This window comes from Homo sapiens, chromosome 13 (genome assembly GCF_000001405.40).
Source record: "Homo sapiens chromosome 13, GRCh38.p14 Primary Assembly".
Classification (NCBI taxonomy): domain Eukaryota; kingdom Metazoa; phylum Chordata; class Mammalia; order Primates; family Hominidae; genus Homo; species Homo sapiens.
Window position 1 is genome coordinate 79186527 of NC_000013.11, and position 243793 is coordinate 79430319.

The 243793-nt window shown below is 37.1% G+C and overlaps 1 protein-coding gene, 2 long non-coding RNA genes and 1 pseudogene across 52 annotated transcripts, besides 20 other annotated features; 1 reads left to right on the plus strand and 3 right to left on the minus strand.

Moving 5' to 3' along the window:
* Positions 4417-4526: a silencer, noted in NCBI's record as "silent region_5425". NCBI's record gives its function as "represses an Ori minimal core promoter by ATAC-STARR-seq in GM12878 lymphoblastoid cells {active_cell/tissue: GM12878}" and the evidence as "EXISTENCE:reporter gene assay evidence [ECO:0000049][PMID:35858748]".
* Positions 7712-7801: an enhancer, noted in NCBI's record as "active region_7850". NCBI's record gives its function as "activates an Ori minimal core promoter by ATAC-STARR-seq in GM12878 lymphoblastoid cells {active_cell/tissue: GM12878}" and the evidence as "EXISTENCE:reporter gene assay evidence [ECO:0000049][PMID:35858748]".
* Positions 7912-8131: an enhancer, noted in NCBI's record as "active region_7851". NCBI's record gives its function as "activates an Ori minimal core promoter by ATAC-STARR-seq in GM12878 lymphoblastoid cells {active_cell/tissue: GM12878}" and the evidence as "EXISTENCE:reporter gene assay evidence [ECO:0000049][PMID:35858748]".
* Positions 8392-8511: an enhancer, noted in NCBI's record as "active region_7852". NCBI's record gives its function as "activates an Ori minimal core promoter by ATAC-STARR-seq in GM12878 lymphoblastoid cells {active_cell/tissue: GM12878}" and the evidence as "EXISTENCE:reporter gene assay evidence [ECO:0000049][PMID:35858748]".
* Positions 11385-12016: an enhancer, noted in NCBI's record as "OCT4-NANOG hESC enhancer chr13:79772046-79772677 (GRCh37/hg19 assembly coordinates)". NCBI's record gives its function as "activates a minimal SCP1, AML or CMV promoter by ChIP-STARR-seq in primed H9 embryonic stem cells {active_cell/tissue: H9 hESC(primed)}" and the evidence as "EXISTENCE:reporter gene assay evidence [ECO:0000049][PMID:30033119]".
* Positions 41492-41541: an enhancer, noted in NCBI's record as "active region_7853". NCBI's record gives its function as "activates an Ori minimal core promoter by ATAC-STARR-seq in GM12878 lymphoblastoid cells {active_cell/tissue: GM12878}" and the evidence as "EXISTENCE:reporter gene assay evidence [ECO:0000049][PMID:35858748]".
* Positions 59680-59739: an enhancer, noted in NCBI's record as "active region_7854". NCBI's record gives its function as "activates an Ori minimal core promoter by ATAC-STARR-seq in GM12878 lymphoblastoid cells {active_cell/tissue: GM12878}" and the evidence as "EXISTENCE:reporter gene assay evidence [ECO:0000049][PMID:35858748]".
* Positions 59750-59829: an enhancer, noted in NCBI's record as "active region_7855". NCBI's record gives its function as "activates an Ori minimal core promoter by ATAC-STARR-seq in GM12878 lymphoblastoid cells {active_cell/tissue: GM12878}" and the evidence as "EXISTENCE:reporter gene assay evidence [ECO:0000049][PMID:35858748]".
* Positions 92761-93479: an enhancer, noted in NCBI's record as "OCT4-NANOG-H3K27ac-H3K4me1 hESC enhancer chr13:79853422-79854140 (GRCh37/hg19 assembly coordinates)". NCBI's record gives its function as "activates a minimal SCP1, AML or CMV promoter by ChIP-STARR-seq in naive H9 embryonic stem cells {active_cell/tissue: H9 hESC(naive)}" and the evidence as "EXISTENCE:reporter gene assay evidence [ECO:0000049][PMID:30033119]".
* Positions 96712-97691: an enhancer, noted in NCBI's record as "H3K27ac hESC enhancer chr13:79857373-79858352 (GRCh37/hg19 assembly coordinates)". NCBI's record gives its function as "activates a minimal SCP1, AML or CMV promoter by ChIP-STARR-seq in primed H9 embryonic stem cells {active_cell/tissue: H9 hESC(primed)}" and the evidence as "EXISTENCE:reporter gene assay evidence [ECO:0000049][PMID:30033119]".
* Positions 101690-102278: an enhancer, noted in NCBI's record as "NANOG-H3K27ac hESC enhancer chr13:79862351-79862939 (GRCh37/hg19 assembly coordinates)". NCBI's record gives its function as "activates a minimal SCP1, AML or CMV promoter by ChIP-STARR-seq in primed H9 embryonic stem cells {active_cell/tissue: H9 hESC(primed)}" and the evidence as "EXISTENCE:reporter gene assay evidence [ECO:0000049][PMID:30033119]".
* Positions 120940-121441: an enhancer, noted in NCBI's record as "H3K27ac hESC enhancer chr13:79881601-79882102 (GRCh37/hg19 assembly coordinates)". NCBI's record gives its function as "activates a minimal SCP1, AML or CMV promoter by ChIP-STARR-seq in primed H9 embryonic stem cells {active_cell/tissue: H9 hESC(primed)}" and the evidence as "EXISTENCE:reporter gene assay evidence [ECO:0000049][PMID:30033119]".
* On the minus strand, positions 125301-219729 carry RBM26 (RNA binding motif protein 26). 50 transcript variants are annotated; one of them, XM_047430521.1, is made up of 22 exons: positions 219178-219729; positions 192263-192381; positions 190853-190989; positions 185316-185404; positions 184419-184636; positions 182204-182464; positions 180107-180346; positions 179529-179669; positions 179052-179192; positions 173049-173160; positions 171748-171907; positions 168694-168858; positions 167913-168035; positions 166627-166698; positions 158143-158268; positions 157722-157796; positions 156138-156305; positions 154597-154701; positions 150576-150776; positions 147818-147904; positions 135823-135936; positions 125301-128464 (listed from the first exon to the last, which is right to left on the minus strand). In XM_047430521.1, the coding sequence occupies exons 1-22, from the start codon at positions 219246-219248 to the stop codon at positions 128444-128446; spliced, it is 2946 nt and encodes a 981-aa protein (XP_047286477.1). In that variant the 5' UTR covers positions 219249-219729; the 3' UTR covers positions 125301-128443. The 50 variants fall into 50 exon arrangements, with proteins under 50 accessions (XP_047286477.1, XP_047286478.1, XP_047286475.1 ...); XM_047430522.1 differs by having other exon boundaries at positions 167913-168044; XM_047430519.1 differs by having other exon boundaries at positions 125301-128467; positions 167913-168044.
* Positions 144145-144645: an enhancer, noted in NCBI's record as "H3K4me1 hESC enhancer chr13:79904806-79905306 (GRCh37/hg19 assembly coordinates)". NCBI's record gives its function as "activates a minimal SCP1, AML or CMV promoter by ChIP-STARR-seq in primed H9 embryonic stem cells {active_cell/tissue: H9 hESC(primed)}" and the evidence as "EXISTENCE:reporter gene assay evidence [ECO:0000049][PMID:30033119]".
* Positions 144646-145146: an enhancer, noted in NCBI's record as "H3K4me1 hESC enhancer chr13:79905307-79905807 (GRCh37/hg19 assembly coordinates)". NCBI's record gives its function as "activates a minimal SCP1, AML or CMV promoter by ChIP-STARR-seq in primed H9 embryonic stem cells {active_cell/tissue: H9 hESC(primed)}" and the evidence as "EXISTENCE:reporter gene assay evidence [ECO:0000049][PMID:30033119]".
* On the minus strand, positions 203008-203105 carry RNA5SP33 (RNA, 5S ribosomal pseudogene 33; annotated as a pseudogene).
* Positions 206671-206730: an enhancer, noted in NCBI's record as "active region_7856". NCBI's record gives its function as "activates an Ori minimal core promoter by ATAC-STARR-seq in GM12878 lymphoblastoid cells {active_cell/tissue: GM12878}" and the evidence as "EXISTENCE:reporter gene assay evidence [ECO:0000049][PMID:35858748]".
* Positions 206741-206790: an enhancer, noted in NCBI's record as "active region_7857". NCBI's record gives its function as "activates an Ori minimal core promoter by ATAC-STARR-seq in GM12878 lymphoblastoid cells {active_cell/tissue: GM12878}" and the evidence as "EXISTENCE:reporter gene assay evidence [ECO:0000049][PMID:35858748]".
* Positions 219285-219484: a silencer, noted in NCBI's record as "silent region_5426". NCBI's record gives its function as "represses an Ori minimal core promoter by ATAC-STARR-seq in GM12878 lymphoblastoid cells {active_cell/tissue: GM12878}" and the evidence as "EXISTENCE:reporter gene assay evidence [ECO:0000049][PMID:35858748]".
* Positions 219285-220385: a biological region, named in NCBI's record as "H3K27ac hESC enhancer GRCh37_chr13:79980055-79981046".
* Positions 219394-220385: an enhancer, noted in NCBI's record as "H3K27ac hESC enhancer chr13:79980055-79981046 (GRCh37/hg19 assembly coordinates)". NCBI's record gives its function as "activates a minimal SCP1, AML or CMV promoter by ChIP-STARR-seq in primed H9 embryonic stem cells {active_cell/tissue: H9 hESC(primed)}" and the evidence as "EXISTENCE:reporter gene assay evidence [ECO:0000049][PMID:30033119]".
* Positions 219715-220014: an enhancer, noted in NCBI's record as "active region_7858". NCBI's record gives its function as "activates an Ori minimal core promoter by ATAC-STARR-seq in GM12878 lymphoblastoid cells {active_cell/tissue: GM12878}" and the evidence as "EXISTENCE:reporter gene assay evidence [ECO:0000049][PMID:35858748]".
* Positions 219783-237810, plus strand: RBM26-AS1 (RBM26 antisense RNA 1). Its single transcript, NR_038991.1, has 7 exons — positions 219783-219951; positions 226156-226381; positions 228736-228838; positions 231309-231390; positions 234234-234289; positions 235461-235688; positions 236201-237810. It is a non-coding gene; the product is annotated as an RBM26 antisense RNA 1 (long non-coding RNA).
* Positions 236077-242812, minus strand: LOC105370274 (uncharacterized). The gene is made up of 4 exons (XR_942112.2): positions 242590-242812; positions 242454-242497; positions 237204-237279; positions 236077-236383 (listed from the first exon to the last, which is right to left on the minus strand). It is a non-coding gene; the product is annotated as an uncharacterized LOC105370274 (long non-coding RNA).
* Positions 242813-243793: the final 981 nt, after the last annotated feature.

The window sequence follows — 243793 nt, forward strand, 5'->3', positions numbered from 1 at the left end:
TATGCTGTATATATCCCTAGATATTCCATTTAAAATATGTCACCATCTTAATCTAGTTACCTAGTAGTAAGGCAATTACATGATAAAGATTTAGAGTTGATGTAAATTTAGGGTTCAATTGTGATCTTGGATGCTTTTAACAAAATACTTCTTGTGGGAAAGCAAGCCCCTTGGCAATCTTTGCATTGTTGTGTTCAATTAAGTGACAATTTATTCTGGTTTTGTTTTTAATGGGACTCATCTTTTACTGTCATTACTAGTCCACCAGCAAGAACACTTCAGTGTTCTATTTTTCTCTTTAGAACAGAATCTGAAACATTGGAGTTTGCTTTTCTATTAAAGAAAAAGCTTGTGACTTATGGAAAGCCAGCTCCATCTAGCTTTCCTTCTTATTCCATGTCTCTGTCTATGTTCCATCAACATAAAATAATGGGTATAAGCTATTATCAAAGTACAGTTTCTTCTAAAATGGATCCTTGCCAAATGGACAGATTGGTGGCCTCATGTATAAATGTTCTTTTAAAGATATTCATACATATCCATTTGTTTCTATCATATTTTTCTCCATTTTGTCTTCCAAGAAAATAAATGGAGTTGGTTATTCTGAGGAAAAACTAAGATCTGCGTTATATTAAAACTACCTCACACAAACACACACTTCACTTCCTTTATTACATTTGAAATCTAGGTCTAACATTTTATGAAGGTTAAAAGGCAACCAGATTAACTGTTCAAATAATATTACACTTGAGGTTGTTTATTATGTGCATATAAGTTTTTATCAAAATATGCTAAAACAGTTTTCCTGAGACTTCTGAAGGAATAGTCTTCAGTCTTCCTTGTTGAAATCAATCTAAAAATATTTAGCATTGTGTAAATCTCGTAATAGCCACATGCATCTTTATTAGGTCATGCCAATATTAAAGAGATTAACAAGAAAAAAATTCAGTCCTTGTAGCATGTATTTCCTACGTTGTTACTATTAAATTATTCTGAAATTTGGAAAATTAATAAATAAACCCTGTAGTGAATCTACGCTCTTGGGTGAGGTTAAGAATTTACATGTCACCACAATTTTATCACTAAAGAGATGAGCTAACATCTTTATTAATTCACTTAAAACCATTATTTCACTTCAAAGAGATCTACATACATTTCAAAATATGTTGCTTTAACACATTTTCAGTACATTTTCATCAATATTTTATTTTGCTATCACCCAGCCTTACCCCTCATCACAAATAATAAAGCAGGGTAGCCAGGCAGTTTAACACAGCTTGAATTCAGCAACCGCCTTCCACTACTATCTTAATTCAAATACCAAAATACACTCCAAGGGACAAAAGAAGTTATCTGCAGTCAGAAAACATGACTCTGTAAATCGCTCAGAGTTTATAAAAGCTCCAACCACACTCACTATATATGATTTCTTAGATTCCATGTTCTATTTGGCTCAAAACCTATATTTGTACAGATAACATTGCTATTCATGAAGAGTAAAAAGGAGGCTGTCACAAGTGGAAATCCACTTAAACTGCCTTTCTGTTGAGGTTGAATGCTGCCCATCAACTCATTCATTCATCCACACAATACAATTATGAGAGTGCGCTATACACACAGTGTTCTGCAGTGCTCTATCCTCAGACTCTTAAAAGAAAATACATCCTAAGTTCTCCCACCCACAGGCATTGTACAGGCAATGTAAAGAGTGACGACAAGCCTTACATTTCTGCCATTAGTTCTCTTCAGGGTTAAGACCTATGCCTTTGCTAAAAGACAGTGATAGCCATTAAATACCATAGCATGATTTTGATTATCAGAAAAACCAGCAGAAAGAGATGCACCATGGAACAGAAGTCAGGACTCATAACTCTCAGCAGCATGACAGAGCACCAGGCAAAATATAAAGTAAGTGAATTTCATGGGGAGTACTTAGAACAGCAGAGAGAGCAGGTGTCTGGAGTCAAGGACATGTGTTGACTGCTAGCATCACTGTCACTAGCTGTATGATGATGAGTAATGCATTTCATTTCACTGACTTTCTGTTTCTTCACAGACAAACTGGAAATAATAAAATACTCCTGAAAGGGCTGATGCAAAAATTAGTATGTGGAAGTGCAAGGCACAGAGAAGACACTCAAAACGTTGTAGCTGCTTTTCCATCCTTTCTTTGAGATGAACATTAGTGTGAAGCAGAGGGCTGCCAGGAACTTTACATGTCATGGAGGGGGAAGGGATAAATTTGGGTAATCTAAATTCTATAAGCTTAAGGGTCTGAAAACCAACTTCAAATTTGCCTAGCACTAGGATATGCCCTATCTTGGGTCCCAAAGTCAAAGACTGTTTTGGTCAAGCACACAAAAAAAGGACTTTACAGACGATTTTGATTAAGAGCTCTAAGTATTTACAATCTACACCCCAGGTATTCCCAAACTCCATTTGAGCCTCAAAAATGTTTTTAGTGGGGCAGAGGAGGGTGAGACAATATCTTGCTCTGTTGCCCCGGCTGGTTACAATCTCAGCTCACTGCAATCTACGCCTCCTGGGCTCAGACGATCCTCCAACTTCAGCCTTCCAAGTAGCTGGGACTACAGGCATATGCCACCATGCCCAGCTAATTTTTGGTTTTGTTAATTGTTTGTTTTTGTTTGTTTGTTTGTTTTTTGTTTTCGCCATGTTGCCCAGGCTGGTCTCGACCTCCTAGGGTCAAGCAACCCATCCACCTTGGCCTCCCAAAGTCAAAATATGCTCTTACCAAGTCGAATTTCTCCTTGGTAGGCAGGACACTGCCAAACTTACCTTTTATGCTTTTTCCTTCTTCCATGTTTTCTCTCATCACAACTTTTTTATTTATCACCTTCTAAACAACACATCTTCAAATGATTCCTATTATCATAGAGCCACCACTTTTGTTTATACAAAATATAAGCATTCCCCCTCTTTAAGTTTCAGGATCCTTTAAGAAGAGATTTTAAAGAACCAATTAAACATGCTATAACTGAAAATGTTTCAAAATGAAATTCTAAGCATTGTCCAAATGAACTACATCCCAAACTTTCACAAAACACAGTAGACTACAAACCATCTCCTCTCTCCTTATATTGGTCTTTGTTTATAAGATTACTAGTATAGAACCTTACACAGAGTAGAAACAACCTCTATACATTGTATAAATATGGGCAAATTAGCCAAACCTCAAGGTTCTAAGGCCTTTGGTTCATTTGTTTCATATAGCCCATGGACCCAAAGTGGTGGGACTGATTTCCACAGAGAAATCTATCACAGGACAGCAACATACATTGTTCTCTTCCATTCTTGAATTTGACAAATGTAAGTAATGTTATAACTGACTCTTTCTAGAATTAACAGTGACATTTTTTGTTTATAAATTAAATTACAGCCAGACACAGTGACTCATGCCTGTAATCCCAGCACTTTGGGAGGCCGAGGTGGGCAGATCTCTTGAGCTTAGAAGTTGAAGACTAGCCTGGACAACATGGTGAAACCCCACCTCTACAAAAGATTTTTTAAAAATAGCTGGGTATGATGGTGTGCATCTGTGGTCCTAGCTACTTAGGAGGCTGAGGTGGGAGGATGGCTTGAACCCAGGAGGTGGAGGTTGCAGTGAGCTGAGATATTGCCACTGCACTCCAGCCTTGGCAACAGAGACAGACCCTGTCTTCAAAAAAATAATAATAAATAAAAACAAATTAATTAAATCACTTTGCCTTTAGTTAACTTACCATAATCCTTTGTTAATCAATATATAAATTCTCATTAGTCTTCTCTATAATTTCCTTACATTTACATTGGTTTCTAAGTTTGGATAACTTTAGAAGGCTATTTGTGAGGGTATTAATTGATATTATTGGAGAGTAGCAGAAGAGACCCTGCTGCTTTAAAATATGAAACACAGGGAAGATCACCTGGTTTGTAAATGATCAATGCTAAGTCATTTGTGAATTTTGGCAAAGGTGGTTTAATTTACTCTAACATTTTACTTATTTAACAAAGTCCTCATGCAGTGCTCACTGTCTGCCAGGCACTGCTCTGTGTGCTTAATCAATATGTACCATCTATGCAGAAGTTACTTTTTAAAAGTATGATGTTGAAACTATCAGTATTCTTTCCTTTGAAAGATGAGTGACAACAACAGCAAAAAACTATATTCAGCCGCTTTGTTGTGTCATGAGCAAAACAGAAAACAAATTAGCATCGATGGCATTGGCTTTCATGTAGATTAGAATACCCTCTCCTGGTATTCTTACGTATTCATAGCATTGTAACAACTGATGGTTTTTAAATTTCTCTACAAATCAATCCAGATTATGAAATCTGATGATCAGAACACCTAATTGTCACCAATCCAAATTTACCTACTGGAAAAAAGTGTTTTTTTCATTATATTTCTATCTTACATTGATTTTCTTTCCTGTTGAGAACCAAATTTCAAGCATTTACAGACTCCAGGTGGTTCACACCTCCTAGAAAGATTTCTCTAGAGAGCCATTTACTTCATTTTTTCAGTTCCTGCAGTGCCAGTAAACCTCGCAGAGGAAATGTTATGTAGAGGGAAGTGAACAACAAGGGAGGTGACTCCCTAAAACAAATGCAATAATAATTCAACACACTCCAGCCACACTGCAATGCAGAAACCAAGTAAACAAGCCATTGCTTTCGCATTCACTGTGCTAAGATGTGAGCATATCTGCATTATACCTGACAGAATCAACCTCTGAACAGCAGAGAGCTCAATGGTGCCAAAGCAGAAGTTGGCAATAGCACCAACAACTCTAGCACTTCTTGTTCCTATCCTCTTCTGTATAGTGCTTCAAGAAATAGGTCCCACCATAAGAAAAACAACAACAACAACTAAAGATGAGACTTCTGCAATCAAAGAGGGATAGAGTTAGGCTTGTCACACTTATGAGGAAGTTCAAAGCCGAAAACACAGGGCAAAACAAAGTTAAAGATAAAAGAACTGAAAGGCAATGCCATCTATGCTGATACTGAATTCCATTTTAGAAAAAGAAGAAATTAAGTGGAGGAACTTGTTGGAAGGGAATGCTCTGCTCTTCTTTATTTCTTATGTTTTCTTCCTATGAAACAAACATGTTAGTGTCACTCCAGCCTCTCCCTGCCCCCTTCCTCACTGCAGTCTGGGGGAAGAGGAGTGGCATGTGTGCTTGCTAAATTTGGAGAAGAATTTGGGAACTTATCTGGCCTATGCCAGTCAAGTGACACCAAAATGTGGGAGTGAGGAGCAAGTCTGTCCAGTTCTAGGTTCAAAATCAACAAGCTCACTAGAGTAATAGACTCTAAGCTCTGTCATCCAATCTGAATTCTATTAGTGGCAATAGGGACATTTTTTATTCCATATTTACTCTTGGCTCTATTTCTCAACTTGCTTGGAACCCACGTGGGAAAGAGAGTAGCCACTCATTAGAGACCACCATGGAAAGCCCTCAAACTTTCACTGTTAAAATAAAATACTCAGGGTGTATCCTTCTTTCTAGAGAGAATCAGATCACTTGTTCAAGCTTCCTATTCTTCCACTTTACCACTACTTTTCCACCAGTGAATCTCTAACCATCCCTTTCCCAAGCTCCTCATACCCTCTTGCTGTCTTTCCTGCCCCATCAAAGCTTGCTTTCATTTGGTTTATTTGTATCTAGATGTAAATGACTAATAACAATTTCTAACATGTTAGCTCATCAGAATTCAGCTTTTCAGATCCCTCAGGATTCTTTAACATTTTAGACTCAGAAGACCTCAAAATACAATGTCCTTATAGAAAATATAGTGGCATCAAGGTAATGGCAAATAACAAATGCACCTGAGAGAAGTTACGGATTGTACCCAGTGTGTCTTTGTGGTGGGATGGAATTTGGGGTCTGTGCATTTCAGAGAATATTTTTACTAAATAAAATAATTGGAGAGAGACTAGGCCAAAAACATAGTATTTTTTTCCAGCTAACTGGTAGTCATTCTTTAAGACTGATTTTTTAAATGTTGTCTTATTGATAAGATCTGACCTCATTTTCCTACATAGGGCAGTTCTTCCTCACCTGTGCTCCTCACAGAAATCACAAGGCTCTTCTCTCCCCTTTTTCTATTACAGTGCCTTGGGATTGTCTGCATATTCATCTGCCCACTAGTTTCTGATCCCCTCAAGAATGCAAGGAGTGTCCGATTGTCTTTGCATATCAGTCTGATAGCCAGAAGTATTCCATAAATTGGGGGGAGAGTTGGATGGAATTGTACCAGATGGTAGGAGTTCAATGAGAAAGAGAATAAAAAGGCTCACCTATTTTGAAAGTATTAATCTTTTCTCGAAAAAACAAGAAATATTAGAGAGGCTCTAGGAGGCAGAAGAAAGAAGATGAACTGAGAAGAAAGGTTACAGAACGCAATAGAAATGGCTTTAGGGGTAGATGAGAACATGACACCCACATTTAGAAGTGTCGAAGAGATTAGAATAGTCAGAAATGTGATATGGGAGAGCAAAATTCCCCCAAAGAGACAGCATGGGGAATGGCTGTGCAATAGCAGTGCTAACAGGGACAAGGACAAGACACGATTAGGACTGCTCTGACCTAGGGGCAAACAACCACTGCCAAGGACCTTAGAAGGTCCATCTTTCACTATCTAGAAAACTGGCTGCAAAAAGATGTTCATTCTCTTAAGCAGTAAAGCCAAGTTCAAAGACCTGTACCCTTAAACTAATAAGTTAAAACCCCAAAAGAAGGATTTTAATAATTATGAAATAATTTGAGGACATAACAAGAACTTCTACTTAAGAAATAGAATCTTTTGATTAATAATAAAAAAAGGCAATATGGAATAAGCATCCAAAAAGTCAAATGTTAATAATATTCAGCCTTGAAAAGGAAGGAAGTTCTGACACATGCTACAACACAAATGAACCTTGAGGACATCCTGCCAATTGAAATTAGCCCATCATGAAAAGACAAATACTGCTCGACTTCACTTATATGAGGTTTCTATGTGTACTCAACTTCATCGAAACAGAATAAGTACAGAGTGCCAGTTTTGCAAGATGAAAAGTTCTGGAGATTGGCTATACAACAACATGAATATAGTTAACAGTACTAAACTGTACACTTAGAAATGACTAAGGTGCTAAATTTCATGTTATGCATTATTTACCACAACAAAAAATAAAAATAAAATGTTTAATTTTTAAACCTTTTTAAATAAACCAATAATGCTACAAATGATTTTCATTCAATTATCTTCAAGACACAAAGGAAAAGATAAAAAAAAAATTTCAACCATAGCCCAAGTTATGTGGGTATATTGGAATTATTTGCTCATCTTAAATTTTCACAGAAGTAACACGGACTTCTCCTTAAAACAAAAAATCAAAATTTCAAACCAACAAACAATATGCTGTCAGTTTATTTCATGGTTACATCTTGAATTTAGCTAAAAAACACAAGGCAAAAATTCTCTGATGCTGTATGTCTTCAATATTTGCCCACCTACCCCGAAACTAGACAGGTTTTGCATTCTTATGCATTTTTCTCAGATTTTGTGCTTAGATTACTTTTTTTCTTGCTTTTCAAAAGTGCCTGAAACCTATTTCCTTATACCTTTGCTGTAATGAGGGGAAAAAAATTGTTTGATTAGAAATATTTAGGGGTGGGCAAAAAAATTTGCATTTCTGCTGACAGCTTCTATACTAAGTTTGGCCCAGTGGGATTAGAAGTCTCTGAGATATTAAACCTCGGAAAGAAGAATTTGTAATGGAAAGGCTGAAAGAACTTAATTATAGCCAGTAGCACCACTCAAATACTTTAAGCATCCTCAAATGTGCTGTGTTATCTTAAGAGAAAAAAAAAGATACAGAAAAGATGGAGGTTATGGATCAGACATAGGCATCACCAAAAAAGCAGTTTCACTTCTGGGTAATTTGGGGCAGCCAGTCTAACCACAGAACATCCGCAGTGCTATTTAAAGAACTAGAGAGATGTCACACTCATTATGACACCTGCAATCATTAAATCTGAAAATGACTTTAGCTAACTTCTCATGAGTGCCTCGCTCAGGACACCTTCCTTGTGTGTATTTAAGATCTAGAGTAGGAAGAGTCAATTGAGTTTCTCTTATCTTAAAGTAAAAGACAAACATCAGAAGGTCTCTGCTTTTATTTGCAAGAAATACAATTCTCCTATAATATATACTAGAGTTGACCCTGGAATAGATTGTTCTGTCATTTTCCTCATTTCTTCCTTTTCCTCACTTATAGCAGAAAAGTCTTACCCATTCCCCCACTCTAAGTGTCCCCTCTGAGCTGAGAAACTTGATGATCTTGTCACAGGTAAACAGGCAAAAGAACATCCCTGCACTTTCCACTGTCCTAGGCATGCGGCTGAATGCAGGGCTCTGCAGAGAGGAACCATCTCCACGCTGTTGTGCCTGTAGTATTGGGGCACCAGGTCCTCCACCTACATGATGAGAATAGTCTTTATAACTAATAATCCTTATATCAGAATAATTAGACAAACCTTATATTCTGAGGGGTACTGTCATTCTCTTAACCTAATTCCTGGAATCCAGTCCCTTATCTGTCTTAATCAAATTTTCTAAAAGTTCCTTCTCACTTCCATTGACTTAATGACTATTGTAGCTTTAGCTTCCTTTTGCATCCAAGACCACAGACTTCCACAAGTCTGCTTGATTTTCTTTTCCAAACACAAGGAGTCATTTTACTCATTGATTGCTATCAACCTATGACTCCTGATAGGCCTTATCATGTTTTAAAACCCTCATCCAAATTCCAATAGCTCTGTTTTCTGGAACCTGAACTGCCCTTCCACCCCCAGCCACCCAAATCTCTCCTATTTCTGATTCCCTGAGAGAATGTTTTCCCTCTCTCATCCATTCCATGAAGCAACACATTCTTTCATGGATTTACTGGAATTCGAGGGAACTGCCATTGCAGGTAAATCTTTCACATTCTTATGATGAATTCAGAACTCCAAAGTAGCAAAAGTAACATGATGAAGTCCAGATTAAAGTATTTTGTTCATCATTCAGATGGATTTTCACAGCCAGCTTGTATGTAATGATTAAAGTTGTAACCAGGAGCAGACTCCAGGCCATTTCTTGCTTTGCCTGGGAAACCTATTTAATGTAACAACTTCAGATCACTCTGTCCCTTGAGGCTTCTCTCCCACACCTATTAAAGAACACCACCAATAGAGATAGCTACCTAGATGACAACTGTAAAAAAGAGGAAATTTTGTCAAAGACAACCCCTATCATGGAGCTAAAATAATCAAGACTCTATCTAATGTCAAGCAACTTCCTTCTTAATATATACTTTTAGCTCCTGTACATATGTATTTATTTTTACTGCAAAATGTGAGATTACCATGTGCCTACCATATTCTAGGCACTGGGGATAACTGTGTACTGCTAGGCAGGAGGCCTGCCCTTAAGGAGCTGACCTTTCCCTGGCTGCTTGATTCTTTTTCTTCTTTATCTTTTTTATTGGCCATATCAGAAGCAGCTGTGAAACCAATTCATGCTTGTCTCTACTCTGCACTAACTTCTTCATTCATTTATTTAGTCTCTTCCTCATATCAGTGCTTCTAGATGAAACATTTTTTCTCTCCTAATATGCTTTTCCAAAATAAATTACTCATTTTGAGGTGCTTTTAGCACTATGAAAGACACTTTAGTGGCCCTCCTTAAAGCTGTCAACATGCACCCACATAGCCAAAGGTATCCTGTTGGAGTTGAACTGTACTATCCACAACCCAATATAACATGAGATAGTTGGGTTTCAAATGGTTTTGTAAGGTTGCCTTTCATTGGCGGGTGGTAATTCATCTTCCAATCAGGCCATCATCAACAAAAACACTTTGTGAGTAGAATACAATAACTCTTCTTTATACACTCCTGAGGTTATCTGAGTAAAATTTCTCATACCAAGCAACATTTCCTCAGTCTTTGAGCTTGCTCACCTTACCCTACTCTTATCTTCCCCAATCTCAGTCAGTGTGATATAGAAATAGAAACTCATTTTAGTACCCTCCTCGAGAGGCTGCTGTGTATGCCACCACTTTGTCTTTCAAACACTGATATGGATTGGCTGTGTCCCCACGCAAATCTCATCTTGAATTGTAGTTCCCATAATCCCCTTGTGCCATGGGAGGGACCTTGTGGGAGGTAATTGAATCATGGGGGTGGTTACCCTCATGCTGCTTTCATGACAGTGAATAAGTCTCACAAGATCTGATGGCTTTATAAAGGAAAATTCCCTGCACAAGCTCTATTGCTTGCCACCATGTAAGACGTGGCATTGCTCCTCATTTGCCTTCTGTCATGATTGTGAGGCCTCCCCAGCCATGTGGAACTGTGAGTCAATTAAACCTCTTTCCTTTATAAATTGCCTAGTCTCGGATATGTCTCTATTAGCAGCATGAGAACTGACTAATACAAACACACACACAACACATAGTGTTACTCAGAGTGCTTCTGTTATGCACATGGCTACTAAAAAGTCAAATTAACATTTAAGGAAATCACTCCCATCTATTGCGTCAAAACTGACTGAGCCAAAGGCAAACCCATGGAAGAATCAGAAATCAGTGTATCCTGAACTAACTTGAAAATCCTTACTCTAGACTGCAAATCAAATTTCCAGCTGATTTTTAGTGATGAACACTGCAGGTACACTTTTTGGGTAGCTTATGGACAATAAAATACCAATACGTAGTTCTCTTCTGGTCCATATAGATCAAAGCAAAGCCATTTACAAAAGATTTTCCTGCTTCATAATCCCCATGAAGTTGAAATTCACCTCTCTCAGACTTAATATTGTTTCTTTCTTCCCACAGTAAAGACCCGCCGCCTGTGAGATGACCCAGGCAGAAGTTCAACACTTTGGTACTTCGTGCCTCAGGCCTTTCACTAAGAAAATTGAGTGTGAGAACTTTATCTCCAAAAGTGTCTGCCTGTTGTGACATCTCTCCTGGGTCTCTGCAACCCTAAATTCTTCATTTCTTTTCAGAATTTAGCTGAAAAGCACTTTTTGCTGCCTGTTTATCTCAATGTCTGTCTCTCACTGCTAGTATTTATTGCTTATCACTGTAAGTCTTCATTGAATGTAATCTGTTTGGGGATACAGTTGGCATGAAAAATGCTTCACCAAATGAAGTTGTAAAGTATTATACATAAATACTTAATTCCTGGATTTATTTATTATCATCATTACTTATTTACCACCATAGGCATCCAGGACACCTTTGAAAGAAATAAATCTGGTGGGTTGCTCTCCCAAATTTTATCAGAATATCTTATAAGATATAAATTAATGTCATTATGTAATAAGTATTAAAATTCCTTATATGGCTAGTACACATTTTAGTTTATGAAAACTTGTACATATCTAATCTTCCCAGCCTTCCAATGGTGAAAATGATTGAGTCTCCAGGTTACAGGTCAAGAAACTGAGACTCAGAAAGTTTGAGTGATATTCCCAAGGTCACGTGAATAACGAATTTCAGAGCTGGGCTCAAACCCAGGTATCCTCCTCCAGGTCCTAAGCCCTTCTCTCTCCCACAGCTGCCTACAGGATCAGCAGGATGAAAGTAAACCCAGCAAGGGCCAAATGAGAAACAAAACAGGATCCATTGTCTCCTTTCTCTGCTTTGTGAAGCCTTCATGACAGGGTACAGTTTGGTATACACTGAATTTACATTTTATATTGGTGAAATTAACATGACTTTGTATTTAATTCAGGGTCATTGAACCCTAAGTTTACATTTGAGGTCCCCATACTGAATTTCTATTTGCAATAGTAGGCAAGCTAGAAAAGGCCACTGTAATTAGCCCTAATTAATACACTAGTTAGTACAATTAATGAGTTCTTTTCTCTATGTGCCCAAGAAATACTGGAGATACCTGAGCTACAATTAGGCCATTTAGTGGAAAGAGTCCTGTGCCAGCAAAGGGAGACACAGATCCATGTGGAGCAAAGAAAGGTGATGTTTGTTCATATGAGTGGAGTCTGTGACCTTTATTACTTTTAGATTATTAGAATGCATTTAAGTAATGGCTATACATGCTTGAAAGTCTGATGGGCCTTGGAAATACATTCAATTACATTTATTCCATCCAATACATCCTTACTCTGCCAATGACAGATACAGAGAAAAAAACTATGCAATAAGAATTTCCATGGCTAAGCAGTTATATACATTTTAGGGGATGTTTTGAAGCATTCTGTTTGGATGGTAAACTCATAGTCTCTTGCAACTTCATTTGTTTGTCTGTTTAGGAGTCTTTAACAGGGAAAATTACCTTTCCATCAGTTTTTTTGAAAGTATTCCAGATTTTACCATCCTTTTCAAGAAAATGTCTACCTCTCATTCAGGTAGTCCTACACTAAATCCAGTCTCATACCCTTGCGCATTCCCTGAAGGGAATAGGAACATGAGCCCCGAATTCCCATGGGAAGTCTGCTGCACAAACCAACAGAGAATTTCAGAATAATGCTGTTCTTGTCACTGGGAGCTCTGCAAATAACCTTTGCTTATATAATACAATTCAATCTAATTGATGTTACAATGAAATTCCGGCTCTGCAAATCTGTCTTATCTTTAAAAGTTGCCCCGTGTTACCCCTTCCTAAAGGAGTGTTTCAGTGCAAACCCCAGAGGCTGTGGACATGCAATTCCTCAAAAGGAATAAATTAACTATTGAATCTTATACTGGCAGTCGATGGAGCATAGTAAGTCCCCAAATAAATATACTGCCTGGAAAATTTGATTCATTTATAATAAAATAGATTAAATTGTCACCTTGAACTGAAAAATAATTACTCTTGAACTAAGTGTAACAGACCAAATGCATCTATTTTGGACAAGAAAAAAAGAGGAAAGGGATAAATAGAAAATGTAATGTCTCAGTTTACATAGAAACCATCTGAAAGAAATTAAAAAGTGGGAAATAAGGAATATAAAACATCATGCATATGGGCAAACAATGTAAGTGTTTTCCATGTTTTCTATTCACATCATTGATTTTAGTTCTATAATCAAAATTAGGAAGCACATGAGTTCAAAACTGAGTACCAGAATAATTAACTTACTTTTGATATCAAGTGGATAAAAATTAAGCTATTATGATGAGCATGTATGATATATTAATCCACAAATCATTAATAAAGTTATTAGTAATTTAATTTACCAAATTTATTTCTATCCCCAAAGGAATGGATTATAATAATAATTGGGATTTGTGACAGTTTACAACAAAGGTTATTTAGACAAGCTTAATAAAATGGAAAATAGAAATTCAAAATTATAGGCAGCCAGCCAACAAGTTAAGCTAACTGTGAAGATGATAACATTATTACAAATAATTAACAAATTTGGCTCTCAGCATCCATTGAACAAGGACAGAAAGGAAACATTTCTGTCATTTCACTTTCATTTCATTCTGTCATTTCATTTAAATTATCTCATAGAGGAAACATCAATTTTCTTTGAGGTTGCAATGTATTTCTGGGCACTAAATCTTTAAATAATGTTCTCAAGTAGAACCTTATCAAGAGTACTCCGAGTAAAGCAAAGGACAAAAAGTCTTCAATAACAGTATTGCTATCATTGGTGGTGGTGGTGGTGGTGCTTTTCACTTTGTTTCTTTTAGTCATAAATCTCAAAACCCATTGCCATTCCATAAATGTAAAATGTATTACACATAAATAAGGCAACATAACCATGCATTAGATTTCTGGTGGACTACCTTGCTCTAAGAGTAGGAAAAACATGTTTCTGAGACTACTTTCTTTAATTGCATATCATGTCTCTTCCATCAGGTTAAACGTAGAATCCAGAAAGATCATTATTGGCACTTATAGTATCCAAAAGGGTCTGGAGTGCTAAGATGCCATGTTGGCTACTGAAAACTACAAGAAGTAACCTTTAGAAATCTTACTAAAATTGCATCTATTATAAACCAGGCATCATTTGGGGCTACCCTGTCCCTCAAAGAGTTGTCAAGCTGGCTCCCCTGATTTCACTTCTATGTGAGTCCAGAATCCTCCATACATTTTTGGCATATTTCTGACCTGTCTGCTTTTCCATTCCTAATGAGATCTGCCATCTCAGTTTGACCCTGCACTATTTCCCATGAGAAAGCCAATGACCCTCATGAATACTGTGAGTTTAGTAAGTCAGCTCAGCTTGACAGTTACAGAAAGAGAGGTCGTTGTTCCCCACACAGCATTCTCCAGCCCACAGGCCTGCCTCCTGCTCCTCCACCTCTGAGAGAACCAAGACCCTTAAAAAATGTCCATGCCCACCATGGCCTACATCCACTGCATCTGGGAAATGTCCACGCCCACCATGGCCTGTCCACTGCTTCTTGGAAATGTCCACACACACCATGGTCTACATCCACTGCTTCTGGGAGATGTCCACGCCCACATGGCCTATGTCCACTGCTTCTGGGAGATGTCCACGCCCACCATGGCCTACGTTCACTGTTTCTGGGATATGGAGCAGCCCTACACTTTCACTCTGGAATTCAGCGGAATAACACGTCTGCTGTCTCACTACAACTTCTCACCCTGAAGAATTGGTGAGAAGAGCCATATTTATTTATGGCTGAGGCTTCTCCCCTAGGCCCAACCCCACAAGTGGTCTTACTTCTTTCCGGGAAAAACAATAATGGTTTCCGGAGCTTCTCCTCTCTTAAACCCAGAAGACCTCATCACTCTTCCTACTTCTATCCAGATGTTCATTTATTGGAAACTCCTGAGGGACAACCTGCGTGTAACAAGGTGGCTGCCTTAACCACAAATGAACCTGACAATTGATTTATGGAATCCGAGGCAGTTTAAATATTTTCTTAATCTATCTGACACGATGCTGAAGCCTTCCAAAGGGCAGGAGGTAAATAAATTCCTGTGTTTACACATGTTAGAGAGATCAGCTTCTCACAAGAGAATCACAGATGTGAGAATAATCACTGTTGGCAGGCTTGGGCCACCTTTGAGTCACCTCCTCACCAATGGTGAGAGGTACCTGTTCTTCCCCTCCTCCCTGCTCCTTCTTATATAGACAGCTTGGCAGTGGGAATGGAGACATGGAAAGCAATCATTCCCATATCAACCCACTGTTAATGTCTGAGCTGGTACCCTGGATTGACACTTTTGTTCAGTCTTACTCCCTCCTATTAACGAATTTCGTGCCCATCTTTTCCTCTTCCAAGATCAGTTTTATCAACCGTGAAATCTAGGGTGGCCAAAGTGGCATTTAAAGAGACCTTACCTCTCTTGGTCTGTGTTTCTCCAGTGATGCTTATCTACAAAGGGCTTCTTCCGCAACTAGCACTGACCATTAGTCTAATTTTTTAGGACACATGCTATGACATATTTTCTAATGGCCCATTGCAGGAGGCTCTCAAATAATAGTATGTGTGTAGTGACCCTTTCTTCTCTATTTTGTTTTATGAGCAGGAGCTGGACATTAGGATGCACACGAGTCCAAAATTTGGTATCAAAGTAATTAACTCACTTTTGAGTCCCAGCAACAACCACATGGCTGAATGAGTACTGTCAGACAATGTGGCCCAAATGTCACATACAGCCTTTCTGTCCCTTGAATATTAGCTCAACTTTGATCAAAATGCCCAGCTTCATAGCCCCTGTGAATTGAGCTCTCTCCCTATAATTTTTGTGGATTTTTTTTCTCAAAAAGGGTAACACTGATGTTTGTTGTGGACTCTTGACCTTAATTCCTCTGGTTGCTCTCAGTTCCTATATGGGGATCTGACACCCGAGTTCTGCCCTCTCACAAGTCACTGTACAGACCAAAAATATTTCACTGTTTTCCACAAGAAATGCAATTACATTCGTCAACTTAGTGAATTCAACAATGTGTCTGAAGCTCTAACAGGCTACAGAGAGTATCGTCCCTCACACAGCTTTCCCCATCTCACTGGCTCCCTCCATTAAGTTGATGTATAACCCTTCCTCACACAGTCTACCCATTGAAAAATAGGATCCAATCCACCTGCTTAATACTGTTTCTTTTTCAGGTAGCCACATCTCCAGGAAAGTCCATTTCCTCTAAGTCCCTTGGAATTTCAAAACTTAAAAATTTTCTTCAATCACCTACATTACGTTGTTGGGGAAATGCTCCTGCCAACAGCCAACACCTGAAGGGTCAAAGAAAGAAAAATTAAATGCAGTCATGCGCCACAAAATATTTTGCTCAGTGATGGACTGCATATGCCATGGTGGTCTCCTAAGATTGTAATAGAGCGATAAATTCCCATCACCTAGTACATTGTACGCATCATAACATCATAGCACAACACGTTATTCATGCTGGTGTAAACAAACCTATTGCACTGCCAGTTGTATAAAAGTATTACACATATAATCACACACAGTACATAATACTTGATATGATAATAAATGTCTGTGTTACTGGTTTATGTATTTACTATGTAGTTTTATACCTTTTTAGAGTGTATGCCTACTTATAAAAGAAAAGTTAACTGTAAAACAGCTTCAGGCAGGTCCTCCAGGAGGTATTCTAGAAGAAGGCATTGTTATCATAGGAGATGTCAGCTCCATGAGTGTTGTTGCCCCTGAAGTCCTTCCAGTGGGACAAGATGTGGAAGTGGAAGACAGTGATATTGATAAATCTGGCCCCATGTAGGCCTAGGCTAATGTTTGTGTCTTAGTTTGTAACAAAAAAGTTTAAATGCTAAAAAATAAATTTTTAAAAATAGAAAAAAAGCTTATAGAATAAGGACATAAAGGAAGAAAGTATTTTATACAACTCGGCAATGTGTTTGTGTTTTAAGCTAAATGTTATTACAAAAGAGTCAAAAGGCTAAAAAAATAAAAATTTTATAAATTAAAATGTTACAGTAAGTTAAGGTTAATTTATTATTTAAGAAAAAATAGTTTTGGCCCCATGCAGTGGCTCACGCCTGTAATCCCAGCACTTTGGGAGGCCGAGGCAGGTGGATCACAAGGTCAGGAGATCGAGACCATCCTGGCTAACACAGTGAAACCCCATCTCTACTAAAAAATACAAAAAATTAGCTGGGCGTGGTGGCGGGCGTTTGTAGTCCCAGCTACTTGAGAGGCTGAGGCAGGAGAATGGCGTGAACCCAGGAGGCAGAGCTTGCAGTGAGCCGAGATGGTGCCACTGCACTCCAGCCAGGGCAACAAAGTGAGACTCCGTCTCAAAAAAAAAAAGAAAAAATAGCTTTTAATGAATTTATTGTAGTTTTAATGTACAATGTCTATAAAGCTTACAGTAGTGTGTAGTAGTGTCCTAGGTCTTCACATTCACACACTGCCTCACCCAGAGCAACTTCCAATTCTACAAGTACCATTTATGGTAAATACCCTACACAGGTGTACGATTTTTAATTATTTAAACTGTATTTTTACTATGCTTTTTCTATGTTTAGATACACAAGTACTTAACATTGTGTTACAGTTTCCTACAGTATTCAGCACAGTAACATGCTGTACAGGTTTGTAGCCTAGGAACGATAAATTATACCATATAGCCTAGGTATATAGTAAGCTATACAACTTAGGTTTGCATAAATATACCCTATGATGTTCGCACAACAACAAAGTCACCTAACAACATAATTCTCAGAATGTATTCCTGTCATTAAGCAACACATGACTATGTACACAACAAAGTAATTTTTTAAAAATAATACATGTTTCTTAGAAGGACTGTTAGTATATAGCTCTTGACAAAGATTAGTTATAATATCAGTTACTATTTCTATTTAACAAATGAGTATCTATTATGTTCAGGCACAGTACTGTGTGTTAACAGTTCAATAGAAAACAGAGTCCTTCCCTTATGGAGCTGACAAACTAAAAGGAAAAACAAATATTACCAAAACATGTGATGACTATTATTTTAAAAATAAGTAAATTTTTCATCATCAGAATTGAAGTTTTTACATTGGAAGGAAATACTGGTAATGTTATATTAAAAAAAAAAAAAAACACCCTGGATTCCATCTTAGAAATAGAAAAGAGGCCAGCTGTGGTGGCTCACGCCAGTAATCCCAACATTTTGGGAGGCAGAAGCGGTCGGATCGCCTAAGGACAGGAGTTCAAGACCAGCATGGTCAACATGGCGAAACCCCATCTTTACTAAATAGACAAAAATTAGCCAGGCGTGGTGGTGCATGCCTATAATCCCAGCTACTCGGGAGTCTGAGGCAGGGAGAATTGCCTGAACCTGAGAGGCGGAGGTTGCAGCAAGGCTGAGATCGTGCCACTGCACTCCAGGCACTCCAGGCTGGGCAACAGAGCAAGACTCTGTCTCAAAACAAAACAAAAAAAAATAGAAAAGAAAAGGTGACTTTTAAGAGCTTCAGTGACTCGTAGAAAAATATCAAGGAGTCTGATTTTTTGTTGTAGTCTGTTTTGCATTGCTGTAAAGGAATACCTGAGGCTGGGTAACCTATAAAGAAAGGTTGATTTGGCTCACAATTCACAGGCCGTTCAATAAGCTTGGCACCAGCATCTGCTTCTGGCAGGGAACACAAGAAGCTTTCAAGCATGGTGGAAAGGGAAGGGGGAGCTTTCATGTCCCATGGAAAGAGGGGGAGGAAGAGAACAGGGAGGAGGTGCCAGACTCTTTTTCTAACAACCAGTTCTGGGGGGATCTAAGAGAAGAACTCACTCATTATCATGGTGATGGTAGGGAAGGCACCAAGCCATGCATGAGGGATCCAACCCCCTGACCCAAATACCTCCCACCAGGTTCCACCTCCAACGTTGGCAATCAAATTTCAACACAAGATTTAAAGGAGACAAATATCCAAATGATGTCAAATACATACATAATTAAAGTCACAGAAGAGAGAAATATTGGAATAGAAAAAATTTTTTTAAGAAATATGGTGGCAAATGTTCCAAATTTGACCATAAATATCCACAAACAGATTGAAGAAGACCCAAACAGGATAAAAACAAAGAAAACCAAACCTAGGAACATAATAGACAAATTGCTGAAAACCAAAGGTAAAGAAAAAAACTGAAGAACAGAGTTGGGTCCTATAAAAAAAAAAAAAAAGAAAGAAAAAAGAAACTAAGTACAGTAAAGAGGACATGTTGGCTCTTTCAAAGCAAGAAGATCAAAGTAAAATAAGTTCCTATGCTTTTGAAGTATGTGTTGACACCAGAGAAAATGAAATTATTCAATTTTTATCTTGCATATACATTATCAAGGGGAATTAGATGCAAACTGAAAGTGAAGCATAAAGCTCATTAGGATTCGTAGAAGACTAAAGACATAATTGTCCATCATGTCTTAATATTATGGCATAACTTTCAGAAGGCAATCTTATGTGTATGGGTCTTTTTAAGTATATATAGGTAAATTATCTGTCATCCTGAAATTTAGCCTATGGAAATAATCTAATTGTCTAAGCAGAAGAGAATGATTAAGTAGAATTGTGGTTGAACCACAGGACAGAATGTTATGCATCATTGTAAAAGATGCTTCAAAAGTATCTATAATAACATAAGAAAGCTTTTATTATAATTTAAAGTAGAAAATAGCAAGGTATACAGCTGTATATGTAACATGATTGTAACTACTTTGGTGGAAGATTAAAGCATGTAAAAATACTGAAAAGAAAACAACAAAATGCTAAATAGCAACAGTTTTTTAATGGGGGTTTAAAGTGCTGTTTTACTTTCTAGTTCTGAGTCCAAATGTTTTCTATTATAAAAATATATTATCCTTACAGTCGTAAGAAGATAATGTTTAAAAGAAATTAAGTATATTATTTTGTGAAGTACTAGATTTTCTATCACATGATTAATTGAAGATATTTGACTGTCAGCCTGTAATAAACAGGGTTCCTTTACTGGAAAGAAAGATATACATAAGGATCTAAGCCCTCCCAATTCTGAGATACCATTAACTCTGATTATTCCATATTTTAAAATTTATAAGTAATTTGGCAATTGAAAAAATGGTAGTAATTATTTTCTTCTATTCCAAAATTATAGATCAGTCAATAACTTTTTAAAGAAACATACTTTATAAAACGAGATTTTCAAAATCAGAAAGGTCCTCATTTGGCCATGCCATCTCTCTGCAGTTCCTGCTTCTGAGCTTTTTCTTCGTGAATAGCAGCTAAGTTTTTCAAAGTTTGACTCTATACATTTGCCCCTATTAACTGGCTAATATTTAATACCTAGAGTCTGTGTTTACTGAATTATCCGGTCTAATAATAGATGTAGTTTGGTTTACTCAAACTGAATTGAAAATAACTATGAATTCAACTAATTTGTCATATTTTTGGTTTAATCAAATAGCCTGTATGCAATCAATAAATTGATCCAAAAATGTGATCAAACTTGTGTTAAATCTGGTTAAAATTGTACTCTGAAACAAAAGGCCAGTGGGTCTCTGTGGCAGAATGAATTTTGGTGCCTCACCCAGGTTTCCTTTACTAGGGCATACAATATACTCTCAAAGAAACCAACTAACTACCTACTGGTAAATTGGTGGCATCAGACATCTCCCATTCTGGAAAGGGAAGCAGAGCCTTCTAACCAGGATTGATAAACAGTACAGGTTTGCCCTTGTCACCCATAGGTACTGAGCTAGCACCACTATCAAAGGGTTCACGGAATGTGTGATCTACAGTCGTGGAATCTATGTAGTATCACTCCAGATCGAAGGACCCACTTTATGGCTAAAAGGTGTGGCAATGGGCATATCTATGTGGGGCACACTGTCCTAACACTTTCTACATCATAAAGAAGCTCCCATCCAAACAGAGTGATGAACCCATCTCTTAAAGATGTAGCTGAGACACCAGCTTGAAGATGAGATCCTATGAGGATAGGTGCTATTCTTCAGGATTTAGTAAATTTCTTCAATGAATGTCCATTACGTAGTGCTATGTCTCCAATAGATAGAATACCTTTGAGCAGTTATCAAGTAATGGAAAGGTAGAAGTAGCTCCATTCACCTCACTTCTGATGACTCACTTAAAGAATCTGTGTTTCTCATCCCCCTATGTATAAGGCCTAGGAGTCTAGAGGTTCTGATTGCAAGATGGGGAAAATGCCCACCCAAAGGACACAGCAAAACTCCAACTAAAGTCAAAGCAATGACTACCACCTAGTCACATTTGGCTTTTTATGTTAATAGGCCATTAGGTAGAAAAAGGAGCTACTCTTATGGCCAGGAAAATTAACCATCATCATCATGAGGAAGTAGAACTGTCACTTAATAATGAGAACATAAATTAATATGTCTGGTCACCTGCCGGTACATCTCTTGGTACATCCGTGCCCATTTATTACTATAAATGGGCAAGTTTAACAACCCCAGTTTCACAAAGGCATGCTAACTGGGAACTCAGGCCCTGCAGGGATGAAGGCTATATAAACCCAAAATGCAAGCCACCTAGACATCAGCTGGAAGTGCCAGCTGAGGGTAGGAGGATCAGAAATACGTAATACAGAGGGGAGATGATGAGTATCAATTGCAGTAGTGGGGGTTGTAGTTTATCTCATCAATCCTTCTATTACATTTCCCTAGGAATTGTGATCTCAGGATTCACATGTTTGAAGTGAATTTAATATGCGATGCAAGTGGACCTGGGGAGGGGTGGACTGTGAGGGTGCTGTTTTGATACCCCACCGACATCTCCTTAACCCTTCTTAGCCAGATCAGAGGATCCATCTCTCAGCTGCTGTGAGTTTTGGCTGCCAAGGACACACGGTTGCCCACCCGCTTCTCTGAAGATCACCCTCTATGAATAGGAACTGCCTCACCAGGTGTATGACAGACACACCTGACAGCGATAACTTAAGCATAACCTGAGAATGAATGACCCAATGGCCTAAGAAGACTGTGTGTTTGGAGTTCTGAGCTATGAAATCAGGAATGGCCAACCTGGAGGTTCATTCCTTATCTATGAGGAATATCTGAACCCCCGGCCCATGCTGTGGAATGCAGACTGCACAGGGATTGAGGCCCTTTGTTCTAGGTTAAAGGAAGGTTGCCAGGTGGAGGTTGCTAGGAGGAGGGTGCTATGTGAAAATGCTCTATAAACCGCATGTTTTTACAAGTGGTAGTGGTTCTTCTGTCCAGCCCACCACCACTGGGCTGCCCTGTAATTTACCTCAAAAAACCATATGTCTCTTTCACTGGCTCCAGGTCTTTTTTCAGCCTCTTGAACTTGATGCCATCCCTGTTGAAGTTAGTAGGGGTTCAACATGGCACCAGGGAAGAACTGCATAAATCTCCCCTACCTCCTAACCCCATGCATCCCACAACATGTGACTGACTGAACTGAAGGTACTAAATACTGCCACCCCTGCCTCAAAGGGAGACAACTTCACAGCCTGTCCCTGAGGATCCGTTTTACTTGAGACCACACCATCACTCCACTTTTTCCTCTTCTCCATCCTGCTTCACTCTCAACCTCACAGATTGTTCTGAAAATCGCTTCCTCAACAAATCATGTGCCATGATTACAACTACCATATCAAAGGCTCTGCTCCTAAGGAACAGGAACTAAGATAACCTCAAACTTTATTTTGTATAAGAATCGGTAATCAATAGGAGGGTTAATTGAAAATGCAGATTCTTTGACCTTACCTCCGAAGAAGTGAATACACACATGGTGTGCCTGGAGTTGGGTATTTTCAAGAACTCTGAATATGGATTAAACACAGCAGTCTACTGACCACTCTGAAATCCACTGGTCTAGATCATCAGTACACACTATCGACAAAGGAAAGCTCTAAGCACCACAGACATGGCAATGCTCTCAAGTCAATGCTGAGCATAAGTTTCTCTGCATTTACTCTTGGGTCTTCCATATTCTAACATGTAACAAACCTCTAACCTCAACTTTGGGATATGACATTCACTCTACTCATGTTTACGACTTCAAAATGTTAATAAAACATGATAAGTGCAAAAGTCAAAATAAAGTAGGAGAGGTGGCATGAAAGTAATGGACTGCACATTCTTAATTTAAATCATATATATTTATTCACTCACTCAGTAACTGAATCCTAACCAAATGAATTTGTAATATATTCCAGTCTAGTTTTGTTAGGATTTGTGCCTTATGTATAATGTGAAAACAAATAAAATATATTGCTAGGTCAACTTGTATTATTCATGCATATAAAGTTCTGTGTATCTGCCCACACAATTGAGAAGATGCATTACGAAGTCTATTACAATAACCAAAAAAAGGTTATTTGAGTCAAATCAAAACAATAAATAGGCTAGAGAAAAACTGTAAAATATTTGTTTTACACTTTTCTCCAGTGACACATAAAACATTATCTTCTTCTCTAAGCAATTATGAACATTTCTACTCTGTCATATGGCATAAAGTGGAGATTTGTTTAAAATCATTTATGTCTGTAAAGTCACACAAGCTTCCTTGTACTTCAGAGAAAGTATATTTTTGATCACTTCAATTGTTAAGAGCTCACAGTTCTTATTTGTAGTTATACTCAGATACATGAAAATATAGAAGCGGTCTTAACCAACCTCTAATTAACTAATCTATCAGATTCACTACACATTCCATTCCCTCTATGAAATAGTCCAGCAGTTATTGACAGTATGCAGAATACTCTCGAATGTTAGGTTTCTCTCTACTATGCCCATCCATTTCCTCTCCTCCAGGTGGGTGGTACAGTCCGTGAAGAGTTAGTTGTGCGCCAGGCACGGTGACTCATGCCTGTAATTCCAGCACTTTGGAGGGTCGAGATGGGAGGATCACTTGAGCCCAGGAGTTCGAGATCAACCTGGGCAATTCAGTGAGACCTTGTCTCTAAATTTAAAAAAATAAAATAAATTAAAAGAGTTAGTTGTTTATATTCACAAGGCTTGTCTGTGATCTCAGTTTTTATTGTATTATTTAATGTTATTACATCAACCTCTAAACACAAGTTCTAAAACAGATGTTTCTTTGAAAACTGAGATGAATACTTTGAAGAGACGTGCTAATGTAAAGCTTCTTTTAAAAATACTCTGAATGCCGGGAGCAGTGGCTCACACCTGTAATCCCAGCACTTTGGGAGGCCGAGGCAGTAAGATCACTTGAGGTCAGGAGATCAAGATTATCCTGGCCAACATGGTGAAACCCTGTCTCTACTAGAAATACAAAAATTAGCCAGGCATCGTGGCGTGTGCCTATAGTCCCAGCTAGTTGGGAGGCTGAGGCAGGAGAATGTCTTGAACCTGGGAGGCAGAAGTTGCAATGGGCAAAGATCGCGCCACTGCACTCCAGCCTGGGGGACAGAGAGAGACTCTGTCTCAAAAAAAAAAAAAAAACACTCAGAAATTATAGAGAATTATGAAACGAAAAGAAAAATAGGAAAATTCTAAGAGAATTTTGTGCTCTCTCAAATTGCTTTCCAGAGGTCTTTAACTTTTTGCTCTTTCTTAAAGAATCCCAAGCTTGGAATTATCAAGGACCCAATATCAGTGTGGTGTGCACAAGAAATCCTGGCCCTGCAATGAGAATCATACACAAAGGATAGACCTCAGCTCCATCTTACTGGTCAATGAATTCACAAGTATGCACATTTATATATGGAGTTTTAAAAGATCGTTAAACCTTTAATCAATGTTCAATAATGTCCTGCTTTAAGTGATTCTTTTTTCCAATTAACTCCCAAATGAGCAGTCTTAATCACAGCCCCATTAAAAGCTTCTACCATACCAGCTGGCCCTGACAATATAGTCAAGATGAGAAATAAAGTTATACAACTTTTCAAATTTTTTAATAAAAAAGTCAAAATAGAGATGTATTCATGGCAGTTCTCTCTTTTGCTTTTACATTAACAGATAAAATTGTGTGTATTTACTGTGTACTACATAATATTTTGTATATATACATTGATGGATGATTAGATTTAGCTAATTAATGTATGCATAACCTCACATACTTATTTTTACGGTGAGAATACATCCACTTTCATAGCATTTTTCAAGAATTTAACACATTATTGCACAATAGATCTCTTGTGCAATTTATTCCTCCTGTCTAACTGAATTTTGTATATTTTGACCAACATCTTCCCAAGCCCCACCCCCAACCACCCTAGCCTCTGGTAACCATTATTCTATCTACTCTCTACTTCTATGAGATAAACATTTTTAGATTCCATGTTTGAATGAGATTATGTGGTGTTTGTCTTTCTATGCTTGGCTTATTTCACTTAGCATAGTGTCCTTCAAGCTCATTCATTTGCCATAAATGATAGGATTTCCTTCTTTATGATTGAATAATATTTCACTGTGTATATACACCACATTTTCTTTAATTATTCATTCATTGACAGACACTTAGATTGATTCCATGTCTTGGCTGTGAATAATGCTGCAATAAACACAGAAGTGCAGATATCTCTTCTACGTACTGATTTCATTTCCTTTGCATATATACTCAATAGTGGGATTGCTAGAGCACATGGTAGTTCTATTATTAATGTTTCGAGGAAACTCCATACTGTTTTTCATAATGGATGTACTAATTTACATTCCCACCAACAGTGTGCAAGGGTTCCCTTTCCTCCACATCCTCACCAGCATTTATCTTTTGTCTTTTTAATAACCGCCATTCTAACAGGTGTGCTATCTCATGGCAGTTCTTTTAAACAGCTTAACTACATAGAGGGTAAAGCAAACACTGAGAGGTTCCACGGAGCTGGAGAGAGTCGAAAGTTAATCTTTCATGTGAAGATGCATAAAGGTGCATGATTAAGGGTTTGTTTGTTTTTTAATGCAGGCACCTTGTTTAGGAGGCAAAATTTGTGAGGAAAAGCAAACAACACTTCTCTGAGAAGACAGGTATGTCATTCAGACCTGGATTTCTATAGTTCAAAGAGCATTTAGATGAGAACAAACCGTACAGTTAGAGATCGGTCAAATAACCTTTTATCGCATTAGAATTTGATGTTACTTCAAAGAACAGCGCAGTTTGCACATTTACACGGCCTTCTTTAGGTACATGGTTGTTGATTCGGTTTAAGGAGGAAAGGCGAAAAGAAGGGAATTCAGAGAAGCAACCACATTCCAAGCACTGTTAGGTGCTCCATCTACATTAAGGTATTTAATGTATCTCTATTCTTTACAGCTGAAAAAAGTAACACCAGCTGCAATTACTCTCCCCAGTCATATAACTTGAAAATATTTGTTTCAGGATTAGAACCCAGGAGTTTTAACACAACATCCTGTGCTTTTTTTCCAATATACTCCTCCACTGAATTCGTTGATTTTCTATCTACTCCTTTTCTACTTCTTAAAGAAAGAGATTTTGAAAACATGTGGCTTCAAACTGTGCTTCCATCATAATGAGACATTGTACAAACCACTGAAATTTTTTAAGCCTACTTGATTGCTGCTTTTTAAAACAAAATAATCAAAACATAAAAAGGGTAGAGAAAAAGTAATAACACAGTGTACCCAATGCACAATTTTGTTATATTTGTATCAGATCTTTTTTAGTCACTAAATAAACATTACATAGATTTGAAGCCCCTTCTCTCTCTAGAGATAACCACTTTCCTGAAGTTTAAATGTATCACTCCCCTCCATTGTTTTATATTATATATAATATAAATATAAGTAATATTTGTAAGAGTACTATAAAAATAGCATATATAGTACTAAAATAAATATATATATAACAGTACTCTATATAGTACTGTTTGTGTGTTTAAATTTTCCATACATGATATGCTGTACTTACCATTTTGTGATTTTTTTAATTCAGTATGACATTTTCAAGATTTTTTTTTTTTTTTTTTTTTTTTTTTTTTTGAGACAGAGCCTCACTCTGTCTCCCAGGCTGGAGTGCTGTGGTGCAATCTGAGCTCAACCTCTGCTGCCTGGGTTCAAGCGATTCTCGTGCCTCAGCCCCTCAAGTAGCTGGAATTACAGGCCATGTTGGACAGGTTGGTCTTGAACTCCTAACCTTCAGTGATCCGCCTGCCTTGGCCTCCCAAATTGCGAGGATTACAGGTGTGCACCACATGCCTGGCTGGATTTATCCATGTTAATGAATACATATGTAGTAATGTATATAGTTAATTTCAACATTATTTCCTTGTATCAAAATTTATTCATAAATCTGTTCATAGATATTTAAGTAATTTCCAAAATATAGTTTTTAAAAACCATGCTGCAACAAACAGCATTGCACACTTAGTCAAACACTTCTTTAAGACAGAATGCCGAGCTTCATCTCAGCCTTTCCAGATCATAATCTCCAGGGATAAAACTGGGAAGATGTATGTTTCACAAGTCCCCCACTCAGCCATTCTGAGTGATTCTTAACCTCAGGGAAGCTTTGGGAAAACCACTTTAGACAGAAGTAAAACTTGCATCATAGTACGTGCTCATCTTCCACTTTTCAAGATATTGCCAAATTGTTCCCCAAAGTAGAATAATTTACATGCCCACAAACAGGATATGATTGTAATTTCCCCACATCATTGTCAACACCTATCATTGTCAAAGTTTAGGTCTTTGCCAGTCTGGTAGAAGTAAAACAGTATTTCATTGTTGTTTTAATTTTCAAGTTGCTTTCTGTTTACCTGTAAAATTGAGCAAACTTTTACCCATAATTGGCTATTTGAATGTTCTCTGTGAATTGTTTGCCTCTTTTCTAGTGAGTTTTCTCTTATTGATTTGTAGGAATATATATTCTGGAAACTAAAAAGTTGAATATTACAAAGCTTAATAAAATAAAAATGAAAAATCCTATGCCCACCCATATCACTCCTGAATTTTTCTCTTGAGAATGAATCATTTTATATAATTTTAGTGCTTTTTATAATATTTATCTTCATATTTCTAAGAAATATAATTATATATGTGGTTATTATTGATTTCCTATATGGAAGGTAAGGGTTTAGCATTCTTGCAACATTACCTTATCCTCCCAATAAAATTATAACTTGATTTCTTCTTAAAAATATTATACTTTAGAATGTTATGATCATATAAATATTGATCACTGTCTAGATCATTACTACTATTATCATATTTTCTTTTCTTTTCTTTTTTTTTTTTTTTTTTAGAGACAAAAGCCTCACTCTGTTGCCCAGGCTGGAGTACAGTGGCAGGATCATGGCTTGCTGCAGCCTCTATCTCCTGGGCTCAAGTGATCCTCCTGAATCAGCCTCCCCAAGTAGCTGGAACTACAGGTGTGTGCCACTACACCCGGGTGATGGCTAACTTTTTTTTTTAAGAGATTAGGTCTCACTATGTTTCCCAGGCTAGTCTCTAACTCCTGGACTCAAGGAATCCTCTCACCTCAGACTCTCAAAGTGCTGGAATTATAGGTATGAGCCATTGTACTCAGCTGTATTTCCTTTTTTTTTAAAAAACATAACTTTTGTCTTCCTGGAGTTAATAATTGCTTAATTTCTACGTATAGTAGAATATATATGCTTTCCTTTCATTAATTCTCTATAAAGTTTCCCACCTCTCTCAGTACTATTTTCTACATAAATATATCAAATGATCTTCCTTTTTCTTCTGCACCCCTTTGTGCTTCTGCTCCAGTTTGGACTTCTCATTGTTTTAACTGGGTACACAGCTCTCTGTCTGGAACCCCTTATTTTTACCCTGGGAATTCCCTTTGCTACTCCACTCTGTGAAATCCTCTGGGTTTGGGGATTCTGCCTTGTTTTTTCATGTATTTTATTATTTTAGTGGAGCACATCCTCTAGTACCTTTGTGAGATATTTTTTGACATCTTTCAAATCTGAAAATGTTTATTCCATTCTCAAAAGTAATATATGCATACAAACCCATAGTTTGGTATACAATTCCGAGGTGAAAATTATTTTTCCTCCTATTTTGGCAGTTTTTCTCCTTTTTGGCCTGGCTTCCGAAGTTGTTGTTGAAGAGTCTAATATAATTATCATTCACAGTCCTCCATATTTAACCTGTTTTTCTTTTCTCCTCTAAGGGCTTTTAAATTATTTTCTTATCCCCAGTGTTCTGAAATTTCGTAGTAATGTTTGTGCCTTTTTTGGTCTTTTGTTTGTTCATGATGCTAATCACTTAGGATGGCTGGCTTGGGCCCCTTTAAATGTAGAAATTTAAGTTCTTTAATTCTGAAAAATCATTTGTGTTATTTGGTTGATAATTTTATACTCTCCGTTTTCTCAACACATGTGCTCTCTCTCTCTCTCTCTCTGGAATTTTGGTTCATTTTATATGGGAACTCATGGGATGATCTCCTAATATTCTTATTTGCCGATATAACAGAATACTATAGACTTAGTTGCTTAATCAACGAATATTTATTTCTCACAGTTCTAGAAAGTGGGAAGCCCAAGATTAAGGTGCTGGTAAATCCATTGTCTGATGAGGGTCTGCTTCCTGGTTTGCTGACAACAACCTTATCGTTGTATCCTCATATGGTAGAGACAGAGACAAGAAAGAAAGAGTGGAAACAAGCTCTTTCATCTCTTCCTATAAGGGCATTAATTCTATTTATGTGGGCTCCACTGTTGTGACCTAATTACCTCTCAAAGGCACCAACTCCTAATACCATCAGATTGAGAGTTAGAATTTCAGCATATGAATTTTGGGAGCATGCAAACATTCAGTCCACAGAACATACATTTATATGAATATATATTCACACACACATACACTTCCAAGAACTCTTTCTTGTTCTTTATTCCTTTGATGGTATTCTCTTCTTGTTTCATGAATGCAATATCTTCTCATCTTTCTGATTTTTTCTTATACATCCTGCTTTGCATATATTTCCTCCAAAGTATTGTTCCCATGTTTGTTTTTGTCTCTATCTTTGATGATAGAGGCTTTCCTTAAATGTATAATAAAGGTCGATTGTGAATTACTAAAAAGCTGCTTAGAAAGTTTGTGCAAGTGGATAAGGCTTATAGACTTCTAAGGTTGCATTGTGGAGTAATTTTATTTAGGAGAACCAAATATCAGTGTCTATATCTATTTTCTTTGCTACCGTTCAGTTTGTCTGGAAGTATAAAAACCTGGCTTTCAAAATTCTGGATACCAATTGAGGGTGGTGGTTGGATGCAGGGGGTAACCACCTGGGTGCAGCGGGGCTGGAGTCTCTCAATTCATCCAATATAATTTAATTTAACCCTTCTGTTTTCAACAAAGAGCCTTAAGATGACCCTCTGCTGTGCCAGAGACTACTCTGGAGAATAAAACGCATGTCTCTTGCCATCGTCCAAGAAACAGTTATCACGCAATATGGGGTAAGATTGGGAGTCAAGGGAATAAGTGCTCCTTGGATAGACTTTCAGTGAAGTCTCCTATGCTCAGCTCTAATCTCATTCTTTCTAGTCCCAAAAGCCTCTCTTTCCTAAGCCCTTCTAGGGTTCTGTGAAGGGAATCAGCCTGTTTCTCTGGGAAATCTTCTCTCCAGGCAGTCGAGTTTCAGTTTTCTCTACTCTCCTACATCAGTTACCTCTCCTACACTGGTTTTACATTTTCCCAAAATGTGAAGTTGTCTCTTGTCCTTGGCCATTTCCTAACTCTGTTTTTGTGGATCTTGTAGGAGAGGGTATAGATAAATGCTAAGTTTATCTTTACTTACCTGTCACCTTTAAGTGGAAATCCATTACAGGTATCTTCTCCTAGCCTATAATTAGTCTTTGGAGTTGATCTTGTTCTCTTATAAAATGAGCATAACAATAATAATAGCAATAACAATACTCATTCATCTTCTTTAGGGTGTTCTTGTGAGGCTCCAAAAGAAGCAAATGTATGAGACCACACTTTGTAAACTGCAATGTGCCATATGAATTCTACTTGCTATTACAAATATTAACGTTAATCTAGTGGAGAAGAGGAAACCTATGAAAAGCTAATTGTGTATAACTTTATAAATAATAAGAACAATGATGGAGATATGTGTGTGCAATTATGGAAGCAGAGACGTGTGAGTGAATACCTGGTGATGGAACCAGTGAATGAATATGTCAACCCAGTTTGGATGTTTGTGAATGGCTTCTTGAGAGTATCAAGACTGAGTTAATATTTAAATGCATCAGAGGTTATTGTTTATCTCGTTCTTTAACAAAAGACTGAATAATTCTGATTAGTTGTACATAAAAAGGGCCAAAGAAGATCACAAACCTATTCCCTTCTCTAAATGAAATCATCTGTTCATTCACCCAGGTCACCAAGGCACATTGCCTCAAGGAATTTAAGTTGGAGAATATATTTTTATAACAGAGAAAATAAGGTAGATAATAGAAATAAAAGTTCTGATTGTGCAGATAAATATTAAATTTGTAATAAGGAGACTTGATCTTCCCAAAGGGATAGTGAAATAATATCCTTTCCTTCAGAAAAGCTTCTGCTACTTTCCAGACATTTTCACAAAGAGAATCTCACTTAATCCTCACCATAGTCCTTTAAAATATCTAGATTCAATCCTGTTTTTCAGATAAGAAATTGAGGGATCAAAAAGCTAAGTTATCTGTCAGATTTAGAGTCAGATTTTGAATCCAGATCTCCAAATGCCAAGGAAAATGTTTGATGGATTGCCCTACTCCAAGCACCGGCCACCAGTCGTCTCTCGCAACTATCTCTCATGATGGAAATGGATTGAGGCACATACTAGGGTGAAGGATCAAAGTGGGGACCACTCACAGACCAGGGGATCATTGGCAGATGTCCCGTGGCATATGCCAGCACATTCTGTCAGTCCCTTGAGGGTACCAGAGCACCAGGCAATCAAAATGACAGGTTGTACAAAGATCCACACTCCTTACAAATGGTCTTCCTTTTCCTTTTGTTTCATTCCTTCTGAGCAGCTGGTATCTTTCAGCAAACTATCGGTATTATATTTAAGACATAGTACATCATTAAAATAAAGCTTGGGGCTAATAATTATGTCTTGTTCAGGTGTTTTATGACTAAAGATTCTGACTTTCCCCCCAAGGTTTCCAACTCACTCTTTTCCAAATTGCTTCTCTCAGGACATTTGTTACATTGTGGACGTGTCCGCAACAATTAAATAGCAGTTTAATCCTCCCTTTGCAGATCTTTCTTTTTGAGGTAGTGTCCTGGAGCCTAAGCTGCTTGCACTTTCAAGGTGGTATTTATGGAGTCCTCAGTTGGCTGTGCAGGTGTGGCTGCACACACGAGTTTATCAAAGTGGAAAGCTGTCTCCCCACCCTCGTATTGCTCACACGTCATCGTCTCATTTATTCATCAACAATACTGCTGACTCCCCCTCATCCTGCCTCCATCTCAACCATTGTTCAGCAGTTACTAAGACACTCAAAATGTCAAACAGGACCTATAGTAGACAAGCATTTGATCTCTTATCCTCAGCTATTTTATCTTTTGGGGTTGATAATAGTACCCACCACTCAGAATTATTATGAAGATCAAATAAAGTCAAGTATGTAAAATTACCTTGTAATTTGTAAAAAAAAAAAAAAAAAAGAACAAGAAAAAAGAAAGAAAGAAAAGAAAAAGTAGCACTTTAGAGTTGGCAAAAAAGCGTTTTTATATAGATGACCTCATTTAATATCCTTCATGAGCTTGTGAATTCTGTTACTTTATAGTGGAGGAGAAAACTCTTCGGTATAGGTTGGTGCAAAAGTAATAGTGATTATTATTATTTAAAGATGCAACTACTTCTGCACCAATCTAATAGATTACATTTAAAATGGAAGCCTTTCTTTGACCTTTTGGTCTGGACTATGGCTGTACAGTGTAGCAAAGCAAAAGGAACATGGCGGGGCAACTTTCTAGGCAAACACAGCAGGAGCACTACATTTACTTTAAGGGCCCTGGAAAGAGGACTCCAAATCAGCATTTCTACTCACATTGAAATCCAGGTCTATGTAAGTATTCTTTCACGAATTATTACTTGTTAAATTGCTTAGCTTTCCTACTGTTTCACATTCACCAAAAGCATTGTGATCCAAACATTCAAATCAACGCCCTTTACAGAAATCCTCCTAGGTTGTATCTTAGTCCATTTTCTGTTACTATAACAGAATTCCTACAAGTGGGTAGTTTATAAAGAAAATAGGTTTATGGTCAGGTGGGTGGCTCAGGCCTGTAATCCCAGCATTTTGGGAGGCTGAGGCGGGCGGATCAGGAGGTCAGGAGATCCAGACCATCCTGGCTAACACGGTGAAAGCCCATCTCTACTAAAAATACAAAAAAATTAGCTGGGCATGGTGGCACACATTTGTAGTCCCAGCTACTCAGGAGGCTGAGGCAGGAGAATCGCTTGAACCCGGGAGGTGGAGGTTGCAGTGAGCAGAGATCGTGCCACTGCACTCCAGCCTAAGTGACAGAGCAAGACTGTTTCAAAAAAAAAAAAAAAAAGAAGTTTATTTTGGCTTATGGTTCTGAAGACCAGAAAGTCCAAGATCAGGCGGCTGCATCTGTCCTGCTTCTGGTGAGGGCATTATGCTGCATCATAACATAGTGGGAAAGTGGTAGGGGAAGTGGGTGCATGAGAAGGGGGCAAAACAGAAAGGGGTGGCCTCACTTGATAACAATTTGCTCTTGTATAATAGTAACAAATCAGTCCTGCAAGAGTGAGAATTCACTCATTCCCTCAAGATTTAACCCAGTCCCAAAGAACAGCATTAATCCTCCTTAATGACCTAATCACCTTTTAATGGTCCCACCTCCCAACACCACCACACTGGGGTGGTGAACTGTGGGCACTTTCCAAATTTCCAACACATGAATTCAGGGGGAACACACTCAAATCATAGCAGGTTGTTTCCACTCAGATCACTCTAGTTAGATATTCAGTCACAAATAGCTGAACTACTTTGATCTTTTGGTTTGCCATCAGAAATAATCACCTTGCTATAAACATCCACATCTCAAAGCCGCATACATAAAACTTTTTTCATGTGATATATTTGATATATTTTTTGTATAATTTAGAATTTTCAAGGAATTTTTACTTTGGACCATTCATTAATTCTTTTATCAAATATATTCAGCCTCTTTTAAGAGCAAGTGCTTTCCTGTGGTCTGACGATTCAGAGGTGAGTATAACCAAGTCCTTTGCAGCCCTCACAGGACTTGAAGTTTAGTAGAAGTATCAGTTTTATCTGTCAAGAGACATTCCTCTCCACTCACCTGACTGGCTTAATCACCAGGTTACATACAGCCCTGCCAAACTTGGTAAGTTAAACTAGCTATGAACAAATTGTTACAAAATATTTTAATGCAAACAAAAAAGACTAGAAACACCATTTATTCACATAAGTTTCCTTTGGCATTTGATATTGTTCAAACTAATGAAATCAGCAATGTTCTAAACTTTCATGGACACTTTAACCTTAGTCATTCTCAGATTTGGTCAGCTTTGCAAAATAGCAACTATTGTTAGCATTTACATAAATCATATTAATTAACATGTATTAAGCCTTAACAACATGGCATGTCCTTAACATGGATTAGTTTCCCTAAAATTCATAATAACATTACTTACATGATGAAGGACTAAGATTATCTCCATTTCACAGATGGCAGATATACTGAGTCCTAAGGTGAGAACTTCTCACCAGGTGTAGCCCTTAACATACTATAGAAATAAGCAAAATGTTCCCATGCTTTGATTGATATGGTTTGGATATTTGTCTCCTCCACATGTCATGCTGAATTGTAATTCCCAGTATTGGAGGTGAGGCCTAGAGGGAGGTGTTTGGACTGTGGGGGCAGATCCCTCAAGAATGGCTTAGCATCATCTCCTTGGTGATTAGTAAATTCTCACTCTGAGTTCACGCAAAATCTGGTTGTTGAAAAGCATGTGGCACCTCCCCCCTTTCTTTCTTGCTCCTGTTGTCACCATGTGATGCACCTGCTCCCCTTCACCTTCCATCATGATAATAAGTTTCCTGAAGCCCTCGCCTTGATAATAAGTTTCCTGAGGCCTTCCTTTCCTGTAAAGCCATGCTTCCTTTACAGCTTGCAGAACAATAAGCCAATTGACTTCTTTTCTTTAAATAACCCGGTCTCCAGTATTTCTTCACAGCAATGCAAAAATAGCCTCATACACTGATACACTTATTTTAACTTCACATTTATTGAGCACCTACTATATGTAAATTTCAGTGCTAAATTCTGGAGAATGGAATAAAAATGGAGAGGACACAATGACTACCCTCAAAGGAATTTAAAATCTAATAGAGCATACAAACATGTACAGAAGTAATATAAGTAAACTAAGTGGGCAGAGGCAGTGGCAAGGGGAGTCCTGGATATGGATCGAGAATGGAAATGAGCTGGCCTCAAGGCTTCACATGAGAACACACTTATTGTGGTGAAGTTGATGCTTGAGTACTCTAAATTCCCTTCCCAGAAGCATGGTGAACAGTGTGTAGAGCACCCCTCTGAGTCTTGGACAGGAGAACAGACTGGCTGGAAGGATCCATCCTGAATCTCTCCCAGCATATCTTGTGTCAGTTCTCAGTCCCCTCCCATATCCCTCATCTGCCATCAGGTCTTTCTGCCATGGCCCCACCCACTCAGGCCGCTTGTACTGAGCTTCCCCTTTGACGCTCCCCTTTCCCACCGTCCACCCATGGGAACAGGTTCTCCCCTGTGGAACCCAAGGAACTCTTGCACTTTACAACTTATATTATTCAGGGTCCTCTAGAGGGACATGACTAGCAGGATAGATGTATATATGAAAGGGAGTTTATTAAGGAGTATTGACTCACACAATCACAAGGTGAAGTCCCACAATAGGTCCTCTGCAAGCTGAGCATCAAGAAAGCCAGTATGAGTCTCCAAAGCTCAAAAGTAGGGAAGCCAACAGTGCAGCCTTCAGTCTGTGTCCAAAGGCCTGAGAGCCCCTGGCAAACCACTAATATCGGTCCAAGAGTCCAAAAGCTGAAGAACTTGGAGTCCGATGTTGGAGGGCAGGAAGCATCCAACACAGGAGAAAGATGAAGGCCGGAAGACTCAGCCAGTCTAGTCCTTCCAGGTTCCTCTGCCTGTTTTTTGTCCTAGCTGTACTAGCAGCTGCTTAGATGGTGCTCACTCAGATTGGGGGTGTGTCTGCCTCTCCCAGTCCACTGACTCAAATGTTAATCTCCTTTGTCAACACCTTCACAGACACACCCAGAAACAATACTTTACATCCTTCAATCCAATCAAGTTGACACTCAGTATTAACCATCACACCACTCTAGGGCAGCAGGTCCAGGAGGCATCTCTGCTCCTGGAGAACATCTAGGCATCCTGACTAATCTTAGGTTTGGCTAATTTTCATTGCCTTGGAGACACAATATGCTTCCCCTCCTCTGTAATAATTGTTAGGGAATGAATGGATTTCACAAAAAAAAGTATGTTATAGTTCAGCGTTGATGCAGATGTAATTAGTCAGGTTGAAATTAGGTCATACTAGAGTAGGGTGGGCCCTTAATCCCATATGACTGATGTTCACAGGAAGAAGATGACTATGTGAAAACTGAGGCAGAGACTGGAGTCATGCAGGCACAAGTCAAGGAAGGGGACTACCAGGAGCTGGCAGCAGTAAGGAAGGATTCTGCCCTAGAGACTTCAGAGGACCATGGCCCAGCCAACAGCTTGATTTCAGACCCATAGCCTCCATAACTGTAAGAGGGTAGATTTCTGTTGTTTTAAGCAATCAAGTTTGTGGTACAGTACTTTGTTACAGCAGCTCTGGAAATTAACATCATAACTAAGGGACACAATGGGTAGGAATTCCAGAAAAGATATAGAGAGAAAGTAGTGCCATCAAATGTAGGAATGGGAATGTTGTGTTGCATTAAATATTAAAGGTTATATATGCTACCTTTTTGCTGGCATCCTCTACAGTGAGGGTTCTTGAGGCATACCCCAAACCCATTGAGAATGATTCCATTTGGGCTGTGAGACCTCAGGATCGAGACAAGGAAACATTTTAATCATCAGGGTTACTCATGGTCTCCAAAATATTGTGTGATCTCATCCATAGAGTCCCCCTCTCTCAACTCAGCGCACACCAGTGGGATAGACCAGTCCTGCTATAAGGGAGCAAGAGCTCAAGGCAAGAGTTCAAGTCTTTGCTTCTACACAGAACCTTGATATAACTTTAAGCACCCTGCAGGCATCTTACATTCTACTCCAGAATCCACACTGGTGGGCCCAAGCTCTGTGCATGGAGCTAGAGACACAGAGATGAGCAAGTGACAGCCCCTCTCCTCAAGCTCACAGGCTGTTTGCAGACATAGGTAGATGTGCAAATGGCTTCAGCACATAGCCTGTCCCATTAAAGAGGTAAAATTCAATGTTAGAACCACAAAGAAAAGGTGTACCTAACCTACTTACAATGTGCTTCTGCACTGTGATGTGATGAGGGTGAGCACTACAGAGCCTTTAAATCACTTTTAAAGAGCTCCTCTGGCAAAGTGAGGGAGGTGAGGTGAGAGGAGGAAGGTGAGATGGGGTGTGCAGAAGTGATGGGGGGCAAGATGAGGCAAGGGGTGTTGGAGATTGTGTTGGTCTTGCTTTCAGAAGAACAGGGGTCATACTCTAGTTTTGAATAAATCACTTAACATTCTAAGATCCTCAGTCTCCCTAGTTAAAATGGGACTTAAAATGATAGCAAATAAAATCTGCCATGAGTATCAAAAGAGATGATGGTGCAAAACAATTTTGGAAAGGTAAATGCCACCTAATGGATAGATTTTTTATATTCAGAGAATGTTGTTTCCAGGTTATCATTATCAATCATTGCTTCTCCACCCCCACCCCAGCTTACAGAATAGGAACATAGTATATAATAAGTACTTTTGGCACACAGTCATATCATAAGGCAAAAAAAGACTTCCATGACAAAAATATGGTTACATTTATATGTCGTTCATATAAATCAACCAAATCCAATGTGTCTGCAAACAGGGACAATCAAGTCCAAGACAGCTAGGGATTTAAAAAATAATAATGAAATATGAAAAAGCTTACAGTGCATGTCATGTGTACAGTAGGAATTCAGAGAAGGAAAGGACCTTTAAAGCAGGACAAACTAAAGAAATCAGAAAAGAGACAATGTGAGGTTGAATTTTAAGTTTCTAGAAGAAGAAATTATGACTGAATCATGTTTCTATCCCTAGAATATAACACTATACCTTACACAGTAGCCACACAATTAATATTTGTAGAAGGGAGGAAGGGAGGGAGGGAGGGAGGGAGGGAGGGAGGGAGGAAGAGAGAGAGGGAGGGAGGAAGAGAGAGAGGGAGAGAGGACGGAAGGAAGAAGGAAGGAAGGAAGGAAGAAAGAAAGGAAGGGAGGGAGGGAGGAGAGGAAAAAAGAGTAAGAGGAGTAAGAGAGAATAGACTTGGATTGATAGAAAAGAGGAGAAAGTGTTAACGTAGGAAAAGAAAATTGAGTGAGAAGAGGGGACGAGGTAGAAAAAAGCAGGAGGCAGTAAAGACACCGATTTGACTATCATTTCCATTTGATTTGAGGACTAGGAGTAGATCAATAAGAAGCTGTAACACAAAGAAAAAGCCAGACCCTTGGAAAAAAAGAAAGAGGCTTTAACCTGCACAATTTCCCTCCTAGGTCTACTCATTGAAAATAGCAGGGATCCCAGTTTGAGCTTCAGCTCTGAGAAACCCAGATCTCAAGCCTGTCTTCTTATGTCTGGAGTGAGCCAGGTTGAGAGATCCTGGGATGCTTCCTAGGGAGGGGGAGGAGGGCATATTCCTCTGGGAAGAGGCCAGGAATGTACAAGGAAAGACAGACATAGGGAGCTGTATACATTCTCCTCAAACAGAGTCCTGCAGGGAGCAAGAATTGTCATGGGCCCTCCGCGCCTGACGCTATTCTGTGAGCAGGAGGACACCCATGAAAATGTTAATCTCTAGTCTGAGAGCAATGTCTCACTCAGAGGAAAGCATTTACAGTGTGGGCACCAACATTTATGGTGACAGAAGATGTGTCCTCTGCTGAGATCTCCCCCTCAGTGGGCACCAGCATTATGGGGAAACAGAAGACATCTTCTACCCAGGCCTCGCCCAGTAGGCAGCAGTCTCAAAGATAGCATTGCCGGTGAGTGACAGGGACAGAGTAGCCACGCACTGTTTCCCAGGAAACAGGAACATCATCACAGCAAGCTGGATCACAAAAGGAGGAAAATGCTGGACATGCTTGATGGTGAGTAAGACTACAGAGCATGAGACACTCCCTGAGGGCTCCTAGGATTACTGGAAAGTAATTTGCCATGGGTTGTAAGTCCCTCTGAATGCACTGCAACAGACCTTCAAGAAAAGAAAAAAAAAAAAATACTGCTTTATAGCTGTTATCCTGACTCCCAGTATTCTGATCTGGGAAATGTGGGGTACACAAGCAATACAAATGAACTCCTGCCAGGGCAGATTTGACCTCGAATCTGAGCTCTCCAAGACCCTGACATCAGCAGGCCTCAGAGAAGATATCTCTCCCACTGCTTGCTACAGCTGGTATCAGATAGCGTAAAGAGACAGCCAGCCCCAAAGAGTCAAAAACAAGAGCTGCAATTAAACAGTCTGGGGAATATAGACATTTTCCTTGAGGCAAGTCACAAGATACTCTACAACAGAATACAGCTGCTCAAATAAACTCATCCTCATTTCAAAATCTCCACTGGCAGAGTTCTACCATGTGGACCAATCAAGTTTAAAAAAAAAAAATCTGTACTAAGAAAAAAAGAATTAAGTGCGTGTGCCTTGTTTTTTAAAACAATAACAAGAAAGGGTAGGAAGGCAAATTGCACTAAATGCTAGGTGATTACCAAGAGTGACCCTGGTTATATGAGATTTTGGCTTAGTAGGGAAAACGCATGCAATTACGAGACAATGAGAAAGACCAGCACTCCTCAGGATATGGAGTCATAAAACGAGGCATTGCCCTTACTCGGCCTTAAATGACTTTGCCAGGAGATAAGACATAATTTGCAGAACGGTGTTTGTAAATGTTTACATTTTTGTAACCCAATTGCCGTTTGTTTCAAAATTATATGCATTCCACGTTATTGCTTTTGGTAGATTTTTACCTTTAGTTCTATAAAACAATGGCTGACTTCCTTTTTTAAAGATTCAAGTTATCTTGAATTCACTTCAAGGTATTGATCTTAATGTTCGCTTGAGAGGTCCAAGATAGAAATATTGCATCTAAATTTTTAAAACACTTGACTCTTAGTTTGAAACAATAATAGAATGAACCCTGAGAACACGATTTGGATCAAATCTAGACAGAAAGAAAAACATCCCTTTAGCTAGCGAAATTCTGTATGAGCAAAGAATTATTCTTTTTTTTTTTCTTTTTGGTGTCTTCAAGAGCAGCAGACTCCCTTTGGTATGACTTGACCTCACAGACCTCTTCTGTCATGCGCTAGTGCTCTTTGGTTGCAGAGAAATGCTGTTTTCTGGAGTCTTTAACTCCTTTTCTGGCCATCATCCCAGAAGTATTGATCACCTTCAGTCATTGTCCTATTCTGCCTCAGAATGGCGCCAGAGTGATTCCTAAAACCCAAATGTTATTTTGCCTCTACTGCTTAAACTCCTGTGGCCGTTCCCTATCTTCCCCAGATGAAAAAGCTCAATATCCTTAGAAAGGCTGGAAGGACCAGCCCAGCTGGTGCTGCCTGGCTTCCATCTCCCCGTGAGAAAACGGAGAGCTGTCTGGTACAAGAGCTTGCGAGGTCACCACTAACTGATGACAGCCATTTCCAAAAAGACTCGCATTGCATGGAACTGTGCTGGGTTTGTGATTTAAATGTTCTCTGTCAGAGCTTCTGCATTCCCTTCAATGAAAGCCAAAAGTTATCCTTTTCGGGTTCACTTTGAAAAATACTACTAGAATGCTATTTCTAACATATTAATTATTTGAAAACTTCAGTGGCAGTTGAAGGCAGGTAGCTAATGACAGTGCTCAGAGAGCCTTTCCAACTCATTTGGAAATAAAGTAAACGGCTTTCTTTGTTTCACTTCCTTCATCTGATCAATTTCAGCATAGTGTTTGTTCTGCTTAATCCCAACATATCTGGTTTCTTTTCATTGTTTTCTACCAGGCGGTATTTCCTAGATCATGACTATCATTCTGACTCTGATATTTTACTAGCTTTAAAGGGCCCTGTCTCACTGAAGAGCTGTAGCTAGTGCTTTTATACCTTCCTGTGGTCATCAGGCTCTCAGCAGAAAAAAAATTCTGTGGGAGGCCTCTTTCTTCTGCTGCTCTAGGTGTTTTCTCTGCAGACTATACTTTCTGGCTCTAATAATTCCTACAAAGATAGCAAAAGACCCAAAGCCCTAGCATCTCAAGACTTTGCTCTGGCATGCAGAGCCAGCTGTAGAGTAAGACTGGCTTCACTGGCCCCTTTGCTGCTGTGGTGGTGGTCCTTGCCCAGCAAGTGGGCACTGCTCCAAAATCAATTGAGGTGTATGACTTGGTGTCTCTTGATGTCGCCAAGATCTAGAAACCCTATAAGGATGACTCAGCCCTGGCACAGGGGCCCCCCAAGGACCGGCCTCAGTGCCCATTAGCTTTGCAGCCCCAACCCTAGAGTGCCCTGCTCCTGCACCAGACGCTCTCTTGGGAATGTGAATCTGAGGTTCTTGCAGGCTCAGCTCATGGTTAGGGATGCCTATTCTTCCATTTTGACCTGTACACAGACAAAGGTCATTGTTATTTTTAGTAAAAAGCATTTTATTTTGAAATAATTTTGAATAGAACTATTTCATTACTCCATCAAAATTATAAAATCAATGTATCAGTCAGTAAAAATATATTTGAATATATTGTATAATTATAGTTATTTTAACACCCCCTTCCATCTCAAAAGTATTGCAGTATGGGACCCAAAATTCCATGGTCACTTTATGTGATGATGAGCGATAAGAAGAGCAGAGACCTAAATTCATATGAAGAGCAAAGTCCATTGCATTAGTCTGTTCTCACACTACTAATAAAGCCATACCCGAGCCTGGGTAGTTTATAAAGGAAAGAGGTATAATGGACTCACAGTTCCACATGGCTGGGGAGGCCTCACAATAATGGCAGAAGGCAAAGGAGGAACAAAGTCACATCTTGCATGGTGTCAGGCAAAAGAGAGCATGTGCAAGAGAGCTCCCATTTATAAAACCATCAGATCTCATGAAACTTATTCACTATCACGAGAACAGCACAGGAAAGACCCGCCCTCATGATTCAATTACCTCCCACTGGGTCCCTCCCACTATACCTGGAAATTATGGGAGCTGCAATTCAAGATGAGATTTGGGTGGGGACACAGCCAAACCGTATCACCCATCTTTCCCCCTTTGTCACAGGGTCATTGCAGTCAACCAACAATCCTTAAAGGCAATTCACACCAACCCAACACTTAGCCACAGCAAACAAACTGCATAGTGTACAGGCAGAAGGTAGTGAAGTAGTGCTTTCTTGGTCACTTGCAGGTCACAAGGGGTGTAAGAATGGGACCCAGGATGCCCCATGATCCTCGCCCTCCTCTGAGGGGAAGCTCCAAAGGCACAAGGAGCTGTGGATCTGACCAGGACCTGCCTCAGGCCTGAGAGGAAACTGATTCATTGATGGAAAATTTCCAGGTCCTGGCCAAGCAAGAGAAACCAGTTCACACAGCTTTGATAACCAGTGGGGCAGCGTGCACCCACAGGACAAGTGCCACTGACACAGGACAGAGCAGGGATACACCGAGAAACTCCAGGGCTCGTCCCCAACATCAGAAAACACTCCCAGGACAGACAGATACCTCTTGGGGTAAAGAAAAGGGAGGAGAGCAAGCACGAAGGCCTAAATTCTATCAAACTAGGTATAAACTATATGCCACCTTTAGCTATTTGTTTTCTCCTCCACTATCTTGATCAGATTACTTATTTTTCCAAGCACATCTGGGTGTAATGCATGTAAATTCACAACCCTACTACACAAGTGGCCTCATATATGTGTGTGTGTGTGTGTGTATGTGTGTGTGTATATATATGTGCATGTGTGTGTGTGTGTGTGTGTGTGTGTGTGTGTGTGTATATATGATACATATACAGGTAACTTCTGAAGCTTCTTCTTCAGGATGAAATTTATTAACTAGCTCTTCTAAGTGTTACCAGGTCTAGATCAGAGAATTTCTCCCAGCTGTGGCTCAGGGAAGTTAGAGGGTGTGAGAGTTCCGGGGGTCTGTGGACTGTAGTACAGAGAGTGGAAGAAAGAGAGAAAGGACCCCCTGAGATTAAATATGGGAGAAGGGTGTTAAAAGAAGAGGTAAGAGAAACTACATCTACATTTCCTACTGTCAGTCCTGTTAAATATTAACAAGGGCTTTCTTTTTAATTATCATATGTTATAAATGTGAAACTGGGCATTGAGGAAATGATTTGAAATGTTTCCAAATGCTGAACAGTAAGAGCTTTCAGGTGCAGAGTCTATGGGCCCAGATACCTTTAGGGATTACTGCATGTGCTGTTTGGTTTTGTGCTGCAACACAAATATATCTCGCACCCAAGAGTCTTCCAAGAATTTAAAAACTTCAGATCGTACACATCACTGTCTCAAGTGTAAAATTATCATGCCCTACGCCCGATCTCTCCCTCTCACTCTCTTACTCTGATGGCAATGTGGGGAGTATGAGAGACATGTGCTAATCTGTTTGGGGAATAAGGGAAAGGTGTTGGAAAAACAGAGAACGTATTCCCTGGGAAACTATTTGAGTTCCACTAAGCAGAAACATGTACAAACTCACTTCTAATTCACTCTGAAGTAGTGCATTTCAATTCCCTTGTACAATACAGAAACACAAAATTGGAATATGTGTCCCAGCAAGAGCTCTCTTTTGAGTGCTTAGGCCAAAGACAGTGAAATTTACCCAACAACTACATGCTATAAATCATAGTCCACAGAACACATAGTTCTTGCCTGCCGATTTTCTTTTCAAAAGAAAAAAGATTATTGTGCTTTATCCACAAAACTAAAATTCTATGAGAATTTAGAAGAAAGAAAAAACACAGCCACACACAGTGGCTCATGTCTGTAATCCCAGCACTTTGGGAGGTCAAGGTGGGAGGATCACTTGAACCCAGGAGTTCAATACCAGCCTTGGCAACAGAGTGAGACCTCACATCTAAAAAAAATAAAAATAAAAATAAAATCTGAGCACAGTGGTGCACATCTGTGGTCCCAGCTTCTTGGGAGGCTGAGGCAGGAGAGAATCACTTGAGACCAGGAGGTGGAGACTGCAGTGACCCATGACCATGCCACTGCACTCCAGCCTGGCCAACAGAGTGAGATCCTGTCTCAAAACAAAAACAAAAACAAAAACAAAACAGAAACAAAACAAATGTATGTTCCCTAGCTCACTCTTTTATTCCATGTCTCAATTCTTCTCCATCAACACCATCCTCATCAAAGCTAAAAAACCTCAACATTACCTTTGGCTCTTACCTCTCCTTGAGCCCACTACCTGACCATCCTTCCCAGACAGTCTTTTCTTCTGTTCCTATTGCCATTTCCGAAGCATGGATCTCATCAGGATCTTACCCAGCTGTCTCCCTCTCTTTATCGCCCTCCTCTTCAATCCTTAGTCTCTCCCCAGGATAATCAGCCCTCATTCATCCTTTCTGTAAACAGCCTCTGGAGCAATCTGCTCACACACAGCTCAGCTGTACCCCTCTTCTGCTCAGGATCTTGACATCTTCCCAGGCTTACACAACAAACACCATAGAGGCATCTAATGGCCTTCATGACCTGCCCCTAATTTTCCGTGCTACTTGTTTCTTGCCCTACACCTTTGGGAAAATCTTCTGCTGGACTGACATCAGACAGTCAACAGAGTTATTCAAACACCTTCCCATTTTCAACTCTTTGCCCTGCATTTTTTTCCTCAAATGTCCTTTGCTCTACCTCTCCAGCCCTAAACAGATTGAGACTTCTTGAACTCTTACCCATATGGCAAACTCAGCTCCAAGAAATCTCCTTCATGATCTTTATTTTTATTTATCTGGTTGAAATTAATATCCCCATTCCCCAGGCCCTCATACTTTCTGTACCTCCCTGTCTACATGTATCACTTTCTGCCCTGTAATATAGATAACTGGGTTCTGCAGCCTCTTAATTTGCTTAGGAATTCTACGAATATTCCAGAAGTCACATCACTATTTTGAAGAAAAGAGAGTAGAAGTAGTCAATAGTTGTCAATACAACTAAAAAATACTTTGGTTTTCAGTCAGTATCAGCAACATAGAGCTACTGTGGACCAACAGGCTTCCAGATAACTGATATTTTAACCTTCTGGATGCCAAAGATCTCAAGTACTTTTCAATAGTTTAATGGTTTCCCAACTTCCCTTTCTTGGTGAGCAGAGTATAGGGCTTCTACCCAGAGCAGACTGGGTCTTCCAATCCACCATGTTTTCTGAAGACTTCTGCCTTTGCACACACTAGCCATCCCCTCTACATGGAATGCAATGATTCACCTTCTCTAGTTGCCAAACTTCTATTCCTCCTGCTCACCTCAAGTGTTCTGTGACGTCATCTCTGATATGCTCAGGCAAAGTCATTAATTCCCTCCTCCATCACGCAAGTAATCTTTTCTTATTACTGTTTTAGCACTTAGCATTTATCTTGCAATGCTACCATTTTTTCTGTACACATCAATAAATTGAAGATTTCTTGCACAGTGGGTCTGAAGATCATCTCTCTGTACATAAAAGTATCAGAGATAAGTACATTGTGTGTACATAGTAAATATTTAGAAATATTTATTACATAAATATATGACATATTATCACTAGTGAAAGTTAGTTATTGTCTTCTTAATGGTGTCATTGAGAGTTATGTCCTACTTGCTTCTATGCTGAGTTTACACAGAATGGTATGCGTTTCTACTCAGTGTTTTCTTTTCTCCTCCCCTGTGAATATCCTTTTTTGCTTTATAATTTAGGTCAGTATAATCATTGTCCTTTTCTACTTTTATTGACCCCGGTTTCTATTCTCGGCTACTTTCTTCCTGCTTCCCATTTTAATACATCTCTTATCCTCTCTCTCTTGTTTTTATGAATTCTTAAAGATTTCTTGGCTTAATGTATTTCTTGAGTTGGCATATTTCTTTATTTGCTTTCCATATCTGTCATGTGCCATCTTTCTGCAGGCAAAATTATGATTGATCAAATCATATTCAAAATATCCTTTCCTTTCTATTCCACTGCATCCACCTTTGCTCTAATTCTTCCTTTGCACACCTAAGTTACTGCAATGGCCATCTAACATCTCCATCTGCATCCAGTTACTCCCTCTTCTAATCAGACATATGTATCACGACTAAGTTACTCTTCCTAAAACACTAATTTCCCTGTATTCATCCTATGCACAACAGCCTTTGATTTCTCTTTGCCTACATTCTGGCATTCAAAGTTCTCACAATCTGGTCACATCCTGTCTCTCATTTTACTTCCCATTTCTCCAAAACATGTAGTGGGTTATTGTGGTAATTGGCTCCAAAGATGTTCCACTGTACAACCACACCGGTATTCATATCCTTGTGTGACCTTTTGTCTCTGGGCTGGGCCTATGACTTGATTTTTACCAATGGACTGTGATGGAAGTGAAGCGGAAGGACTTTGGAGGATAGGTCAGAAGACGCCTTGCAGTAACTTAGGCTTCAATTTTCAGGAAGGCTGCTTCTCTTCTTAAGACTGCTCTGATTCCATCCTAGTCCAAACCACAACTTCTCTCCTAGGTCCCATGAACACAAGAAAAAAGATCCTTTTTGTCTTGTCTTTCCAAACGTAATGCCAGAGCTCAGGAAAAATGCAACTCAAGATGCCATCTGATTTCCTGTATAGTACAGATTGACAATCTCTAATCTGAAAATCCAAACTCTGAAATATTTCAAAATTCAATGAGGGCCAACATGATGATGATGTTGTTGGTGACACTGCAGAAAAAGTGCCTGCAGATAACATGGTGAAAATGTGTAATGAGCTTATTGAAGGACTAGAGCAGCATGCATTCATAACAGAACAAGATGTCATGTCAGCTCACGAAATCAAAGAGAGACTTCTCAGACAAAAACTTTCGTTAATGAGGCAGATGACTCCGGAGGAAACATTTTAAAAAGCCATCCAGCGGAAGGTCTCCTCATCCCTAAAGGATTCCCTTCCTGGTCCTGCAACTGCCTCTGATGCTTTTTCTCACCTAAAAAAAAAAAACTACAGTGGACAGTAACCTCTTAATCAAAACACAGCCTCACAGGTGGAGACCAAAACCCGGCGTTGTTTGTTGTTGCTGTTGTTAGCAGCTAATTCAGGTATTCTGGTGGTGCTACTCTGCTGCATAGGTACCCTGAACACATTAATACACCTGTATTAATGGTATTTATTGGTATTTCTGAGTGAATAAGTGTAAGAAAATTATTGCTTATTAGAGGTATATAAATTTAATCAGGAATAATGGTGATGCCAAACAACCACAGACTGCCTGTGTGAGTGGCTGAGATAATGACACCTTTGCTTTTTGATGACATTTGTGACACATTTGTACACAAAGTCTGTTTATGCACAAAATAATTTTAAAACATTCTATAAAATTACCTTCAAGCTATGTGTATAAGTTGTATATGAAACATAAATGAATTTCATGTTGAGACTTCGGTCCCATTCCTCACGATATCTTATTATATGTATGCAAAATCCCAAAATCCAAAAGAATACAAAATCTAAAACAGTTGTAGGCCCAAGCATTTCAGATAAGGGCAACTTAACTTGCAATACAGTTGTCCCTTGTATCAATTGGGGATTGGTTCTAGGACCTCCCACAAATATCAAAATTTGTGGAGATCAAGTCCCTCTTGTAAAATTGTGTAATATTTGCATATAGCCTATGTACATTCTCCTGTGTACTTTAACTCACCTCTAGATTACTTACAATATCTAATACAATGTAAATGCTATGTGAATAGTTGTCATACTGTATTGGTTTGTATTTGTATCATTTTTATTGGGTTTTTCCCAAATATTTTTGATCTGATGTTGGTTGAATTCGCAGTGGCAGAACACACAGATATGGAATGCTGCCTGTAATTGGTGCACAGATCACACCTAGAAAGTAACTTCTTGGCCAGATGTGGTGGCTCATGTCTGTAATCCCAGCATTTGGGGAGGCTGAGGTGGATGGATCACCTAAGATCTGGAGTTCAAGACCAGTCTGGCCAACATGGTGAAACCCCATCTCTATTAAAAATACAAAAAATTAGCTGGGCGTGATGGCCAGCACCTGTGATCCCAGCTACTTGGGAGACTGAGCCAGGAGAATCACTTGAACCTGGGTAGTGGAGGTTGCAGTGAGCCAAGATCACGCCATTGTACTCCAGCCTGGACAACAAGAGTGAAACTCCATCTCAAAAAAAAAAAAAAAGAAAAAGAAAAAGAAAAAGCAAGCAAGAAAGAAACTTCTCCTAGCCTTAGTTTACTCATCTAGTTGTACTGAATCATTGCAAATTCTCAGATTGTTGATCCATAAAATTAGGTCTTGCAAATTGCCTTCTCCAGCTTCAGATCTTAACTAGTTCAAATCTCATTCCCCTCCTCAGACTTCTGCTTCCCGTCAAAATGAAGTAACAGACCAGATTTACCATCTTATCTGAACCAACCAAAAATGGACAAAATATATGAAACAAATGTTGTCAAGACATCCACCATCAGACAGCTACAGATGACAATCCCTGGGAGACAGAAGACAAATGAAGTGGGCTCTGTGATCATTCTAGTTTACTGCCTTGAGAGAGTTTTGAAGTCACAGCACACAGAAGAGGAACCCAGGCCTAGCCTAGTGTACTCTCTGAGCTAAGGAGATGGAGCTGGGAATTCAGGGAAACTAAGGAGCCTAGAGCTAGAAGACAAAGTAAAAGGGAAGAGAGAGTTGCACAAAGGAAGAACCCCCAGCGATTTGCAGGTGGTCCTGCTTGAGTATCCAGCTGACACGGATCAGCATATACATGTGAGAAAACCAAAATAAAATCAGATAGCCATGTATACCATACACAAATATCAATTCCAGGTAAATTTAATAAAATAAATTGCATATGAACTTTAAAGTAGTTTTTTCCAGTTCTGTGAAGAAAGTCATTTGTAGCTTGTTGGGGATGGCATTGAATCTATAAATTACCTTAGGCATTATGGCCATTTTCATGATATTGATTCTTCCTACCCATGCGCAAGGAATGTTCTTCCATTTGTTTGTATCCTCTTTTATATCATTGAGCAGTGGTTTGTAGTTCTCCTTGAAGAGGTCCTTCACATCCCTTGTAAGTTGGAAAAAAGAGCCCGCATTGCCAAGTCAATTCTAAGCCAAAAGAACAAAGCTGGAGGCATCACACTACCTGACTTCAAACTATAATACAAGGCTACAGTAACCAAAACAGCATGGTACTGGTACCAAAACAGAGATATAGACCAATGGAACAGAACAGAGGCCTCAGAAATAATGCTGCATGTCTACAACTATCTGATCTTTGACAAACCTGACAAAAACAAGAAATGGGGAAAGGATTCCCTATTTAATAAATGGTGTTGGGAAAACTGGCTAGCCGTATGTAGAAAGCTGAAACTGGATCCCTTCCTTATACCTTACACAAAAATTAATTCAAGATGGATTAAAGACTTACATGTTAGACCTAAAACCATAAAAACCCTAGAAGAAAACCTAGGCAATACCATTCAGGACATAGGCATGGGCAAGGACTTCATGTCTAAAACACCAAAAGCAATGGCAACAAAAGCCAAAATTGACAAATGGGATCTAATTAAACTAAAGAGCTTCTGCACAGCAAAAGAAACTACCATCAGAGTGAATGGGCAACCTACAGAACGGGAGAAAATTTTTGCAATCTACTCATCTGACAAAGAGCTAATATCCAGAATCTACAATGAACTCAAATCTACAAGAAAAAAACAAACAGCCCCATCAAAAAGTGGGCGAAGGATGTGAACAGACACTTCTCAAAAGAAGACATTTATGCAGCCAAAAGACACATAAAAAAATGCTCATCATCACTGGCCATCAGAGAAATGCAAATCAAAACCACAATGAGATACCATCTCACACCAGTTAGAATGGCAATCATTCAAAAGTCAGGAAACAACAGGTGCTGGAGAGGATATGGAGAAATAGGAACACTTTTACACTGTTGGTGGGACTGTAAACTAGTTCAACCATTGTGGAAGTTAGTGTGGCGATTCCTCAGGGATCTTGAACTAGAAATACCATTTGACCCAGCAGTCCCATTACTGGGTATACACCCAAAGGATTATAAATCATGCTGCTATAAAGACACATGCACATGTATGTTTATTGCAACACTATTCACAATAGCAAAGACTTGAAACCAAGCCAAATGTCCAACAATGATAGATTGGATTAAGAAAATGTGGCACATATACACCATGGATTACTATGCAGCCATAAAAAATGATGAGTTCATGTCCTTTGTAGGGACATGGATGAAGCTGGAAACCATCATTCTCAGCAAACTATCGCAAAGATAAAAAACCAAACACCACATGTTCTCACTCATAAGTGGGAATTGAACAATGAGAACACATGGACACAGGAAGGGGAACATCACATACTGGGGCCTGTTGTGGGGTGGGGGAGAGGGGAGGGATAGCATTAGGAGATATACCTAATGTTAAATAACGAGTTGATGGGTGCAGCACACCAACATGGCACATGTATACATATGTAACTAACCTGCACGTTGTGCACATGTACCCTAAAACTTAAAGTATAATAAAAAATAAAATAAAATAAAATAAATTCAAGAAGCAAAATGTTAAAGCTTTGAGAGGAAAATAAAGAATATCTCTATCACATCAAGGTAGAGAATTTTTCTTAAACAAGACACAAAAAAACACTAACCATAAAGGAAAAGATTAATACCTTTGTGTACATTAAAATTAAACTTTCTGGACTACAAAAGACAACATATAAAAAGTGAGACTGGGTCAGGCACGCTGGCACACACCTGTAATTCTAGCACTTTGGAAGGCCAATGGTGGCGGATTGTTGAGCTCAAGAGTTCCAGGCTAGCCTGGGCAACAAAGTGAAATCTCATCTCTATAAAAAATACAAAAACCAGCTGGGCATCGTGGTGTACACCTGTAGTCCCAGCTACTCAGAAGGCTGATGTGGGAGGATGGCTTGAGCCCAGAGGTAGAGGTTGCAGTGAGCTGAGATCACACCACTGCACTCCAGCCTGGGCAACTGGATATGTGGGGGAATAAAATCCCACATATCTATTTTTAAAAAATACAGCAACCTAATAACAAACTGTGGACTAAAGATATAAATAGTCAGTTTTAGAAGAGAAATAACAAATGGGCAGTGTGTGTGTGTGTGTGTGTGTGTTCAAATTTCTCAGGAAAATAAAACCACTTTCACACCCACCTCATAGATTTCTCAACGATCACAGAGCCCATTTCATTTGTCATTTATTCATTCAGCACAGATGTATTGGGTCACTCCTAGCTACACAGCTCTGTTAGGCACACAGAAACATTAAAAAGGTAAATAAATGACCATTGTTTTATTTACCTTCTCTGCTAGCATGAGAACTCGAAGAGGTCAGGGACTGCTTCTTGTTCTTCATTGGATCTTCCACACATAATACATTCCTGGCATCAAGTACAAAGATGATGCAACTCCTGCTTTGAGGATCTGGAAATGTGAGGAGGAGGACGAGGCAAGAAAGTAGCAAAGCCCAATACCTCTCGGGCATGCCTGGGAGTGTCCATGAGGAGCTAGATTTTGAAGGACATATAGAAGTCCACCAGTACTTTGGTTACACTCTTTATATAAAGAGTCACATCGGAAATGGGCCTCAAAAAATGTTTTCCCTAACACAGCTTCTTTCTTTTCAAATTAGCACAGAATATTTACCATATTATAAAACGCACACACACACACACACACACACACACACACACACACACAAAACCTAGTCTCAAATAACTAATTCCCTGGTAGTAAATAGCTTCAACTACAAAATGCCAGAAAAAGGAGAAGAAAGAGGAGGAGGAAGAGGGAAAAAAAGAGGAGGAGGAAGAAGAATCAAAGCCATCTATATCCACACAACTTACCATGTATTATGTTAACGTTGCTTCACTACTAGCTATCTTTACTCCGGTTAACATTGTTTTATTACTTCCTGTCTTCAATGACTTTACTAATTCAGAAAACTCTTGCCCAAGAAGATAAAAAAAAGTTGCAGGTAACTTTATTGTTAGTTTCAGCAACTTCCTAGAAATCCCAGTTAAGCGAACATCTAACTGTTCACCTCTTCAAAAGACTGCTTACTCCCCAAGATCCTTCAAAACTCTCAACTCTACCAATTTTAAACTACTATATGATAATCATTATTCAGTCCCAATTAACATCACTCTCCTACACTCCCCTAAGCCCTAGCCCTCCAAACTCCCCAATCTCCACTACCCCTCAGCTTGAAAAGACCTGTCTTAAGCCAGACTTCCTGATTTTACCATGCCACTCAATACTAGTGCTCTGTGGGGTCCTACAATTAAACTAGGATGCAATAAGAATAAACTCAGCCTTTTCTTATCAACAAGTTGTTTTGGTGATATTTTTGAAGTGCCAGTATTACATTATCATCATCACTATCACTAACAAGGATTGAGCTCTGACTACATACCAGGTAATTGCTAAATGCTTTAAATACCTGATAATCACATTCTGTACAGGAAGTATTTCTAAACAAATAATTAAATTATGGAATATATATTCAAATGAGATTTTATAATACCTTTCAAAGAGGAAGTTTGTATTTTCTGCTGTCCTTCTTCATAAAGATTAAGCCAAATGGACCCATGTCTAAAAGATACTCTGGGGCAGATTTCCTTGGTGCGTATTACCGGAAGTCATCGTGATTATAGTGGCATTGGCCTTCATAGCTCAGCTTCATTGAGTTCTATTAAAAGAATCCCAGCAATGGAAATAAATGTGCCTCTTATTTCAACATTAAAGACAAGTGACCTTCTCAAAGAAAATATTAGCTGATGAAATAAATAAAGAAGGTGTTGGAAACATGAACAAAATAAAGGTAGGGAATTTCAGAAAGAGAAACGCCTGGATTTAGCCCTTCACCTCCAAATAAAGAATAATAGATATTTCCTTGGCAAACTGAGCGAAGAAAATGGGATGACGGAGCTTCCCAACTAAAATAACATCAACTATATATTGTAATTTCGCTTTTGCAACACCACGCTTCTGACTTGGTGGCACTGCCCGTAAAAATTCATTTTCAAGAAGCCCACCGGAACAGCCTGGGTCTTTGCCTTAATTCACTTTTCCTGGTAAGAGCCAAGAGGAGAGGTAGCCTTATCTAAGAACAGACGGCAGTGCGCTCCATCGGAGGAAGCTGAATACTAAATTAATCATGTTCTGGCTAGAATTTGCAATTCTTTGAGAGATGCTCAAGTATGAAAAATTTAAAGGTAACAAGGAAAGAAGGAGAGAGGTTGTGAAGCAGAAAGCTTCAGAGGGCACTTTAAATGTGAAAGATGCATTATAGTTTCTCACACATGAACAAGATAGCTTGCCTTATCCAGAATGCTATACATAAGCACTGTATTCTCATAGATGTGCCCTGTGAAGGGAGCTATCGTCCTGGAACACAGAAATTTCAGATTCAATGGTCATTTTCAGCGATTAGTATTAATATGAAGCCCATCCATCTGAAACTAGCATTAATTGGTCAAAACCACATGCACGGATAATGTCAGTACAAAATGACATGCTCTGCTTAAGGGGATCCCGGCACTTTTGCATAGATGAGTTTAAGAAGTTTTTTATTATTTTTTAAAATGTATACCTCCCCCTTTGTTTCTACTGTTCTCAAACTAGTTTTCTTTCTGTGTTCCTAGGATCCCCACTTTGCACTGCATACTTCACCATTGGTCTGCTGCATAAATGTAGCCAAATAGCAGGAGAATGGCGTGAACCCGGGAGGCGGAGCTTGCAGTGAGCCGAGATCGCGCCACTCCACTCCAGCCTGGGCGACAAAGCGAGACTCCGTCTCAAAAAAAAAAAAAAAAAAAAAAAAATGTAGCCAAATAGGGTCTCTTCTGTAGTTTCTTCATCTCAAAAATTAAACAATAATCCTGACCCATTATAAATTAAAGCCATGAGGGATTTTTCTGAGATCACTTTCCCTAAAGTTACTTCTGATATTTGAAGTGTTTTTTTAAAAAAAGGAATAGAAAAACAAATGCCCTAACTAAAATAACAAGAAACTCATAAATGCAGTGCCATTTAGCGCAATATTCCATGACAATTATAAGTTTTTAAAAAAACTGTTCTGCTCTCCCGAAGACACTCAGGTAATATCCTTCCAGGACTATTCCATTATACCTTATTCTCAATCCCAACCACATCTCTTTCTACTGATGCTGAAATTTCCTTTGTTGTGGTGGAAAATGGCTTTCCTGATAACCGTAGAAGAGGGAACAACGTCAAACTTCATCTCTAATAAATTATGATGCCTCTACCTTCAGATGCAGATAGAGGTATCTATTGTCACCCTGAGTGGTTTGGATAGTGACAAGATGGATGAGTGCTGTAATTGAAGCCCCTGTGCCCCCTTATCCTCATGGAGCCTCTGGCTGCCCAAGTCTTACACTTTCTCCCTCTCTTATTCAGTAGTTTAGTCCCATCTCTTCTCCATTCTCCAAATCCTGCATGGAATTTCCTGCCCCAAATCCCATGTTCTTAGTCCTCTGCCTTAAACTAACAGCTAAAAACTTGTTCCTAGGAAGCTGCTAATAACGTCTGATAAGGAGCCTGCAATACAATTCATGTCACTCTCAGGAGCTCAGTGATTCCTTTTGCTTGTGGAGAGAAATTTTCTCTTATCATCAATTAATATTTTATAGGTTGCTTGTTCTTTACATTACCTCCATCCCAAACAATTTACTTTTTGAACTCTCTTTCCCCTCCCCTAATCTCTGCTGAGTTGGGGTGGACGGGGGTTAGTGCTACCCCACTCGTAGGGAGATGTGATTTGCAGATGGTGAGCTGCTCCTAACCAGCTCATATTTTCCAGTCACTGAAGACAGCCACGAGCAGCCACTGCAGAGCAGCCCTCGAGATTCACCATCTGGATGAGGAAGAGGAATTGAGTCCTACCTGGCTTAGGACTTTCTTTTAGTTCCTCCAATGCATGACTCACCTCAACCTTCATCCAAACTGTTGTTCCATCTTCCTGGGACACTCCATTCCCTACACTCCAAGGGCTAACTTGGTGTCACGTTTCCAGTCTCAACATAAACTTTATTGCTTCAGGGAGAACTTTGCTAACCCTGGCAGATACACACTAAGTTAATGTTCCATGTTTAATGCTCCCACACCACCCAACACTTCTACTTTTATGACAGCCAGCACAACATATCCTGTTCTGTCACATTGCCCATCATTTACTCAGGTCGTCTTCCACCCTGGACTGAGAAGACCACTGTGGCTGCTGGTTTGGTATTGTGTTGCCAGTGGATAGCAAACATTTATCAAATGAATAAATAAAAGGTAAGAATAGTACTTGTTTCATTCTTATATCTGCTATAACATCTAGCAAAGTAACTGAAACTTAATTAGCATTCAATAAAATGCTTATGGATTAAATGCAGGAATAAGAACCCTAAGGATGTCAGCTGAATTCAGCACTACCCCAAATCAACTGGGAAAATCCTTCCTACCGTCGTTCTTTCCTGATCTCTCAGTGGGTTTCTTGCCTTGCTACTTGGCTCAGATAAAAGCTAGAAAGAACAGCACTACAGGAGGAAAAAAATGGTAATATGCAATGGAGACTAAACTGCTATAATCAAAAGTAATATTCTTCTCTCTCTCTTTCAACTCCTTCTATTGAATACCACCCCCATCCCCAGAGCAAAAGATCACTGGAAACACACCCATAAAAAAGTCACCCCTATATTTTTTTTATAAAAAGTATGCTATTTAGGTTCTCAGCCATGAATATGTAGCTGATATTGACTAATGGGAAATGTAAAAGGAAGAAAGCTACAGCTTTTTAAAGCATACTCATTGAAATTAAGGTCATATGTAAGAAATTTGTTTTAAAAAAATTTCTGAGCCACATCCAAAACTCTAGAGGGCATATTAAATAATGAAAATGTAAACTATTGGGATTTGGTGCTGGTTACTATGTTGGCACAGTACATAGCTCCCTGTGTGGCTTAAAAAATTAGGGAATTTTCCCTTCTCCCTTTATCTAGTAGCCTCCAAAATTAAAACAATTTTCTTTTCTTTGTGTAATAATACAAGCTAACCAAATTATGCTCTAATATTTTCATTCAATGACTTGGGAAGTCATGAAAATGCTTGTTTGGGGAGTTGCCCATATAGAAACAGAAAGAAAAAACCGTATCAAGAGGATTAAAGAGAGAGAGAGAGATAAAACAAAGAATTCCAAGGATTGTCACAATCTGATCTGCATAAATAAAAGATAATGGCTTCAGTGAGCTGGCCAACCTTTCTGTGGAGTGATCGGTCTGTAGAGAGTCATGTCTAAGAGGCTGCAGGTCATTATGGCAAGATAAAGCCTATTTCTCATTTATATTAAAGAATCTTGCCTGTTAAGGGCTTGATATGGATTTCAGACATAAATGTGCACAAGGCTCCACACCTTGTTAAGCCAATTTCTACGTATGCATTCCCTCCCTAATACACATGCAGATTTTATCATTCACAACTCAACTATTACACCTAACATACTTTTCTTGATTTACAAAGGGTAACATTTAGGTAGATCAGAAGTACTCAAATTGGGGGAATTGGATCATAAAATTTTCCCTTGACAAAGAAATTATTTTTTAATTTTGTACAGAAAAACGAATTTCCTTCCTTTTAAACAGGGCTTGCTACATCAAGAGAAGAAGGTTAAACTGTTTCCATTTTTTTAATATGTTTGATTCACTTTATTATAATATCTGGTTCCAGGCAAATGGATTGTTCCAAGTCAGCAACTGGAAACCTAAGCAATGGAAACTTTCACATTAAAAAACAAACAAATCAGACAATACAGTAAACAAACCCTGACTATAAAAATGGTTAAATACAGTATAGGAAACTCAGTAAAGTCAATGAGGTACCTTGGGTCCAAAAAGGAGCTATATGTATAATTGAAAGACTTCCTTGGCTGGGCCTTGTGAGGTGGCTGTAGCATTAGTGGGGTCCCTACTTTATAGGTCTACAGGTTGAGAAACTCAATGGGTACCTTCACCCAGGCACAAGCAGATCCTACTGTGTTGATTTACACAGTGGCTCAGGCCTGTAATCCCAGCACTTTGGGAGGCCAAGGAAGGTGGATCGCAAGGTCAGGTGTTCGAGACCAGCCTGACCAACATGGTGAAACCCCATCACTACTAAAATATAAAAATTAGCTGGGTGTGGTGGCACATGCCTATAATCCCAGCTACTCAGGAGGCTGAGGCAGGAAATTCGCTTGAACCCAGGAGGCGGAGGTTGCAGTGAGCCGAGATTGTGCCACTGCACTCCAGCCTGGGCGACAGACTGAGACTCTATCTCAAAATAATAATAATAATCAAAAATATATATATTTGGACACTGATTTCCAAATAATAAGGCAAATAATAAAATTTTGGTATTCTGTTTGTTTGTTTATTTGTTTTGAGATAGGGTCTAGCTCTGTCAGTCAAGCTGGAGTGCAGTGGCGTGATCTCAGATCATTACAACCCCCACCTCCCAGGCTCAGGAGATCTTCCTGCCTCAGCCTCCTGAGTAGTTGGGACTACAGGGTGCATAACCACGCCCAACTAATGTTTGTATTTTTTTGGTAGAGACGGGGTTTAGCTATATTGCCCAGGCTGATTTTGAACTCCTGGGGTCAAGCGATCCACCTGCCTCCACCTCCCAAAGTGCTGGGATTGAGCCACCACAACTGGCCAAGAATTAATTTATAAGGCAATAATAACATGACATAGTAGGAAATCTCTAGATAGAAGATAGGGCCTCTGGTCCTGGTCTACTGAGTTTCCATCACTGGGACTCTGTGAGTCACTTGATCTCTCTGGTTCTTTATTTTCCTTATATTTCCTAATCGAGAGGTATTCAGTTAATTCAATCAATGACAAAATAGTTCAATAGAAATATGGGCAAAGACAAGAACAGAAGGCAGTATGGTACTATGGTTTTCAAACAAAAGTCTGAGAAATTTGGAAGTCCCCAGATGTATCAATAACCGAGGAACTTGTACCAAGAAGTCCCACAGCATAGATGTTGGGATGATCTGAAAGTGCTGTATGAACAAAAGGCTCATTTTGCAAAGTGTTGCCAAATATGTGATGGGTGGACCTGGGAGAGATTATAAACTTATTTTATGGGAAGGTACTGCCTAGAACAAGCGTTCTCAATGGGAATGCTACTGCCCCTTAGGGGAGGTTTTGGAAATTAGATTGGGGTTAGTTGTCACAATGACTGGGGACACTAGTGGCATTTAGTTGACAGGAGGCAGAGGCACTGTGTGTCTTGCAATATACAAGATAGTCCTACACAAGGAATAATTATTCCAGTTCCCACAAAACGTCATGACATTGATGAAGGTATGTTTATAATTATCTAGCTTAGTTTTACATATAAACAATAGTATTATTTATGTCAACAAGCAAAAAAAAGATTGCATTATTGACTTCCCAGGATGATAACTGCAAAGTAAATCAAGGGAATATCATACTTTATGTTCAGATTTTTGTCAAAAGGGTTCACAGTTTTGGAAAGTCGGTCCACTCATGATATTCGAGTCAGCAATGAGACATTTACATCAGTCTGCATTTGTGGCTGTAGGATTCATAGTGATTCTACATATGGGGCAAACATCTTTTTAGAACAAATTCCTTCCCTTTTATTTCTCCCTTATAATAAAGTTAGGGCATAGTTTTGACACTTGCTGTCAAAGAGGTATTCAAAATATTTGTCATATGAAAGTGGAGCCTTGGGTACGACAACGTTGAGAACACTGATCTAGGGCAAAGATCATCTGTATGGCAGAAAAAGAACTTAAGGGAAGTTCTCAACAGACATGATGGGAAGAATTGCCCTTTCTGGGTGTGGGAGAAGGAGACGAAAATTTGAAGGGAGAGAGTAGGTGGAGAGACATGTCTGGTTCCTGAAGACCTGGTGAATATATAGCCATCCCAGAGAGATGGAAGGTTGAGGCAGGGGCTTTTGAGCCTCTTTTCCATTTAGAACCCTGGGAAGAGATACCACTTTGCATTTTGCTCCCGCTCAGAACTTGGTAATCACAGTAAAATAGGAATGGCAGAGGGGTACACATAGGCAGGAAGCCAAATTTGGTGGCCCTGAGATTCCCAAGTTTCACGTGGAAGATGTGGAAGGAAACCAGATATTCACAGGTATTCTCAGTGAGAGAGTCATGTGGCAGCTGAGAGTAGCAAGCCAGATGGTTAACCACAAATGGTCCTGTTGAGAGGATGACCCTGAAGCAGAGGCTCTGGGGTGGATGGTCAGACCAGAGCAGGATGGAGTCTGTGGCTGAGATCTGCACACTGCAGCACCCACAGAGCCAGGGGAGGAACCCATGACATTGCTAAGAGAATAGATCACAGCAGGAAAGACATCAGGTCCACTGTGTCCAGGTGAACAGGAAACATCTCCAAAATGGCCAGCACACACACCCAGACTCCACACTGTTACTACCAGGTCACCGATCCCCTGTGCTCAGCAGCCATCTCGCATAGGGGAACAAGGAGTAGAGACAGCCTGAAAGCCTGAGTCATCGCCCTAGAAGTGGGAAAGTTAACCCATTAGAAACGACGGAGACACTGAATGATCAAGTTTCAGTCCTCCCCTCTGCCAAAACCTTCCACACTCACTCGACTGGAAATACACACCAAAGTGAAAAAGAAATAAGCAACAGTTTTTGGACACATCTCAGTTTGCCAAGTATTGCGCTTTTATCCTTCTCTTGAGTATGTTCCTCTCCTTTCCATGTGCATCCGAAACTGGTCAACCTGAACTTGGACTGTGGGAACCAGAACCAAATGTGGGTCCGGTATACAGTACACAGCATTACATTTATCATGAACCTAAGACTATTAAAATAAAAACAAGAATAAGAATGCCATCTACTGGCGTGGAAAGCAGCAAGGCCCCTAACAAACCTGCAGTTAGTTTAAATGGGAGAAAGAATGAAAAGTTTTGCATTATTTTGTTATGAAACAGTGATAACAGCTAGAGAATAGAGATTTAAATATAAGTAGTATTAAGGGGACAGAGCACAAATAAATTTCTTTTAAACTAGTAAATCTTTCACATTCATGTCCCAATTTTGTGTTTGCTACTATAAACTCCATCTGAATGCAAAATAGATAAATATAATAAAACAGAGGTTTTATTTGTTTTACTGATTTATCAAGCTGTTTAAAAACAACCTAATGTTGATCTTTATTCATCATTTTTTTAAATGTGTTTATAAATTGCTTTGCCTATGTAAACAGAATGATAGAATATATGACTCTATTTGGCTGTTCCTATTTTCTGTATATTGAAATGGAATCGCATTTTTTTTGCATAGAAGGCAAACCAGACACTGATGAACCATACCTGTCAATATTGATTACCATTGACAAATATTGATATTTATATGAATTTTTATATAATATTTGTATGATTACCATTGATAAATATTGATATTTATATGAATTTTCCTCAGTTGGTTGATGATAATACAAATTTTTTAATTTTTCAGTGGAGAATTTATTTCTAATCACTTACTTGTTCTTTGAAAATCCTACTCAAATCATGATATTTTATTAGGTCCTTGATAATGTTTCCTTAAAATGTTCACAGTATCAAGGTTCATTTTATTGCCTATAAATATCTCATTGTTCTAGCACCACTTGTTGAAAAGATTATATTTTCCCCATTAAATTGCCTTGCCACATTTGTCAAACAGCAGTTGACTAAATGTGTGTTTATTTCTAGATTTTATATTCTGTTCCATTAATCTATTCATCCATACACCAATTCCACATTTTCTTGATCACTATAGCTTTATAGTAAGCCTTGATATCAGATAATGTAAGATTTACACTGACTTAACACTGTAAGTCATCCACATTTGTACTTTTTAAAGTTTTTTTGTCTATTTTGGGTACTTTCTACTACCATATAAATTTTAAAATAAGCTTGTCAATTTCTACAAAAAAGGCTGCAGGGATTTTAATTGGGCTTGTGTTTAATTTATAAATCAATTTGGGGAAAATTGCCATCTTAACAGTACTGAGTCTTCCAATCCATGAACACGGTATAGCTTTCCATTTATTTAGGTCTCCTTAAAATTTTGCTAAGCAATAGTTTGTAGTACAAAATTTAATTAAAAATGGACTACAGACCTAAATGTAGTGGTTAAAAACCACAAAAATTCTAAAAGAACACAGAATACATCTAGTGACCTTGGGCTTGGCAAGGTTTCCTTTTTTTTTTTTTCCAGATGGAGTCTCACTCTGTCGCCCAGGCTGGAGTGCAATGGCACGATCTCGGCTCACTGCAACCTCCGCCTCCCAGGTTCAAGCGATTCTCCTGCCTCAGCCTACCTAGTTGCTGAGATTACAGGCGCACACCACCATGCCTGGCTAACTTTTGTATTTTTATTAGAGACGGGGTTTTACCATGTTGGTCAGGCTGGTCTTGAACTCTTGACCTTGTCATCCACTCACCTCAGGCTCCCAAAGTGCTGGGATTACAGGGGTGAGCCACTACACCCAGCCCAAGGTTTTCTTAAATATGACACAAAAAAGCACACACTGTAAGACAAAATAATAAATTGGACTTCATCAATTAAAATTTTGTTCTTCTAAAGACATTGTGATGAAAATAAAGGGCAAGCCTCAGACTGGGAAGAAATATTTGCAAAGCATATATAAGAAAAAAAAACTTGTATCTAGAACGTACGAAGAACTCTTACAATTCAATTAGAAGACAACCCACTGTTTAAAATGAGAAAAAGACTTGAACAGATATTCGATCAAAGAAGATATACAGATGGCAAGTACATCAAAAGTTGCCCAATATTATTAGGCATTAGGGAAATACAAATTAAAACTACAATGAGATCTCGCTACATTTCCAAACATTACTTTTTTTTTTTTTTTTTTTAGTTGGAGTCTCACTCTGTCACCAGGCTGAATTGCAGTGGCGTGATCTTGGCCCACTGCAACCTCCACCTCCCAGGTTCAAGTGATTCTCCTACCTTAGCCTCCTGAATAGCTGGGATTACAGGTGTGCACCACCATGCCCAGCTAATTTTTGTATTTTTCATAGAGACATTGTTTGACCATGTTGGCCAGGATGGTCTCCATCTCTTGACCTCGTGATCCAGCCACTTCGGCCTCCGAAAGTGCTGGGATTACAGGCATGAGCCACCATGCCCAGCCCCAAACGTTACTTTTTTTAGAATGGCTAAAATTAAAAAGACTCTCCACACCAAGTGCTGGGGAGGATGTGGTGCTACTAGAACTTTTATATACTGATGGAGGAAATATAAAATTGTACAATAAATTTGAAAAACACTTTGACAGTTTTAAAGGTAAACATATACATGCCATACAACTCAGAGATTTCATTCTTAGGCATTTACCTAAGACAAATGAAAGCAAAGACTTGTAAAGGAATGTTCCTAGCAGCTCTATGTGTAATAGCCAAAACTGAAAACAACTCAAATGTCCCTCAACTGAGGAATGAATAAATAAATTGTCCTATATCCATATAATGCATTGCTACTCCACCATAAAAAAAGATTCAAATTTAAAAAAGAATAAGAATGTTGCTATGTGCAACAACATAAATTAACTCAAAATAATGTACTTTCTTATTGTCTGAACTATCTAAAAAACAAACAAAAATAATGAGCTGAATGAAAGAAGATAGAAAAAAAAACCCACATATTATATTATTCCATTTATATAAAATCTGATAAAATGCAAACTAAACTATAGTGACGCCATGCAGACCAGTTGTTGCCTTGGGAAGAAGAGGGAGGTTAGGGAGGGGAGTAAAAGATAGATTACAAAGGTTCACAAGGAAACTTTTAGAAATGTAGATACATTCACATATCTTGATTGTGGTGATGGTTTCATGGGTGTGTACATAAGTCAAAACTCATCGAAGTGTACATTTTCAATACATACAGTTCATGGTATGTTCATTATACCTCAATAAAGCTATAAAAATAGTGTCACACAGCAGTGGCAAAAAAAATGGTTAGATAATATATTAATTTTTAACTTTTCAATTATTCTTTTTTTTTTGAAACGGAGTCTCGCTCTGTTGCCAGGCTGGAGTGCAGTGGCATGATCTCGGCTCACTGCAACCTCTGCCTCCCAGGTTCAAGTGATTCTCCAGCCTCAGCCTCTCGAGTAGCTGGGATTACAGGCGCCCGACACCACGCCCAACTAATTTTTTGTATTTTTAGTAAAGACAGGTTTCACCATGTTGGCAAGGATGGTCTCGATCTCTTGACCTCATGATCCGCCCGCCTCGGCCTCCCAAAGTGCTGGGATTACAGGTGTGAGCCACTGCACCTGGCCTCAATTACTCTTTACTTTCAGGAATTTAGTTTTGCTTTGATATTTCTGGTGTTTAAAATGCCAATGACACTATTAACACAGTACTAATATAACAGATCTCATATTCGTGTACTTGTGCTCAGGGTAGAGCTGCAGAGTAATGTAACTGCATCTTCAAGCTTGATCCCACCCTCCCCCTCAAAAAAAATTCTGTCATTGCACTCTACCTATATTTTTGATAAACAAATTAAGAGTTCACAAATTATCTCTACAATTGAGTTTCAGCATTCAATTATTAAATCCATCTATGCTGGTAGATATGAAAATGCAACGTTTGGCAACTTTTGAGGTTCTTAAATGATCCAACTGGTCGTGCAGACTAAAATAAAACCAACAATAAAAACGCAAGCCAACCTCACATAGTTGCTAGCTAAATTACCATAAAAATAAAACCACTTCCCCCACCCTAGAGTTGGCCTTGTTAATAGGGTAGAAACGTAAGCTTTCAAGTATTTCTTGGGTTTTCTTCTTTTCCAGTGGCCACTGGGCCTGCTTCCCTTTACTGAGAATGAAGTTAATAACAGAATGACAGGAAACAGGCATTATTCATTTCACATGTGGACAAGAGAAGTGAAGGGAGAACTTTCTTCTATTTGAGCTTAGAAAGAAGAATTTAGAAGTGGCCGTTCTTAGAACAGCATCACAGTGATACTGTAACTTGTAAAACACCTTTGGAGGCATGAGAGCTCATCATCCATTTCCCTCTGTCCCAACAAGGAAGTTTTAAACAATCTCAAATGACTGTAATAATTTACAAAAGTCTTCAAATCTTTGGAAGAGAAACCCTGAATCTCTTTTAGAAACATTCTTTTCAGCCAGGGTTCATCCCAACTTTAAGGGAACCTCTTCAAGGATCAAAGAACTCATTACTTTTAGTTTCCTCTTGTTTCAGAGTCCATGACCAGCTCTTAGTCCTGGCTATAAACACGTTCCCAGCTCTTCACACTCTGGCTACAAAGAGTGACTCTTCATAGGAGGAACAGCTGGAGGAGCATGACTTTGAGGGGCTCTCAAGGCCCACCTCCCTCCTCTCCCAGGCTAAGCATTCAATAAATATCTGTTAATGTAGGATTAAATACATCTCAAGCATAGACACAGTGAACTGAAAATGTTACCTTTAGAATCCAAAATGGTTTAGACCAGCAGTCCCCAACCTTTTTGGCACCAGGGATTGGTTTTATGGAAGACAATTTTTCCATGATGGGGGATTGGCGGGGGGATGGTTTGGGGATGAAACTATTCCATCTCAGATCATCAAGCATTAGATTCTCATAAGGAACAAGCAACCTAGATCCCTCGCATGCGCAGTTCACAAGAAAGCACGTGCTTCTGTGAGAATCTAATGCCGCAGTGGATCTGACAGAGTGGGAGCTCAGGCAGTAATGTGTGCTCGCAGCTCACCTCCTCCTATGCAGCCCAGTTCCTAACAAGTCACAGACCGGTACGTGTCTGCAGCCTGGGGGTTGGGGAGCCCTGGTTTAGATCAAACAAGTGGGAAAATTGTCTCCAGAATCAGAAAGTATTTACTTTATAGAGTCACTGTGAGAATTAAATGACATTTCTGCAAGGAAGCACCTAATAGGCACTATCTGGAAAGGAGGCGCCTCAGAGAATATCAAGACAACAAAACTGAGTTGCAGAAGGTTGAAGCAACTTGTGAAAGTCACTCACTCAGCTCGTGCGAGAAAGAGCAGGCTTGGAACTCCCATGTCGTAGCTCCTAGGCCAGCGCTTTGTACTTGACAACGTCACCATAGAACTCCAGGAATTACACGGAACTTTCCAACAAATCCAGGACCTTCAGGGTAATGAGATCCAAAATGGGCAAATTTCAGTGGGGAATGACATGTGAAGAAAACAGAGCAGGAAAGAGTAAATGCACAAGATTCTCTTCAAGTTCAATGTTCAATCACTTGTTTTCTCACTTCCACCATACTCTTGATGGGCATTTTTAGCTTTGTTTTATGAAAGAGAAAACTGGGATTCTGAAAAGTTCGGCAATGTATCTGAGGCATGGTCTTCTGACTCCAAGTTTAGCTCTATTTCTACTCCATAGCAATACCAAGGCTTGGATGGAAGCATGCAATGAGCATCATAAAGGGGTCAGGCTAGGAGAAGCCACACAGGGTGACAGCCTGGGTCTGGGGAGGACAAGGAAAGTCCTTGGGAAAGGAGGACACAGAGACACATTCACCTGCTTTACAGTGGGGCAAGGGCCCTTCTAAAATCGAAGCATGGAATACAGCAGCCTGGCCATTGTCTAGGACGGGTAACTACATCTGTCCAGGCCAAAGAACTTGATGTCAAGCTTGACCCCTCTCTTTCTCATACCCTGCAACCAATCTGCTATGAAATCCTCCTGGCTGTCCCTCCAAACAACAGCAGACTCAAAACCCTGTCTCCACCTCCAGTACCACCGCTATCTCCAAGCCACCAGCTTTCCCCTGGATTATCCTATTAGCCTCCACATCCGTTCTCCCTGCTCTACCTTTGACCCCTTCAGCCTCTTCTCACACCATCAATCAGAATGAATCTTTTCCCCCCCAACATTTTATTATGAATGTTTTCAGACTTACAGTAAAGCTGAATTAATTTTTTTTTTTTTTTTTTTTTGAGACGGAGTCTCGCTGTGTTGCCTGTGCTGGAGTGCAGTGGCATGATCTCGGCTCACTGCAACCTCAGCCTCCCAGGTTCAAGCAATTCTCCTGCCTCAGCCTCCCAGGTAGCTGGGATTACAGGCACCCACCACCGTGCCCAGCTAATTTGTGTAATTTTAGTAGAGATGGGGTTTCACCATGTTGGCCAGGCTTGTCTTGAACTCCTGACCTCATGATCCGCCTGCCTTGGCCTCCCAAAGTTCTGGGATTATAGACATGAGCCACTGTGCCGAGACTGAAAAATTTTTTACAGTGAATACGTATATCCACAACCTAGATTCTATCGTTAACACTTGATGATGCTTGTTTCATCACATTATTTATCCCTCTTGAGAGATTATTTAAAAATGTAAGTCTGATCACATTGCTCTTTTCCACAAGAATCTCCAAAAGCTTCCTGTCTCTCTAAGAGTAAAAGCCAAACTTTTGTAATGACCCAATAAAGATGTGAGCAATCTGCACCATCCCACACCCTGCATCTCTACATCTCTCCTCTGTCTTCATCTCCCGCTGGGTCCCACCTTCTTTCCTCCACACACAGCTCCTTCCCTCCAGCCACACTTGTGTCCTTGTATATTTTAAGATACACCAGGCTTTTCACTGTTCTTTCCCTCTGCCTGGAACTCTCTTCCTACAGATTTCTAAGTGAGTCAGTCCCTCACTTCTTTCACAGCTTTATTCAAACAGCCCCTTTTGAGTAAGGTCTTCCCTGGCCATCCCATTTAAAGTCGCAAATCACCCCTAAAATTGCCTTCCTCTTTTCCCTGCCATTTTTTCCCCTCCATAGCCTTCATTACCCTAACATTCTACATTTTAGTTATTAGTCTTATCTATTGTTGGTCTCTCCCCATTGTAATTTGTTATTAATATCTGCAACATACATTGCATCAGGTAATTTAGATATACTGACCTCAATTTGATTTGTACAATAGGTACCTGAAATGTCACTTATTCTCTTTTAATAATAAGGAAACAGCCTCAAGGAAGCTAAATAACTTGCCCAAGACCACCAGTGTATGTGGGAGCAAGAATTAAAATTCAGATCTCTCAATCTGCAAGATCCATTGTTTTTCGGAAGGTGCGGTAGCTCATGCCTATAATCCCAGCACTTTGGGAGGCTGAGGCCAGCAGATGACTTGAGCTCGGGAGTTTGAGACCAGCCTGGGCAACATAGAGAGACTCTGTCTTTACAAAATTTTTTTAAAAATTAGCCAGGCGGCCGGGCACAGTGGCTCACACCTGTAACCCCAGCATTTTGGGAGCCTGAGGCGGGTGAATCACCTGAGGTCAGGAGTTCGAGACCAGCCTGGCCAACATGGTGAAACCCCGTCTCTACTAAAAATAAAAGATTAGCCGGGGGTGGTGGCACGCACCTGTAGTCCCAGCTACTCGGGAAGCTGAGGCAGGAGAATCGCTTGAACCCAGGAGGTAGAGGTTGCAGTGAGCTGAGATCGCACCACTACACTCCAGCCTGGGTGACAGAGCAAGACTCCATCTCAAAAAAAAAAAAAATTAGCCAGGCTTACTTAAAGAGTCTCACTCTGGTCTCACAGTAGTCATGCCACTGCACTCCAACCTGGGCAACAGACTGAGATCCTGTCTTTAAAAAATCCATGTTTTTTTTCACCATATAGCACAGGAACCTGTATGATGAGATTGGTGGAGCCCCTCGGCAGGCACCCTAACTAAAGGCCTTTCTCACATTCATCCCTCATTTTGTACTTAAATGGTTGGTTCTTCAAGATGTCCCTCTTGAAACTCTAATCCTGAAAGGGAAGAAATATGAAGCCAGGAATAATCAATATTTCTTTAGGGATGGATTAGATGACAAATAAAAAGAGAACATGTGCCTTGGGCATGGTATTCAGGGTAAGGGCCTAGAGTGAGTAGAGTAGAAAATCAAAGATTACAGAACTGTCCAGGGCACTGATGGGCCCAAAGATATGCTTCACAAACTTTTCATTTTTCCCAGAGACACACTAGGACTAATTCTAGGAAAATCATACGTACATCACTACTCCATTCCTCAATAATAGAATTTATTACATAACATAGTAATATACCTGTTGCTATACTGTTGTTTTTGTTCACTAAACTGTGAGACTCTTGAGCCTGGGGAATGTAGCTTACTCATCTTTGAATCCCCAGTGCCTAGCACAATTTTGGGCACATAATAGGAGCTTAATAAATGTTTGTTGAATTAGTTGATGAAGTAAACGATTGAATGGATTATCATACAAGACCTGGGAGGAACCGAGAAAGGAAACTCTAATAATCAGCCATGAAAACTCTTTTTGAGCCTTTTGTCTTTTCTCCTGACTTCAAACACAGACAGAACTATCTTAAATAACACTATTGCAATGGGATTTCAAAGTGATTACTGCATATCACAATAACTAATGTTCCAATTTAGAGCTGTGGGTGATTGGTTCAGTATGAAACAGCAGTGAATGCTGAGAGAAGTGCCTGAAATCCAGTAGCTCATTGGTTAAATATTGGTTTAATTTAAATCTGAATCTTAATCCAGGCACCCTTTCCCTCCCCATGCAACCTTTTTTTAGTTCTCCCTATTGTATGACTGTATCTGTGTCTGTGCACTATATTGCACCATAAATTCTTGAAATCAGGGACCATGATTTATTCTTACAACTAGAAGAGCAATGCTTTAAAGATAGCGAGGATTCACAAGGTATTTGTGAAAACTAACAAGTCAGATGTACTCTCTTCCCATTCACTCCTGGTTAGAGTCAGTGAGAGCAGGCTTTTACCATGACAAGTCAATTGTCATTACTAGTTCAAACCCATATTAGGGTGGGAAAAAAATAGAAGGCATCAGCTATCTGATACGGTTTGGATCTGTGTCCCCACCCAAATCTCATTTTAAAATGTAATCCCCAATGCTGGAGGTGGTGCCTTTGTGAGAGGTAATTGGATCATGGGGGCGGTTTGTCATGGTTTAACACCATCCCACCTTGGTGCTATCATCACAAAAGTGAGTTCTTGTGAAATCTAGTTATTTAAAAAGCGTGTGGTGTGGCACCTCCCTCCAAACTCCCTGCTTTCTTAGTCCTGTTCCTGCCATGTAACATGCCTGCTTCCACTTTGCCTTCCACTATGAGTAAAAGCTCCCTGAGGCCTCCCCAGAAGCGGATGCTGCTGTGCTTCCTTGTATAGCCTACAGAACCAGGAGCCAATTAAACCTCGTTTCTTTATAAATTACCCAGTCTCAGTGGGTAATTCATTCATAGCAGTGCAAGAAGGGACTAATACACGATCCCACAAGAAAATCTAATGGATTGTGTGTAAGAAAATGATGATTATTAAGCGTGATAAAACAATAATAATAATTAATATTAACTAACATTTATAGAACACTTGCTCTTTGTCAGAACCGGTGCTAATGTATTTACATACATCAGCTCACTTAGTCCCCACAACACAAAATTCATTATATACAATGATTATGCCCCATTTTCTGAATGAGCAAATAAAGGTATGGAGTCATTGAGCAGATCTCCTGGGGTTCTCCCTAAGGGTTGAAGCAGGGTTAAGAGCAGGTTTGTTTGGGCTCAGGGATTCTGCAGATCTAAGTTATCAACATAATTTTTATTGCTTTACTTTATTCAGAGTTTATCTTTTATTTTTTTCTACTTTTTAGCTCTATTTTTTTATTTAATCAGGCTATTTTTTAGTCTTTTAGAGATAGTCTACAAATATAGGATCTGAATTATTTCCAGAGTGCCTGTAGCTCTTTGTAGGAGTTGAGAGAGCTGATTTCTTGAGTGTCCTGAACTGTTCTATCACTTATAGTAATAATTACAGAACTAAAGTTATAATAAAATGGGATGTTTTAACCCATATTTTATGAGTCACAAGTGGCCTCTAAAAAGCTGCCATTTTATTATTTCTTTTAGAGATACTTAATAGGTAATGTCAGTAGTAAAGTTTAGTGTCCAACCAGCACTTAATATTTCCTATCTCCAGAATTATCAGCCCTCCCTAAAGGAAGAATAATCAAAGGAGATTTGTGATGTGTACATGTGTCAATCTAATGTCATATCACCTAGGTTAAATACTGAAAAATAAAGAAGTAGAAACTAAAGGGCTGCATCAACTATACAGATTGGGCAATAAGAAAAAGCACTGAAAAGAACCAAACTGAGGATATTATCCAGAAAATTAAAATTGTATGTGGCTGTACATATTGCATCTACTACCTGGAAGAAATGGCCTTAAGTTGTAGACACAGCATGAAACAGCCATTGCAGAGTTGGTTAGTTTCACATTAACTCATATAATCTGACCTCTTCTGACATAGTTCAACATCTAAAAATTTTTCATTCTGTTCTAATAAACTAAACATCTCTTCACCTGGGTTCGGCTAGATTTCCAGTAACTACCCTTAACTAGAAGCTGGGCTCCTACAGCTGCTGATTAACTGAATTCTTTTCAGCCCTTGCCTAGTTGCTTCAATTCCAATTCCTTCTTTGCATTTTCTGCAACAGAAGTATACATATTTACATCTAGGCATTATTGGAAGTAGTTTGTCAGCTCATAATTCAGCTTGCAACAAACCCTATTTGTTCCTTCCCCATACACCACTAACCTAAGATTGTAAATTCATTCAGGCACTACTGAAGTCTCTCCATATGGAGTTAACACACACAGTAGCTGTTGCTCAGAGGTTTACCAGAAGGCCCCAGAACTTTTGAAGATATAGGAAATGTAAGTGATTGATCAGTGTATATAATACCAATTCTTTGAGATCTGTTGAGACCTGCTTTTCAATCTAGTTTATGATCATTTTTTGTAAACATCCCCCGTGTGCTTAAGAATGTTATTCCTTAAGAGCTAGGTGCAGATCTCTGTTTGATCAAACTTGTTTATTGTGTTGTTCAAATATTTATATCTTCATTAGTCTTTCCTCTTAGATATTACGATAATTGAGACAGATGAAATGAGTTTTTCCCTACTTATGGTGGTCTTATCTTCCTGTGGTTCTACACTTTTGTCTGCTTCATATACTTAAAATATTTCATTAGAGATATACAAGCTTAGAGTTGCTGTATCTTCCCGGTGATTTCAGTATTTTATTATTATTTAGTGACTTTCTACATTCCTATTTGTCCTGACATTTTTGTTATTCCAGTCATAAAGCAGTTTATATGTAAATTGCCATATGCTGTTAGGTTAAACCAATAGAATCCTGTCTATGAAGGATTTGCCATTTTGTTGTAAATGTAACAACCCATGGCACAAACACTTACAAGAAAAAGAGGGAAAATATAATAATAACACTTTCTGTCTTAAAGCCTAACCTGTCTGATAATGATACATCTCTACAACCTTTGTGTTGGTTAACATTTGATTGGTATATGTTTTTCCATCCTTTAAATGATTCTATGCCTTTATACTTCAGATGTTAGCTAGAATGTTTTTAAACTAATCTGATCACTCCTGTCTTTAACTAGTATGTTTAATCTATTTTTCTTTACTCTATGATTGATATGGTTGGACTTGTTTTTGCAGTCTTTTTTATTTGTATTTGCCCCATTCGTAGTGCTTCTTGACGTTTTGGGGTTTATGTTATTTGTTTACTTTCGTTTGCTTACTTATACTTTTGTATATACTGAACCTATTGTGTATACTTCTTCAGAATCTCTTGCTCTACCTATCTTTTATTTTGGCTGCTGCTGCAGTGACCATTTCTATGTGGGCTCCATCCAGCTTGACATTGTGCAACCTGACAGCACCTTGCCTCAGCCCACATGTGTTTCTCACTTCCTGCCCTGCCGCTTCTGTGTTAAGCCATGGCTGGGGATGCCACACATGCAGGCATAATAGAGAAAAAGGGGGAAGCACCAATGGATAAATGCTTTTTTTTTTTTTTGAAAGGAAAGCCATGAAATTCATTTCATACAGCCTTTCAGCTGTATCCCAAATGTCCCTAACGTGGAAGTAAGTAACCAGTTGCCTGTAGCAGCAGAGAGAAAGAGAAAAAAGAGAAGAGAGGAGGAAGAGTTTAAATGAGAAGATTCTGACTTCTTACAACTCAAAATACTGGCAGTGGACAGATGTTAGCAACTCATGAAGCTCCATAGCTTTATAAAATAGGGACAATAAGGTCTGTTTACCTCACAGGATTCTTTTAAGAATTAAATGCATAATGTAGGTAAACCTGTATTTTAAAGTCTTTCTCTAAGTTTAAAGTGCTGTTTTAGCATGAAGGAGTGTTATTTATTATTGGCAATATGTTGGGGTGGCAGACGGTATAAATGATTGCTATGCTTTCTAAAGATGATTCTAATACTAGACAGAAGCAAAATATTTCTTAAATGCTACAACAGTGGGACTTGCCTTGAAATTATCTTATCTATTTATCAATTCACTTCACAAATATTTATTAAGCCTAATGTTGCCATTGATGCTTCTGTTTGGGAACCAGTTAATTGCTGGTTCCACCCTGTAGTATGTGACAGGAACAAATTACTTAACATCTCTTAGCCTCAGTTTTCTCCTCTTTCAAATGAGAATAATAATAATAATGATAGCAACAATGCAATAATAACTTCAAAATTAATATGGAGATGAAGACTAGCTGTTTTCCCTCTGACTACATACACTGCGCTGTGTGAGACTAGGCCCTATGGAGGCAAGGGATGTTCATATTAGCCTTGAATACTTCACGGAAGAAGGTTTTAGAAAACGCTTGAATTATAACCTGGAAGGACTTTGGGTTTGGGTTGCCCTGTCCCCCTTGCTACTTCTTTTGCCTTATTTTGGAAAAAGTGCTGTGAAGAAGAGTAATGCTGCAGGAAGGAATTGCTTGAAGTCCTCCTGAAGATTCTCCCAGCAATGAAGGGCAGAGTCTGAAATATCCATAGTTGGGCTGTGAGAGACAGCACAGTGTGAGTAATTGCCAAGACTTAGTACCATGCCACTCTGGGAGTACATTATTTATAATTAGTGCCAGTAGGACTAGACACCTGTCTGCTCCAAAGGCATGAAATGCACACGATTTACCTCCATTCCAGCATTTCATCAAGAAAGAGCAATAGACACCTCTGTGCTTGAAAAGCGCAGCTCGACGACTCCCTATTGACCCCTGCCCAACTTTTGAGTTAATGCAAAAATTTCTATTTTTCTGATTTTATCTTTTTTTATGGCTGGGATATGTTATCTAGATCTTTGTACTGCTCATATTAATGTAGTCTCTAAACACAAGTCAAAATTCATTCTCTGATCCCAAAAGAGACTATAACTACTTTAAAGAATTTCTCTCCACCAATTCTTTTTTCAAGGGAATCCAGCTGACAGGACTGAGTTATTTCAGATGGTTTAGATACAAAATTTTATGCACACATTTGTTTTTATATATACTTCTAGGTGTTCACACATATCTTTCACCTCTTTCAAAATTTAGAAGGAATAAAAACACGAGCCTTGAGTACATCATACAAAATCTACTATCTGTCTGGCACATTCTTTGTTCAGACAAGTCTCCTTTCTGCATCGTCTTCTTTGCTGAGCCTATTTTATTCCATTTGAAGAGGCCAGTGTAAGTCTCTTCAGTTTGCACTAAGGCCTCGTACTCTTACTGTATAACTTGGGAAAGCAATCTGAAAAACAGCCATCTTTCGGGACTTCAGAAGCACCAAATCACAGTAAACTCCACGGAGGGAAGCAAAATAGAATGAAGAAGTCAGCCAATATTTTATTCCATTCCTATGAGGAAGGCTACAAAGAAAACTTGTTTACACAAAAGTCAATACATCCAGAACATTCTTACACTTTCTAGGTAGGCTTCCTATGGGGTTACAAGACAAAAGTACATTGCAGCAGTCAAATTATTTACCAAATAAAACAGCACTCACCCAGAAAGTGAACACACAATTCCAGTGATGTTGCATAGTCTCTCTGGCAACTGCTTTGTGCAGTATCAATCACAGTTTTTAATAATTTTAATTTTTAAATGGGGCAATAAATTTAAGTGGTATAAAAATATCAGCATATTTAACATTTCTTATTTGTCCTGACATTTTTATTATTCCAAACATAGAGCAGTTTATGTGTAAATTGCCATATGCTGTTAGGTTAAACCAATAGAATCCTGTCTATGAAAGACTTGCCATTTTGTTGTAAATGTGTATAACAACCCATGGCACAAACACTTACAAGAAAAAGGAAAAAGTATCACATGAAAGTAGCAAGCAAACTTTGTACCTGTCTCAACAGAGTGGTAAATAATCTTGTGTTTGTCTTTGACTATGTTCTAACAATGGCCATGTTCTCTGTTTTACATGAAGGACATTAGGTAATGAAACATTATTTTTATTAGAAAATTTAGCAATTAAACACAGGATATGTGGGTCCTGATGGCAAAGACTATGTCTTTAACTGTGTCGCTATCTTAGCTTTTAAAACATACTTATGCATACATCCCCACACATACATACACTCACACACAAGCACACACAGTGCAAGGCACAAAACAGGTAACTAAATATTCACCACAGTCCATATTCAAAGAGAACTTTTTTTTTATTTTTTATTTTTATTTTTTTGAGATGGAGTCTTGCTCTATTACCCAGGCTGGAGTGCAGTGGCACAATCTTGGCTCACTGCAGCCTCTGTCTCCTGGGTTTAAGCGATTCTCCTGCCTCAGCCTCCTAAGTAGCTGGGATTACATGTGTGTGCCAGCATGACCAGTTAATTTTTGTATTTTTATTAGAGATGGGGTTTCGCCATATTGGCCAGGCTGGTCTCAAACTCCTGACCTCAGGTGATCCACCCGCCTCAGACTCCTAAAATGCTGGGATTACAGGCGTGAGACACTGGCCTAAAAATTTTCTGTAAGATAAAATAATTAACTCAAACTTATTTCCTCTCTAAAACTGTTATCATAGAGTTTTGTTCCTACACAAAGACTGTTTCACAGAAAAGTGAATATTACCCATATTTTAAGTCATTTAATTGTCTATTTGTTATGTACTTTATTTTACGATCTAGCATTCTAAGCCATACTGAAATAAATTGAATAGAGCAATAGAACAAATTGCATGACATTAAATTTTTATATATCTAGCAGATCTTTGGGACAGTGGCTATTTAGGATGACAAAAGGGGACAAAGTAAGCAGTGGGATTTGAAGAAACAATTACATGATCCCAGGAAGGTGTTTCTTCTAATATCAATGATTCACTCTTTCATTCAATAGTTACTAATGCCTCTTAAGTACCAGGTCCTCTCCTAGGCACTGGGGATACAGAGGTGAGCAAGACCAACAAAGTCCCTGCTCTCATGGAGCTTACATTCTGTCAGTAAAGAATGTAAATTTACAAATTAGTAGTTATATAATGTCCAGTAGTGGTGAGTGCTGTGAAGTAAAGACAGCAGAACAATGTGACGCTCTTAAGCAGAGGGCAGCGTAATCTGATTTACACTTAAAATATCATTCTGCTGCTATGTAGAGAATAAACTGCAGTAAGCAACTGTGGAGGACAAGCTAGAATGGTATTGTCTTAGACAAGACAGGAAATAAGGACAGCTTGAAGTAGAGTATTATTGATGAAAGCCATAGAAGGGGTTATATGTGGAATCTATTCTGAAGGTAGAAGCAACAGGATTTGCTAATGGATTGGATGTGGAGTGAGAGAGACAGAGAGGTGTCAAGGATGATTTAAAGGTTTGGAGACTGAAAAAATACTGAATGAAGAAGAAACCATTTAAAGTAAGTGACATTAAGAAAAGAGTAGGTGTTCATGGAATACTACTGAGCCACAAAAAGGAATGAAATAATGGCATTCACAGCAAGCTGGAGTTGGAGACCATTATTCTAAGTGAAGTAACTCAGAAATAAAAAACCAAATATTGTATGTTCTTTCTTATAACTGGGAGCTAAGCTATGGGGATCCAAAGGCATAAGAATGATATAATAAATTTTGGGAACTGGAGGGGATGGTGGGTGGGGAATAAAAGACTACACATTGGGTGCAGTGTATACTGCTCAGGTGACAGGTACACCAAAATCTCAGAAATTACCACTAAAGAATTTATCCATGTAACCAAAAACCATCTGTTCCCCCAAAACTATTGAAATTAAAAATAATAATAATGATAAATAAAGGAGGAGGTATACAGGGGAATATTCAGAGTTCTTTTGGGCCTCTTAAATTTCAGACGCCTGTTATACAACTGAGTAAAGATGCAGAGGACGTAGTTGAACATGCCAGTCTGAGACTCAAAAGAAAATTCAAGCTAAAGACACAAATGTTGGCATTATCAGCAAATAGATGATATCAAAGCATCAGGAGTGTATGTATCATCTAGGAAATCAATGTTCACAGAAAGGTGAAAAGGTCCAGTGACTGAGCTCTGAAACATTCTAATAGGTAGAGATCAAGAAGAGGAGGATGATCTGGAAAAGGAGTAGAGAATGAGTGGTCTACCAAAGAGGAAAAAAAACCAACAGGGTCAACAGGGTGCAGCCAAATGCCAGATAGTGTTTCCAGAAGAAGGGAGAAACCAACAGGTCCAAATTCTGCTGGTAGACTGAGTAAATGAGCACTGAGAATTGTCCAGTGGACTTGGCAGCGGGACAGTCCTCAGTGTTCTTGATGAAAGTAGTCACAACAGAGTGCTAAATGCAAAAGACAGATTTGAAAAGTTTTAAGAAATAACGTGGGATGAAAAGTGAAGAAAGCAAATATAGACAACTGAAGAAACTTCTCCATAAAAGGGAAGAGAGACAGGGAAGTGTAGCTATATGGGGGATCAGGATTCAAGGCAGGAATTTTTTTTTTAAGAAAATGGAGATTATTGGCTGGGCACGCTGGCTCAAGCCTGTAATCCCAGCACTTTGGGAGGCTGAGGCTGGTGGATCACCTAAGGGTAGGAGTTCAAGACCAGCCTGACCAATATGGTAAAACCCCATCTCTACTAAAAATACAAAAATTAGCCAGGCGGGGTGGTGGTGCCTGTAGTCCCAGCTACTCAGGAGGCTGAGACAGGAGAATTTCTTGAATCGGGGAGACAGAGATTGCAGTGAGCCGAGATCGGGCCACTACACTCCAGCCTGGGTGACAGAGTGAGACTCCATATCAAATAAATAAGTAAATAAATAAATAATAAAATGGAGACTATTATGCCATGATGTATAGTTACATAAATTCTACTGCAACAGAGGGAAAAAGTGATGATGCAAGAGTCTTCAGGTAGGTATGAAGGTCTAGGATCCAGTGCCCTGAGGTGGAGTTGGCCTGAGTTAGGAGAAGGGATAGTTTATCCACTGCAACAAGAGGAAGCACAGGGTGCTTGGTATGGATACACATGGGTGGGTTGAGTAGAAGGGGAATGTGGAAGTTCCTTTCTGATCGCTTCCATTTTCTCAGTGACAGAAGAAACAAGGTCTTTAGTTGAGCATGAGTACGGAAAAGAGAGTGTAAAAATTAGAGGAGATCAGAGTGAGTGTAAAATAGCCGTCTGGAAGGGTGGGAGGCAGGAACTACAGCCATATTTAAGAAGAGAAGTTATCGAGACTGGGAATGAAACAAAGATTGTGAATTCACGATTCACCAAGGAGACATTTACAACAAGAAGATGTGAGAGGCATAGGGAAGCAAACTGAGTGCCAGAACAAGAAGGAGGATGGCCTTCTTATGCTCAAGTCCATCACAAGGCTGCCTGTCTAGGGACAGAACTTTAGCTCTGCTTCCTATAAGCAGTTAAAATTCTAGGGTGCTATTGAGCCCTTGGATGTGCTAACATGATGACTTAATAAAATGTCTTTCACATGAAGAGGCACTATGGCACCACAGAAAATGATGAGGCTTGGGAGTCAGATGGACAGGGTTCAAACTCAATCTCAGTGACTTGCCTGTCAAATGATGCTATTGGATCCATTACTTGTTTTTTTCTGAAATTCAGGTCCCTTATTTACAAAGTAAAGATGTTAATATCTCCTTTTGAAGATTGCTGTGATAATGAGAGATAACGATAAAGTATCTTACAGAGTACAAGTAAAATTACTAAGTTAAGTGTTTGGACCTCTCTTTAAACGTGTCAGCTCAAACATATGCATTTATCTTCACTCTCTCCAAAAATCACACTAAAGCAACAGTAAAGAATAAAAAAAATCAGAAATACGCAGGGACAAAGATAATAGGAGAGAAGAAAAGAGCATACCAGATCACATCAAATTTTGAAATGTAAAAGTTTTTCCACGTGTTTAATCTGACATATAGGAGTTAAAACCTGCATATCTTCTAATAATAAGAAGCAAGATGTCTTCAGTCACAGAGCCCCAGAAAGACTCCGTAATTGGAGGTATGAAATACTTATCAAGTGGAGGTGAAAAACAGGGCTGAAAAAGGGGCAATCAGTGAAAAGCCTAAATAACATATCTCTATTATGTGAAGTCAAATGACCACCCCTCCCAATTTCTCAAGAAAGCTTATTGGAGAACATGAAATTTGGGAAAATTGAATAAAAAAGCTACAGGTGAGGGGGTTGTTTTGGTTTGGTTTTTTGTTCAGGGTGCTAAATAGTACTGAAAATTGATAACAAACCAAGTCAGCCTAATTTACAGTCTCGAAGTTAGGTGACATTATATTAAACAGATGATCAACCATCAAAATTACTACAGCAGTGTTTATTTTCCAGATCACATTTTGTAGTCTTTGAAATGTCAGATATGCACTCCCACTGAGAGGCAAATGTGGATATACATATGCAAGGATGTCATCAACATGGAGAAGATTGAAAGCAAATGTGCAAGGACTCATTACAGATTTAATCCTTCCAACAATTCTGATTAAACAAGGGACCGACAGGTTGTTTGATTCTGAGGATTTGGGTTATTGATTATTGACATAGGAACTGGATCCCCTGAATATTTCACCAAATGGAATTTTGGATTTGAAAATTTGTGGCTTCCAAATAAAGGACATTCATTTATAGTGTGCTTTATTCATATTAACATTACACACTTCCTTCTGACCTATAACAGACTGAGAGCTGTCACCTGAGGCACTGTCTTCTTTTTTATCACATTAAAGAGCAAAAAGCCACAAACAGCTTATTAATGAGTCTTAAAGACCCTTGAAAATACAGAAGAAACCCTCTGAACTAATGATGGGAAATGTTAGCCCAGACCCCATGCCGATCACTCATCCCAAGCACTTACATTGCCTTTGCTTTCTAGCTGTGTCAACACCATACTCCTCCCCAACCTCACTCGGCTGTACACACTGTGTATGTTTAGCCATGACATACAGGTGAGTGGCTTCTCCCAGCAGCCACCCTCCTCAATCCACCTGATCCTACTCCCAGCCACAAAACACTGGGACATTAATTGGGAAAGATGGCTCTCCTTCCTTCAGACTCCTTGTGCCTTTGTCCTCACACTGTGTGTAGGGACAATAGCTGCATTTCTTTCTTTGAAGGGTTCATAGTTTATAGGAGGCAACAACAGCCACAAAGACGATTGCCAGGTATTGAATGAGGACTAGCAGAGAAGTCAGCACAAGGACGAGCCAAGTGAAGGGAGATGCTCACTCTGGCCCCATCTGAGGCAGCATTGGAGCGAGGCCTTGAATTTTGGTGGGGTGGAGGACAGCAATCAGCCAAGTCCAAGGGCAACATTCCAGTCCTGGGAACAGCATCTGAAGAGCAAGGCATTGCCTGGAACCTGGAAGGATAGTGTTTTCAAGAAACTATAATTGGGTTTCATGTCACTGAGGCTGAAATAGGTAAGTAGGGAATGGAAAGGTACAAAGTTTAGGATAAATTGCAAAGGGCCTCATATGCTGGGCTAAGAAGCTTGGGTTTTTATCTTGTAGGTAGCAGGGAACCATTCAGAATTTTGAAGTAAGAGAATATAGTCCTGGAAGTTTCAAAATGAATCTGCTTCTTCATGTTCTATCACATATTCACCTACCTAAGAAGACTCTGAGAAGTTTCTTATCTCCATTTCAGAGTTTATAGGAGGATTCACCAACCAACACAAATTCCTCTATTGGTCTTAGATCAAAAGCCCATAAAAAGAGAGAATACATCTGTTCTATGTATTTTATACCCTTTCTAATTCTTCTTATCCCTAAGCAAAGGGGCCTTAAGTGCATGCTAAATCTATTCCTAGAATTTCCTAAAGTAATTTGCAGCTTTGAGTTTTCTACAAATAATACTCACCAGATAAAACGTTCAAAAGCCTCTCATCTTTATTCTACATATTGCTTTGGTTTTTAGGACATACATCTCCCAATTTTAAGAAGTCAATATACTTCGAATTGTTTGCCCTTTCACTACTCTGACATGTGGTTACCCAGTGATAAGGAATGGCAACACCTTCATTCCTTATCACTCCACTTGTGCCACAAACACTTGACTCTGGGTCACATCTTAAACACAGGTGAAGATCATTTTCTTGCATTCCTATGAGAAGAGATTCTTTTAAGAAACATAATAAATGTTCAACAAATGTTCACTGACTGCCTGACTTATGAGCACCTCCTGCTAATTTCTAAGCAGATTAGAGACACAACAAATCTCCAAGCAAGGCCACCTTCCTAGGACTGATCTAACCAGAGCACACAAAACCAATCAGCACTAAAATTAACCTCAGTTACACTGCTGGTTAAAGACAGTTCTTTGAAGATCCTTGCTGTACAGTGCCAGATCAACAGCTGTAGATTATCCAGAAATCTCTCCAGAGAACCTGTGGCTAAAAACTGCTACTGGGGCTCAGGAGAGAGCCAGTCCAGGCCTGGAGGCCATGGGTCTGAGGCCAGTGCACAGTTACAGCCTCAGCTTCTTATACTGTAGAGAAGTGGGACCTAAGCTACCCCTCTGAGTCAGCCAGCACATGTTAACAATGACTCAGGACATTATATTGATGGAGGTGCCATGGTTAACATCAACAGCTACTGACAAGGCCACACAATTACTCCACATAAATTTTTTTAAATTCTCCCTCACAATTGTTAATATTTTTAGGGTAGTTTTCAGATTAATGAAAGATAGGGAACTGGACTACTTTCTAAAGCACTGTTATATGTTCATCTCATTTCATCTTCATATATCCCTTATAATAAATAATATTATCTCCATCCTAGAAATGAAAAAATGAAACTCTGAGAAGGTAAGTGACTTGCCTATCACACATTTTTGAAGCCATGGAACCAGAGCCACCTCCTAGGTTTTTCTGTGCCCTTGGCCAAAGCTCTTTCTTCTGTGGCAAACTACCACTTGGGGTAGTCCGAGAAAAGAAAGGGGAGTCAGTGAGGAATTCAAGGATGGTTAGAGATTTCCTCCTGGAGACTGCTTTCAGATGTGTGACGACACACAGAGAGAGAGAAAAAGAGAGAAGGAGGGAGGGAAGGAAAGACAGAGGAAGAGAGCAAGGGAAGGAGGAGGGAGAAAAAGAAAAGGAAATGAGAGAGGATTGAAGGGAAGAGGAGGAGAGATAATTTAACCTACTCTTTCCTCTACTTCTCCAAGTAGACTTCATAATATATTTGCACAAAACGTACAGCATTTTTCACAATGAGAAATATGTCTAGCTTCAGTCAAAGGAGCTAGAATTTACAAATGTGTTGGAAAGTCATCTCATAATTTTAGAGTGACTTTTGCCAAACCAAGTGTTGTGTGTATTGATTTGCCTCCCTCTCTGCCACTGGACATTGCTGCTGTGTTTCTGACATGACGGCCATCCGTGACACAGAGGCAGGAAATCCATGAGGCATGGTGGCAACTCCACTCCAAGGGACTGCTTAAGGCGTTGGGTGTTATGTCCTGGTGGTGGAGGTGATGGGGGGTGAAGATGCAAAACAGAGGCATTAAATTTACCTTTTGCTATTGATTTTCCACAGAAATCTTATCTTGTTTTCCTAAATCCTTGGCTATAAAAAAGCTCATTATTTTTAAGTATTTCGTAAGAACCTAAGTCTTCTTTCCATGTTGTGTCCAGAAATTTTTTTTAGGGACAATTTGAGGAAATATTTTGTGAAATACAACGAGAAAGACCATCCCTAACTGCTCCTTACATAATAGAGCTTCTGGGGGCCGATGTTAGAAACATCCGATTATAAACTGTAGGCCTTTTGATTACTAAAGTATAATAATTAGATTATATAGAAATGTCCTTAACTATGGTGCTGAACGGAACAAAATAACTGGTAATTGGTCTCAACCAGAGTAAATAATGTCCTTCCTTTTATTTACATTTGGTTTTTCTATAAACTGCCTACTGGGTTGTGTGGAACTCAAGAGGCTAGCAAAAAACTGAATCCCCATCCATCAGTATTAATCTCACACTCTACTGTGGCTCCATCCATTTATCTTTCCGACACAAATTAGAAATTCAAGAGTTTTAACAAATGAGCCTGCAAATGTAAACTTATTAGGCCATATATTTTTACTACACACTGTGCAGTGCTCTCCACAAAGCTGTCCCTTCAGAGAGCATTTTCCTATTTTGTGTTATTGATGGCAGCTAACTAATCACATTTTTAATGTTGTCTTTGGGGAGGGCTGTTTGAGTGAATGTGCAAGCTAAACTACCCAGAATAAATCTACCTTATTAAATGCTTGAAATTATGTGTCTTTTACGATAAAGAAACTCCCGAGCATTGTTACATTTGCTAACCTTCTTTTGCAGGAATCAAAAGACTGGGATTAATTAAAATAATACATCAAAACTGGGGTGTTGTACAGAATGTGTCTATGTGTGAGGAAAGGCCAAGAAAAATTGGTTAATTGGTCTCTTCATCCCTATTCACTCTCCTCCATCTAAATAGCTTTAAGTGTTGCTTTCTGAAATGGAACTACAATAACATGAGCTGGGGAGGAAGACTCACTCCAACTGTTCGCTAGACAATGGCTGGTCTCTACCCCACCACCCCTGCCCCCCAGAAATTCCTTCTGGTTGACACAGTGCATATTTGATTAACAAAGAACTTCAAAAAATTTGGTCCTTAGACTTGAATGCTTGAAAACACATAGGAAGCATAAATATATTGTGACCCTAGCATTGTATTTCATCTAAACAAAGATGCACTTATTTAAATGCCTCTGAATAATGTCATCTTTCACAAGTATCAAAAGAAAACATCTGGCAGGTAAATGCTTCCCTCAAAGCCCAGGTCTGCTTTTCCTTTAGCTATGATGGGCAATCTAACGGTAGGCCTCTCTCAGTCCTGGGTACAATCACTCCGCTATTGAGAGGTGGGCTAATTACTGGCAAGTCTTTTATTACTGAGCTCAAGTACTAATCTGAGCCCCGAGTGCATCTGCTTTCTACTTCTCTGTAAGTTTTGCAGTCTCAGAAGCAAATGTAAATATGGCCACAATTCTGGGTTGTCACATAAATTTCAAGGGTAAGGAATGAGGTGTAAGCTTGAGTAGAGGGAATGGGATGGTTTGGGAATCAGAACTCTCAGTGGCACAAGTGGTAGAGAATTTGGACTCTATATCAGTACGTACCCTTCAGGACATAAAGACATGTAATAGTAATTTACCTAAAGGAAAAAAAAACGTTTGGAAAGTGGGAAGATAGAGTGAGAACTCAAATTTCTGCCAATTATTTTCCAGTTACTTGACTGTCCCACTTAAGAAGCAAGGCTTTTGTGAAACTGACATTTAAACACAATAAACATATGCTAGTCATTGAAATTAAAGTCACAAGCATTTCAAGACCATGTAATAGACGGTTTTAGTGTTCCTCTGCAATCAGAGTTCCTCTCTTTTACTTAGCTTGGAGGAGAAACATAAACTTGATTAGCACTTAACTAAAGTATAATGGCTGATAAATTGTCCTTAATGTTTCAAAACTAGACAACTATGCTAAGGTTGCCTAGAAATTACTTCTTGACTACACAGACACACTCATTTTTTCTCACTAAGTCACAGGAATCAACAATTTAAGAACACACTGGCTTTCTTGAAGCATATTTCTTGTTTATCTTAGATTACTTAGAGTAATTATTTAACTGTTACATTTAGCAAAGGTGCAATCCAAAGAGAAAGACTGAAGAGGTAAAGGGTGTTATGAATGGCGGAGGTAAAATTCACTAGAAAAGTCTTTTGTATTGGAATTTGGCTTGAAAAATGCAAGAAAATGTTTATTTTGCTCACTCTGCAAATATTTACTGAGCACCTATTACGAACTGAGTCAGATGCTGTTTACAGAAAGACAAAGATACTGGGTTGGTAAAAAAGTTATTGAGGTTTTTGCCATTACTTTTAATGGCAAAAACCACAATTATTTTTGCACCAACCTAGTAATAGCCCCCTGCTCTCTAGGAGTTACTGGAGGACACAGCTCTGCTCCGTAAGCAGCTAATGAAATTTGCCAGGCACTAGTATAGAAACATAAACCAAGAGTTTGGGAGCTCAAATAATCACTAAAGAAATGTTCCCGTCCCTCAAAATTATACGTGTTATAAGGCATAAAATCTAAATTACACTTGCTTTCATTGCATTCTCAGGGGGAAAAAAATCCATTTGCTGTTAACGTTAATGGGATCAATATTCACATTTTAAATAGTAGCATTGTTACGTTCATTGTAAAACAGATGAAACACCACATCATAGGGAAGTTTTTTTTTAAGTTGAGTTTAAACAGAATTAAATAAATATTCATTTCAAACATCCCATGCTAAGGGATATTTACTCTTAAAAAGCACCCTTCAATTAATCCTTTATTTAAGCAAAGAACCCTTTTGCAATATGAACAATCTCCATATGTATTTGCACCATAAGCCTGGATTTTCATATATTAGATTTCAATGGCAAAAAATCTTAGTGATAGGTCCCCAGGCAACATATTGCATTGTCTTTTTGGGTCATGACACTGCCTGTGCTAGCAACGAATAGAACAAAAGACATTAAAAGCACTAATCCTTGCCCTCAGGATAAGGTCCAAGCTCCTTAACCTTTCATGGATCTGGTCCCTGCTTAATCCTCCAGGCTTTGATTGAGTGACATAAAATAGTGGCACCTCTGTCAGCCTGGTTGCTGAATGACTACATGGAACAGAGACACCCCCACCTCCACCACTGGTCCTTCTGGTCATTTGGATATATAATGTGAGCCATAAATCAATCATGTTTCCTAAGCCCCTGGATTCAGGGGCTGTTTGTCAAAACAGCATAGCCTAGCCTCCCTTAGCTCTTTGTCAACCATAGTCTAGTGTTTCCAGAGGAATATTTTCCATACTTGGGCACTCAAGTACCATCTTCACAACTTTTTACATACCTCAATACTGTCTTCACTTCCATCAATTTAAATTTATTTACCTAAATACATTTATGTTAAAATAAATTTCATATGACTATTGGAAATTGAAAACCAGTATTACTTCCAATAAGTAGAAACTGACTGTAAAAACTATAACTCTTAAAATAAGGTGTTTATCTATGTAACACCTTCAAATTTCTGATGTACCACTGGTGTAGACCTAATACACTCTTAGAAATGCTGGTCTAGAAAAGACAGACATGGTCCTTGATGTCCAAAATAATTGTTTTAGTACCAACTTCATCACCTACTTTGTGTCTTCAGGTAAGTTACCTGACTTCTCTGAGCCTCAGATATTTTATCTCTATTTTATAAAGTGGAAAACTTTTATCTCTATTTTATAAAGTGGAAAACTATAAAATTTTATTACATAAAATTAATTTGCAGATTAAATGAGAAATAGATGTGAAATTCTTGGCACATATTTTTAAGTGCACAATTCAGTGGTTTTTAGAATACTGGCACACTTTTAATGCTCAGAAATATCAGATGTTGTTGTCAGTGATGTCCCATAAGCGCTAGATTGTGAGCTCCCTGAGGTCCTGTGTTTATTCATCTGTGGGACCTCATAACACCCAGTGCTGTCTTTTGCACATTGGAGGTGCCAAGTAAATGTTTATTGAAATAGTCTGCATAGTCAATGATTTCCCATCTTGTCTGTGGAGGTTTTTTTCCATCCCCATATGCATCCAATCAACCAACCAGTTAATTGGTTCTGAAGGTAAATTGGTTTGTAGGTAAATCCACTTTGACTAGGGTTTGCCTGCTTCTCAGTCATAGACTAATTGAGGGTTATCTTCTTTTCAAGCTATTATTTCTCAAAACAAATCTGTATCTTGTCTTTTAGTTTGAAGATTTACTAACTAGTAGCAGAAAGGATCTCAAGTTTGAAGGTTTGATGAATGTAATTATAACAGAAGAAAAAGTGGATTTTACTTACAGAAACCACAGAGTCCACAACATTTAGTGTTGATTACTGCTCACCTTTCAAGTGTTTAAGCACACAGAATCTAAACTTGGACAAATATGGTTTATGCCAAGGTTCAAGAACAAGTTACACAACATCTTTGGTCCTTAGTTTTCTCCTCTGGCCTTATTAATGGCAGTCTCTTAGAATTGACACAGGATCAAATGAGAGAATGAACAGAGCTTAAATGGGTTTAGAACAGGCCTGGGACATAGCAAGAGCTTAATACATGTTAACTATTATTATAATTCTGTTTACACCTGATGATTATGATTACAAAAATTTAGATTCTGACTAACTGTAAGAATTCTTTTTTTTTTCTTTTTCTTTTTTTTTTTATTTTTATTTTTTGAGATAGAGTCTCACTCTGTCACCAGACTGGAATGCTGTCGTGCAATCTCAGCTCACTGCAACCTCCGCCTCCCAGGTTCAAGTGATTCTCCTGCCTCAGCCTCCCGAGTAGCTGGGACTACAGGTGTGTGCCACCACACCTGGCTAATTTTTGTATTTTTAGTAGAGACGGGGTTTCACCATGTTGGCCAGGATGGTCTCGATCTCCTGACCTTATGATCCGCCCACCTCAGCCTCCCAAAGTGCTAGGATTACAGGCGTGAGCCACTGCACCTGGCTAACTAAGTATAAGAATTCATACATTGAATCACTGTAAACATTTCAAGCAGCTAAAGAAAGAGCTTTGGGCATCCTACAACTGTCTTCTTTATATTTTTGTTTCAATTCCCTCATTTTATTGACCAGGATAAGCTAGATTATGCTGTGATTTGAAAAAAATAAAAATGATTCTGACAAAAGTGTATCACTCATTCTTCCAGGTCTGCTATGGGTCCAGATGACACACAACAGTCCAGGACAGCTGGTCACTTGTTGGTTTCATTCTCTCTTTGATATGGTTTGCGTCAGGCCTCTGAGCCCAAGCTAAGCCATCATATCCCCTGTGACCTGCACGTACACATCCAGATGGCCGGTTCCTGCCTTAACTGATGACATTCCATCACAAAAGAAGTGAAAATGGCCTGTTCCTGCCTTAACTGATGACATTCTCTTGTGAAATTCCTTCTCCTGGCTCATCCTGGCTCAAAAGCTCCCCCACTGAGTACCTTGTGACTCCCACTCTGCCTGCCAGAGAACAACCCCTCTTTGACTGTAATTTTCCTTTACCTACCCAAATCCTATAAAACAGCCCCACCCCTATCTCCCTTCACTGACTCTCTTTTCGGACTCAGCCCACCTGCACCCAGGTGAAATAAACAGTTTTATTGCTCACACAAAGCCTGTTTGGTGGTCTCTTCACACAGACGCGAGTGAAATTTGGTGCCATGACTTGGATCAGGGGACCTCCCTTGGGAGATCAATCCCCTGTCCTCCTGTTCTTTGCTCTGTGAGAAAGATCCACCTACGACCTCAGGTCCTCAGACCAACCAGCCCAAGAAACATCTCACCAATTTCAAATCCGGTAAGCAGCCTCTTTTTACTCTCTTCTCCAACCTCCCTGTCCCTCAACCTCTTTCTCCTTTCAATCTTGGCACCACACTTCAATCTCTCCCTTCTTTTAATTTCAATTCCTTTCATTTTCTGGTAGAGACAAAGGAGACACGTTTTATCCGTGGACCCAAAACTCCGGCACCGGTCATGGACTGGGAAGGCAGCCTTCCCTTGGTGTTTAATCATTGCAGGGACGCCTCTCTGATTATTCACCCAGGTTTCAGAGGTGTCAGACCATGCAGGGACGCCTGCCTTGGTCCCTCACCCTTAGCGGCAAGTCCCGCTTTTCTGGGAGAGGGGCAAGAACCCCGACCCCTTCTCTCTGTGTCTCTACCCCTTCTGCGCCTTTCTGGGGGGCAAGAAACCCCCAACCCCTTCTCCTTCACCCTTAGCAGCAAGTCCCGCTTTTCTAGGGGAGGGTCAAGTACCCCAACCTCGTATCTCTGTGCCCCGATCCCTTATTTCCATGCCCCGACCTCTTATATCTCTGCGCCTCAATCCCTTATTTCCATGCCCCAACCTCTTATATCTCTGCACCCCGATCCCTTATTTTCACGCCCCAACCTCTTATCTCTGTGCCCCAATCCATTATTTCCATGCCCCAACCTCATATCTCTGTGCCCCGACCCTTTTCCCGCTTTTCTGGAGGGTAAGAACCCCCAAACCCCTTCCCTCCATGTCTCTACTCTCTCTTTTCTCTGGGCTTGCCTCCTTCACTATGGGCAACCTTCCACCCTCCATTCCTCCTTCTTCTCCATTAGCCTGTGTTCTTAAGAACTTAAAACCTCTTCAACTCTCACCTGACCTAAAAGCTAAGCATCTTATTTTCTTCTGCAATGCTGCTTGACCCCAATACAAACTCGACAGTAGTTCCAAATAGCCAGAAAACGGCACTTTCAATTTTTCCATCCTGCAAGATCTAAATAATTCTTGTTGTAAAATGGGCAAATAGTCTGAGGTGCCTGACGTCCAGGCATTCTTTTACATATCAGTCCCTCTCTAGTCTCTGTTCCCAATGCAACTCATCCCAAATCTTCCTTCTTTCCCTCCCACCTGTCCCCCCAGTCCCAACCCCAAGTGTTGCTGAGTCTTTCTAATCTTCCTTTTCTACAGACCCATCTGACCTCTCCCCTCCTCCCCAGGCTGCTCCTCACCAGGCCGAGCTAGGTCCCAATTCTTCCTCAGCCTCCGATCCCCCACCCTATAATCCTTTTATCACCTCCCCTCCTCACACCTGGTCCGGCTTACAGTTTCGTTCCGTGAGTAGCCCTCCCCCACCTGCCCAGCAATTTACTCTTAAAAAGGTGGCTGGAGCTAAAGGCATAGTCAAGGTTAATGCTCCTTTTTCTTTATCCCAAATCAGATAGCGTTTAGGCTCTTTTTCATCAAATATAAAAACCCAGCCCAGTTCATGGCTGGTTTGGCAGCAACCCTGAGACACTTTACAGCCCTAGACCCTAAAAGGTCAAAAGGCCGTCTTATTCTCAAAATACATTTTTTTTACCCAATCTGCTCCTGACATTAAATAAAACTCCAAAAATTAAATTCTGGCCCTCAAACCCCACAACAGGATTTAATTAACCTCGCCTTCAAGGTGTACAATAATAGAAAAAAGTTGCAATTCCTTGCCTCCACTGTGAGACAAACCCCAGCCACATCTCCAGCACACAAGAACTTCCAAACGCCTGAACCGCAGCAGCCAGGCATTCCTCCAGAACCTCCTCCCCCAGGAGCTTCCTACAAGTGCCAGAAATCTGGCCACCAGGCCAAGGAATGCCTGCAGCCCAGGATTCCTCCTAAGCCACCTCCCATCTGTGCGGGACCCCACTGGAAATCGGACTGTCCAACTCACCTGGCAGCCACTCCCAGAGCCCCTGGGACTCTGGCCCAAGACTCCCTGACTGCTTCCCAGATCTTGGCTTAGCGGCTGAAGACTGACACTGCCCGATCGCCTGGGAAGCCCCGTAGACCATCACGGACGCTGAGCTTCGCGTAACTCTCACAGTGGAAGGTAAGTCTGTCCCCTTCTTAATCAATATGGAGGCTACCCACTCCACATTACCTTCTTTTCAAGGGCCTGTTTCCCTTGCCTCCATAACTGTTGTGGGTATTGACAGCCAGCCTTCTAAACCTCTTAAAACTCCCCAACTCTGGTGCCAACTTAGACAATACTCTTTAAAGCACTCCTTTTTAGTTATCCCCACCTGCCCAGTTCCCTTATTAGGCCAAGACACTTTAACTAAATTATCTGCTTCCCTGACTATTCCTGGATTACAGTTACATCTCATTGCTGCCCTTCTTCCCAATCCAAAGCCTCCTTTGCGTCCTCCTCTTGTATTCCCCCACCTTAACCCACAAGTATAAGATACCTCTACTCCCTCCTTGGCGACCGATCATGCACCCCTTACCATCTCGTTAAAACCTAATCACCCTTACCCTGCTCAATGCCAATATCCCATCCCACAGCATGCTTTGAAAGGATTAAAGCCTGTTATCACTCACCTGCTACAGCATGGCCTTTAAAAGCCTATAAACTCTCCTTACAATTCCCCCATTTTACCTGTCCTAAAACCAGACAAGCCTTACAAGTTAGTTCAGGATCTATGCCTTATCAACCAAATTGTTTTGCCTATCCACCCCATGGTGCCAAACCCATATACTCTCCTATCCTCAATACCTCCCTCCACAATCCATTATTCTGTTCTAGATCTCAAACATGCTTTCTTTACTATTCCTTTGCACCCGTCATCCCAGCCTCCCTTCACTTTCACTTGGACTGACCCTGACACCCATCAGGCTCAGCAAATTACCTGGGCTGTACTGCCACAAAGCTTCACAGACAGCCCCCATTACTTAAGTCAAGCCCAAATTTCTTCCTTATCTGTTACCTATCTCAGCATAATTCTCACAAAAACATACGTGCTCTCCCTGCTGATCGTGTCTGATTAATCTCCCAAACCCCAATCCCTTACAAAACAACAACTCCTTTCCTTCCTAGGCATGGTTAGTGCAGTCAGAATTCTTACACAAGAGCCAGGACCGCACCCTGTAGCCTTTCTGTGCAAACAACTTGACCTTACTGTTTTAGCCTAGCCCTCATGTCTCCGTGCAGCGGCTGCTGCCGCCCTAATACTTTCAGAGGCCCTCAAAATCACAAACTATACTCAACTTACTCTCTACATTTCTCATAACTTCCAAAATCTATTTTCTTCCTCATACCTGACGCATATACTTTCTGCTCCCTGGCTCCTTCAGCTGTACTCACTCTTTGTTAAGTCCCACAATTACCATTGTTCCTGGCCCGGACTTCAATCCAGCCTCCCACATTATTCCTGATACCACACCTGACTCCCATGACTGTATCTCTCTTATCCACCTGACATTCACCCCATTTCCCCATATTTCCTTCTTTCCTGTTCCTCACGCTGATCACGCTTGATTTACTGATGGCAGTTCCACCAGGCCTAATCGCCACACACCAGCAAAGGCAGGCTATGCTATAGTACAAGCCACTAGCCCGGCTCTTAGAACCTCTCATTTTCTTTCCATCGTGGAAATCTATCCTCAAGGAAATAACTTCTCAGTGTTCCATCTGCTATTCTACTACTCCTCAGGGATTATTCAGGCCCCCTCCCTTCCCTACACATCAAGCTCGAGGATTTGCCCCCACCCAGGACTGGCAAATTAGCTTTACTCAACATGCCCCGAGTCAGATAACTCTGATAACTAAAATACCTCTTAGTCTAGGTAGACACTTTCACTGGATAGGTACAAGCCTTTCCTACAGGGTCTGAGAAGGCCACTGCAGTCATTTCTTCCCTTCTGTCAGACATAATTCCTCAGTTTAGCCTTCCCACCTCTATACAGTCTGATAACAGACCAGCCTTTATTAGTCAAATCAGCCAAGCAGTTTTTTAGGCTGTTAGTATTTAGTGAAACCTTTATATCCCTTACGGTCCTCCATCTTCAAGAAAAGTAGAACGGACTAAAGGTCACCTCACCAAGCTCAGCCACCAACTTAAAAAGGAATGGACAATACTCTTACCACTTTCGCTTCTCAGAATTCAGGCCTGTCCTCGGAATGCTACAAGGTACAGCCCATTTGAGCTCCTTTTTATTAAGCCCCAGTCTCATTCTAGACACCAGACCAACTTGGGCTGTGCCCCAAAAAACTTGTCATCCCTACTGTCTTCTGTCTAGTCATACTCCTATTCACCGTTCTCAACTATTCATACATGCCCTGCTCTTGTTTACACTGCCAGTTTACACTGTTTCTCCAAGCCACCACAGCTGATATCTCCTGGTGCTATCCCCAAACCGCCACTCTTAACTCTAAAGGAAATAAATAATCTTTACTGGCAAGGCTATGCTGAACCTCCTTAGGCACTCTCTAATCAGATGTCCTGGGTCTTCCCAATTCTTAGTCCTTTAATACCTGTTTTTCTCCTTCTCTTATTCCTTTTAGTTTTTCAATTCATACAAAAATGTATCCAGGCCATCACCAATAATTCTAAATGACGAATGTTTCTTCTAACAGTCCCACAATATCACCCCTTACCACAAAATCTTCCTTCAGCTTAATCTCTCCCACTCTAGGTTCCCACGCCACCCCTAATCCCGCTCAAAGCAGCCCTGAGAAACATCGCCCATTCTCTCTCTCCATACCATCCCCCAAAATTTTCACCGTACCAACACTTTACCACTATTTCATTTTATTTTTCTTATTAATATAAGAAGACAGGAATGTCAGGCCTCTGAGCCCAAGCTAAGCCATCATATCCCCTGTGACCTGCACGTACACATCCAGATGGCCGGTTCCCGCCTTAACTGATGACATTCCACCACAAAAGAAGTGAAAATGGCCTGTTCCTGCCTTAACTGATGACATTCTCTTGTGAAATTCCTTCTCCTGGCTCATCCTGGCTCAAAAGCTCCCCCACTGAGTACCTTGTGACTCCCACTCTGCCCGCCAGAGAACAACCCCCCTTTGACTGTAATTTTCCTTTACCTACCCAAATCCTATAAAACGGCCCCACCCCTATCTCCCTTCGCTGACTCTCTTTTCGGACTCAGCCCGCCTGCACCCAGGTGATTAAAAGCTTTATTGCTCACACAAAGCCTGTTTGGTGGTCTCTTCACACGGACGCGAGTGAAAGTTTGGATTTGTGTCCCGACCCAAATCTCATGCCAAATTGTAATCTCCAGTGTTGGAGGAGGGGCCTGGTGGTAGGTGATTTGATCATGGGGGCGGATCTCCCCCTTGCTGTTCTCGTGATAGTAAGTGAGTTCTCATGAGATCTGGTTGTTTAAAATTGTCTAGTACCGTCCGCTGCTCTCTTCCCCCTGCTCCAACCATGTAGGCCGTGCCTGCTTCCCCTTTGCTTTCTCCATGATCGTGTTTCTTGAGGCCTCCCCCGCCATGCTTCCTATACAGCCTGCAGAACTGTGAGTCAATTGAACCCCTTTTCTTTATAAATTACCCATTCTCAGGTAGTTCTTTATAGCAATGCAAGAACAAACTAATACATTCCTGCTTCTGTCTCAGGGCGCCTCCACAGCAACATGCACATCCCTGATCAATTGTTGTGAGAGGGAAGAGCAGGCTAACAGGCAGTCACGACTAACACGTAATACTTCCCCTCACTCGCCTTGGCCAAAGCATATCGCAAAGCATGCTTATCCTTTAGGGGCAGCAGGTGGGGAAAAGCAGCCCACTCACCTGCCAAAAGTGGAGGAAAAGCAGACATCAAAGAGGAGTGGTAATTCCTGCCATGATTGTAAAGGATCATATTAATCACTTCTCCAGTGACTGCGGCTTGGCTGTTGTAATTTCTCAAAGTTCTTAATAAAAAGCTATCGTTACGTTACAAATCCAATAGAACACTTAACAAAATTCCATAGCAGGTGTTAAAGGTCATGAAAGGAGAGCTCTACTAAAACATTGTTAATTCCCACCTAATTTCAGGGATTTGTGGTAGCTTCTTTTCCCACTCTGAACGCTGATCTTGCCCCATACTAGAAGAAAATAAGTTTCTACCTCCCTGTCCTCACAGAACCAAAAAAAGAGACCTAATTATTGGATCCAATCCAATGTAGAATTTGGACTTTAATCCATATCATTATATGACTTTTCTAAGCAGGGGAACAACCCACAGAAAATCACCTACAGAAGAAAGAGATGTTCCTATTTCAATGGCTTCTTTCAACTTTCCTCCCTTCTCTTGAAAAATAAAAACTTTCTGGTTAATTCTCTGACGTGTTTAAGCTGCCTCTTTAGCTTGTTTTTTTCATTCACTGTCAAATTACTGAAACAAGTAATATCTTCTAATTCTTGTTCATCATTTTCTATTTCCTTATTTAATGTAATTGTCAAATTTGATCTTCAAATCTGCATCCAATCTTAATCACCCCAGCTACAGACACACTGTACCACTTGAGTATTTCACTTCACCTATCTAGAATCACGTTCATACTTTTCCCCACCAAGCCAGTACTCTTGGTTGCTTATTTTAGTTAATATTTTGCCCAAGTTTGAAACGTCAATAAACTTTGAAATCTTCATCCATTTTAGCCCTAAATTGTATCCATCAACAGAAGCTATTAATTCTTTTTATGAAATGTCTCTTTTGTATGTTGTTCCCTTTCAATTTTTCACCATCATTATACGTAGTGTGATGCTTTGTACCTCACACCTGGACCATCAACATCCTCTTCTAACTGGTCTCCTTTGCTGCAGGCTTTTCTGCACCTTCTGATTTCAGCATGCCACCTGCATAATCATCCTAAAACATCACTTTTGTTATGTTAATTTCCCAGCGGGGGTGGGAAGGACCCTTTTATAGCCTGCCGCTACATACAGCGTAAATACCAACCCCTTTTCATCATTGGAGCTTTTGTCTTGGGCATGAATTTCCTCCTACATAAAATCAAATTGCTCACTGGCCTTAAGAAGGATCATCTATTTTCTCATTCTCTGCCTTTCCCCAGCCATCCCTCTGCCTGGCATGTGGCCTCCCATCCTCACTTGGACAAATCCCTTTTGTCATTTACAGCTTAGTCCTAATGCCTCCCTACACTCTTTCTGAACCATGGTTAGCTCTATAAATATAACATCATTTGTGTACGAGTAGTCACAGAACAGCATCCCACAGAATGCCACTCAGATGTCTTTTTCTTGGTCAACATGGTGATGGTGTTTTTGCTGCTATTTAAACTAAATTTTAATGCTTTCAGGGACCACGTATACTCTTCAGTTCCCTTAGCACTTGAGTTCCAAAACCCTTGTCTATGTCATGTCATGCTGGTGGCATTATTTCATGATTTTTATCTGTAAAATTTTAAAAATGTATTGTTTATTTTTCTGACTAACTTGTATGTTTCCTAAGGTCAGGGAAATGTTTTATACAATTAGAAATTTAAGCAGGGCAAGAGGAGTGGAAAGCACTTTGTAAACATAATTAGCCAAAGAGTTGCTGAGTGCTACATCTCTTTTATTCCAAGCCCTTCAACACTAAGACCAGGAGGGTATCTTAGAACCACTCAGGTACAGAAATGGTTTCAGTCACTGGGGAAGAGAAATGAACGTTTTCTCTTTTTTCCTCTGCTTTGCACCAAACTGAAAACACTCATTTTCATGTAATTTATGGATTCCTTCAGCTTTTTACTCCCGTTAAACTTAATTACTCGAAGAAAAATTTCTCATGTAAAAACATTCCTTTGGGAGATCTTCAAATCCCAAATAAAAGAAGTAGGTGTCTAAGCAGGTAAGTCCAATATGAAAAATTGAGGAAAGATTATTTTAAAAAAAAAAATCAAATTCAGCAGAAGGAAGCAAAGAATCTCAGTTGTTTACAATGGTTTGAAGATGGGAATGAAAAAATATTTGCAGGAAATATTTGGAGAAAAGAACAGGAGTAGGAATATAGTAACGATTAAAATAGTCAATAAACTACTATATATGAAGTGCCTGATACCAGCCAAGATTTCACAGACCATATACCACGGTAACCATGTGACGTTGGTATGGTTGTTTTCATTCCAAAGATAAATAATCAAAGTTCACGGAATCTACCTGAAGTTACACCACTGATAAGTGATAGCATTGGGATTTAAACAGGCATCTGAACCAAAAGCCTCCATTCTTAGAACTAGAATACACAGTGTCCTAATAGAATAAAATAGAAATAGTAGGCTTAGTAGATGACAGTTCATATACTAGTTTAACTAATAAAAACTTATAAGTTGATTTAAAAAAAGTACGTAATTCAGAAGAACGCTTCTAACACTGTCATGACATAAACAATGGTTGAGAAGAACTATTGCCATGTGAAATGAATAAGAAAGGGAGTGCTAGACATAGACACAGTATTACAAGAAAAGACCATGGCAGTAGGTTACAGAGTGCTCAGTCTGGGCTTTGACTTTGAGCTGAGGGAGACACAAGACAGGAAATGCTAGCAAGATCACTGGTGAGGGCAGAGGTTGCAGCTGATATTATGAAACGGTTCAGTCTTTTTGGGATGATGATTTTGCAATATGACTCAAAACCAATAAAATGATTACGCCATATGAAACGGGAATCTCACCTCTGCAGACTTAACTCAGAAGAGTAATAAAAAAAGCAGGGAGGGGGGTGCAGGGAGGTAAAGGAGCATGACTGAACAAAGATACTGATAGCTGCATGTATTTATAAAAGAAAACAAAAACTAGTAATAATATGGATGGTTGTGGAAATATTTGGTAAACTACAGAATATTATATAAAGCTATGAAAATGCTAAATGTGATTGCTTAGAAACCTCAGAAACTATTTAAAATTGGTCAAAGGGAAAAGTAAAGCATTAATATTGAATGCACTATAATACTAGCTACAATTTTTGGATAATTACTCTTTGCTGAATTCTGTTCCAAAGTGTTACATGCATTAACTCACCGAAAATTAGTAAGTAGGCCAGGTGCAGTGGCTCACACCTATAATCCAAGCACATTGGGAGGCCAAAGTGGGGAGGATTGCTTGACCTCAGGAGTTCAAGACCAGCCCAGGCAACATGACAAGACCCAACCCTGTCTGGGCAAAAAATTAAAAAATTAGTTGGACAAAGTAGCACGTGCTTGTGATTCCAGCTACTTGTGAGGCTGAGGCAGGAGGATTGCTTGAACCCAGAAGGTTGAGGCAGCAGTGAGCCATATTAATGCCACTGTGCACCAGTCTGGGTGACAGAGCAAGATTCTATCACAGAAAGGACAGGCAAAGGAAAAGGAAAAGGAAAGGAAAGGAAAGGGAAAAGGAAAGGAAAGGAAAAGAAAGGAAAGGAGAAAAGAGAAGAAAAGAAAAGAAAGGAAACCAAAAATTACTGAAGAGGAATTAGCATGACTTAGAAGTAGAATATAAGTGGAATAGACTATTTTGTTTCTACTCTGTATAAGGCCTTGTAGCGTCTTAAGAGATTTCCCTGGTGATGGTTTCTTTCAATCCTTCTTGGGATGTTAAATTAAGTTCTGCAGTCTTCTCACAATTTTGGTTTCAAAACATAAAAACGCCTCATAAGTAATATTTACCAATATTGTTCATATGTAACTAGTTGAAATATATACCTGCAGACACAGAGACTTTCATTCACAAAACAAGAAATTATAGTAATAACGACATAAAAATCAAGCCAACTTTGTTTTATTGTACTTTACAGACATGGTGTTTTTCTGGTTTTTTGTTTTTTTTGTTATTTTTTTTTTGGAGATGGAGTCTTGCTCTGTTGCCCAGGCTGGAGTGTAGTGGCCCGATCTCAGCTCACTGCAACCTCTACCTCCTGTGTTCAAGCAATTCTCCTGCCTCAGCCTCCCAAGTAGCTGGGATTACAGGCGCCCACAACCTCACCTGGCTAATTTTTGTATTTTTAGTAGAGACAGGGTTTCGCTATGTTGGCCTGGCTGGTCTTGAACACCACACTTCAGGTGATCTGCCTGCCTTGGCCTCCCAAAGTGCTGGGATTACAGGTGTGAGCCACCTTACCCGGCCTCTGTTGTTGGTGGTGGTTTGCTTTAAGCACGGGCTCTCACCATGTTGTCCAGGCTGGAGTGCAGTGGCTACTCACAGGCGCCATCATAGCTCATGCCTCCAACTCCTGGCCTCGAGCAGTCCTCCGCAGTAGCTGGGACTACAGGCATGCACTACTGCACCTGGTCTGACCTTGAATTTTTTACAAGTAATGGAAGGTTTGTGGCAACTCTGAACAGAGCAAGTCTGTTGGTACCATTTTTCCAACAGCATGTACTCACTTTGTGTCTTTGTGTCACATTTTTGTAATTCTTACAATGTTTCAAACTTTTTCATTATTAACATATCTGTTATGGTGATCTGCAATCAGTGATGTTTGATGTTACTATCGTAATTGTTTGGGGGCGCCACAAACCACACCCATGTAAGGTGGTGAACTTAACCAATCAATGTCTGTGTTCTGGCTGCTCCACCCACCAGCCATTCCCCTGTCTCTCTCCCTCTCCTCAGGCCCTCCCTATTCCCTGAGAAATAACAATATTGAATTTAGGCAAGTTAGTAACCCTACAATGACCTGTAAGTGTTCAAGTGAATGGAAGAGTCACAAATCTCTCCTTTTAAATCAAAAGTTAGAAATAATTAAGCTTAGAGAGGAAGGCATGTCAAAGCTGAGACAGGCCAAAAGCTAAGACACTTGTGCCAGTTAGCCAAGTTGTGAACGCAAATAAAATGTTCTTGAAGGAAATTAAAAGTGCTACTCCAGTGCACACATTAATGATAAGAAAGCAAAACGGCCTTATTGCTGATATGGAGAAAGTTTGAGTGGTCCGGATAAGAAGATCAAACCAGCCACAACATTCCTATAAGCCAAAGCCTAATCCAGAGAAAGGCCTTAACTCACTTCAGTTCTTTAAAGGTTAAGAAAGGTGAGGAAGTTGTAGAAGAAAAGCCTGAAGCTATTGGAAGTTGGTTCATGAGGTTTAAGAAAAGAAGACACGTCTATAACACAAAAGTGCAAGGTGAAGCAGCAGGTGCTGATGCAGAAGCTGCAGCTAGTTTTCCAGAAAATCTAGTTAAGATCATTGATGAAGGTGGCTACACTAAATAGTAGATATTTAATTTAGACAAAACAGCCTTCCATTGAAAGAAGATGCCATCTAGGACTTTCATCTCTACAGAGAAGTCAGTCCCTGGCTTCAAAGCTTCAAAGGACAGGTTGACTGTCTTGTTAGAGTTAACGCAGTTGGTGACTTTAAGTTGAAGCCAATGTTCATTTACCATTCTAAAAGTCCTAAGGCCTTTAAGAATTATGCTAAATCTATTCTATTTGTGCTCTAGAAATGGAACAACAAAGCCTACCTCCCATCTGCTTTCAGCATGATTTACTGAATATCTTAAGCCCACTATTGAAACCTCAAACAAAAAGATTTATTTCAAAATATTACTGCTCATTGACAATTCACCTGGTCACCTAAGAGCTCTGATGGAGCTGTACAAGGAGATTTATGTTGTTTTCATGCCTGTAACACAACATCCATTCAGCAGCCCATGGATCAAGGAGTCATTTTAACTCTCAAGACTTATTATTTAAGAAATTCATTTTGTGAGGCTATAACTGCCATAGATTGGGATTCCTCTGATGGATCTGGGAAAGTAAATTGAAAATCTTCTGGATATGATTCACCATTCTAGATTCCATTAAGAACATTCATGATTCATGGAAGGAGGTCAAAATATCAGCATAACAAGAGTTGGAAGATTGTTACCATTTTTTAGCAATAAAGTATTTTTAAATTAAAGAAGGTACACTGCTTTTTAGACATAATGCTATTGCACAGTTAATAGACTACAGTATAGTGTAAACATAACTTTCACATGCTGGGAAACCAAAAAATGTAAAAGTGTGATATTCACTTTATTCTAGTGGTCTGGAACCAAACTTGCAATATCTCTGAGGTGTGCCTGTAGAAAAAGCCTACACAAAATGTACCAGGAGTGAAATATTTCCCTAGCTCTGTAAAAAAAAAAAAATTCACCTCTTAAATGTATCATTTGTGTTTCAAAGTAGTAAGCATTTCATACTATAATCTTTTTTTAAATAAAATGGGATGAAACATTGTAAAAAGATTTGTGCACACTCAAATTTTCAAATTGGATTTAATTTCTCAGCATTTCGGAGGTTGTAGCAAACAGAAAGACATATTGTTCTCTTTAGGATGCGACTGTGTAAATGCAAGAGTTATGTATGTGTTTGTATATATATATATACATACACACTAAATGCTGTATATACATGTGTATATCTATTTAAACATTTCTTCCATTAATCATTTCATATGACCTACTAAAAATAAATCCCAAAGGCATACTGCAATAAATGACACCACATCCAACTTTTGCAAACTGCAAACTGTCACTGTAATGTCACATTTCATTTCAACCCAATTTCAAGACTATACCCTTCCAATTCTCAAAGGTGATTTAAGCTATACTCAAGCTTAAAAGGTTTCAACTTTAGTTAATGCCATCTTCATTGTTGCCTGAACCTAAACTATTAGGAGCAAATTAATGCAGCAAAGCAGTCAGTGATATTGTTATAAACAAAGGAGACATTTTCTTGCATGACTTTTAGAAAATGAGTTTTTGACACTAGACAAACCACATGTGTATTGTTTTAATGGACATCAAGAAATTACTAACTTAAGGCCTATAAAAAGAAAACAGTTAAAGCTTCTATATAGCAAATACTGAACTGCATTGTGCATATAACACATGCAAGTTTTTTTAAATACCCATATTACATACCATTTAAAAGAGGTCCTGTGGTTGAGTGTTGTAGGCAAAGGAATTTTATCCATTGTTTCTAATACTACTTCAAACGGGATCATTTGAAACCTTGATTAAAAAGGTATACTGGTATGTCAGGTCAGATATTAGGGAAGAGGAATGTGCTTTTTAAGACCCATTATACAATTTTTGTTATTTGAGAAACAGAAAGTAAGAAACAAAATAACACATAGGTTTTAAAAACATAAAGCTTGCAACACCACCCATCTTTAAATTTCTTCTATCAAAAGGTTATATAAAGAAATAAAATGATCAAATGGAAGAGCACATGGAGGCATACACCAGCATTGCAAAAATCAATTTAAGAAGTGCAACTGCAGTTGTCTTTCCTGGGTTTTTAATTATGTGTTTGTTTGCCATGGTGGCCTAATTTAGTCAAGAAGATGAGCCAACATTAAAAGCTGGTAGGAGAGGTAAGTAATCCCCAGGGTGGGCTGCTTGTGCTCAAGAGTTTAAAAGCTACATAGACAGAGGCAGAAGCCAAGGCACATTTGAGAAGGGGGTCTGCATGACACACAGTGAAAGGCGAGCAAATCAAATTTTTCACAATTAGTTGAACAACAACTGTGACAGGTTTAGCGCTTAGCATTTTCATTTGTGTGCTCAAATTTGGTTATCTGTCCTCTTTTATGCAAATGCGATGTGACAGGAGAAGCTGGGAGCACTGGAGCAGGCCAATCATTCACAACAGGGGCTAGGGCTGAGCGGCTGAGAGGCCCGGATTAAATGGACTGAATGCTGATGGATAAATGACATGAGCCACGCTGAAAGCCTCATGAACTGATTTAAAACTTCTAAGGGAGGATGCCAAGGATATAATTATGCTTTATGCCCCGGCCTAAACTGTCAAAAATAAAAAGATAAAAGAAGAATATAAATTGTACCAAATGAATATTATCAGCATTCATAATTTAACTAAACCCAACATGTTTATCCTACACTGGAAAATAGATAAGATTGGAAAGCTGTGTTCTTCTACCACAGGCCTTAGGACTGAAGCAAAGTTTAAAAATTTACAAGTGAAGCACAATGGAAAGGAATTCCAGGCATCCAGCCTTCTTAATGGGGTGCCATCTCTAGGAGGGCAAGCATCCCCTCTACAAAGTTGGTATAGCCCGTTCATCTTTAACTGTTTCTTGACTCCATGGTACTAAGGTGATTTTGCAAAGGGGGCAGGTTCAGGGTGGCATCTCCTTTACATATAGGGCCTTGGGAGCACACCCACCAGCCCCGAGCAGGCTCTGAGGGACCATTTTTATGAATTTGTTGAGTGTCTGTCCTCTGTCCCACCCAGCACTAACATTCTATAATTCTATCAGGTTGAAAAAGTTGAAAAACAGTAGGGCTTGTTATCTTGTTTGCTTCACCTAGATCTTATGATTTTACCATCTCTCCAAGTTCTTAATAGAATGCTTTAAAACACTAAATTTCTTAGACAGCAACTGCCTGTCTGAAAACAGGAATCTCAACTATTGTCTTTGGTTCTTTTCAACATGACTGCAATTTCTCTATTATATTATTAATATCACTACACACATACACACACAACATTCTGAGAAGACATCAATGATTTTAGACAAAAAGACAGGAAAAGTCCACATGTATGTATCTTATAAGTAAGTAACATAGACATAAAGGGAGAATGTAATCTTAAATTCTTTTTAGAGAAAGGGAGGATGCCAAACAGTACAATACAATATGAAGGCAGGCAGAAAGTGAAGATGGTAGCAAAGTCAAACCATGTTTGAATGAGTTGTGTAATGCCTATATTCAATAAAATAAGTACATACATGTTAAAATAAAATATAATTTTCTTCAATAGTTGATGCTATTAGCTAATAGCAGTTTTTCCATTCTAGAAGAATCTTTGACATAATTTGTTAGTCCATTCTTAAAATTTATCAGTGTTTGCCACAGTATTAGCCTCCATAAAGAATGTCACAAAATTCAGAAAATGTTAATTGGTACACATATATATTTACAGGAACATCAAATTCAAAATACTAATACCTTGTGCAATATGCTAATATGTACAAAGTAATTAAATGTGTCTCACATTTAAGACATCTGAATATTACAAATAAAAGGGCAAACCACTTTTAAAATTTTTTATAGAAGTAAAAATATATACACAGAAAAGTGCACAAATCATAAGTGTGTCTAGTGGTGACATTTCATAGTAAACACACTGTGTAACCACCATCCAGATCAAGAAAGGGAGTGTCCCCAGTAGAGCAGAAGTCCCTGCCATGTCCTTTCTCAGTCACTGGCTCCTCCAAATGTAACCACTTCTCTAAATTCTGTCAGTGCAGCTTGGTTTTGCCTGCTTTTGAAATTCATACAAATCAAATTACATAAAATCTTTTCTTTGTGCTGGTCTTCTTTTGTGTGTGAGTGTTGGGGTGGGGGGTGTCTGACTTTACTATTATGTTTGTGGCATTTATCCATATTCCTGTGTAAGCAGCAGTTTATTCTTTTGCTTTGCATGACATTCCATTTTATTTACAGAATATTCTACCATTGGTGAACACCTAGGTTATTTTCAGTTTAGGGCTATTACAAATGCTGCTATGGACATTCTTGTACATTTACTCTGGTGCTCATGTATTTTCATTTCTACAGAGTATAGAGCTAGGAGTGGGATTGCTGGGTCTGTGGATGTACAAATATATTTTAATATGAATTTATAGCATTAGTGGATTCTCCATAGCAATTTTCTAAAATGGAACCAAGCACTCTATATAGTAAAGAAACACACTGTACCCTGTGAAATTTTCTTTAAGGTTACAAAAAGAAAAAACCAGCAAGAAAAAGAAAATTGGCCAAAACTAAATACACACATGACATGCACAACTCAAATTTAGAAAATAATGTGCCTAAATCAAAACCTAAATGTTATTTTCTCCTAGCCCTGCCCCAACTGTGTATGTCTCACTGTGAAAGGATAGGAGGGGCAGTTTTGCTGTCAACTCTGATGCAATCTGCTTAAGGAGTTCATTAATTGTACTGTAAAATGATGATCTTGTTGAGGGGCCTCTCAAAAAGTGCTATGAGGCTAAAACTAGATATATCTGCCTGCAAAGTCTAATCTTATATGGCAGACATAGCACCCAATCTATAGCATTCAGAACATGGATCACATTTTTATTCCTCTAACACGTCTGGTTTTATCTTTTTGGGACAACAAAAGGTTTGTTGCAGTCTTAATCTGTAAATGTGCTTTTCCAGTAGGTTAAATGGGCAGAGTGCTCACTGTTCAGCCTCTTATCTATGCTTACCCAAGAGAGGGCCCAGATTACTCGAGAAGCCTAAGCAGGCTGCTCTGCTGCCACGATGGGAACACGCAGTTTAAGATGCAAATCCAATTGCTAACTTTATCTGCTGGGCATGCTAACACATGGCGACAGCTCCGAGTATCAGCAATGAAACCCTCCAGACAATGGTGAAGTCTATGTCAGGGAAATTTGCAGTCGGGTTCACCTTGCTCTGCCCAACAGTTTTCCGTTTTCTTTTTCCTCCTTTTTCTTTCTTTTTCTTTCCTTTCCTTCTTTTCCTTTCTTTCTTTCTTTTATTCTTTCTTTCTTTCTTTCTCTCTCTCTCTCTTCCTTCCTTCCTTCCTTCCTTCCTTCCTTCCTTCCTTCCTTCCTTCCTTTCTTTCTTTCTTGACATTTCACTGATTTTATTATTCTGAGTTTGGGGAAGGCAAAAATCAAAAACGGTTGTTAAAGGAGACAAAATCTGTCATAAGTATATAAACACAAGAAATATTTACAGTTAACATTGCAAAATCACACAACAAACAACAATGATTATTAGAAATGTAACCTTTTTTAAAAAAAAGCAAAGACTCAAGTTAGCCAGATCTGGTGGTACATGCCTGTAGTCCTAGCTACTCAGGAGGCTGAGGTGGGAGGATCACTTGAGCCCAGGAGGTTGAGGCTGCAGTGAGCCGTGTTTGTGCCACTGTACTCAGCCTGGGCCACAGTGCAAGACTCTGTCTCAAAATAAATAAACTAATTAAATAAAGGTAAGAACTGTTTTCAAAAACTATTTAAGAATATATGAAAAACCATCAACAGTTAACAGATTATTTTGGTGACAAAGGGAAACCTCTACTAATATGGGAAGAGAATAATTTAGTTATTTTTATTAAAAAAAACAAAAATCTAATTTTACTTCTTTTGTTCATTATTCATATAGTTACTTGTAGTAAAGTATTTATTAATATAACTTCATAAGTACATATTTAGTCATACATGGATATATAAATACAGATAGGCAACAGCTTTAAAGTTTTTTGGCTATAGTTTCAAAATAAAATTAACTTAATATGATAAATAAAATATTGTATACATTAATTATAGTATTACCTTCTTGATCAGCTATAACTTTTTAATAAACATAAATCATGTGTCATCTGCTATACATATTCATATTTGTAATTATTTTACCTTGTATAATCAACCGTTCATATTATCTTTTTTCCTTTTTTTAACTGCATGAGTCTATGAAGTCTATGTATGTAGTTTTTTTTTAAGTATGAGTCTGGGAAGTCTATATATGAGTATATGAAGTTGACAAAACTATGTATGAGTATATGAGTAGTCAAAACTAATATATGATGATAAGACTCAGAGCAGTGGATGCTTCTTTTCCCCAGCAGTTTTCAACAGCTCATAAGGAGAAGGAGTTGGAATCTGCATCTCATCCCTTCCCAAAGGCCTCAGGCCTGAGAATTGTACTTCTCTCCAGAAACCAAGATGGTATTTTTCCTTAATTGTTTTTGTTTTTTTCTTAATTGTGTCTTAGGTTTTGGCTTTTCACACACATTATTAGTGAAGTCTTCGCTCACTAGTACCCAATCAACTTGTCCTCCACAGGTTCCACATCACCTTTCTTCGAGGGACAGACTCCTCTTCTTGACCTCCGTCTCCATGTTCCCTCATGACACTTCACTGTCCTTCTCCAGCATGGACACTCTTTCCATCACTACCGCCCTGGAGAAGCTAGGTCCTCTTCTGGGAAGTCACTCCTTCCCAAAACCTCACACGAATTTTCTGAGGAGCAGCCCCAGTGCCCCCTTCTCAGCCAACACACCCACCTCCATTCTCTCTGAGCATCCAGTTTTGGTCAGCACAGTTCTGCTCTCCCCCTTCCAAGCTGTTCCCAAGGTTATCATCCAGGGATATGTAAGTTTCCATCTGAAATGCATCATTCCTCCTCTCCTAGGCAGTCAAATCTCATTTCCAGGCCCACATCATCTGATTAATTTCTTAAACATCAGAATAATCATTAACAATGATACATCAGTTTTCTAGATTCCATCTTAACCAAAACAACACACAAAAAAATTACAAACAACTTCTGGGAAGAAATTCTTTTGCCAATAGGACCAAAATGCTTAAACTATTCTCTCCAGGATAATTTTTATTCATTCTTAACACTCAGCTCAGGTGTCACCTCCTCTGTGGAGCCTGCAGCAAATTCCTTGAGACAGAGTTAGTCATTTCATTTTCTGGGCTTCACAAGATCATTGTAGCATTTAACACGTTGTATTATAATTACCTGCTAGGAAGTCTGCCTTTCCCACTGGGCCATGAACTCCACAAGAGCGAGAACTGTGTCTTATTCATCTTTCAATCCTCCATTTCAATTCAATTCAGCAACTATTCAACACCAAGCACTGTGTCAATTTCAAAGTTAGTACTTAATAAATATTTCAGGAGAGAATGAAAGAGTGAAGGGAGATAAGTTTACATTATCTTAAAAATTCTTTCAAAAAAGTTCTGGCAGAAACTTCCTTTTTTATGTCTACTTCCAAGGAAAAAGTGTTTTCCCAAAATCCATATTTAGATAGGGACCCTCAAGATTTGTTTTTCCAGTTTGTTTTATGTTTATAAACTTAAATTTAAGTGATAAATATCTTGAATTATATGGCATAGTACAAGTGACCTTGGAGGCAATCTCATCCAAGGAGACAGCTAATATATGGCACTCATGGCCTGCTCTCCACCTCCTGCATCCATAGCAGACAGCACGAATGGATCATGGTGTACTTCCTTATTAAGCCCATACTCAGCCTAGAATTCTCAACTCAGCACTTAACAAGCTGCTTTCTGGAGCTGGTAGTCAAGATGAATCCTGCTTGCCATCCTTGATCTAGTTTATTCTCTCTTATTGCATATAAGCAGAGTGAGGTCCAGAAAGGTTAAATGAATATGCTTAGATTCCAAAGCTAATTATTAGAGCCTGAACTAGACCCAGGTCACCTAAGCCTCTTTCCACCAGAATACACTTTAATTTTATAGCTATAGGATTGAATACTTCATAGAAAATGTTAGTTGTGGTCATCACGTTATATGTATATATGTATATATTTATGTATATACAATGATGAAAAAACCGACATTTTTACACTATATACATATGTATGTGTATATCTATGGACAAAACCAATATTTTCTATGAATTGTTTATTCCTATTAATCAGCTATAGAATATGTATGTTACATAATATATAATATAGCCACATAACATTTGTGTGTGTTATATATTACATTACATATTATAATATCTATGTTTTTCAGTCAAAAGTGAGGTAGCTCTAAAAGTGTGCCACAAAAAAACAGTAAAACCCAAAAAAATACAATGAAAAACAAGCATTGGTCAATTTAACTCTTTGATATTTTTCTTATAGCTTCTTAGCATATGCAAGACCTATTTGGAAAAAAAATAGCTGTGGAAATTAGAATTTAAGGCTGGTTATGTATATTATTTTAGTCAAGGGTTATGGAGTTAGTAACATATACTAATTTTCACTGTGTAAATTCGCTCATCCTCCTCCATGTGATGACACTGCCACCAATACAAGGGGGAATCAGAGAGGATCCCGGAACTGTCTTAATGTTACTGTTTAGGCAACTCCAATGCTAGAAGTATCTCTGTTTATCACACACAAATGTGTAAAAGAATGTATGTTAGAGAAAACAAGAAAATATTAAGAAGTGAGTACAAACCATTGTTTTCTTTTTCAGAGCATGAGTTTAAAATCCTCCAAAGGGATAGGGTTGTTTCTTCCAAGTGGGTCAGCAGGGGTATGAGAAAGAAACAGAAAAAGTTGAAATAAACAAAATCTCAGATTCTGTAGCCTCTTTTTCTTTGCATGGCAAACTGCAAGATACTCGCGAAGAATCAACACCCAGGATACCTCATTACCAGAGATAGAGAAGCAAATGAGAAAGGAGGTAAAGAATAAGCAGCCCCACAGCCTGAGAATAGATAAAAGAAGACAAGCAGAGGTCTTGGACACGGAATCACACAAATGTTAGCCATTTGAGGATAAGAAATGAAATAAACTATTAGCAAATAACAATGGTAGCCTTTGGAGGGGAAAAAGAAGTCTGATTTCTGTGGACCAAGAAAAAATAGTTGTAACTGACTTCTGGTTGATATTTGGGCTACATGTGTCCATTTGTATCACTGCCTGATTTACAGGTGTAGCAGACTTATGACAGTGGCCCAGTAGACGTGCCTCTTCAGAGACCAGGGGTACTAGAGCAATCCTAGTTTGCCAACAATCCCTGGGAGAAATGGTGATGGCAGTTCTGGTAGTTATTTGCCTACTGTCTCTCAGACCCAATCCAACCCTTCTATATTCAACTCTGTAAATGCCACAACTAGGTGTCTGAAAACTGTATTTCCCACACTAACTTGACAACTGGCTTTCAGTCAGATTCCACCAGTGGGAAGCACCAGCGGGAAGCTGCAAGGTGGGGAAGAAAGAGGCTGCTCCAGTGGGAGCATCTTCCATCTCTTGTGTGCATCCCTCCAGCATCTTTTATCACCTTTAGAACCAGGTGGGTGTGGTCCCCGCAGAAGTCGAGGCACCAGCACTGAGTTGGTTGCTCTTCCATGACAGCTGTCTGTTCCCTTCCATTCTTAGCCCCTGAGGCAGCAGCAACCCCTCTCCTTAACTTCTAAGCTGTTGTAACTAACATCGCATTAACCATTTTTGTAAAATGTTACATGCGTTTGTAATTGGGAGACAAGAAAACTACACAACTACATGCTTTGCTGTATGTGCACGAACTGAATAAAAGATGCACAGTAACCAATCACTGACAGACTTTGAAAGAAGCAACATGACTGTTCAGTGATCAAGATGCAGGTCTCTTATTTACACAGTGATTTGCAGATTAAAGAGCTAATAATGAAGTTTGTACTTTATACAATTAACCACAGTTGATATACTATGGTAACTGATTTTTAATCATGAAGGACTGGTGTTATTTACGAAAACTGTGGTAACTGAAATTCGTGCACATGAGAAGCATCTACAGCAAGGATCTCCCATAGTTGTTTGTTAAGTCTCAACTCTTTGGGGGTTCATAACTTTATTCCTTTTGAATTATAACTCATCTTCTTCAATAAATGTACCTCCAAACAGACTTGACTGGTCTTTTTCCTTTTAGAAACAAATTCATGGTGAAGTTTTATGAGTAATAAAAGCAATCTGTTCCCTTCTATTCTTTTTCCTCATGATATTTACACATTTCCTTGTGTTCACACACTAGATATGTGAGTCATACTGCATCATGCGCATTGGCCCATGGGCACGGTGGGCTGTGCTACTCAGCTGCCTTCTGTGTAAGTACATACAAAGATTAGATGAGAGTGGGCACCTCATGCATATGGATTATAGTTGTTTCAAACCTCTTTTGCCATTCTTCAAAATTTCCTGCCTTAGAATTCTGCATCCATGGCTTTTGCCAGTTGACATTGCTTTATGAGAGTAGGCAGAGTGTATGTGGCTTGGCTGATGGATTATGGGTGGATGTGACATGTGCCAGACTGAGGCCTCCTGAGATATGACATGTGTCTAGTCATCCTCTCATTCTACAACTACATGCAGGAAAGGAGAATGCCCAAGACTCTGCTGCTCCTCCTGCCTGAGCCCCAGTGTGAACACACGTGGGACAGAAGTAAAGCAAGCCCCACAGGCTTGGAGCAAATCTTCTCAGTTGACCCTAGGGTAGATCAGCTGAACTGCAGTTAACCTGCAGATGTGCAGAATGGAAGCTTATTGTAAGCCACTGAGTTGTTGAATGTTTCATTATGCTTTTTTTTTTTTTTTTTGGCAATAGCTGATGAATACAGGGCAACAGTATGCGTGAAGCTAATTAGAAAATCCCCCCAAAAGTTATACTGAAGAACACAAAGACTTTCCAGCTGGTAGAGAGAGGAAATGCAGTAAAGACACAGACAAAGCTGAGGTGCTATGGAAAAAGAGACACAGAGTGGTTGCTTTTCACCTGGAATAAGTTTGGACTTCCCAGCCTTTTTTGCTTGCAGCAGCCTGAATTCTCTGAAACATTAAAGAGCTCACTGTCTCTATTCCACAGCCTTCATGCCTGTGAAGGTTGGATCTCCAGAGTATATTAGGAGTAGTTAGAGTGGAAATGGAGAAATGTTGAGACTTTCCACAGGAGTCCCTATATCTAAATCTAACTAGGCCTGAAGGTAAATTCAATTTACCGTTTCAAATGAGGCCCTAGGAGTGGATGGTGGAACTACGCAGCATCCACTTTCATTAGAACTGTCTGGGCCTTTCCTTTTCACCAAGACATAGAGCTCATAGGAGAAGGTGAGCCTTTTATGAAAATTACTAATCCATTGAATTATTACCATCTCTCAAGTAAATCTCTAACCTACATAATCTCATTTGATTTTTCTCAAAGCTCAGTGAAAAAGGTGCTATTTTTAGCTGCATTTTACATATGAGGAGACTAAAATATATATCCTAAGTCATTTGCTTAAGGCCACACAGTTAGTAAACCCGGATGCTTAACGTCTCTACTCTAGCCATATTATGCTACTTGTTTTTAGGAAGTAGTGGTAGAAACCAACTCCTGCCCTAGAAAGATTTTCATTATCCTAGGCAAGAAGATACAGTCCTTGAAATAAACAAACAATTCAGAGCAAAGAAAAAAATACTTTTTTTGTACTTTACTTATAGCAAACATGGACAAAATGCATTTCTTCCATGCATCAGGTGTTTTTATTCTCTGCTGGGCTTTGTTATCTCATCTTTCTCCCCTGGGATTCTTTCTCTCCCCAGTACTCCTTTCTATACCTTTAGTATTCACCATTTCCCTTCTCCCAATCCCTCAAAAAATCCAGAGCAGCTTAATTCATTTATTTTACAAATATTATGCGTGCTTATTATGGGCAAGTCATTTTAATTTTGTAATGGACAATTATAACATTTCAGTTGTGTTAGTATTTCTGGGGATTGGTTGCCAATGGCAATCAACACACTCCAGTACTTGATACCTGCCCCAGTTCCAGTCAAAAGAACTTTCTCTCAAAACTGACTTAAAAACACAGTCCAGTTAGTTCCATGCATTTCTGCCAGCCATACCATGCTTGAGTAGTCCTTGAACCATCAGGCCTTGAGCACCATATTCTTGCACACTCTCATTACTGTTTTCACAACCTCTTTTCTCCATCCCTTCCCATGGTGCATCCTGAAATCTCTGTCCATTATAAACAAATTCCTTTACATTTTTAACCTCTTCCTTTCCCCTGTCTCTTTTCTTTCAGTCTATAAAACATGTTCATGAAGTTCCCTCAGTCTTTGGTAGCCACCATTCCAAAAAGAAATAAACACTCCTTTACCTAGCAAAGTCTAAGCTACCATACTAAATTTTGCCTTCTCTCCACTGTTCACGTTGAGTTCCCTACATTCAGTCTCCACTTAACTTCCCAGTTTCTCTTCATTCTACATCAGTCTGTCTTCTCCTCCCATGAAACTGCATATGGATTTATGAGTTGCTAGATCCTCTCCATCTTGATCTTATTTGACTTCTTACTTGATCAAGCTCTGGCTTGTGAACTTCTCTCTTTTCTTGGCTTTTGTGACACCACCTCACTTAGCTCTTCTTTTCTTCTAGCAATTTTTTCATCTGCTTCATGTGTACCTTCTCCTCTAGGTCCTGTAAATATTGAGGGTTCATCGGGATTCTATCCTTAGCCTTCCCTCTTCACGTGCTGCATGTGCTCTCTGAGGAATCTCTTTCATATATGTGGTTCTCACACCTATGTCTGCAGCCTAAATGTCTCTTCTGTGCTTCAGATAGCAGATATCTGCCTACAGGATATTTCCACTTTGATATTCCACAAGGTTAAAATGTCAAAAACAAATTCAACTCCTTCTCTTGTCCTATAAACCTGTTCCCAACCCCACATGTTCAATCTCAGTGTATCACACAGCCATCAACTTTGTTGCTCAGCCCAGAGACTTGGAGTCTCCTAACTGTCCCTTTTATGCCCAATGTTCTCCATGCTTCCAATTTATCCTCCTCACCATTATGAAAGAGATCATTAAAAACTGCAAATCTAATCATTTTACTATTCCCCATCCTCATCCCTGCCCTTCTTGTGTCCCAGCCTCTTTCTCTCAAACTTTCAGACATTTAGGTGGCTCCCCAGCACCTCACAATGAAGTTCAAAGTTCTTACCATGCTCTGAACTTTGCTATTTAGACTCCTGTCCTAATTTCTCCTATTTTCCTTAAAATCCTTTACATTTTAATCACTTCATGATCCTTGCCACTCCTCTGAGTACTTATTTTCATGAATTGATAGTCAGGGAACTTTAAAAATATAAGATATTAGGAAAGAGAGTGGATAAAGCAGAAAAGAAGAATTATGGAGGGATGGCAAGATGTTTGTCTACCCACTAGCTGCAGAAGTTTAGGTAGAAAATAGGAGCTGTGTTCAAAAGACCGTATCTGTCAGCCATATCATGCTTGAGCTCTGAACAGATGCTGTACACTGGGTCACAGCAACAAAGACTGACAGAGTTGGGATGGGTCATTGACTTCTTCAGACCACAGCACAGCCCTGGTGCCCCGAAGGTATAGGGTAGAGGTAGGGGGGATAATGGGGGCTGAGTAACCCCAGCACAGCAGTGCTTTCACAGAGGCCACTATGATTGGAGTGAAGACCATGGTGAAGGTTCCTGATGAGTTTGGAATGGAAGAACATGAGGGGAGTAGTTGAGACCAGATATTCTAGAGGATTACCAGGTATAACTGGGAAAGATGGCGAAAGAGGGGTGATATTCAGGAGTTATGCAGGTGGGGACTAGGCAGCAAATTACATGTCTACTGGGTTGCAAGGAAAACTGAAGACATCTGATGGGGACTCCCTTAATTCCACTGCCAAACCTAAAAGCGGAATGAACTTTTTTTCCCCTCACCTTGATTGTTTCTACTTCTGTCTAAGGGCAGTTCCTATAATTGTGCTTCAGATTTTTTCTCATCCGATCTTTTTGGCTGCCTTAAACTATTATTATTGCTCACTCTGTCTTGAGACTCCTTTCTGTAGAGATTTAAACATAATTCCCTGGCTTCCCTTTATCCCCCCTGACTTGCAAACTACAATCCTATCTCTCTTCCACCCTTAAAAAATCTTCTGAAAAAACTTGTCTATACTCTCTCTCTATGTCCTTACCTTCCTTTGACTCCCATATTCGTTACTAACAAGCAAGCAGGCAGAGGGATGTTCCAAGATGGCCTAATAGGAACAGCTCCAGTCTACAGCTCCCAGCGTGAGCGATGCAGAAGACGGGTGATTTCTGCATTTCCAACTGAGGTACTGGGTTCATCTCACTGGGGATTGTCAGACAGTGGCTGCAGCCCACAGAGCAGGGCAGAGCATTGCGTCACCTGGGAAGTGCAGGGGGTCAGGGAATTCCCTTTCCTAGCCAAGGGAAGCCATGACAGACAGTACCTGGAAAATCGGGACACTCCCACCCTAATACTGTGCTTTTCCAACGGTCTTAGCAAACAGCACACCAGGAGATTATATCCCGCGCATGGCTCAGAGGCTGGGAAGCTCGAACTGGGTGGAGCCCACTGCAGCTCAAGGAGGCCTGCCTGCGTCTGTAGACTCCACCTCTGGGGGCAGGGCATAGCTGAACAAAAGGCAGCAGAGGCTTCTGCAGACTTAAACATACCTGTCTGACAGCTTTGAAGAGAGTAGTGGTTCTCCCAGCATGGAATTTGAGATCTGAGAATGGACAGACTGCCTCCTCAAGTGGGTCCCTGAACACCGAGTAGCCTAACTGGAAGACACCTCCCAGTAGGGGCCGACTGACACCTCATACAGTGGGGTGCCCCTCTGAGAAGAAGCTTCCAGAGGAAGGATCAGACAGCAACATTTGCCGTTCTGCAATATTTGCTGTTCTGCAGCCTCTGCTGGTGATACCCAGGCAAACAGCGTTTGGAGTGGACCTTCAGCAAACTCCAACAGACCTGCAGCTGAGGGTCTGTTAGAAGGAAAACTAACAAACAGAAAGGACATCCACACCAAAACCCCATCTGTACATCACCATCATCAAAGACCAAAGGTAGATAAAACCACAAAGATGGGGAGAAACCAGAGCAGAAAAGCTGAAAATTCTAAAAATCAGAGTGCCTCTTCTCCTCCAAAGGAATGCAGCTCCTTGCCAGCAACAGAACAAAGCTGGACGGAGAATGACTTTGACAAGTTGAGAGAAAAAGGCTTTAGATGATTGGAAATAACAAACTTCTCCGAGCTAAAGGAGGATGTTTGAACCCATTGCAAATAAGCTAAAAACCTTGAAAAAAGATTAGAAGAATGGCTAACTAGAACAAACAGTGTAGAGAAGACCTTAAATGACCTGATGGAGCTGAAAACCATGGCATGAGAACTACATGATGCATGCACAAGCTTCACTATCCGATTTGATCAAGGGGGAGAAAGGGTATCAGTGATTGAAGATCAAATGAAGGAAATGAAGCAAGAAGAGAAGTTTAGAGAAAAAAGAGTAAAAAGAAATGAACAAAGCCTCCAAGAAATATGTGACTATGCGAAAAGACCAAATCTATGTCTGATTGGTGTACCTGAAAGTGACAGGGAGAATGGAACCAAGTTGGAAAACACTCTTCAGGATATTATCCAGGAGAACTTCCGCAACCTAGCAAAGCAGGCCAACATTCAAATTCAGGAAATACAGAGAACACCGCAAAGATACTCCTCGAGAAGAGCAACTCCAAGACACATAATTGTTAGATTCACCAAAGTTGAAATGAAGGAAAAAATGTTAAGGGCAGCCAGAGAGAAAGGTTGGGTTTCCCACAAACGGAAGCCCATCAGACTACCAACGGATCTCTCAGCAGAAACTCTACAAGCCAGAAGAGAGTGGGGGCCAATATTCAACATTCTTAAAGAAAAGAATTTTCAACCCAGAATTTCATATCCAGCCAAACTAAGCTTCATAAGTGAAGGAGAAATAAAATCCTTTACAGACAAGCTAATGCTGAGAGATGTTGTCACCACCAGGCTTACCTTACAAGTGCTCCTGAAGGAAGCACTAAACATGGAAAGGAACAACTGGTACCAGCCACTGCAAACACATGCCAAATTGTAAAGACCATCGATGCTAGGAATAAACTGCATCAACTAACGAGCAAAATAACCAGCGAATATCATAATGACAGGATCAAATTCACACATAACAATATTAACCTTAAATGTAAATGGGCTAAATATTCCAATTAGAAGACACAGACTGGCAAATTGGATAAAGAGTCAAGATCCATCAGTGTGCTGTATTCAGGAGACCCATCTCACATGCAGAGACACACATAGGCTCACAATAAAGGGATGGAGAAAGATCTACCAAGCAAATGGAAAACAACAACAAAAAAAACAGGTGTTGCAAATCCTAGTCTCTGATAAAACAGACTTTAAACCAACAAAGATCAAAAGAGACAAAGAAGGCCATTACATAATGGTAAAGGGATCAATTCAACAAGAAGAGCTAACTATCCTAAATATATATGCACCCAATACAGGAGCACCCAGATTCATAAACAAAGTCCTCAGAGACCTACAAAGAGACTTAGACTCCCACACAATAATAATAGGAGATTTTAACACCCCACTGTCAACATTAAACAGATCAATGAGACAGAAAGTTAACAAGGATATCCAGGAATTGAACTCAGCTCTGCACCAAGCAGACCTAATAGACATCTACGGAACACTCCACCCCAAACCAACAGAATATATATTCTTCTTAGCACCACATCGCACTTATTCCAAAATTGACCACATAGTTGGAAATAAAGCACTCCTCAGCAAATGTAAAAGAACAGAAATTATAACAAACTGTCTCTGAGACCACAGTGCAATCAAATTAGAACTCAGGGTTAAGAAACGCACTCAGAACCACTCAACTACATCGAAACTGGACAACCTGCACCTGAATGACTACTGGGTACATAACGAAATGAAGGCATAAATAAAGATGTTCTTTGAAACCAATGAGAACAAAGACACAACATACCAGAATCTCTGAGACACATTTAAAGCAGTGTGTAGAGGGAAATTTATAGCACTAAATGCCCACAAGAGAAAGCAGGAAAAATCTAAAAGGGGCAACCTAACCTCACAATTAAAAGAACTAGAGAAGAAAGAGCAAACACATTCAAAAGCTAGCAGAAGGCAAGAAATAACTAAGATCAGAGCAGAACTGAAGGAGATAGAGACACAGAAAACCCTCCAAAAAAATCAAAGAATCCAGGAGCTGGTTTTTTGAAATGATCAACAAAATTGATAGATTGCTAACAAGACAAATCAAGAAGAAAAGAGAGAAGAATCAAATAGACACAATAAAAAATAATAAAGGGGATATCACCACCGATCCCACAGAAATACAAACATCAGAGAATACTATAAACACCTCTATGCAAATAAACTAGAAAATCTAGAAGAAATTGGTAAATTCCTGGACACGTACCCCATCCCAAGACTAAACCAGAAAGAAGTTGAATCCCTGAATAGACCAATAACAGGCTCTGAAATTGAGGCAATAATTAATAGCCTACCAACTAAAAAAGTCCAGGACCAGACAGATTCACAGCCGAATTCTACCAGAGGTACAAAGAGGAGCTGGTACCATTCCTTCTGAAACTATTCCAATCAATGGAAAAAGAGGGAATCCTCCCTAACTCATTTTATGAAACCAGCATCATCCTGATACCAAAGCCTGGCAGAGACACAACAAAAAAAGAGAATTTTAGACCAATATCCCTGATAAACATCAGTGCAAAAATCCTCAATAAAATACTGGCAAACTGAATCCAGCAGCACATCAAAAAGCTTATCCACCATGATCAAGTTGGCTTCATCCCTGGGATGCAAGGCTGGTTCAACATATGTAAATCAATAAACATAATCCATCATGTAAACAGAACCAAAGACAAAAACCACATGATTATCTCAATAGATGCAGAAAAGGCCTTTGACAAAATTCAACAGCGCTTCATGCTAAAAACTCTCAATAAATTAGGTATTGATAGGACGTATCTCAAAATAATAAGAGCTATTTATCACAAAATCACAGCCAATATCATACTGAATGGGCAAAAACTGGAAGCATTCCCTTTGAAAACTAGCACAAGACAGGGATGCCCTCTCTCACCACTCCTATTCAGCATACTGTTGGAAGTTCTGGCCAGGGCAATCAGGCAGGAGAAAGAAATAAAGGGTATTCAATCAGGAAAAGAGGAAGTCAAATTGTCCCTGTTTGCAGATGACATGATTGTATATCTAGAAAACCCCATTGTCTCAGCCCAAAATCTCCTTAAGCTGATAAGCAACTTCAGCAAAGTCTCAGGATACAAAATCAATGTGCAAAAATCACAAGCATTCCTCTACACCAATAACAGACAAACAGAGAGCCAAACCATGAGTGAACTCCCATTCACAATTGCTTCAAAGAGAATAAAATACCTAGGAATCCAACTTACAAGGTATGTGAAGGACCTCTTCAAGGAGAACTACAAACCACTGCTCAACAAAATAAAAGAGGACACAAACAAATGGAAGAACATTCCGTGCTCATGGATAGCAAGAATCAATATCATGAAAATGGCCATACTGCCCAAGGTAATTTATAGATTCAATGCCATCCCCATCAAGCTACCAAAGACTTTCTTCATAGAATTGGAAAAAACTACTTTAAAGTTCATATGGAGCCAAAAAAGAGCCCGCATTGCCAAGACAACCCTAGCCTAAAAGAACAAAGCTGGAGGCATCATGTTACCTGACTTCAAACTATACTACAAGGCTACAGTAACCAAAACAGCATGGTACTGCTACCAAAACAGAGATATAGACCAATGGAACAGAACAGAGCCCTCAGAAATAATAGCACACATCTACAACCATTTGACAAACCTGACAAAAACAAGACATGGGGAAAGGATTCCCTATTTAATAAATGGTGGTGGGAAAACTGGCTAGCCATATGTAGAAAGCTAAAACTGGATCCCTTCCTTAACACCTTATACAAAAATTAACTCAAGATGGATTAAAGACTTAAATGTTAGACCTAAAACCATAAAAACCCTAGAACAAAACCTAGGCAATACCATTCAGGACATAGGCATGGGCAAGGACTTCATGACTAAAACACCAAAAACAATGGCAACAAAAGCCAAAATTGACAAATGGGATCTAATTAAACTAAAGAGCTTCTGCACAGCAAAAGAAACTACCATCAGAGTGAATGGGCAACCTACAGAATGGGAGAAAATTTTTACAATCTACCCATCTGACAAAGGGCTAATATCCAGAATCTACAAAGAACTCAAACAAATTTACAAGAAAAAAACAAACAACCCCATCAACAAGTGGGCGAAGGATATGAACAGACACTTCTCAAAAGAAGAGATTTATGCAGCCAACAGATACATGAAAAAATGTTCATCATCACTGGCCATCAGATAAATACAAATCAAAACCACAATGAGATATCATCTCACACCAGTTAGAATGGCAATCATTAAAAAGTCAGGAAACAACAGGTGCTGGAGAGGATGTAGAGAAATAGGAACACTTTTACACTGTTGGTGGGACTGTAAACTAGTTCAACCATTGTGGAAGACAGTGTGGCGATTCCTCAGGGATCTACAACTAGAAATACCATTTGACCCAGCAATCCCATTACTGGGTATATACCCAAAGGATTATAAACCATGCCGCTATAAAGACACATGCACACATATGTTTATTGTGGCACTATTCACAATAGCAAAGACTTGGAACCAACCCAAATGTCCATCAATGATAGACTGGATTAAGAAAATGTGGCACATATACACCATTGAATACTATGCAGGTCATAAAAAAGGATGAGTTCATGTCCTTTGTAGGGACATGGATGAAGCTAGAAACCATCATTCTGAGCAAACTATCACAAAGACAGAAAACCAAACACCACATGTTCTCACTCATAGGTGGGAATTGAACAATGAGAACACTTGGACACAGGCGGGGGGGAACATCACACACTGGGGCCTGTCGTGGGGTGGGGGAAAGGGGGAGGGATAGCATTAGGAGATATACCTAATGTAAATGACAAGTTAACGGGTGCAGCACACCAACATGGAACGTGTATACATATGTAACAAACCTGCACATTGTGCACATGTACCCTAGAACTTAAAGTATAATAATAATCATCATCATCATCATCATAAAGCAAGCAGGCAAAACAAAACAAAACAACCACCTTCCAGGGTTACCGACGGCTTCCTTATCCAAAAATCCAAGGTATATTTTGCATTTCATTTATCTTACTTTGCAATCCTTGACATTGTTTATCATTCCCTCATTCCTAAAGCCATTTTATTTTTTTACTTTGGCCTCTTTAACTCCCTTTCCTGTTTTTTTCCTACCTCTTTGGCTGCCCCTTCTACTTCTTCTTTGCAGAATTAGCCTATATTACCTAGATTAAATGGAGAGCTGCTCATTCTATATTTGATCTCTAGAGAGTCCAATCCTTACCTATCAGTTATATTTAGATTTCCATATCAATAATTCTCAAATTTTATGTCTTTGCATTGCAGCCACACTGGCCTTTCAGCTCTTCAAATGCACCATATTTGGTCCCCCTATATTTTTGCACAAACTGTTCATTGTATCAAGAATATGCTCCCCCCTAGTAAACTCTTGTTCAGTTTTCAGATCTCAACTGAACTTATGAGAAGGCTTTTCTCACATCATCCTAGGTCAGGTTCATTTGCCTTGCACTCCCATAACACTGTCTCTTTCCTTCAGAGAATTTAATTTACAGTTATGAGTTTGTTCTGTCTCCTCCCATTTCGGATGATTTCAACCCTCCTGATCTATGTTAAAGGCAGAGAGAGCAAAGCAAACATTAGTTGTTTTCATTGTCATCCACCTTTTTGAGGTAGATGAGATCTGTCATTTCTCAGTCTAGAGTCTCTTTCAGTTAGCAATACTGGTGAAAGAATAAAAGAAGCAACATGCATGTGGTACTTACTGGCACAGGTTGCAGTGAAACCATTGGGAGAAATGAGTTTGCAGTGCCTCCAGAAACTCTCAGGTGAGCAAACTCAATTTATTCCTTTTCTATACCTCCAATCCTTGCTTTCCCAAGTTCATTCTTAACAGGGAGCACACATCCCTCCAAGGCATTTCTGCATGTCCAATATGTTGCTAGTTAGCTGTTATTCTGCCTTTGATTACTTTTTTCTCTTTTCCAAATTAAACTTTTTGAGACATTTTAAATTCACAAAGATGTAAGAAATAACACAGAGAGATCCCATGTGTCCTTTTCCAAATATCCCCCAATGGTGTTGTCATGCAAAACTGTAGTACGATATCACATCCAAAATACTGACAGTGATACAGTCAAGATACAGAATGTTTCCATCACCATAAGGATCCCTCTTGTCGCCCTTCTACAATCCCACCTACTTCCTTCCCACCCCCACCACCTTCATAATGCCTAGCAAGCACGACTCTGTTTCTCACTTCTATAATTTATTTCTGTATGTTTATCTTTTTTTGTTTGGGGGTTTTTGCTTTTTTTAGACAGGGTCTCACTGTGTTGCCCAGGATGGAGTGCAGTGGTGCGATCATGGCTCACTGCAGCCTCTGCTTCCTGGACTCAAGTGGTCCTTCTACCGCAGCCTCCCAAGTAACTGGGATCACAGGCACATTCCACCACACCCAGCTAGTTTTTGTATTATTTTGGTAGAGGTGGTGTAAGGAACATGGAAGTGCTTTGGTCAAGGACAGGCTGAAGTAAACATCCAGAGTGACTCAGCGAGTCTAGAGTGCAGGTGTATAATTCCACTTGTTATCATAGCCACATAGACATAACATAGAGAAGTTCACCACCATAGCCATAACATAGGGAAGGTTCATCACTTGGCTCTATGCCACTATTGCCTGTAAAATATATAACTGCCCTGTTAACACTGTGGAGGCACACTGGTACCCAGAGAAAGACAGAGAGCCAAAGCTGTCTGTCTTTGCAGACAGACAGAGGGGAGCCAGGACACAGCTTGGCCTGCTCGTGCCCAAAGAGAGTTTAGCTGCTCACCCTGAAGGCAAGGGAGAGTTGGCCGCACAGCTGTGTGTGTGGGCTGCCTGACTAAGCAGCCGAGACAGGGCGGAGAGAGCTGTTTATGAGAGCTGCTGCTGAATAAAATCATCTTTCACCTGCCTTTGGTTCCCCAAGGGTTCTTTCTGCTCATCTACCCACTCCCTTGAACCTCAGCATGGGCTGGAACCTGACCCTGGGCATGACATTTGGCATAGTCATGAAACTGACAGGGTTTCACTATGTTGCTCAGGCTGCTCTTGAACTCCTATACTCAAGCAGTCCACCCACCTCGGCCTCCAGAAGTGCTGGGATTATAGGCGCGAGCCACTGCGCCTGACCTGTATGTTTATCTTTTATCCTGGAATCTTACTGAGCTCATTTATTTTATATATAGGATTTTGTATGTAGACAATGTTATCTGCAAATAGGGAGTTTTAATGTTCTAACTCTTCCTTTCCAATCTCTATTTTTTCTTTTTGCTTTTTATCCCATTAGCTACAATTTCCAGCACCATGTTAATTAACAGTGGTAAAAGCAGACATCTCTGCCTTGTTTTCCTATCAGAGGGAAGTAATTCAGTCATTCATCATTAATGAACATGATCTGTAGCTTTTTTGTAGGTGCTTTTTATCAAGTTGAAGCAGTTACCCTCTAATTTCTAATTTCCTAAGAAGTTTTATCATTTCTGTATCACAAACACTGAATTTTGTCAAGTGCTTCTTCTCTGATACAATCATGTGATTTACTTTTATTCAGCCTGATAATACAGTAGTCAATTCTAAAATATTAAACCAGATTTGTATCTCTGAAATAACCTTTATTTGGTCTTTAAAAAGTATTGCTAAATTCTACTTGCTAATATTTTGCTAAGGATTTTCACACCTATATTCATAAGGATATTGGCCTGTAGTTTCTACCGTTGTGCTGTCTCTGCTTTTGGTAACAGAATAATTCTAGCTTCATAAAATGAAGTATTCTCTCCTTTTCTATTTTCTGGAAGAGATTGTATAGAATTAGTGTTAATTCTTCTTTAAATATTTGGTAGAATTCTCCAGTAATTCTTCCATCCCCAGACACTCTGATGTTATTAGCATGTAGCATGACCCAGGCATTGGGATTTTAAAAATCTCCCCAGGTGATTACACTATGCAGTGTGAATTTCTTAACATTTCCAATTAAAAAGTACTGGAAATTTGTCAAGTCTGAAGTCATAGATAACAACCTTTAAAAACTGGTTTGAAATGTTCTTGACATTATGAATATTCACCTGTATTTCCAGACAAATTTGATTTATATATCTTTGGGATAAATAAAAAACATTTTAACATTAAAAGTTCAAAAATGTCAGACTTCAAAGGCTTTTTTGTCACCTGTACTTTTTCTTCTTAAAAATCAGAAGTACGAAATGGTCTTTTCATTAACCTATGTCCTAAATTCAAAATCCCCCAAACAAATACACTGCATACTAGATAATCAGTTTCATGATTCAGAGCATCGAATATAAAATGTACTACTGCTTCAATAATACACATCTTAGATTTATAAAGTGAAACAAAGACTGAGAATTTAAGAAAACTGTCATAGTATTGCAAACCCTTGAATATTGAAAGTAATGTCATATGCGTACAAAATGTTCCCATTTCCATTTGAATAAAAACACGGCCACTATATGAATAGCTAACGAAAATATTCATGGTTTACAAGAAATTTTCTTTCCAATGAAATGAATTAAGCTTTCAAAAATGAACCGGACACCGCCGCTTACGCCTGTAATCCCAGCACTTTGGGAAGCTGAGGCAGGCAGATTACGTGAGCTGGAGTTTGAGACCAGCCTGGGCAATATGGCAAACCGTCTCTACGACAAATACAAAAATGAGACAGGAGTGCTGTTGTATGCATATAGTCCCAGCTACTTGAGAAGCCAAGACAGGATTGCCTGAGCCCAGGGAGGTCAAGGTTGCAGCAAGCCAAGATCAAGCCACTGCACTCGAACCTGGGCTACAGAATGACATCCCGCCTCAAAAGAAAAAAAAGGAATAAAAAAAAAAGCCTTTTCTGTTTATGACCAAAAAAAAAAAAAGATGGAAAAACTATTTTCCCATTATCTAGTTTTATTGTCATAGGCCAATTGATGCTTTATTTGTATCAGTATGAACTTCATGGGGAAAACATAAATTGCTTTTCTGGAGAAAAGGTGTTTGGAGTGTTGATTAAAAATATGGGGACGTTTTTATGAGTTTTTATTTGGCGGCTCTGTGAATTCTCATAGTATAGTATGAAAAATGAAAATTCCAGTCCAGATTCTGACACTTATTTTACCTTATTTAATAAAAATAATCTCCCATACCTTTCAATAGAGACTCATGATGAGACTATGGAGTTTCTTGAAAACTTATAAAACATCTGTAGTTTCAAGAAAAAAAAATCTGCTATGGTATACAAAATCCTGGCAATTACATATTGTGGAAAATATCCATAAGAGTGTCACTACTGCAGCAGAGCTTAACTACTGTATTAGGCATAATTTGGTTTCTGTTATGAATATGGAATAAATTCAGTTAAGTTCTAACGTATTTCAGAGAAAATAACAGGCTGTTCACAAAGCACAATTATTACTTATTTATACATATCTGCTTTGTAAAAGAAAATTCAAAATGTATCACGAGTTTTAAAAACTATATATACTGACCAGGAAGTTCTGAGAATATATCATGAATAATTAAAGGCATGATGTTCACAGCATTGTTTATACTAAAAAGTGGAAAGGTTAAGTTCCCAAAATGAGAATTGATTCATTACATTGATTCATCTTCAAATAATGGAGGGACCATTAAAAATAGTATCAATATCATAAGGGAAAAAAGGTTACAAGGCAGTAAAAATTATACAATTCCATTTTTAAAATGTCTAGAGATCATTTATAAATGACAGGCTATCACAGTACCTCCACGCTTTTAAAAATTTTTAGCTTCTCCGCAATATTACATGATGAAAAAGATTAAAGGAAAAATTCCTTCATTGTGCAGAAACACTTTTCAGATAAGTGAAGGCTGACAACATGCTTAATCTGCAAATACTCCACGGGGGCTGGCCATACATGTTTGTGTGCCTATACACAAACATATAACTTTTTAAAATAATTGTACCATTATTAACCAAAGTCCTCTACTTTGCTAGATCTTTTAACTAGATTTTTATCAAAATTTGTGTATCTGTAGATGAGAATGTATTTTCTTGCAGAAGCAGTGTCACGTTACCATGTTAGATGACAGAAGATACATATGCGATGAAAATCGAAATAATTCACATTCATCATTCAATAAAACTATTAAATAAGAAATGAACATGCTGAATGCTGGAAAAGCAGGCCAAATCAGATTGGGGGAAGAAATGGCTCAGATGAACTGTGGAAATTACAGAAGTTCTGAAAACTTTCAACGGCTTTGCAAATTGACACTATAAGCACTTTGTGTCCAATTTCACTTCAGAAACTACGGCATTCCTTCTTTAACATCAGAATAGTATTTTTATTCTTATCACTTATGATAAAGAGAATTTTTTGGCTGCCAAGCAGAATAAAGAGAAAAACTTCCAAGCAGGAAAGGAGTCAGGAATTTGGGGGAAGGATCATGAGGATTTATGTATCTGTGAAAGGAGGAGACATAAAGCCAGTGACATACTGGTGCCAAGATTGACTTAATACAACTGAAAATGGAGGGTAAAGAGGGGAAGAGGAAATGTGGAGTCATTTCTTCGTATAAACATTTTCAGAATTCTCAATTATGTAATGCCTAATGAATGCAATTTTTTTCTAGTATAAATTAACTGATGTAAGATGTAGGACAATTTTAAAACGTTAACAACTGTTTTTAGTAAGACTTTTATTTTAAAAATTTTCAAAATATAAAAATAATAAACAATATGGATTTAACAAAACATAATTCAACTATAAATAATAAAAATGTTGACAACCCCACATAAACATTTAACACTATAAACATTCTAAGCATACAAGAGTAGTATTCTAGTTCAAGTTTTATCTTTTTTCAGTTCAAGTTTTATTATTACTTTAAAAAAATAAACAAAAAAGCTGCTACAGCTTAACCAATTGCTTTCGCTCCACTCAAAGAGCAGGGAAATTTTTTCCCCATGCCAACACACATTCATGAAATGGGATACTTATGGGCACAGGTATTTAAAACTGGAACAATCCAGTCTCCAGACAAGAAGACTCCTTTGGTGTTTTTCAATTCAACAGTCCACCGAAATTGAGTTTAAATAAACCACTTATTAGAAGAAATCTTGTGCCAGACAATATGTTCTGAAGTAGCATCATACCCAAAACAGGTTTAGCCTTCTGAGAATGAAAAGCAGGCATCCATGAATGCTTTGCTGATACTTAAAACATTCTATCATATGAACATTCATTAAGGTGCTGGAAGGAAATCTTGGGACAAAACAAAAAAATCGACACATCAATGCAAAAACCTACAATGCAATAATACTTCTCTTTACAACTCACCAAATGTTCCGTAAATATTTAAGAATCACTATGCCTCCTGTTGAGTGACAGACATGGGAATTTAAAGCAAAGCAGGATTACATATTTTAGTATTAGAAAAGTTTTTCATTTGAAATAAGGGAAAACAGCCATGCTGAATGAGTTTTTGGATTCTAGCCAAATTAACTGCCTTCCTCTTAACAAAACAATTTTCTTTTTGGGAAGCTGGGCACAAATAAGTGTAAGGGCATTCTGCATCATATTCTTAAATTATGATGTGTTTCTAATGGGCTGGGCTCTCTATCTGACTCAGCACAGACCACTTTTATAAGTATGCTGCTACATTATAATAAATCACAAGGAATCAGATTAAAACCTAGCAAAGTCTGAACAATGGGTTCAAAAATGATACTGAAAGGTTTTATAGCACCAATGACTTTTTCCTAAGACACTTGAGGGGCCTGTATCATTTTAAAGTATGATTTATCTTGTAAACAAGACCAAAAATATTCAGTTGATCTGTATTTTGAGCATAAATATTTATAAACTCTATTAAAAAAACAAATATAGCATGACTAGAGCAGCTTAATAGTGTAAAATCTAAGTATTGAAAAATATAGATATATAAAAGGCTTTCATTATGCAATCATGCAGAGGAAACTGCTTCATTCAATTACACAAAAGTGATTCTGTACAGTTATCTACAATAGCTCCATGAGAATCCTATTTAGGAAAATAAAATAATGAAAACCTTATCTCTAATCAACACGGGGATTTTAAATATGTAACTGACTAGATCTCAAAGCAATTTTAAAAAAGCGCAGTGATCTTAGTGAGAATCAAGTCATCTTGAATTCTGATTCTCAATGGTATCTTCAATTTTGTTTTGCTTTGTTTTTAATTTTAAAAGCAAAAAGTGAAAAATCAAACCAAACCAAACAAAAACTCCAGGATGACAAAGTTGCAGGTAGTGGCATGTAGTCCATATCCATTAAACAATCAACACTGTTAACACCAAGTTTAGTGTCTTCAGACAATGGTCTTTACCCTAGCAGTAAACCAGTGTAGTAGGGGCAGAAAATTCTTTGTTTACAATTAAAAATACTCAACTAATTTGGGGAAATATTTATGAACACCCTGTGGCTAGTTTGTAAATGTGAACCAAAAGTCTAACAACAACAACAAAAAAAGGCCTTGTAAACTACTAGGTCTTTAAAATATTAGAAGACTTTCCAAATTATGTATTTTTAACCAAGCCTAGAATTAACCATGCTGTATCCAACCAATGTGGATCAAAACAGTTAATTTACATTATGACTGATGTGTTTATTACATTCTTTTTACTCTTCATGACAAATGCAATGCATACTCAAGGGGAAAAAAAGTTTGCAGAATGTTAAGCTTTGCACCAAAAAAAAAAAAAAAAGTGATAAAGGTAGTATGGCTGGATAAAAATAAAACAAGGGTGAATAAAAATCAGTGTCAATTGGACTTTTCTAATATAGTTACTACCAAGTATAGCTTCCAACTTTTTAAATGCCTCCTGAGAATCTATGAAGGAATACTCAGAAACTAAGTGCAAACATTTCTTATAGTCCCATTATAAAAAAGATATTGTGGCTACATATTTAGGATGAGATTTAATCAGATTCTTTATAAGTAATTCTAAGCCATATTAAGTCATACTGCTTATAAATAATTTGGACATACACTTCTTAAAATGGTTAAAAACTAGTCTTTACCAATGTTAGGCACACAACACTATTTCCTCTTGCTTTAAAGGTCGTCTTCGATGTCTTGATTGAAAGTCAAAAAAATGTGAAAAAATTATGTTAAGACATATAATTTTTAAAATATTTATAATCCACAGATCATCATTTGTCACTTGGAAGAAAATTATTTTCTTTGTTGGTTTTGAAGGGCTAAGAATTTTTAAAAAAATATTTGGGTAAATGACCTTGGCAACATCAGAAAGTATATTCAGAAGAAATGCACAAGCTATTACAGTACATAAAAAAGTACTTTATCATCTATTCAAAATTATTTTCAGTGGCTATCCTACTCCCAGAAATATATCTTAAGATCCCCCCAAAATTAAAACCAAACTCATGTTTAACTTTTTAATTCATTTTCATTTTAAATTGCTCATGCTAATGAACACAGTAGTATGGCTTTACAGATTTCCTAGACACAATCCTCAATTTGGCTCAGACTTGAATATACGTCATCCAAGAGAACTTTTTCGTTCCTTCTTAAGGTGTTTAAAAAATAAATGGCTATAAAGTATGGGGAGAAAACATTTAAGAATAAGGTCAGAGCACACATTCAGATACACTTTGGACTCAGATGTACTCTTAGAGAACTGTAGAGATAAAATGCTAATTATAGTACATGTAAACATCTGTTCAAATTGATAAAGAGTGAACATAAAATAATAGGATGATATTATTGTAACAGTCGTCTCCAGACAGGAACTGGTCTTGCTCTTGCAGTCACAAAGCTAAATTCAGGCAATGATGATCTCTCTCTGCTGGAAAAAGAGAAGACTATTAAAAAAAACTTTGAAAATAGCAAATAAATCTAAAACTTGAATCACATCATAAATTGACCTCCAACTTTTCTAAACATTAAAAAAGTCTATTTGAGAAAGAAATCAAAATCAAAGTTGCAGGAAAATTACACAAAGCTTTGGGCTAAAATGATTTTACCAAAACCTCTCTGCATCATACTCCCTTCAAACATTAGGCTGCAAAAGATCACAGCATACAACATATCTATGGTCTAAAATTTTCATTGCGAAAACTACTTAACTGATATGGAAAATTTTCACAGAGATGTGGGTAGGCAAAGAAATTTTAGGAAATCATGAACAAATTCCAAGATGTTGTAAATAAAAATGAAAACAGATACAATCTTCTTAAGGTTTCCCAAAGATTTCAAAGTAATTGCAAGATACATCTAATTTCCTTAAACTCCATATGATAATCACTTCATTTGTTAATCACATTATATGAAGTAAAAGTATACTAAGCACAAAGGCCCACAGTAAAAATAAAAGGAATACATGGAAATCAGACAGTGCCTGGTATACAAGGAGAGGCTAACTTTGGATGATGGGAAATGAGTAGATGGATGAAATAAACAGTGAGGGAGGATTTAGGAAGTAGCAAGTATAAAAAGTGGATACGAAAAAAGTAGAATTTTAAAATGCTTTTAATTACATTAAGTAACAAGCACATAATATGGATAAACTGCAAGAAAGTTATACCAAATTAGGTGTTTTTCTACTAAGCAAGTTTGATGTTTTTCATTAGCAATTAATGGGAATGGCAGTCATGTTCACCAAAGTTTCTTTCCTAGGATTTTTAAGTAGCAACTTTGGAAGATTATCTATTGTCATCTGACAGGTATATAATGATCAGAAAGGAAAATTTTAAAAACTGCTCTTCCCTAAAGGCCTGTATACATACCTTTGAGCAACTAGCCAGTTCAAGAAGTTAACAGGAACAAGGTAGTTCCTGAGATCTGGGAAAAGGAAATTTTCTTCTTGTCTTACAAATATTGTACACTAGAAATTTAATTCTGCATTAAATTTCCATTTGTAATTTACAGTATTTTATAAGAACAAGAAAAGCCCCGAGAGAAAGACCAAAAAGTTAACTAAGCCAGAATTTCACGCAGGAAATTTTTGTTTTAAAAGGCTAATATAGACTTTTGTAAGTGGGGCAGGTGTGTGTGTGTGTGTGTGTGTGTGTGTGTGTGTGTGTGTTGGGTGGAGCTTACAAAATTTATATAAATTCTAGAAGAACTAAAACTAATTTTCTATCAGTCTACATTGTGTGTAAGGAGGGAAAAGAAAACATATTGATAAAGTTTGCTTCATACTCTAAAATAGCCAGTGATATTTCAACATGCCAAATAAGCAACTGTTGCTTCCTTTTTGAACCCTTATAAGCCAACAGTTAGTGTTCCAAGTAAGAGTGGATAAAGTCCCCCAAAATCAGTTCTAGTAAGAAGACATTTCTTTCAATTAAACTTAGCCACACTTTCTACAGGAAATCAGCTAAAACAGTGAAGTCCTGTCTTTAAACTATTAGTTGTCACATTTAATCAAATCACAATAAAACAAAAGCTATGGAATACTCTCCCATTCCTGCAACATGTTTTCATCAAATGCTTGGGTATCAGTTAAATATAAAATTTAATTTGATTATGTTACAATTATCCAGTAACATTTAAAACAACACTGCTTAAGTAGAGACACAAAATATTGGGTGAAATAAGTAAAACGACAACTCAACCATCCCTTGAAATAATCCTAATCAATCTTTTAACCAGTAATACACAACGTTCCTCAATTTTTTCCTGTAGGAAGAGGCGACCTACATTGCTGTCCTCAATCCTTTACCAACTCCCAACTCAGCCTGCAGCCCAGCTCTGTACTAAAGCAAAATAATCTGTTAGGAGAGCTGCAGAATTAAAAATGTGTTTCTAGTTTCAGGTAGCATATTGGTTTGTTTTTTTTTTAAAAAAGAGTAAACTGAGATGGAAAGGACAATTTAAATCCATATTGGTGAGAGAACTGACTCTATCTGCATTACTAGCAAGTACTTCTACTTTAAAACTCTGAATTTAGAAGGAAAATGAAAAGTTACAATTGGAAAAAGGAAGTGCTGGTGAATACAGAAGTTCATCTCTATTTTATAGGCTGAATGTAATTTGTACTGGCAAATGCAAGCATGTAGGAACACTATACACAAAACTGTACCAAGAGGCATCATATAAATTACCATAACCAAATCCAAGTTGTTTCCAATGATAAAATGATAGAAAACAACAACGATAACAGGGAGAACTGGCTTAGATATATTAAATTGTTTTGTCTCAAACACTAATATAGTACCAAGGAAACTATAGATGTAAAAGGGACCTTAGAGATCATCTAGTCCAACTCTTTATTTTACAGACAAGGAAACAGCCCTGGATAAGGCAAGAGACTTGTCTAAGGCCACAGAGTTAGTTGCAGAATTGGGACCAAAAACTAAATATCATATAAACCTTGTCTAGTATTCTAAACTAGATCACCTTTGGATATAAAAATTAGTGGGATGGACTAGACTGGTGGCTCTTAGCATTTCTAATCATATACACTGACAGAAACCAAAAGTGTATTTTACCTCTGAAACAGACAACATTTATTAGTCCAAAATATTAATGCCTTACTAAATGTTGTGGAAATTCCACTAAGCCTACATATGTGTATACCTCCATCAGTACTTGTAACCCCACAAGTGACAAACTCAAACTGTATCAATTGCTTAGCAAAATGCTCCCAGTGACTGAGGAGATCTTCAAGAGATTTTTGGAAAATTGATAAGAATTAACAAGGGAGGTATTTGTCACTCTATGATTGGATATTTAAATATGCATTCATTCATTCATTAATTCATCCAACAAACATTTGAGTGCCCACTATAAGCCTGGCTTTGTGATAAGCACTAAAGATAAAATGATGAATAAGACATGGTCCACCTTCCTAGAGGAGCTTGTAATCTAGTGGGGAAGACAGACATAAACCAGATAAATTATATTACAATGTAAGTACTGTAACAGAGATATGAACAAAGTGCTGTATTAAAAGGGAGGGTATAAGTATGAACTGGCGAATGACCAAGTAGTCTGCTAATTTTGTGCAGTATCTTTGAGGCAAGAACTACCATATTTACTATAAACACAATCTCATGTTCCACTCCATCAATAATTAGGAAAGCAGCAGCATCAACGTAGAGTTAAAAAAAAAAAAAATTGGCACTGAAATCAGAATGCTTGCATTCAAATCTATTTTCACCCACTAGCTATGACTGGGCAAATCATTCCATCTCTATTAGCCTAAGTTTCCTTATCTATAAAATGGAAATGAACAACTCCTTCCTAAGTTTTAAATGAAAACATATGAAAGTACATGTAGAGTGCTAGTATTTATAAACAAGTAAAAAATTCAGTAGCAACTTAATACTAAGTAATATTTATAATTAAAATAATATTAATACTATGAATAATATAATTGTAAACCTAATTAATGTTGGTAAGATTTAATCTCCATTCTTTGGGATCACGCTGAAATATATTTGTCTTCTGATTCATTCAAAGCAACATGGCTTAAAACATTTTAAGTTCTAGGAAAACTGATTAGCTATTCATGGACTGAAATAAACAGAATATGTATTTTCAGTTACATTGTAAGGGAATTTTATAATTTTTGAAATATCAGGCTAAAACATACTAATCAAATTATAAAGCCAAAAATCAGCATGGAGATTTAACTGGCCTTTGAAAGATTTACTTTCTTTGTAATACCTGTTTGGTGTAAAGAGAAGAAACGTGAGCCTCTGCCAATTTGGCACCTTTCACGACTACTAAAAAGAAAAGAAAACAAACTTACCTAATGAATCAGAATAGCACATAGTCAACATACAAGAGACTACATAAAAATAGATCTTTGATTTAAATATATAAGTAAAAATAGTGACTTTTTGAGCAAAGTCACTATTTTGACAACTGAAATCTGATTTTGAAATTTTAAATATAAACGTAGACACGAATTGCAAGGCAAAGCATTTCTATGAAATAGTGTTACCATCAAGAAAATACACACAACTTCAACCCCAATTAGGGGTGTATGGGGAAGAAGAAAAAGAACAGCATCCTTAAGTTACTCCACTGGCAGAAGACTATGGTGGTGGTGGAACAACAGCTTTTGATTGTGAGGACCCCAATATGGAAGAAAGTAATTTTTTAAATGTGATTTTTTAATATTATCACTATAATCTCAAGAGAGGCAGAAACACTTGCAATCAAAATGATGAATTTGAAAATATAAATATGTAATCTCCCACCCCCATTCTACAAAGAATGCATTTATTTCCTGGAAACTGCCATATCAACTTTCAATGATCATGTTCACTTGCAAAAGAAATCCACTTAAAAAAATCACAGTATTGTTGCAAACATCAAAGATTTTTATACAAGTATAGGAAGTACACACTTAAAATATCAGACTGGAACACTTACCAAACAGTGTTTTCCTAAAGTAGTATCTATAGTACATTTCTTTATTCATATATCTTCAAATGGTCAAGTTTTCTTTCATACATCCAAAATGTAATGTGATGTTTTCTTATTCACCAAATGTTAGCTCTACTTGCAGTCTGGTTCCAAACTAATCAGCCTGCTTTTAAATTTTAAGACATTTGTTGAAAATTTATAGGATCAAACCAAACTCAAGTGGTATAATTTTTAAACATTGGATTGTACATTATTGTAAGGGTACCAGTAACCATTATTATTAAGAATAAGTTAGTGATTATAGCTCCTTTTGTGATAATTGGGGGGAAGGGTAGATCACCATCTGGAATGGTCTATTTTAATTTTTTTCTTTTCTTTTTTCTTTTCTTTTTTTTTTTAAATCAAGGAACATTGTCTTGGCTTTTTTTTTTTTTTTTTTTTTGTCATTGCTTTTCTCTTTTCTTTCCTTTTTTTTTTTTAAAGAGACCATTCCACTTTATTATAACATCTGGATGCATAAGGACTCATGTAAAGCAGTCATACACCATTATCATTAAAACCCATATGGTAAAATACATACACAGTCCAACAAAAGGCTAATACATAGTAAAGCCTAAGCATACTACTATGTAATATTATAATACATAACTTGGAGACTTTAGTTAGAGTACTATGTTATCTATTCAGTTTTGAAAACATTCATTAAGATTTTAAATGCAAATTCATTCCTTATTTGGAATAAAACAAAGTCCTCTAAGTTATAACAAGTATTGGTCATAAGTTTTCAGACCTATTCATTAAATTACAAAGAACCCAAAGAATTCTGTGATGTCCAGTAGAAGTATGTAATAAAAACATTGCATATGTTTCTAGTGTGATGTCTTTAGCAATTGTTTACTGAAGTAAAATGCAAACATCAATCTTTCAAAATACAAGATCAGAAGGTAGTTTTCTTCTTTTTTGTCTATTTGTGAAATCCATCTTCATCACATTTTACCAAAAATTGTTTTTACAAATATGTAAAAGTACATTAGATAATACTAATGAAACACAGGTAGAGTTCTAGCATATGCAGATCAATGATCAGTCAAATCATCTTCTCCAAGAACGAGATTCATTGTCCTCTTCTTCTTCATCATCATCTTGAAGTAATGAGTCATCCACCAAAGACTCTTCCTGAAACTTTAGGTTAAAATGTATTTAGGAATTTACCCAAAAAAAAAAAAAAGAAAAGAAAAAAAAGGTGACACTTTTAAATACTCATCTCTCTCAACAGAGTTGAATACAAAAGGTATTTTTATAGCTAGAACATTCACAAAACAAAGAAAAGCAACATTTAACCACTCAATGGTTTCTCTATATGATCTATTCTATTGCTTGCATGAAACACACTAAACAAATATCAAATAAAGCCTTTGTACATGCCATTTTTTCCTGCCTCTCTTTAGCAAATTACGCCATCTTCTGTACCTTTAAAATATTGGTCAAACTTTTTAAAAAAGAAAACAGTAAGTTTTCTCTAATTTACCCTCCTAACCTTGAATACTAAAATCAACCAATGACTTGTATAAAATTCTACCAAGATTTATATTTATATTTATTTTCTGCTGTATGCAACAAACATTTTCTATTATTGCATTCCTTTCTTTTCCCCATTCCCTTCATAAACACTTCTCAGACTGCTATTTCAAACTTTTCAAAATACCTAATACCAGGAGCTCTCCTGCTTTTCTCCCCATTCAATTCAAACTCATGGAAGGACAAAGGTATAATCTAAAATATAAAATGACAAATCATGTATATGAGTTTCAAAATATACATTTTTATTCTTGCATTTGACTATGGATATGTATAACAGCCTTGAAATGCTCTTCAAACAAAATGAAGTGCCATTATGAAGGTAAAACATGGAATTATTTAGTTTTCCCACCTTACCTTTATTTATTAACTTAAACTTTTTCCTAAAGTTTATTTTGTGATTAAGTAAGAGTTGCTTACTTTTAAGTTTTTGGTTTCAAAGGCCTCTAACACTTCACTGGCCCGTACCTCTTAGCCATCAGACTAACTGCTGTTACTCAAAGAAAAATGCACACTTTCATTTTTCCTGATGCTTATCCCTCCATCTAAAATACCTCTCAATTATATTACCAGCTCCAGTTCTAGCTTATGAAGCTGTTTTACTGCTTAGGGCCCAGTTCCACTATCAATACCTCCTTTAAAATTTTTGGGATGGAAACAATCACTCCTTCCTCTGAGTTTCCAGAGCATGTTGTTCAAATCTTTATTCAGCGTTATCAGTCTGCCTTTTATTGTAACTAGTTTCTTATGTGTCTGCCACCACCCCCCTTTTCAGATTATAAGCTCCTTGATGATAGATAGGGACCGTGTCTTATTCATTTTTGTGCCTATGACAGTATCTACCATATAACAGGCATTCATTCTAATGACTAAAATGATAAATGAATTAAAATAAAGGAAAGCTGAAATGTTAATAAAGCAACTGAGAATAGATTATCCTAAAACTTAAAATATTACAAGATTTCCTGTGGATAAAAATCTAATGAATAATCATTGTCTCTAAGGGTAAATAAAAATTGAGTATATATATATGATTTTCATATATTCTTTTTGAATTAGCAATCCACATTTCTTCTCATTATCCAGAAAATTTAAAGTTGTTTGCATTTATCTGATATCCCCTGCCTGGACTATGGGTCAGGAATAAAAGTTTTATGTTAAAATCACGGCCATAAAAATCACATTTTATATAAAAGCTATGAACGATTAAGGGTAAAAATAAGTGGAAAAAAAATAACATACTTCTTCTTCATCAGGCTCAACTTCTTCTGTTTCAACAGCTGAAATATTAGTTACTGGTTTATTCCATGCCAGTTTTAGATCTTGCCCTTTGAAACGAGCTCCATGAACTGCAGCCTAAAATGATTAAAAATATTGGAATATAAGACATTAAAAATTTCTGAAGAAAAAAATAAATGTCATAGTGCCTAACATTAAAATTAAAATAGCTAAAGACAACTGAAGATGGCTATCTGCCCATTTGCTTTTTGATTATTTACTATTCAATTTACTATTATTATAATTTACACTTTACTTTTTATGGTTATTTACTCCTACAATCAGACTAGTAATTGCAAATTCCTTTAAAAAGAAAACAAGAATAATTTCTCATAATAAAATATAGCTATTTCACTACTGGCCAATATTTGACTAAAAGAAATATGTCTACATGTTTATAACACAATGACAACTGCTGTTTAAGATGACAATCCCAAGGTACTTCAAGATCCTAGTTTTAATGTCTGAATCAATGTCTAAATTAGGATCAATATGCTAAATATATTTTATTTCAATTACTGTTCATTTACAAATGGTATATAATTATTAATCTTTAATAATAATTTTGCATGTGTAAAGTATATTATTTTCAAATTACATCAAATGACCAACTACCATAAAATGTTTATTATAAAACTAAAACAAAATATAAGTGTCTCAATGAAAGGAAAAAAAACCCCTCTGAACTCTTCTATTGAAAAACAGTTTTTCCTACCAAACTTTTATAACTGAATATAAAACGTGAACTTAAAAAATAGTCATGTCTAAGTACTTGCTATATTAAGTGGCTGGTTTGGAAACTGCATTCAAATTAGAGTAACATGAACTAAGGTAAATCAGTGTTAGCAACATATTGCCAAATAACTTATACTCACACAAGATTTATAATACAATCTCAAAGTACAGCATAATGTGAAATGTAGAAACAATTACATATTCAATGATATTTGACATAAGTTGTGTGGTATTAAAATCCCCAGGTATAAATTTTAAACCTGCACATATAAATTTATGATAAATTTAAAAGATTTCATGCCTGTTCAAATGCTGCTCAGAGAATTTTTGTCACAATGTCATACAACTAGAATTTTTTTAAAAAGTACTTATATGTATTTTAGTTCCAGGACAATTTGCAATTTTTTGAAGCTATCACTGTTACATAAAAATGTATCATATTCTATAAGGAATTCCAACTGTTTAATGCAAAATACCTACTCATAAAACTCATCCTTACATTCAGCTAAAAAAAATTCACCTAAAAAGCAAAAGAGTTACTGACATTTTCAAAAATAAGTTACTGACAAAAATTTCTGATGATCTAACTTTACACATCTCTATATTCAGCACACAGCTCCTCAAATCTATAAGATGAGGCTACAACTTTCTAAAGTTTCAACTTTAATTACAAAATGATTTACAAACTTTTTATTAACATTGCTCCATTACAAACTTGAGAATTAGGCTGTGTAAATTTTTGAAAGAACTGAGTTTTTGCTTTGTAAAGATGTAAATTTACTCAGGAAAACTAAGAACTTCTGATGTTATAAGAAACATATTCCATAATTACTTTCATTTTGATAAAACTATTGTTTTATATTAGAAAAGTTCAAGAAACCAATATTTCAGGTAATTGCAACATAAAATCTTTAAAGTTTAAACAATTCCTTCTGTAACCCACCCATTTCACTTTTTACAAAGATTCAAAATTTCAGGCCACGTAATGTAAAAAAGCAGTCCATGATTATCCCTAGCCCTAAGAGATAACCACTATTCTGTGAGGAATTCGGAGTTAAATCCTACATATATTTTTCTACACACATACTGAAAGAACTTCTGTATATAAATATGTATGGTATGTATACGGAAACATACTAGTTTATAACTTCATGGTTAAATTATTAACCCAATTCTTTTCATAAATATCTCTCGATGTCCATACCAATAAATGTCACTTTTCTTGAATGGCCATATATATTATATATTTAGCATAATTAAAGCAATTTCTACAGATATGAACAATCTTGTGTATTTGTACATCTTGTGTGACTTTCTATTAGAAGTGAAATGTTTGACTTTTTTCACAATCTGGCCTGCTTGTATTTTTCTAATTGAATGAAGTTTGGTGATATTTTGGGCAAAATATTTTCCCCGATTGGATTTTGATTTTATGATGCACCTTTTATTGGAGAGAAAGGGGTTGTTGTTGTTCTTTTGTTTTTGTCATCAACAAGTTTTAAATTTTTCATGTACTGGAATTTACCAATATTTTCCTTTATGAATATCGTGCCATACCTTAAAAAGCCCTCTCAATATTAAGACTATTTTTTTTAAATCCCTAGGATTTTACTATTTAAAAAAAAGAATTTTGTAGCATGTATTAAATGTTTTATGTATTAAAAAAAGAAAAAAAATTCATCCAATTTAATTTATTTGGATATTTAAAAAAGACATAATGCTGTCTTTTTTCCAAATAGCTAGTCAATTGCCCCAACATCATTTACTGAATAACTTGTTTTATTCCTTGATTTAAAACAACTCCTTTGTGATCCATTAAAATCCTCATAAAGTCAGCCACCACAGAACAATGTTTTGGTCAACAATGACTATATACAAAAGTGGTCCCCTAAGATTTTAATAAACCTGAAAAATTCCTATTGCTTAGTGACCTTATAACTATCATAATACATTACTCACATGGTGATACTGGTGTAAACAAACCGATTGTGCTGCCAGTCCAGTCATATAAAAGTATGGCACGCACAATTATGTACAGCATAATACTTGAATATGGTGGCAAACGACTGTTACTAGTTTACATATTTACTATACTATACTCTTTATCATTATTTTAGAGTGTACTCTAATTTTTTTTAAGTTAATTATAAAACAGCCTCAGGCAGTTTCCTCAGGAGGTATTTCAGAAGAAGGAACTGTTATCGTAGGCCTCAGCCTATAATACACACATTGCCTATGACAGCTGTGTGTGTGTTACTGCCCCTCAAGACTTTCCAGTGGGACAAGACGTAAAGGTAGAAAACGGTGATACTGATGATTCTGACCATGTTTAGACATAGACTAATGTATGTGTTTGTGTCTTAGTTTTTAATTAAAAGTTTAAAAAGTAAAACATAAAAAAATGTTAAAAATAGACAAAAGCTTATTGAATAAGGATATAAAGAAAGTATTTTTGTACAGCTGTGCAACGTGTCTGTTTTATGCTAAGTGGCGTTACAAGAGTCAAAAAGTTTTTAAAAATTGTAAAGTTTAAAAGTAAAAGCTAGAGCAAACTAAGGTTAATTTATTATTAAAGAAAGATAAAATGTTCTTATAAACTTAGTATAGCCTAAGTGTACAGTGTTTATAAGGTCTAAAGTACGAGTTTATAAAATACGATGGTAATGTTCTAGGCCTTTACATTCACTCACTAACTCACCCAGAGCAATTTCCAGTCCTGCAAATGCCATTCATGGTAGGTACCCCATACAGGTATACCATGTTTTATCTTTTATACCCTATTTTTACTGTACCTTTTCTATGTTTAGATATGTTTGCCTACACAAATACTTACCATTGTGTTACAAGTGCCTCAGTATTCAGTATAGTTAACACAATGCCAGAGTTTCGTAGCCTAAGACCAACGGGCTATATACCATAGAGTGTAGGTGTGTAGTAGGTTATATCATTTATGTTTGTGTAAATACACTCTGTGATGTGTACACAACAATGAAATTGTCTAACAACACATTTTTCAGGTCATATCCCTCTTAAGTGGCACATGATTGTATAAACTTAGGTCTATTTCTGAACTGTATTGTACTACATTATCTGCTTTGTACTGCTTTTAAACAGTACGAATAATTAATGCAAATAACTTTTTAAAGTATGCTATGGCAGTGCTTCAAGAGTTATGCATGTACTTTAAAATTCCATTAAAATATATTTTTAAAAGTGAACTGTATAGCCATTTATAAAATGTTAAGGAACACCATGTTTAAATGTGCTCTACAGGATGCCTACTTGGGCTAGGACGTAGTGGTCAAAAAGGTGAAAGTGGACCTAAATGTAAAAATCCACAAAATATGAAAGGGGGGGAAATAGTATCAGATGAAGATAAAATTTGCTTCCCAATGCAAATGTAGCTGATAATCTAGATTAAAAAGATAATTTTTGAAAAAACTACCAAAGTACCAAACTAAAGCCAGCAAAGATAAACTTAAACAAATCATTTCTACAAAACAGCCTGTAAAAAGACACATTTAATCATTAGATACTGATAGTTTCACAAATGAATTCTATTAAAATTTTAAAAAACATATTTCCAAAGCAACTTAAATTATCTCAGAAAGCAAAGAATAATGGAAACTTTCCAATGACAGGTAATAGAGATACCTGACAAAAATATCCCTCCCAAAATTTACAAACCAATCTTACTTTTGAAAATCATTTTAAAAAGTAAAAAGAGAAATAGAAAGAAAAAGAAGAGACTTTAGTGATTTTTAAAAATACAGTACTATGGGATTTAAACCAGAAGAGAATGATTAGAAGCAGTGCAATGAAATAAGGTGAAAAAGAAAAAAAAAAAGTCATTGTTATACAAACATCAAAAAGCATTATAAAAATCCATTTCTAGCCTGGGCGTAGTGACAGAAACCTGTAATTCTAGCACTTTGTGAGGCTGAGACAGGCAGATTGGTTGAGCTCAGGAGTTCAAGACCAGCCTGGACAACATGGTGAGACCCCATCTCTACAAAAAATACAAAAATTAGCCAACTGTGGCGGCGTGTGCCTATAGTCCCAGCTACTTGGGAGACTGAGGTGGGAGGATCACCTGAGCTCAGGAAGTCAAGGCTGCAGTGAGCTGTGATCAGACCACTGCACTCTAGCCTGGGTGACAGAATGAGAACCTGTCTCAAAAAAAAAAAAAAAAAATCCATTTCTGATCAAAAATCTTAATGAAACAGAGTCATTTGTATTCTACCTTAAGACAAAAAGCCAGCATCACACATAATACTGAAAATACTAGAAGCATTTTCATTCTGCAAAAAAGTCAGTCACTATTATTATCGATGTTTTTAACATTTTTCTAAAGGTAAACGATGAAATAACAGAAAGTAGTATAAGTGTAGAAATGTGAGAGGTAAAACTATGTTTAACCAAAGATAAATTGAATGAAAACCCAAAAAACCCAAGAGAGCAAAATTAAAACCATCAAATAGTTTGATAAGATGGCAGTTACACATTTAATAAAAAAAGATGAACAGTCTTCCTACATATGAAGAACCAATAGAAAATATTATGGAACAAAAGATCTCATTTAAAATAGCAATAAAAAGATGAATTATTATGGGGAAATTTATAAGCAATGTATGTTGTCTATATAAAGAAACCATAAGCAGGAAGGGTGGGAGACAGATGAGGGTTGAAAAATTACCTAATGGGTACAATGTTCACTATTTGGGTAATGGGTATACTAGAACCCCAAACCCTACCAGTATGCAATATACTCATTAACAAACGTGCATGTGTACTCCCTGAATCTAAAAATTAAATTAATTTTTAAAAAAGAAAACCTTAACACTAGTAATATATACTGGCTATGTTAAAAAAAATTAAAATGCTCTTACAATGTAAAAAGTACTGAAGAACTTGAAAGACAATGAGGTTTTAGAGGAAGACTTAGCATTTGAGGAAAATTTAGTATTATTATGTTCATTCTCCCATAACTTAGTCTATCTTTTTGAAACTAAGTTTATTCAAAAGTTTACATCGAAAATAAACACCTAAAACATACCAGCAAGATTCTGAAAGTGAGTAATAATTGGGTGTGAGAGGGAATCCAAACTGCCCTGACAAACTACTGAGTTTAGAAAGCTAGTTTAATTAAAACAGTGAGAAACAGGCACATGAAGAGAGAACTCATCAATGGAAGAGTCTGGAACACACCCAAATAAACATATCAGAAATTTATATATTTCACATAAGCCTGGAAAAACTAGATTTAACTAATGAACCCAACAGGCTTCCTATTTCACTCCTTAGACCAAATAAGTTCCACGTAAATTTTTAAAAAAATGAATGTGAAGTCTTCAAAGAAAAAAAAAAGCCTATTAATATTAAGAGTATTAGAAAAAACAAGGGAAAATGTTTCTTATCTCAGATTGGTGAAAGCCTTTCAAACTATAAAAAAAGATTAACTGGACAATTAACTATTATTGTGGAAAATACAGCATAAATGAAAATTCATAAAAATATAAGCTATGAGCTAATTTCCAAATATACAAAGAGCCCCTGCATTAAGTAAAAAAAAAAAAAAAAAAAAAAAAGACTACTCAGCAAAATAATAGAATGGGCAAATGACATTAACAGTTGATAGACATAAAAACAAACAATAAAAACAGACAGCATTTAATTAAACATGAAAATGGCTCAACTACAATCAGAAAAGTGAATTAAAACCTAAATGAGTTTCTATTTCAGTTTGATAAACTGAAGATAAAACTGATACCCCACTCCGATAAAAATGAGGACAAACTACATACCTATGGATTTTTTTTTTTAATAAGAAAAGTAGTAAAACCACTATGTAGCGTACACACTATGGCAAGAGTGTAGGGAAAAAGCATTCTCATACATCTTTGGTGGGCAAATAAGTATAACCTTTATGGTGGGCAATTTTCATTAAAAATTTAAACGTACATATCCGTTCACCCACATGTTGGTGTCAGTGAGAAAGGTGGAAAAATGTAGAGACATTAAGACCCATGAGATTAAGTAAAAACCATAGAGTCTAGAATTAACAAGTATCAGAGTGAATTCTGAATTTATCTTTACCTATCTACTTGTATGTGTGTATATATGTGTATGTATTAAAAACTTTATAGCCCCAAATTAAATGCAAAGTATCAGTATGAGCTCTAAATTTCTTTATACATGTGTATATATGTGCATATACATATATATATATGTATGTTTTTTTTTCACTCCCAGTTCTGACAACTGAAAAGGATTAGTGATGGTAACATACTTAATAGTAATGCGTACCCCTAGTACCCAAACTGTAGTGTCTAAATATCTTTGCCTAATAAATAAACCAAAGCTCCTTAGAGAAAGGGTCAATTCCAGGTCTGGAAGAGACAGTGTTTAAAATGAACCTAGAACACCTTCTCATACCAGAAGGAACAGAACCACTAGGATCCTGTCAAAAGCACTCAGGAGCCAACCTGTAGTCTCCTGGCCAAAGATGGAATAACTTCAACATTAATAACTGAGAGCAATGGATTTGTACCCATAAAATGTTTATATATGAATTTATGACTGCATAACACCAATCAAGCTATATCAAAATATGAACCTTATCTAGATCCTTATTTTTAAAAAGTAAATTTACAAGAAATTAGACAAATGTCAACCCTGACTGGATATTTGATATTTAGGAATATAATTTTTAGGTGTGATAGTAGTACTGTATTTTTTTAAGGCTCTATCATTCGAAGAGCCAACCTACGTTAAAACCTAAATGAAAAAGGAAGGAATCAAACCTCTAGAAACTGGTTCCATCATTTAAGGTTCTATCATCTAAAATGTTTACAGATGAAATGATACAGTGACTGTGAATAGCTCCAAAATAAGGAGTGGGCAAGTTGTAGCGAGTGAAATATAGATGAAATAAGATTGGCCCTAAGTCGATAACTGTTGAAGCTCAATGATGTGCATATGTGAATACATTTTATAATTCTAATTTCTATACTATAAAATGTACACAAAATTTGAGTTTTAAAGCTGAAATAGTTTATTCAGAGGCTTGTCTCTAGTCTTTTGACTATTTATTCTTACACACATTCATTCAAAGCTTACAGCAAATTAAGGAATGGCATATACATAACAGAAAGCACAAAGGTTAAAGATCTAACAAAGGAGGAAAAAACTATGAAAAGTAATTGTGGATTCCACATCTTACGTGGAAAATGTTCTGGAAACAATTAAGTTTGGAAAAATGTTGGGTGAAACAAAATTAAACAGGTTTGTTTACCTCTGGACTTAGTCCATTTAGACTACAGTTCTAAATGGAATATAAAAATGCAGCCTTTCACAAACTTATCTGACAAGAGAATCTTTTGTTAGGGGATCTCTTGCAGAAACAGTGTTTTGCAAAAACTACAGAGAAAACTGACTTGAAATACAGATAATTACCGAAAAGTAAACTGCAATCCTATGGTTCCTTACGTTTTTAGTAACGATAATATAACTAATATATAAAAGAAGGCTAAAAGCAAGTTTAGTAATATTTGTAATGTTATAGAATGTTAAAGCACGAGTTATGAACACAAATACATATAATTATATAATATATATGACCACACATTTTTAAAAACATGCAAAATCTAATTTTTAGAAGTTACAAAGAAAGACTTCCAATTCTTTAACTCTTGAGTTCAATGCACATGGCTACTTTCCCACAAGCTTCAGACCTCAAGTTACTAATTCTGGTAGCACAGTGCCCATCACATAGCAGCACTTAATAACTATTAAGTATCAGTAAAAACACACACACATACACACACACACTCTGCTATGCACATAATTTGACTTCTTTTGGTTGAATCCATTTAGTAAAACATGATTCTCTTTCCCCCTATTTTTTGCTAAGATAGGGTCTGGCTCTGTCGCCCAGGCTGAAGCACAGTGGCATGATCTCAGCTCGCTGCAACCTCTGCCTCCTGGGCTCAGGTGATCCTCCCACCTTAGCCTCGCAAACAGCTGGGACTGCAGGTGCACGCCACCACACCTGGCTGATTTTTTGGTAGAGATGGGGTTTCTCCATGTTGCCCAGGCTGGTCTCGAACTCCTGGACTCAAGAGATCCACCCCACTTGGCCTCCCAAAGTGGTGGGATTACAGGTGTGAGCCACTGCGCCTGGCCCCTCTTTCCTTTTGATATAAAAAATTGTACCTCGCAGCCAGGCACAGTGGCTCATGCCTGTAACCCCAGCACTTTGGGATGCTGAGGCAGGTGGATCACGAGGTCAGGAGATCGAGACCATCCTGGCTAACATGGTGAAACCCTGTCTCTACTAAAAATACAAAAAAAAAAAAAAAAAAAATTAACTGGGCGTGGTGGCAGGCACCTCTAGTCCCAGCTACTCGGGAGGCTGAGGCAGGAGAATGGCATGAAGCCAAGAGAGGCGGAGCTTGCAGTGAGCTGAGATCACACCACTGCACTCCAGCCTGGGCAACACAGCGAGACTCCGCCTCAAAAAAAAAAAAAAATTGTACCTCTGTGAGTTTGGGACTATAGGTTTCATTTTTGTTCTGATTCTTCTAAAACAGCAACTTAATTATTCCTATTCTGAACAGGATCTTGGGCTCCTACAAAGGTACAGTAACAATTCAGTGCAGAAAAGATAATATTCAAATCAGTCATGGAAGAGACGACTGCTTTACTCTTGTCTGAGTACTTATCCAACTTTAGTACTTTGGCATGGTGATAGACAAAAAAATAGAAAATAAGGTAATAGGAACCATCTTCTAGGTAACAAGGCAGAGTCAAACCATAAACCATCTTAACCTAAAGCTAACAGTGTTCTGCTTATACTGATGGTCTTTAAAATGCTTCAATATTTTTCCTGAGGAAAACTTCTCACTTTTCAGTTATATCTGAATGTCTCAATTACCTTATTTATTCTTGTACTTTCATCTTGAAATACTATGCATCTATTGATTATAGAAAATAAATTCATTCAGTCATCTAGGATAATGGTCCAGAAAACAAGAACAATGTAATGTTTGACAGTAAACATTGGCAAGGGCTGACAGTTTTTTCTTGGGAAGGCCTATCCTTTACTGCGAGTTCATGTTCTCCTACATTTTCAGTGTTAAAATTTCCTTTATTTTATATAACAATGGTGATAGAACATGACAATCTTTTTGTATTTTTAAAGTATTCTTCCCTGGCAAAATAAAAAGTTGATACCTCTATGACAAACACACAAATTTTTAAATTCCTAAACTTTACTGTTCCCTGAAATCCAAAAGTTTGAAGACCACTGCTCTATATGTATCCTGCTTGTATAAGATAAGCTTCAACTTAATTTTCTATTCTTTTCAACATTACAAAATTTTAAGAAACTTTCTGGCTTAAGGATATGCTTATGCTTTAACAACTTTTGTAACTAAAAATCTAAACATTTATCATAGCAGTGGTCATTACTCTTTTTAGTCTATTAAGTAAATCCAACTAAAGCTATTTCCTCTAAATAGGTAATTCTCATTAGACCTAACTTGGCCTTAGTTATTCTGTCACTTATTCAACCTTCATGTAATTCAGTGCTAAAGTCTTCCTTATACATTAATCCCTGGTATTTTTTATTGTTATTAATTTTGAAAAATACATTGTATACACGCCTAAGGTACAAAAAGCAAGACCCAAGAAAGAAGGTACGTGTCAAAAGTCTTTCCGCGAGCAAAATTTCCAAAAATTATTTAAGAAGAGGTTTTAATTTTTTCTCAGCCATATAAGCAAGCAAGGGAAGTAGTACATATTTAAAGTTCTTAATAAATCCACAAATTTGGCAATATCTGAACCATTTGTACAGTAACAACTATCATTATTTTATAATACCACTATTCCCTAGAAAATACATAAAACATAAAACTACCTATCTAGCAAGAGACTAAAAATTATCAACTGAAGCCACCACTGAAAGGAAGCTTACTCTAAACTTGCACTTAACAATACCCTGGAGAGAACATTTAATCAAAGATCTACCTTTTTCAATATAACATACACACATACAAGCTTATGAGTTTTAAAATCTCATCAATTTTAAATTACTTTTTACTTTCACAAAAGAACATTAAAGAAATGATTATTCAAAGCTAGCTTTAAAAAGAGAACACCCTAAGATCAGGAATTCCTATTTTATAAAATAATATACTACCCCCTACCTCTACCCCCAAAACTAGATTTTTTCAAGGCTCCAGTTGAATGACTTATCAGACCCATAGTCTTATGGTTACAATGCCCCAAGGGCAACTTCTACCAGGTAAGCAATGTACCACTGTGCTGGCAGAGAACATTCACTACAAAGAGGATAAATAAATGTAGAGGTTTTTTCAAAACTTATTTAAGTTGAAATCAACTTAAAACTTCTGAAAAGCATCTCACTCTTTCATTGCTTTCATTTGGAAAACTATTTCATCCCTGGAACAATGGCAAGGACAAAACAGTGACACTGTCTTCTCTACAATTCCTGAAGAAAGAACACACAGGGCAAAAAAGGCTCCTATGAATCCCCTACACCTCACTCCCATTTTCCTTTTTTTTTAATCTTTGAAACCCAAATGAAAGACAAGGTTGCAGATATTCCGGTCAGTCCTTGGAAAGACAATTCAAGATTGATAGTTTAAGGTAACTTTACTAAGAGTACCCTCAAAGTTAGAGGTATAGACCATGTCTTAGGCAAAAAGTCATAGAAGTCTAGTTGGGGCTATGCTGAACTAGGGACACTTCTTTTAGAGTTCAACCTGATGAGACCAGGAAGCAGTAGATGAGGAATGGCTAAGATGGGCAGACATTAGAACTGCTTGTACCTTATCCCTCACCACTCATTCTGCCAAAGCAGATCCTGTTTTGGGTCAGCTGAAAAAAAAGAATAATGGGTAGTGGAGTGGCCCTATCTACTATGAAAAAGAAAGAAAGGAGAATCCCTGGTATCTCACGACAGCACAATTTGACATTCCACTTGGTGACTAAATATGTATTTTAATTGTATTATGTTACACACAGAATTGCTTATAACTGCATTAGGACATTCTTTGAGGGCATGAATTCCACTTCAGGTGTTCTACCTATTGTCAAAGCATATTATTTAGTAAGTTAAAAAATTCATTTATATTAAAACTTAAAAGTAATACTTATAAATCATTTAAATCTGAATTGATAAATTATTTTTAAAACTTACTGCTTCAGCTTCTGCTCTTGTCTTGAATGTAATTACTGCATGAAGTGAGGAATCATCAATCTGACAATCTTCAATTTCACCATATTGCTTTAAATTAAAAAAAAAGTATTTCCTCCAAATAAATATTTTGAAATATCCAAAAATCCTAATGGTATTAAAAAACATTAAAATACTAATAAATATAACCCAGAATACATAACAATTCATAATGGTTAACAGAAAAGTATGGTGAGTAATTTATTTTAGTACTTGATAAGATAAAAGGTGGTCCTGTCTTCCAATCTTACATACAATTCACACTTCCCAGAATTAGTAAAACTTATACTCAATTGAACTATGCTTTAAATGAAGGAAATAATGGTCAAAGCCTGAGCGTTCTTGCTAACTAACTTTCCTCTTATACTCACTAAACCAATCCCAAGATAAACTCTTTCTTAAGCAACATACTGAATCCTCAGAATTTGTGAGTTTTTGGTATCATTCTCAATAAATGGGGAAAGAAAGAAAAAGAAAATTTAAGTAACTTCCCCAAAGTTAATTGTTAATTAATGGGAAGAGATTCCAGGTCTCTTGATTCAAAAGTTTAACACCCTAACTGACCATGGTTTTGCTTACTACACACTCTACTGTACTTTATAGTTGTTTAGAACATTTAAAAGCTAAACACATTATATTATTCCTGTTTTTGGTTTGTTGGATTTTTTTCCCTCATGTGTGGGAGGATTTTTCTACAAACAGCAACCTTTATCCCACAAAATTCTAGTCCTTTATATATCATTATCAATACCTTCCTAATTATCCCCCCCAAAAATTATAACTGTAATCTCATTAGCTCCACACATATCATAGAAATGTTCTGTAGAGCACAGTAAAGAGAATGTCCTAGAGCCACTAAGATTCTAGCTCTGCCAGTTATTAGCTGTGTAAACAAGTTACTTAACCTCATCATGCATCATTTTCTTCACCTCTAAAATGGGCGTAAATAAAGGTATCTACCTCACAGGGTTATCCAAATAATTCATAATGAATTATTGTAAGGCACTCAGAGGGCATACCTGCCACAAAGTAAGTGCTCTATAGGTTTTTAGTTATAATTTTTATTACTATTACTACTGGTACTGGAAGATACAGCATTTTTGTTAATCACAATTTGTAATAGTTAATGGTCCTTTAACATCACATATATTAAATAATGTAAATTTTTTTTCCTCTGACATCCATCATGTGTTCAAATCATAGGTTGAGAGAAAAGAAGCTAAACTTCAACTAAACCTGTGCTCATACTTAAGACTAATAATTTAAATGTGAACTTTGGAGTGAAATTTCAATGTCCAAATGCATGTCAGAATTTTCATTTAGAGGCTCTGAATACTTCTCAGCCAAAAGCACCTTAGTCTCACCAAAACATAAATCACAACAAACTCACTTTGTCTGTTTGGATTATTTTAGCACATTCATTGTTAGTTTCCTGATTAGCTGTAAAACTATACACAACATACAAATTATCTGGCTCTCCTTTCTCTTGTGGAAGGTGTGGAAGTGGGGTACACAGCAGGGAAAAGATGGGCAAGATTTATTTCCAAGCTCCTTTCTAGTTCTCTTAATTCCTTTCTTTATCCCTTTAAATCCACCAAGAACAGGACTTTAGACTCCTCATTCTTAAATACTAATCATTTTGGTTATTTCTTAAACATAAACCATTTCTGTCAATATCTCCTTATGTCCTGACAAAATATCTGTAACTGCTGCAAGCCTCCAATATGATTTTTAAACACCTAAGTCTGAATTTTCAAAAGGTTAAATCATTTATGTACCTACCTACTAGCTTACCTATTCTTTAAGATCTAAATTACAGTTTTACTACTTTATGAAACTTTCCTCTATTGTTCTTTTTTCCATCATATGCCAGCGTGATACTTCTCTAAGTTACTAAAGTATTTATAGTGCTTAATAAATTATAATTTGATTATAAATTATGTCTGTAGTTTATTCTGTGTTAAACTGATACATGTAAAAGCCTTGAGGATAAAGAACTGATTATTTCCTTCATATCTCCAGAGCAACTACTATTAAATATAATGCTGAGGGTAAAACTGATGCTTAGTAACCAACCTTTGGGATACCACTAAGAATCACAGCATTTGAGATGAAAGGGCCATTCAGCAGGTATAATCTTCATTTTGAACATGAGCCTAATAAATCCCAGGAAGTCCAAGTTAAATAATGGATTAACAGAGACTAGAATCCCATTCTCCCTTCTTGTAGGTCAATATATTACCATTATACAAAGTCTTTTTCATTACATCCTGACACTGACGGAGGCAACTTCAAGATCATAGGTCAAAATTTTATCTTGTTTCAATACTGGGTCAGCTAGATCAAGAATACATTTTTAACAAACACAAACCTTATTTTAAAAATCTGGATGGCCCATGCAATATGTTAACTTTTTCTTTAAAAGTAAATATCAAATCAAACTAAACTACAAGACTTCCCTCTCTGAAACAGCAAAGTTTATATTGTTCATTTCACAGTATTTCATGGCCTACTAAGTGTAAGAATAGTAATGTCTCTTCTAGATAATTATACAAATCCTACAGTTTGTTTTTAAATTAACAAAAAAATTAAAGATTAAACTCTTTGTTCAGATTAACGAGTTGAAATTACTTATGTCCTTTTCATAACTTCCTCTTTAATTATGTCTACTATCCCCAATGATGATTATCAGCATTTGTTTTGTTGAGCAGTAAGAAAGTACCGCAAAATGAGGAAGAAGATCTTCTCTATCGCTCTCCGTAAATGCAGAAATCTCCAATGCCCTGGGACGGTGATCCACCACAGCATGACCAGGCACACCTCGCCCTCGCCCTCGCCCCCTGCCTCGGCCATGAACTGCACCTCGACCTCTTGAATGAATTCCTCTGCCCCGACCAGATGAAAGAATCCCTCGTTTGGCAGCCTAGAAGAGATTAGACACACAGGTTAAACAATGCTGTGATTACTAACACAAGCCAAGCATTACACTCTGGCAGATGAATAAAACTTTAATGCAATTTGACAATGTATTCAAATGCCCTATAAAAGGATCACATAATTTAAATTGGGGTTTTAGTTTAGTGAAAGTAAATGTAGGTGGCTAGTAAACTGAAACAAAAAAATAACACTGAGGTCTTGGAATTACTAAATGTGCCTTTTTCTAAGTTCTTGCTCTCTAAGACATCAGGATATATCACAAAAAGATCAGCAACTCCTGATTTCCAAGTATGCAGTGTTAAATGTTACTTCAGAAGTCAGGATAATAAACAGATAATACCTACATTCACAATAAATACATTTTTTCCAGTTATGATTTTCTATTTGTTTGCCAATTGACTTCAATAGGTACAGTTATCTCAAATCATTTTAATTACTTATCACTAACATCATTATAGAACTGATGTAACACACTGATATTCTACCACATTATTCTGTATGATGATAGCACACCACTCCTTCATTCCACAAATACTTAATGTGCACTTTCTGTGTGCAAGTCTTTACCCTCATGAAACCCAAGTCGTAAGTGTAAAGAAGCATTAAACAACTAAGTTATGGCCAGGAGTGGTGGCTCACGCCTGTAATCCCAAAACTTTAGGAGGCCGAGGCAGGCAGATCAACTGAGGCCAAAAGTTCAAGACCAGCCTGACCAACATGGAAAAACCTCATCTCTACTAAAAATACTGAAAATTAGCCAGGCGTAGTGCCTGTAGTCCCAGCTACTCGGGAGGCTGAGGCAGGAGAATCACTTGAACCTGGGAGGCAGAGGTTGCAGCGAGCCGAGATCGCGCCACTACACTCCAGCCTGGGCGACAGAGCAAGATTCCATCTTAAAAAACAACAAGAGCAACTAAGTTATTTAACTATATTAATGAGAAGTGACTCAAAACGTGAAGAAATGCTTTAAGATTCGAAAAGAACTTCAAAGATTTGCAGTGAATAACCCACTAGAATGTACGTTCCCTCAAGATATTTTTTTTTCCATTTTATTCTCCGCTTTATTCCCAGCAGTAGCTGGTGGATTGTATTTAATACTTGTTCAATGAATCAAAGGAGGAGCAAAGAAAAAAGGCAAGAATGAGGTAGGGGTTACGGCATGAAAAAAGGCACCAACGCTGAAAGAAATGTAATTTCCCAAAGAATGAATATAATCCAGTGTAGCTGGATGGAGAGATAAGCCTGGAGAAAGGCAGAGTCAGATTACACATAACTTTAAGGATCATGTTAAGGATTCTGAGTTTTATCCCAAGAGCCATAAAAATAAATTAAAAGATTTTAAGCAGTAAAAGAGTGATGTAACCAAATCAGTGCTGAAGAGGATATTCTGGCTAGAGTTTTAAGAACAGAGTAGAAGGAAGAAAAGAAGCTGGGAAACCATTCAGTATGCCACTACAAAAGACCTGAAGAAGGAAGTCTGGACTACAGTAGTGGCAATGGAGATAGAAGTAAACGCATTTAAGATACATTTAGGAGTAACATATATAAAATTTGATAATTAATTAGATATAGATGCTGAAGCAAAGGGAGAAATCAATTAAGACTGCCAGATTTCTGGTTTGTATAACTGTACAGATGGGGTGTAGGAGCAAGATAAGCAAAATTTTGAAGATGTTGAGTCTTAGATGTGAGATACCCAAATGGAAGTGTGAAGCAGGCACAGCTGCCAAATCTCTGCTAGTACAGGTATTTCAGTTTCTGCATCTCAAGACAGTTAATCTTAGCATTAGCTAAAATAATCATCTAATATCCAAATAATAATGCCAAGTGAAATAAGCCAGGCAAAGAAATACAAATACTGTATGATCTCACTTATACATGGAATCTAAAACAATCAAACTCATAGAAGCAGACAGCAGAATGGTGGTTACCAGGGGCTGTGGGGACAGGAAGAATGGAGAGATGTTGGTCAAAGTGTACAATGTTTCAGTCAGATAGGAAGAGTAAGTTCTAGAGATCTATTGTACAGCACTGGTTGGTGACCACAGTTAATAATAATTATTGTATACTTGAAAATTGCTGAGAGAGTAGAGTTTAAATGTTCAATTTTCATCAAAAAAATCACAAGTATGTGGGGTGATGGACATGTTAGCTTGACGTAATCAATTCACAACTTACACATATATCAAAACATTTTGGATTATCATATATATAATTCTTCATTTGTCAATATAACAAAATAACACGTAATAATAAATTTTGAAGCTCAAGGATTAATATTAGTAATAGAACAGTATATACGGAAGTATGCTCTGAGGAATATTAATGCCTCAAAATGCTCCTTGAAAAGGAGGGTCCTTGGACAAATAAACTTGAGTAACACTGAATACTTAATATGTATTTTTAGAGATTCAGAAATTAAAAGCCTCTAAGAAACCCCACAGTAAAAACGCATATCCAATATAACCTGTTCTAAGGTTGTATTATTTAGCCTAAGAACCTTTTTTCACCAGTTTTCTATTAACAACTAATGGAATGACTGTGCTGAATGAACACACTCTGGGAAGTACTGCATTACTGCATAAAACTAATATTCACTGAAAACTAAACGTAAGCCGTGATAAAGGAAAAACAGAAAATGTCATTCAGTGTTTAGCTATGTTATAATAAAAAAGCAAAACACAGAATAATAAGGAATTTTGTTAATGCTATTATTTATTTAAATTATGGGCCAGAATTTTGAAAATGATATTTTGTTTCAAAGATTCCACCAACACTGGCATAAAATCGCTACAATGGGAAAAACACAATTTCTCTATTAACATAAAAGAAATATTTTTCAAACTTTTTTTTTTCCCCAAAAAAAATACTGGGCAGGACACACATGCAACCACATCAAGTTTCCAGAGAATGCAAAGGTATGAACATTTAGGACAACATCCTATGGCTTCCTATGACTTTCAGAGAAGACAGAGCTTTAAGGCAAGTATGGTAGCTACTAAATGTTAAGTCTTTAATACCTGGATGGCAGTATTCAAAACAGATTTCTACCGTGTCCAAAAAATGATCAAGTTGCCAACAAGTTAAGAAAAAAGCATTAATCTCAGCTAAAGCTAAATAATCTAAAGTATAAAAATCTTAAATTCCTGTATCAAACCACAATACAGACATGTGCCAACTATATTAATGACGTTAATGTCTATTTCAAAATACAGTTCCAATCTTTGAACCTCTTTTTGCTATTCAAAAATTCTCTCTCATATCATATAACAGGAATCAATTTCACTAGGAGTTGTTTCTTATATAAATAACCATCTAATTAAATTACAAGAAAGAAGTTTATTTCTCTTTTCTAAACATCCACAGCACCATCTATAGGCAAAACTCAAGTAAACATATTCTTCAAAATAGTTCTCAATATAGTTCTCCAACTAAAACTCGCATACAGCAACTCAATTTATATGCAAAGAATATCTCCATAAGAATACCTGAAAAGACTTTATTATAAGTTTTCTATTCCAGGGAGGACAGACCAAAAATAGAAAGAAATAAAATTCATTAGAAATGGAGGAACTTGGGGATATAGGCAGAATTACTGCCACTCCTCATTAAATAAGATTTTATCTAGTACCTCTGAAAAATTTGTTGACCTCTTCCCTCTTTCCTATATTAACATCTCAATATGTATGCCAGGGATTACCAACAATTACTAATGAGAATGAAGGGAAGGGAATATATTTTTAAATTGACCACTACAACTACATTTGCTTCTTTTAAGCCTACTGTGTAGTTGTGATTAAACATACTTCCAGCTGTAATTCTGTATACTTTCTCCTAAGTTCAGTGACTTCTTCTCCAGCCTGCATCTTCTTATATAAATCCAGTTCTGTGTCAAGTAATTCCTTCTGCATCTAAAAAATAGTAATTAATATTTTAGGTGACAGTAATTACTATCCTGTATTGATACAAACCTTTTTAAAGTAACTTTTACGCAGTCCCATTTAATCCATATATTTCTATCTCCAGTATAATCACTCTAATCCAAGCCAAAATACTCCACACCTCCACAATAACTGCAACAGCTTCCTAACTTGTTGCTACTTTCACTGATTTTCCTATAATTCATTTTCCATACAGCAGCCAGAAGGAGATTTACACAGACTGATATGGGGTAATTAAAGGAAATAACTGAAAGGAAAAGTAAAAAACAAACCCTAAAAAACCAAGGTGCTAATGAGCAATACAGAGTATGTTTTTATGTAGAAAACATACCTATCTACATTCATATATTTACAAAAAGAAAAACTAGGATAAACCACAACTAATGATACTGGTGACCTATAAGGGATGGGTGGGGACAGAGTGCCAGGAGTCAAAGGGAAAGGGGTCTTTTATGTATTCCTTTTTATATAGTTTTGCTTTTGAACCATGAGAATTGTTTCACTTGTTCAAAGAATAAAATACAATCTGCAAGAATTGGGGCCAGGGAGAGGCGATCCAAAACTGAATACAAATGCAAATAGATTTAACTTTATCAAATTAGTAACAACTACACAAAAGGGGGAAAAAAGTAATTTTAGACCACAGTTCTGACTTTACACCTTTAGTGGAATACACCGAGGCTGTAAAGAACGTAAATACATTTGAATTTTATATTTAGTTAGTTGTTGGAAGTGGTATTGTTGTAGCAATTTTTGAGCTACTTTGAACGTATTATAGCACTGTGTTTAATAATAATATATTGATATTAGTGGAACGAAGTTGTCATTATGGGAACAGAAATAAAATACGAAATAAGGAAGAGCCATGTGATGTTGGGTTTGAATTTAAAATATCAATTAGAGTCATGACCTTATACATATATACATACAGACACACCAAGTATAAACATTGTATAACCCTGTTTTTTTCTTAATCACTTATTACCATCTATGTAGATTGATCTACCTGATCAACCTGAATTTTCCCCTTTTCAGTCAATCCACCGTGTACGGTGTTGTCAGAATGTTATTCATACTTGTCTATTATTAACCCTCTATATCACCAACTACTATTATATAAAACTAGTCAAGCAGTCAAGTACCTATATCACTTTGTCCTCAAGCGGCCTTTTCAAGGTTACCCATGACTATTTTTCTAATTAGTGACTTTCCAACTATAACAGAATTTAAAAGATTAGTAGAGTTTACTTGTTTGTACTTTTTTATTTATGGCAGGGGGAGAATGGTACATACAATGGTCAGATTTTGAACAGAAGATATTACCTACAAGAAAAACTGAATCTTAAAAATGTAGTGTCTAATGCTTGTTAATAAGTAATAATATGAACAACAATGAAATTAAATACCTGAGTCTTGGTTTTTATACTTTTTGGAAGACAGCGTCCAGGAGAAGCAGCTTTGACCTCATCTTTCAACTTGGTAATATTTTTTGTCAAAACCTCTAAAGTTTTCATTATTTCTGCTTTATCTTCAGACTTCATTGTTTTGTTTTTCTCCAGTTTTGAAATTAACATCTGCCAAATTTTTAAAAAGAGAAAAATAAAGCTAATTACTCCTATTATCATTAACAAAACAAACACTGCAAAGTAATTTAAAAATAAATATTACTACTTTTTTTAGTTTATGCATTCGTGAGAAGGCTAACAACCATGAATTATCTAAAGATCGCAGAATAGCAGATTTGGTGATGCTAACTATCTCAACTCAAGTTTTACTCTTGGTTAAATTTGTGAAGAACTGTTACTATTTGGGTCTCTCAGAACATAAGTTTGAAGCACACAACCAGAAGAAACTCAATTCTATCACTGAAAAATTATCAATTTGAAAAATATATTAACAATTTTACTTTCTAATCCATTTGTTGATGTTACGCCTCTAAGTATTCCCACTATCAATGTCATCTCCAGCCCAGAAAGAACCAGAGGAAAAGTTTTATGGTTCCTTTCATACAATGAGATATTAGAAAAAATGAATGTTTAATTACTTTTTCACCTGAGAATGGTATTCCCAACATGAACAGGAAACAACAAGATAAGCAAGATAGTATGGGTAAAAGAAGCCACATGATTTATTGTAGGTTTCCTGAATTAGGATGGCTTCAGTTTTTGGTTTTGTAAAGTATTGTGATTTTTCTTAATCAAGTATATCCAACTTTAAATTAGAAAAGACACACATTTCAAATCAAAATGTAGTTTCTGTATTTTCAACATTTTGAAATGTCATACTACTAACCTTCATTACTAGACATAATCAAGAACTGAGACTAATTAAATGTCATAAATTAGAGTAACTCAGTCCAAAAGAAAGAACCCAAGTCACATAAGTAATTTTTAATTTTCTAGCAGTCACATTAAAAACATAAAAAGAAACAAATACAATTAATTTAATAAAATATTTTGCTTAACCTAATATATCCAAAATGTGACATTTCAACAATTATTGTGATGTTTTACTTTTTTCTTTGTACTACATTTTGAGATCTAGTGTATATTTTACACTTATAGCACATCTCAATTTGGACTAGACACATTCCAAATGCTCAACAGTCAGATGTGGCTATAGACAGTCACATGTGGCTACTAACTGCTATACTAAAAAACACAGGACTAGAGGATCCTAAGCTAGTGAAGAAAGGTACATATCAATACTGAGAAAAAAGGTTCCATTTAATTATCTGTTGAAAAAACTACTGTGCAGCAACACAACTGAATGAACACCTTAATTTCATGTTGATAACTATAGTACCAGTTAAAGTATAAAGTATACCCACCATCTGATGTATGCTCTTCATCTCCAATATTATCACTGACAAATATTTGTTTTACCATTACCAATTATAGTAAATCTTTTTATGACTAGGTAGCATAAGATTAAGTTCACTCCAAATTATAACATTTGCAATTTGGCCAAATCTAACTTTAACATTTTACCTTCTGTGTTTCAATGTGCTTTTCTAAAATTTCTTGTTTCCTTTTCCTTACATCCTGCTGAAGTTTCAATGCCTCCTAGAATCAGGGATCAAAAATATCATTAGAATATTACTAAGGATAAACAATATTATTCAAGAGAAGAGAAATAGTTGTAACTGCAGAAGTCTGTCAACAAAAATTATATGCAAGGCTTTTCTATGTAAAACTTAAAATATGTATGCAAGTTTCAAAGATTAATCACAGGAACCTTTCTTTCAAAGAAAAAATTTTTATTTACCGCTATACTATGGAAAATAAACGTTCAGTGGCAGCCAACAAACACCCTTGTAGTCTTATTTTGCAATAAGCACTGAAAAAACACATACACAAGGAAAGCTTTCCTATATGCAAAAATTTTTTATACTATACCAGTTGTACTTACCTGTTTTTTTTTCTGTGCTTCATTATTATCAACTGCAGAGGTGGAAACAAGTAAGGTTTTCTGTGCAGCCTTCAAAGCAGCTGGATTATACACTGTTTTTGTTAGGCCAGTAGATGTAGACAACACCTACCAATACAAATTCAACTTTTAAAAATATATATCAGCCGTTCATGATATCCTATTTTCTATAAGACTCAACTTTAAAGCACTACTGTTAAACTTCAGCTTCAAAACACACTGAACTAAATGTATTTTATACTTATAATAACGAAATCATATTTGGTGATTTGAAAGGTAGAGTATAAATAATAAGCTCTAAAATTTAAAAAAATGAACACCAAATACCTATAGAAAAAAAAGTAAAGAAAAACATGAAAATGTCAAAAAGAAAAACATTACTATTACTACATCACTGAGAAAGCATTAGTTGTTGAATACATTTACTAATATTTGTAGTGACTAAAGCAGAAGCCACACTCAAGAGCATGGCACAGGAGGAAACTGGTTGCTGTCCCTCAATTTAACACAATCATTTGCAACTTCCAGTACTGAAACATACCCTATTGCATTCATTCTCCAATCCTTTGGTAGCAATGCTCCTTCTGCTTGAACTGACCTTACTCCCCTAAACTCAGCTTAGGTTCAGCCTAACACAATCAAGACCTCTAACAAAGCCTGGATCATTTCTCTTTTCTACCTAGGTCCTTATATGAAATTTTATTTCTTTGGCTATTAGGTAAAAATGCTATTAGCTATTTTTAGTTAGTGTCAGCTATTTAGTAAAAAAAAACGACCTGATAATATATTAATTAATGTGTCTTTTCCCCCGTCTACAATGTAAGGGCATTAACATAAAGACTTGCCTTTCTCTTCTGCGCATCTTCCAGTACCTAAGTCTTGCCACCAACTAATTATGAGGCCACGGGTAAGATTAAGTACCATTCTGGGCCTCAGTTTGCTCATCTATAAAATAAAGAAGATGAACATGATGGTGTCTAAAGTCCTTACAAACCCAAAAATGCATTCCAAGAGGGCAGAGATTTTGCTTGTTTTTTAACTTGGTTCAGTGCTACAAACAGTGCCAGGGCACAGGGTAAGTACTCAAAAAACATTTCTGCACTAAACTAGACTGAAATGACTATAGGTCAGAGTGGACAACCTTTTCTATACAACGGTCAGCTCAAAAAAAAAAAGTATTGGGTATCTTTTTTATCCTTCAAAAGAAAAACAGTTTAAGTTCCACGGGGTGACTGGTTACTGGTTCTTAAAAAGAAGCCTAGGAATCCCTGTAGGGTGATCTACGAATGCTATAAAACTAAACATGAAAGCATGTGTGTGAACACTGCAATTTTTCTAAGGAAAAACATTGTTTTCTCAAGTCATTGTTTCTAAAGGAGTTCATGACCTAAATAAGGTTAAAAGAACTACTCAAGTTTAAGAGTATAAATGAGAAAAGTGGCCCTATTTTTTAGCCACTGAAACATTAACATCTGGTTAACAGGTAAGTAGCAATCTGAAGACTACTTTCTAATCTTTCATCATGAAATCTGATTAGGGAACATCACAAATCGCTATTCTAAGTATTCAAGAAAGTGTTAGCCTCTAAACGAAATAAAAACCTAAAATATTATAATTGTACTAGTTTCATACAGTACAGCTGATATTTAAAAAGAAAGGTTCTTAACAATATTTGATGTGTATTAAAATTTGATCAATTATTATATTTGTGAGACAGGGTCTCACTTTGTCACCCAGGCTGGAGCATAGTGGCCCAGATCTTGGCTCACTGAAACTTCCACCTCATGGGCTCAAGTGATCCTCAGCCTCCCAAGTAGCTGGGACCTCAGCCGCGCACCACCACACCCGGCTAATGTTTTGTATTTTTTGTAGAGACAGGGTTTCTCGCCATGTTGCCCAGGCTGGTCTCAAACTCCTGAGCTCAAGCAATCTTCCTGCCTTGGCGCCCCAAACTGTTGGGATTATAGGTGTGAGCCACCATACTCGACCAATTAAACAAAGATTTTGTTTGTGGTCAGACTTCAGTGACCTTTCTTTGTAATTCTAGAGAAAAATTTCTTCCATGCTACCTAACCACAGCACAAAATGCCAAACCACATGACTATACAAAGACAAGACAATATATTAGTAGAGAAACACAGGATAAACTGAAAACAGAGCCTAATTAAGTTTCACAAACTGTTTTCTTCATGAGGATTCCATAAGTTGAAAAGTTGTGGCCAAAAGAAAAAACTCCTAATTATTTAAGTGTGAAACAATGAATATCGTAACCCAATTTTCCAGTTTTTAATTTATATTATCTTCATAATAAAAGCAGTGAGAAGCCAAGAACAAACCCATATAATTTATTTAACCAAGTATTTCTCCAGTTTCAGTGAGAATACTCCTTTTCAAATCATTTTTGACATGTAGTATCAGACTAAGGAGTGCTGGTTCAAAGTGAATAAAAGTATCTGACAATGATAAGACTCCTTTATTCCTAGAAGTATTCCCATTTCCTTTTTTATCCAGGAACATCCTTCTGTAAAACTAGAACATCCACGAATGTGACTCACTAAGGCTACAACTCAGTGACTGTAAGACAAACTATCATTTATGTACCCCTACTAAAGAAAAAAAGGCTGCCAATCATAACCTGTGTCTAACAATTATAAGACACAGCCCAACGTCAGAGGTGTTAAAATGTAAAAATGTGACTTATAAACAATGAACTATATTGTTCACTATTTGAATCTATCTGGTTCTGGAGATTAGACAGTTTGGATAGTAAGAGACACATGTATTTTCAAAAGAAGAAAATCTATTAAAACTGAAATTAGTGGAGGGAAGTAACGAGCCCAACAGAAAAGAAGATACTCCAATTCCTAAGAACAGAGACAGTGACTTCTCCAAACAACCACATTTCTATATTCCAAATGCATTTCTATATGTGCTATAATTTTTACATATTTACTTCTATACATCTTACTACACTTACTTAATCCCAACTGTGTGAATTATTTTGAATTTTCTATATCTACAACCATGTCATCTGCAAGTAAACAGTTTTATTTCCAATCTTTATATGGTTTATTCTATTTTCCTTCCTTAGTGCACCCATGAGTCTCTCCAGTACAATACTAAAAAAAATAAAAGTGATGCAAATGGACATCCTTGTCTTTCCCAACCTCAAGGAAAAACAGTCAATATTTCACAATTGAATATTATGTTAGCTGTAGTTTTTTTTCTTTTATTGCAGATTTCCTTCATCAAATTAAAACAGTTTTTCTCTATTCCTCCTTTGCAGAGTGTTTAATGTAACTAAGTAACAGAACACTTTCTCTACTGAGCTAATCATCTAGAGTTTTTTCCTCCCTCATTCTACTAACATCAATTAAACTGATTTTTCCAATGGTAAATCAACCTTGAATTTCTGGAATAAATACTACCTGGCCATGAATGATTATGTATTTCATGTATCACTGGACATTTGCTAATATTTTCTCTAGGATATTTGTGTCTATGTTCATGACAGATGTTGGTCTGTAATTTTCCTTTCTTATAGTATATTGTCAGGTTTGGTATGCTGAACTCAGAAAATAAGTTGAAAAGTATCATGTGCTGTGTTGTTAAAATGTATAGCACTAATACCTCTTATTTTCCCTAAAGAGAGGGAGGTTACAATCCATTAACACCTCCTTATTTTATTTCCTATGTAAAATAATACCAGCCACAATAACTATAAGTAATCGTAAAGAAAGAGAAAAACAGCTGTTTTTCATAGATAAGAATGGAAGGGAAAAAGTATTTTGTAAAATTAAGTTATCCGAGTATGATTTTTCAATAACCAATGCCTAAGTAGAAATTAAATACAAATATAGTTATGATGTCTAGCAGCCACACTCACAATAAATAGCTCCAACAGGTTTTTAAAGCAGAAATACATTGGTTTAATGCAATCAAAAGACAGTATGAGGAGCTATGTGTAGGAAACGTATTAATACAGTTACTGTATGGTCAGTTTTCATAGTAAGTAGTCACCTGTTCAGTAAATCTGAATGTTCGTTTATGATATTCACTTAAAGCAGCACACAGATGTGCGTTCTGTATCAAACCTGAGAATTCTGGTGAGAAGAATGGGATTTTGGTTTAAAGTTAAGTTTATACATACTTTTAGATATTAATCGTTTTTAAATTTCAAGAACACAAAGTATGTTTTAATGCACTGATCTACCTTATCTTTTTTGTAGCTTTCAAAATTTTATTCTTTTAATTGACAAAAACTGTATAGAGATGTCCCTTAACTTATGATGGGGCTATATCCATTGTAAGCTGAAATACCATTTAAGTTGAAAATACATTTTCAACTTGTAAGTAATAAATGCATCATCAAATTGAAAAACTGTTAGTCAAGTCACCGTAAGTTGATGACTGTCTGTGTATTTATCATGTACAACATGCTGTTTGAAATATATACACTGTAAAATGGCTAAGTCAAGCTAATTAACATTTGTATTACGTCACTTTTTTTTGTGGTGAGCTGCTTTCTTGGCAATTTTCAAGAATGCAACACATTGTTATTAACTATAGTCACCACGTTGTACTATAGATATCTTTAATTTATTTCTTCTATCTAACTGAAGTTTTATATCTTTTGACCAACATTTCCCAATCCCCTGTCCTCAGCCACTGGTAACCACCATTCTACTCTCTGCTTCTATGAGTTCAACTTTTTAAGATTCCACATATAAGTGAAATAGACAAAGGGATTAAAAGAAACAAAGATTAAAAAACTTGCAGAGAAATATTTTAACAAACATCAAAGTAAAAAATATGTACAGCTAGTAATGAATTTTTGCTACACAAATAGCTTAGTTACTACAAAGTTCAGCAAAGCTAATACACTCAAATAAATTAATTTCATATTTTCCTGAAAAAAAAATGCAGGTAATAATCCTGAGAGGCCACTGAATTAAAAAATAAAAATTAAAAATAGTCAATAACAGTTAAGAAAAAAAAACTATGATAAATCCCACTCTTTTTTTTTTTTTTGAGACAGAGTCTAGCTCTGCCACCCAGGCTGGGGTGCAGTGGCGCCATCTCGGCTCATTGCAACCTCCACCTCCCTGGTTCAAGTGATTCTCCTGCCAGCCTCCCAAGTAGCTGGGATTACAGGCGCCCGCCACGAGGCCCAGCTAATTTTTGTATTTTTAGAAGAGACAGGGTTTCACTGTATTGGCCAGGCTGGTCTCGAACTCCTGACCTCGTGATCTGCCTACCTCGGCCTCCCAAAGTGCTGGGATTACAAGCGTGAGCCATGCGCCCAGCCAAATCCCTCTAAATCTTTTAACTAGCAAAGTTACACAACAAATTCAAATTTCAAAAATCCAAGGAAACATATTAAGATTTGCTTAGCATCTACACAATGGCACCTGCTAAATCAACAGGTGAAGTTTCTCTATAACATGCAATATTCTTTTAATTATACCACACAATTTTCCTTTTAAAAGTTCCATGGTATAGATGTTAATATATCATCATGCAGAGACCAAGATATATTTTTACATTGCAAAAACCACAAGAACAATAACATCCTGTATCATAAATCTGATATTTAAAGCTGATATGATAAAGAAGATTAAATATTCCACTGGTTACGCAGTTTGCCTTCTTAGAATTTAGAAGGGATTCAGCAAGATAATTTGAACGGTCTTAAGTCTGTTTTAAAAAACTAACCAGGACAGTATACACAGATGTAGCCCTTTATTCTTCATGAATTTCTTTAGTAAGCAGAGGCACTCAAACATAATTTATCAAATCTATTCACATAATAACTAAATACCTCTTGCAATATCTTCATATTTACCAGCAGCAATTACGTTTTAACTTTCCTCTCTTCTAGCCTCCTCACGAAAATGGGGTCTCAGGATAAAGAATAATCACTAAAGGTTTTACTGTGTGTTGTTGATAGGGAAGGTATAAAATGTTACATTTGTGTATTTATTTAGTTTAATAATGACATAGGATACTGTATAGATACAAGCTTTGGGTTTTCCCCTGCCTTCATTTTTTTTAAAAAAAGAATCTTTCAACTAATATTTGATGATGGGGAACATTCTTCTATTCTTTCTAAGACTTCTTTGAATCACTGCCCTGTAAGTATTTTGGACCCAAACCCCCTAAGGATTAGGGGAACAGAAACAACAAAAATAAGCAAAAATAAAATGTTTCTCTGTAAAGACACTCACTGAAGATGAATAAAAGTTACATACTTACTGTTTTCCTTAATAGGCTGTTTACGGTATTTATCAAAAATATTTTTCCCCATAAATAGCTTGCTACCATAAATGATTTTTTTCCCATAAAAATTCAGTTAGTAGTTTATTGCATTAGCATAATATATGGGTATATATATTAGTCTATGCATTAGTAAAGTTATATTATCAACTACAAATTTGTACTCACAATACACTGCAAAAATTTTATAAAAGCTATGAGTACACACTTCAATTTCAAAAGTCCAAATCTGACATTACAGACTCCAAATATAACTGAGCATTTTAGATGTCTCTAGAATTTCTCAGTAGTACACTAAGTACAGCTGAACTTAGTGTTAAATTTTATTTTACATTTAATTGACAGAACTGTACATATTTATGGGGTACAGTGTGATGTTTTGATACATATATACATTATGTAATAATCAAAATCTATCACCTCAAACACTTCCAGTGTTTCTTTTTTCTGAAATACTTATTTTCAACGAGGATAAACCTAATCCAAGTAAGTATTTGATACTGCTAAATTTAGTAGCACAGACTAAGCAGCACAGAAATTCCAAGGAGGAGGTGGGGATAACAGAAAAATCTGGAGGTTTCATGGGAGATGTTAGAGAGACTTTCACTCTTTAAATAATGACTGGAATTTAGTTGGGGCGGCGGGGGGGGAAATGCACTCCAGAAAAATCACCACCAAAAAAATAAAATAAAATAATAAAAGTCAGGAAAGGCCAAAGGAAAACGAGCAGAAAAGTACTCCCTTGGGTAAAAAGACTAGAGCAGAAGTAATAGAACCAGAATTATTGAGTTATCGATGAGCTGTGAATCAAGGAAAGTAATTTAGCTGAGAAACTCAAAGTTTCTATAATGAATTAACGCCAAAATAAGTCTGAGTGTAAGATGGTGACAGTATAAACTAGACGAGGGGAATTCCAGGATGCCAGTTAAGACACTGCACCCAGAGGCTAGGGAACTGAAGGTGGCAGAAAAAGAAGTGGTCTACAAACACAAGCAAATGATTGTAAGGCTTTTGGATCACACAGCTTAGAAAATGGTGTTATCACTTTCTGAGCTAAGGGCTAGGATAAATTAATTTATATAGGAAATAATGAATTCATTTTAGGCACATTATGCCCGAAGTAATGCTGAGATGCCCAAGAGCAAAGTCTGATACACAAACTCAGATTCAAATACCTAAAACTGCCAAAGTTTAACATTGTAAATAAAGAAAATAATATACTGAAGAATATAGTGAAGACAGCAGGGCAGCTATCTCACTGATGCATTATCTCTGAAATTGATTCCCAATCTTCAGACTGAAAAGAGCCATGGACTAAAAATAGGAGCCCCAAATTCTAGTTCTGGCTCAGTGACTCACAGTATACAGATGAAATCATAACACTGTTTGGGCCTTGACTTTAAGATAAGCATATAGAACTAAGAAAGATTATTTAATTCTCACATTCTGTGATTTCATATGCCTCAAATAAAATCAAAGACAAAGTATTTACTCATACCTAAACAAAAAAAAAAAATAACATCTACACAGAACTATAAGATATATCCATAAATGGTCTTGATTTAATAAATATTTACCCCCCTTCATTTAAAAAAAAAGAAATGACTATATGTATTGCTATGCTACCTCTATTACTGTTTAGTAATAAGTGAAAAACTTACATTTACATCATCCTTTCCAGTTTACAAAAATATTTGTAAATAAATGATTTTATTTGATCTTCAGAAAACCCCATGAGCAAGATAAATATTACCATCACCATTTTACCGATGAGTAAAAAGATTCAGAAAAATTAAGAACACTGCCCAACGTCATGCAGTTAGTAAGTGAAGAGCCAGGGCTCAAACTCAGGTGAAATTCCTAATCATGGCCCTTTCTATTAGGCTGCCAGAGTTGTCAAATCAAAATGCACAGTATCTCTAAAGAAAACAAAGTAAATAAAAAGAATAAAACAAAGAAAAGGAATGGAGTACATGGAAATATAGTGGGAGGCAAGTATTAAAATGCTGATGCAAAAGTAAAAAAAGGAAAATATTTTTCTTTTTCAGCAAATGGAAACCAAAAGGTAGGAAAAGATACAGATACTATTAAGAAGCAAGAGTTTAGAACTATGAAAAAAAATTAAAAATTAAGATGCCACCTGAAAACATTTATGAAGCCAAGACAAACACATCATGCTATTCTTCTTACCTTTTCAGTTGCTGAAACAGATGGCTTTGATACAAAACCCAACCTGTCCTTCACAGATAACTTAGTTACATTCTAAAAAAATTAAAATGGACATATTCAGTGTTTCCCCAAACATATAAAAGTCTGTTGGGATCTTGAACATTCTGATTCTACTAATATATACAGAGTCTATGAGTATACCAATACTAACCACAAAAACTTGGTCCTTCTTAAAAGAGACAGAAAGAAAATATGTGGGAAAACAAAAATAAACAGTATGCAATATTATTCAATCATGAAAAATGATGTAAACTAAGAGGTCTGAGCCACGTGGTTGCTAAAGTCCCTGCCACTGACACAGAATAAATTAGGAGAAAATCTCAAATTTTAAAAATTAAAATATATGCCCACTTACTGAGCTTAAAAATAGTGCCAACTTCTTCTAAAGTATGTTTATTTTATATCCAAATATACTGTATTTGGTGATAATTTGGGATGATAGGACTGGGAATTTTTTAAATTAACTAATAATTTACCAATAGACATTCTGCATGTCCTTGCAGAAATTCAGCATCTTACTCTTCAGGAATTATCTAGGAAGACTACTTTAATAAGGTGGCATCCACTAGCTAAGTAGGACACTACATCCTAACTCTATTTTACACAGCAAATGCTGAAACATCGGGAGACAAAGGAAAGCTAAGTTTCAGAGACTGAGAATGTAGAAACAAGAAACTGCCACTCAAGTGTTGAAGGAAGTGGGAAGGAAATGATATATGGAGAAAAGAATCCCAGAGTCAGGAATAAGTGATGCAAAGTTATGAGAGAGCAGTCTAAGTACTTAAAACAGTATAATATCAAGCATGCTTAACTTGATGGTTTAAGCCTTCCCTTACCATAAGCTTTTAGTTTAGTTCAGTCTACTACACAATTATCTCCGGAACAGAATTCTAATTAAGTAAAAAGATGATGGAAAAAATAAGATTTAATGTACTCAACTTCACTCTTCGGGCAGTTTTGCTGACATGTATCTCCTCCACAAAGTGAGAGAGAAATCTTTCTCATAAATATTAACTGGAGAGAGGAATTTAAGATTTAAATACTATAGGAAAAGTAGAGACTGAGAAAATGTTATGGTAATGGTAAAAATTAAAAAAAAAAAAACAACCTTATAGGTGGGGTTCAAATATGTAAAGACTATCATATTTCTATGTAAAATATATACAATTAACTATAATTCAAATCACCAAGGGAAACTAAATTACTGAGAACCTATTACGGGCACAATCGTAAGACCTTTGCTTTACCTGAGGAAGGTCTGAAGAGGCACTCTGGGCTTCTGCAGGTTCAATAGTACTTGAAGGTACTGGACCCAGCCGCTCTTTGACTGACTGCTTCACAACAGGCAAAATGGGCTGCTGGACTAAAGGCTGCATTACCTCAGAACAAGGAAAAAATGTTAAACAAGTTGATTCATTCAAAAGGATGGAAAGTGACCTGTGTTATTTTGTTACTACATTGCCCATGCAGAGAAAGTTTTTAAAATGCAGCTTATAGTCAAAACCTAACTGCCTTCTAATTTCATCCACACATATACAAAGATGTTTTCTTTGCATAAAATAACTTATTTACTGGAATAAATTAAAGTCCAACTTTCAATATCTTCTAACAATCAAAACCCATACTGTTGTAATATACCTCTATAAACACTCTAACATTACACACCGATGGGGGTTGGGACAAAAAGGAGGGAGAAAGGGGAGAGGGGAAAGAAGAGAGAATCTCTAAGATGAACCTACAGTCTAAATTTCTGGAATATACATAGCTGAGTACTCCTATCTGCCACGGACTATTCCATATGTCTCACATACACCATGCTGTTCTTTCAACTAGCAATTAACATCACAATTATGAGAGAACAGGTTAGAAAGGTTGAGTAAATTTTTCAAGTCTTTACAGGTAACAGAAGCTAAATGCAGAACCAGGGTATGAACTCAGGCCTACTTGATTCCAATGCCTCTACTCGTAAACGCTATGCTAAGAGCTTTCTAAGAAATGCGCGTACTTTTACACAAATTCCTCTCTTACCTTTGGAGAAGTAGTTTGTAACTGTTGGGTGCTTCCTTCTCTGTGCCAATAAACCTTAATAAAGCGATTGTTTAATACTGCTTCCGTACTTGATATTGCTTTCTTTGCTTCTTCGTATGTTGCAAATTGGATTAGGGCACCTTCAGGATCACCATTATAAGCAACCTAAGATTTAAAATATTAAGAACAGTGAATTTCCAAAGGAATCTGTTGCTTCATAGAGTAAAATTCCCCAGTAAGTGAAATACTGGTCCTTCCAAGTAAGATTCTGTATTTATACTTCTTGGTATCTGGATTAGTAGACCACAGTCTACTTTTACTCCAGAAGAAATAGTAACCAAGGATTGTTCACAGCATAAAAAGAGTTCCTCTATATAATAGCAGAGAAAGTCGACTGCATAAATGTTACATATAGGCATTCAAAGTGTTTCTCTTTTTATTCCCAATTTTAATAGCAACTATGAGAAACAATCCCTATTGTCAATAAATGACATGGCAAAGATCCACAGAATCTGAAGAAGGCAGTAAATTACTTTGCAAGGGGTTATCTCTAATAAAAAATTACAGAAAAATCCATCTGAACAATTGCCCAAATTTGTAATTCTCACATTTCCAAAAGCACAAGAAAATTTAAGAACAAAAAAAAAGAGACCATGTAACAACAGCATCAATCACATTTGATACATGAGAAAACCGAGATTTCAAGGAATGTGATTCTATAGACACTTACAGCTAATAAGTAATAAATCCAAGACTTTTCACTTCAAATTCCTATTCTTTCAATAATAGAGTTTTCCAAAGTGTGGTATATAAACCACTGGTGGTGTGCAGCAATACAGAAAAGAGATTAACAGTGGCCTGGGCCAGGCATGGTGGCTCATGTCAGTAATCCCAGCACTCTGGGAGACCAAGGCAGGAGGACTGCTTGAGCCCAGGAGTTCAAGGCCAGCCTGGACAACATATTAAGACCCCACTGGTACAAATAATAATTGAAAAAATATTAGCCGGGTGTGGTGGCACACAACTGTGGTCCCAGCTACTCGGGACGCTGAGGCAGGAGAATCACCTAAGCCCAGGAGGTCGAGGCTACAAAGAACCGTAATCATGCCACCTCACTCTGGCCTCAGTGACAAGAGTGAGACTCTGTCTCAAAAAAAAAAAAAAACAAACAAAAAAAAACAAAAAAGTAGTTGGAATCAAACTGCCTGGCTCAAACTTTGGCAGCTACTCTCACATGAACATGATCAAGTTACTTAACCTTTCTGGGCCTTGTTTTCTTTTTCTACAAATGAGAATAACCATATCCACTCTTCAGTGTTAAGAATTAAATAATTCACTTAGAACAGAGATTGTACACAGTCAGAAGTATTCAATAAACATTAATTATAACTATAAAGATAATTTTGGTAACATTTTAATAATTATACATTTTTTAAGACTTTATAAACATCAATTTCATCACTATGTTTAATTAGCATGAAGCTAAAGAGTTTTGAAAATTGATTTTGAAAAACATGTTTTAAGAACAATAATACAGGTAGTACACAGACATGGCAAAAGAACCAATCAACAGAAGATTTCAACCTCACTTGTAATTGAGTAAATGCAAATAGAAGCAATAGTGAGGTATGTTTTGCCCCTCAGCTTTAAAAAAAATTTTAAATATTACCAGTGTAGTTAATTGTGTGAAGAATATTTTGAAAACCTTTTTATGACTAGATATAGTGGTAGATCAAATGAAATTGCCATAAAAAGACAACTCAAAGATATTCAAGATTAAGTAAATAACCACAGGGTAATGTGTATACTATGGGCTCATAAATAGTTTTAAGTTTGTGTACAGATAAATAGACACAGAATTGTGTAACAATCTAAAATAACACATGATAAACTGTTAACAATAATGTAATTATAGATGGGCAGGGGAATGGAATAGACAGTTGAAAGGGAACCATTTCCTTTAAATTCTATGTATATATCTCTGTTGCCCTACCTGAATCAAACATGAATCTTTTTCCCGCTCTATTACTTTTATAGTACTTTTCAATGGCAAGAAAACAAAACTTTCCAAAACATCCTAAGTTGTTAGGATGAATTGTATCCTCTAAAATTTGTTTTTATTAAATTATAAAATATAATTATTTTAATTGCAAAAAGAACACCATACAAAATGGGGGAAAAATTCAACATACTATTTCAACACTTTCACCATATCACATAATATAAACTCAATACTAAAAAAACACCCAAGTTACATATACCCAAGCCAAGGTCTAATTATAGGTGCAGTCAAATACAAATTACTGTTAGTGTTACTTACCTTGAAGAATATTCAAAAGTGGTAAAGAAAAAGTAAATGTTTAAACTAATTACAGATTACAAGGTATCTGGGCCCCAAAAGTCTCTATTAAGTGCATCCCACCATAGGAGTGACAAAAATCTGACTAAAATTTCTGCTGAAATGATTTTGAGAAACTGAGGAACTGAAAACTATTGTAAGATTGGATTTTACCAGTGTGATTAACTTTGCTGTAGTTTTATGACAACCTTTATTAGGTAAAAAGTTTATGATAATATGATCAATTGAAACACTAAAAATTGTATTTTTTCCTAAAAGGTAGAGTTCCATTTCATGTCCAATTTTCCCAATTCAGAATAACAATTTTTTTTTTTTTTTTTTGAGACAGAGTTTTGCTCTTGTCACCCAGGCTGGAGTGCAGTGGCGCAATCTCGGCTCGCTGCAACCTTAGCCTCCCAGATTCAAGCAATTCTCCTGCCTCAACCTCCCGAGTAGCTGGGATTACAGGTGCCTGCCACCACACCGAGCTAATTTTTGTATTTTTAGTAGAGATGGGGTTTCACCAGGTTGGCCAGGCTAGTCTCGAATTCCTCACCTCAGGTGATCCGCCCGCCTTGGCCTCCCAAAGTGCTGGGATTACAGGCGTGAACCACCATGCCCAGCCTTAAAATATTTATTTATAAAGGTAGTTTTCTTATTACATTAAGTTCCCTAAACAGAAAGAAGAGATAACAAAACCATTTCATGGCTCTTACCTGTAAGTTAACCAAGGTTCCAAATCGACTAAAATGTTCATTAAGTTTGCTGATATTATTTAATTCTGGAGGAACTTTTCTAAGTTCAAGCTTGGTATTTTCATTTCCAAATTGAACCTTCTTCTGAAAGCCTGGGCTGTTTGTTCTATTAAAATTTGGTCTGCAAACAAAATTCAAGTTAGTCAATACATTTATAAATCCTGACCCTAACCAAATACAAGGGAATAAAGTTTAACAAAATAGATATCCAATTAAGTTCAATTTTCCCCCAAACTGAAATTACTGGTTGATAAAGGAAATTTAAATTTTCTTCCAACAATGAAGTTTCCAAATGAACACTGTTAGTATCTTTCATGGAAGCCAACTGAGAAGGGTTCTGCCATATCATTTGTTACTTTCCACTTCTGATCCACCTCTACTTAACATTCCTATCAGGAAAAGTCTCAATATCCTCTTTTAGTCAATTTGCATATATAACCTTTATTCTGATTCTGTAAAAGTCAGCTTACTAAAAAATATCCTATCTTAAAACTTTATGTTTTAAATTTGATTTTAAATTTTATTTTCTTTGATGACAGTCTCAACCTCTTTCCCGCTTTATTTAAAAAAAGAAAAAAAGAATTGTTGGAACTATAAAGAATACATTTTGACACTTGAAGAAAGGACAAAACTGTGGCCTAGAGAGGTTACTCTGCATTAAATCACAGAATTAATCACAAACAACTAGAAACTATCCATTATTAAGTAGATGTTAAAGCTCTAAAAGTGATCCTAGTCTCTCTTCACAGATTTATTTATAAATGAATCACCTCACACATATCTTAACATTCTGATTCCTTACCCCTTTATCTGAAGCTCTTTCTTGACCATTCAATGCCTAGACAGCCTCTCCAACCCCCACAAAAGCCCTTTCTAGCTCCTACCTAGCAGGAACTGCCTACATATGAAAGTCTCTTGACAGGTCTGATCTATACCTCCTTCCTCTAATGATGAGAGGCTCATGACTATCCTGTATATAGCTAGTATTCAACAGGTCTAAGTTAAAGAGTGGGTTTTTTGGAGGAGGGTAAATGATAAGAGGAAAAAATTATGCCCTGAACTACCACACCATTTCTGTAAGAAAATGCTTTTCTAACATCAGACAACTAACTTGCCAATTTTTAGAAAACTCACACTTGGGGATTGCTTACAGAACAGAGTAACATTTTTGGAAGAAACCAAACCATATTGTCATAATAATACAGAAATGATCCTGAAAATCAATGCACAATTATACTCCTCAATTTTCCTGGCCACCTTACTTATCAAACCAAGTCTTCTTTGTAGGAACTCCAGGCTCTCCAGAACCAATGGTTCTTTTCCTTGATTCTGAGTCCACTACTATCCTCATACTGCTTTTATTGGGAGGCTTTTCTGTTTTAAAACAAAAGAAAATGAAAAAAATAAGCATAGGTTAATATTTTCTATTTATCATAGATACCTTCCTCATACAGGAAAATTTCTGGCTTTTGTCTAAATATATATATATATATATAATTTTTTTTTTAGAAGAAATAGAAATAAATGTATAGTAGCTCCCCCTTATCCAGTTTCATTTTTACGATTTCAGTTATCTCTAGTCAACCACAGTCCAAAATTATGGAAAACTACAGAAATAGTAAACAATTCCTAAGTTTTAAACTGCCTGCAGTTCTGAGTAGTGTGATAAAATCTCACACCATCCTGCTCCAACACTTGATCTCATCATGTAGGCATTTTATCATCCCCTATCATCCCAAGAAGGGTAAATACAAAAAGATATTTGACAGAGAAAGACAGGGACCATTCACATAACTTTTATTATAGTATATTGTTATAATTATTTCATTTTATTATTAGACATTGTTGTTTAGCTCTTACTGTGTCTAATTTATAAGTGAAACTTTATCACAGGTGTGACTGTATAGGAAAAAGCATAGTATATGTAGGGTTTGGTACTCTGTGGTTTTACACACGAGGAGTCTTGGAACATATCACCCACAGACAAAGGGGAATTACTGTACATTCAAATACAGTAATCTAAGGGTTTTTTCAAACTTATTTCAACATATTCATTTCACAATTAACTATGAAAAAGAATCAATTCTCACATGCCAAATTAAAATGTGATTCTGTAGGTCACTTCTTTGTAGATAAAACCCAAGTCATTGTTCCCATCTACCATCACCCTCACCACAAATATATATATATATATCAATGCACAAATGAGAAAATAATCACTTTGAGGCTTTAAGTTCATAGTTTTGAAATCAAATGCACAATCTAAAAGATTCAAAACTTTACACTAATCCAATAATCTTTGAGAAGTGAAAGGTTAGAGTTATGATTGAAGTGAGCTGCTTTTAAATATGGAATAGACTCATAAAATATGAATGTAATGAAAGCATACTTGCTTTAAAAAAGGAAAAGATTCAAGTCTAAAATACAGTGTAAAAGAGCTGTAAAAGTCTGTTACTTTCAACATTTTATATTTACTTACATGGCATGTAATGAGCATAGTACATTTAACCTGTTATTCCCAAATGACTCCAAAGTTTAAAACATGCAAACCTTAATCCACATAGAAAAATGTAACTTAAAAACTCCTTTTTTATAGATGGCAAAATTGATTTGTCTAAAATCCTATTTTTACATATTTCTAAACACCTAACTAACCAAAAGAACTGAAGATCTGTTTCAGCACAATATCTCTCATGGCCACAGCTATGGTCTCCTGCAGGAGGAGAGCATATACTCAATTCTAAATTTTCAACTTCTTTGTTCTCTCTGGAAATCCTACAGGTATCTCAAAACTCACTATGCAGAACGTTCAAATTATTTTCATATTAAGTCTATCTTTTATTTTTCTTAAACATTTCTATTAATGAAACTACCATTTTCCCAATCATCCCAGTCAAGTCATATTTGATATATGACTACCCACATATGCCATACATACAGAGACTCAAATCAACGCTCTAGACTCCTGCTGCTTTCCTCCATTTTCAACCTTTCCCAGGACACTGATACCTCCCATCAACATTCAAACATTACAGCTCTAATTACTCCATTTTAAAAAAAAGAAACTCTCGTAAAACCAGTTTTCCCTTTAGCAACAACATCTCTCTCCATACTCCCACAGCCCTTTCCTAATCAATGTCCACACTTACTAACTTTGCTTCCTTAACACCCACTCACTAATCCTCTGAAAACTGGCAGTTGCTCCCATTACTTCACTTTACTTGCTCGTGCTAAAATCACTCATGTCCTCACCTGTTGCTTAAGCCTATGAATACATCCCAGTCCTCTTACTGGACCTCTCAGGAGAATTTGCGGCTGTTGATCATCTTCTTTTCCATCTTAGGTATTATATTCCCTGGGTTTTTAGGAATCCCCACTCCTTGCTTTTGTCTGCAGCTTTTGGGCTTCATTTCTAAGTTTTCTATAAAGTTCTCCTTTCTCTGTCCATTTACTTTGATGCTGACATTTGTCAAGTAGTTATACTTGGGTTTTCTCATCTCACTTTACATAGCCTTCCTAAAATAACTTTCTTATCTACTGCCATGGCTTCATTCATCTTTTTCAGTGATTCTCAGTGGGGATGGGGAGAGGAAGATTTTAGAAACGCACGAGAAAGGTTTTTAAAATTATGTTAAGTCAGACCTACAGATTTTGGTATGGCTCCTTCTATCTCCCTTTACCTCCCACTGGTACTAATGGGACAGAAGAAAAGATTAAGGACCAAAGTTCTACATATGCATGATTCCAAAATCTGTATATTCTAGTCAACTGTCTCTCATGGGCCTCAGACTTCCATATCCTATTTCCCACTGGACATTTCTACTCAAATGCCCCAGGGGGACAAGAAGTTAAACACTTTCAAAACTAAATTTATCTTTCTGTCAAAGCTGTCCTTCTCAATGAATGATATTATCATCTGCCCAATTATCCAGGGCAGGAAACGGGTGTCTAATTTCATCCACTTATTACCCCTATTCTAAGCCTCCAAATTAAATAAGTTACAAGTTTTGTCAATTCTTTCCACTAAACTTATTTTTTTCATTTCTATTATTACCCTAGCCCAGCTACTATCACCTCTATTCTAAAATTCTGTAAATGCTTTTAATTAGCCTCTTACCTCCCTCTACATTACTTACTTCTTCTCTTACAGTCACAAAATTCCTTCAGTTTCTCAAAAGTATCACAGGGTACATAGGCTGTATCTATTCTCTTCCTCTGTCTAACTCTGACTTATCCTACATCTCTAGGAAACATCCTGTATCTAGCACGTGCGATGTTTCTCTGTCCAGTGGTACCTTCCAAGGACCGGTTCTGCAAAAGGATTTTTGGTCTTATTCCTGTCTCCCAAGTCTGGTTCACCAGCCCTTTTGGAGAATCTGTGACCTATCCAACATCTTTTGTTTTTTACTTTAATATGTTCCGTACCTGAAGGTTCACTAAGAGAGGGAATAATGTGTTTTGCCTCCAGTAATTGAAATGGGTTTGCTCCATCTCATCTGTATTCTCTAATTCGGAATCCCTTTCATTGATATATATTTAAAAGAAGGGTATTAAAAACACAGAAGCAAGTTCCTCTTGGTATATACTCAGCAAATGATCTAATATTAAATAGTTTTATGTAATGTATTTTTCCCCAATAATCATTTTAATGAATTGTTTTTCTGCCTAAAATTGTCAGCACTGGTTTTGTTGACTAGAAATGGAAAACTACTTAACCCTTCCTCCTCCCTATATCCAATCATGACATCATCCATCAAGTTTTCCACCTCCTTAGAACTCTGCAAAAAATAACTGTCAGGGCCTCTAGGTAACTTTTACATTAGTAATTTCAATGCATCAAAGGGCCCAAATTTCTTTCCTTTTGCTGAATAATTGCCCTCAAAATTTAAAGCAGTAAGCATAAAAGTTTAACTATCACATAATAATAAGTCTATGACAAATTTAAATTAAGGCCATCTATAGGCTATTAGGAACGTGTAATAATTATATAATTAACAATAAATAAGCTTTTTATGTATCTGTCACAATCCAGGACAGTAAATTTAAAATCCAAACTGGGAATAGATGAGAACACATGGTGGGAGGAGGGAGAGGACTAAAAAGAGATAAGAAAACAGAAGGACTAAAGGCAATCCTCAATTTGGATGGGTTGCTAAATCAGTTGTTTGGTACATAAAATCACTGTTATTAATGGAAAAATCAATCCTAAACTAGCTAACAAAAATGGTACATGATGTATCTAAAGAAGAGTACTAAAATAATCACTATGTACAATAATGATTCTATGAGAAAAAGCATTCAAATTTCTAAGTAGGTATGACAGACATTTCTCTCTCAACAGGATCACTTTCTGTAACAATATGCATTAAGAGCTGAAATTACCACACATCCAACTTGTACATGGTAAGATTTAAATGCAAGGGGTTTGATCCCCTTGCTTCTCTTGATCACAACCAGAAATTGCCCTAGCATGTGAATGGATCTAATAAATATTGACCTGTAGTAGCATGTATTTACAGCTCCAAAGCAGCAAGGTAGAAAGAAATGACTTTAGTGGGAATCCCCAGTAAAATGTTAATTGAAGTGGAAATTCCCACTACAAGGTTCCCAGTAAAAGCAAGGAATATTGGTATGAGGAAAACAAACTACATGCTAAATAGTTATCCAAAGAAGAAAAGAGGGTTTCTGTGAACTAGCCAGGTGGGAGACAGGTTCAGGATATAGGTAAACATCACACAACAGTTAAAATCTTAAGTGGCCACTTTTCAATTACAAGGAATCCATATATCCCTCACATACAAGCTGTTAAAAAAAATCTTTTTTCTATTGTTGTTAATAATAGCTATTGAAATTCCTCAAAGAGAATTTAAGAGGAATGGGTATCCACATTAAATGTTGTCCTATGATCTAAAAGAGGATATAAATCTGAATTAAAACATTCCTTACACCTTCATTACAAAAAGTCCTTTAAACATTCAAGGAAGATGCTCAGAATCTGATAGCTAGCTTCCAATGAATAAAAGAAAAAACACAAAGTATATGTAAGTAATCACACATTTACCAAACTCCATTAGGCACTGTTACTTACTAACTAAGACTTTTATTCACAACTGACGAAGCATGATTTTTTAATTCTGACTAGGTAAGACAAGAAAAGACTGGAAAGAAAATGGGATTTAAAACTTAATTGAGGTGGTTAGGGAAAAAGATATATTTTTTGTTAGCCCAGGAAATATTTTCCATTATGTCTGACAATCCTTCATTTCCCTATATCAAATGTGATCTGTAGCAAATACTGTATTTTCCAAATTAATGTGAACTTTCTCCCTCTGAATCTTATTAGTTTACATTTACATCTCTAGTGTAGCACTCTAGATGTAGGGCACTCTAGATGTAGGGCACTTTGCTGCCCTAGCTTGTGACTATGTCAACCCAAATTGTACCTTTTAGAAATTTTATCCAAAAGTCTGTCTCCTCTAAGAAAATTTTAAGAGTCATTTCTTAACACATGATATCCTTTGCTTAAAAATATACGCAAACTAATATCAAATTTTAACAGGTGAAGAGTCAGCAAAAATAAATACCAAGCACTATTTGATTTTTCAAACTAGGAATAAACTTATCTTTAGGAATTAAAGCGTTACTCTCAAGATTACAAATGATACAAATTACTAAAAAAAAAAAGGCTACCCAAGAAAATGTGCTTCTTTAAGGAAATTCCTTTCCTTCTTGGACAGTGTAATAATTGTATAATAAAGTGTCACCTCTACCACAAATACAGAATTACACAGTATATTTTCTCCAACGGGGGAACGAAGGATACAGGGAACAAACAAAATCGCCATCCCAGCCAGTCACGGGGGCTCAAGCCTATAATCCCAGCACTTTGGGAAGCCAAGGCGGGCGGATCACTTGAGGTCAGAGAAGTTCAAGACCAGCCTGGCCAATACGGTGAAATCCCATCTCTACTAAAAATACAAAAACTAGCTGGGCATGGTGGCAGGCACTTGTGATCCCAGTTACTCAGGAGGCTGAGGCAGGAAAATCACTTAAAGGGGAGGCAAAGGTTAGAGTGAGCTGAGATCACGCTACTGCACTCCAGCCTAGGCCACAGAGTGAGACTCTGTCTCCAAAAATAAAATGAAATAAAATAAATCACCATTCCTTATCCAACCCCAATAAAGGCAAGACCAACTGTTCTTTATAAATGTTTTCCCACTGTTTATATTATGAAAATGACAGGAAGGAAAGATTAATTATAGTACCTCTGGGTGGCAAATCCATATCCCCTGATGTTAGTCCTATCAAGTTGGGCCTTTGTGCATGCACTCTGTGTCTATACATAGGTCTGGAAGTGTTTGTTATGCTTGGGGCTTCAGGATTGTAGCCATCTGTGTCATATGTATCTGGTAATACAAAAACTGTAATTAAAAAACAATTATAAAACTCCACTTGGTAATTTTTTAATATTGATAAGAGAAAAAGTAAACAATATAACATATTAACATATAACATGCTCTATATGTATCAAAAAGAAAATAACTTTATTTAAAAAAGTTATTAAAAAGAAAATGTTTTTTTGAAAACATTCAAAACTGAGGGCTTATTTAATGTTCATTCACCACGGCTACATAATTTTAGTGAGAAAAGTAGTCCTCACAGAGCAATTCTCTCTAGACATTTTAAAATTCTTCATCTAAAACTGTGTTACATTACGAATATAAAAAGGGCCAAAACTGCACCTGCAGTAAAAAGAGAGGGTGGAGCAGGAGGAGGCTGGTGATGAATGCCAGTTGTTACTACAGTAGGAACAGAACTGGTTGCAGAGTTTGGAGGAGCATCCATGCCAGATGGCTGCAAAGGAGGAAGTGGAGGTGGTGGTCCTGTCAAAACCAAAGAATAAGAAATATCATCTGAAAGCAAACAAATAAAACAAGTTATTGCACATCCGAACATAATCTTCTCATTTATCAAACTATAATATCTACAAACACCAAGCCCTTACAACTGAATTAGATATCCAGGGTAAAATATCCTTTTAATACATTCCAAAGCAGGTTTGCCTTAAGCTATGAAGGCCTGCAGGCAGCTGGGTTTTACCAGTGATATACTTAATTCACAGGGTCACTCCAAACCATAGTAACTGGCTTGGCACAGGCTACAAAGTGGAGGTGTATTCCAAATGGAAGTATACTGCTATTAATTTCTATCAGGCATTTTTGGGATTCCTTTAGATACTTTTAATTTAAGAATCTATTAAGTTTTAAAAATAGACTAAGAATGGCTAGATAAATACAGGGAAACAAACAGATTTACTTACCTGTAACAGGTGGGAGACTGGGTGGCAATGGACCTGGCGGTGGTACTGGGGGCCTGAGATTCACAGGTGGGGGTGTAAGAATTGGTGGAGGTGGGGGGAGTCCAGGAGGAGGTGGTCCTTCAACAACAGGAGGCTGTGCTGGGAAAGGCAGCATACCAGGAAGATTCACATCTTCTACAACTACTGGATCACTTCCATGATCAAAAGGACACATGTCTCCTCTCATACAAAAACCCTTTTCTATGAGGAAGGAATAGTTAGAAACAAATGTCAAAAGCACTGGAAATATATATTTTCTCTAAGTTAGCAAAAGTAAAATATTTAAAAATATGAATATTTTTAATATTGGACAAAAGTATAATTAACCATTTCCCAAGAGCTACCTGATCTTCTCCAGTAATATAAATACTTGTAAAGTGATAGTATATTTAACATACTGATATAGTTAGGATGTTTATCCTCTCCAAATCTCATGTTGAAATGTGACAATCTGGCTGGACGTGGTGGCTCAGGCCTGTAATCCCAGCACTTTGGGAGGCTGAGGCAGGTGGATCACCCGAGGTCAGGAGTTCGAGACCAGCCTGACGAACATGGTGAAACCCCATCTCTACTAAAAATACAAAGATTAGCTGGACGTGGTGGCTGGCGCCCATAAGCCCAGCTATTAGGGAGGCTGAGGCAGGAGAATCGCTAGAACCCGGGAGGCAGTGGTTGCACTGAGCAGAGACTGTGTCATTGCACTCCAGCCTGGGGTATAGGGGGAGACTCCATCTCAAAAAAAAAAAAAAAAAAAAAAAAAAGAAGAAGAAGAGGCAAAAGAGAGAAATGTGACAAACGATGTTGGAGGTGGGGCCTGGTAGGAGGTGTTAGGGTCATGGGGGTAGATCCTTCATGAATAGCTTGGTGCCCTCCCAAGGTAACAAGTGAGTTCGCCCTCTATTAGTTCACAGGAGCTGGTTGTTTAAAAGAGCATGGCACCTCCCCCACCACCAACCCCACTCTTGCTCCCTTTTAGTTGCTCTCCCTTCGCCTTCTACCATGATTGTAAACTTCCTGAGGCCTTCACCAGATGCAGATGCTGGCACTACACTTTTTGTACAGTCTGCAGAACCATGAGCCAAAGACACCTCTTTTCTTTATAAATTTCCCAGGCTCAGGCATTACTTTAGAGCAATGTTAAACTAACGTATACATACTAAAAAAACAAAAAAAACACACAAATGAAAATAACCTAACGAGATGAGACTTAAATATAATTTTTGTCATATTTTTGTCTTTAGAAATGTCCTTCATTTAAATCTCTTAAAACTAAAAAAAATTGCAATGATGGCTTTAATACTACTTATAAATCTTTTACGGTAAATCCTTAAAAGTCTTCAATTCTTTTTATTTTTTTATTTTTATTTTTTTTGAGACGGAGTCTCGCTCTGTCACCCGGGCTAGAGTGCAGTGGTGCGATCTTGGCTTACTGCAAGCTCCACCTCCCGGTTTCACGCCTTCTCCTGCCTCAGCCTCCCGAGTAGCTGGGACTACAGGCGCCAGCCACCACGCCCAGCTAATTTGTTGTATTTTTAGTAGAGACGGGGTTGCATACCATGTTAGCCAGGATGGTCTAGATCTCCTGACCTCATGATCCACCCACCTCAACCTCCTAAAGTGCTGGGATTACAGGCGTGAGCCGCTGCGCCCAGCCAAAAGTCTTTAATTCTTTAATAAAATTCTTACAAAGGTGACATTTACATTTCTAGATACATTTCTATTTACAGTCCAATAATCACTCATTCTAAAGAAATGAGTTTTGTCAATAATGTTTCAGTAGCAGATTCCCTGATAAAAACTCAGTAGATATTTACTCATTTGGTAAACTCCCACAATTTATTAAGACTTACTTGCAAATAAATACTACCTTTAAATTGATAATCAAATTAGTGGCAACTAATAAATGTTTCAATCATATTGAGGAATTCAAAAAGTGACTAAGGCTAATTTCCCACTTTTCAGAGGTAAGTCTTTGAATAACTATGTACAACATAAACACAGAATTTAGGCAGCTGGAAATATTAATTAAATACTTTATCAAACAGCTGAAAGACTTACCATCATAGTCTCTACACCGTTTCTTTGGCATGGGTGGTCTTACGTAAGAGTTATGGTCCACTTGGTCTTCATGAAATTCAGACCAACTTTCGGTAGTGTTGTTTCCATGATGAGTAGGAGCAATTACTGTAATAGTGCTGCTCAAAGTAGGTACAGGGTAGTGGCCAGATGAAATACTAGGTACCGAAGAGACTGGAGTATAATTATTTTCTAATGGATCTGTTCTATCCAGGTCATATTTAGGTTTTACCAGATCCCTTTCTGCAACGAAAGATAAATGACATATAAAACTACACTGTATTAAAAAAAAAAAAGTCCCAGATCTAAGAAATAGTGATATTTTTATAAACATAGAAAAAAAATTTTAAATTTTGCATAATAATCATTTTCTTTTAAAAAATATTCAATTAATATACAATGTTAAAAGGTAAGCGATTTCTTTTTAATATAACCCAAACTACAAAACCAGGTAATGCTGCCATATTTAATGTTTTTCCTTAGAGTTTTGTTTATAGAAAAAAGGAATTTTATATTTTCTTCATCACAATCTTGGTATGCATAATTACAGACCACAAAACAAAACATGCAATAAAGTATGGTTATTTTTCCTGTGATGAACATTTTGTAGTCATCCATTTAAAGTTACTACAATGGCTGTTATATTAAGATAAGAACGGATGACCCAGAAAGAGTTCATATTAAACATGCACAAAGAAATTAACTAGACTATACATATGGTCCTCAGGAAACAGAAAAGAAATTAAAGAGATTAGTTAAGTGAAGTAACATTCCATGAAGCCTTGTATACCTAGATCACAGCAGGGGAAAATTTCTAAGAAAAGAGTAACAGAATACAGGGCTTATACAAAGGCCATAAATAGTATTAAGAGTAGCAAAAAAAGTTTGAGAAAAGGTGCTTTACTGAAAAGTGTTTTAGGTGTTTTACGACAACATCTTACTTTCAATAACATGTACTAGAAGAAAATTATACATGTTGGGAATGACACGCTCTTGCAAAAATATATATCTGAAATAAAACTTTTTAAACTTTTAAAAATAGTTTTGAAGTATAACTGATATATAATAAACTGAACATATTTAAACTGTATAAGTTTTAATCAAGATATAACACCTCTGAAACCAATACCACAAATAAATGATGTACATATTCATCACTTCCAAAAGAATCCTCATGCCCCTTTGTAATCTGTAATCTATCATCCCTCCTTTACTCCATTTCAGGCAACGACTGGCTTTGCTCTCTGTCATCACAGATTAGTTTGCATTTTTAAAAACTAGTCTGGGCACAGTGGCTCAGGCCTATAATCCCAGCACTTTGGGAGGCTGAGGCGGGTGGATCACCTGAGGTCAGGAATTCGAGACCAGTCTGGCCAACCTGGTGAAACCCCCAACGTGACTCTACCAAAAATACAAAAATTAGCCGAGCATGGTGGCACTTGCCTGTAATCCCAGCTACTTGGGAGGCTGAGGCATGATCATCGCTTGAACTCAGGAGGCGGAGGTTGCAATGAGCTGAAACAGCACCACTGCACTCCAGCCTGGGCGACAGAGCAATACTCTGTCACAAAAACAAAGATTAAGAAAAAAAATTTTTTAACATACATATGTATTGTCCTGCTTCTTTCACTCAGCATAATTATACTGAGATTCATCCATTTTGTTGCATGTATCAATAGTTCTTTTCTTTTTATCCATGTTATGGTATGGATATACCACAACATGTTTATACATTCACCTCTTGATGGACATTTAGGCTGTTTCTAGATCTGGCTCTTACAAATAAGTCTGCTATGAACCTTTGTGAACAAACACCTGTGTGGACATACACTTTCATTTCTTCCAGGTAAACAGTAAGAAGTAGAATAGCGGACCCATATGCTAAGTGTAGTTTTAATATTTTTACATACTGCCAAAATGTTTTCCAAAGAGTTTCAGCTTATCTACTTTCTCACCAACATGGAATAGAATCAGTCTGTATCATCGTGGCTATCCTGTTGAATGTGTAGTGGTAACTGTGATTTTAATTTGCAAGGAATAAAACTTTTAAAGGAATTTTTAAAAAGCATTCTCTTGGACCACAGAATACATCATAATAGAAAAAAATGAAGACAACACTGACAAAATGTTAAGCAATTTTTAAAAACATTTAAACATGGAGTTTTTCATAAAAAGATAACCAAAATATATTATTTACCCCTGCTTCGTGTTCTGCTTCTGCTTCTAGTCCTGCTTCTATCTCTGTCCCTCTCACGAAGCCTCTCTTTACTCCAACTTCGACTTCGACTCCTGCTATAACTGCGACTCCGCCCTCGTCTTCTATTGTACCGGTCTCTGTATGAATCTCTTCGAGGAGGGTTTCGATCATAATCTCTTTTGCGAGAACGATCATCTTTTTTCCTCTCATCACGGCTTCTAAAGAAATATGTGATCACTTTAATACAAATAATTTTTAAGTGACACAGGAAAAAGCTAATTAAATGCAAAAGTTACATTTAATTCTTGTAACTTAACTTTCTATCCTACCATCAGACAACTGAAAAAACTGAGCTTAATATTCAGTACTTTAAATCCCTTTTAAATGAAAAACAATCTTTTTAAAGCCTTAACCCTTAGTCTTATTACACATTGGCAACTATACAATTAGGCATCTGTAGATAAAGGCATCTGTATATAAGACTTAGAGTACATATAGAACATACTATCCCGTACATATAATCTCACTTACAGACATGTATCACATGCATTGTATTCTAAGTGCTTTTGAAGCCTGAATGAGAAAAACAATTTAATCACACTAAATGGAAACAGCAGGCAAAAAAAAAACACCCACACATTAAGATTCTACTGGAATCTGAAGTTAGGAATAAAAAGATAAGCAGCTAATATATGTCAAGCACTGTTCTAAACTCACTCCCAAGATCTACAAATCTGACCTAGATTTTCATGGTAGAAACGGACCTAGTTATATTTTCCTAGACCAATAAAAGAGTAGATATTACTTGCCTCTGCGTAAAAGATAACCCAAGTCTAAACATTTGTATAAAAGATAACTTACATCGAAACACTGAGTATGGTTCAATGAACTGCTCACCTATTTTCCCTGTATCGGGAGCTTGACTGGGGAGGACTGTGATTTAGCCTTCTAGAAAACTTCTTCTCTCGCTCTTCCTCCTTAGTGATCTGATTAAAAAAAAAAAAAAAAGTGTACAAGTTTAGTAATTATTCCACTGTTAAATAGCCTTAGATAGGGCTGGGCACAGTGGTTCATGCCTGTAATGCCAGCACTTTGGGAGGCTGAGGCGGGTGGTTCACGAAGTCGGAAGTTCGACACCAGCCTGGCCAACATGGTGAAACCCTGTCTCTACTAAAAATACAAAGATTAGCTGGGCACAGTGGCAGGGGCCTGTAATCCCAGCTACTCTGGAGGCTGAGGAAAGAGAATCGCTTGAACCTGGCAGGCAGAGGTTGCAGTGAGCTGAGATCGCGCCAGTGCACACTCCAGCCTGGGCGACAGAGTGAGGCTCTGCCTCAAAACAAACAAACAAACAAAAAAAAGCCTTAGACACATTACTGCTTTAATGACTTTATTAACATTAACATTTAATTAACATTAAATAAAATTTAATTAACATTAAAATTAGTTTATATAACGTAGAAGCAAAATTGTCATCTTCTAAAATTATCCAAACAAAGTAAATTTCTCTACTAAGTATAATCATTTAACTATAATGAAATGATTACATTGGTGAGAAAACATTTTAAGCAAGTATGCTCATTTAACATAATTAATGGAAATCCAATTTTATTCCTCTTTCAAAAGTCTAACATATATTCATGTTTTGGTTTCGTGGACTTGGTGTGGTACCAAACACATCAAGGAATATAGGAGAATACATTAGAACTCACCAAGTCATAAATACATACACACACACAAACATATACATGTTTATATATATAAATATATATTTACATATTATATATATTTATGTATCATATTGTAATTTATTATATATTTTATATTATATATAATTATATGATATATATTATAATTATATGATATATATTTATAATAAATATTTTATATAAATATATTATATATTATATAAATATAAATATATTTATAATATTTTATATGCTATATAAAATATATCTTATATATTACATATTTTATATAATATATAAGATATATCTTATATATTACATATTTTATATAATATATAAGATATATCTTATATATTACATATTTTATATAATATATAAGATATATCTTATATATTACATATTTTATATAATATATAAGATATATCTTATATATTACATATTTTATATAATATATAAGATATATCTTATATATTACATATTTTATATAATATATAAGATATATCTTATATATTATATATTTTATGTATTATATATTTATATAAATTTTTATATAAATATATAAAATATATAAAAATATATAAATATATATAAATATGTATATGTTTATGTGTGTATGTATTTATGACTTGGTGAGTTCTAATGTATTTATATATTTATATATAAATATATAAAAATATAAATAAATATATATAAATATAAAATATATATTATATATAAATAAAATATATAAATATATAATATATATTATATATAAATATATATAATATATATTATATACTATATATAAATAAAATATAAATATATATTATATATTATATATAAATATATATAATATGTATAAATATACAAATATATATAATATGTATAAATATACTTATTTATATATATTACTATATATATTTATATAATATATTTATATATTACTATATATATTTATATAATATATTTATATATTACTATATATATTTATATAGTATATTTATATATTATATATTACTATATATATTTATATAGTCTATTTATATATTTATATATTATATATTACTATATATAATAATATATAATATTTTATATATATATATTACTATATATAATAATATATAATATTTTATATATATATATCTGGGAAAACAATATATAAGGTGAAATAGTTCTCCAGTTTCTCACAGCAGCATGACAGCTATATATTTCTGTTTCCTACAAGGTGCCTCCATTCACATTATATAGCTACTAGAAAGCAACCTTGGAAAATATTCTCAGTGCTACTTTCTCCAGACTATATTGTTGAGAATAATGGTCCTCAACAACAGGAACGACAGGAATCACTGTTTTTCTAGGTAATTAGAAAAAGGGACTTAGAGGTTGAACAAATTCAGGAAATATCGTGCAAGTGGCTTCTATAAATAAGATAGGGCTCAAGATTTTGTGTTACTGAGAACCATAAGATATTCTCATGCAGGTAGTCTACGCACAGGGTACACATGTCCCAGTTTATGCCAGCTGTTCCAGCATCCTTTTGATAAGGGCTTCTGACTGTCAGAATGTACCACTTTATGCTGGGCACAGTGGCTCACACCTATAATCCCAGCACTTTTAAAGGCAGAGGTGGGTGGATCACTTGAGGTCAGCAGTTTAAGACCAGCCTGGCCAACACGCTGAAATATCATCTCTACTAAAAATACAAAAATTAGCTGGGCATGGTGGCACGCGCCTGTAATCCCAAAAGGGGATTACAGGAGGGATACTTGGGAGGCTGAGAGAGGAGAATTGCTTGAACCCAGGAGGCAGAGGTTGCAGTGAGCCACTATGGGGCCACGACACTCCAGCCTGGGCAATAGACTAAGACTCCGTCTCAAAAAACAAACAAAAAAAAGTGTGCCACTTTAGATGAGAAATCAAATGGAAATCCTATTAACAGACCAAACTAGGAGAAATAATCTTTAAAGCATTCTTTCAACAGTTTGCCTTTTTAAATTCAAGTACTTTCGTACTCTTTCCACCTATTCCAGCTCTCCTCCCAGACCAGACAAAAAACCGGGTACTAATACGACCCTTCTGATGCACTCTTTCCCTTCTATTTCCTCAATGCACTTTTGCGAGTTATCTAACAGATCACCATATTCCACAGTACATGCCCATCTGCAAACTTTTAGTATAGCCACAGCATTTTAAACGTAGATTGCCATCTGGCATTTCAACAATTCTGAAAGATCAGGGATAAGTATCTCCCACAATTGGTTGAAAAAACAGGAAGTATTATTACATCAATAGATAATAAGACTAAGGCTTTGCTACTAACTCGATTTAGGGGAAGACTACTCAAGCCAAGGGACTGTGATTTACTCAAGATTTTCTGAGAATTAAAGCATACATATAATATATATATTATATATATTTTATACATTTTTTATATACTATATATTTATATTTTTATATATTTATATGATATATATAAATATATATTTATATATATCATATAAATATATATTTATATTTTAAAAATAAATAATATATATTATTCATATTTATATATATTATATATATATATTTTTTTTTTGAGACGGAGTTTAGCTCTTGTCACACAGGCTGGAGTGCAATGGCATGGTCTCAGCTCACTACAACCTCTGCCTCCCAGGTTCAAGCGATTCTCCTGTCTCAGCTTCTCGAGTAACTGGGATTACAGGCACCTGCCACCATGCCTGGCTAATTTTTGTTTTTAGTAGCGACAGGGTTTCACCATATTGGCCAAGCTGGTCTTGAACTCCTGACCTAAGGTGATCCACCCGCCTCAGCCTCCCAAAGTGCTGGAATTACAGGCGAGAGCCACAGTGCCCAGCCAAAGTATAATTTTTCACAGCAAAAATCTGAAACCAAACCAAAGTTCCACCAGTAGGCAAAACTTGAATAAACCATTGCATATCTCTATGTTGCATAAGCAATTGCCAACACAATATACACCGTCCCTTTCTTCCTAACAGAACCCTTATACTGTTAGGTATGAAATAGGTTCAGTTATAAATTACATTTCTGGTCTTCCCAGGCAGATAAAACTGATTGGGATGTTACATGTGGGTATGTGTATATGAAAATATACAAATATACATGTGTGTAAATATATTCAGATAGAGATATAAATATATTTGAGATTACATATTATAATATATATTTTATTGCATAATAAAATGTATTATTTATATGTAATCTGGAAAAAGCATAAAAGGAGAAAAAAAGGTCACAACATCAACATCTCTTACAATCTCAAAAATGACAGCAGCTACCATTTACTGAGAACCTACCATGTGCCACATGTGAAAAGTAAAATAATGTATATAAAGCACTTGATTGGTGCTTTATATACATTATTTTACTTATTCCTCACAAGAACCTTTAATATTTCCATTTCGCAGCTGAGTAAAATGAGGCTCAGAAAAGTAATGTTTTCAAGGTCACAAACCAGTGATTTGTAGAACCAAAATTTTAACCAAGATATGTGTGACCTAAAGCTAGGGCTAAATGCAGAAACATAATGGCTTGACTGCCAACAATTATTTTCACTAAAATTATAGTTTGTTTGTTTTTTTTTTCCAGACAGGGTCTTGCTCAGTTGCCTAGGCTGCAGTGTAATGCTTTGATCTGCACCCTCAGGCTCTGGGGCTCAAGCAGTTCTCCCACCTCAGCCCCTCAAGTAGTTGGGACTACAAGCATGCACCACCCCATCACACCTGGCTAATTTTAAAATTTTTTTCATAAGAGATGAGGTCTCACTATATAACCCAGACTGGTCTCAAACTCCTGGGCTCAAGTGAGCCTCCTGCCTCAGCCTCCCAGAGTGCTGGGATTACAGGCATGAGCCACCACGCTCACCCTGGCCAAATTATAATCTTTTAACATCAAATTGAAAAGATATAAATTATTATATGACTAGTAACTAAGGGTGAAGAGAGAAGGTTGTAAAATACACACAAAAATTTTGGGACCTCTTGAAGTATGAAGTCATATCCACTGTCTTGTGAAGGTCCTTGTGTTTTACTACCTTAAAAACAGTCCCCTACTAAATACATGTATGACAAAAGCAAACAGACCAATTGTCAACCTAATTATTTTCATAGAACAGATATTAAGACTCTATGTCTGTAAGATATTGTGCAGAGTAAAAGCAGGCCTGACAATACTAACCTTAGAAAGCCAGCATGCTTGTAAGGCTGGCTCCTGGGCACTTTGATTTCTCGAGGGTTCCCATTACCCCCTGATAAGGAATGGTTCACTATGCCTGAATTAGTTATGAAACAATATGGTCTACACTGAACATCTGCCTTCCTCCCAGGAGTCTGGAATTTTGGTACATACTAGGTAGGCGGTGCCTATGTGACCAGTTCCAAATAAGAACGCAGGGCAGAGTTTCTAAGGAGCTTGCCTAATTCCCATGTGTTGTTACAGTTCACTGCTAGGGGAATTAAGCACATCCTGTGCAACTCTGAGGACTTTGTAAGCTTGTGCTTGTTTTCCACTGGACTTGGCCTCATACACCTTTTCCATTTGCTGACTTTGCTTTATATCCTTTTGCTGAAATAAGCCAGGGCCATAAGCACAATTATATGCAGAGTCCTATGAGTCCTCCTAGAAAAATCATTTAAACTGGGAGTGGTCCTGAGGACTCCAACACAAAGATATAGAAGATAAAAACTCAGTTTGGTTATTCCTCTTATGTGTTTAAATAACCTGTAAGGTATTAACACAAATCGTTACCTCTTCCTTCTTTATATCTTTTTCTTGGTGTGGAAAAAATTCTACCTTCAGGCTTCCTGATGATGGCTGCTCTGGAGGAGGTAGGTAACTCTTTGTATTCACAGCATCAAAAAGTTTTTCCACAAATATCTGTGTCTCTAAAAATAAAACCAAACACCATAGATTAAAACACATTTGTTAAGATTAATTCCCCGCTTCCACATCTCTTATCTCTAATATGATGAAACATACCTTGACTTTTATAAACTAGAAAATATACTAGCACTGGCCAGGCGTGGTGGCTTACGTCTGTAATCCCAGCACTTTGGGAGGCCAAGGCAGGTGGATCACCTGAGGTCAGGAGTTCAAAACCAGCCTCGCCAGCCCTGTCTCCACAAAAATTAGCCAGGCATGATGGCAGGTGCCTGTAATTCCAGATACTAGGGAGGCTGAGGCAGGAGAATCACTTGAACCCAGGAGGCAGAGACTGCAGTGAGCCGAGATCGCGCCACTGCACTCAAGATCACGCCATTGCACTCCCGCCTGGGTGACAGAGCAAGACTCCGTCTCAAAAAAAAAAAAGTAAAAAGAAAGAAAATATCCTAATATCAACAGCTTCCCAACCAGTGTGCCATGGCACAAGTCCTGAGGCAATACTGATTCATGCTATTTTCAAGACGGTAGGGACTGGAATGGTCGCAGCCCTCTGGGCTAGTCACCTCCAGCCATGACTAAGTCTTCTCCACATCGCCTACTCAGTGTTGCAAACACAAACACTATCATAATCTAGATGTGGCAAGGTACAAAAAGCTGAAAAGCAATGCGCTAGGTAAGATTCAAAGCAGTTTCCTAAGCAGTACTGGCTTTAAATAAATAGGCAGTCATTTTCTTAATCTTTTAATCTATGTAAGAAAAAATATCAACATGCTTTAAGAATAAGCACATGGACATTACTGAGAGGTGGCATCCATTTTAAATAAGCTATGGATATACTCAATAATAATATTGTTTATTTAACTTTGTTAAAATTAGGGCTTCTTACCGAGTTCCTTTAATATTCTGTGGATAAACTTATTTTAAATAACTTTATTTATTTTTTTTGAGATGAGTCTCACTTTGTCGCCCAGGCTGGAGTGCAGTAGCGCGATCTCAGCTCACAGCAACCTCTGCCTCCCAGGTTCAAGCAATTCTCCTGCCTCAGCCTCCCGAGTAGCCGGGATTACAGGCACCCACCATCATGCCCGGCTAATTTTTATATTTTATGTAGAGACAGGGTTTCACCATGTTTGCCCGGCTGGTCTTGAACTCCTGACCTCAGGTGATCCACCCACCTCAGCCTCCCAAAGTGCTAGGATTACAGGCGTGAGCCACCATGCCAAGCCTTAAATAACTTTTTAAAATATAGTAGTATTTTTAAACCAAAGATCTTACCTTTCTGAAGAAATACATCCAGCTGATCAATACATAATGCCTTTAACTCTTTTTCACTTTTGTCTTTCTTTACCAAAGCCAGAACATATTTTGCTAGGGCGGATGGATCTGCATCACAGCTAAAGAAAAAAACCAATGTTGAAGAAAATTTAGCCAACTGCACATTCTACAAATTCCAGTTACAAACTGAATTAGTGAGAATAATAGTTAAGTGAGTTAATACATGTAAAAAGCACCCGGGTCACAGAGGACCTTGAAGAAATTTAAGTTCTCTTTATACTAACACTCCTTAATGCTATGTGTAGCCATTTTATTTCTTAAAAACATACCCATCAGTATATTAGTTTAAACAGCAAAAAAAGAAAGTCTAGAAATGGATCCAAATGTACTAGGAATTCAGATTTTATAAAAGTGGCATCCAAACCAACTAAGAAGAGATAAATTATGCAATAAACAGTATTGAGGCCAGGCACAGTGAATCAGTCCTGTAATGACAGCACCTTGGGAGACCTAGGCGGGCAGATCGCTTGAGCCCAGGAGTTCAAGACCAGTCTGGGCAAAATGGCGAAACCCAGTCTCTACCAAAAAAAAAAAAAAAAAAAAAAAAAATTAGGCATGGTAGTGTGTGCCTGTAGTCCCAGCTACTCGGGAGGCTGAGGGAGAAGAATCATCTGAGCCCAGAAGTTCAAAGCTGCAGTGATTTGGGATCACGTCACTGCATTCCAGTCTGGGTGACAAAGTAAGAACCCTATCTCAAAAAAAAAAGAAAATGTATTGAGACAACTTGGCAGTTGCCTTTTACAAAATAAACTTGGAAACATGTCAGAGGAAAACACAATTTATTTAACCCTGGAGTAAGGAAGACACAAAATCCATATTATCAAAAAAGTAATGTGATTATAAAAAACAGAACAAAAAAAAAAACTCAGAATGAAGAGTCAACCAATGAAAAACAAGCTCAGTTTATCTCATCACAAAAAGGCTAATTCCCCTAACCCACAGTGTTTTTACCGAGACTAACATTATAAGAGAAAAAAAGACAAAGGATATGAATAGATGCTAAAACATAAAATAAATAAAAATGACTCTTAAATGAGTAAAAATTCAACCTCACCCATAAGAGAAATACAAATTTAAGTTACACTGAAATATTTTTCAGTTATCAGGTTGGCAAAATCCAATAAATATGAAAATGTATTCTGGTGGCAAGACTAATGAAAACGCAATTCTAAACATGAGCTGGTGTGAGTAAACTGGTAGCTGATAGAATACTCTGGTAGTATCAAGGTCACAAATGCAATTTACATCTACGAATTTATTCTACACATATACTCACGTGTTCAAAATGACATGTGTACAAGTTATTCATTGTCATATTGATTGTAAAATCAAAAATGTGCACATGTCCATTTAGAGAGAACTGGAAAAATAAACTGTATTAAAATCCACACAAAAGAATGACATGTAGCAAAAAGATAAAAAGACAGGTAATGAAGTTTTCAACCCCTAAAGAAATCTTCATATCAATTCATTAAATTTAAAATGCAAGACAAAGAAAAGGTTTGTATAGTATTTGCCATTTGTGTTGGGGGAGAAGAGAGAAATCTGGTTTATATATATGTGGAAGGATAAATAAACTACGGCTATCTGGACAGGATGATAGTATGAACTAAGTAAAGGAGGGACAGGGTAAGAAGGGAAAGTTTTTAAAAAAAAAAAACCACATAATAATTGTATGTATTCATAGAGTACAATGTGATATTTTGATACCTGTATGCAATGTGTAATGAACAACCAGGGTAATTAGCCTATCTATCACCTAAAACATTTATTTCTTTGTGTTGGGAACATTCAAAATCTTCTCTTCTAGCTATCTGAAAATATATAATAAATTAACTGTAGTTACCCTACAGTGTTAAACAACACTAGAACTTACTCATCCAATCCAGCGTAATTTTGTATCTGTTAACCAACCTCTCCCTATCTCCCTACCACCCTTCCCAGCATTTGGTAACCACTATTCTACTTTCTACTTATATGAGACCAACTTATTTAGCTCCCATATATGAGTGGTAACATACAGCATTAATCTTTCTGTGCCTGGTTTATTTCAATTAACAATGTCAGGACGGGAAATTTTTGATGTCTGAACTATTTTCATCCAATTCAAAAGAATGATATAATTGTTTATAACTAAGCTAAAATTATTAAGATTTTACAAGTTAGAGTAACTAACAATAAAATAATAGCAGTAGTTAATTACTAACACTTACTCAACAATTACTAACACTTACTCAACACCTAGTTTGTGCCATGAACTGCACTTCTAATTTTACATACTATATTGGGCTCTCACTTTACTGATAAAGAAACTGAGGTTCAGAGAAAAGCTAAGTAGACTTCCCAAGACTACACAGCAAGGAAATGAATCAAGATTTAAAACTAAATCTCATACTCCAAAGTCCACATTCTTAACCACCACACTAGACTGCCTCTTACAACGAGGTGCCAGAAACCTGACTTCCAATTTACTTTTTAAACACCTAGAGTTACAGTCACTCCCTATCAACCAAATCAACCAGACATCAACCAAACTAGACATCAAGCTAAACATATTTCAATTTACTGGAAATCATTATGATACATAATAATATTATTATGTTTTATTGCAACTGCTGTATATAAATTCAGTCTACACTGAGTCTAAATGCTGTAATTTAATATTGGTTTGATTGTTGTGGTGAATTTTTAACTTATTAGTGGTTTTTCCAGTAACTTACCTGTCATTTTTCAATTCTCTCAACGAAATACCAAATCTATTTCATTTTTGCACCATTATTTTTTAAATAGGACATTTTAAAACTGAATTAAAATGTTAGCAGCTAAAAATCTAGAGGAAGGCTTTCATGATTTTTATAATTATTATGGTCTATAAACCACAGTTGGATAAAACAGCAAGACAGAATTAAAGAAGAATCTCTGCTCAACATCTTCTGTAGAAGCAATCTGAACTGAATAAAAAACGATTAGCCACAACAAATATACTACCATATACAGTTCTAAATCCTTGAAATAATTTGAAAGGCAGATGACTTTTTAACATTTGTTAAAAGTTCAAATTATATAGAAGCAGGGGTTATAATTTCACATTTAATGGCAAAACAACTGAATTTGCATTTGGGAAACAATTTTTCTTAAGTCCTACAAGAAGTTCCATTTTTACTTCAATATTTTTGAAAACAAAAAGCTGAGTAAAAAATATGGACCACAGAAATTTAATAATATACTGAAATGTTATGTATCAGGAACAGAAAGGCAAAACCTATGTTCTCTTTTCTATTTGTCTTAAATGTTATATTATCTGAACTTCTAGTGATGATGTTATGCAAAGTCAATTAAATAAACATTCAAATTAACTAATTAAAAAAACTATATTCATATAGCAAATTATTTTTAAAAATTATCTCCATGGCTAGCAAGATTGTTCGAGGTACTTTACCAGTTGCCACTGCTGATAAAAGGTTTGTAATTTGAATGATCTATATCTTGTCAGAGCTAGACTTTTCTTTACCCCTGCTATATACTGCTAGCATCCTGAAAATGTGTGAAAGAAAAAGCAGACCTGAAATTGCCTTATAGATCGGGGAAAAAAAGAATCAAGTTTTGAAAAGTATTTCTTAGCTCCCACAAACAACAAAATCTGCCAATAAAGTATGATTATGATCACCAAGTGCTCCAACTGCAATTACTCTTCTGTGTGTGTGTTGGGGCTGGTGAGGGAGCAGAATACAAACAAAAGCAAAAACTACAAAATAAGGCATGAGATCTAACTCAACAATAGCATTTGTAGAAGGCAAATAGAAGGTGAAAACTTAAGCACTTTAGTAAACGGTTAAGTTAAAGGAAATGAAAGTGTGAAATGGCTGGGGGGGAAACATAAATTATAAACATGCAATAAAACAGAAAACTGAGAACTAGACAGGAAAGAGTGCTGCTCTCCTATGCAGTAGAGTGTTAGTGCTTTCAGTTCTAGGTTCCACCTTTATAAATGCATAAACAAACTCAAACAGATTCTTAGAAAATGACCAAGATGGTAAATGGATATCATTATTAGATGGTTTTCTAGGGATTCTCAGCCTAGAGAACTGAAATGTCAGAGAGAACTTGGTAAGTCTTCAAATAATTGAAAAGTTATCACAAGGAAAAAGGATTACATTTGTCCAATATATCCTCCAAGGAATGTAACTAAAGCCAGTAAGCAGAAGCAGCCAAACAGGTTTTGGCTTAAAATAGAGATAGGCTTTTTTTTTTTAAAATAATCAGAGGCCTCCCAAAGGCAGAATAAACTGCCTGAGGGTTCTCCTTCATTAGAATGGTTTCAAGCATAGGCTGAACAGCTCTTGGCAAATAAGCACTGGACTGGATAGTAAATCCCACACAAGTATCAATGAGTAAAATCATTAGGTTTAAATCTGTTCATAAGATACTGTGCAAATATATGAAATATAAAATAACACATTAGTCTGTTCAATTACTGATCTACATATATTAGTAATAGAAAAGCATTTTTTAAAAATTACACTGTAGATAAAATACACACTACAAAAGATCTGAAACATATTAATAGTTACTAAGAGAGAGAATATACATACAAATATATGTCTCACTAGATCAATGGCTCATTTCTGTCAGGGAATCTTTCATCTTCATATAAAGTTTGATGAATAAAATAAGAAAATAAGTATGTTGGGTTTAGTGATTATCGTCCAAATATCGCATTCATTATTCAAGAAAATTTTAAAAGCACCTACTCTGTCACTGTTCTAGATCCTGAAAATACAACTTTTAGAAACATCACTGTTGCCACGGAATTTACATTGGGGGGTGGGGGGAACCAATATGCATATTACACAAACATACGTTTATAGTATGTATTGTCATGTAGACACGTGCTCTGAGGAAAAATCCAGGTTGAAAAGATAAAGTGTAAAGGAGGAGAAAGGAAGAAAGGTAAGGAGAAAGAAAACAGAAAAGATAAAACAAGTATTATTTAAGATCATCAAGGAAGGACTCTGTTGAAGGGACATTTAAACAGGGATCTGAATTTAGATAGGAATGGAAATGGAATGCAAATATGCTTTATGGCTATCCGGAAAAGAAAAAATTTTAAAAAGCCCAGGCCAAGGGAACCCATCAGAAAGAGCCTAAGGCCTACTTGACCTTCTTGACACATATGAGGGACAGGAGTCCAGTGAAATGGAGCAAAGTGAGCATTCACGAACACTGGGGTTTCCAATTTTAATTCTCCAAGGATTTCAAATTAACTGCTTCAGTGAGCTTTGGCAAATTAAATTTCCAAATCACTATGAAGTCATTCACATCAATGATTTTAAAGGCATAAAAATAAAACTTTGTCAATTCCTGAATATACTGTGTTAAGGATACAGCTAATAAAGTTTTTTTTTTTTTTTTCTTTTCATTTCATTTTTTTAGAGACAAAGTCTTGCTGTTACCCAGGCTGGAGGGCGGTGGTGCAATCATGGTTCATTGAAACCTTGAACTCCTGCCAAGAGATCCTCCCACCGCTGCCTCCCCAGTAGCTAGGACTACAGGTGCACACAACTACACCTGGCTAATTTTTGTTTGGGTGTACAAATAGGGTCTTGCTCTGTTGACCAGGCTGGTTTCGAACTCCTGGCCTCAAGTGATCCTTCTTCCTCGGCCTCCCAAAGTGTTGGGATTTACAGGTGAGAGCAATAGTGCCCAGCTGGCATCTTTGTTTTTAAAAACAGTTCAGTTGGAGACTTCCAGCTTCATGCATACCCTTTAAAAGCATAGAAGTGACCATCTAAGAAGGTCATTCTCTTCCAACTATATCTGGGGTGGAGAGGGAAGTACACACACTAAAGTTACAGAAGCCAAATTAATACAGAAAATCAAATGTTATAATAAAATATCTTTAAAAACTAAATATTCTTAACAAGAAACAAATCACCTCTGGAAATAAAGGTTGTACTAATCCCCCAACACACCCATAGTGTGTTTTAGTTTTTCAGATTTTCAAAACAGTAATGAGACCGTAAAGAAAGCTATAATACTCCAATACAATATTTCAAAAAGTTTGTTTTGCACGAGTTTCTTGGAGACTTTAGAAATTCAGTAGAATATAACTCACGGAATTTAACCCAAGCTTCCATGTTCAGTAATCTTGAAAAGAAGCTGGAGGTGGTAGTGGGAATTAAAAATTAAATTTAAATATGTTAACTGAGTAACTTTAGAACACGGATATGCACCCACGTCTGTTCTTTCCAAATTTTCATTTTATATTCAGGAAAAATATCTAATTTGCATCAAAGTCATGATTTTATATTCTGTACTTAGAATTACTCTTTTAAAAATCCAAATTTCATTGCAGCAAGCATAATACATACATTGAAAATTTTAATTGTAGTTTATTACATGCTTCACTTAATTCAAACAAGAAAGCAAAAATAGATTACTTATATACAGTAATTAGTTACAGCAAAGACTACTCATTAAGAGTTATTATACACCCAGTTCATTCTACAAAATAAAATCAAAATATAAGCATATCTAAATATGATCCATCCTTGAGCATCACACAATCTATTAATACTTCTTCATCACTGCAAAATGTATCACAATACATGTAATTATAACACTGAAAACTATTGGCCAGTTCTTTTATTCCCCCACATCATTCCAAGAAATAGCATGATTCCATCTTACTTTTAGAACAGTGGTTCTCAAACTTTTTGGTATCAGGAGCCCTCTATGCTTTAAAAATAGGAACCACTCCAAACAGCTTTTTATTTAAAAGAGTTATATCAATATTTATCAAGAATTAAAATTGAGAAAAAATTTAGTTTAGTTTGATATAATAAATCCATTAAAACTAGCATAAAAACTCTCTATATTTGTTTGAGTAATCAGAAGAAGAATTTATGTGCAAACAAACAGGAAGCCCATATGTGGGGCTGGCTTTTTTTCTGAATCCAGGAGTTCAAATCATATCACCAGGACTCTCTATTCTGCATTTTTCACTTTCAGAAATGCTCTCTATGTGTGGCAAAAATGATGGCCCCCAAGCAGTTCCCAGCTTACATTATTCTAACAGCTAGTGAAACCAGAAAAAGGAGGCTACTCTTCTCTCCCCCAGCATCCGTACTGGCCTCTGAAAATGACTCATCTTCCCCATTTAGGTCATATCCCCACTGCAGGTCAGGGATAGGCAGAGCTCTATGATAAATAGCCTCACCTGAAATTAAATACCATATTTTTAAAATTAAAAAAAAAAACACAAAAACTATTTTTCCAAAATAAAATACAAATTTTCTGAGAAGAGTGACCAAGTTTTACACTTTTTGCAAATACCTTTGTTTGGCTTAATAGAAGACAGGCCGATTCTTACATCTGTTTTTACATTCAGTCTGTTATGACATGTTATACTGGTTGAAGTACATGAAGAAAACCTGACCTGACACAGATACATAGTTGGAAAAACAAGGACCTCATAGACACCATGAAAGGCTCTCAGGAAATTCCAGGAATCCTGATATCACACTTGAGAACCATAGCTTTAGAAGTTACATAACTTCTAAATTAAATAAAAAAAAAAAAAGAAGTGCCCATTAAGTGTCAAAGACCCAATAGTCAGATAACAAAACCAAAGTAAAAGTTTGTACTGTTCAGTGCAAACAGCAGCAGCCCAAATGACAAATTAAGCCCAGATAGTTGTGGTTATAATTATGGTTATACATCAAGCCACAGAACTCTCTCTTTAAAAAAAAAAAAAAAAAAAAGGTGTATCTGCAATATGGTAACCCATGACTAACCTTCATATTTAGGGTTTTTTTTTTTTTAATTCCTATTCATAGTTGAGGAAGAATTGAGTTATCTGAGAAAAGACTGGTTCTAGAGGCCACCCCCACTCCATTACTCACATTCTGTCTAGTTAACAACAGATCTCAGGTAACCCATCCCTCTGGTTACTAAAATGAGAGAGCAGAGGCTAGTGAACATTTTCTTTTAAAACCAAAAAGGCAAAATTATCCAAAAGAAATAGCACTAAAACTAGAAATACAAAAAACCTAGTTCTATCATCCTGTTGGATAAATTTGGCTGAGTCGATTAAGCCTTTAACCTTTTTCTCATATTTCTTTAAAAGGTCTGGCTAATGCTGTGTGGTTATATATGTTAGAGATTCACTTCTAAGTCTTTCTCTAACATTGCTACCAAAATTTTCTGATACGGTTACCACAGTCATGCCAAAATTTATCTTTAAAAATGAGAAATTATTATGGACACTTTTCCGGTCATGAATCTTAAGACTAAGCAAACTAAGCTTCAGTTTTTTCATCTAACAGCTGACTTGCCAAACTAGAAATAATTACAAATAAATATAATTACAAATAAGACACACTTTATTAACCTGCCAAGCACCCTAACAATCGTTAAGGGATTACTAAATAATGAACTATGATAAAAAAAAATGCCTATAATCACCCCTAAAAATATACTTTAGTTAAATTCTGGTTGCTATATTTTAAGTCCTATATTACCTTTCAAACCTACTTTGTCCCAAGCCAAATTGTTAGCCTTTCCATGAAGCAGTCTGGTATTGAAGAAAAGCACTGAACTGTACTCCAAAAAACAATTTTCAGATTTCCAGTCTGGTGTTATTTCTGCTTTATTCACTAGTTATATAATCCTGCGTTAGCATTTTATTTCTCTAGGCTTTAGTTTACTCATTTAAAAAAAAAAAAAAGGCACTGAACCATACGATCTGAAAAAGTGGGTCATTTTTGTGAAAAAATATTTGGCTTTCACCACCTTGCGCTCTTTCTCCCTTCCCATTCCAGTAACTTTTAGTTAACTGAATTTCAAAATAATTTAGTACATAGCATTAGAATCTTCAAGAGAATTTTTTTTCTTTATGTCTTTCTAAAGAGTCACAGAATCCCATTTCCTCAGCACTCATGACCAAATTTTGAGCCCTTAGAAGGCATAAATAAATTCTACTTAATAGAAACATTTTGTGTATTTCTCCTAAATTGCCAGACCTATATAATTTCTGTACATTGTTTCTACCACTGTTACATAGCAACTACTGGTATGTTTGACTGTTTCTCCCATTGGTATTACAGATAACTATGCCTGCCTTTTCCCTAGAACAAATCACAATGTATTGAGAAGGAGCTTCTAATTACCAACATTATAGCAATCTAAATTCAGGCATTTCACAACTCACTCTTAAACTAGACTAAGAAATAGCTAACTAGTCTTCCTTTGTCTTCAAAACGTTTTATCTAATCAAACCTCTACATGCCATAAACTGGAATGCAGTGGCGATCTCAGCTGACTGCAACCTCCGCCTCCCGGGTTCAAGCAATTCTCCTGCCTCAGCCTCCCCAGTAGCTGGGATTACAGGCATGTACCACCACGTCTGGCTAATTTTTGTATTTTAAGTAGAGATGGGGTTTCACCATGGTGGCCAGGCTGGTCTCGAACTTCTGACCTCAGGTGATCCACCCACTTGGGCCTCCCAAAGTGCTGGGACTATAGGCGTGAGCCACCTCGCCCAGCAAGCAACATTCTTAAAAAGAGACTGGATCAAGTAACTCCTGTTTTAACCTTCCCCACATCTCATAATATAGCTCCAAAATTGTCCAATCACTTCAGTATAGCAATAAAACTTTCTCTACATCTGAAACCCACAGAGGCTAGGTGGATTCAAGAGCCTTTTCCTAATCACAATGTATACTCACGATTCCTCCAAACTTCATGTATTCTCACAGAACTTAACTGTTCCTCCAATTTGGCTGTTTAATGTCATCACAGGCATCCAAACTTAACATGATTCAATTTAGGTAAGTGCATTAACAACTTTAGAGACTGGTAACTGCAAGTTTATAAAGCAGTTTTCAAAAATAAGTTCTACCTATTTCAGTCTGCTTGCTACTATAAAAAATTAAACTTTTTAAAAAGGTAAGATAAGCACTTGAGATCATTAAAGAAAGTAATAGTAACAAATAAGAAACGTCACAATGACAATTTCTTACAAAATATGTCCAAAAAAGATCACAAGTTACAGGCCTCAAAGTACCTGTTATTGCATTTATAACTATTACAAGGAGCAACAAATAAACGACCGGCTGAAGTATATATTAATGCTATGTGGAATCTATAATCATTCAAACACTTTTCATTTATAAGTGACTTCATTTAAGATTTTATAAATTTTTTTATCAACTTTTAAATTGCCTGTAAAATGGAAAATAAATAATTGCAGAATGTATGGAGCAGAGATATACAGAACTCAAAAGTAGGCTAGAATTTACACTGACACACTATCTCCCGTAACTTCTTTTAAAATGGCTCTTTGAAACAAAAAACAAAATGAGGAACTACTTATAATGCAATACATAACATCATAAAACAAGTTCCTCTGAAGTACTAGATTTAAACCAAGAAAGTATACTTAATACTAAGAAAGCCTCCAACAGCAGCATTAGCTGACTTCTAGAAAATAACTTCTACTAATGAGAATAAAGCAAACATACACATAGAGGAAGATGTTCATTGCAGAGTTATTTAAAAAGTCAAAAACAGTGTACTAGTTGCGTTGTTAAAGAAAAAAAGAAACGGGAAAAAAAATAGTTATTTGGAAAGCCAAAGAAAAAAGCAAACAACCTAAATGACAAATAAGAACAGAATGGTTACATAAACTATAGTCTCTCATCCATGTACTAACCAAGCCTAATCCTGCTTGCCTTCCAAGTTAGATGAGATCAGGGGTGTTCAGAGTGGTATGGCCGTAGATGATTTGGTCATGCAAAAACACTGGATTTCAGCCATTGTAACGGCATAAAAACTACATATTAACAGTAAAAGTTCAAGGATGGGAAACGTAAAGAGGATTTTGCTTTTCAAGTCAAAGTCTTTTGGTAAGTTTTCCTTGACTACATACAGGAAGTACTTAAATAATTCAAGAAAATAAGCTTTTTTCCCCTAAAAAGTAATAATTACATCATAAATAAAGCACTATTTAAACAAAGTGCAATACACTCACATAATGGAATTCTATGGAACCACTGGAAAGAATAGGAATCTACCTAACAGTATACTTTTATGGGATGATGTGCAGTGTTACTGGAAATACTAGTTGTAGTAGCAACATATAAATGATTCTATCTATGAAAAAAAGTCATGTATATTCATCAATAGGTGGCACATGCATATTTTTACAGATATATGTTTACAAGTTTATATATGAGAATCAGAAAGGAATAAGAAGACTGATTTTTGGTTTCTATTTCTACACTGTTTAAATTTTTATTAGAACCATCATGTACTATTTTTAATTAGTAAGACTTAAGAAATTGTGTCAAATTAACAATAATGAGAGCATTATTATTGTTAACTACTGTATATACCATGATTCTGACAACAGAATACTACTCAGCAATACAAAGAAGCAAACTACAGATATATGCAATAATATGGATAAATCTCAGGCACATTAAAGCCTTGCTCAAAATAATACTCTGATTCCACTGACAGAAAAGTTCTACAACAGGTAATACTAATATATAGTGTAAAAAAGGCAGAACACTGCTTTCTTCTAGAGGTAGGTGGGGGCATGGGAAAAGAAATGAGTAAATTTTCCAGGGCAAGGGTAATGTTATCTTAACAGGTGACTGGGTTACAAAAATGTATACACTTGTAAAAACTATAAAATGGTACACTTAAGATCTGTGCACTTGATTGTATCTGTATTCTAAAATTAAAATAAAACTAAAGTACTGAAGTAAAGCATGGTATGCATGCTTTAGGGGTAAGTGCACTGACATCTGCGATTTACTCTGAAATGAACCAAAGGATAATAGTGACAAGCACACTAAAATGTTAATGGTAGAATCTCAATGACGGGTATGTCACTGTAAAATTCTTTCAACTTTTCTGTATATTCAAAATTTTCAAAATAAAGTTGTAGGGCAAGGGCAGTCAAGGAAAACCAGGCAGGAAAATTCTAAAAATGAACATTATTGACAGAGGACTAGCCTTTCATCACCAAAAATAAGAGAATAGTGTAAAAGATATAGATCAATATATAAAAAGTCTAGAATAAACCCAAATACACATAAGAACTTAGTATCTATTTAAGGTTGCATCTCAAATCCCTGGGAAAACATGGATTATGCAGTCAAGTTTTATAGAGATAACTTTGTGTGCATCTGAATAAAAATACATAAATAAGGCTATATCCATACTTCATACCTGGATTTTCTTTAAAAATAAGATCATAAAGGACATGGATGATACTACTTGAGAAAATACAGTGACTGGTTTCCATTTTGCCTCACTGACTTCTCGTGGTAAGTCACAGTATGATTTGTAGCACGCATATAGTCAATTAGAGTTCATTAATTGACTGGTAACCCAATTAGTATGCTGGCATACAGTAAGCACAACTAGTGATAGCTTTCGCTATAATATCACTGGCAGTAACTTCATCTCAAAATAGGGAAAGTTTTTCTGACTATGACTACAATAGAAAATCCAAACCCCATGAAATAAAGGATAAATTCAACTACATAAAATGAAGCATTTCTTTTTGTGTGTGTGTTTTTTTGAGACAGTCTTGTTCTGTAGCTCAGGCTGGAGTGCGGTGGCGCCATCTAGCGTCACTGCAACCACCACCTCCTGGGTTCAAGCAATTCTCCTGCTTCAGCTTCCCCTGTAGCTGGGATTACAGGCGCCCACCACAACACCAGGCTGATTTTTATATTTTTAGTAGAGACATGGTTTCACCATGTTGGCCAGGCTGGTCTCGAACTCTTGAACTCAAATGATCCACCCACCTCAGCCTCCCAAAGTGCTGGGATTACAGGCGTGAGCCACCGCACCCAGCCGAAGCATTTCTATATTAGAAAAATTACCATAAGCAGAATCAAAACATAAATGTCAGTATGGGAAAGAGAAAGTTGCAGATCATATCACAATTTCCCTAATACATGAAAAGCTCCTACAAATCAACTTTTTAAGAAACCAACAATGTATCAGAAAAACTAGGGAGTGTATGAACAATCAACAGGAAAAAATATATAATACGTAACACTATATATAATTATATATTATACAAGAATACATAATTATTATATAATTATATATTATGCAATACATTATTATATAATTATATATTATACATTATTATATAATTATATATTATACAATACATTATTATATAATTATGTATTATACAATAATACATAATTATATAATAATGTATTATACAATACATAATTATATAATTATATATTATACAATAATACATAATTATTATATAATTATATATTATACAATAATACATAATTATTATATAATTATATATTATACAATAATACATAATTATTATATAATTATATATTATACAATAATACATAATTATTATATAATTATATATTAATTATATATAAAATATATAATTAATTGTATAACGGTAATATATAATTAGTAATTATATATAATTACATTATATATTATTTATGATGTAACCATTACTTTTTAGGAAAAAAGCTTACTTTCTTAAATTATTAAATTAATCTCTGGAGCATTATATATTATATACAATAATTATGTAAGTATTATGTACTATATATGTAATGGTTACATCATAAATCACATATATTCTAATATATTAGTTATATAATTATATGTTATATATTATATATAAACATAATTAATATGTAAAATATGTTATCCATATATAATTTATATATATTTATATATATAAATAAACATAGGAAAAATTTTTCAACCTAACTTTTATAAAACAAACACACATTAAAACTATGTTAGCCATTCCACCTCGGGCTGGATGTGGAACATCACAAGAGACCACTGCTCTCACCCCAACAAGAAACAAGCCGCTTTAACTACAAAACTGTAGTATTTTTTAAAACCCAACAAGCTTGAGAAGACCAAAAAAAAAAAAAATCTGTAAATGAACTAACTATATTCTAGAAAGTGACAAACTCTTCAGAAGAGCAAAGAAACTCATGTTTACTCTCATTCCTGGTGGAAAGTCAGGAAGAAAAATCTGACTCCATAGATGGAGGTACAGAGAAACCAGCGAAACTTTAAATCATCTTTTAGCAGTCATATACACATGCTGTCGAGAGATTAGAATCAGAAGTACCACAAGCCACAAAGTGAGTCTACAGCCACTCATCAACACTTACTAACCAAAGACTCATGAGTAATTCTGGGAGCAAGGAAGAACTACAAGAGATTACCAAGGAACTACTAGCTTCCAGCTAACAAAGTCTGAGTGTAGAGCACAAGGGCTGAGTGAAACCCCTCTGAGGCATTCTTGGGTGGGTTACCATTCAAAAGACAAGGAAAGGAGCAACAATGCTGAAAAACAGTTCCAAAAGTCATAAAGGCAGGAGGTAGGAGTTAAGAACAAAGATCTCCCCAGCAATTCAAAAACCTGGAACCAGGGGCATCTGATCTCTCAAGCTGCCCACTTGGCCCTCTTCCAAGTGTACTTTACTTCCTTTCATTCTTGCTGTAAAGCATTTTAATAAACATTCACTCCTGCGCTAAAACTTGCCTCAGTTTCTCCTTCTGCCTTATGTCTCCTCGGTCGAATTCTTTCTTCTGAGACAAGAAGTGAGGTTGCTGCAGATCCATATGGATTTGCAGCAGGTAACATACATCAGTTCCGCATGACTTGAGTACATTCCCTACTTGTAAGAGACCTGTACACAGTACCATCTTCGGCTGGAGACATTCAACCCCCATACAGTTTTCTTCTCCCATTCGCTGTCTGGCTTACTAATCAACCCTCAGAACAATTCCTCTTGGTCACAAGTGGCTCTCCTCCCCCCGTATGACCACTGAGATCACCTTGTGGGGGTGGGAAGGACCTTGGGGTCTGCACCGAGTGGACCTGAGGCACTAATGGCCCTCCTGGGCAGGAGGCTCACGAGAATGATAGGGTTAAAGCCTAAAACCGTGCAGTGCTTGGGGTTTCCTGTTTTTTCAACTAAAATCAGCTTTTCTCCAAGAAGCTGCACTGCCTATTCTTTTTGTGTGTGTGTGTTCTGAAATGGCTTTGTGCACGTGCTGGACTGTTCACCTTGGGGGCAAGTCTGCTTCTCTGTTTTCACTCTACATGCCACGTGACTTCTTAAACACACACTTCCTATTATTTGTGCGCCTGCGGCTTTTACTGTGTTTACACAGTAGCAAAGCCGGGATCCCCCGCAGATATCCCCTGAGATTTGTACTTGTTCTTACCCTACCAGCTCAAATGACCTCCAACCTTCCCCTCTGCTGGCACATTGTGGGGACAAACACTAACTGGAACTGCCGCTCTGCTAGCTCCTTACGACTTACCATATGCTTTCCATTCCAGCCCCATGGCTGAGTTTTCTGGTGGCTTTTGAAGCAGTTTGTCAACCTCCATAAAGGCTCACTCTGGCCCTTCAATGATTCCACCTACTTGCTTTTTGAGTTAGCACCCCTTTGGTAGGAAGAGAAATTCTTCTGCCATTTGCGAGTCCTTACCTCAAGCCCTAAGTCCTCTAGAGGTTACTACTTTCTGTCAAGAGGGCAAATAAACGTTGCCCTCTGGAATCAAAGTGCCGTTTTTGGAAGCATATAAAGGCTTTCCATGAGTATTTCTCTTGCTTCCTCCCAACTTCCTTCTGTAGCATCCATTTCTCTATTCCGTGCCTTTCTCAACATGCATCAAGACCTTCAAGGTCATATTTGAACAAAAGGAAGTCCAGCCCCCTTGTAGCAATTAGCTAAATTTTATTTTATTTTTATTTTTGACAGAGTCTCGCTCTGTTGCCCAGGCTGGAGTGCAGTGGCACCAGCTTGGCTCACTGCAACCTCCGCCTCCTGGGTTCAAGCGATTCTCCTGCCTCAACCTCCTGAGTAGCTGGGATTACAGGCACCCATAACAACACCCGGCTAATTTTTGTACTTTTAGTTTGGACGGGGTTTCACCACATTGGCCAGGATGGTCTTGAACCTCTGATGTCAGGTGATCCGTCCACCTTGGCCTCCCAGAGTGCTGGGATTACAGGTGTGAGCCACGGCACCCAGCCCCAAAGGGAAAATTCTCATTCTGCCCTCAAAGCATTTGAAGCCAATGGTGAACTGAATCAAACGAAAGTTGTTACAAAGCCCAGAACCAATCAGACTACAGGGCAACTGACTCAGCCTCCACTCAAGTGGCCTAACAAAAAAAAGGCATGCCCCCTTACTGAAAATAAATCTTATTTACTTCAGTCTCTACAGTCCTTTTACACAAAAGATCTAGCATAAAACCAACTAAAGGGAACACAAAATAGTAAGAAAATGTGATCTACATGAGACGAAACAGTCAATGGAAACATACTCAGAGACTGTCCAGATAATAGATTAGACGGGGACTTCACAATAATGATAAAAATGCTAAAGAATTTACTGGAAAATGTGGACAACATGCATGGAGAGGTGGGGAACTTCAGTGAATACACAGAAACTATTAAAAAGAGCCAAATGGGAAAATCCAGAAATAAAAAATCTGAATCAGAAATAACTCTCCTTCGCAGTCTGGAAACGGTAGAGGAAAAACAATAGTGAACTTGAAAACAGGAAGAGGTTCATATCTATAATCCCAGCACTTTGGGAAGCTGAATTGGGAGGATTACTTGACACCAGAAGTTCAAGACAAGTCTAGTTAATATAGTGAGACCCCATCTCTACAAAAAAAAATAAAAATTAAATTAAAAAATTAGCTGGGTGTGGTGGTGTGTGACTGCCATTCCAGCTACTGAGGCAAAAGAATCCCTTGAGCCCAGGAGGTCCAGTCCGCAATGAGCTATAATCATGCCACTGCACTCCAGCTTGGGCAACAGAGTGAGGCACTGTTTCTAAACAAACAAACAAACAAAAAAATGGAAAATAAAAAGTATCCAAATCAAAAGCAAAGGGACAAAAGTAATTTTTTAAAACATACATGAGATTTTCAGGATAATATCATATAATCTAACATACAAGGAACTAAATATAAAGTCTCAGAAAAAGAGGAAAAAAAAATGGGGCAGAAAAATTTTGAAGACATAGTGACCAATGAACTTTCCAAAACCGATGAAAGACCCAAAACACAGATCCAAATTGGCAAATCTAAGGATAAAACACATAAACACAGACAGACAAGCCTATCATCGTCAAACTGCTGACCAAATAAAAGGAATTGAATCTTAAAGGTAGTCAAAGGGGGAAAACAGACACATTACATTCAGGAGAACAAAGACTCAAATGACAGCAGATTTCTCACCAGAAACAACAGAGGACGGTGGCAATGGAACAATATCATAAAATAACTGAAAGAAAGGTGTAAAACCAACGACCTAGGTTCCACTTTAAGAGGAAAAGGACAGCAAATTAAACCCAAAGTGTTTTAAAAGGGAATCATAAAAATAAAACACTGAAATAGAAAATAGAAAAAAAAGTTAACATTGTTCTTTAATAAGCTGAATAAAACTGAAAAACTAATAGCAAAATTGATTAAGAAAATAAAAGAGCAACCAAAGGTATAATTAAAAAGGGGAAAGGAAGCATCACAATAAATCCTAGTTATTAAACGAATAGTAAGGTTACAATGCAATGTCAATAAATTTGGCAACTTCAGAAAAATCTTTGAATATCATAAATTGTCAAGAGTGACACAAGAAGAAACAGAAATACCTACACAGCCCTATACCTATTAAAGACATTGATTTTATAACCAAAAAATCCTCACAACAAAAATTTCAGTCCCAGATGGCTTCACTGGTGAAGGATCCCAAAAATTTTAAGGAAAAAAAAATAGAACCCTAAATAAATTTTTTCAGAAAAACGGAGGATAGAATACTTCCACTTGTTTTAATATTATCAAATCTACCATAATATAACATGACCAAGCCTGGTTTACCTCAGGAATACAAGATTGGCTTAATATTTGAAAAGCAATCCATGTAATACACCATATTAACAAAAAAACGGGAAAATCTGTATGATCGTCTCAACAGATGGAGAAAAAGAACTGGCCAGGCACAATGGCTCATGCCAGTAATCCTAGCACTGGGAGGCTGAGGCAGGCAGATCACCTGAGGTCAGGAGTTCAGGACCAGCCTGGCCAACATGGTGAAACCCCACCTCTACTAAAAATACGAAAAATTAGCCAAGGGTGGTGGCGCACGCCTGTAGTCCCACCTACTCAGGAGGCTGAGGCCTGAGAATCGTTTGAACCTGGGAGGTGGAGGTTGCAGTGAGTCGAGATTGCACCACTGCACTCCAGCCTGGGTGAGAGAATAAGACTCTGTCTCAAAAAAAAGAAAAAGAAATAAGAAGTTAGCCAAGTTAACAATAACCTTTTATGACAAAAATATTAAGCAAATTAAGAAAAAAATTCTCAATCTGGTAAAAGGCAGTTACTAAAAACCTAGAGCCAATATCAGTAATACTGAAACATTTAATCTCTTTCCCTTTAGACTGGAAACAAGACATGGACGTCCACTCTTACTACTTCAACATTGTACTATTGCTTCTAGCCAGCATGATAAGAAATGAAGGTATATTGGGAGGTTGAGGCAGGCGGATCATGAGGTCAGGAGATCGAGACCATCCTGGCTAACACGATGAAACCCTGTCGTCTCTACTAAAAATGAAAAAAAAAAGTTAGCCGGGTGTGGTGGCACGTGCCTGTAGTCTCAGTTACTCGGAAGACTGAGGCAGGAGAATCGCGTGAACCCGGGAGGTGGAGGCTGCAGTGAGCTGAGATCACGCCACTGCAATCCAGCCTGGGCAACAAACCAGACTCCATCTCAAAAAAAAAAAAAAAAAAAAAAAGAAATGAAGGTATAAAAATCAGAAAATTGTCATTACTCATAGATGATGAGATTGGTAGAAGAAAATTCCACAGAATCTATAAAATAGCTACTAGAATAAGTACACTTGGTAAAATTTCAGAATTCAACGTCAATATACAAATATATTTCTATATACTAACAATAAAAATCAGAAAATCAAAATTTTAAAAGCATTTGTAAAACATGTCGCAGAAAAAAATAACAAAAGAAATGCTTCTACATAGGTAAAATATCTCAAGAAGAATCACTAAGTAACAGATCTTGAACTTACTCCATTATTTAATACACACATAAAAGATACTAATAAAACCCTAAGTTAAAAATAAACTTTTACCTATTTCAAAGTTACTGCATGTAAATTGAAAAGACTTTTTCCACAGAAATAAAGTAGTAGGAGAGTAATGAGTAAGTCTAGTAGGAACAGCTTACCATTCATTCATTTCTCTCATTCATTCTTTTCTCTGGCACAAAGGAAGCAAGAAGAGGGAAAAAAATCTTACAAGCTATTTAGCTCAAGCTTCAGTTAGTCATTCTCAAGCTTAGGTTATGTACATAACTAACATGGGAATATTTTACATTTTGCTCATAATACAGTCCCTATCTCTCAGTTTAAGCATGTAAAATAATTTTGAGAAGCACTGTCAGCCAAAGATAAGGAAGTGCTAAAACATACAGAAAAAAAGTGCTAAATGCATTTTAACCACTCAGCATTCAGATGGAAAGGCCAAATAAGATTGCAGCAGCAAAATGTGATTATGAAAGTCAATTTATCACAAGTTAAGGGGATAAAGAAATAAAGAAAAATGTTTTAACCAATAATTATAGACTATTAACTCTTCTACCAGCTATAAAATTCATCAGGTTAGAATTACTATAATTCTTTTATGTGCAGCTCTATGGAGACAGCAATCTTGCACATAGCAACATTCAATAATACTTTAACAAGTAAATATTAATATACTTCAATGACCTTTCCCTCTCAAAGAAAAAAAAAATCTGAACTTAAGCTTTACCTAAACTGAAGATGCTAGGAGTAAAAATGGAAAGAAGTAGACCCAAAGACTACTTAATCTTCAAATAGCTCACATATCTGCTGTTCTGAAGTTGGGTAGATTCTATAGTTTTACCCAAATTATTGCCTCTTCCCTTGGTTTTAGGTACACAAACTTGAAATTTCAACTAACGCATTTAATAATCAGGTATATACTACACACAAAGCATTGTGCTAGATAATGTATATAATGAACAGGAACATAGTTAAATCTTAAGAGCTGGAGTCTGCTTTCAAGGGCCTGAGACTCTAATAATAAAGCTAAAATAACACGACTAAATAATTTAATGTACAAGTGATGAGTGTCATGACAACTGAAACCAGTGCTGAGAGAGAGGAGTCATGGTGGGAGGAGTCACTTCACCCAGCTGGATAGATCATAGGCAGCTTTCTGGAAGAACTGGAATCACACTTGATCTTTGACTTCAACACAAAGAAAGGATATAAAGACAGTACACCATAATACAACAAGGCTCTGGAATCAAAATGTCTTCTTTTGGATCCTGTCTCCATCACTTACTAGCTATGAATAAAGTATGCTAATTCATCTTCCTAACACCTATCTTGCACACAATGAATGTATAACAATTAACATATATTAATAGTAAGCACTCAATAAATGGTGCCCACTACTAATCTTCAGAAAAAAGAAACAGTAAAGTTTCAGAAAAAAGAAACAATAAAAAAAAATGACAGTGAATCACGAAAGTTCAGCTTTGCTGAAATTAAGACTCATATAAAAAGTAGAAAGATATAAATGGAAAAGATAATTTAAAGCAAATCATTAGCTTTCTTAAAGGCAAGCTAAAAAGTATGCAATTTATTATCTGGGAATGCTGAAGGTTTTGATCAAGCAATGGGATACAAACAAGGCTGGGCATCCATGTCAGAAGAACTGGAAGGGAGAAAGGCCTAGAGATAAAAACAGATTTGTTAGGAAGCAAACTGCAATCATTTAGATACGGAGTGTGAGCCCCCTACTAAGCAATGTCAGTAAGGATTATTAAGAGAGAACCTCATGACTAAGTGAATGGGAGGAAGGAGAAGCCAAAAAATTTCAAGCCAGCATAATTTGGAGAAATGAAATTAAAATAAGTGAATCCAGAAAACACTTCTTTTCAGAAATTAGTTTGAAGTTTAGATGAGCGATCCAAGCAGATATACAGCCAGCAATTAGAGATAAAAGCTTAAGACTGTGAAGAGTGGTTAAGTCTAAACATACTTATGTGAAAATAAATGCAGAGTAGAGGTTCTAGTTTGGAATCCATTAACAAGCTCAGAGTGAAAAGCTCTGAAATTCAATGCAAATGTGTATGTATTTGTAAATCCTAGGGAGACAGTCTTTAATCAGACTTTAAAGGATCTACAATATACACTCCAAAAAAAGTTTTTAAGAACCACTGGCATGTATTACAAAGAAAACCATTCATGGGAAAGGTCTTAGTCCGTTTGTGCTGCTATAACAGAATACCACAAGATGGGTAATTTATAAAGAAATTTATTGGCTCACAGTTCTGGAGGCTGGGAAGTCTCATATCAAGGTACTGGCAGGTTTGGCAATTCTGATTCCAAGATAGACCTTGAACACTGCATCCTCCGGAGTTCCTCCCATGGCAGAAGTCAGAGGTCTCCCATAGCAGAAGTCAGAGGGGCAGAGGCAAAACCTAACCTTTTATAAAGGCATTAATCCAATCAACAAAGGCAGAGCCCTCGTGACCTAATCACCTCTTAATACTTAACGAAATTAAATTTCAACATGAATTCTGGAGAAGACAAACATTCAAATCTTAGCAGTAATTAATGAAATGTCAGAAGTAAAAAATGGATGAAGAAAAAAATGTCAATGTAACAACACTGAAAAATACAATTAGAATCTGAAGAAAAGGAACAAAAGAGGGTAAGACTGACTTAAGAAAAGGAACCAACACATTAGGGATTCAAGGCAAGTAAGTTAAAAAGGTGGCATCAACACTGATGTTATACACGCATAGGGCAAAAAATATAAAACTTCAGGCAATAAATATAAATTGATTGGTAACACTGAGGTAAGTAATTTTGGTTGTAATTATATTACAACGAAGAAATTCTATTCCAAGACATTAAGAAGTAAATGGCTGAGGGCAAATTAACAAAAAATTAAAAGTCTGACTACTACTTCAAGATTTACCAGCGACAGGAACAGAAAGCTAGCAAGAAAGTGACTAGAAGCGTTTTATCTTTTGTTTTGTTTTTTGCTATTATTGCTGAGTTTTTCCTAAAGAATGGGAAATGGACTTACTATGCCAAAAGAAGCCAACTGAAAAGGAAAGGTCAAAGGAATCAAAAATACTCAAAAGTTCAGGAGTAAAAAGATCATTTAGCCAACCCAAAAGAATAACTCTTCCTATCAGACACGAACAAAAATAAATTTTAATGTGGTGAGAAAGGTGTAGTAACAAGTACAGGTGAAGGGGAAAAATACTACAAAAACCACAAAGATGTTTATTTCTTAAACTCTAAAGCACTGATAATCACGATGCTTTAGAACTTTGTTCTTTTACAATAGTAGCCAATACTATCAAAATGTCATAGTAAAAAAGTATATGCAGTAACAGAAAACACTAGGATGCTGCATTCTGTAGTAGTAAATTAAGAATATGCACACAGCTCTAGAGTCAAAAAGCCTTAGTTTAAATCACTGTGGGCAAATAACTTCATGCTTCAGTGCCTCAGTATCATCACCTGCAAAATGGAGAGATAACAATGCTTACCTCATAAAACTTGTAAGTACAATAATACAAAATGTTTAACAACAATGCATACAGTTTAGGTGGTAGTCACAGCAGGAGTGTTGGTGATAATTCTAACAGTAGCAACAGTAGTAATGTAGCCTATCTGTGTTTAATCAACCAATATCTAAGAAAGGAGGGGAAGGGCAAGGCTCACAAACATGTGTCCCATTCAACCCTTTCAACTATAGATGGAAATACTGTAATTCTTCCTATTATACCAATAAGGAAAGAGGAGGTTTCTTTGCCTAGACAGCTAATAAATGGCAGAAGTGAGATTTGAATACTGATCTGGACACAGAGATCTTCCTTCCACCACACACTTCCTCCACAGCACTACACAGTGGCAGAAGCACAACACTAGGCATTTTGTTCTTTACTACTCAACTCACAAAACCTCAGTACGTCATTACATCCACCTGCCCCTCAATTTTATTTTCTAAAAAATTAAAGTTTCATTAGATGTTTAGGTGTCTCTTCAGGAAAAAAAAAAAAACATGACTTTGATGTGTAAGTCCACCTAAAAGTTTTAAATACAGTAGAAAGTGTTTTCTGTTTTTTTTGTTTGTTTAAAAGTTTACTACAACAAAGGAGCTTAATTTTTTTTTCAGGACTTCTCATCATCAAAACGAAATGTTAGAAAAAAGACTAACATTTAGTTTCATATTATTGGCAAGTATGACTAAGCAAATCTTTGAGATAACAAAACATCAATCTTAAGCATTTCAAGATGACAATTTTAATAAAGTTCAAAATTCTCAATTTATGAAAAAGACATTGAAAATTATTTTCAATAATTTATGAAACTCAGAACCCTGATACATGTACAGAAGTTATGAAACAGTAAATACAGATATGCAGACTTCTATTTCACGCTGAAAACACAGCCAGGCTTTTTTTTTTTTTTTTAAACATCCATCTGAAAACCCTCTTGCCCTAAAACCCTTCACTGGCTTCCCACTATCCTTCAATAACATCCAAAGTCTTAAACATGACTCAACAAAGTCCTGTGTGATCTGGCTCCTATCTCTGGAGCTTTCCACTGCCATTCTTCTCCTTTGCTTTTTTCTATTTCTTTCAATTCCTCCAACATATCTTTTTTGTCCATTTTTAGGACCTCCATACAATCTGTTCACCAAACCTATAACGCTTTCACAGGTCTCCAATCCCATCCTTTTGCCCCAGCAAAGTATTCTTCATCCTTCCAAGCTGAGATAAACATTACACCAGGGAAGTGTTTCCTGATGTTCCCAGACTTCAACACCTATCTTTCCTGCTAAATGGTAAATAAAATGAAGTGAGTCATTTCATGTCTTGTTACCTACTATATCTTGCACACTGCTTAGCACAGAGTAGGTTAAGTACTCTTAAAATAAATGTTTGCTGAATTAACACATTCAAAATGTGGAGTAAGTCCAAAACCATGAAGTATTTAACCACCACAGGTAACTAAAAAGTTTTATGTAAGTTTCAAGTTACAGCTTACCCTTGGTCCTCTGTATGTTCCTCTCTCAAACAGAGGTCGTTTGGTAATTACAATGTTAAAGCAAAAAAAAAAAAAAATTCCTTTTAGATAACAGATCATAACATTTCACAAAACCAACGTTAGAAACCACTGATCCATAATTGGGATCAGCTTTTATAAGTCATCATACAAAAGAATCCACCTGAAATGCAATTAAAAGGACAAGAACTTGAATAAGGGCTCAATTTTACCACAGCTACACACATTAGAAAAGGACCAATTACAATTCCCAGTGTCTAGGCTCTACTAGCAGAGCCTTATTTATTACAACATAATGACTGCAGTGCTACAGCCATCGAGAGTAGGCTTTATGATACATGGAATATGTTTCATTAAGACTAAAGAAAAATTACAAGCATACACTCTAAGTAGCTACAGTCTTCTCATTTAGGTAAGATGGAGGGATACGGCAGTAAATCTAATATGAAACTGAACGCTTAAAGGAAAGCTATTTCAATCCAAAACATTTATAAGTTTTGTATTCACCTAATAACTACTGAATGCTAATTACACACCAGACAGTAGTCTAAGATTTCCTTAATATACACCCATTATTTTCCCAATTTTACAGTTGAGGAAATGGAAGCCCTGAGTTAAGTAACTTACCCAATATCATACAGCTGGTAAGTGGCAGAGGCAGAATTCAAAGCCAGACATTCTGCTCCAGAGTTCTCCTCACCGCTATACTATGATGCCCACTCTCCAATACACCGAAATAGGACTTCCATCTGCACAACTCTACTCCAGTGAAACTATTTTGCTAAGGTTACCAATGACTTCCACTTTGCTAAATCTAAGGGCTACCTATTTGCCTCCATTTTTTCATGCATTCTGCAGCATTTCATAAACTCCTCTCTTTTGCCATACACTTGTTTTTTAATGACATAAAGCCCAGTTTTCCTCCTGCCTCAGTACTAGGCCCTCTTCTCTTCCCTACCTACACACTTTTTCTATGAAATTTCCCACAATGTCATCGTCTTAAATACTATCTGCATGACTCCAGATTTCTCCAGTCCTGTCCTGAGTTTTAGACTCATATATTCAATGATCTGCTATCACACTTAGCTGTATCCCACAGACTTCATACTTACTGTATTTATTATTATCAAAACTAGCCATCCACTTTCCTTCTCCCCTTAACCTGTTCTCTGCCTTCTCTAATATCACCCATTCTGTTGCTTGGGTTATCTAAGGCACCACCCTTGATTTCCCTTTCCCTCATCTCCCGCATTTAATCCATTAATTTTACTTATGAAATGTATTTGGATCTGCCTGTCTCCACCATCACTCTAATGCAAACTAGCCACATCTCTGCCTACAACACACTTCTGAATAATCTTCTTACTTCCATTCTTGCCCTTTCAGTCTCTACAAAATAGGCAGAGTTAAAACAAAATTAAATCAGTCCTTGTCTGCTTTAAATCATCTCACGTCTTCCCATACATGATGTGGCCCCTACCTACTTGTCCAACTTGTTGCCTTTATATCCTCTCCCTCATCACAAGGCTCTTTCCAGCCACAGTGGCCTTTCTCTTCCTGAAACACACCACAATCACTTCTGCTACAGGGCCTTTCATTTGCTCTTCCTTTTGCAAGGAATGTTCTTTTCCAAGACTTTGACACACATGGTCCCTTCTCTTTAGATGTTACTCCAATGTCACCTTCTCTGAGAGTCCTTCCTTGACCAATGTGAAATAGCCCCCCTCATAATCACTTTTACATGATTCTCTATTATTACAATAGTCACAACTCTATTAATATCTGGATTTATTTATGTCTTGTCGATTTTAGAATTTAAAAGCTCTATCCCCAAAGCCTCCCGTAGTATACAGTAGGTACCTAATAACTTTATTAAATACGTGAATTTTCCCCATTGCATTATTGTAAATCAACCAATTCTGATTAAGCACTTTGGTCCATGTCATATTTTGTATTAACAAGTCGTCAAAACACTCCTTAAATTTTCCAATCTAAGACTATTTCAGCACTCTAACCGCAGCCCCCAACACAAAATCTATCTATAGCATCCCACTTAAAACTGCTAAATATTCCATATGGATGAAGATTCAATTTTCTTCCTCCTCTCCAAGCTAACGAACGCGTAGGCGGGAAAGGGGAATTTTACTGGCCACCTCAGCACCTGTTACATCTTCAATCAGTGAAGAGAGGTGCAGATGAGCCAGACAGCACATGGGAGACGTGGCCTTGCTTTCAGGAATTATATTTAGGTGAAACGTGAGTGATTTAAGCTAGAACTGCCCGAATCCCCAATAAAGGCCGTCTACTTCATTTAGAAAAACAAGGTAAAATAATCTGTAGGAAGTAAAATACAGTCGGTTTCACTAAAATAAACCGATTTTGAGGCCCCCGGAAAATATTGCGGGTGGGGGTTGGAGACGGTCTATATATAACGGGAAAACGAGAGCAGCTCAGCAATAAAATAAAGCTCGACTCAGGCTCTCGGGGGTATCCTGAATCTGGAAGCGAGGTGGACGAGGAGGAGAAGCCACAGAACCCTGGGACCTCCGTTCACCGCTTCGGCCTCCACCGCAGGCACTTGGGGAAACTGCACAGATCTCTGGGTCCGCCTATCTCCCACTGCCATCCCTGCAAAGAGATATCCCCCGGATACTCACATGGGCTCGAGAGTCTTGCTGAGCCAGGACTTGAGTGCCTCGAAGTTTTCAATGATCATTTTAGAAACCATCCACAGCGGCCCTAAGGCCCGTCACACTCCTCCGCCCGCCCAGGTCGCGGCCGCTACAGCCGCCGCTGCCCCCGCCCCCTCCTCCGCGCGCCGCCCGCGTGGGCCGCGGTGGGAGGCGCCGGTGGCAGGTTCCCGCGGGCCCCGGTCGGCGAACAGCTCTGCAAGGACCGCCGCAGGCCACAAGTGCACGGGGTGCCAGGAGCTCCCCGTCCCCGGCCCCCAGCCCGGGCTGAAACAGCAACGGTTTGCCCGGGCCCTCCCCCTTCCCTCTTCCCCAGCAAATCTACCCAGACCGGAAGCGCGACACGCGCTTAGACCCGAGCCTTCTCTCAGCCTCGGGACCAGGTGCTTGTTGGCTACGTCGAAAAGGCAAAAGTAAAGAAAGCGAAGGCGAAGGGCAGCTCAATGGGAACGATTCAGGGGGTCTTCCCGGCTCCCAGCACCCCCAAGAAGATGGCTGCCGGTAAATCTCGCGAGAATTGATGAAGTCTCGCGGTGGCTCCCGGAGCCTGCTGGGAGAGACGTAAGGTCGGCGGAGAATGCGCGGGTCGAGTGCTGTAGTTCGATTTTTGCGTGTGTGCGTTGCTTGCGGCCTTTGTGCCTTTTTATTCTTTGCTTACCTTTATGATATAAAGACCTTATTTCTTACAAGGAGGAAAAGACCGCTGACTTCAGAAACAGCGGGAACCCCAGCTCGTCCCCGGTAAGACGGCCGTGGCCTGTCAGCTGGAACGGTCCTGCCGGATGGATCGCTCTTTGAGAGCGTACACTCCCGCGTGCGCGACACCAGGCGGCCCGTAGGTTCCAGGTGCCGAGCACACTACCTCCTCAGTTTACCTAAGTGCCCTACCAGTATCATATTCTGTGTATGCTGTGATGTGAACGAGGTTTGTAAACACAGGCTGGTCTAATGGAGCCCAATGAGACCGCCAGAGGATTAGTGTCTTGTCCAACAGTACTTGACTTGCTGGTAGAGCCCTAATGACTGAGGGCTGCCCACAAGGGAAAGGTGAGAGAACCTTCACGTCTCTCAGGTAGTTTCCAGCCTGCACTTTCCCCCAGCTAAAGATAAGTTTTGTTATTTTTAAAATTCTCTTTATTTAGAGCAAATTCAGCCCTATCTCAGATCGGGAAATTATATAGTATCAAAAGAGAGAGTCTTCATATTAGCAACCCAAATAAATAAACTATTTTCCTGGGTGATCAAATAAGTTTGATTCCTGCTTGAGTTCTATTTAGATACTAGGTGGAATTTTACAAAGGGTCTACGTTCCATGAACTGTAATGGAATGAAAATATTCACAATCTAAAGACATTTTCAGTAAGTAGATCAATAAAAGCTCTTTATGAGAGACACCGATAGGCTAAATTGTTCTTAGGAACTCTTGAGTTTATAATTTGCTAGAGTGAAGTGTCTTTAAGGATTAGGTGGAAAGATTATGAACTACAAAGCAAGACATTTGTTTTAAAATACAGCATATAGAGTAGAATACAAATTAGAATCCAGCTACTGAATAACCAGGGTGTTGATTAAAGTGATTTAGCTGAGTGAAATAAACCAGACATGAAAGGACAAATATTATGATTCCACTTACATTAAGTACCTAGAGTAGTCAAAACTCCTAGAGACAGAAGGTGGAATGGTAGCAAGAGCAGGGGTGGAGAGGGTGCCCAGGAGAAGGGGAAATGAGGAGTTATATTTCAGTGGATAATAGAGTTTCAGTTTAGGATGATTTAGATTCTGGAGATGAGTGGTGTTGTGTGGGTTGCACAATATGAATGTACTTAATGCAGTGGACCATATACTTAATGAAAACGGTAGGTTTTATATGTATTTTACAATAAAAATTGTTTATAAATTTAATACTGCCGAAAGTTAAAATTATATTTGTTTAGTCTGTTTGTTGTAGCCTTGCCACAGGCTGACGCCACCAATATTTTCAACCTTATCACCAGCTACTCCATTACTCTGGCTCTCCACTTCAGCCTTCCAAAGCTTCTATCAAATACTGTATACCCCAGATAAACTGATTTGCTCACCCTCCCTTTCTCCAAACATTTGTTCACTTTATTTTCCACAGAGAACGCTTCTACTTCTTTCCCTGACTGCTCAAACTTTGCCCATCCATCTCTCATACCACTGTCACTGTCTTATTTAAAGTCTTTTATTCTTCCTAAATAATAGCAAAAGCCTTTTAATATCTTTGCCTTTTATGCTGACCTCCATCTCAGTTCATCTTCAGTTGCCCTCATCATCATTGCCTTTAATAGCAGTAATTCTAAAATTTTGATCTAATCATGTCACTTTCTTGCTTAAAATCTTCAACTTCCACATTATCTTTAGAATAAAACACATTATTTAACATCCTATAAAGGGACTTTCATAAATCAGACACCTTCCTTTTTGCCTAGAAACTCCTTTCAGTCTTTGCTCCAGCCATCCTAAACTATTTTGAGTTCCTTAAAATAAGTTGTTCCATGAAAAGGCCCTTTATGCAAAGTGCCCCCCAAACATCAAAGGAGAAATCAAATGAACAAAGCAGACAAATCCAGTTTGGTCAGTAAAGAGTGTTTTGTTGGGGGTAACTTACAGACAGAAGCATGGTCTTCAGTGGCAGCAAGACAGGTAGATGTCTGCCCTTTTACTCCCCAGACCAGTACTTACATGCCATAAGGAAAGGGTGTACGTACTCTATAGAGACATTTAAAGGCAACCCTCCAGACAGGCAAGAATGCTATATGCATCATAGCCTGTAATTTGTGTGATAACATCAGGGTTGCTTTGTTGTTAAACTAAGGACAGTAAATAAAGTAATAATCACAGGGCTGGGGTTAATCAGAAGGCAACATGACAAATTAGCATTCAAGAGGGAGTAAACGTTTGTCTCCACAGAAGTGTGTCCTCTCACTAAATTGAGCCATTGCAAAATGTGTTTCTCTACCTTTCATTTGATAGATTCCTACTTAAGCGTCAAAATGCAGTGCATACAGCATCGCCTTTGGAAATCCATCTTTGACCTCCCTTCTGTAAAGCGAGAGTCCCTCTGAGATTTTCTGACATCAGCCTGTGATTGCTTCTTTTATAGCACTCATAGCTTTATTTTTGCAAGTATGTGATTATCTGTTCTTTAGTGGATTATAGCTTTGAATCCCCCGCTTCAAGAACAGCTGCTAATATATACAGCCAATCCTTATTCACGGTGGTTCTGTAAAAAAGCCACAAATGCTGAATTAGTGAATATGGAACCATTGCTCCTAGGAGAAATGCAGGATTAGGTTCCTTCAAGCCTCTTATTAAATGTTTGTCAACCAGCCCATAAATACCTTGTTTTATGTGTGTTTCTTTTTAAAGGCACCTTATGTAGGAAAAAAAAAAATTTTTAAGGCACCTTATTTAATATAGTTGATTCATTAACATTGAACTCACAGCCAGTGGCACTATAACTCATGCTTACCTGGCGTATGTATTTTCTCTTTAAAAAGAAAGAAGAGCCTTCTGGCACTTAGGGACCCAGATAGCCTCATCACTACACTTGGGGGGCATTTTAAACAGTGAAATCACAAAAAGGTCAAAAATGCAACAAATGTGGCCTTAAATAGACCATGAAAAGGACACTTGTTTCCAGTGTGAGAGCTAAAACAGGAAGGCAGAGCATCCCCTTGTTTCACCAAAGCTGGGAACATGTGCATCAGGTGACTCAAATTTTTTTGCCTCTGTTCATGTCGACAGATGACTGCAAAAGCATTCCAAGTATTGATTTGGGCATTGCAAATAAATTTTAGCAAGTAGGCAAACTCACAAATACAGAATCTGTAAGTAATAAGGATTAACTATATTTTTTGAATGACCAAAGGAAGCCGTACCACTTCCATGAAACCTTTCCTGGCCACTGTGGCTGATAGCAGTATCTTCCTCCTCTAAATTTATGGTACAGTGCTTATTATCACTTCACAGTTAGTCATTTTTGCTTCCTAGAATGCTTCTCTTCCTTAACCATTAACATTTATCCTTCATTTATCCCTGCTTCATCTTCTTTGGCCCTGCCTTCAAAGGCGACAATTAGCTGATGTAATCATCAATTCTACTAAGAGAAGACTAAACAGCTGCTGTGGACTACTTTCTCTATTCAGTAACATGTACATTTTGGAATGTCCAGTATCAGGTTGCCTGCTTAACGTTTTCCAATACACCATGTTCTTTCAAGGCCATGTGACTTTATTAGCACTGTTCCTTTTGCCAGAATGATTTTCCTTATTGCTCAAATGTCAGTACCTCAATGATACCCTGGACAAAGGTCTAGCTCCCTACCTGTAGAACAGGAGTTAAAACATTTACTGGGAAGAGATTGTGAGGACAGATAAAAATAAAACATTTTATTTAGTTTTCTCATCTTTCTCGGCCTTGTGAGCTCTTTTAAGGACTGGACTCAAGTTTATTCCTCTTTCTACGTCCTGCACTTAACTCAGTGTCTGAAACTCAAAAAATGTTTATTGAAGACACATGCTTCGTTTTAAATAGGAAGGAAGCAGAGGCAGGAGAAAATATTTTAGATAGGCAAGAGAATGATATGCCCTCTAACAGATCTGTATTTCTTTATGGTTTATTACCATAAGTTGCCTTCATCTTTTAGCTGCACCAATCCCAGGAATATTCTCTATAGTGTGCTGAACTCCTCCTCAGGTTTTTCCAGCTCTCTCCTCTAGTTGAATACAGTCTTACTACTCTCAATAGTGCTTTTGAAGTCTTGTTTAAAAACAGTCAGCATTTCCGGATCAAAAAGAGATTCTGTATTTTCTTCTATTTCTTTTGCAGTCCATTACTCTACTTAGAATCACACTTAAGTATTTATTCTCTCTGTAATACATCCCTGTTTGTGGTGTAAAGTGAGGATCTAGGCCATTTTTTTTTTCTATAAGTCTACTCACTCAGTTTATTCTTTCCTGTTGATTTTTTTCTTTTTTTTTTTTTTTTTTTCCTGGGACAGAGTCTGACACCATCTCCAATGCTGGAGTGCAGTGGCGCAATCTTGGCTCACTGCAACCTCTGCCTCCCAGGTTCAAGCAGTTCTACCTCAGCCTCCCAAGTAGCTGGGACTATAGGTGTGCACCACCATGCCCATCTAATTAGAGAGGGCGTTTCACCATGTTGGCCATGCTATTCTTGAACTCCTGGCCTCAAGTGATCGGCCCGCCTCGGCCTCCTAAAGTGTTGGGATTACAGGCGTGAGCCACCGTGCCTAGCTTCCTTCCTGTTTGATTTTTGATGCCACTTATATCTTTCTGTTTTCATTTCATTTGTGTTCTGCTTCTGACCTATTTTTCAATTGGTCAGCTTGTCTGTGACTACTCCAGTACTATGTTGCTTTTATTTACTATTGTATTATAGAATATCTTAATATATAATAAGGCAAATCCCTCTTCTTTGCTCTTTTTCAAATTTAGCTTGGCTAAATATGAATCTTGGTCTGGCACAGTGGCTCACACCTATAACCCCAGCACTTTGGGAGGCCGAGGCAGGCGGATCACTTGAGGTCAGGAGTTCAAGACCGGCCTGGCCAACATGGTGAAACCCCATCTCTACTAAAAATACAAAAATTAGCCAGGTGTGTTGGCACACACCTGTAGTACCCAGCCCAGAGGCTGAGGTGGGAGAATCGCTTGAACCTGGGAAGTGGAGTTGTCGGTGAGCCGAGATTGAGCCACTGTACTCCAGCCTTGGCGACAGAGTGAAACTACGTCTAAATAAATAAATAAATAAATAAATAAATAAATAAATGTGAACCTTTAGTTTCCAAATACATAGAACAAGATTGTTGAACTTGTAAACAAAAAATTCTTCATCATTGAAGTTATGGATTAATTTGGATTGAATTGACATCCTACAGTGTATAGCAGTCACAGAGGTGTGCAGCTCAGATCTCCCTTCAAGAAAGGACTCACTGCCCAACTGCAAGGAGGATAGTTACCTGACAGCTTCCAGTTGTTAACTCTTTCTAGGTTCACCTCAGCTTTCAAGTTGAAGTTACACTGTTCTCAGGGAAAACCCTCTCCCCCATGCCCATCCGCAGCTCAAGACTGAGCAAGGGATAAGGACCTGCTCGATATTGGGATGGCAGAAGTATTGTCAGACCTGCATGGTAATCTAATGGCTCTCCCACCCAATTCTGCTTCCCCCCTTTCCATTTCACAGGTGCTACTTTCCAGTAAACTTTTTGCACTTTTAACCCCATCTCAGCATCCACTTCCCAGAGAACACCATAACACAAATTTAATCATCTGATTCATTCTATTTTTGTACATTTTAAAAATCGTAGTTAATAATAAAATTATAAGTATTATGAAAGAGGAAACTAAGAACCATTTTAGCAATTTAGACTGTAAAGGCTCAAGCATGGTTTCTCTAAGGATATGATATTTAAATGGTTAAGAAAAGTGAATAATGAGTAAAAGTCGAAACAAGAACATTCCAGCATACATAATAGCTTGTAGGATGTTCCTGAGGTAAAGAAGAGTCAGGATCTTAAGGACAGAGTGGTGGGAGGGTATCAAATTGGGGACATAGGGAATGGCTGTCAGTCAAGTTAGAGGTAAAAAAATTTCATGTTAAGATTTTGGAACTGGATTTTATTTAAAATAATGATGCGAAGCCATTGAAAGGTTTTTGGTGTGACAGGATAAATTTAAAATATGAACACACCAACGCATACTTCTTTTAAGAAAGAACCTGATTAAATTTGGGAATTTTAAAATAAAAACAGGAAGCATATCGTACTCTAATATAATAATTCAAGGGTTTTTATTTTCCTAGAAGATCAAGGTCATGTTAATAAAGGGAATATAGTTTTCTTATCTGTGTTAAGACACTGATGACTTGCAAAGAAAAGTAACACTTTTGTGATATCCTTAGGTAATTCAAGAGGAAACGCTTGAGCAATTACTGATGTTGTAAACTGGGATCAGAAGACATACATGGTATCGTATCCCAGGCAAGGCACAGTGGCTCACACCTGTAATCCCAGCACTTTGGGAGGCTGAAGAAGGCAGATCACTTGAGGTCAGGAGTTCGAGACCAGCCTGGCTTACATGGTGAAACCCATCTCTACTGAACATACAAAAATTAGCTGGACATGATGGTGAGTTCCTGTAATCCCAGCTACTTGGAAGGGAGGCTGAGGCAGGAGAATCACTTGAACCCAGGACGCAGAGGTTGCAGTGAACCGAGATTGCGCCACTGTACTCCAGCCTGAGCAACAGGGCAATAGAGCGAGACTCCATCTCAAAAAAAAAAAAAAAAAAAACCATACTATCATATCCCCCTAAATTGAACCAGAGCACTTCTGGCATAAAAAGCTTTTTTAAGGCCGAGCGCAGTGGCTCACGCCTGTAATCCCAGCACTTTGGGAGGCTGACGGGTGGATTACCTGAGGTCAGGAGTTTGAGACCAGCCTGGCCAACATGGCAAAACCATGTCTCTATTATAATACAAAAATTAGCCAAGCCCAGTGGCACACACCTGTAATCCCAGCTACTTGGAAGGCCGAGGCAGGAGAATCACTTGAACACAGGAGGCGAAGGTTGCAGCAAGCCAAGATCACGCCACTGCACTCCAGCCTGGGAAACAGACTGAGACCCTGTCTCAAAAAAACAAAAAGCTTTTTTTGTTTTTTGTTTTTTATGTGTGTGTGATGGAGTCTCTCTGTGTCACACAGGCTAGAGTGCGGTGGCATAATCTCAGCTCACTACAACCTCTGCCTCCTGGGCTCAAGTGATCCTCTCACCTCAGCCTCCTGAGTAACTGGGACCACAGGCACATGCCACCCACGCCTGGCTAATTTTCTTTTTGTATTTTTGGTAGACGGGGTTTCACCATGTTGCCCAGGCTGATCTCTTGAGCTCAAGTGATCTGCCTGCTTTGGCCTCTCAAAGTGCTGGGATTACAGGCATGAGTCACCACACCTAGCTAAAAAGCTTTGAGAGGCAATCACCAACTCTTCAGTGGGCACTGTTTATACCCATGATTAATTATGACTCCATCTCCATAGGTGCTGTGGAACTGTTTATGGATGTGGTTATGGTGGGTAATAACATTAAAAAGGTATATATACATATATTGCATGTTCATACGCACACACATGCAGACACTCACAAAGTCTCCCATACAAACTGTCAAATGAGGACAGGTAAGTGTCCTCAGAGGAAAAACATGTATGTAATATTATTAAAAATCATATTAGTGATATGATGTGATACTTGTGCTATCAAAATGATTTGAAATGGAATAAGGAGAGAGAGTAGAGTATCAATGAAATAAGATTGGCTATGAGTTGATTGTGGTTGAAACTGGATGATGGGGATGGTTATAATTCTTTCAGCTCTTACATATTGAAATTTTCCATAATAAAAAACCTTTAAAAAAAATCTGTTAAGGCGGAGAGACCCAGAAAACAAAAAGATCTCTGGGAAGGCCTAACAGACTGGCTACAATGGAAGTTCCAGGAAAGCAGAGATTTTGCCTCTTTTCTGCAAATGTATCTCTTGCGCTTAGAGAAGTTGATAGCACATGGCAGGTTCTCTTGTTGAATGAATGAATTGGAGAATAAAACCCGTAACCTAGGTGACAGTCTGTCAGCTCAGAGTCAAGAATCCTTGGGTTCACTCACCTGTCACTACAAATGGCATTTGTTAGTTATTATAAGAATAAATACTTAAAGAAAACCTATTCAAGAGAAAGCAGATTCATAAACTTCCACCATGGATTTCATAAGTAGGTATATACATGCTTATATGCATATGATCCCACCTAGAAAGCTGCTATCATATCATTTCATTTCATTCCTTTTTTTTTCAACAAATATTTATTGTAGAGGTATCTCTGTCTTTCAAGCCAAAAATCAGGGGGAAAAAAATCAGAAAAGAAATCTTATTTGCTTATTAATTGAAGTGTGGGAAGACACAGATAATCTTTTGAAGAAAATTCACCTTTACATATTGTTCTTAGTTCCTTAGTAGCCTTAGGACAAAACTGTTAAAAAGGTAATGATGTAGAACCTTAATTAGGGCTTTTGAAATTTGAAGCCATTTTTATTGGGGGCCAGAACCTAAGCCAGGAAAACAACCAATAACATTGCAATAACAAACATCAGGCATAATGAATGCCCTTAGGAGACACACTCTAAAGTTTTAAAGCTGCACTATCCCATTCCTCCAGACAACAAAGAGAAAAAACAATCTACATCACCCACAAACAATAGTGCATAAGTTAGGAAGAGGCTAGGTTTGGCTGCAGTAATGAACAACAAGGGTTCATTTCTCTCAAACCCTGCATGTCCATTACAGGTTAGCTGCACCTCTACTCCACGTGTTCCTCCCTTCAGGTCCCAGGCTGATGGAGTAGCCTCTGTGTGTTTGGGATGTTGTCAGTCATAATGGTGGACACAAAAGAGATTATGACAAACCGTGTATTGTCTCCTACAATTTCTGCTCACAGAAGTGGACAACATCACTTCTTTCCACATTTCATTGACCAGAGCAAGTCATGTGACCAAGCCTGATTCAAAATAGGCTGGAGCAAGGAGGAGCAGCAAACATAAGTGAGTTTATAATATAATCTACCATACAAGGTAAACCAGAATTTAGGAATGAGCTCAAAGCCTGCATTTCATGTAACTGCCAAAGCTCACACAGGATTTGACCTTCCTTCCCAGAAGAAAGAGTTGACTCCCTTAACAGCATCGGGCTGGACCAATTCCTGGCTGTGGAAGCAGCATCCATCACAAACTGTTTTCATAGCAAATGAATAGTAAACATAGGGGTAGAACAAACTACACTGCCACATACCATAGCCACTAGCAATGTGTAGCTGTTAAGTTCTTGTGGCTATTTAGAATTGTGGTGTGCAGTAAGTATAAAATGTGCATCAGATTTCAAAGCCTTAGAAAAAACGTGAACAATGTTTTTCACTTGTTCCTCAACAACCAGAAAGTAAAATATCTTAATTTTTACATTAATTGCACATTGAAAGAATATTTGGATATATTGGCCTATTAATATACTAAATAAAGTATATTAATAAAATTAATTTCACTTTTCTTTTTTTTGAGACGGAGTCTCGCTCTGTTGCCCAGGCTGGAGTGCAGTGGCGTGATCTCTGCTCACTGCAACATCTGCCTCCCAGGTTCAAGTGATTTCTCCTGTCTCACCCTCCTGAGTAGCTGGGATTACAGGTGCCTGCCACCACACCTATCTAATTTTTTTGTATTTTTAGTAGAGACAGGGTTTCACCATGTTGGCCAGGCTAGTTTTGAACTCTTGTCCTTAAGTGATCTGCCCGCCTTGGCCTCTCAAAGTGCTAGGATTACAGGCATGAGCCACTGTGCCTGGCCCTCACCTTATTATTATTATTTTTTATTTAAAAATGTGGCCCCTAGAAAACTTAAAATTACATATGCAGCTCACATATTTTTATTGGACAGTGCTTTCCTAAAATGTAAGAACTTTTTTCTCTCCTTATGTGAAATAAAGGAAAGAAATAAAGAGCTCAGTGTATTAATAGAGTAACTCTTAGTCCTCTTACTCTGTACTGCTTTGGTATGTTTTAGAATGCTTCTATGAAACTACTGCTGAAAACATCATTGGCGTTTGTTCAGTTTGGGAAGCTCAGGTGTGGTAGGGCCCAGGGAAGGAAGAGTACCTGCAGGGAGACCAGCCAATACTGAGAGCAAAGTGGGGGCTACCACCCTTCCTTTTGTGAATTATTAAGTAAGAATAAACACTTACCAGCAGATGAATTACAGGATAGAGATGAACACTCATCAGTAGTGTGAGGCCCCATAGCTTCTCTGATCTCTCTCACTAGAGAATATTAAGAGGTATACCCATTCTAGTTCAAGAAGGAAGAGCCTTCTACAACTGGCTTACATGAGTAAGGAAAGGCTATAATTAGATTTGTGTGGAGAATGTATGGGGCTGAGGTGGGGGTAGCCAAGAAAGATACAATGGGGAGTGGTAGAAGAAGGAAACAATTAGGAGAATATTGTAATGGTCCATGTGAGATGTTGGAAGTTTGAACTAGAGTGTTAATGGTGTTGATCTTTTCAAAGTTGTTAAAAAAACAACTATTCAGCTCTATCATTTGAAGATCTGCTTTCAGCCACCATTCTTTCCTTTTCTCTTTATAGGCAAGCAAGAGTTGTTTGTACTCATTGTCCCAGGTTCCTCTCTTCCATCACTCCAGTTCAGTATGAACTAGCTTCTGTCTCTATCATTTTACCAAAACACTTCTTGCCAAGGTTATCAGTGACTTGCTTTTCGCTGACACTGACCAAATGTAGTATCCACATTTAGTCTTGTGTTATTTGATCAAATATAACATTTGACAACATTGTTCACATGTTTTTTTCTTGAAACACTTTTTTCCCTGCTATTTTTATTGCATCACAATCTTCTTGGGTTTTTCCCCCTGATTTTTCTGAATACTGTAATGTATCCTTCTTGAACTTCAACCACACTTCATATGGATGTGCCTTGGAATTCCTGTTGGTCTTTTTTCAATCTAAACATGATCCCCAACCCATCTTATCTATTTTTACTATTTCAACTCCTATATCCATGCTGATGTTTCCCAAAGGTCATTACTTGGATGTCTTCTAGGCATCTCAAATCAGTCTCTAAAACTAAACTCATTATCTTCACTAACCAATTTTGCCCCTTTCCTGTGATATGTAACTCATAGAAAGCCACCATCATCCAATTGCTCAAGTCAAAAATCTAAGTATCATCCTTCTCCTTTTACCACTATCCAATTAATATCCCAATGAATATCTATTGAGTCTTCCTCCTAGGCATACCTAGAATCTACTCATTGTCATTCAACCCAGATGATACACTGCAGCCAAAGAAATCCATTAAAGCCCCCTCTAATCATGTAAACCCTTATTGGCTCCCCATATCCCAGGCTAAAGTACAAATTTATTAATTGTAATACTTAATTGAAATTAACTGTGTTTTATGGTATTAAGCACTGTTCTAAATGCTTTACATTTATTTATTCTCACAATTTAGCATTCCCAGTTTACAGCTGAGGAAATTAAGCTTCAAGTTGCCCAAGTTTATAGAATGAGTCAATGGCAGAGGTTGAACTCAGGTCAGTAATCAACACCACATCCTTAACCACATGCTTTCTTACATCTTTCATTAATTGACACCTGCCTAGTTCTTAAGCTTCTCCCATTCTCCACTTTTTACATTCTACAATGGTGCCATACCATGTATCTGCAGTTCCCAGAACAGTACTGCATTATGCAATAGATGAACTGGTATATGCTGAATAAATCATCAACACAGAGGCATGAATATATTTTTAGAGTATTTATTATTTTTTAAATGATGAGAACATTGGAAAAATCAGAAAGACTTCCCTACATGTAGTTTTATAGTTAGCATTATTTTTATTTTGAATTTCAAGTGGGAAAGCACTATAATATTTTGGTGCATAGAGCCTGTAAATTCCTTAATCTATTTCTACAAACAAGCCATGGTGTCCGTCATTGTACTCTTTGCACAAAGAGCCCCTTCGGTTTAGAACATTTACCATGCCCAACCCTATCCTTCATCTAACTCCAGCACTTACCTTAAAAGTCGCTTTCTCCGGGAAACCTTCCCTGACTGGGCTGAGTGTTCACAGTGTTTATCCCTGTTACAATTACATCACGTTGTATTGTTAAAAGATTAGGTTCCTTGAAGGCAAAAGCTTTTTTTACCCACTGTTTTATTCCCCAAATCTAACATAGAATAGATAATACATTTTTCAACAGTCATTTATCACTTTTTTCCTACATTATAATTACCATTTTTGAAATGTTGATTGACACTTGTCTGACTCTCAAGGTGCCATGAAGTGAAACATTAGTCCACAAGAAAGGCTGTTTTTTTTTTAATGGTCTTTCTTTGATATTTGTAAATCTCCCATAGAAAGAGGAAAAGATAAAATGAACTAGTTTTTAAAAAAGTATTAACAGGGTTGTTTTTTTTTTTTTTTTCTGAGGCGGAGTCTCGCTCTGTCGCCCAGGCTGGAGTGCAGTGGCGCCATCTCGGCTCACTGCAAGCTCCGCCTCCTCGGTTCACGCCATTCTGCCTCAGCCTCCTGAGTAGCTGGGACTATAGGCGCCCGCCACCACGACCGGCTAATTTTTTGTATTTTTAGTAGAGACGGGGTTTCACCGTGTTAGCCAGGATGCTCTCGATTTTCTGATCTCGTGATCCGCCCGCCTCGGCCTCCCAAAGTGCTGGGATTACAGGCGTGAGCCACCGCGCCCGGCCCAGGGTTTTTGTTTGTTTTGCATTTTAAGGAGCTAGAAAGGTAGAGGAGGCTAAACGCCATCTACATCTCAGGGTTTTTGTTTGTTTTGCATTTTAAGGAGCTAGAAAGGTAGAGGAGGCTAAACGCCATCTACATCTCAGGGTTTTTGTTTGTTTTGCATTTTAAGGAGCTAGAAAGGTAGAGGAGGCTAAAAGCCATCTCTACTCATATTTCCAAACACCTGGTATTACAGTAATGTCCTCTCTCACAGTTTGTTCACACTTCCCATATTCAGGGCTTTGAGTAGTGTCCTCCCACACTGATTCTGGATTTGTCCAAGTGATTTACTTTGCTAGTGAGATTAAGGTAAATATGATGAGATAAAAATAAATGTGATGCAAGAAACAACTTGAAAAGTGCTTGAATGCTGAGGCTGCCATGTGATGAGGTCCCAGTAAGATCCAGCCTGACAACCACCAGGCATGTGAGTGAGACCATCCTAAACCAACCAACTTGCACAGCTAGTGCAAACCAAAAGAACTCCCCAGCAACTCACAGAATGGTGACAAGTAATAAATGTTTTTAAGCCGCTAAGCCTGGGGTAGTGAACATTGATACAATGCCTAACACACACTGAGGCTCATGACCTCTATTGACATATATTTTTCTTATAACATAGCTTGTAGTTCCATTCATTCAACCAATATCCGTAGTCGATTTACTTATATAAGAAGAAATTCTTTTTTTAAAAATGAAATTAAAGTAACTCATTGCATCAAAGGAAATGCTGAATAGGCTTCCAAGGCACCAGCAACCATAAAATCTCTAGGAATCAGAGCTGCCAAAACTTGTTCAGTCATGGACTTTTTCTATAGAATGCTCCTGCATTCAGCTTACTCAGTAACAATCACCCACCCTGGGTGTTGAGATACAAATTATCAAAATAGAGAATCTAATTGACTTTGCTTAAGTGTATGCCTATCACTGAGTAAGGAAGAGGGATTTATTACAAATAGAAGTTGGGAGATCACTTGGCATGCTAAAAGTTGTGACTCTAATAAAGATAATACTTTAACAAGAACTAGATTCTAATTCTTTTTCTTCAATAAACTAATAACTTTTTGCATGTAATTTTCCAGAAGGTAGATATTAATTTATGAGATGGAGAGCTGTATGTTTGAAAGACAAATTCAAATCACAAACAAACATACAAGTACACAAAACATCAAAACAAACCTAGTGCAAATTATCATTATATAAGACTTTCTGGAGGCTGAAAAACAATAATGATCTTATAAGGTCTTATAAGGTCTTGTAAGGTCTTGTAATGATCTTGTAAGGTCTTATAAGATCTTATAAGGGTTTTTCCATCAATTTCAGATTCTTTAGATTCACACCGTGTTCTATTTCCTCTTGAGTTTCCCTAACCCCTACAGCCTCTACTCCCTTCTCCTTCTTGTGACCTCTTCTAATACTTAACTGACCAGCTACTTCTTTATATGAATTTTTTTTGCCAAGTAAGTTTTAATCTGTTTCAGATAAGAATTCAGTTTTTATTTTTTTGTATCCTTTTATACAAAAAAATATGATTTTTTATACGATTAGTATTTTATTCAATAACTGTTTAAAAGTATAGAAACTGAATAGGAATTTAAGAATAACCTAATTCAGTATCTTCATATTTACAGATGACAAAATTGGGGTCTGGACGTGTGCAAGGACTTTTCCAAAGTCAGCTGGAAAGGTAATAGAAGACACAAGTTACCTGCTGTAAGATCCAGGGCCGGATTCAATTCAGGCTTTGTTAATTGACAGAATGTGATAGCTATTTAATTCAGGCTTTGTTAATTGACAGTGCAATAGCTATTTAATTAAAAGTAGACTGAAATAAAATGCTAAAATAAAAAAGCTAACCACAAAATAGCGATATTAAATCACATTATTATTTATGCATTAGTTCATTTCCTCAATATTTGGACTACAAATATATGAATATATCAACAAAAAATTTAAAATGGAATGTCTCTAATAAAGGATACAAATAATAGATACAAACGGCCTTGGACATTTTGGTAATTATGATTTGATAGGTATGAGACCAAAATGCACAAGGCTGTTGGTCCTCCTCCTTTTTTAAGTATATTTTGCCATTAATTTAAAGTTAGGAGAAAGTTTTAAAAGGTTTATAGATGGCCCAAAGGCATGAATACGAGAAATGTTGGCCTTTGTTTGTGCTTTTTCATGAAAAATACTTAAACCGAAAAGGAAAGAAATTATTACATGAGATTTGTTGTTCTTTCATTTTCTCAAATAATGGATGTCTTTAAAACATTTTCACCTAATTTTAGTGACTTTGTTTTTTTTTTTTTGGCAATAATATAAGATTACTGTCTCGTGTGTGTGTGTGTGTGTGTGTGTATATAAAATACAGAAGATTCTTGAAAAATGGCAACTTAGCCATAACTCCCTTTCCCTCTCTTCCATCTCTAAGACATTTGCCTCCCTTGAGCCAAATCCTTGCCAAGGCCTATAGGAAGGTAGGAGAAGGTGGGACCTTGACCTGTGTTGGGGACTCTGCTATGGGAAGTAGGTTCACGACTTGCTCCCCCGTGGACTAAGCAAACAAATGAAGAACAGTGGTATTGGTGGCTTCTGAACTTCTTAATCCTGAATAGTTTGGTTTTCACAGATCTCTGGGAAGACACCCTCCCTTCAACAAAGTTGGTATAGCACCATATGAGAGAGTCTTAGATTTCATTGACTCCCAAAAGTCCAAGAAGTTTAATGGGGATAATGAGTCTTCCCTGCTTATATTAGTTATCTGTTGCCATCTAATGAATTACTCCAAACCTTAGGGGCTTACTTAAAGCAACAAACGTTCATTACATCACAGTTTCTGTGTGTTATGATTGCAGGAGCTGCTTAGCTGAGAGGTTCTGGCTCCAGAGTCTCCTGTGAAGTTGCAGTCAAGATGTCTGCTGGGACCCCAGTCATTTGAAGCCCTGTCTGGGGCAGGAGAATCTAGGTCCAAAATGGCCGTTGCAGGAGTCCTTATCCACACCATGTGGGACCTCTTCATAGATGTTCGAGTGTCCTCATGGCATGGCCACTGGCTTTCCCCAAAGTAAGCAGTCCAAAAGAGGGTAAGACAGAGCCCACACTGTCTTTTATGAATTAGCCTTAGAAGTCTAACACGGTTACTTCCACCACATTCATTAGTCGTTAGGTACAGCTCACATTCATGGGGAGGAAAATCAGGGCCTGTCTTTAGATAGGAGATGTATCAAAGAATTTGTGGACATATTTTAAAATCACAGCACTACTCTTGATGTACTAAGTCAGTGACTCCCCCAGGAGTCTCACAGAGAATTGACTCCTTGCCCACCTATACTACCTTTGTGGGTAGAGACTCCAGTAGTGTGCTGGTTAATGTTCAACCAGTGGCTTTCTAGAAAACAAAATGTATGGATACATATATATGTTCTAAGTTTTACTGATATGAAGAATGTGTAGCACAGAATTTATAAATAATAAAATATACAGTATTATTTATTGTAAATTCCATAAAACCTGTTGTTTTTCACAAAAGGTTTTAGTTTATTTTTCCCAAATGCTTGTATTGGTAACATTTTCTGTATTACCTTTTTATGTCCAGACAATCAACAAAACTGAAAAAGCCCAGCCTTGTAGCATTTGCCAGTTATTGTGTAAATGTCCCCACTATGGTGGATTTCAGGTTACCACTATGATATCACAGAATGCAGAATTGGAAGGAGATTCACAGCAGCACCCCATTATACTATATTTTCACCATACAGATGCAGTCGATGTAAATTACCTGAGGAGCATAAATAATAATAAAATGAAGTTAAATAATTCGGAAATGATTTTGAAAATTGTGTTGGTTTTTAATGTAAGTTTATATGTCAGCTTTAATAAAATCTGTCTTTAACAACTAGCTTGAAGAATTCTTGAAAAATTAATAATCAGCTCTCATAGGCTAGTGACAACTGGCTTCAGTGCACCCCTGACTAGAAACACCTTTGCTTTCCACCACATGTGGAATTCCCAGTATTTCAACAATCAGAATTGAGCTTATGAGCCAACCAAGAAAAATAACATCTTATATAAGAGACAGCAATTTGAGAGAGGAATATCAGTCAGAAGAAACAAGGGGAAAGTCGAACTTGTAAAAGAGAGATGAAAATTTGAATTTTTTTAAAGGCATCCTTAAGCATATTTAAGTACAACACAAAAAGTTAAAGAATTTAGTAGATAAATAGAAAGATGAGATGATTACCACTGAGACACAGATCAATGATCTGGAAGATAAAAACAAATCATAAAAATAAAAGTATCTTGAAATTTTGCAAAGTACATCATAAATCAATGCATCAGAGATTATGTGTCATGACAAAAAAATTTATACTCAGAATGATATGTCACTGCTTACTATGCAAATATTTTCTATTTCTCCTAGCTTCAAACTATGCATATGGGCCAGGCGCGGTAGCTCATGCCTGTAATCCCAACACTTTGGAAGGTCAAGGTGGGCAGATCATTTGAGGCCAGGAGTTTGAGACCAGCCTGGCCAACATGGTGAAACTCCGTCTCTACTAAAAAATACAAAATAATTAGCTGGGTGTCGTGGAGCATACCTGTAATCCCAGCTGCTCCGGAGGCTGAGGCACGAGAATCGTCTGAACCCAGGTGATTCTGCACTCTACTTGGGCTCTGTCTCAAAACAACAACAACAGCAACAACAAAAACTGTGGTATTTTTAATGAACTAAATATTAATCTGCTAACACAGCATAGGTTTTATGATTACTGCAATTCAAAAGTCATAATAAATTTTAAAACAAATCCTCCTGTACCTGTTGTGGTGCATGCAGAAACTTTTCCTGTTCAACACACTTATATGGCACTATATAGGGATATACCAAATAGCTCAGGTACATAGTGAATACAACTTTAACACTTATATTGAAATGCTAATCTTACTTGCCAATATTAGTGGCACATTAGCATAATTTAACTTTTATAAAATTATGGAAAACAGTTTAAAATTATTCTCCCTAATATTAGCAAATTGCATTAATGGCATGTACCGTGTGCCAGTTTGTTTCCAAATAAACAAAATGTACCTTGATATGCCACTTCAGAGCCAGCAGAGGGAGCTCATACTTTTTTATTGTTTTCAACTTACTGAAGAAAATTTGCTTTTAAAAGCTACTGTGTTATAACCAATGAGAACCAAGAAAAAGGAAAAAAAAAAAAAAGCTACTGGATTCTGAAAAATAATGTAGTTGTTATTTAAATAATAAAAATGTATTAGTAAACAAAAAAGTCATACTTTAGGTTGAAATAATAAATCAATTCTAAATAAAAAGATATTAATGATATTTTATGTAAAAATGTCAATTAAAACTACATAATTTCAAGGTTTTTTTTTTCTTTTTCTTTTATTATAATTTTTTTAGAGACAAGAGTGTCGCTCTGTCACCCAGGCTGGAGTGCAGTGATGTGATCATAGCTCACTGCAACCTCAAACTCCTGGGGTAAAGCAATCCTCCTGCCTTAGCTTTCTAAGCAGCTAGGACTACAGATGCATTCCACTATGCCTGGCTAATTTTAAAATTTTTTTGTAGAGACAGGGTCTTGCTATGTTGCCCAGACTAGTCTCAAACTCCTGGCTTCAAACAATCCTCCCACCTCAGTCTCCTGAGTTGGGGTTACATGTGTGAGCCACTGCACTCATCTGCACTCAGCTATTCAATTTATTTTTCTAATAGCCTTTACTAAAAAAAAGAAATGTTTGTAACAGAGATTTCTGGGGTAAACTAAAATGGAAACCTTCCAGCTACAAGCATAAAACGTAACAGATAAAAAATGACAAATATGACACACTTCAAATTTAATTCTTACACATGAAATTAAACACATAATTTAAATACATTCCCATTCACTCAATTCTCAGCCCTTCCAAAGACACAGATAAATGCCATTATTAGTTTCTTCTTCTTTTTTTTTTTCTTTTTTTATTTTTTGAGACAGAGTTTTGCTCTTGTTGCTCAAGCTGGAGTGTAATGGTGCAATTTAGGCTTACTGCAGCCTCCATCTCCTGGTTCAAGTGATTCTCCTGCCTCAGCCTCCCGAGTAGCTGGGATAACAGGTGTGCATCACCATGCCCAGCTAATTTTTTGTATTTTTAGTAGAAATGGGGTTTCACCATGTTAGCCAGGCTGGTCTCAAACTCCTGACCTCAAGTGATCCACCCGCCTTGGCCTCCCAAAGTGCTGGGATTACAGGCGTGAGCCACCACATCCGGCCCATTATTGGTTTCTTATGTATCCTTTCAGAATTTCTTTATGAATATACAGACATATATGAACATAAAATCTTATTCTAATCGAATTTTTCTTATGCAAAAACAGCATATCATATACACTATTCTGTATCCTGCTCTTTTTACTAATATATATTGGAAACATTCGCGTAAGTCTATAGTAGAGACCTTACTCCTTTTTTTTAGGCATGTGTAGTGTATAGCAGACAGATTGTAAGAATATATAATAATTGATCTATTCCCACTTAATAAATTTTTTTAGTTGTTTCCATTTTCAATTACAGAAAATTCTCCAATAATGAACTTGTATATATTTGCCATTTTCTACATGTGAAGTCTATGTGTCTGAAGGATAAAGTCCCAAAAGTGGGATTGCTAGGTAAAAGGACATAAGCATTTGTAATAATGATGGATATTGCCAAATTACTTACTATGAAAATTATAGCTACTTATACTCCCTCAGGAGCAATATGTCTATTTCCTCACGATATTGCCAACTGAGTCTTATCTAACTTTTGATGTTTGCCAGTCTGATAGATGAAAAATGTGTCCTCTAAGTATAATGTACTATTCTTATTATGAGTGAGTTGAACATCTTTTGAATATGTCAAAGCCATTTGTATTTCCTTTCTGTTAACTTTCTGCTCATAGTTTCTGCTCACTTTTGGGATCCTTTCCTTGTTAATTTGTAGAAGGCCTTTATTGAGTAGGGAGATTAGCCCTTTGTGATATGTGTTGCCACTTTGTTAAGTCATTTGTCTTATGTTTTTTATTTGACATGCAGAAGTTTTCATATATACGTAGCCAAATTTATCAATTTTGTTTAATGCCTTTTAGATTTGGGGTCATAGAAAAGCCATCCCCACCCCCATATTATAAAGAACTCTCCCATGTTTTCTTCTAGTATTTTCTTGTTTTATTAAATTTTCATTGAAATATTTAGATTTGGACTTTATTCACAAATAAAGTACAGTGTGAGTTAAGGATCCAATTCTGTTTTTCCAAATGGTTACCAAAATGTTCCAGTACCACCTATGTCAAATAGTAAGTTTTCTTATGCTTCTGATTCTATTTCTGTAGTTTTTACTGTAATCATTGGTGCTTATATAATTTGTTTTATTGCTCTGTAATTCTGGGCCTTCTTCATTGCTCTTCCTTTTCAGAGCTTTCCTGGCTATTTGGCTGTTTATTTTTCCATATAAGTTTTAGGATCACACTGTGTACTGAAAACAAAGTTGATATTTGTTACTTGCTTTTTATTAGTATTTTAAATAAAATTTGTAAAAGTGTATATATATATAAAATACTAATTCTTTTCGATTTTTAAATGTCTTTCAGAGGCAATTTACAGTTGTTTATATACATATATTGCATTCTTTTTAGTTTTATCTTTTTTGTTGCTATTATAAATTGGATTTTTAAAATTACATATTATATTGTAATATGTATATAAGAAAGCTCTTTATTTTCTACCTCACTACCCTACTGAATTTTTCTATTCTTATCTTGGATTTTCTATGTACTAATAGTAATACTAATAGTCATAGTTTTAAATTCTTTCCAATTTTGTACCTCAAATTTATTTCTCTTGTATTATTTATTTTTTCAGTAGCTAGAGTACAATAATAATTATAGCGATGAGAGTTGGCAGACTTGTCTTGTCCCTGGCTTTAATGAGAAATGATTGTAAAGTTTGATCATAATTATGATGCTAACTTTTGGTCAGGGATAAGTATAATTTTCATTTTAAGGAAATATCAATGGATTTATATTTCATTAAAATTTTTTAAATAATAAGTAGTTGTTGAATTTTGTCAAATGCCTGTTCACCATCTGTGGAAGTCATTATATGATTCAGGATTATATGATTTTTCATTGTATATGTATTAATATTATATGTACTAATAAAGATCTGTGAAAGTTGTCAGAATCAAAATGGGAGTTATTTGTGTTAAAACCCTGACAAATGGAGTCAGGGAAGGCCATGAAGGGAGAGTTGTCATGCATGAATGCCTGACAACAAGAACTATCACAAAAGACTGCAAAAACCACAACCTTGCACAAAGGGCATTGCAATCTTACACACAAAAAAATACTTCTGTGAGGTTGTCTGCCCAGCAGCTGCCTGTCCAATCTCAGACTGGTGTCACTCTTGTTATCGATCCTTGTAGCCAAGGATAATTATCTCAAAACAATTATTTAATCCTCCTCATTTTTCCTTTAATAAAAAACCTTTTTCTTTTTTTAACTCCTTGAATACGCACATAGTTTACTGTGGCACATGTATTCCCATTGCAATATCCATTCTCGAATAAATAGCATTTTTTTAAGGAGAGCCTCTCTCTATGTTATTTAGGTTGACAACTCTAATATTGAAGCTTTCTTGCATTATTGGAATAAATCCCAAATGGCGATAGTTTTTTTTTTATTGCCATGCTGGGTTCTTTTTTATATCATTTGTTTAATATTTTGTACCGATATTCATATAGATAACTATACAGGTTTCTGTGCATTTTTTTTCAGATAGTGAATCAGTATTTACTCACTTTATAAAAATGAACTCAGTAGTTTTTTTTTTTCTTGCTCTGGAACATTTTAAAACAGCACTGGAATTATATGATCTTAAAAAGTTTAGTTAAATTCCCCTAGAGCTGTCTGGATCTGGGCCTTTTGAAGAGTTAGGTCTTTACTTCCTCTATTCTCCTATGGTAGTTGATCTCTTTAAAAGTTTTCTGTCTTCAGAGTTCAGCTTTCATAAGCAACTTTCCTAGAAAATTATACTTTTTTTTTCGGGTGTTCTAACATTTTGGTGTAGTTTTAAGCAAACTAGTCTCATGATTCTAAGTTCTTCTGTTTCTTACTTATTTTCCTCTTTATTTTATATTCTTTTTTTCTTGATTATCTTAGCTAGTTTACTTAACCGATTTTTCAAATTATTCTATAATTGTATTCTTCGGCTCTACTTTTTCTTTTAGCTTTCTAACTCACCAATTTTTGTTTTTATCTGTGTTAATTCCTTTCTTCTGCTTTCCTTTGCTTATTTTGTAATTCCTTGTCAATCCTTTGAGTAAAATGCTTGATTTACTTATTTTCATTTTTATTTCTATAACCATTAATGCTAGACATTTTTGTTCTCAGAATTGATGGGAAAATTGTTTTAAAATCCTAGTTAAGCTTGCAACAAAGTACTATCCCACTAGTAACAGAAATGAAAAAGAAAATTCAAATCAGAGTCATAAGGGCATGAGCTGAGGCTTCTGGCAGCCATGGTAGAAAGGAGGGAATATCTCATAAATCGAAACCTCAAGCCTTTACTTATGTAGGTTTTTAGTCTTTATTTATATTATCTGTGTATGTGTGTTATGAAAACTCATTCCAAAAAACTGGACTAAAACTAGGTTGGTGATATATCTGGCCTGGATACTTCCAACACTTCAAAATCAGGACACAATGGAATTCCAACAGAGAGAATGTGATCCAACCAGGATCACCTCCTAGTTTAAAAAATTACCTTGCTATAAATACAATAGACATTTAAAACAGCATAAAAAGAATCTTACCTCATGCCAAGATATTCAAAAATTTAGGTGAAAAGGACAATTTCCTAGAAAAAATAAGGAAAAATTAGAATTCTGAATAGAACTAGAACTGACTAAAAGATTGAATCCATAATTAGAAATCTATCCACCAACTTACTCTCTGTGACACAAATGCAATGTATCCAATATCCACTTTACCCTCGATAAAATACCATCCTTCCATGGTAATGGAATGTTTAGCTGAGCACATTACACTTAATAAGTGTGACAAAAGAGTGAATAAGGCACTATGATATGTAGAAGTGTTATGATTATAGTTTTGTTGTCATTAACATGAGTTCCTTATTTGTTTATATTATGTCTTGATAAAATTTACATATAGTGACATGCACATTTCTTAAGTGTACTATTCCATGAGTTTGAACAAATGACTAACCTGAGACAGAAAATACAAAAAAATACCATCACCACAAAAGTTGCCTCATGTTCCCTTCACAGTGAATGCCCACCCCTCCACCCATAGACAACCACTGTTCTAAAATAGAATCTGTAAATAGAATCATACAGTATGTACTGTTTTGCATAAGCTTTCTTTCACTCAGCATTGTTTTAGAGATTCATCCATGTTGTATATATCTGTATTGCATTCATTTTTATTTTTGAGTAGTTTCCATTGCATGAATATACCAACATTTTATCCATGCTCTTGTAGATACTGTTTTGCTTTAAGAATTAAGAATAAAGCTGCTACAAGCATTCTTGTACATATCTATTTATACATATACATTTTTATTTCTTTGGTGTAAGGTTTAGTTTATATTTATTTGAAAATATGTGTATTTCTTATTTTTGAAGGATCTTTTCCATGGATATAAGCTTTATAGTACTTTTCTTCCAGCCTTTCAAAAGTGTTGTGCCACTGTCTTTTTGGTCTCCACTGTTTCTGAAGAAAAGTTGGCAGTCACTCATATCATGATTCTCCTATATGTGATGTGTCATTTTACTCTGGCCACATTCAAGATTTTCTTTTTCTCTTTGATTTGCAGCAATTTGATTATGATATTATTTTCTTCATATTTTTCTAGTTGAGGTTGTCTGAGTTCTTGATTTTGTACATTTATGTTTTTTAACAAATTATTAAGTCAAATATTTTTTCAGGTTCATTCCCACTTGCTTCTCTTTCTAGAAATCTAATTTACATATATTAGATTTTTTTCAATTGTCTCACAGTACCCTGAGGGTTTTTTTTTTTTCAGTTTAATTTACAGCTTTCTTTCTCTCTGTTTCTCCGAGTAGATAATTTTGATTGCTGTATCCTCAAGTTGAGTGACTTTCATCATCTTTAAACTGCTGTTAAGCCC

Coding starts and splice junctions, on each gene's coding strand:
- RBM26 (XM_011535179.3), bottom strand. CDS start 219,248: ATGGTTTCTAAAATGATCATTGAAAACTTCGAGGCACTCAAGTCCTGG. Junction 135,937..147,817: donor CAAGAGCAGAAGCTGAAGCA/GTAAGTTTTAAA, acceptor TAATCATTTTAG/GCTGCAGTTCATGGAGCTCG. Junction 134,776..135,822: donor TTGAGCCTGATGAAGAAGAA/GTATGTTATTTT, acceptor TTTATATTTTAG/ATTATACCTTTGTCCTTCCA.